Genomic DNA, 277289 nt, shown 5'->3' on the forward strand with positions numbered 1-277289 from the left:
TCTTCTTTTTCTTCTCCTTCAGCTTCGTTTTTTCCTTTCCCCTCTTCTTCTTCAATTTTCTCTTCTTTTGTCCCGTCTTCTGTCACATCTATCAGCTTTTCTTTCCCTATTTCAACATTGCCATTCTCTTCCTCCTCTTCCTCTTTCCAGTCTTGGACCTGTTGCTCTCCTCCTTCCTTTCCCACCTCCTCTCCGTCCTCTTCCTCCATCGTCACTTCACCTCTTGGCATTTCTTCATCGTCTACCTTTTTGTCACCTGCAGTCCCTTCGGTGTTGTCCTCTCTTTGGACTTCAGAGGACATTGTGTCCTCCAGTGACAGAATATCTCCAAACAGGCCGACCGCCTGAATAACCCGAGCCACTATGGAGTTCTCCTCCAGGTCCAGACTGTCCAGCACGTCTGCCGCTGTCCACCAGCTCGCCATGACGCAGGAAGTAAGAGAAAACTATAGCTGCTTGGTCAAACACAGTGAAAGAAATCAGCCTGTACACTCGCTCACTCACTCACAGAGGATTTCATTAATGCTGATTGGCAGAAACGCAGCACACGTCATTTCTCAACAGTCTGGTGACCTGAAGGCCACGTTTTCAGCCTCGGGTTTATAATACTTTAATCTTTCAGGTGTGACCTCTCTCTCTCTGCTTTACTTCTTAAAATGACCACAGTTTGTACTTTTTTTTAATTGAAGAAGTATACTTTTATAAACTAAAAGGTGGTCGATTTAATCCCAAGAAGTATTCATGGAGTACACCTAAAAGTATACTACTAGCACATTGATATTAGTATTCCTACTACATAAAGTATACATTGGGGAAATATACTTGAACTTTACGTAAGTATACTTCATAAAATAAACTTTAAGTACTTTTTCGTAAGGGGTAGTACAATTTTGAGGTACTTTACTTGAGTATATATCTCACTACATTTTGGAAGTACTTTTTACTGCACCACATTACTACTTTTACTTCAGTAAAATATCAGAGTATTTCTGCTTAAACAGTAAAAGTACACATAATGCCCTCAAAGTATAGCTGGAAGTACTCGATTAAGTACTATCTACTTTGATTAAGTGACAGTGGTGGAACTGACCTGGTTTTGACAAGTTTTATTAAAATGATGTTATAATACATTTTAAAGTGTTTTCCTTCCTTTTTCAATGAATATTTATAATATGTTTTACAGCCAGAGTATGCATACATATACTGTAAATAGGAGTTTCTTCTTTCAGCCTGAAGATCAACATTCCCACTGCGGTTTATCCAACTGTGGTATGTAAATCTTCACAGTAAGCTGTAATGAGTGTTACAGTCTCACATGTATTCACATTATGTCACCGTTTCGCTGCAGCTGCATTCTCGTCAAAATGCCAAGGGAAAGGAAAAGATTTACAAAAAATACACTATATTTTAGATTATTTAAATACTCTCTGAATCACACAGATCTTCACGTTTAGTCAGTAATTATCTGTAAATCACAAATCATCCTTATATCTGAAAAGATATTAAAAGCACTACCTCCAATACTCTCATAGATGATGCTATAACTCAGATCTGAGTCATGAGCCACATCCACAAACAAAATAAACTTCTTTCATAACCAAAATTAGCAGAATTAGGAGTCGTTTCTTTTTCCCGGGAAATGCTCCTCTGGGCTTGTTATGCAAGAACAAAATGAGTCAAATTCTCCAAAATGACACAAATAAAAAGCAGAACCTCCATCTGTGGAAATATTGTAGTTTATAGGAGAGATTAAGTGCATCTCTTCCTGTTCATGTAATGCAGAAAACAAGGAAAGATTCATTTAAAACTCTCTTTAAGAAGCGTTTCTAATCTCCCTCCTCATCCTAGAATATATAGATATCATTTAATATAATAGTTTAATAAGAAATAGTTATATAACGCACCTGTAAAGATATTTCACTTTTGGAGCTGTTTGTGCTTCTTCTTCTTCTTCCTTTTTCTTTTTTTCCTTCTTCCATTTTTCATTCTTCTTCCTTTTTTCCTTCTTCTTCTCGATCAGTTTCTGTGATTTTGCGTTTGTTAATGATCTTAATATATTAAATAATAAACCTGCGAGTCCTCATTTGTCAGAATATTTATTGCAATAATAAAATAATGTAACAAACAGGATTGGTTTCGTTTTTCAGGAGTTTCACGCCATCTTTTATGAAAATATGTACTAAATGTGTTTTACGTTCAATGCTGGTGCAACCAAAACCTTAATTAATAATAAAATAAACTAGTTTTATTAATAAATATTCATCCTTGTAAAGTTTTGATGCATGACGGGAAGGTGCTTACTGATATTAACAGGCTTTCTTTTTCATCCACATGCCAGTTATTAGTGTTTCTTAGTGCTTGTTTCACATTTCAGATGTCAGATAATGTTTAATCTTTTAACCTTTTTGTGAAACAAACTCTTCAGATTTAAAGTCCATGATGAGTTCAGATCTTAGCAGCATCAGTAGTTTTATCTAAGAATCACTTCTGCTCTGTGATTTTGCTTCCTGCTGCGCCCTCCACGCAGCGAGCACCTCGTCGTCTGCGGCCTCGGCGGCGGCCCGAGCTCTGGCCCTCTGCCTGGTTTGGGCAATGAAGGTGGCGATGTCGTCCTCCTCCTCGTTGGCTTCCTCCCTCTTCCTCCCGTCCGTCATGCTGCTTTCATATCGCGAATGATGAGCGAACTTCCTCTTTGTGGAGGGGTCCTGGTAGCTCTGCGACCCCTCGTCGCTCTCCTCGTAAGCACCGTGTGACCTCGCCGCCCGGCTGTGGGACTGCGTGAACCCATTGCAAGTGTCTTCACTTGATAGATCCTCATGTAACCTTGACCTGTATCTGGAGGCAACGCCATAAGTTTCCTCGTCTTCCTCATCGACAGCATAGGATGCCCGGCGGCTCGAGAAGTCGAATTCGGAAGCGGAGGCATCGAGATCGTCGTAGGGATCCTCTGATGGGCCAGCTTCTGCTCCCGAGGCCGGTTTCCTCGGAGGAGGACGGACGCTTGTCAGCCAGTCGTCGATGCTGGTGTTCTTGTCTTTCTCCAGCGCAGGGTTGAGATTCAGGCATCCAGAGAGGCCGAAAGTCCTCACAGGTTTCTCTTTTTTCTTCGTTTCCTCCAGAAACTCCTCCTCTTTCTTCTGTCTCTCCTCCTCCTCGTCTTCGTCCTCCTTTGGTTTCTTCTTCTTGTACAGGGTGCTGCGCTTGTTGTCCTCCAGGATCTTTTTCTTTTCGTAGGTCGCCATCTTGCCCCTCATCTCCAACTTGATCTCCTTGTCCATGGCGTCCAGTTTGCCCATGTCGACCTGGTCTTGGAAGAGGCTGTAAAGAGGGACGCTGGTGGTGGTGATCTTGTTTTTCTGGGAGCCGAGGGTGGAGCCAAGGACGGAGCTTCTTCCAGTGAGACCAGAGACGCTGCTCGACCCGCCACCTGAGAGGACTGACGCTGCCCTGCCTCGACCCTGCGACAGTGCGCTGGAATAGGAAGCGCCGCTCAACAAGGACGCTTTGTCATCGTCCACGCCCCGGCCAGAAATCAGACTCGTCGCACCGCCGAAGCTGAGCTGCGATCCAACACGTGACGGAGGAGGAAGGCTCATCTCGGTTTGCTTCTGCTTGATCGTTTCAGAGACGACATTAGCGATCCAGTTTTGGATGCTTGCCAGGTTGACCATGGGTTCACCTCCGGGGCCCTGGACAGTAGGAACTGGGAGGATGGGAGGAACTGGTGTCCTGGGGTTAACAGATCTTGAGCTGCGAGGCTGCGATACGGATGATATGACAGATGACCTGCCGCTGAGCATAGACACGTTGTCATCATTGGCGACGCTCGGCGGGCCCGTGACTCCGGCTCCGGCCCAGAAGGCGGAGAGAGGTATCGTACCTCCGCTGACGCAGCTCTCATCCTCCCAGCCACACATGGACTGACTCTCTTCTAACGTTTTCTTGGAGCGCTCCAGGATCTCCTCGCGTCTTTGCCGCCGTTTGACCGTCGCAGAGTCCTCGCCGCGACTCATCTCCAAAATCTCATCTGTGTTTTCCTCCCCGAGGCGCTTCTGCTGCCTCAGCTTCCACGCCTGATACGCTGTCAGGTTGACATCTTGGAAGGATGGCGTCTTGGGTTCTCCCTCGCCGTCACCTCCGTCTCCGACAGAACTTTTCTCTCCGTCCTCTCGATCTTTCTTGTTCCAGCCAAACTGGATCCTCTTGACGCGCCAGCGCTCCAAAGGCGTCATCTTCTCTTTATTCTTCTGGCAAAAGTTGTACATGGAGCTGGTGTCAGAGAGGAGGCTCTCCACTTCCTCATCAATCTTCTTCTTCTCTCCTTCTCCACCTTCTGTGGCGGTGCTCTCGCTGCCTTCGTCGTCCTCCTTCTTGCGGTAGCGAGCGGCAGCATGTTCCTCGATCTCCCTCAACCGCTGTTTCCAAAGATCAGAATAACTTGAGCAGCTGGAGGTGGACATCGCGTCTGAGGGTGGACGTCTGCTGCGGCGCTTCAACCGCTCCTTCACAGCTCGCACGTCCTCGCTGGTGACGCTCTCCACATCGGCGTCTACACCTTCCATCGTCTTCTTTGGTCGACCCTCGGCAAGAGATTCCACATCCTCGCCGTCGCTGTTCAGCTGCGCCTCCCACCAGTCGTCGTTCTGGTATTTCTCGTTCCTCCTCTGCCACTCTCGGATCATGCTGTCGAGACCGTCCTCATCGTCGCCGTCTTCTCTGCTCTCCTGCTCAGGCAGAACAATCTCTTCTTGGACGCGGGTCGACCCCTGGTTGTCCAGCCCGTTCTGCGCTCCAATCAATCCGCTCCTGAGCGCCGCAGCAGCTGCAGAAGAGGCGACGCTGCTCATCACGCTTCCTCCATCCTCTTCCTCCTCCATCATGATGGAGTGCGCTTTCACCTCGATCATACTCTGCTCTTCCTCTTTATCAGTATCATCATCGTCGTCGTCCCCGCCCTCGCCGAAGATGCGAGTGCGTGTGCGTGCGTCGATAACGGAGCACTGGCTGAGCGTTTCGTCGTCATCGTCGCGCTCCTCCAACAGGTTCTCGTTGAGATTTCGCAGCTGCTTCAGGAAGCCTTCGTTGGGGTTGATGGCGCGCTTCTTCCTCATGGAAGTCAGGGCCTCCATGATGGTCATGTGCTGGAAGATCATCAGGTAGGACGCCACCAGGACAGCAGAGCGGCTGACGCCCATCATGGACACCACGAGAACCTTCCCTGCAAGAAGACAAAACGGGGATTATAGTTGACCACATGACACATCTTTAGTGTGATGACGTTATAGTATAACATGTATTCAGTGGTTAAATACGGCTTATAAATGTTAAATACGGGAGGTGAAAGTGAAGCTGATTTAATGTCCTCATTTTATAATGTTAAATAAACTACGAAAAACTAGTACACTTCAAGTTTATTTTATGAAGTATACTAGTATTTACGAGTATTTTATACAGTACATTAAATAAACAAGTTGGAATGCCATTTCACATATTTAATTTAATAATAACAAGTTATTACTATTAATATTAATTTATTTTTTGCAAATACCTTTCACATCGTGCATTTCTTTCTCTTTTTTATATATTCTTTTAAAAATATATTTTGCTTTTGTAAGACTGCAGAAATAATGAAACGTATACAATGGAAAATATCCTTGTAAAGTATAAAAAAGGTAGTTATTATTGCTTATTAGGAGAAATAATAAAAAATAATTCAGGAATGCATTTATAAAATCTCAGTGATCTCAGTCAAGTTAAACGTTTCTTTTGTCTAATTGTGAAATTAAATGTCTTAGAAATAATTCAAACTCACCTTTCCATCATTAATTGTCTGATTTCTTTAAAAAAAGATGAAACATTTCAACCACTCACCCTTGTGTGTCAGCAGAGCCTCGTCCAGGAACTCGGCAGTGGGCCGGAAGTGCACCGAGATGTCGGAGTCTGGGAAGTCGTCCACCTCGATGCCCAGGTACGTGAGGTTCATGCCGCCGTAGAAAGACTCGCCCGTGTACACCCCCGTGCCATGGGCCGCGTTGAGGATGTGGGTGATGCCCATTCGCTTCAGGCGAGCCTTGTTGACCGCAACAGATCTGAAACAAGAAAAACAATTGTTTTTTTTAACATATATATTTTTTATTTTATTATTTCATTTTATATTTATTTATTTTCTATTATAATATTTTATTACTATTATTATAATTTTTTTTTTCTTCCTTTATTATTATTATTTTTTTTCCTTTTGTGTGACACAGACCAACATGGGTTGGTCCTTTTTCTGTTTTTATTTCATGTCACAGACACTGAGTTATGTTCTACATTTGATAAGATGACCTTTGCCATGTCTGCAAAAAAAACAATAAAAAAGATTTAGATTAAAAACAAACCAAAAAACACTCGTACTGGAGCTTTCAAATCTAAAACATGGTCTTCATCAGCTACTAGAGTTTGCTGAGTTGTCGTGGAACTGTAGACGTCCAAACAAGACGGTTTCATTTGGCTGAAAGCTGCAGAACAATCTAGTAAGTGGACATTTACTTACATTACTTGTCTGTCTGTCTATGGTAACAGTATGTCTATTGTATGTGTACTTTTTCTCAAACTGAGCTGCCTATGGATGCTAAATGAATTTCAGTGCAAACTGACAATAACGTTGTATCGTATTGTACCGTACCGTACCGTACCGTATCGTATCGTATTTAGTGGAAACTGCTGTACGTGTCTGCCTTTGCTCGACTCACTTCTCGGCGATAAAGATGTTGGGCCACACCTCGTCCATGGGGTTGCTGGGAGCCTCCAGGCGGTCCTGCACCATGACCCTCTGGATGTCCAGCACACAGGGGGTGTTGTAGGGGCTGCGGTCGTCGATCATGTCCTTGACCCGGTTGTACAGGTCTTCCACCATCAGTTGCTCGGCGGTTTCCAGCATGGACTCTGGGATGGACTCTTCTCGCACGCTGCGAGGCGGCAGCTCTGAGGAGGAAACACATGAGCATCATTTATGTATTGTTACACTGTCAAATAAAGATGATCATCATCCTGTAACCCTCCACTTGTAGTCTGTAACAGCTAGATAGTCTCGCTTCACTGTAACTGGTCCCAGTGGATTAAATGGTTTAAATGGGCCAGTATGGAGACGGAACCTGACAAAATCATAAATAAATGAATAAATACATAAATGACTCGATAAATAAATAAATATGTCATTAAATGTAGCAAAAATAATATAAAAAATGTAGTCATTAGTTAATTGATAAAATGTGACATAAATTGATATTTGTTTTAATTTTTTTCTTTATCTTTGTATTAATTCCCTTATTTATTTACTCCTCTGTATGATTTTCCCTTGTTTTTATTTATGTACAGCTAGCTAGCTAGCATGTAGTCATGCACCCTGACCCTGTGATGACACACAATGAGTGACAGCTACCTCGTTTGCATAATGAGAAAGAAATGCATGAAGAAATGTAAAAAGAAATGAATACAGATATAAATAAGTTTGGGGGAATAAATAAGGGGGGAAATGCAAAGGTAAAATTGTGCAGAAATAAATACATATATTTAAAAATAAAAATAAAATAAATAAATAAATGAAAAATAAATGCAAAAATAAATGAATAAATAAAAATAAATAAAAAATAAATGCAAAAATAAATAAATGCAAAAATAAATGAGTACATTCAAAATAAATACAAAAATAAATAAATAAAAAATAAATGCAAACATAAATGAATAAATGAGAAATAAATGCATAAATAAAAAAATAAATGCAAAAATAAATGAATAAAAAATAGATACAAAAATAAACAAATAAAAAATAAATAGAAATAAATAAAAGATAAATAAATAAATGAAAAATAAATGAATAAATAAATTAAAGATTAATAAAAAATAAATAAATAAAATAATATAAGGGAAAATGGGAATGCAAGAATTAAATGATAGAACATGCGCCAGCCCTGGTCCACATCTGACCTTCCTCCAAACTGACATCGTACACTTGGTCACAGATATTATTCAAACACTTCTCACACTAAATGATCCATGTGGTACGTCCTCATCCTGCAAGACAAACTGCATAAAGGTACATATAGACTCAATCCAGAGGCGTGCACATTAAAACACATGTCCTGGATCTCTCTGCATGCTGTGAAGCTGCACACTCCTCATGAATGCATCGTCTTCCTCCTGCAGATGAAACATGTATCGTCCATTAATGTAGTTAGATGTCAGAATGTGACGTGTCATATGATCATACGAGCTCATCTCCTCAATCAGTGTGACCCGTGACCCTGCTCCTCCGTCTCCATCCGGTAATGAATGGTGGCGACCAAACGTGGGTTCACTGTAATTGAAGAGTGCTCGACCAAATTAGAGTTGTTGAATGTGGACTGATGTGATCTCTGCTCAAATTTAGCAATTTATTCATCGTTAAAAATCCTTTACAGCTTCTCAAATTTCTTATTTCATACCAGCGTCGATTAATAAGAGGAATTGCATACAAGCGATAACACAAAAATATGACTTTAGATGATTTTATAACTAAAAAATATGACTTTAGATGATTTTTATAGTTACAAATTTTGACTTTACATAATTTTATATTTAAAAAATATGACTTTAAATGATTTTATAAGTAAAAAATATGACTTTAGATAATTTTATAATTTTATAAGTAAAAAATGTGACTTTAGATAATTTTATAAGTAAAAAATATGACTCTAGATGATTTTTATAGGTACAAATTTTGACTTTACATAATTTTATAAGTAAAAAATATGACTTTAGATAATTTTATAATTTTATAAGTAAAAAATATGACTTTACATAGTTTTATAAGTAAAAAATGTGACTTTAGATAATTTTATAAGTAAAAAATATGACTCTAGATGATTTTTATAGGTACAAATTTTGACTTTACATAATTTTATAAGTAAAAATTATGACTTTAGATAATTTTATAGGTAAAAAATATGACTAAAAAATGATATCTATGTAAAATCATCCAGAAAAGGAGTTTTTTCCGCCCTCTTGTGGCCACGGTCGGTAACTGCAACTGTATTAATATCAAGTTAGAGGAATTACATATAAGCCAAACTTCCGGTTACATCCTACAAAATAAAACGTATAAAAGACATGATTGTCGTTTTATTTCAGCCTGAATGCTTCGTCGACAGTATTACGATACGATTGTTGTCTTGCCGTAATATAAGTAATGTACAATTGCTTTAATATCAAGTTAGAGGAATTGTCTTATAACCGGAAGTTTGGCTGACATGCAATAAGCCAAACTTCCGGTTACATCCTACAAAATAAAACTTATAAAAGAAGTGATTGTCGTTTTATTTCAGTTTGAATGCTTCGCTGACAGAGTTACGATAAGATTTACTCTGACTTCACTGTAGTGCAGTTAAACTTTCTTCTCCTACTAACCAAAAGTGAGAGAACATTCATTTAGGAGGAAAGTAGCTTTAGCTTCGTTAGCTTCTGCTCATAATGTAAACTAATTGTGACGTACTACGGCGGCCCTGAAGACTCAACAGACTGAAAACACAAACGCTAATCGATAGAGTCGATGGACTGAGAGAAGATGATCGTCGGGTTTAGCTGAGCCTGCTATCTTCTAATATTAGCTCTGATTATTTACTTTATGTAATATCAGTAATATTAAATGTAAAGGTAAACTAGCTACAGCCTCAGGTAAATCTAAATAATATCATTTAGAAAAGGAGTTTTAACGCCCTCCAGTGGACACGGTCGGTAACTACAACTGCATTAATATCAAGTTAGAGGAATTACATACAGGCCAGACTTCCGGTTACATCCTACAAAATAAAAGGGAAAGAGATGTACTTACGCACTTTGTCCACAGGAGGGCAGTGTGGTTATGATTTTAATTATAATGATTGTGTCTAACTACAGTTGTTTAGCCGAGCCAGCCAAGGGTTATCAATAGATCTGATTATTTTCTTGCTGTAATATAAGTAACATTTAAATGGGGAGTAGTCTGTAAACTACTAGCTAAGTAAGATAAGATCAGATATTCCTTTATTAGTCCCGCAGTGGGGAGATGTGCAGTGTACAGCAGCAAAGGGGATAGTGCAGAAAAACAAGATGCATCAGCTAACACAGTAAAAAAAGAGCTAAACAAAGTGTAACAAAATATGAACCATTTAAATAGAAGGAAGTATAAAAATAGGAGCAGTATATACAGTATTGACAATAAACAGACTATTAACAAATTGCACAAGTGGAAAATGGTATTGCACAGTGAGAATGAATGAATGAATGAAATTCCACCTGAAAATATCAGGTTATTGTCCGTTTTTTGGTGTGTAAGTGGTCTACTTGGAGCAGTGCTGGTTGTGGAATCTGACAGCTGCAGGAAGGAAGAGTAACATTTACTCAAAAAGTTACTTGAGTACATGTAATGGAGTAAATGTATCCACCTCTGTGTTTCAGAGTTCCAGTCTTACAGTTCCATCTAGTCTAATAGTTATCAGATGTCTGGTCACATTCCTAATTCTGCTGATTTAATTAATATTTTTACCAATTTTAGACAGTATTTTATTTGATTAAACTGTTAGGAGGCCTGTATTTAACCCTCTCCTCCACGTTTTCTGCAACTAAAATGCACACAAAGAGCTATAGAGCAACATCTATGCTCATGTTATGTATATTATTACGACATAAAGCTGTATAAGTCAGGACCATAACATAAAGTTATATAAAAACCTTATGTGATATGTTATTAGTGCAAATTATCTATTAAATTAGTAATGGTGGTCTTTTGAGTGTTGATCAGCAGTCTTAAGACATTTTATAGATTTCACGACTGATGCATAACGAAAATAACATTATTAAATAACATAATTAAAAGACTGCCCTCCAGAATTCAGTGCACAGTGTCTGTCACTGTGTGCATTGATTAGATAACTACCTAATATGAAATACAGCTGATTTAATTGAAGCTAGTGGCTCAGAAGCACCACTCTCTCCTCATCGCCTGTCTCACCCTCACTGATGATCTTCTTGGCGGCGATGGCTGACGAGAGGTGGATGGGCTCCATGAAGATGCTCGCGGCGTCAGAGCCTGAGATCATGGAGAACCTGGACTCCGATGCCATCGAGAAACTGACAGAGAGAGGAGGAAAAAAAGAATAAAACAGCTCAGTTCAGAGAAACTAGTCACTCAAAATATCCTGCAAGAATCCATACACATATTTTTGCTTTAAAAGAAAAGAACTTCAAGTACTTAAACAACAATTTAATGACTGAAATTAGGGCTGTCAATCGACTAAAATACTCAATCACAATTAATCACACATTTTCTATTCGTCCAAAATGTACCTTAAAGGGAGATTTGTCAAGTATTTAATCCTCTTATGAACATGGGAGTGGACAAATATGCTGCTTCATGCAAATGTATGTATATATTTATTATTGGAAATCAATTAACAACACAAAACAATGACAGATATTGTACAGAAACCCTCACAGATACTGAATTTAGCATACATTAAATGTAAACATTAATTAATTGATAAAATGTGACATGATTTAATTTGCTTCTTTATTTATTTATCTTTGTATTCATTCCCTTATTTAATTACTCTTCACTTTAATTTTCCCTTTTATTTATATTTGTATTATTTTTGTATTCATTTTTAAATTTATTTATTTATTTTTGCATTTATTTTCTTTTTATTTCTGCATGATTTTAAAATAATATAAAATATAAAAATAAATAATAAAATATAAAAAATAAATGTAATCTAAATAAAAAAATAAATGCAAAAACAAATGAATAAAAACAAAAATATAAAGCAATGGATTCATCAGGTTTTCTAGTTTATATGATACCAGTATCTTCATTCTATCTTTAAAACTGAGCTACAACCTAAAAATCGCAAGTTGCATTAATGCGTTAAAGAAATTTGTGTTGTTGAAATTAATTTTTGTTAATTATCGCGTTAACTTTGACAGCCATACTGAAAATATTTATTTATTTTACTGGGGTTTGCACAAAATGTCAGTTTATTTCACATAGGCCACAAAAAAGGGAAGAATGATACAGAAAATAATAGAAAGAATTAAGAATTTAGTGAATATTAGATTCAATTTGTGCTGACCTACAGATACAGATATTCATGTTATTATTAGAGAGATTATTATTGGAGAAAAAAGTGCAGCTTTAAAACCTAAATGTGCTTTCTGTGCTCGGGTCAATCATTCCAACAGGTCAAGTTGGAAAGATTCTCTTAATTTCTGTGAAATCAAACAGAAGTCTGGTGTGTTGTCTCCTCTCCTACCTGGGTGATGGACAGCGCAGGTAGCGGGACTGGACTCCTCGGACACTCCTCCTCTCCTCCTCCTCCACCTCCTCTTCATCAGGAACCCTCTGATCAAGATGCTCTCCGCTCTCATTGGCTGACGCCATGGCAACCAAGATCCCTCCTTCCATTGATAAAACAAAAACAAACTTTAAGTCATGTTGACTTTGTAGTTATTCAGCAGATTGTTATTTCTCTTATACTTTGGATTTTTGCATCAATAGGATGAAATTTCTGGATAATAATAATAATAATAATAATAATAATAATAATAATAATAATAATAAAAAATACATTTATAAATAATAATAATGAAACAATATAATAATACAAATAATAATAATAATAATGAATTTGATTTATATAATACACTTTAAAATACAGTGAATATAGTACATTAAAATACAGTCTCAAGGTGTTGATCCATCCATCCTCTGAATGCTCTAGGTCTCTAGTCTGATCCATCCATCCTCTGAATGCTCTAGGTCTCTAGTTTGATCCATCCATCCTCTGAATGCTCTAGGTCTCTAGTCTGATCCATCCATCATCTGAATGCTCTAGGTCTCTAGTCTGATCCATCCATCCTCTGAATGCTCTAGGTCTCTAGTTTGATCCATCCATCCTCTGAATGCTCTAGGTCTCTAGTCTGATCCATCCATCATCTGAATGCTCTAGGTCTCTAGTCTGATCCATCCATCCTCTGAATGCTCTAGGTCTCTAGTTTGATCCATCCATCCTCTGAATGCTCTAGGTCTCTAGTCTGATCCATCCATCCTCTGAATGCTCTAGGTCTCTAGTCTGATCCATCCATCATCTGAATGCTCTAGGTCTCTAGTCTGATCCATCCATCCTCTGAATGCTCTAGGTCTCTAGTTTGATCCGTCCATCCTCTGAATGCTCTAGGTCTCTAATTTGATCCATCCATCCTCTGAATGCTCTAGGTCTCTAGTCTGATCCATCCATCCTCTGAATGCTCTAGGTCTCTAGTTTGATCCATCCATCCTCTGAATGCTCTAGGTCTCTAGTCTGATCCATCCATCATCTGAATGCTCTAGGTCTCTAGTCTGATCCATCCATCCTCTGAATGCTCTAGGTCTCTAGTTTGATCCATCCATCCTCTGAATGCTCTAGGTCTCTAGTCTGATCCATCCATCCTCTGAATGCTCTAGGTCTCTAGTTTGATCCATCCATCCTCTGAATGCTCTAGGTCTCTAGTCTGATCCATCCATCATCTGAATGCTCTAGGTCTCTAGTCTGATCCATCCATCCTCTGAATGCTCTAGGTCTCTAGTTTGATCCATCCATCCTCTGAATGCTCTAGGTCTCTAGTCTGATCCATCCATCCTCTGAATGCTCTAGGTCTCTAGTTTGATCCATCCATCCTCTGAATGCTCTAGGTCTGTAGTTTGTGGCTGTAACGTTTCATGAGGCTGTGATTATCCTAGAGGTCACCACAGGTCATTTTATACAGTGAGGTCAATGAAATGTCTCCTATGGGGACTAACATCATCACACATGAATACAGTTGGGCTCATTGGATCCACCAGAGTCTCAGCTTTACAGTGAAACCCAATTTATGTAATTCCCGACTGTTTAGGGACCCCAGTATGCAGAAATATTCAAACACACCATTTCAGAACAGCGTTTTTCAGCCTCTGAAAGAGAGTAAAGTCGGTGGGGATCGCGGGTCTAGACCAGATAACAGATATCACACATGCAGGACATTTAGTCATAAAATACAACCTAAAGAAGACGGCTGAGCTGGTTCACATATGATTCAATACTCAAACAGGCGTGTATGACCTAATGTTGAAATGCTGCTCGATGAATCACACTGTGTGGCCTTCAGGATCTAAAGGTAGGAAATCAACAAGACTGAACATCCTCACAATAAATGGACTATTCTATGAAAGATGAATCAAATCATTGTGGATGTATATCTGAACAGAAATAGTCCGACACAAAACCCCCAGAAAAACGTAGAGTTGTTGTCTTTATACAGAAGTAATAAACGGGATGTTAATCAGTGAGATTTAGAGGTGCTGTGTAGATATACTGTAGATATATATATATTTCTAAAGATGTTTTTCTTTCATTCATTCATTCTTTCAGTCATTATAAACTCTTTACATGTTTAGTGTAAATTAACTAAAGCTGTCAGATAAAAGTAGAAACCAGCATGAAGTAAAAGTACTTCACATTTGTACTTATGTGCAGTATTTGGAGCTACGCCACTACTGTTGAAAACACAGTAAAAAAAGACAGTATGGGACAAAAAGAAGCATAAACCTGTCCCAGATTTCACACTGATGTAGCTGTAAACATGTGTGTGTGTGTGTGTGTGTGTGTGTGTGTGTGTGTGTGGTCTATTTTTACCAGAGGACAGCTGCCTGAGAGCCGACAGGCCGCTGAGCTCTGAAAGGCCTCACAGCTTTAAACAACACCACCGATCAGCAGCGAGAAAACACACCGACACAGAAAATACCTTTATATCAAACACCAGTCTGTGTGTCTCTCTGTGTGTGTCTCTGTGTGTGTCTCTGTGTGTGTGTTCTTACCTCGCTGGGTCACAGTGGCAGTCTGAAGGAGGTCGTCTGAAGCTGATGGCATCCAGACTGACACTAAAGTTAGAGAGAGTCCTCACCACAACCAGCACCACCAGCACCCCCCCCCCCGACCAACCAGACACCCGACACCACAGCAGCAGGTAACTGAGTACAAGTACTCCAGTACTGAGTACTACTACTCTTTACTCCACAGATCCCTTCTTTTGATATCCTTCTGTCCTTCCCTACATCCTTATCCCGCATTATTTCATTCTTTCTATTCTTCTTTGTCTATCCTCATAATAATAATAATAATAATAATAATAATATTAAGAAGAAAAAGAAAAAGAAACAACAACAATAATAAAAACAATAAGAATACACATAATAATATAAATAATAAAAATAGCAACAAAAATAATAACAATAACAATAATAATAGTAATATAATAATAATAATAATAATAAATAGCTCAAAATAATAATAATAATAATAAACAAAAATAATACAAATAATAATAATGATAATAAAACAAAACAAAAATAATAAAAAACAAAAAAATAATCATAATAACAACAACAACAATAATAAAAACAAAAAGAATAACAATAATAATGACAGTAATAATAATAATAATAATAATATAATAATAATAAATAGCTCCAATAAGAGTAAGAATAATTCAATTAATATAGCACACTTTAAAATACAGTGAAATCTCAAGGTGCTTCACATGAAGGGTAAAACAATCATTATGTAACGTTAAAACTAATTACACAAAAGAACCATGTGATTAAAAGTGTCAAATAAAATTATAGACGAAATATTTAGTTAAGTTAAAAAAGTTAAAAAGGAAATAAAATAATAAAATTCTTTCCTTTCTCTTCATTTCCCTCCTTACTTCCTGCTCCTATTTTATCCTACATATCATTCCTTCTGTTTCTCTTTGTCTATCCTTATAATAATAATAATAATAATAATAATACATTATATTTATATATAATACAACGTTAAAACTATTTACACCAAAGAGCTATGCGATTAAAAGTGTTAAATAAAATTATAGACAAAATATTGCAGAACTCAAGTTAAGAAGTAAATCAAATTAGAGACTTAATATCTTATCCTACATGATGTCATTCCTTCATAAGTAAAGTCTCAGTTACTCTGCAGGCTTTGGGACGTTTGAGACATTCAGGACACGTCTGGGTTATAAAATGTCAGGAAATAGAATATTAGAAATATTCACATTTGAGAAGCTGGAACCATTTTAATTTTTTTTAGAAATGACTTCAATGATTAATACATTATACATTATTGACTGAAGGATTAATGGATTTATGGTTTCATTCAAAAGGCTCAAATTTTTTTTTAATTTTGTTTTATTATGTATGTATTGCAGCTTTTATCTTGTCGTCTGTCTTTATATGTATTATTATTATTATAATTATTATGAATAATAGTAATAGTAAATAATCCATAGACCTTGTGATGTTCTTGATTTAAGGGAATTATTTAATTTACTTTAATGTACAAAATCAAATAAACCTCTTGAGCTCAATGAGGCTGAAACGTCCATGCACGATCTAAAGATTGTATTTATTTACAGATAAATAAGTTCACTTTCATTTTTACGTGTCCGTCCTTTGCAGAGCAGATTTTCTCGGTGTATCAGAGGAACAAACTTCATCTTGTGAGTTTGAACACTGCTCCTGTTTATCTAAAGTCCGATGACTATCGGCTCTATTTATAACCTGAGAATGCAGCTAATTCAAGTCACACGGCTTCACACACACACACACACACACACACAGTATGAGGTCACTATTGTTTACTTGTCAGACTTCAGACTGTAGTGAGGTTTGACTGATGAACGTCTATAGATATATTTTTAATATTTATATTAATTACCTGATTCATTCCATAAATAAGTAATTAACTACATGTTTAATTTTAAGGTTTATTTTAAGGTTGTAACTCCTTACAGCAGCCGATTAGAAGAGTTCTCTAGGAACAAATTCATGAGTAGTCTTTATTTACTATACAACAAAACTTCTGAATCAAACGTAGAAAAACAAATATCCACTTGAAAGTTATTGTACATTATTTGTCCAAATACGAGTGCAATAATGCTGTTTTTCCCTTTATGAGCAGCAAACAGAGTTAAGATTCTTCTGTAGAGTTCAATTAAAATTTGTGTGAAACACTAACCATGATTTTTTTGGTGCAATATACAGCACATTTGACGTGTATGTCTTTAAATCCTACTGCAACATGTGGCTAACCACAAGCTGGCTTAGTCCAGATTTTAGAGATGCTATCAACGCTAACACTTGAAAACATGAACATAGAAAAAGATAAAATTACAGCAACACGTGTCAATTTCCGCTCCACTCCTCTCAAATAAAACTACGTAGTTAGGTTTAGGAAGAGATGGTGATTTGGGTTAAAATAACTCCGGAAGTGCCGTAACTTAAGTACGGAAGTTACGTGACAAATAAGTCAACTTTGACTTGTGGTCTCCTGGCGAAAATCCTGTGTTTTTTGACCCACCCATCCATCCCGACCTCCTCCCTACGCGGCGTTCGCTGCTCTCTATACTTCCTGGTTCAATAACGTGGATTACATACATATTTGTGCTGACCATCACAAAAAAAAATTTAAATTCGTGTTAATGTATGCGAATCAATACATTACATTTCTTGACTATTTCACAAACTGCTGTCCAACTGAGCTGAAATATTTTATACATTAATATTGAACAATGTAGAAAATAAACAAATACCCACAAAAAGTTTGAAAAATGACAGTACATTATTTGTCCAAATACGAGTGTAATAATGCTAATGTTTCCCTTTTTCTGCAGCAAAAGGAGTTCAAAGCTTTACATTCTTACCTTCACTGTTAACAAGTATATATTTATGATCTATACTATTAACTGGCATTGTATATATCGTGAATATTGTTATTTTAGATTTCTTTTTATTAGGATAAATAAAGTTCCAGCTCCTCTTACCTGCAAACAACATCTGCGTTTTTTCAGTGGGTTCATCTGATGTTCAGCTACCAAAACCTGTTGATCAAAGTGAAAGAAAGCTGGTTAATAAACATTTCTTTACGTTCCACTCACATCATTTCCACTGTGTTTATATGTGCGTGTTATAAATGATGAACACACCTTTAAGCTGCCTTTTCACTTTTTATTGCTTTTAATCCAAAGTGCTTTTGTCCGACATGAAGAAAGTTCAGTGGTTTTATCACAATAAAAGGTGAAAACATATAATACATGCAGCACACATGTGCATATATATACTGTATACTGTATATATATAAAGAGTCATTAACCATTTTCCTCACATGACAGCATTTCCAGGCGTGTAGGAGTGGAAACACAAATACTGCTCCGTGGAAAAAAAAGGCACATAATAGAAAACAGCACGACAAATCTATCGCCAACATCAGTGAGACAAATACAGAACACTTTATAATAACCAACATTTATAAATGGTAAATTAATAGTTAATGAAACTTAGTTAATAGTTATTTTACTGTTAAACAATGAAATGATCATTAGTAATGTTTACTAATTATTAGTAATGCTATCATTTCTGTCATTTTAACCGTTCATTGTTGCACACATAACATTTTATAGGCTATTCTATATTAAATATTTGTTAATGATTATGAAATGATTTGTAAACCAATTTTGCAAAGCATCTATAAACATTACATACATAGATATTTGTAACACTGAATGGTTAATAATTGTTTTTTAAACCAGCTCTAAACATTATGTGGCTATTATAAAGCTGATGATTATAAAACCATATCAAATGTTATAATGTTAACTAGGTTTAATTAACGATCAATTTACCATTTATAAATGATGGTTATTATAGTGTTAAGTGTCACCGACAAATACAGTGTTTTATACTCATAGTGTTTTATTGCTTCTTTCGAGGGGTCAATAATGCTTCTGATTGATCCCCGATTAGCATCTTAATCCACCTCAGAGCAATGATATTTTAAGAACACACTGAAGGTACATCAACACCTGTTTACAGTTCAAAAATAGTGTCCAAAATCATCGTGAGGTGGACTTTTAAGCTGGAGATGTTAAGGTTTCCCACCAGGAAGTCTGGATTATTCTTAAAAGTCACTCTTATCCTCCTCCTTTTCTTCATTAATGAAACGTGAGGAGAAAACTTACCACAAAAAGCTGTTTTAGAAAGTTTGTTGACCGAATGAACTTCCATTTGTAGAAAACACCAGCTGAGGTTGGTCATTCAGCATCTCTATAATATGCAAAATACTTTCTGTAATAGTGTTAAATTTGTTAAAATGACCCATTATAATAAAAATACATGATGGCCTGCTTCTTCCAAACCAGTGACCGATATATGAAATACATTAAAACAGTGGTTTGTTGAAGTGTGATGAACAGAAATCCGTCTTAGCTTCACAGCTTACGTCTTCCTGAGGGTGTGCAACTTATCGTAAAACTTCAATTAAAAGCCGAGCCCAAATCGGACGGCGAGTCCCTCTTACTCGCCGACACGTTTTAACAAATAAACGCGGGATAACTTTTTTCTCAATATGGACCCGTTACACGTCGTTAGATCGGTTAGATTCTCCACAATTCAATCGTCCAGTTCATTTCACGGAAACCGTGAGCACCAAAGTAGAATTCATTCAGATTTATGGTGCTGTCGATTGCTGCCTCCTTTTGTGTTGTTTTGAAAGGCTAAACTCCAACAAATATGGATTGAAGCTGAGCGTTTAGATCGGTTTAAATAATCAATTTGATAGTATCACCCATTTTTGATGAGCAAGAGTTTTGTGCGAAAGGATTTAAAGGCCCGTCCCATATAGACGCCGGTTGAGTTCAGTGATTGAAGCAAATAAAAGCCCGGGCTATTCATTGCAGTTTTACGGTACTTTGTCTTTGTTCGTGACCTCTTTGAACAGAATAAATCACCTCCCTGTACTAAACACTGCAGGATGACGCCAGAAAGAGATAATGAGACCTTCACATGCATATCAATATTCCTTCCATGTTCAGGATAATCAAATATCCCCTTAATGAGTTGGCACATGTAAGCAGCGTCCTGTGTATATTAATGGAATAAGCCTGTCCTGAATATGGAGATGGTGTGGAAGCTAGCTGGGATATGATGTCTGAGGGAAATGTGCAAAGAAGCTTATTGTCTCGTATAAAACAACGTGTCCCAGCTATAGGATGACGAGGTAAGGTTGATCTCTGGAATATTAAAGCATGTAAACACTAAACAGAAAGAGGGGGTGAATGCTGAATAAAATATAATCTCTCTTCCAGACCTCGAAGAGAATTTTTTCCTGAGAAAAACATCCTGAATGTGACGGTTTGGGAGAAGCAGCATGTGTTAATACTGTATTTATATTTTTCGGTCTTCTTATTTACAGCTGCACGAGGCAACTTCGTACTCTCTTCAAGTTTGACGGACTTCATTACCCATAAGTCGTGTTAAACTCATCGCCAAGTCCAGCTTCTTTTGGACAGAGCGCTCGTTTGCGGCAAATTATTTTTGAATTTTGCTCTTGAGGTTTGATTCACCTGAAATGAGCTTCCAACTGCAGCTTTTTGGTGAGCAGAGTTACAAAAACAGAAAGAAGATGAGGTCCAGAGGAACTTTAACAAAGACAAACACAACGCTGTTTACTGCATCAGAAACAGTCTTTCATTGAGTCTGCATTGGTTCTCTTCTCTGTTTGTTGAATGTTTTCAATACAAAGTCGGTACTTTAGCGAGATAAAAACAGGCTGGTGTCCTGCAGGGACACTTCCTGTTTAAAGTCAACCAGGCGTCCTGCTCACGCTGAATATATTTAACAGTTTTCACAGTATTTGTGTCTGTGTGGCTCAGCCCTTGTTATCAACAGCGACAGGCAGCAGAGGCACCGCCGCCTCGCTCCTCTCAGCTTCGCCGCCATCTTTTGTCCTGGCTTGGCAGTCAGCCAGCTTCTTCTTCTTCTCCTCCTTCTCCTTTGCATCTAAATCGACCCTCGGGGGAGGCGGGAACTCCCGGCAGTACACCGGCGGCAGGCACGGCACCAGGTGCACCTCGCCGCTCTCATTCATGAGCTGGACGCAGGTGTAGAAATCCTGAGGTGAGCGGTTGGTGGCAACAGGAGCGGGAGCGGCGTCGGGAAGGCCCGGATGTCCCATCACGCTGTACTCCGTCCCCGGCAGAGACACGATCTCCGGCCTCGACCACAAGGAAGGCACGTCGGGAGGCGAGGAGCAGTAGGGCGACAGGCTCTGCACGTACGATGCCAGGTGTTGGGTTGTGAGCTGATGATGGGCGGCCACGGGCGTCGGGTCACATGGAACCATCAAGGCGTCTTTCTCTCGGTCCGTCGGGTCGGCCGGGGCGCCGCAGTCCTTCGGCGTGGTGAGATGGACGTCGTTGGCGCTGACCTGGTCCCAAACCTCCTCAGTGTAGCTCGGAGGTCTGTAGCTGTGGAAGTTACTGAAGTGACGGTTGATTTCGTCCAAGTTCCCCTTCTGAGGGAGGAAGTGAGGGAGAGGAAGAAGAGAGGGAAAGAAATGAAGGGAGAGAGCGTAAACACAAAGATAAATGAAAAGGAGGACAGAGCAATATGACAAAGGAAGGGAGGAGAAAGGATTGTAGAGAGAATAGAGAGAAAAAGAAAGGAGGGAAGAAAAAAGGAAGTGAAAAACATGGAGGAAAGAAGGGAGGAAAGTGTAAGCAAATGGAGAGAAAAGAGGGATGAGACAGCATAAAGGTATGAAGACAAGATGAGAAAATAAAGCAACAGGGGGGACAAAGAGAGGACAAAAAGAGCATAATATACAAGAAAAGATGGAGATGGAGAGAGTAAGGAAAGGAAATGAGCGAAGGTGGGAAAAGAGAAAGGAGGGAGGGAAGGAAATAAAGAAACTAAAAACACTACATCTGTGAGTGCGTGTTACCTTCAGGAGCAGCGGGTCGATGCCGATGATCCGCGGCTTCGGAATGGGCGGCAGGAAGTAGTCTTTTATTCTGAAAGTGAAAACATCAAGTCTGTAAGAGCACACACAACATATCCATCCACCTGCTGACTAAATAAACATACAGTTTTACAGTACTAATTAGAGCTGCAACGATTAATCGATTTGTTGTTTGGTAAATAAACATTAACATTATTAATAATCAAATTGTGTTTTTATTTGTAACTGTAAATAGAAACGGAGACATTTCTTAGTAAAATGTTCTCTGTGTGAGCGGCTGCAGAACAAGAGTTCCTTATTATTCCTATTTCTACAGCTACAGCACAAATGACGGCCCCGCTGTAGAATTAAATATGAAATGCACGTCAACACTCGTCCTCACCTCTTGCCCTGTGGAATGATACCGAAGGCGATAACCAGCAGAGCCACGACACCGACTCCCGTCACCAGAATCAGCACCAGGAGTTTACCTGCACAGGTTCAACCAAAGACACTCAGTTAGAGTCACACCCCTCTGTTTTAATACTTATTACAGATGGAAAGAATATAAATATAGTATAATATACTCCCTAAAGTCTGCTGATTGCTTCAACATGCACTTTACAGTACAAAAGCCTACTACTGCCATCACTAGAATAAAAACTACAACAACTCTGCTGCCAATCCTAATGAATCGTGTTAATCGTCATTATCGTGCCATCGCTGTTGTCATGGAAACCCTCCCAGCCGGCGTACCTGCAGGCGGCCTGGCGGGGACGCTCATAAACAGCGTGGAGCTCCATTTGCTCCACAGGCCGTAGTTGTGCGAACGGCAGCGAACTCGGACCACGTAGTCGCCGACGGGGAGGCCGAGCAGCTCCACGTGAGGCTCCCGCAGAGGGTGCTTCACCTGCACACACATTATATCAGATATATTGATTAAACTGGTCTCTCACCAGTCTGACCAGTAGTGGAAATTGTCATTACATTAGCAATTATTTACTATAAAATAAAAAAAAATAAAGAAAATCACATGTTTAATGTAAAGCACCATTGATAGTGGTTGCCGTGTTGTTCTGTATTTCGGTGTGTACCTTCCAGTTGTCGGGATCAGTCACCCGTCTGTACTGCAGCTCGTACACCAGCGTGATCCAGCCGTACTGCAGGTCGGAGGGCACCGGGTACGCCCAGGACAGCAGCGCGCTGTGGCCCATTTCATCCCCGCCGGCGTCCCTCAGCACGTAGGTCAGATTCACCGGAGCTTCGGTCTGAACTGTGGACGACACACATACACAGAGGCATGTTGTGAAATGTTAAAAGGATGTCAGACGAACATGTTCTAATGTTTCTGTAGAGTTAGAAAGTCCTGTGGAACTAATCAGCAGTCAGATGCTCGCAGTAAATCATCTCCGGTGGAGGCACAAAGATGATTTATGTACTTCGTCATGTTTTACTAATTCATACATGTAGTTAATCAAATGTTGTTGTAAGGACGCAGGTTGTTATAATAAGATGACATCCTCCATTATTCATGCAGTTATTAAACTTTTATAGCCATTTATTATTCATTTTATGCATGTTTATATCTATATTTTTAAGCTTTAAACACAACTGATGCATGCTCATGCTATCATGTAAAGCTAATACTCTGGGGTTCCTTTTGGTTTGTTGTTCTTCTTGTTCAGACACAGTAAGTCAGTAAAAATACGGGCGATCGAGCTGAAATTCACATCATGTCTCCTTCAACATTTCTTTAACCTGTGGTCCAAATTTTAGATTGATAGACTGAAGTGATTTATGATTTCAGCACCAAGCATCTCCAAATGTTACCATTGAAAATAAGCCTGCATGTTCTAATTATATAGATTTATGTATAAGTATCATCATATCCAACTACCCTCACTAAATATGATATATATAATAAACATCATTTAATTTTCCTTTTTAGTTCTTCTACTTTTATATATATTTCTATTTTATTGTTTAATTCTATAATAATGAAATAATGTAATTATCATCGTGGCATCAAACACACATCGAAAGTGAGTACTGGGCTGCAATTAGTGGTCAAACAATCAGTAAAGTAATCCATCTTTGGAAAACTGATCTACAACTAATGATTATCTATTAATCATTTAAGTCATTTATCATGAAAAAAAAATCTTTATTTCCATCTTCTCCAGTGGGATTATCTGCTGCTTTTCTCTGTTTTACAGGATTACAATTTAAACATCTTCTTGTTTTTGACAAAACAAGACATTTGAAGACGTCGGCGTGACCTTTGAGTCACTATTTTCTAACATTTTATAGAATTAAGAATTGACTGAAGATGAAAAACCACCATTAGTTGCAGTTATTCTATATTAACATGTGAGAAATGACCTTTCAGTTGCACAGAAGCCGGTGTAATGGCGAGGCTGCCGCCCTGCTGTGTCTGCAGACGTTGAATTCCCTGCGGGGCCGTGATAAGAGCGACGTCCCTGACCTCTTCTGAACAAAAGATCACTAGAGGCTGCTTTACAAGTCATGTATATATATATACATAAATATATATATATATATATATATATATATATATATATATATATACTGTATATGTATATATATATATATATATGACACACAGCAGACCTCCAACTGTGCTGCATCTCAAACCAGCTCAGGAAGTGGACTGATGGAGTCTCAATCTGCAGCGTCTGGATAATAACACGCACTCACTCCCCAATAAATGAGATTAAGTGCTGGCAGACGATTCGGGCTGTTTTCATACAGAATCTCCTCTGAAGCGAGAGCAGTGTCTACGTGCTTTTCGATGCATGCATTCATCTATTAAATGTCGACCCTGTAAATGTTGAATCATTAATCATCATCGTTAATCATTTGAATTGTATGTTTTTGTGCAAATAATCACTATAGATGACATTAGGATAACATTTAGAGTTTTTGGTGCAAAACCTGTGTGCTACACAAATGAAATAAACCTGAACTGATTTAGATAAAGTGGAGGCACGTAAGAATGAATTATAGGCTAACATTGATCCAACATAAATGCATTTGTATTACTGTTACGTACATGTATGTGTATATGTGTAGTAGCAGTAGTAGACACCAAAAGAAAGAAAGAAAGAAAGAAAGAAAGAAAGAAAAAGAATGGGAAGTTGTACAGTGTTTTTACTGATTTAAAACTCTGCTGAAGATATATTCAAAAAGTAGGATTTACTGTCCTGCAGCGGGTTAAGTCGGCTGCTTCCGCTCTATCTGGCGGCATCGTGGTGTTCAGTGGAATTGGTAATTACATTTTTTAATTAATTTTAAATTAGTTTTTCAAAAATGCTTAATTTTATAATGATCTAGCTTGACTTGAATTAGTCATAAATTGCATTACGCTGTATATCTGATCTGTGTCCCGTGTTGAATTAGCGCCGGTGAGCTAACGGAAACACGTGTAATTTTGCACCAAACTCCATTGGTGACCTGGTATCATATGAGACTAGAAAACCTGATGAATCCATCAGTACCAACCATGTCATACCAGCTTGTCATGAAGGAGGTTAAATAACACTCCAAACCTACACTAAATTTTGTCGAGGAAAAACTGTCATGGTCATTTTCAAAGGGGTCCCTTGACCTCTGACCTCCAGATCAGTGAATGTAAATGGGTTCTATGGGTACCCACGAGTCTCCCCTTTACAGACATGCCCACCAGTCCTTACCTATCTCTGCCACGTCCAGGCAGCGCTCCTGGGAAGTGTAGTTCCCGTGGGCGGTGACGGCGGTCACGTTCAGACAGTAGATCTTCCATATGGACGTGTGGCTGCTGTCGAAGTGGCAGCTGTCGGGGCCGGCGGTCACGTAGTCCGGACACTCTTGTTTGGGCCCCTTACTGTGAACATTAGATAATAGATGATGTTAGGATATAAAATCTTTATCCCCCAATTTCAGATCCTTCTTTTGATCAAAACCACTGTTTATCGCTATTATTGCATTTTATTCCTGGTTGTTTTTTGGCCTTTTATTATCACATAATCCCAGATTTACATTCGTGGTTGCAGGAGAGCGATGGGACAATCGATGGAGCTGTGTGAGCGATGCCACGTCAGGTCAAAGGCTTAATCAAATTTGTCCTGATTACTGAGAGCAGTTTCTTTGCTGTGTGTGCCATGTGTGCTGGCTGGCATCGGGCTGAGGCCACGTGAGGCTGCGTTCAGGAGTTCAGAGTGGCTCTGAAATATCGACGTGTTAAAAGCTTCTCACCGAGGTGGAGCACGACAAATCAAACTGGATTTAAACGGCAGAATTTATATGACCCAGAAAGTCAAAGTCTACTTTTGATCTCAGCCAGTTTATTTCCTGGTTTGAGCTCCTTAACTCTTAATGCTGCTGCAAACAATTATATTTTACACGTAATAAACTTTGTGTCAACAGTTTGTGTTTGTTCCTTTCAACATAGAAACAACATAGAAAATATTCTCAGATACTCTGATTCAAGGACTTTAAAGGCCTGACAGAGACTTTATAATGAAAGTACAGGAATGAAAAGCTGCAACGATTTAATTGATAAGTCACGATCATTTTTCAAGCAAAAAAAATAAAAATGTGATGTTTCCAGGTCCTCAGATTTGAGGATTTTTTAGTCTTTCTTAGTCTTGAAAACAGACATATCAATAAATGTCACATTTTTATCAATTAATTAATGGCTACATTTATTTCCAATATTATTTTTGCTACTTTTAATGACATATTTATGTATTTATTGAGTTATTTATATATTCATTTATTTTGGCAGGTTCCGTCCTCCATATTAGTCGGACAACACAAGACATTAGATGACGTCACCATTGATTAAATGGAGAAAATAATCTGCGGATTAACCATAAAAGAATAAAAACAATAATTAGTTGCAGCCCTACAGGAATGCGTATGCATATCACTACAGTTTGTCATACTGTACTGTATCTGTGCTGTTTGTGTCGCTTGTGTGGACTGTTTTTATACTCTTGCTGCTGCCTCTTGGCCAGGTCATCATTGTAAATGAGAATTGGTTCTCAATTGATTTTACCTGGTTAAATAAAGGTCAAATAAATAAAATAAAAATCAGCATTAGAACCTAAGATTGTAACCTAAAATTATAAATCATATTTTTTTGGTGAAAAAAATCCGGGACAGTAAAGATCCCTTACTAAGTAAAAGTAGAAATACCACTGTGTGAAATTACTGAATTACAGTGAAAGTCCTGTAATCAAAATGAAATTAAGTCAAAGTAAAGAAGTTTTAAATGTTCTCGATAAAAGTTATTAAAAGTACTCAAAAATACACCCTCTGAAATGTAAATAATAAAGTTAAAAATACTCGAATAAAGTACTTCAAATCTATACTGAAGTACAGTGTGTGTGTGTTGCGTACGTACTCTTTAGAGTAGGTGAGGACGTAGGTGACCTGCTCTCCGTCCGTCAGGTTGTCGAGCGGATGCCACCAGCAGCTGAAGTCCTCCATGTTGGGCGAGCGGCAGTAATAGATGTGAGGCCTCGTCGTCATGGCAACCTCATCTGTGAAGAACAACAAAGCGCAGGTTGGTCTCATACACCGTCCAGAGCTATACCTACGAAAAGTAATTCACTCGTATATATCTCAAAAAATCTATTTGTGTTTATTTCACGTAATCGTGAACCAGGAAGTATAAAGAGCGACAAAAACGCTGTGTAGGGAGGAGGTCGGGGTGGATGGGTGGGTCTAAAAACACCAGACTTTCACCAGGAGACCAGCGTTCGTGTTCCCGTATGAAACCAGAAGTCAACGTTGATTTATTTCTCACGTAACTTCCGTACTTAAGTAACGCCACTTCTGTAGTTATTTTAATCCAACCCAAACTCCTTTCCTCAACCTAACCAAGTACTTTTGTTGTCTAAACCTAAGGGAGTTGTTTCCCGTGAAGATGGAAGCTCTTGTGATGAACTTGAGTTAACTGCATGCTGGCTAACGCAGCTTCAGTGTCGACGTTGGTGATTAGTTGGAGGGAAAATAAAAAACGACTAATGAAAAAAACAGGAAACAGGAAAAAAAAAAAGAATCAATTATCCAACTGTCATCTCTCGTCTCACTCAATTCCAGAAAATCCATCTCCTAACTTCATCTGTTTCTGCCTCAAACAGACACACACATTCATCTCGTCCACGTCTGTCCATCAGCTGTTGGTCCCATGACAGTGATTTAGACCAGCAGTGGAAAATTGATCGGCGTCTGAAAACAGCAGGAAGTCAGAAGAGTCCTGCCTGCTGCAGACTAACATGCTCATCAAGTGGAAGTGAGACTCATCTCTCAACATTTACAGACTAAATAGAGACATTTAAAAAAAACTATTACTATTTATTAAAGCGTTAATGCAAAATCATTTTAACGCCACTAGTTTCTTTAACGCATTATTGCAATTTGAGTTTTTTTAGGTTGTAGTGGGCTCAGTTTTAAAGCTAGAGTGAAGATACTGGTATCATATGAGACTAGAAAACCTGATGAATCCATCGGTACCAACCATGTCATACCAGCTTGTCATGAAGGAGGTTAAATAACGCTCCAAACCTACACTAAATTTTGTCGAGGAAAAACTGTCATGGCCATTTTCAAAGGGGTCCCTTGACCTCTGACCTCCAGATGTGTGAATGTAAATGGGTTCTATGGTTACCCACGAGTCTCCCCTTTACAGACATGCCCACTTTATGATAATCACATGCAGTTTGGGGCAAGTCATAGTCAAGTCAGCACACTGACACACTGACAGCTGTTGTTGCCTGTTGGGCTGCAGTTTGCCATGTTATGATTGGAGCATATTGTTTTATTCTAAATGCAGTACCTGTGAGGGTTTCTGGACAATATCTGTTATTGATTTGTGTTGTTAACTGATTTACAATAATAAATATATACATACATTTGCATAAAGCAGCATATTTGTCCACTCCCATGTACTTGACAGATCTCCCTTTAAGGTTCATTTTGAACAGATTCAAAATGTCTTCACTCTGACGGAGTAAACTACAGGTGAGAGGTCCAGAACAAGCTGGACTCAACACTTCCTCTACTCTATGAGGTGCATAGACGCCACTACAAAGACTTTCTGTCCTGGCCATGATGTTAAAGAGAAAAACCTTGAGCGTACATGAAAGCAGCGAGACTTTGTGTGCCCTTCACAGATCATAGCAGCGGGAGGCGAGCAGTAATCCATGAGAGAATGCATGGATCTACAGTCTGAGGGCAGCGGGGAAACAAAGGCCCGTTGTGTTTGCTGTAAGGAGCTCAGTGAGCCGCGCTGCAGGCACTTTCTAATCAACAACCTCCACTTCTCAGAAATAAAGAAAGAAAGGACGCACGCTGGGCGCCAACAAAGCTGAACAAATTCATACCTGCAGCAAATCTGGCGTGCCCGAGTGTAACAGATTTACTGCTGGTGCTGCATCAGGTTTCTTTCTAACAGTGACTTAAGTCGGGGTTTAATAGCACCAAGGCTCCATGAGGGAGAGCAATTCCTATATTAATCATTTAAGATGAATACATGATACTGAATGATATCAATAAACCAACATTTTAACTTTCTTCTCTTCTGTTTCATTTCATGAAAATCAACTTGTAAAGACTTTAAACTCACTTTAGACAGATAATCCACCATGAATAATTAGTCGTATTTATTTCTGTGTTCAAGGTTACTTCAAGGCGCCAATGTGGATAGTTTTAAAATGGTACCCTTCATGTATTTATTACTGTACAGGCCTACTGGGCACAGGGGTCCAAGGGTTCAGGGGGACACAAAGAGACGCAAAACGAACACAAAGAGATGCAAATTGACCACAAATTACACAAAAAGACCACAAAGAAATGCAAAAAAAATGCACAAACCTACTCAAAACGACTACAGAGAGGTGCAAAACAACCACAAAAGAGACAAATGATTTGGACAGAGCCAGGCTAGCGGTCTTTATGCTGAGCTAAGCTAACTGGCCGCTGGCTCTAGCTTCATATTTACTGTACAGATATGAGAGTGGTATCAATCTTCTCACTTCTAACTCTCAGGAAACAAGTGAATTTCCCAAACTGTTGAACTTGTGGCACAGAACAACTGCAGAAAACAATGACATGGAAGTAGCGTTGTGGATCTGGAGGGGATCTCTTGCTTGCATTGTGGCTGGATATCAACCAGATGAGAGCGTGTAAACGCCACCTGCATCATCTGACCACAGTCTTTAGAAAGAAGAAGGCCACAAGCTCCTCTCTACCAACTTTACATACTGAGATCCCAACACAATGTGGGCAGAATCAAGATGATGTGGAATTATTAACAGCAGCTGTAAAGGCCTGTGATCCACATAACATATCCTCCTCCACCTGCTCCAACATCAACAACACACGTTTTATTGGAAAATTAGCAGCAATTATTTGTCTGAGTGGTGATTAGCAGAGGAAAAGTGGGGCTGACATCATCTTCATCCTCCAGATTCACATCTGGAAATGTTTGTGAATAAAATGGCTACTGCAGATTTCATTTCCTGTGAGCTTCAACAGGCCATATGGTCAGAATCCAGTTTTCACTTTCAAAACTTTTGGTTCTGAAACATTTTTTTTGACAAAAATAATGAGATTAAAAATGTATTATTATGGGATATGAGATGGTTTCTCCTTTTGAGAAAAGAGGTCACAACAAAGATAAGAGATAAGTCATGTGATACTTTCCCCGAGGCTCCTCTTCTCTCTCTCTCTCTCTCTCTGAACAAAAGTCCAGTCACACTGACTAAATGGAGCCGATTAGCTGAGGGAATCGAACAGATGAGTCATTCCTTGTGACATCTGTCAAAATAGTTTTCATTGTCAAAAGCATGAATGACTTTTCATGAAGATGAAACATGAAGTGTGACAGATATAATGTGTGCTGACAGTGAGTCTGCTCATTTACAGCTGCAACAACTGATGTTGGGTTCAGACTCAACAATATCTTCAGTCTGTTTGTATTTATTCCTCAGATTATTTATCTCACAATATCTTATTTATTTATTTAATTTAATCACTTTAGACAGACAATCCATCATGAATAATTAGTCCTCTATATTCCTTTATGGATTTATTACGGGCCTGAACGGGCCTACCAGGAAACAGGGGTCCAAGGGCTCAGGGGGCGACAAAAGAGACGCAAAACAACCACAAAGAGGTGCAAAACAACCACAAAGAGTTGCAAAGCAACCACAAAGAGACCCAAAACAACCACAGAGAGACCCAAAACAACCACAAGGAGGTGCAAAACAACCACAAAGAGTTGCAAAGCAACCACAAAGAGACCCAAAACAACCACAGAGAGACCCAAAACAACCACAAAGAGGTGCAAAACAACCACAGAGAGACCCAAAACAACCACAGAGAGACCCAAAACAATGACAAAGAGACCCAAAACAACCACAGAGAGACCCAAAACAACCACAGAGAGGTGCAAAACAACCACAGAGAGACCCAAAACAACCACAGAGAGACCCAAAACAATGACAAAGAGACCCAAAACAACCACAAAGAGGTGCAAAACAACCACAGAGAGACCCAAAACAACCACAAAGAGGTGCAAAACAACCACAAAGAGACCCAAAACAACCACAGAGAGACCCAAAACAACCACAAAGAGACCCAAAACAACCACAGAGAGACCCAAAACAACCACAAAGAGACCCAAAACAACCACAGAGAGACCCAAAACAACCACAGAGAGACCCAAAACAACCACAAAGAGACCCAAAACAACCACAAAGAGACCCAAAACAACCACAAAGAGGTGCAAAACAACCACAGAGAGACCCAAAACAACCACAAAGAGACCCAAAACAACGACAAAGAGACCCAAAACAACCACAAAGAGGTGCAAAACAACCACAGAGAGACCCAAAACAACCACAGAGAGACCCAAAACAACCACAAAGAGGTGCAAAACAACCACAGAGAGACCCAAAACAACCACAAAGAGGTGCAAAACAACCACAGAGAGACCCAAAACAACCACAAAGAGACCCAAAACAACCACAAAGAGACCCAAAACAACCACAAAGAGACCCAAAACAACCACAAAGAGGTGCAAAACAACCACAGAGAGACCCAAAACAACCACAAAGAGACCCAAAACAACGACAAAGAGACCCAAAACAACCACAAAGAGGTGCAAAACAACCACAGAGAGACCCAAAACAACCACAGAGAGACCCAAAACAACCACAAAGAGGTGCAAAACAACCACAGAGAGACCCAAAACAACCACAAAGAGGTGCAAAACAACCACAGAGAGACCCAAAACAACCACAAAGAGACCCAAAACAACCACAAAGAGACCCAAAACAACCACAGAGAGACCCAAAACAACCACAGAGAGACCCAAAACAACCACAAAGAGACCCAAAACAACCACAAAGAGGTGCAAAACAACCACAGAGAGACCCAAAACAACCACAAAGAGACCCAAAACAACCACAAAGAGACCCAAAACAACCACAAAGAGGTGCAAAACAACCACAGAGAGACCCAAAACAACCACAAAGAGACCCAAAACAACCACAAAGAGACCCAAAACAACCACAAAGAAGTGCAAAACAATTACACATTATTGAAGATACAGAGAAAACTGTGCAAGAGCAGATAACGCCAAGCATGATGGAGGATCAGAGCCGGTTTGGAGCTCAGCAGCAACATCTGGAGTTTGGTTTTGATTTAAGGCATCATGGAGACATAATTAGCACACGCAGTGACGATCAAGTGACATTTAATCAATTCCTAATTAACAAACTTCTAAGATGAAGAAGAAGCTGGAAAAACCTCTACATAAGTCTCCTAAATTTGATTTTGCACACATTCAACAAGGTTTTTTTTTTTTACAGAATTTTGCCCATAAAGTCTGGTTTCACTAGAATAAAAATAATAACACTGACGTCCTCGACTCACCGTGGCTGTGTCTTTCTTTATGAGTGACGTCCTGGGCGACAATCCTGCTGCCGGTCACCAGAGGAAGCAGACAGAGCAGCAGCCACAGCATCCTGCAGCCTTCTGTCGACCTGTCAACACCGACAAAACAACGTCAACACACCAAGATCCCACGGTGCTTTACTCACTGGTTTCCATGTTAAACTAGCAGGAACATGTGACCTAAAGACAACTGGACATTTATTTTACAAACACTGAGCAGGAGCAACACTGAAGCATAAAAAGGCTCCTCTAAAGAGTGCATGCATTCCTAAAAATGACACCGTCCATTTTCTTTGAAACCACGTAGAGAATAGAAAGACTAAATTAAGTTTAGCACCAGACAGCAGCAGTGAAAACAGTCCTAAAATCTGCAACACCACAATAGAAATATGGTCCATTGGTACGGAAGTTTATGGCTGCCAATATCAAAATTTAAACATCTGATTTTCAATTTGTGTGCACATGATGCATGATCACATAAAAACAGGCAGATTGAATGCTTATTTTTTGGGGGTTTGAGTTTATCAGATTATCCACTTTAAATTAATTTTTCCAGATTGAATTAAAATGGATGAAACACAGACGGAGCTGCCATACGGATAATGAAACTGACTTTTCATTTTCAAATCGTTAGACAACGTGCAACCTAAACTTGGGAATTAAATTGCAAGCTTGACTTTTGAATTTGAATTCAAAGATTTTAGTTTGTTTCTGATAAAATCAAATGGACATTTGACTTTTTCCCAAAAGAGGCATGAGAAAATAAATTTTATGAAAACTTTAAAAATGAAAGTAAGAAAGAAACACAAATGATATGCAGCTAATATATTATAATTAAAGCTGAATGTGAATTCTTAATCTGTTAAGTAACTCATAAAACAGTAACAAGTGGAAAACAAATGTGTTTGGTTTAAGGCTGTCAATCGGTTAAAATAGCAAATCGCGATTAATCGCAAATGAATTGCACATTTTTTATCAGTTCAAAATGTACCTTAAAGAGAGATCTGTCAAGTATTGAATACTCTTATCAACATGGGAGTGGACAAATATGCTGCTTTATGCAAATGTATGTATATATTTATTATTGTAAATCAATGAACAACACAAAACAATGACAGATATTGATCCAGAAACCCTCACAGGTACTGCATTTAGCATCAAACTATATGCTCCAATCATAACATGGCAAACTGCAGCCCAACAGGCAACAACAGCTGTCAGTGTGTCAGTGTGCTGACTTGACTATGACTTGCCCCAAACTGCATGTGATTATCATAAAGTGGGCATGTCTGTAAAAGGACGCTCGATATATCTGGAGGTCAGAGGTCAAGGGACCCCTTTGAAAATGGCCATGACAGTTTTAATTTAGCACAAGTTTGTTGCGTTATTTAACCTCCTTAGTGACCAACCAGTATGTCATTGTTGGTACCAATGGATTCATCAGGCTTTCTAGTTTCATGTGATGTCAGTATCTTCACTTTAAAAAACAACCTAAAAATCTCAAGTTGCATTAATGTGTGAGAAAAATGAGGTGACGTTAAAACGAATGTGTGTTAATGCGTCATTATTGCGTTAACTTTGACAGCATTTTAAGCAGTCACATCACATCCATCTCATTTAAATGAGAGTTATTGGTGAGTGTGTAGAAAACATACATTTTATTCAGTCCGATATTGTTTGCGTGACTTCTTGTATAGCTGTATTGATTCCTTAACTACAGAAATAGTACACCATGACACAGAGATCTTTGCGCTCTTCAGGTTCTGCTGAAAGCTCATTACTCTAATCAGCTTAGTCCAGTGAACCGCTCGGTCAGACACTACTGAGAATGAGTGGCGTGTGAGGTCATGGAAACGCCATGAATACACCTGAGTTTTCCGAGTAAGTTATTTTAACGTTTCTCTATCTGGTTTGATTGATTTCCTCATTAAGAACAAACAATTTGAATGAGTCTTCAGCTTCCTAGTGTCGATCACCTGACATCCAGAGGGAAAAAAAAAAAGAAAGTAACCCCCCCAAAACACTGTCACCTGACAAACTTTACTGTCACATCCACGTCGTTCTATTAAAGGGGTCTTTGGTAGCCAAAACAAAAGTTTAGTCTGAAATCAATCAAACAAGCTAAATGTTGACTGGAGGAAACATTAATTATCATTAAACTGTTTCAGGACTACCTGCCATGAACACATTTAATCAGCCACAAGAGCTACATGTGCACCTTTTCCACCACTGGAGCCTTCCTTTTAACCTCCTTTTAACTGGGAGAAAGAACTAGTGTCTAAATTTACAACCCGCCTCCCAAAACGCCTCTCAGGGACAGCTCATCTGCCAGAAAGTTACCTGCCAGGAGTCTGCTAAAGCTACTATAAATAGATCTTTTCCACCAGTCACTATCAGGAACTCATCCTGAGTTTGAACCAGACGAGGTCTACATTTAGTTCCTCAGCTGTGAAATTACTTTTAATTGAATATTTTTGCAGTTTTTTCTAGGGGTGGGAAAAGAAATTGTTTCACCAGAAGTATAAAACATTACATTTCCCTTATAAATTAAAAAGAAAATACCACTAATTTGTGAGGGAAATGTCTTTATTCTTTGATTTTTGAGTTGCTGGAAAAAATGTAATCAATAATTCCTGACAATGACTGATATATTTGACTTCAGGACATCTCTGACTACATACATGCTGAAAATCAAACATTTTTACTGGAATCATTTAGATATTTCCCAAAATAAAAGTCCTTAGAAGTGTATGATTCAACTTTTTCCCATAGTCTAGTGTTAAAAAAGTTAATAAAAATCACAATAAATCGCAACACATATCGAACCGGCAGCCAAGTATCGTGATAGTATCGGATCGGGAGATAAGGTATCGTCCCAGCCCTAGTATTTACTCGAGTAAAGGATTAGAGGACTGTCTGCTGGTATCATCCAGCTGTTGACAGCTGGTTGAGTGTCAACCAAGGTCAGGAACACAAAACAATAAATATCCTCCTTATATAAACCACCAACATTAAGATTGTATGAAGCGGCGAAAGTAATGAAATCACATGGGAGCTTAGAGGTTTTAAAGTCTGCTCTTACGAGGGGAAGCACAGCAGAAGTGACATGCAAACCTTACCAGCCGATCCTCGAGCGCTAACACAACAATCACAGTGAATAATCCCTGCCTTGATCTTGCAGGAGGGGCGGATTAAAAACGAGGTCTCGTTGGGTTTTATCCGGAGGCCTCAGCTGACGCTGCACATGCCACGATGAGACAAGATGACCTCCATGAAATGTGCAAAAAAACTCCACGTTTCTAATCCTTCAGCGTCTGTTGTCCGTCCCAAACCAACACCTCTCTCCTACAGAAGCCGAGCACTTCTCAGAACCTACCAAAATGCATGCATGCTATTCAAGGATTAAACAGCCATATGTGGCTGAAATAAACTCATTTAGCTCTGTAGGTTTGCAGAGCTGAGGCTGAGTTCATTATCACTCCAGAAAATTCACACTGACAAAAACTCTGGCTCTGTTTTATAGTTATTATAAAACTGGCTGCATGTGCACACACCTCATTCCCACTTTCACAGATGGCCATAAATAGATGCCCTTCATCACCTCTCATATCAATACTTCTATCTGTTGCACAACTCCTGAGACATGTCAGTGACGAGCGGCAAAGAAGTAGCACAACTGTCCTACGACACCGGAGCAGCCGCCACTATGCACGGCTATGGATGTTAATGGCACTGTATAGTCATAAATTCATCACACATATCTTTATTTGTAAAAAAAAAAATGTATAAAGAAAAGAATGCAGAAATAAATTGGTTCGGGGGAAATAAATAAGGGGTGAAATGCAAAGGGAAATGCGTAAATGCATAAATAAACAAATGAAAAAACAAATAAATATATAAAATAAATGCAAAAATAAACAAATAAATGCAAAAATAAATAAATATATTTAAAAATTAATAGAAATAAAAACATAAATAAATAAAAGGGAAAATCAAACAGAAGAGTAAATAAATAAGGGAATTAATACAAAGATAAATAAATAAAGAAGCAGATTAAAACAGAAATATCAATTTATGTCACATTTTATCAATTAATTTATTTGTAATATTATTTTTCTTCATTTATTTATTTATTTTTGATACATTTTGCAGGTATATCTTTAAACCATCCATATCTCCCTTATGTCAGCTGCCTGCGAGCTCATCAAACAGTCATTTAGGAAACGAGGGGGATGGTTTGAATCCCCTTCAGGCTTCCTCGCTTCACCTCTGGGTTAAGTCCTGGTCAATTAGCCGATTCACAACTTCCTGTCTCACAAAAATGATCGGGTAAAGCCCCGAGCCATCCCAGCCTCATGCACGTGACTCCTCTGTTTTACAAGTTTACTTTAATGTGCCAATGAAGCTAATTACCTGCAGCGTAGTGTTTAAACTTGTGATAGTTTTATTGGTGTGTGAATCCACAGTGCATGTGGTCAAACTACTCCAACACCTGATGGCGTTCAAAGGTACGTAGAGAGCTCATTTATTTCAGGTTAAAGTCATCGAAGCAGCTGTTTTATTACATCTCAAAGTCCTCGCGCTGCAATAATATCAACGATTAGTCACAGAGCACGATGTGATAAAGAGTTAAAGACTGAATTATAACGGCTGGTTTCTTCGAACCCCTTGAGTCTCATATTTCTGATCATGTGGACGAGGTTGAGTCTTGGAATATGATTATATGTTGTCGGTGTTCTCAGAAAAGCAGTACTCAAGATCCTCAAGATCTGTAGTACTACCTGCATTAGTATTCTATATATATTACTTTACTGATTTCAGAGGCTGTAGCAGGGTCAGTTTTAGAGCTGGAGTGAAGCTACAGATATCAGATGGAACTAGAAAAGCTGATGAATCCATTGGTATCAACCATGTAGGAGGTTAAATAACGCTCCAAAGTTAGGCTAAATTTTAGAAAGGAAAAACTGTCATGGCCATTTTCAAAGGGGTCCCTTGACCTCTGACCTCCAGATATGTGAATCAAAATGGGTTCTATGGGTACCCACGAGTCTCCCCTTTACAGACATGCAGTTTTTTGAATGCAGTATAAATGTGCTATTTTCTCACATTCTAAAATGATGTGTTTGAATATTTCTGCATACTCGGGTCCATAAACAGTCGTGAATTACATAAATTGGGTTTCACTGTAAAGCTGAGACTCTGGTGGATCCAATGAGCCCAACTGTGTTCATGTGTGATGATGTTTGACCTCACTGTATAAAATGACCTGTGGTGACCTCGAGGATAATCACAGCCTCATGAAACTTTACAGCCACAAACTAGAGACCTAGAGCATTCAGAGGATGGATGGGTCAAACTAGAGACCTAGAGCATTCAGAGGATGGATGGATCAGACTAGAGACCTAGAGCATTCAGAGGATGGATGGATTAAACTAGAGACCTAGAGCATTCAGAGGATGGATGGATCAAACTAGAGACCTAGAGCATTCAGAGGATGGATGGATCAGACTAGAGACCTAGAGCATTCAGAGGATGGATGGATTAAACTAGAGACCTAGAGCATTCAGAGGATGGATGGATCAAACTAGAGACCTAGAGCATTCAGAGGATGGATGGATCAGACTAGAGACCTAGAGCATTCAGAGGATTGATGGCTTTCCTAGCTAGATGACAATAAGGGGGTTTCTGAGCAGTTTGCACAACAGAAGTGCTCCCCATCCAATCGCAGAAAAATGCAATTCTTGCAGAAATCTCAAAAAGTTTTTGATCCCAAATCACAGCATGTCTTCCTCTATGGTGTTCCTCAAGGTCTTGGTGTCTTAATGTGTTGTTGCAACAACTTATGAGACATAATAGAGCATGGGGATGACCATCATATGCTTCTGTTGTAATGATTAGTGACTAGAAGAACTTGACACACAGTGCTGAGCTGCATCTCAGATTAAGCTTCAGGTTCTCAGCTTTCAGATGATGTACACCACTTCTATGTGACGTCTACTGTTGACCTGCTATCTCCCCTAAAGACCCCCTGCACCCCCTTAAGAAAGACTAAAACAGCTCTACTGTGGGTCTCAGAGGGTTAATGACATTTCTTTACAGCTGCTACTTTACATTCAAGATATTAAAGAAAATAATTCTTGCATATTTTCTAACTAAATGAAACGAACATCGTTGAAGGATTCAGTCTGTTACTTTATTACTGAGAAGAAGTATTTTCATTCTGAATGTTTTGATTTAATGAACTCATCATGCGTCATGACTTGATCCAATTATTGTTTATGGATGTAAAAGGTGATCATGCAGCTGTGCAGGGTTGGACTGGATGATACTGGATTCCATTAACTGGGACTGGGAGATGTGGTGAAAGGCCTTTACGTGATTCCATGAGGGGGGGAAGTCATCCTTAAGTTGTTACTATGAGGTCTTACAAAGGTCTTAAAAAGGTTTAATAGATTTAAGGGACATTCCGGTATAAATGTATAGATGAAATTTGAGGTGTAATGGTGTATTTGACGAGTCTGTCCTCAGCTCAACATTTGCTTTAATTTTCTAGTTTTTTCCCCTCATTGATAAAACTGCTCTAACTTTCCATTCTAGTAAACATTAAAGAGGTTATTTTAAGTTCTTTTATCCAAATTCATGAAGCTAATCGATTAGTTTAAGTGCCCCTGATCAAGAGCATGGGATCTAAATTGCTCTAAGGGGAACTCTTGTGTATGATTTCAGCTTTGCACATCATAAAATCAAACTGGTGAAGAAAATGTACCTCTGCAATCACAAAATATTAAAAAAGGCACTAAATATAGGACAATTAGGAATCTCCTTCCATTTAAACCCAACTAAATATTCCCTAAGTTGAGTTAAGTTAAGTTATGTTGCGTTATATGCTTCACTGTGCACAATTTTGCACATTCAGCTGCTGTGCACCGACTCAAAGACACTGTCGCTGCAAAATAACAAGTGGAATTTATCAATTGAAAAACTGTCACTAATTAGTACTAAATTACATAAAAACTCCCTTGAATTTATGAGGAAATTACTAGGGCTGTGAATCGATTCAAATATCTAATCGCGATTTATCGCATGATTGTCCATAGTTAATCAATTGTAGATTAATCACACATTATTTAGCTCAAAATGTACCTTAAAGGGAGATTTGTCAAGTATTTAATACTCAACATGTGAGCAGGCAAATATGCTGCTTTATGCAAATGTATGTAACACAAAACAATGACAGATATTGTCCAGAAACCCTCACAGGTACTGCATTTAGCATAAAATATATGCTCAAATCATAACATGGCAAACTGCAGCCCAACAGGCAACAACAGCTGTCAGTGTGTCAGTGTGCTGACTTGACTATGACTTGCCCCAAACTGCATGTGATTATCATAAAGTGAGCATGTCTGTAAAGGGGAGACTCGTGGGTACCCATAGAACCCATTTACATTCACTGATCTGGAGGTCAGAGGTCAAGGGACCCCTTTGAAAATGGCCATGACAGTTTGTCCTCGCCAACATTTAGCGCAAGTTTGGAGCGATATTTAACCTCCTTTGTGACAAGCTAGTATGACATGGTTGGTATCGCTGGATTCATCAGGTTTTATAGTTTCATGTGATACCAGTATCTTCACTCTAACTTTAAAACTGAGCCGCTACAACCTCTAAAAGACAGTAAAGTCGGGCAATCCCGTGGGTCTCAGGGGGTTAACTAAATGTTTTTAAAACCCAAGGCCTTATTATCATTGTAGCATTATTATTTTAAATCTTTATATTAATTTATTCTTTTAATTCTATTTATATATGGATCTCTTTTTTATTAAACTGTATCGTCTTAACTTTGTTTTGTGTTGTTTTAACATCTCCTTGAACCTACCTCTGTATATGAAACATGTTTTAGAAATAAATCTGCCTTAGAGCGCTGACCATATCAACTGTAGCTGCAGCTGCTTTGACTCCTCTGCAGGGTCTGAAATATGCGCACATGAACTTGTGTTACAGAAAATGAAAACCCTTCTATAGCATGCTGAAGCTACAGGTGCAACGAATAAGACACCAGCTTGTTGATAATAACTATAAGAAGTTAACAGAAACAGAAATGCCATCACAAACACTCTGTCTCAAAGGTTCATCTGATACACAAATGCAGCATTCCTCACTATCTGATCCACACAGCCAATCACAACACAGCGATTTACCCGTTGCCGTAACAACCGCCTCCCCTGCCGTTTTTTTCTGACAGGTAAATCTATACGACGGAAGCGTTGCTGCAGTCCGACACTCTGGCTCACAACAGGATGTCCGCACAAATCAAACCTTCAAATATCATAATTAATCACTAGGCTGTTTTATCATCATCATTCTACTAATCTGGAGCGGACATGCTGAAACATGATTAAAGATAATTCCTTCTCGCTTTGACTTGTAAAACGTCGGACCAGACTTATGCAGAAAACCTTGCATTCACCATGTTTTTGTGCAAGGTATTATAAATCCTTGTATAGTCATATGTAAATGAACATGGACTTTTATTTTGAAGGGCACATGGTACTATTTCTGGTGTTATATTCCGTATTTTTCCGAGGCTTCTCAAAGTGTTGCTAATATGTTTTTATGGGGGTAAGTGCGTTGTAATAAAATATGCAAAGGGTAGAGATTTTGGTAACACTTTATAATAACCATCATGTATAAATGGTAAATTGATAGTAAATTCAACTTAGTTATTTTACTGGTAACAAACAACAAAACGATAATTAATAATGTTTACTAATTATTAGTAATGATATTTATTGTTGTTTATTGTTGCACACATTATAACATTGTATATACTATACATTTAAGTATCTGTTAATGATTAATATATTATTTGTAAAGTTTAAAGAAATTGTTTGTTAAACATCTATAAACATTACATAGACAGATATTTGTAACACTTTGATGGTTATTATAAAGTGTTATTATAAATTTTAACAGAACATGTTCAGAAAAAACTAATTTAAAATGTAGTTTTACATGTTTTTGAATACCACACAGTGACATCAAAGTATAAACCTAGATGAGAAAGCACAAGTTGTTCCTATGAAACCACGGCTCTGGTTTACTCTAAAACAATCAGATATTTCTACGGAGTTCTGTCTGCTATTTCATGGGATTGTTTGTGTGCATATAAAGTCATCCAGGGCTCCAACAGAGGGACGGAAAAAATGAGATATTCACCCCGAGAGAGCAAACATTTAAAAAGCTATTTAAAATAAGAGATAAGGCTTATTTAACGAGTGGAGCTGTTGTTGCTTCGTCACACTGCTGTCCCCACAGGCGAGGCTCTGACCTTTAACAACAAAGACTCTAATTAAGTCCCGACACACAAACAGGAAGACGAGGCTTAATAGAAACACACTCACTTAAAGAAACACACTCCCTTAAAGAAAAGGGAGAACGAGGTTATGGAATTAGTTACTGCATTCAGCCTGTCACTGTCAGACTGACAGCCACACTTTATAAGAGCTGACGAACATCTCAGACAAGACTAAGATGAACAAGTATCAAAAAATAACTTGGTTGAGTCATACAAGTCCACTAAATACATCGTTATAGTCCAAAATCTCAAAAACACTGTTGTTTAAAAAAATCGTCAAGATTTACCAAGTGAAAGGCACATTTCTTCATTTAGTACATAATACTACCTCTGTCAATCCATTCAAATATTTAATAGAGATTAATCGCAAATTAATGTATGTATATATTTATTATTATGAAATCAATTAACAACAAAAACAATGACAGATATTGATCCAGAAACCCTCACAGGTACTGCATTTAGCATAAAACAATATGCTCCAATCATAACATGGCAAACTGCAGCCCAACAGGCAACAACAGCTGTCAGTGTGTCAGTGTGCTGACTTGACTATGACTTGCCCCAAACTGCATGTGATGATCATAAAGTGGGCATGTCTGTAAAGGGGAGACTCGTGGGTACCCATAGAACCCATTTACATTCACTGATCTGGAGGTCAGAGGTCAAGGGACCCCTTTGAAAATGGACATGACAGTTTTTCCTGACAGGATTTATCAGGTTTTATAGTTTCATGTGATACCAGTATCTTCACTGTAGCTTTAAAACTGAGCCTGTGTCTCTCTGCGTTAGCGAAATTAGTGGCGTTAAATTTGCAATAACTTTGACAGCCCTACTTAATACAAAACTTTCTGTTTTTCGATCCTCTCTTCTGTTTGCTGATGAAATCGGCGACTATTTGATAATCGATTTATAATTTGAGCCACTTCTCTAAATGTTCTAAATGTGCACAGTCTGCTGCTTTTATATCATTGCAAACTGAATATCTACAATTACTAAATCAATCGAGAAAATAATCAGATTAATTGATAATGAAATATGCTTTTTGCAGCACTACTTCATTTTTTAAATGATTATTTATATGTTTTTTTTTTGCTGTAATTTCACAACTCAAACACGTTTCAAGAGTCAGTCCAACGAGTCCTCCAAACTAAACAACAACACAGGTACCGTACCTGTGCACCGGTTGTGATCAATGATGAAACCAACACTGACTGTCGGGAGGAAATGTGAAACAAAGAGTTGTCTCATGTCAAAGTCAGATTTATTAATGCATCCATCCACCCTAAAACAACGTCCCACTACGTCCACCTTCGCCCCACTTTTAATTTACATTTAGCTTGTTTATCTGCATTTAAATTAATCACCAATTCTGTTGTTTTCGAGTGATGAACATTCTCCAAGAGTAGTGAATGGAAACCAACACACACGAAATCTGCATTGGAAAGGTTGTCTACTAAATCTTGCTTAAACATGGTGGTCCTATGATGAGCTAAATAAGTAAGTCTAAATTAAAAGTTACTGATTAGAGTTATGCTTCATGAATGTCACACAGTTGTCAGACACACTGTTGGACTCTGTGGCCACGACTTCAACCGTTATGTGCAGATCCAGCAGCGATAAATCTAATCTGCAGGATGTGTGCTGCTCTACAGCTCCATACCAGTCGCCGGTCGCCGGAGCATCCACCCATCTCCGCCTCGGGCAACGCACACACATACACACAGGAAACACAGATCTGAACAGACAGTCGATCCACAGGGAGTCACATGCACCCAATCACACGCTGCCGTCAGCCAAGGTTTGTGTTTGGCGTCAACACTGCAGCGTTATATAATCCTGCATGTTACTAATTAACGGACAGACAGCTATCATATCAGGAACATGCTGACACACAGAAATATAATGAACACATTTAACAATCATCACCGAGATTACTACGACGTCATATTAGGGCCATTGTAGGTTGATAAAATATAATAACGGAGCAGGGGGCAGCGGGTAATATTCAGAGAAAAATTTAATTTACGAGATTTCAAGTTGTAAATTTACGAGAAAAAAATGTAATATTCTCCTAGATTAAAACTGTAAATTCACAAGAAAAATACTTAGATATTCTCTGAGATTATTAAATTATAAAGTTGCAAGAAAACAGTCAAATTCTCTGAGATTAAAGTCACGAATTTACAAAAAAAAACATAGGAAAGTTTTTCTCTTGCATATTTACGACTTTAATCTCAGAGAATATCCAAGCGGCCGAAATGGGTTTTCTCAGGAGGGTGGCTGGCGTCTCCCTTAGAGATAGGGTGAGAAGCTCAGTCATCCGTGAGGGACTTGGAGTAGAGCCGCTGCTCCTTTGTGTTGAAAGGAGCCAACTGAGGTGGTTCGGGCATCTGGTAAGGACGCCCCCCTGGGCGCCTCCCTAGGGAGGTGTTCCAGGCACGACCAGCTGGGAGGAGACCACGGGGAAGACCCAGGACTAGGTGGAGAGATCATATCTCAACAATGGCCTGGGAACGCCTCAGGATCCCCCAGTCAGAGCTGGTTAATGTGACCTGGGAAAGGGAAGTTTGGGGTCCCCTGCTGGAGCTGTTGCCCCCCCGACCCGACCCTGGATAAGCGGTTGAAGATGGATGGATGAAATTTTTTTTCCCGTATATTTACAACTTCAATCTCAGAGAATATCCACGTTTTTTTTGTATATTTACAAACCTCAATCTCAGAGAATATCCAAGTTTTTGTTCGTATATTTACGACTTTAATCTCAGAGAATATCCACGTTTTTTTTGTATATTTACAACCTCAATCTCAGAGAATATCCAAGTTTTTTCAGAAGCAGAGAACGGTTATATGTGCAGTTACCAAGAGAAAAGCTCTAGTATTCCCAGTCTTGTGTTTGCCCTTTAACACCTAGTTAACTGAATTATCTTTGCCTGTACTGAGAAAAACAAGACGTCTGAGGCTCTCTGTGAGCTGCTCAGATAATGAACATATGATGTTGAAGGTCATATGACACATGATGAGCCATGCAGCTCTAAATGTATATGTTTAAACAGATTTTCCGCTCCAGCGTCCAGCAGACAGGAAGTACTGTAGGATGCTAATAGTGTTAAACAATACAGTACAGTACTGCACAGGGAAATTCCCTGCAGCTTCTCCCATCCATTAAATTGATTTCATACTTTCATAAATAGGATTCACAAGTGATGAAAGTGGCGTAAACCAGTTTCGAACAGAGACAACAAAGTCAGAATTAAATCCTGTCCTGCAGCTCTGTTACGTCTTTATTCGACATGTTGAATTACTACTGCTCTAGTTGCACATTAAAAGCAAAGAGGGAACATACAGTATATTTGGGGTATAATCGGTTGAAATACAATCCATCTGAGCTTTCAGGCTGCTTAAATCACTACTAGTGTCATTTTTAATGCTACTTCGCTTGGTCATTTTGGTCATAGGCTTTCAAAGAGAAAATTACTATTTTAGTGCAGAAAGGTAGTTGTGTGCATTTCCTGTCATATATTTAGACCAGACAGACAGATTGAAAGATTAAAGGGAAAAAAATGGAGAGTATGGAGTAAATAACGCATCAAAAACGTTTGCCAGAACGTGAAACTTCATATGCCTTTAGTGATGTTTTGGTAGCTTTAATCCAGTACGTTGATATTCAACTTCAAAAAGCATAATTTCTCTTCCTAAAAACAGCATGTGCACATGTAACTAGCAACACATTGGTACTAATTAGTAAGACTTGAGTTCACCTCAGTGACTTAAATTTGACCTTCCATGAGATAAAGTCCCTGTTTAGCACGCTGTTAATGATCTGTAGTAATGAGATCTGCAACACAAGCTCAGGTCAGACTTTTTGTTAGTCAGAATCTGAAGTAAATAACAACAAATGCTTCATTTATGTGTTGTATTTTTCTATGAGTGCTGGAGTTTTAACTGTAAATGCTGAAGGCTCAGAACTGTTTTAATCTGCACGTGTTAGTTTGAAGACGACGGGGAGAAACTGCCCAATGGGATAATGATTTATCTGCAAGGCCTGACTTCAGATGACTGACAACTGCTTTGAAAATCTGAGCGTCAGAGCTGCAACATTGCTCAGACAGGAGAAGAACATCTTCAAAGTCCAGCACGATGGGATTAAACATACACACCTGAATGCAGCACAAAACTCTAAAAAAAAGTCGTGTTCACTTTTACATTTTACAGATATTCCCCACACTGTAAAACAGAGCACAAGAGAGCAGCCACATCTTGTTTGTCCTCTTGCATGCTCTAGGTGTGGTCTGATTTACATGTCTTATCTGTTATAACACATGTGGGAAAAAAACTGTTTTGTCTGTTTACATTTTTGAAATTGTCAAGACCAGCAGATGTGCTTAGAAAACTGAGTAAATGGGCTTATAAATAAGATGTGAAGTGCATGGAATAATGTCAATCTACTAATTGTGGCCATGTAAACTGTCAAGAAGAAGAAGAAGAAGAAGAAGAAGAATAAACAGAGGACAAACAGCTGTTTGTGTTTTTTAAAGTATCCTTAAAACACCCTCTAAAGGTGACCCTGCATGTGCAAACAATGTGAATACTGAATACTACTTTACTTTTTATTTATTTCAGCCATTTATCAGGTAAAAACTCCAGATGTTTAAAGTTCCCAGTCTCCTAAATGTGAGGATTTGCTATCATTGATCAAAATGAGCAGATTAAAGAACATCTGATGCTCATTTCTGATTATTTTTGGACATTTTTAAACCAAAGTATTTACTGATTAATATAAAACAATAACGGTTGACCTATAATTATAACAGGCTATAACAGTTAAAACCCACAAAAACTAAATAAGCCTCCTAAATTGATCATCCATTATGTTCTTAATTACCTGCCATGTTGTTAATTAAGGGGGCATTCTTCTCAACTTTTAATTGAGGAGGCACACCTGTACACGAGCACACCTGTATTAAAGCACAGCTGTACACGAGCACACCTGTACTAGAGCACAGCTGTGCACGAGCACACCTGTACACCTGTGCGCTCCGTCCTGTTAGTTTCAGATCAAAACATGAATTAGTCTTACCTCCCAATAAACCGCTTGGAGATCCGCCTGCAGCTGCTCTGAAGCCTCCTGCAGAGAGATTCCTCGAACATAGACCCGTTACCGGGAGCAGGACCGACCGGTGGCCGGTGGATGGAGCCGGTAGTCCGGGTGAACAGGGAGCAGGAGCTGATGTCTGTTGGTGTGCTGTCAGCAGAGTGTTGCGTTCACTGCCGTCGCTGTATCTTTCTACCACCACTCCTCCTCCTCCTCCTCCTCCTCCACCTGGTCCAGCGTCATCAGCCAAACACCAGCTGGAGCCTCCCCTCTCTGAGCTCCACCAACAGGCTGGAGGAGGGAGCTATGGAAGACCACTACTGGCAGGAAAATGAAAAAAAATACATGAAATCTGAACATTCTACCTTAAAGGTCCCATACTATAAAAAAGTGAGATTTTCATGTTTTTTTTATTATAAAGCAGGCTTAAAGGGACTGTTTGTAACTTTTTACACGTATAAATGTACCGGGTCGGGATCCCATGCGCGCTCGCGTGTGGCCTGAGTCTCTCCTCTGCCTGCCTGCATGCCTTCACTCACTCCACCTCTCACGTGCATGCTGCTCACTCCACACTGCAGAAGAGTTAGTTTAGCTCTGAGAATATCTAGTGAATGATCAGTGGACGTTTGTGCAGAAATAACTGCTGCAGCTCCTCCAGACCAACAGAGGTTTCCCGTGTCTTGTGAAGTGACGGGGCTCCGCAGAGAGAAACGTTATCGTCTCCCTGCGGGCGCAGTCGGGAGGCACCGACCCACTTTTCCTGCTTCAACCCCGGAGGCTGAGGCAGGAAAAGCCAACACTAGGATCAGCATTGATTCATGGAGAGACCTTCGTCTGGTCAGCTAACATTACTGCCAAGCAGCTGAAATATAGAGTGATATTGTGCTTTTAGCTGACGTGTGTCGCCTCACTGTGTTGAGCGATGCTCGTTCATGTCTATGTAGAGCGAGCACAAGCGCGAGCAACAGGACGCTGACTTTAGTTGACTTAACGGCCACAGGTGTCGCTGTTAGCAAGCAATACTGAAAGTCCCTTTAAAGGGACTGTTTGTAAGTTTATGAACCTGAAAAGGAGCATAATATGGGAGCTTTAACACTATGAGACACTGAGTCAAAATATCATTTTTCAACTTCAAATTAAATTATGACTTTTTAAAACTAAAATTACTGATAGTAAGTGAATATTTCAACATTATGAGACCTCAAGGTCTCTTTAAGTCAAAATAACAAGAAAGTGGGAGATATTAAGTCAACATTATGGGAAACTAACTAAAAAAGAAATTGAGCCTCCAGTTCGGCATTTTGTCCGTCGCCATCTTGGTTTTTGTTTTTATATTTTATGTTATCTATATTTTTTCTAGTACTATATTGGTTTTTAATTCTAGTGATTTAGTCTAACAACTATTATTGTATCAGCATTTAACAACTACAGTTCCCAGAAGGCTTTGATACTGCTGACAAATAGTCGCAGATACCCCTTTAACCTAGAATATGGAACTCTAAAATGGCCAATATTAAATAAATAAATACTGTTTTGAGTCAAATATGTAATTCATCCAATAATAAGTCAAGAGGTTATTAAAATCCAACTCATTATAGTGTATTGTTATTTCATCATTCTTGCTGTTGTGGTAAATTAAGTGTTATTGGAATTAATTTTTAATCAAGAATAGCTATTGAGAAATGTGGATTTAGTAGCTGTTCTGGGTCTTTCGATCACATGATCGTCACCAGTTTGCCCAGATGTCATGGAACTGTAGCTGTACTTGAAATTTGGACGTTTTCCGAGCACTTAAAGGTATTTTACGTTGGTTCTTAGCTTCCTGTTATGATCAAAATCACCAGAACATCTACTAAATAGGGTGATTGTGGTGGGACTGTTTTCTCAGCTGCTGTTTCCAAGATCAAGAGTGCACCTCAGATAATAACTATTATTGTTTCAAAATGCCCTTTTTACGTCACACTGTAACATATTTGTTTCAGGATACAGGCTGTGATGGTTTTCAGGAAAACCTGGACCCTGCAGCAGCACTGTCCCGATGTGTGAAAGAGCAGTCACCTCACATCAGTATTAGCTTTGCCCCCAAAGAGACACAAATAATCTGATTATTCTCCAGAGCAGCTTGTTTGTTGGGAGGCCTCGAGTGTGTTTCGTTTACTGCCTCCTCGCTGATGTTTAACCAATGAGAACAGCATGACTGCTCGGAGCTAAGAGGCATGACTCAAATTAGCCAGAGTGCATCGTCCTCTGAATGATTCATCGAACACATCCAGGTCCCGGGATGCAGCCATGGAGGTGACGAGGCAGCTAAATGGGCGGCTGAAACATGAACATGTGAGTTATGGAAGAGCTAGATATTTAAACACTTGTGGTTAAACTATAAACCAAGGCCAGAGATGGATGACAGACTTTAACCAACACGTTTCCACTCACACAGAAACAGAAGCAGATGAATATATGGTACATGAAAGCTATTGAAGAGGGGCCTGATCAGACGGAGCACTTTTTAGCCGCCTCGGGCAGCTTTTTCTTTTTGTTTTCAATGAGAGTGAAGTGTTTGCTCGCTTCTTTTGTGTTGCTGGCCGTCACCATCTTGGTTTTTCGCTGTCTCCATGTTTGTTTTTGGCCATCTCTGTCTTGGTTTTTGTCCGTCGCCATCTTGGTTTTAGGCTGTCGCCACGCCATCTTGGTTTTTTGCAACAAGAAGAGCTAAGTACAACAGAACACTGAATAAGACATTTTCAAGCAACCAAAAGGTTCTAATTAACTTTAATGAAGTGAAAACACACTGTGAAAGGGTTAAAGTTCTAAGGCGAAAACATCGACTGGACCCAGACCGGACAACGTCGTGGTAGCGACCTGTTAAAATCACAAGGTAGCCCCGCCCTAAAGCATCCCCTGCTTTACGGTCTATTTGACTCTAAATGGGACCATAATGGCACCAAACAGTCCAGAAACTTCCCCGCCCTGGTAGCGTTTGAGGGGCACAGCGTCCACAGCGGCTCAGACACATAAAGCAGAGACCACAGCACGGCGCAGCACTTTGTGATTATGCATTGTGAAACGGGTCGGAGGTGATGTCACAGTTGCTATGCAACAGATTTAATCTAATCCCCTTCCCCCAGATTAGGAGGGGAAATCACCAGAAGGCCTTTCGTCTAAATTACAGTGAGTGTTGCTTTAACCTTCACCCCCTGCACCGGGTTTCATCATTTACAATATGCTTCAGCCTGTGCTAACCTTTTACATAAGGTGCCTGCTTCACTGCTGACTGCTACAGGGTGGAGGAGACTGACATATTATTGTTACTGCTAAAGATATTTTACATTTTTCCATCAATGCAAGAGCCCTTTACTTGGAAAGGACTATTTAGAGACTCACTAAGTTTCACTTAGATGTCGCTCACTGACACTGATGATTGAACGTGGATGTGAATATGAATCAGGCTGCATAATTTTGGAAATCCACAAAAAATGGACATAATTCCTACTTTATGCAGACTTCCAGAGAGTCTGACTGGGGTGCAGACTTCCAGAGAGTCTGACTGGGATGCAGACCTCCAGAGAGACTGACTGGGGTGCAGACTTCCAGAGAGACTGACTGGGGTGCAGACTTCCAGAGAGTCTGACTGGGGTGCAGACTTCCAGAGAGTCTGACTGGGGTGCAGACTTCCAGAGAGTCTGACTGGGGTGCAGACTTCCAGAGAGTCTGACTGGGATGCAGACCTCCAGAGAGTCTGACTGGGGTGCAGACTTCCAGAGAGTCTGACTGGGGTGCAGACTTCCAGAGAGTCTGACTGGGGTGCAGACTTCCAGAGAGTCTGACTGGGATGCAGACCTCCAGAGAGACTGACTGGGGTGCAGACTTCCAGAGAGTCTGACTGGGATGCAGACCTCCAGAGAGACTGACTGGGGTGCAGACTTCCAGAGAGTCTGACTGGGATGCAGACCTCCAGAGAGACTGACTGGGGTGCAGACTTCCAGAGAATCTGACTGGGGTGCAGACTTCCAGAGAGTCTGACTGGGATGCAGACCTCCAGAGAGTCTGACTGGGGTGCAGACTTCCAGAGAGTCTGACTGGGGTGCAGACTTCCAGAGAGTCTGACTGGGATGCAGACCTCCAGAGAGACTGACTGGGGTGCAGACTTCCAGAGAGTCTGACTGGGGTGCAGACTTCCAGAGAGTCTGACTGGGATGCAGACCTCCAGAGAGACTGACTGGGGTGCAGACTTCCAGAGAGTCTGACTGGGATGCAGACCTCCAGAGAGACTGACTGGGGTGCAGACTTCCAGAGAGTCTGACTGGGATGCAGACCTCCAGAGAGACTGACTGGGGTGCAGACTTCCAGAGAGTCTGACTGGGATGCAGACCTCCAGAGAGACTGACTGGGGTGCAGACTTCCAGAGAATCTGACTGGGGTGCAGACTTCCAGAGAGTCTGACTGGGATGCAGACCTCCAGAGAGTCTGACTGGGGTGCAGACTTCCAGAGAGTCTGACTGGGGTGCAGACTTCCAGAGAGTCTGACTGGGGTGCAGACTTCCAGAGAGTCTGACTGGGGTGCAGACTTCCAGAGAGTCTGACTGGGGTGCAGACTTCCAGAGAATCTGACTGGGGTGCAGACTTCCAGAGAGTCTGACTGGGGTGCAGACTTCCAGAGAGTCTGACTGGGATGCAGACCTCCAGAGAGTCTGACTGGGGTGCAGACTTCCAGAGAGTCTGACTGGGGTGCAGACTTCCAGAGAGTCTGACTGGGGTGCAGACTTCCAGAGAATCTGACTGGGGTGCAGACTTCCAGAGAGTCTGACTGGGGTGCAGACTTCACCAAACTTTACATGGAAATTCATAGCAACATGGGTGTTATGATTTAGCAGTAATAGAATTAATAAAATCAGTCAACTCATGTAAATTATACACCATTTATGGGCTATAGTGTACCATATCAATTTTTGAAGACATCTGGCATCTCAGGTTTGCACACACATATGCATAATATTCTTTTTTTGTTACAATATGCAGAGTTAGAAATGCAACGTGAGGATCCTCAGTTCAGGGTTTAAAGTAACATTAGAAGGCTCAAATAATCAAAGTTAAGCAGCAGAGCCTGCACATATCAATCAATAAAAAAAGACTTTGAGATGTCTTACAGGATCAGGAGCTCTAATTTATTACACAAAGACGTTTTTGAGATCTTGAGTCCTGTCTCAAAGTGCATTTTATTAGTCTGCAGGTCTGGAGACGTGGATTATTGTTGCTACCGCTTAAGAAGATATGGAGGAAATGAAAAGTCTGGATCAGACAGTTTGTTATTGTGACTTCCTTTATCTTGAATGTTATGGATGTTCCTCCTTTGGATTTCAATAGTTAAAGGTTTCTGCATAGCACTTTGGTCTTGTCTATTCTTCTATTCCTGGTTCCCAACCTATTTTCCTTGAAGCCCTCCTTACTTGTATCTAAGAAAAGCTGAGCACTCCCAACGTCATCAAGTCAACATTTATTGAAAAAAGAGAGATGTAATCATTTAAAATTCACAACATTTTTTAACTAACGAAATATTCTGCTTCGATCCATATTTGTTGGCATTTAGCCTTTCAAAAAACAACATATTCACTGTGCTAAAATACCTATTTGATCTCCCATTACATTTATTTAACCACAATAACACAAAATCTATTTTGCTCTAACACTATTATATTAAACAAAACATCATCACTTTATTTATGTTGACGAAACTGACGAGTTATATTCATTAAATAAAGTTGACTCATTCAATACAATGAATCTTTTTTTTTCAAATTGAGGATTTTGTTTAAGGATTTGTAATTTTTTTTTTAGATTGATGACGTCGGGGGTATAAAGGGTGAATAAAAATGAATTGATAAAAATGGAGTTGATGAAAATGCATGTGAAATGAAAAATGGAGTGATAAATTATCAAGTGATTCTCCATTTTTTGTTTCACATCCATGGAAGCATAGTTATCCAGAGATACAGATAATGGGTGAGAAGTGCATGTTTTCATTTATGTTTTTTCAACAGTATCTGTGTGTGGGTGAGTGTGCAGTATTGGACTCATTCTGTCACATCTCGTGTTTGTCACTCTGCAATTAAACTTCAACCCTGTTCAGTCTGAATAATGTATTTTCCCCACTCGCTTCCACTCCACAACCATCTGTCTGCTCGTTCACCACAAACTGCACACACACAGATAAAACACAATATTAATTCATGCAAACACACGTGTTACATTTACGCCCAAAATTAATTTCATTTCTCTTGATCATTAATTGGATTTTTGCAGACATCTATTATGAAAGAATAGCAAATATATACTGATGACAGGCCTTACAAAAGATCTCTTCATATTTTATCCTTCATTTTTATAATAAAGCTCGATAATTAATAACCAGTGATCAAACAGCTAATGCAGCTAAAACAGGACTAAAACACTGCATTGACACATCTGTGTGTTCTCCTGCTAGGTGGCAGTAACACACCAACATTGTTTCTCTCACATTTTCTGGGTTAAGTGATCTGTTGCATTAGCAGACACCAATCTCTTTTAATAAGCTATGTAGTGATTTCTTTTTTAGTAAAGCATGCTGCAGTAAATAAAACAAACCAATAATCACTACCACCTGACAGATATCTAACAAAGTAACGGATGTTTTGCTCAAAGGCAGCCTGGCAGTTCCTTCCAGCAGAAACAAGAGCTTTTCTGGTTCACTAGAGCAGGATTTCAGGTACATAATGCTCAACATTTTAACCTCAATTGGTGTGATGTAATCCGTGGTGTTAAAATCAGCACTGATCTGATTGACAATAATCCAGAGTGAAAGTTGCTTTTATCCAGAAAATGTTATCGTCCCTGAAAGAACAGACAGCTGGTTATAGTTGCACCATAGAAGATGAAAACCATGCCCTCTAGCGCAGGCTCATATTAGGTATTCATTTGGGATTTTTTATTAGTTCAGGGTTGAGGTGTGGAACTGCCCCAGAAACCCTCCAAAGTACCCCTTAGACCCATTAGTCTAAAACCTCTTGAACCTCCCAGTGCATTTACTGAACCCATCAAGGATTGCTGAACACAGGAGGATTGGACCTCAGACACACCAGGTACCCTGTCAAGAGAACCCCCCCTGGAACCCTCTCAGGGGTCCCATTGCCCATCTTAAAACCCCCTGCAGCAGTGGGGCCCTATCAAGGGCCTAAAAAATCAACCAATGACAAATTAATTTCTCTGAATAATCCTGTAAATCTAATTAATGAGGGGTCCCCTGGAACTAAAGCAGCACCATAAATTACATTTATTTAACCACAATAACAAAAAATGAGGGCTGTCAAAGTTAACGCGTTAATATGTGTTAATGCAAATTCCTTTTAACGCAACTAATTTCGTTAACGCATTAATGTGATCGATCTTTTGGAGGTTGTAGTGGGATCAGTTTTAAAGCCAGAGTGAAGATACTGGTATCATACGCAACTAGAAAACCTAAGGCCTAACGCTCCAAACCTACGCTAAATTTCAGCAAGGAAAAACTGTCATGGTCATTTTCAAAGGGGTCCCTTGACCTCTGACCTCCAGATCAGTGAATGTAAATGTGTTCTATGGGTACCCACGAGTCTCCCCTTTACAGACATGCCCACTTTATGATCATCACATGCAGTTTGGGACAAGTCATAGTCAAGTCAGCACACTGACACACTGACAGCTGTTGTTGCCTGTTGGGCTGCAGTTTGCCATGTTATGATTGGAGCATATTGTTTCATGCTAAATGCAGAACCTGTGAGGGTTTCTGGATCAATATCTGTCATTGATTTGTGTTATTAATTGATTTACAATAATAAATATATACATACATTTACATAAAGAAGCATATTTGTCCACTCCCATGTTGATAAGAGGATTAAATACTAGACAGATCAAATATATATATATATATATATATATATATACATATATACATAAGTCTGTATATAAAACCATATAGGTTGTGAACCAATGCTCTAAAGTACTCCTTGAATCACCTTTGGGAGCCCATCAACAATCTCTAGACCTGTTCCAAGACCTCTGAACCCCTATAGAGGGTCTCTGAAACCCTCTCGAGGACCCCTGTCAGGAGGGAAAAGCTTTAGAGAGGCTCATGAGGAAAAAATCGTTTACATCAGGAAATGAGATGCTGAAACTAAAAGAGCTTTTCTATTCTGCTGCTAATTCCTATGTTGTTTCAGTTTAGCTTGAAACAGGAAGCATGTGGCAATTAATCTTCTGTTTTACTTCACGTTTAGAAATCTGCCACTTCCTCTGTCTAAAATTCACCATGTCACCATCGCAGATCAAGTTCCTCCTTAACGGTCACCTGGCTTCGGGTGTTAGCACATCCAGGACTCAACCACCAGGAGGTTGACCAGTCTTACACTTTGTGTTTATTCCTTAAATGCAGACAGACAGATGAGCTCACTCAATCCATCTTTGCTGCAGTTATGTGCTTTTAAATCTGCTTAAGTTTTTCATGATGTTTTGCTTTTTCACATGAGAGATTTGTGTATTTGCTGGTATGAACATTTTACTTGAGTAAAAGTATAAAAGTATTGGCATCAAATATAAGCACCAAAAGTTAAAGTACCCATTTGAATTCCTTTATTTATCATCATCATCTTATTAATCTGAATCTGCAAAGTAACTGAAGTTATCAGATAAATGCAGTGCAGTAGCCAGACAAAAAGAGAAACCATTTGAATTTAAAGCTGAAAGCTTTGATTAAACTTCAACAGAAGTCAGATAATAGAGTCGATAAGGAAGCTTTCAGCTTCATGACTGGAGGAGTTATTGAAGAGAAAACCAGCGACTGGTGGGACGGCAGTGAAAAACGGTGACGGGCCACTTCCTTATTTGCTCCTAACAAAGGTTATAAAATGAGTAATGCTCTCTTTACTCTCCTCCTTCACTGCTTCCTTCTCTATTAGCCCAGTAACACTTTCAGAAGCTATTCTCACCATGGGGAACTTTGCTGCCAACGAGGGACTCTCCATCTTTGTTATTGTAAGTAGATTTGCTCTTTGTTTCCTGTCATTATCTGCATTTATATTCTTGTTAAAAGCATATTTTTTAAAAGTGCATGGACTTGATGTTGACTTTAGGGTAGTTACAGATATTTTGGAGTTAGCATAGTTCACATAGTTTGAAGCATCTTTGTGAACGGGGCTGGATATTGAACCTTTTTGTTACCGTATGAAATGTAAGTGCCAAAATTTGGCTTCCAAAGTTTGATCAGATTCATAGTCTTGTTTACTTATTCTTTGATTAGATCAATCAAAACTTTTATACTGTAATTTATTAAGAAGTTCAATTTTAGGGGTTGCGAATTCTCTTGTGAATTATTGGACCATTTTGATGCAACAATGACGGCGGGCATCAGAACAATACTTTGATTTACACCCACAACCACTACTCATACTCTAAAAGCTCATTTCTACGAGCTAATCTGGTAGGAAACATTTATGTACAGTACATGAAGTAAAAAATCAAGTAAAAGTGTGATCTTCATACTGAAACTAACTGAAACGAATGACCTCTTGAATTAAAAAGGTATTTTATGATAATCCTTCTTATGTTTCATGAATAATGAATTATTTGAAACCTTTTGATTTGACGTGTGTGTGTGTGTTACAGCTGGTATGGCTCGGGATCAATGCCTTCCTTTTTGTCCATTTCTACATGGCCTTCCTGGTGGAAAAATGGTTTTACACCAGAGTCCTGCTCGGGGTGAGCCTGACCTGCACCACACGACATGCCAATATTTAGATGTATTTATGGATTGATTTTATGAATTACTTTGCTTCATTTAGAGTCATTTAGAGTTACTGTTCTGCAAGGAGCATATCATCACAGTCGAGATGTTTTTACATTTTCAAGTTTCAGAGAAGAGAAGTTCTTATAGGGACTAATCAAACAACTCATGAAAGTTGTATAAAAAGATTCATTTAAAAAAACAGGACCCGGCCCTTCTCAGTTCCTCAAACTGCAGCAGGTGCTGTGCTAGAAACGCCCCAGATTAACATCATCAAACTGCTTTAGTAATAACCTTCTTCCTTGTCTTAATCGGCATGAATGAATGAGTGAATGAATCATTTATTTTCATGTCTGGTCATTTACATCAGACACATGTCTCAGAGGGTTAAAGTTTAAAATAAAGTTGCGTGTTTGAATAATCCAGCAGGATTGAAATCCATCTTCGATGTCACAGAAAGACAGATTGACTTCCAGCAGGTGATTCATTTATGAGCTTCCCGTCACAAAGTGCCACAGTATAAAACCCTCCACACACTTCACAATAAACTCAGGCGTCACAGAGCAGCCAAACACATCCACGCCCGCACTAATCATTGCACCTTAGGGAGTGGAGGGAAGCCGGTCTGACGTGTGGCGTAACGTTTGCTCTGTGGTCACAGCTGGCTTCATGAAACACTGAGTCAACGCCGCCGCCACCGGCTGCATGGCTGCATCCCAGTGAGCAGAATTGAAACCAACCAAATATCATCACAAATATAGACACACGAGGAACAATATTCAAAGTTGCGGCTTTATAAGAGAAAGAGAATGTATTCACTTCAAAATGAGCACTTTAAAGTAATCAGATTACATGTTGAAGTAACCCAACCCTCCCTGTAACCCATCAGCATGCTCTGTCCTGGGCCAGAGCTCCTGCTGCCTGCCTCAACTTCAACTGTATGCTCATCCTGTTGCCAGTCTGCCGAAACCTCCTCTCCTTCCTTCGTGGCACCATCCAGGTGAAAACATGAATTCATAATGAAAGGATGCTTATGAGGGATCCCATTTGTAGATTGTTTCTGCAATTATTAGATTTATCTGCTAACACCATTTTGCTGTTGATGTTGGGGTTTATTTTTGGAAGTTTCTGCAGATTATTTTATCATTTCAAAAGTTGGCATCAAATGTTTGATCAACCCACTGCTCGTACTCTAAAAGCTCATTTCTATGAGCTAATCTGGTAGGAAACATTTGTTATGTACAGTATTTATTTATGTTTCTGGGCCTAAACATTGTCAAATTTCAGGATACTATGTCTACAAATTTAATTACATTAAATTCTGAAATGCAAACTTTAGGTCCTGGAAAAATACAAAGGACATGACCTCTTAGTGAGCTTGTGTTTAGACATTAGTTTGATTTCTTTTGTCACATGAAAACATGTTCATATTTCCAAATGAAGTGAAAGTAGTGTGCTCTCAGTACTGAAACTCAGGTATATAACATTATAAATGACCTCTTGAATTAAAAAGGTATTTTATGTTAATCCTTCTTATGCTTCATGAATGATGAATTATTTGAAACCTTTTGATTTAACATGCGTGTGTGTTACAGCTATAATTATTAGATTTATCTGCTAACACCATTTTGCTGTTGATGTTGGGGTTTATTTTTATACGTTTCTGCTCATTATTTTATCTTTACAGTATTTGTCTTTGTTTTCAGTGCTGCAGCCGCACAGCGGCTCGCCAACTAGATCGAAACATCACTTTTCACAAGCTGGTGGCTTACATGATCGCCTTCCATACAGGTACTATCAACCACCAATTCTGGAGAGCACGAAACACAACATGAAATACGTGTTCCAATAAGTGCTCCAGGGATGACGTATTTTTGTAGTCCAACAGGAAGTGATCATCTCCCTGGTTCCCTCCACTAAAAGCCAACGGGATTGTTCCATTGGGTTTTGGATTATTGCAGAAAATAATCTCTGTGGCAAACAAACGTTTATGATACTGACACGTTTTGTTCAGTAAGATAATCTCCACTTATGAACACTACCTTATGATTTTTGAAGTGTGAATGCAATCGCCAGAAGTAAAAAGCTAACGTTAGGCTATAAACGAACTAAACCACGGTCACATGAGCGTGAGTAAACACAACGAGGCTGTAAAGGAGGACGAGTTGGCGTGATGACGTTTAGTCGTCTCATTTAGCCACTTGTTAGCAACCGCCTTTTTTAAGATGCATAAAGGCTTCAGAATTCATGAGTGTGGTATTTACTGATGTATTTTATATCGTAGAATAAAACATTAAAATCTCTTCAGCTTGTGTTAATCACAGACCTTATTTTAGATATCTAACTAAAAACCCACTGACTTCCAGACGAGGGAACAGGAAGTGCTAATGTTTAGGACTCATTCCTGCAGCACTCTTTTAAGAATAAAATAGAAAGTAACTAATAGCACATATACATAAAATGCAAACTATAAAATATCTATAGCTGCAATTTTCTTTTGCGTATCGGCCGTTATATCTGTGAAGAGCCAGTGTTTGTGGTTTATCAGTTTACAGACGTTATGAGTAGCATTCTGCAGCTTCCTAATCTCTCCTTTCTCTTCCTCTCGTAGCTGTGCACATCGTTGCACACTTGTTTAACTTTGAGTATTTCATGGACGCCCAGCTGAATCGCAACAGCAGCCTTCTGACCTTCGTCCTGTCTGAAATCGGCACCGGGGACAACGCGTCCTTCCTGAACCCCATTAGGACCAACGAGACGGTGAGAATACCAGTTCAGCTGGATGCTTCTTGTGTTGCTCAAATCTGTGAAATCCCTTCTGCTTTATTGCCAAATTTTGGGGTCAATGAGAAAAAAAATGGTATTACTTCATCCGACAAACTTCCTCTTTGGAGGTATTTGTCCTTAGATATCTTGTCATTTGAGAAACTTCCTCTTTGCAAATGAAGTATTTAGCCTCATAATGTATTTCTTAACATAGAGAAAGAAGACTTGGATCTTTTGTGTCATCAAAACATAAAATATGCAGCTTCTCGTAGCCTTTTTCTCACGGGAAATCTAATATTCAATGACTCGGTGTGCAACAGGGTGAAGCTGAAATATTCTGAGTCTGAGGCCAGAAACAGGCTAAAATTCTTAAAAAAAAATCTATTTTTTACACATTAAAATCTCCTAAATCTTAAAAATAAAACTACTCCACTATTGACCAAACTTATAATTCAGATCATTCTTCTGCCTCTTTGTTGTTTCTGTAAACTGTAATCGTCCATGTATTTCAAGATTTTAGGATCAGGTAAGGTTGTAAGGTTGTTTCTGATTTCTTGCTTGCAGGTCAACAAACAGTTCCACTGCATTTAGCGATTACACTCCTTCTTCTTCTCTAGCACTTCAAACCCTTTTAGATCTCAGATCTTCACCTATGAACAAACAAAACCCACAAACTTCAGCTCTTTTAAAGGCCCAGACACTCCAAACCGACATCAAAGAACTAGCGGCGATGAAGGCCGACTGCTGCGTCGCCTTTGTCTTGGCCAAAAAGTTGCTCTCGAACACGCCGCAATGACCACAGCCGACGGCCATTTAGCACGTATGTTCTGCGCCTGCGTGAGAGAAAATAACTCCAATCCGAGTGATTTCTCTCACCAACGAGAACCGCCGCTGATTTTTGAAGGTCTCATTTTTACTCGATCTTGTTTCGCTCTCAGACAATTTTATTTCAAGGCCGGCCAAGACCACGACTGCGGGGATATCACTAAATTGGCTGTGCATTGTCTGATTTATTTGTTAACATCATTACTGTGATTGGATGTAAAACATCTTGCTTCAAATGCAACCAATAACTGGACTCACAAAACACGGAAGAGGAGTGTTGAATAAAGACGGTTGAGTTGATTTCAGCTCCTTAGTGTTTCTTTGTATTTGTTTGCTCCAAGAAAACAAAGGAACATTCCCACACATTATAAATTCACCTCTGCAACGCATTTTGGTTATTCTATCAAGACATTTCTCATGTATACTGTACATATACAGTATATATGGCAATGAAATCATCTGTTTTCTGTGGGTGTTTTTATGGGAATGTTCAGGTCATTTTGAGGAGTGCCACTGGTTTGCATGTGTGTCATGCAGTGTGTCTTGATCTTGGTCGTGACTTGGTCTCGGTTTAGGTGGTTTAAAATATATTATATAATATAACTTATGAAGCATACTCCATAAGTGACATTCACTTGAACCTACAGAGTTTGTACCCACATTGAGAGGAACTACAGAACAGACATTAGTTCATGAGGGAAGTTAGTCAACAAACACGACCTGCAGGCGTGTTGTGATTCAACCGTGTTGGAGGCGACCCACGCCGTGACTAACCAGCTGTTGTGTGTCGATGCAGAGCCCTACCATCGTCATGTTCACCACCATCGCCGGGCTGACGGGCGTGGCCATCACGCTGGCCCTCATCCTCATCATCACTTCATCCATGGAGGTCATCCGCAGGTCCTACTTCGAGGTGTTCTGGTACACCCACCACCTCTTCGTCATCTTCTTCATCGGGCTGGTGTTCCACGGCTTCGGGTAAGAAGTACAGACAGTTACCATTTTACATTAAATAGAAACTACATGTTAAATAAAGATAAATAAAGAACACATTTGTGTTTAAGTACCACCAACCCTAACCTCTTTCATCCGACGGACCCGGTACCGGGTTCGGCTGAGCTGTGTTTTAAAACTCTGCCTTTAAAAACTACATAACATAATGTGGTGGTCTTTTTTCCGAATAGTTTCTAAAAGACGAGCCCTTAACGCGACTAAAACAGCACTCCAAGTGGATTTTGTCCAAACAATGTTTGTTTGGCAACGATTTCAATAATTTAGTTATGCACGAGAAATTGTGTTTTTAGTTTATAATATTTTTGACCGTTTTTATATTGAATGTACATATTTGACTTTGGATTCTTTTTTGTTATCTTATTTACATTGTTATTGATCTTATTTGTTATTATATAAGTTTCACTTGATCATATTTCATTATTATAATAAAACTACTCCATTTGGAGTCAAAATTATACAATCTAGTTGTTTTTTATTGATGTTCTACTGTGCACAATGGTAGAATGAGATGATGCACAATGGTAGAATGAGATGATGCACAATGGTAGAATGAGATGATGCACAGGGTAAATGTCATGGCCAAAGACTCCATTGTGTGCACATCGCCTCCTGTAGTGGATATCAGTAGTATTTTAGAGCCAGATTCCCTTTCAAGAGGTAGAAAACCCATTTGGCACACATTCCAGCACCCTAGGGGCTTAACGCTGCGGTGTAAAGACTTCATTTAACTTGCAGCCACTTTGTCACCGCCGCAGCTTTCTAACGATCCCTTTCAGACGGTTTGTAATCCAGCTTGGAACAACAGTGCTTTTTTAAAGGAGTTGTTGTTGTTAGCCGTTAGCTGAAGCCTACAGACGGCAACATTTAGCCTGTGATGCACTGGGTCGGGTCGGTGCTAATTCCCAAGACTTGTTTTTCTCTTGTGTTTATGGTCATGCAACTATTTATACAATCATGTGACATCCCTGCAGCTTACATATTCTGATAGCCCAGTTTGTCCTGAAAAAAAAGATGTAAATGTCATGATTGTGCATTACAGTGTTGAGATTCTACATGAATTATTATGAAAAGAGACCCGGGGTACCAAAAAAAGGAAAAAAATGGCTTCAGAGGGTTAATGCCACAAACTTCCCTTTTAATAATAATATTAATTGTAAGTGCCGTTGCATAAATGTGTTCATGAACTTATGGGATCAATTACTAATTATATATCATGAACACATTTATGCAACGGCACTTACATTAATAATGATAATAATAATAATAATATGATAATAATAATGATAATAATAATAATAATAATAATAATAATAATAATAATAATACTCGTCATTAAATATTCATTGTGTTGTTCACTGACTGCAGGCGGATTGTGCGAGGACAGACGCCCTCTAGCCTGAAGACAAACAACCCCTTGGCTTGTTTCAACCAGTCTGAAAACTGGGGAGACAACAGCTCCAACTGTGCTGTACCAATGTTTGCTGGGAACCCACCGATGGTGAGCTGTTAAAGACTGCAGGGTGCTCATGGGAAATACTTCTGAAAACTTTCTACCAACCAAAATACTTTTAACACCTTGTGAGCTGTTAATATTATTTGTGTGTACATTTTCTAATATTCACCTTTTCTTCTCCAGACGTGGAAGTGGGTGGTGGGTCCCATGATCCTCTATGTGTGCGAGAGGCTCGTCCGCATCTATCGATCCCACCAGAAAGTGGTCATCACCAAGGTGTGTGCACGCTGAAATAAACAGGACGAGCTGCAGTTTACTGAAATGTGCTGGAGCAAGACATTAAACCCATTAAAGGGAGATTCTATGAAGCCTTTTAGCTCTGTTATTATTATTATTATTTATTATTAGCTGCACAGAGAAGGTTTATTTTTAATTATTTACTGTTACTGCTACCACTAGTATTACAACTACTGCTACTTTTACTACTACAATTACTACTACTGTTACTGCTACCACTACTACTACAACAGATGCATTAGAAGCATTATTCTATTCATTTTCTTGCATTCTTTGTTTGAAGACTAATCTCTTCGTATAAATGCACTTCAATAAACTTTCAGCCATTTTTGCACAGTTGCAAGTTTATGTAAAACAGTATATTTTTACCACTCCTCTTACATATTGGTATATAACAAATAACACACCTGGATGACCCTAAAATCAAATGATTCATTGGTTGTGTGACATATCAAATCATTTCTCTGATAATGTCTTGGGTTTGGACACTTGGTCGGACAAAAACAAGACATCTGTAGACGTCTCTTTGGGCTCTGGGAAGTTGCATTTTTCCGCAGAAAAAAATGACAAATCGATAATGAAATTTAAGTTGCAGCCCTTATTTGACAAATAAGCCCTAATAAATAACCCTAATGTAACTGTAATAACCCGTACCTGTCCTCCAGGTGGTGATGCACCCTTCCAAGACTCTGGAGCTGCAAATGAAGAGGAAAGGTTTCCATATGGAGGTGGGTCAGTACGTCTTCATCCAGTGTCCGTCCGTCTCCCGGCTGGAGTGGCACCCCTTCACCTTGACCTCCGCCCCCGAGGAGGACTACTTCAGCGCCCACATCCGCATCGTGGGAGACTGGACCCAGGCGCTGTACGAGGCCTGCGGAGGAGACAAAACTGAGCCTCAGGAGGCCTGGAAACTGCCCAAGTACGTCAACACGGGGAGGGGGCGATAAAAGAGGAAAACTGAGCCTGAAAGTGCTCCTGATTACATTTGATTGCCTCCCTGATCCAGCAGGGGTCACATTTACAGCCATGAGTGGCTCTTTGTGTGTGTCTGCAGAGAAAGCATATAATATTAACAACACTCTCCAACATCCATCACCCATTTTGGTCCTGCTGGGCAAGCTGGAGCGTTTTCCTGTTCTGTGTTCTCAGACCAGACAATGACAGAACGAGGCCTCTGGTGAAATTACCTGCAGGGTGACACTTATGTACTTGTTGAACAACAATCAGGTCTTCAAACATGCTGCAAAAACACAAACTTTCTAGATTGAGACCTCCTACAAAAAAGCAGGTGTCTCTTGTCACGTTTCAGATGTTTATGAACTCCACAAATTATTCAATATTTTACCAAAAAAAAGAGGAAATAAGAGAAAACAGCAACAGTAAAATGCTACTTATGCACATTAAACATCTAATACTGTCATATATAATAATATATTGGTCAGGGGACACATTTTTTCTGCAGAACGAGTACTTTTACTGATGCTTTACATTTTTCTGATAATACTTCTGTATACTAGCTTAATGGTTTTAAGACAAAAATTAGGATTTTTATTTTCATAAATAACTATTTATTATGATATAAATAAACAATTGGTTTATTCATTTATTTTTGCATTTATTATTTATTTAGTTATTTTAGCATTTTTTTTTTTTTTATTTATTCATATATTTATTTTTGCACTTATTTTTTGTTGTAAATTGTATTCAGGAGGTTCTCAAGTGATTTTTGAGAGGTTTAATCTGATTAAGAGAGCACATCCTGATCCACGTTAGACTCACACTGTAATCACATCTGGAGAGAAAAAGATAACGGTGAAAATGAAGCACAGAGACGTGTACGGACATGATCAAACTATTGGATAATATCTATAAAATGGTAGTGCTGGAATCCCACCACCTCCCATCATGACCAGGTGTTTCTATGCTCCTCAGGCTCGCCATAGACGGCCCGTTTGGTACCGCCAGCGAAGACGTGTTTCGCTATGAGGTGGTGATGCTGGTCGGCGCAGGAATCGGCGTGACTCCTTTCGCCTCCATCCTCAAGTCTGTGTGGTACAAACGCATCCAGAACAACCAGGACGTCTTCACCAAGAAGGTGAGGGACACTTGAGAAAACTCAAGATCCACTTAATAGCTTTTCACATGGTCTTCATTCGCTCAGGAGAGAAGATCACCTGGAGCTTTCAACTGTATCACATGGTCTTCTTCAGCAGATGGAGTTTGTACAGTTGTCACAGAGTTGTTTCTGTTGTGATTGCACACTTTTAGGACTCCTCATTAACCAAGTTGTCTGAGCAAACATCTGCAGATTAAGAATGCGTGATACGGTTGAAAGCTCCAGAAAGTGGACCACTGTTAAAATACCGTTTCCAAGTTCAACAATGAGCTTTCACTGCTTAAAAAGAGACCATGTGATACAGTTAAATATGGAGGATGGAACCTGCCAAAATCAAAAATAAAATAAATTAAAAATATAAATGACTTGATAAATAAATAAATATGTCATTAAATGCAGCAAAAATAATATTAAAAATAAACGTAGCCATTCATTAATTGATAAAATGTGACATAAATTGATAAAATGTGACATAAATTGATATTTGTTTTAATTTGCTTCTTTATTTATTTATTTGTATTAATCCCCTTATTTATATACTCTTGTTTTATTTTCCCTTATATTTATTTCTTTATTAATATTAATATTTACATTTATTTATATATTTTTGCATTTAGTATTTATTTATTATACTTATTTTTAAATGTATGTATTTATTTATGTATTTATGCATTCATTAATTAATTTATTTATTTATGCACGATTTTCCCTTTGCATATAACACCTTATTTATTTCCCCAAACTTATATATTTCTATATTATTTTTTTTACACATTTCTTTTTACATTTCTGCCTTATTATGCAAATCAGGGGGCTGTCACTCAACATGTGTCATGGGGTCATCATCAATTTATGTCACATTTTATAATAAATAAGGGGTAAAATGCAAAGGGAAAATCATGCATCAACAAATACATTCATAAATACATAAATAAATACATACATTTAAAAATAAATATAAAATAAATAAATACATTTAAAAATTAATAAAAAATATATACATAAATAAATAAAAGGGAAAATTAAACAGGAGAATATAAATAATGGAATGAATACAAAGATAAATGAATAAATAAGTAAATTAAAACAAATATCAATTTATGTCACATTTTATCAATTAATTAATGACTGCATTTATTTTTAATATTATTTTTGCTACATTTAATGACATATTTATTTTATTTTATTGAGTCATTTATTCATTTATTTTGGCAGGTTCTGTCCTCCACAGTTTAGGGCAAATAAACATGGTCTGCAAAAAGTCACAGTAATATGAGTATATTCTATGTACTGCCGTCCTCCCAGATCTACTTCTACTGGCTGTGCCCGGAAACGCAGGCCTTCGAGTGGTTTGCCGACCTGCTGCAGTCTCTGGAGGGTCAGATGGCGGAGAAGGGCGTGACCGACTTCCTCAGCTACAACATCTACCTGACCCGCTGGAAGGAGACCGAGGTACCGCCTCAACCGCCACCGCCGCCACCACACACACACGTCTTCAGACATCTACACACTAACTAACGCTGTGGTGTGTCTTTGTCCTCTGTCAGGCGGCTCACTTCCGCGTTCACCACGAGGCAGAGAACGATCCAATCACAGGCCTCAAACAGAAAACTCTCTACGGGAAACCTAACTGGGACAACGAGTTCACCAACATCGCCTCAAAGCACCCGGGGTGAGGGCGCCTTATCACACTCCATACACTGTACACACACTGTATACACACTGTTCACACACTGTACATACACTGTACACACACTGTACACACTGTTCATACACTGTTCATACACTGTACATACACTGTTCACACATTGTACACACAGTGTATACACACTGTACATACACTGTTCACACATTGTACACACAGTGTATACACACTGTAAACACACTGTACACACACTGTAAACACACTGTACACTGTTCACACACTGTACACACATATTGTACTTGCTGTACACACACACTTTCACTTCATACAGTTCATGACGTTACTGCTGAAATACTACTGCTGTTACTACTACAACTACTGCTTATTTTACTACTACTACTACTACCACCATTACCAGAACTGCTTGTGATGAGTCTAATGAAGCTGAATGAAGGTGTGTTTTTGTGTACTCAGGACTAAGGTGGGAGTGTTCCTGTGCGGTCCGCCTCAGCTCGGCAAATCTCTGGAGAAACAGAGTCTGTCTCACTCCGAGGCCGACGTCAAGTTCATCTTCAACAAAGAGAACTTCTAACAGACGGAGACAAAGACGAAACGTCCCGAGTACTGATGTTTCCACACGCTCCTTTTATCTGAATATGTGAGGGTTTACGACGCTGGCAGCTCCTCAGCCATCTCCTCTTCTTGCCAAACATGCCGTTGTTGCTCAAAAACTGAGGAAATAACCACATTACCCTCTTCTCCTTTTGAGTTACATCAATCAGTGAAACTCTGCTGCTTTCAAAACCTTTCTTCCTATTTTCATTTCTATTTGCTCACACCAGAGGTGGACAAGGTCATGTATTTCTGACACCAGATGGTTCAAAGTAAATCACCTAAATAAGCTTTGTCTGCTACGGTGGGGCTGTTAAAGCAGCATCATTAACAAACTCCTCAATGCTTTCTACTGATAATAAATACTGCTGATGAATCCTGGATGAGGCTTTTATAGATAATAAGTGCATTTTTTGGTCTAGTTTGGTTGGACTTCTTCTTACTGTGTACTCATGTCTGAAAAAGTGACTAAATGTACATATTTTAGGTAAATTGTACTAAAACAAATGCAAGTGTAGATGTGAAGAAATCATGCAACGTGAGTATCTTTGTGTATTTTTTGGACGGTTTAACTGATACAACATTTAAAGACGTCACCGTGGACTCTGGGAACTTGTGATGTGTATTTCTATCTGCTGTCATCTCTTTGCACCCTGCAGGTCTAATGATTTTACTTTTTTGGATAATAAACTTGAACTTTCAAAGGTTTTGTTGCAATTTTTCATCTTAAATGAAGAAGTACTGTACTTGAGTACAAATTCAAGGTACTTGTACTTTACTTGAATATATTTAGATCTTTCTACTTCTGCTTTACATCTCAGAGGTACTGTACTATAGATACTTTTACATTAACCATCACTGATGAATTAATTTAAAGTCTTAGAGCACAATCAGCAGAAGTGCATCTGAACGGTGGATAAAATAAAACAAAGAAGTGGAAGTGTAGATATAAAATCAGTAGAATAAATAAGCCGTTGTGGTGTTTTCTGCCTTTATTGATTTAAGATAAATGACTGAATACTGCTGTTTGCTCATAAAATCTCTTCATGTTTATTTTCCTGCTCCGAGTACAAAAATCCTCTCTCTTTGTTGACATGATACACATGATAAACATCAGAAAACACAGAAGAAGAAGAAGAAGAAGAAGAAGAAGAAAGCGGTTGATAAATACAGCTAGATGTGACACTACTAAAACACTGCAGTGACAAGAGAAGATAAATACATTAAGATGATGATGTGTGCATGCATCAGAAGGCTGAAAATACAGTTGTGTTCTTTTCCTTTAGAGGTTAAAGGTCAAGCTTCCAGCTGTATGGCACTTGGTGGCCTCCTGCTGTTCACAGGAACACACTGCAGCACTACTCCTCTGGTGGTACTGGTTCTTATGAGTGTGTGTGTCCTATGCGACAGCCACAGCAAACACACTGACCACACAGTACATGGTGCGGTTTTCCCACCTCACGGTGCAGCTTCCTGCACACACATCAACAACAAGTAGGTGAGTGAGAATGCAGTACTTTTACTTGTAGTGGAGTATTTTCACAGTGGGGTATTAGTACTTTTACTGAAGTAAGGCTTGGAATGCAGTACTTTTACTTGTAGTGGAGTATTTCTACAGTGTGGTATTGGTACTTTTACTGAAGTAAGGCTTGGAATGCAGTACTTTTACTTGTAGTGGAGTATTTTTACAGTGTGGTATTAGTACTTTTACTGAAGTAAGGTTTGGAATGCAGTACTTTTACTTGTAGTGGAGTATTTTTACGGTGTGGTATTAGTACTTTTACTGAAGTAAGGTTTGGAATGCAGTACTTTTACTTGTAGTGGAGTATGTTTACAGTGTGGTATTAGTACTTTTACTGAAGTAAGGCTTGGAATGCAGTACTTTTACTTGTAGTGGAGTATTTTTACAGTGTGGTATTAGTACTTTTACTGAAGTAGGGTTTGGAATGCAGTACTTTTACTTGTAGTGGAGTATTTTTTACAGTGTGGTATTAGTAAAATGAGACAAAACATCAGAAGAGAAGAGACAGGAAGAGAACTAAACAAGAGCAGAATACAACAATAGAAAACAGAAGTGACCTGAATGAAACACTGGCAACAGATCAACCTAAAAACAATAGATACACATAGCTCTACTTGATGAGGTTTTTATTATCAGAGTGTCTTACCGTCCATGGCCGTGTCCCAGTAGCAGGAGTTAGCTGTGTGGAGGCCTGCTCCTGTTTTCTGCATCACAGCACATGTCACTGTAAGGAGAAACAGTCCCAGTAAGCACTTTATTACATTTTGGATTCTAATTTGAATATTTTACTTAGATGCAGTCACACCTACAACTTGTTTACTTCCCTCTTAAATAGACACGAGTCTGGGGAAATAGTGGAAGTAAACAAGTCGCCATTATTGTGGTGGCGTCTCACTACAATACATGCATGTTTGAATGCCAGCTGTCCTAAGAGGAGTACAGTTTTCTACGTTTGCCTTTACTTTCTATTAGGGCTGTCAAAGTTAACGCGATAATAGCTCAGTTTTAAAGCTAGATTGAAGATACTGGTATCATATGAGAGCCTAAAAAATTCATTGGTACCAACCATGTCATTCTAACTAGCTAAGTAATGCTCCAAACTTACGCCGCCACATGATGGTTTTACATCGGCACACAGCGGCACACACACGTCGTCGGTATGGAAGTTACAAACATAAAGCTGCAATTTATCACAACTACCAACTATGTCATAATATCTTGTCATGATTCATATCATGAACAAGGTTAAATAACACTTCAAACTTTCTCTAAATTTTGGCGAGGAAAATCTGCCATGTCCATTTTCAAAGGGGTCCCTTGACCTCTGACCTCCAGATCAGTGAATGTAAATGGGTTCTATGGGTACCTACGAGTCTCCCCTTTACAGACAGTTTGGGGGTAAGTCATAGTCAAGTCAGCACACTGACACACTGACAGCTGTTGTTGCCTGTTGGGCTGCAGTTTGCCATGTTATGATTGGAGCATATTGTTTTATGCTAAATGCAGTACCTGTGAGGGTTTCTGGACAATATCTGTCATTGTTTTGTGTTGATAATTGATTTGCATAAAGCATATTTGTCCACTCCCATGTTGATAAGATTAATAAATATTTGACAAATCTCCCTTTAAGGGACATTTTGAACAAATAAAAAAATGTGCGATTAATCTCGATTAACTATGGACAATCATGCAATTAATCGTGATTAAATATTTTAATCGATTGACAGCCCTAATATTATTATTATTATTATTATTATTACTTATTTGAACCAAAACAACGATCTTTGCCTAAACCTAACCAAGTAAACCTAAAAACTAAGTAAACCTACGTTAGGAGTTTATTTTGAAAAGACACTATGCATGTAATGCGTGGAAACTGACACCTAGAGCGTCATATTTTGAAGCGTAAGGCCATTGACCAAGCGGCGGTGTTTGACGAGTTGGGAGTGAGAACGTGTTGACACATCTGAAACCACAGTGGCAACACAGACATACCGATGTACTTGTACGGTTTCCCCTGTTTGACCAGCTGTGTAAGGCAGCGCTCCACGATGCTGGCGGTCCATTTGTTCACCTGACTCTGGCTGTAGTCGTCACCACCCACAACGTTCTCGATACACTGAGATAAAGACACAAACACACACATTCATGAGTGTTTACAGTCATGTGGAAGTCACTGGGTGCTGTTTCACCCTGAGGAGACTGAAATAAAGAGGCAACACTGTTGTGCACTTCACTAAATACCCCCGTTACAAACCCGAGTACAGTTTTAACCAGATTATTGAAGACCTCCTAAATACATGATCCACTATTTGTAAAAATTTAGAAGTGCACCAGTGAAATAGAAGACAAAAATATGACAGAAATCAGTCTTTAAAACAGCTTCACGGGGTTGTTGGCTCATGTCTTCCAAATTTCATCCAATTTCAATTTTGATCTGACATGTTTTACATTATTTCAGAGATGAGTACCTCTAACATTGAAACCGATTCTTTTAATAATCCTGTGCACATCTGAATCAACAGTGAACCTTTACAGCAGCAAAATACAACGAATACTCTGCTACTGTTATAATGTGGCTGGTTAATATTTTAATTCCTAACATTTGGAGGAACTAGAAGTCAATTTACATGTTATACCTCGGCAGTGCAGCATAGATATCATGCGTGAGAAATACAGACAATATGATTAGGGGATTATCTAGGCTGTTTGTTTTTATGTTTTCCGTCTGTGTTTTTCATTTATTGATTTAATGTGATTGCATTCATTTACAAAACATCATTTGGCTCAATTTAGTTGGTAAAAAGAATGACAAATGAAACAATACATTCCCAAAAAATAGATTAAATAGGTCTGAAGTTTCCTTCAAAGACCTTTATCACTAGTTTGTAATTATAGAGTCATAGTTAAGAGATGGAACAAGCTAATGTACGGTCTGATAAAGCGGAATAATAAGAATTTAAAGCTATTCAAAATAGAGGAAACAAAAGGAAACTTGATGTTGAAGGGTTAACATTACCTCTTTGACAATATTATCAGCTTCTTCAGAGTTGAAGGAGCCCTGGAAAATGGGAAGCAACAGACAAATATGAGTCAATGTAAGTTATCATACATACATAGTTTATATACATTCTCATTAAAAAAAAAACAGATTACAGTATTTAGACACAAAACATATTAGGAGTTTATAAAATATGATGTTTTGTTCTCAATTAAACTACCCAACAGGTTATACAAGTCCATAAATCGATTAGTTAATAGATGGACAATTAATTGCTAGCTATCTTTATGTCATTTTCCATGTAAAAACATTTCCTGGTTCCAGATTTGCTGCTTTTCCTTTTAATGTTGTTAATAATATTAATGTATTAGTACTAATATTGAAGCAAATATCGTGAAGGTGTCACTGGATCTTTGTGATGCCATTTCTTACTATTTTTACAAATCAAACAATCAATTGATTAATGGAGAAATTAATCAGCAGATTAATCCATAATGAAAACAATCATTAATCAAAATGAGCTCCAGCTCAGCCATCTACAACAGTAACATCCTGCTTTTACATTAATGCATGAGTAATAGTAATCTAATTATAGAATAGATAACAGTACAACAGTCACATTTTTATATTTTAAATATAAACTGGTAAACTTGTGTTTGGTGGATTATTTCTCTGTTGTTCCAATGTTAATGGTCATTGTATTATACATGGTTGTAAAGCCTGTTTATTGACCTTCACAATGATGTCACACTTGTGAGGATCATGCATTTGTGGGATGAGCAGCACAGCTGATTATGTGGGGAGCGCCCAAGAAAGATTTGCCAAAATGCTCTGCCAATGCCCTAGCTAGCTGCATTAGCTACTAGCTAGCTGCCCTAGCTACTAGCTACTAGCTACTAGCTAATGCAGCTAGCAGCTAGTAGCTAGTAGCTAGGGCAGCTAGCTAGTAGCTATGGCAGATAGCTAGTAGCTAGTAGCTAGGGCAGATAGCTAGTAGCTAGTAGCTAGGGCAGATAGCTAGTAGCTTGTAGCTATGGCAGATAGCTAGTAGCTAGTAGCTAGTAGCTAGGGCAGATAGCTAGTAGCTAGTAGCTAGGGCAGATAGCTAGTAGCTAGTAGCTAGGGCAGATAGCTAGTAGCTAGGGCAGATAGCTAGTAGCTAGTAGCTAGGGCAGATAGCTAGTAGCTTGTAGCTATGGCAGATAGCTAGTAGCTAGTAGCTAGTAGCTAGGGCAGATAGCTAGTAGCTAGTAGCTAGGGCAGATAGCTAGTAGCTAGGGCAGATAGCTAGTAGCTAGTAGCTAGGGCAGATAGCTAGTAGCTAGTAGCTAGGGCAGATAGCTAGTAGCTAGTAGCTAGGGCAGATAGCTAGTAGCTAGGGCAGATAGCTAGTAGCTAGTAGCTAGGGCAGATAGCTAGTAGCTAGTAGCTAGGGCAGATAGCTAGTAGCTAGTAGCTAGGGCAGATAGCTAGTAGCTAGGGCAGATAGCTAGTAGCTAGTAGCTAGGGCAGATAGCTAGTAGCTAGTAGCTATGGCAGATAGCTAGTAGCTAGTAGCTAGGGCAGATAGCTAGTAGCTAGGGCAGATAGCTAGTAGCTAGTAGCTAGGGCAGATAGCTAGTAGCTAGTAGCTAGGGCAGATAGCTAGTAGCTAGTAGCTATGGCAGATAGCTAGTAGCTAGTAGCTAGGGCAGATAGCTAGTAGCTAGTAGCTATGGCAGATAGCCAGTAGCTAACTTGGACGGGACACATCTCAGAATAGGTAGATATAATATATAGAAATAGATTTGGGGTCAGACCTCGCTGCCGTTCTGATATTCCTCCATTCCTCCTGTCATCTGTCGCGGCTCCACGGCGGACCACTGCTCCTCCTGCTGTCAACAACAGACTGAAATACAGAGAGAAGAAGAAACTCCAGCTGTCAACAACAGACTGAAATACAGAGAGAAGAAGAAACTCCTCCTGCTGTCAACAACAGACTGAAATACAGAGAGAAGAAGAAACTCCTCCTGCTGTCAACAACAGACTGAAATACAGAGAGAAGAAGAAGAAACTCCAGCTGTCAACAACAGACTGAAATACAGAGAGAGAAGAAGAAACTCTAGCTGTCAACAACAGACTGAAATACAGAGAGAGAAGAAGAAACTCCAGCTGTCAACAACAGACTGAAATACAGAGAGAGAAGAAGAAACTCCAGCTGTCAACAACAGACTGAAATACAGAGAGAGAAGAAGAAACTCCAGCTGTCAACAACAGACTGAAATACAGAGAGAAGAAGAAGAAACTCCAGCTGTCAACAACAGACTGAAATACAGAGAGAAGAAGAAGAAACTCCAGCTGTCAACAACAGACTGAAATAAAGAGAGAAGAAGAAACTCCTCCTGCTGTCAACAACAGACTGAAATACAGAGAGAAGAAGAAGAAACTCCAGCTGTCAACAACAGACTGAAATACAGAGAGAAGAAGAAACTCCAGCTGTCAACAACAGACTGAAATACAGAGAGAAGAAGAAACTCCAGCTGTCAACAACAGACTGAAATACAGAGAGAAGAAGAAACTCCTGCTGTCAACAACAGACTGAAATACAGAGAGAAGAAGAAACTCCAGCTGTCAACAACAGACTGAAATACAGAGAGAAGAAGAAGAAACTCCTGCTGTCTACAACAGACTGAAATACAGAGAGAAGAAGAAGAAACTCCAGCTGTCTACAACAGACTGAAATACAGAGAGAGAAGAAGAAACTCCAGCTGTCAACAACAGACTGAAATACAGAGAGAGAAGAAGAAACTCCAGCTGTCTACAACAGACTGAAATACAGAGAGAAGAAGAAGAAACTCCAGCTGTCAACAACAGACTGAAATACAGAGAGAAGAAGAAGAAACTCCAGCTGTCAACAACAGACTGAAATAAAGAGAGAAGAAGAAACTCCTCCTGCTGTCAACAACAGACTGAAATACAGAGAGAAGAAGAAGAAACTCCAGCTGTCAACAACAGACTGAAATACAGAGAGAAGAAGAAACTCCAGCTGTCAACAACAGACTGAAATACAGAGAGAAGAAGAAACTCCTGCTGTCAACAACAGACTGAAATACAGAGAGAAGAAGAAACTCCAGCTGTCAACAACAGACTGAAATACAGAGAGAAGAAGAAACTCCAGCTGTCAACAACAGACTGAAATACAGAGAGAAGAAGAAACTCCTGCTGTCAACAACAGACTGAAATACAGAGAGAAGAAGAAACTCCAGCTGTCAACAACAGACTGAAATACAGAGAGAAGAAGAAGAAACTCCTGCTGTCTACAACAGACTGAAATACAGAGAGAAGAAGAAGAAACTCCAGCTGTCTACAACAGACTGAAATACAGAGAGAGAAGAAGAAACTCCAGCTGTCAACAACAGACTGAAATACAGAGAGAAGAAGAAGAAACTCCAGCTGTCAACAACAGACTGAAATACAGAGAGAAGAAGAAACTCCTCCTGCTGTCTACAACAGACTGAAATACAGAGAGAAGAAGAAACTCTAGCTGTCAACAACAGACTGAAATACAGAGAGAAGAAGAAACTCCAGCTGTCAACAACAGACTGAAATACAGAGAGAAGAAGAAACTCCTGCTGTCTACAACAGACTGAAATACAGAGAGAAGAAGAAACTCCAGCTGTCAACAACAGACTGAAATACAGAGAGAAGAAGAAGAAACTCCAGCTGTCAACAACAGACTGAAATACAGAGAGAAGAAGAAACTCCTGCTGTCTACAACAGACTGAAATACAGAGAGAGAAGAAGAAACTCCAGCTGTCAACAACAGACTGAAATACAGAGAGAAGAAGAAGAAGAGCTCCTCTTCTTCTTCTCTCGGTTTCTGGCGGATCGCAACCAACTTGAAGGTGCATACCGCCACCTACTGTACAAGAGTGTGTAACATCATGTCCTATACTCTTAAATTCTATCCACCAATCCTGTGTCTCTTAAGAACATTAATAATGCCTTCCTGGTGCCTTCAACCCCCTCACCCTCTGTTCCCAGTATCCCCATCAGATCCCAGTCCCGTCCCTCCTCTCTGATCTTTTTCTTTCAGCCTCATACTTTTTACATTGAATTAGGATATGCTGCACATTTTCTTTAACACCACAATCCCCACACATGTCACTGTTCCTTTTCCCCATTAAAGCCAAAGTGCCATTAAGACCTGTGTGATCCAGTCTGAGTCTTGTTATGATGATTTCTTCCCTTCTGTTCCTTTCTTTATACGTCTTTGTTATGACCGACTTTTGTATTTTGAAATATCTCCTTCCTTTCTGGTCCTCCTCCCATCTTTTCTGCCATATCTCAACTCCTTTCCTTTTAATCACAGCTTTTCCTTCTCCTTTCCCAAGTAGAACTGGTACTGTAATGTCTTTTTGCAGTGAACTTTTTGCTAGATTATCTGCAAACTCTTTTCCTTTCACCCCCTCGTGTGCTGGAACCCAACAGAATAATACATCTATACCCCCTCTGTGTAGTCTTAGCAAGCTATAGTACAATTCAATGATTAGATCTTGCCTTACAGCTTTTGTTGAATGTATACTTTCCAAAACAGCTTTTGAATCCGTGCATATCACCACTCTGTCAGGTCTGACCTCCTCAACCCACTGCATTGCAATGATGATTGCCACTATTTCTGCTGTGTACACTGATACCTGGTTTGAAATTCTTTTGGAAATAGATATTTTAAATTCTGGAATATATATACCAACTCCCACACACTCCTGTTTATTTTTGGATCCATCTGTATATATTTTGAGATCATTATTATAGCTGTTCCTGAGGTACACACTTGTTTTAACTCCCACTTCATTTACTTGCCATTCCCTTTTCTTTTCAATGATACTCATGTCTATTTTAACTTCTGGGAGCAGCCAGGGGGGTACGCTGCTTATTGGTGTGGACCTGGTGAACTCTAAGGCCTCTAGTCCTTACTTTTTCTTCCATTGTCCATCCAAATCCATACCCTTGAAACTTAGAGTATTCCCAGCAGTTTTGTAATGTTACCTTTGTAGGATTTTCTTCTCCGCTTCCTTTTAACCTGACCCAGTATGCTAGAGCTAATTTCTCTCTTCTTAATTCAAGTGTAGTCTCTCCTGCTTCAATTAATACTGCATTAATGGGTGTTGACTTAATAGCTCCGATACATAACCGTAATGCTCTACACTGTACTCTATCCACTTTTTGTAATGATGTCTTTGCTGCTGCTCCATAAACTATACAACCATAATCTTTTGTTGATCTCATGATCGCCCTATATAGTATGTCAATCAATGACTGTTTATCTGCCCCCCAGTTACATCCGTCTACAGCTCGTAGTCAATTTATTACTTTTTTGCATTTTGTTTCCAGATGTTTTATATGAACATTCCATGTATATTTACTAAGATATATCTATACTTACAACATCAGATGTATGAAGGTGATACGATTGTACAGTCACGGCTGTTTGTGTCCCAAGGTTGTAGAACCATACGTCCATCTGAAAGCATAAACAGAAGAGAGACAGAAAACATTAGGGAATGGTTTCCAACATATTTTAGAAATTAACTTTGATGTAAAGTTCCCTTTGCCACACAATGTCTTTCAAATGTTCATGTTGTACAAAAGGCTGAAAGGTCAATCAGTGTAAAAACATGGAACTGATGATTACTCACCAGATAGCCGGACCTCCCTATGTATTGTATAATAATTCCGCAGGTTGAAAAGGAATCGATGTGTGGGGGTACTTTGATGTCGGTTGACACATTAAATACCGTCACAGCAGCCCCTTTTGTAACTCCTCCATCTTCCAACTTCAGACAGTCTTGTGCGGTGTCAGATTGGTTATTTTTAAAACACATTGAAACAGATGAATTGATGGTCACCTGTGAAACCAGAGAGACACCAATGATGAAGTAACAATATTAATCTTTTCAAGACTTTGACTCAACAGCAGCATAGTTTCATCTCATTTAACATTTAGTTAGTTACATTTATTTCTCCGTGTTTAACTCTAAGTGGTTTTTAATTAATCAAAATAAAACCTGTTCAAGTCAATAACGATATCTAAACATCTTTCTCGTACCTTTTTTCTCGTACCTATAGTTTTACTCTTTGAGGCTTATAATAATTTGGTAATGCTCTATTTTATGGCTCTGTTATTTCTCTATAATTTCATAATCATCTCTTGGATATTTTCTGGAAAGAACTATGAACTTTGATATTGATCTCAGGGTTTTAGTTTGCTCAGTTAGTTGTGTAGAGTTTAATAACAGAGGAACGGCTCCATTTTACATTTTTTATAATTTTTTTCCCAGACAGTCAAACAGTCTGTCTGTTAGATAAAAACACAAACATGGTTTCATTTTACTCACATCCAGGAATGTGTAACTGCGTCCATAAAAGCTGATGGGACACGAGCTGATGTTGGTCGTTTTAGACAGATTGAGGTCGACCTGGCTGGCAGCAACTACAGCGTGAATGTGAAGCAAAACAAACATCATACATCAATCCATCACGACCAACTTTACACTGTTTATTCCCAATTCACACCTCTGATTTAAAATAACATTCATCATCGTCATGAATTCTGGGTGTAAAAGATTAAATGAATGAATAAAATAAACATTTAGAAACACTTCATTTTACAGGTCCACAAATGTCATGGTAATTTGGTGATAATTAGCAAGTAACCTATTTGAAATTTATTTGGAATAACAGCCAAATTATCCCAATATTGACCTCAAAAGTTATCAAAAATTACAATAAACATTATTTAATAATTGTACTCCACTATTTCCCAGTAGCTTATTTAATACATTTCCAGGAAAAGAATACAAAGTGAATTGATATACTTTATTTCCATGTCTGCTGATAAATAGATAATAATTAGAAAATAACTTCTTTGAAATTTCTAAAAAAACTCCCTGAATCATGACATTAGCTTCCAGGTTACATTTGTGTCCCACAATGGTGAGATTTGTTCCTGTGATGAAGTGTCTTCTATTAGTTTTAGTTTTCCACCTCCGATGAAGAGTAGCTGCTTCTCAGCCTCAGGGCCCTATTTTAACCATTAGATACTATTTTAGCATATAATTATTAAATAATGTTTATAATAAAGTCATTTTTTATCAATTTTGAGGTAAATATTGGGGTAATTATATAATAATGATAATAGTAATAATAATTATTTTGATAATTATTAATTACTTTTGATAGTCTTTTTAATGTCTTTTTGAGCTTATGTACCAATGCAAATTGGTGCCTTATTATTAATATATATTGATAATTTATTAATATGAAGTTTATTGATATTAATAATTATCTTTAATATTTCCTAATAACCAGACCAGCTCCTATCTGCGTCCCAAACAACTGAAAACGTTTCAATGGCTGCTTACCTGCCAGCAGGAGGAGCAGTGCAGCCGGCTTCATGATGGAGCCCCGAGCTGGGAGAGATACAGGTCACATAGTAAGAGACTGCAACACACTTCATTTAATCCATTCATACAGTATAAGGGATAGTGCTCATCAAACCTTTCTTGCATGCTGCATGGGGTTATTAAAAGGTTTCTTACTGTATCTAAAATCCATTAAATGGACCCTGACTGATTACCTTAAGTTGTAGCTTGTTCACTAAATTACTGCGACTGCAAAAGGCTCCATGTGAACTCTTTTAGATGAGGCCCATGCAGTCGCAGTGAGTGAAGGTGATGAATATAGATTGTGAGTGGAGAAAATGCAAAGCATGTTGTTATCAATAGCAGTAGTACTAGTGGTGTTTAATTTGACGTATTTGGAAATAAATAATAAATCAGTTTTTCTTTTATCATCCAATGAACACATGTTTACGGAAGCCCTGAAAGGCAAGCGAGAATTGTTTTTTCTGATGATCCAAGTCTGATCTAAATTATTTTCTCTCCTGTGTTTATGACTTAAGAACAGGTGGATTTTTTTTTGCCAAGATAATCTTTCTAAGTTCCTTTTTTGTCATCTGTGAAACAAGAGATTTGTTTTACCTGTTTCACAGACAAAAAAAGGAACTTAAAAAGATTATCCTGGCATAACATAATCCACCTGTTCTTAAGTCACAAACACAGGAGAGAAAATAATTTAGATCAGACTTAGAAAAATTCTCCCTCGCCTTTCAGGGCTTCCGTACAGTTTGCATCTGAGTGTGTCACACTTAAAGGTAATGAAGAAACTGAAAAGTGGTTGATGTTATGAGGAACTTCAGTTTCACCATACAATATAACAAGAGTAACTCATCAAATGAAAAGAACTGAAACAAAATAAACAGGAACAACATGAAAGCAGTGTAATAATAAGCTTTTTAAATGTGGAACAGAAGGGGGCTTTATTCCATAGTGTTCAAGCTAAAAGACTCAACAACAGCTGGTGCAGAATAAGGAATTAATAGATCAGAAATACTTTGAGAGTAACCAAAAGAATCTCAAAATGATAAAATTAATATTTCTAAATCATTTTAATAAGCAGTGCAGTATTTTTCTTTGTTTTCCTGAAGTCACTGCAGACTGAAAATTAATATTCTTGTCGATACACTGAGTTACCATGATGCATCTTGATAGAAGCAGAATGATTTTAAAGACCAGCGGTCATCCTGTTGGTGTATAAGCGTCGTCTACCTGAAGCCAGGCAGAGAGAGGAAGAGTGTGCAGCTTGTCTTACCGTCTGGAGGTCGGGTGGAGCAGCAGGGAGATGAAGCTCTGTAGATGGAGGTCGGTGGTGAACCACTCTGGGACGTTGCTGCTCTCGGGCAGATGTGTCTGCTGTGTGCCTCTCTCTGTCTCTTTTTATGCAGGTACTTCTCATCACGCCCCTTACATTCTCAAAAACTCCCCAAACCGGCTCTTTGTGGCCTTTAGCAGTCCGTTGAGTAACTTGCTTTTCTTAGTAATTAACCACAAAAGAATGCAGCAGCTCATAAAGTAAGAACATTTCACAACCTGTGAGACGCCCTGAGGAAAATACGTTCCTATGTGACCAACCTAAACATTTTTCTACCAAATCTCTGAAGGATGTTGATATTTTTTTATGGTAAACGTGTTTCAGTACAAACACATTTTCTTAATACTGACACAGAGGGTTATGAATTGTTCACATTTAGGCAGAGATAATTGGCTCCTTGGAGATGAGCCAAGCCTGCGCAGAATCGATCACCGGTGTTCTGTAGTGGGCCCTTTTACAGCATACAATGAGGTGGGTTACTTTAGCAACATGAACAACACCATGGATTTATCATTAAACAGTGACCTGCTGGTAGGCCTTATCAGAACCATGAACAGCACCATGGATTTATCATCAAACAGTGACCTGCTGGTAGGCCTTATCAGAACCATGAACAGCACTATGGATTTTACCAACAATTTGCTCAAACCTCAGTCAGATAAAGTATAAAAAAGTAAGGCAGACTAAACTAGCGGGTAGGGCAACGAAGGATAGAAGGCAAATGAATACAGTTTGACATTTAGTGATGTTGGAAGCCCATACAGCCACATAGCCACATAAACTACACAATCAAGCCACACACGACAACAAACTACACATGTGTAAGCAGAGTGTGGGCCTCCGTTGACACCATAACCAGACAGACATGGTGTTGCACAGAGGAACAACAGCAGGGTTTGAGGAATTAATGGTTGCATTATTAATAATATTTAAGCTCTTTCAGCCATAACACGTGGCCTCTTACTCAGCAGATTGAGGATAAATTAAAAACACTGACGCCACATGCTGTTTCATTCATCTTTAATGACACTGACTTGATCCAACATATGGTGCATTAGTTACCACTTCCACACAATGTAAAAATACAGTTTGCATGGGTTTAACTTTGGTTTCTGCAGTATATTTGGTTAAAAAGGTTTCAATGTTTAAGTCTCTCATTTAGCTGCTTGCGTCACAGTTTTGGATCCATGGGGTCAAAGTAATTAGCCTGAACCTGATTTATACTGGAAAAAACACTCAAGAAAGAAAAATGTGTGTGCACAGTAGTGATCCAGTGTTAGTGCACACAGAGATCCAGAATCAGTTTCATATGAAAAATGTTTAAAAAGAGTTAAACAGCATGCATCTCTTGTCTCAAAGTGGTAAATAGTTATAAATAGTGGTAACTAAAGAAGATGAAGGATAGCTGAGTTGGATGATGTTTTGCATTTCATCCATCAATGAAAAGATGATTCAAAAATCAAAATAAAAGCGTATGTGCATTAGAAAATGTAAGCCACACATCAAGTCATGTCCTCAAAATGGCCAGTAAAATAAATGAAAAACTACTGTTCCCTTTGATAATCCTACAAGCCCAAGAAACTGTAATAGACTGATAATGCAAACATCCTGTGTTCTTCCATAAAAGACAATACAATCAAATGCTTCATGCAATGAACTGCGACTGTTGATAATACACAACATAAAACATTCATACAATACATCCATGACTCATTTTTCCTTTTTGAGTTCAGCATATAAATAATTCAGGAATAAGAAATCAAAAAAAAACTTTGGGTGTACAATTTGACTTTTAGATAATTGTGCACCATTTAGCACAAGGGAGTGAGTCGGGGTAATACAGTATCATATCATCTTCTAACTATAATGTTCATTTCGGTTTGTGTACATGTGTTCATTTAGTGAGTTCTATCTTTATATCGGAGGAGTTCGGGGCCAAATCTTTCTGCGGCATAAAACTCAAACCTTCTGAGTGAAGTTCTCGGGGAAAACGCCTTTGACTGAAATATCTTTGTTCTGCACCCAGTGAGACTCCTGCACACCCATGAGCCAGCCGTCATCCTGCAGAAACACACACGTTTCAGTGCAGAAATCTTAGTAACTAACAAGTAAACAGGTTGTATATGAAGCTAAACTGGTCTGCATGCCTACTAAGCAAAAGTAGGAAGCTGATAGTGAAAGAGAGTGTGTGTCAGTGACCTGTTCATCTGGGTTGTCAAAGGCCAAAACCAGCACATCATCTCCGATCTTCAGTTCCAGCTCATCACCGTCAGTGGCAGCGTAATCATGTATCGCTTTTACCTAGAGCACAAAAACAGCCACAATAAAGGTTTGGATTGAATATGGACAATGTTTATGAATATCATTAAATTGGGTAAACATTATTATAATAATAATGATAGATATCACCATGAAACTTTTTTGTATTACAAAATGTTATATTTAAATATAAACATGAGGTATTATCTAATGGTAACTTTTGGTGAATTTAGGAGAAATCTACAGACGCAAATAGACAAATAAATCTTTTCTTCCCACAAGTCTGAAAGAAGACATGTTATGGACGTAAAATAAACCAAAATCTCTAAATTGACCAGTGCATGAAAAATGATGTTTTTGCCTTCTCCCCTTAAAAAATGGTGTATTTTATCACAAATTAATGGAGGAGAAGCATGACGTCATTTCACCTTGTAGAGGAATCCTGGAGGGAGTTCTCCATCCGAGCCATTGGTCACCGCACTCTGCACCATAAAACAAGCAGAAAAGGTCCGGCTGTGTTATTAAGGAAGTCAAAGAAATGTGTAATGAAGAAGGTCTGAAGCGTTAAACAGAAGAAAGAAAAGGAAGAAGAGATGATCCTTGAAGTTTTAATTTGTGATTGTTTGAAGACCCCACTGAGGTCGCTCCTGCCTCCCTATCCATCCGACCCTACCTCTCCATCGTCACCCCAGCCACCCTGTCCCACTTGGACTCCATCGTCGTCCCAAGTTGGCTCGGCGTACGACTGAGCAGCTCCGTTGCCGCCCCAACTCTCCTGACCCTGAGCCGTTTCTGCATTGTCCCATCTGGGCTGCAGGGTGTAGCTCTGGGTGCTGCTTTCATCGTAATCCCAGCCCGCTTGGGCCTCCTCTGGGTACTGGTCCTCATCACGCAGGGTCTCCTGCTCTGCAGCGGTCTGTTCTCGCTACAAAAGGTCAGGGGGTTGTGGAGCATTGTGGCGGGTTTTGAAGCGACAGGAAGGGTAGGTGGAAGGTACAGAGTAGACGCCAGAGGAGCAGTTTGGTTAATAAAGGTCACGACCCGGGGTGGTGTGGGTGTCATAAAGGAAAGGAAGGAGGTTGTGATGAAAAAAGATGGAGTTGTAGCGTTATTTCTTCGTCTAGGGTCCATCTTCCTCTGCTTTACTTCACATTATAGAAAATAAAAGAGCACATTTCTCCGTTAGGAACTCATGCTTACCCATGAGTCCCATGATGGCGCCTTCCGTGGAGCAGTAAGAGACAAGAAGTGTCATACATTAAAAAATAAACGTAGCACGCATGAATTCAACGGGTTTTAAGGGAAGTCCAATTTGCTTGTAACATGAACCTAATAGGATCAAAATCCCCAAAAACTTAAGACACCAAAAAGAGAATAAAATGCATTTCAGAGCTGTAAAGCAGGCCCATTCAATTGGTGGCCCATGGGCTGAAACCGGGCCTTTAACGACCTCAATCTGGTCCTTTTTACATTTATAAATATAAAAAAAGTATTATAAAATGTATGATTTCTTCCAATAAGAGAGTTTATTCCTGTTCAGTTTATGGGTGATTATCAGAAGATCATCATTTTATTAGTAGGCTTATTAGCCCATTCATTAGTTATGTCTTAAGCAACGCAAAAATGCTTTGCAGCTTTTTCTTGAAGCATTATTTCATAATTATCAAAACTGATGCAGATCAATTTAGATGTTGTTTTTCCTCTTCTTTTTTTGCTAATTTATTTATTTTATTTTATTTTATTTTATTTTATTAAGATCATCATTTTATTATTAGGCTAATTCGCCCATTCATTACTTATGTCTTGTCAAGCACAGAAATATTTATTATGTTAAAAAGATTTAACCCCGGCTGTCTCAGCAGAGTCAAACTAAATAAAAAAAAGGTGTTAAATGCAACATTTTGTTCATTAAAACATCAACCTACTAAGATGGAAAGTGTGTATTGCTTTCACATTTAAATTCCTAAATTTGCAGATCAGACACAGAGAAATTTAAAGAAAGCAGTAATTGAAGAGGCGTGCTGTGTAGAGGCAGGCTACTGGTTGTTCCTCCATATTTCATCAATCACCGTCATCAATAAATCTGATCAGCTAATGAGTATCAAGCAAAACAAACAATCACATGCAAAGTGAGGCTGAATGGCCATGCAATGGATCTGTTCAAGTTAAAACACACACACACACACACACACACACCCCAGATGACAGAAACTGTGTTTACATGCAGTCTGGAGTTGGATCTCTGCACCATGTGTGAGACGTAAACGTGTGTGAGAGAGTCCAGGTCTGTAGACCATGTTGAGCAAAGAATAGTTGAATTAAAAAACCTTTAAAAAATCTAAGCGTAGCTGTCAATTTAATCTCTGTCAGAGGTTAATTAACGCTTAAAAGCTGGGCTACATTTTGTCGAGGAAAAACTGTCATTTCCATTTTCAAAGGGGTCCCTTGACCTCTGACCTCCAGATGTGTGAATGTAAATGGGTTCTATGAGTACCCACGAGTCTCCCCTTTACAGATATGCCCACTTTATGATAATCACATGCAGTACAAATGTGTTATTGTCTTCTTTCCTAAAATGGTGTATTTGAATATTTCTGCATGTTTGGGTCCATAAACAGTCGTGAATTACATAAATTGGGTTTCACTGTAAAGCTGCTCACTGTATAAAATGACCTGTGGTGACCTCTAGGATAATCACAGCCTCATGAAACTTTACAGCCACAAGGATGGATGGATCAGACTAGAGACCTAGAGCATTCAGAGGATGGATGGATCAGACTAGAGACCTAGAGCATTCAGAGGATGGATGGATCAAACTAGAGACCTAGAGCATTCAGAGGATGGATGGATCAGACTAGAGACCTAGAGCATTCAGAGGATGAATGGATCAGACTAGAGACCTAGAGCATTCAGAGGATGGATGGCTTTCCTAGCTAGATGACAATAAGGGGGTTTCTGAGCAGTTTACACAACAGAAGTGCTCGCCATCCAATCGCAGAAAAATGCAATTCTTGCAGAAATCTCAAAACGTTTTTGATCCCAAATCACAGCATGTCTTCCTCTATGGTGTTCCTCAAGGTCTTGGTGTCTTAATGTGGTAATTTGGAGGGATTATTGATCATTTTTATCAATTCTCCAGTAGTAAAAAAAAAATTGTTAAATTTAACACCAAATCTGTGTAACAAATGGCATCAACCCAAAAATTGCTGCAACAACTTATGAGACATAATAGAGCATGGGGATGACCATCATATGCTTCTGTTGTAATGATTAGTGACTAGAAGAACTTTACACACAGTGCTGAGCTGCATCTCAGATTAATCTTCAGGTTCTCAGCTTTCAGATGATGTCACCCCGTCTAAGTGACATCTACTGTTGACCTGCTATCTCCCCCTAAACACCCCCTGTACCCCCTTAAGAAAGACTAAAACGGCTCTACTGTGGGTCTCAGAGGGTTAAAGATGTTCTGGACCTTCTTTGGTTTTGTGAGATCAGTCCAGTCGAGGTGAAATTAAATATAATTAACAGGTTTTTAAAACTACATGTAAACACAGACTTCACCCCTTCAGCTCTGCCGACCTTTGACCTTAACGAAGCACACCCACCTTGGGAGCTGGACATGTGACGGGCTGTAATACCTCCACATCCCAATCCAGCAGGTTCACCCCTGACCCAGGCTCACACTGCTTCACACACACACTCAGGTTAGGAGGGTTCACTATCAGCAGCGTCACGTTATCTCTGCTCTGTAGGTAGAAATAAACTCATGAAGCCCAGTGAGGACTAGGATGACCAGTCTGACCTGCTGTGTCGCGGCGGCGCTGCAGTCTGTGTTGGTGTCCGGCGCTGAGGCCTCGTCCTGCTGCTGTCTCTGGTCCGGAGACGGCGTCAGTCGGGGTGGAGGCCGGCTGGGAGGCGGACCGGGCCTCTGCACCGCCAGGAGGGTTCAATCGAAACCACACAGCACACACGTGCACACATGCAAAAGCAGCGAGGGACACAGAGACACATTAGTACACACTCAATGACGGATGGTTGTCAGATGCTGACGACACACTCCTTCTTGTGCTCCTTTGATTTATGCTGATATCTTCTCTATTTGTTCCTTTGGTTGCTTTGTGCAATGACGCTGGTGCTTCTTTTTATCCTCATACATTCATCAATGTGACTCTACTGCTGTAACTTCATCAACAAAAGTTTCTACATTCACGTGGACACGGTCAGTAGTTTAACTTTTACCTTTGGTGGTGAGCTGGCTGATTCGCTGTGGTTGGTTTCCTCGCTGAGAGGAAGAGAAAGAAAAAGAGAAGAGGAAAAGGATGCATGAAAATAGGGAGGAAGAAAAGAGATAATGAAGAAGATTTGCTGACTCACACTCATCACACATGCAGTTCTCAGCTGCATCCACATGAGGGCGACAACAAGCTTTAAACAGCCTCAGTGGAATATGTCCAGACTGGGACTGAGTTTTGTTGTAAAGTTGTAACTTTATAATAAAATATATAATAATAGCATGACCTTTTTCTCATAACAGTATTATTTAATCTTTAAACATTATCACTTGTGAAAATCAGATTTTTCCTGACGTGTCCTTGATACAATCCCAGGTTGTAAAAAGCAGTTTAAATGTATTTTTTTATTTATTTACTGCAGTAGCCTGTAGGACTGGGACGATACACCATATAGCTCCTGATTCAATACTATCACGATACTTTGGTGCAGATTTAATATGTGTTTTTGTTTTGACCATGGGAAAAAGTTTAATCATACACTTCTAGGAACTTTTACTTTGGAAAATCTCTAAAATAATCCAGTAAAAATGTTTGATTTTCAGCATGTATGTAGTCCGAGATGTCCTGAAGTCAAATATATCAGTCATTGTCAGGAATTATTTATTATCCAGCAACCCAAGAATCAAAGAATAAAGACATTTCCCTCACAGATTAGTGGTATTTTCTTTTTAATTTATAAAGGACATGTAATGTTTTATACTTCTGGTGAATATAATCCATCAATCTTATTTCCATAGATGTATTTTGTATATACAGTTCCCTTTGTGAACACTTAATTTTGAAAACCGGACGTAGTCCCACGTGTCTACTTCCTCTAACTTCACCAAGGTGGTCTCTAGCTCTCCCGTCAGCTCCGTTCTCTTTATACATCCAAGGTCAGCTCCATCGGGGCCGTTTCAATGCGAGAACAGAAATGTCAGTATATGGGTGCTCTACAGTCGTAGCGTCGGCCTATTTGACCACGGAGACGAGTGCGACGGCCGGCTTCACCGCCATGTTACCGTGATACGATAACGTTTCCTGTCCGTGACAGAGTGAGCATGCAGCTCTAGCCGTGATGTCTAGCTCTGCTTTTCCTGTCAATGTGTGAAACCCAAAGTGTTTCCATACTTTACTGGATGTGTAGTGTTTACCATGCTGGATTTAACATGGGAGGGTGCAGGTCGTATATAAATATATCGATTCTGGCATTAAAAATTTTAAATCGTAAAAAAAAGAAATGGCGATATAAAGGAGATTTTTTTCCCACCCGTGGCAGCCTGTGGTTTAAAGGGTTAGGGTTGCATTCAAAAAGCAAACGATGAGTTAATTTTCTCGATGAAAATGAAGCAAAGCGTGGCATGCTCAGCCGGTGTGCAGCACATTTTACCTCTTGGCACCTTCTCCTGTCTTTGCTGCTGCAGCACCACCTTTTCTGCAGTAGGGGGCGGTGTGACGGACATTACTCTCATGTGTTCAACATGTCCTTAAATCTTTCAAATGTAACTGAAAGCTCGACTTACTTTAGCTCCCGCTGCTCCTCCAGTTTGGTCATGATGTCGTTCAGGTTCTGGCTGAGCTGATGGGAGCAGACAGAGACTGATCAATACATCAGCTGGTCATGATGTCATCAATCACATGGGAACAGTTGGACTCACCTTGCCCATTTCCCCGTGGAACTTCTCCTGATGACCCGCCAGGCGCTGGAATGTGTTAACATAGACGCCAACACGACTGCAAAAAAACACACACACGTGTTTTTAACACTGAGTTGTCATTAACCCTCTGAGACCCACAATAGAGCTGTTTTTGTCTGTTTTAGGGGGGCACAGGGGGTCTTTAGGGGAGATAGCAGGTCAACAGCACTCTGTGTCAAATGTTCTAGTCATAAATACCACATTAAGACACCAAGACCTTGAGGAACACCATAGAAAAAGCCATGCTATGATTTGGGATAAAATAATTTTGATATTTGGAGATTTCTGCAAGAACTGAATTTTTCGGCGATTGGATGGCGAGCATTTGTGTTGTGTAAACTGCTCAGAAACCCCCTTATTGTCAATGTAGCTAGGGAAGCCATCCATCCTCTGAATGCTCTAGGTCTCTAGTTTGATCCATCCATCCTCTGAATGCTCTAGGTCTCTAGTTTGATCCATCCATCCTCTGAATGCTCTAGGTCTCTAGTTTGATCCATCCATCCTCTGAATGCTCTAGATCTCTAGTTTGATCCATCCATCCTCTGAATGCTCTAGGTCTCTAGTTTGATCCATCCATCCTCTGAATGCTCTAGGTCTCTAGTTTGATCCATCCATCCTCTGAATGCTCTAGGTCTCTAGTTTGATCCATCCATCCTCTGAATGCTCTAGGTCTGTAGTTTGATCCATCCATCCTCTGAATGCTCTAGGTCTGTAGTTTGATCCATCCATCCTCTGAATGCTCTAGGTCTCTAGTTTGATCCATCCATCCTCTGAATGCTCTAGATCTCTAGTTTGTGGCTGTAAAGTTTCATGAGGCTGTGATTATCCTAGAGGTCTCCACAGGTCATTTTATACAGTGAGCAGCTTTACAGTGAAACCCAATTTATATAATTCAAGACTGTTTATGGACCCCAGTATGCAGAATTATTCAAACACACCATTTTAAAATAGGAGACAATAACACATTTGTACTGGATGCAAGAAACTGCATGTGATTATCATAAAGTGGGCATGTCTGTAAAGGGGAGACTCGTGGGTACCCATAGAACCCATTTACATTCACATATTTTGAGGTCAAAGGTCAAAGGGACCACTTGGAAAGTCGCCATGCCGGTTTTTCGTCGCCAAAATTTAGGGCAAGTTTAGAGCGTTATTTAACCTCCTTCCTGACAAGCTAGTATGACATGGTTGGTACCAATGGATTTTTTTTTAGGTTTTCTAGTTTCATATGATACCAGAACCTTCACTCTAGCTTTAAAACTTGTTACAGCATCTGTGAGACCGTAAAGTCGGACTGGATCGTGGGTCTCAGAGGGTTAAATATTTTATAAGAAGAAGAAAGAGTCTCACTTGTCCCACAGTGCCGGAAGCTCGTCTTGTAACTCCACGTTCAGCTCCTCAAAAATCTTCTGAGCTCGGCCCAGCTCCTCCTCCGCCTGCACACACACAGAGTTCACATGTATTATTATTGCGTGTTTGTGTGTGTGTAGTACAGATAATTTAGTTTTTCATGAGCACGCCAGCATGCAGACGAACACATACAGGGTTTCATAGCGACGTGTGGATGCTGTGAGCGTTCAAATCAGAGTCTGATAGTGATGCAAAGTTTACAAAAACAATGTAAACAATAGTTTGGATTGGGGATCAAATTATAGTGAGGCTCTCTACACATGATCAGCATATCAGTCGTGAGATATTGAGAGATGAAATAATAAATGTTTTCTTTCAGTATGAATTAGGATGTTATTATTATTATTATTATTATTATTATTATTATTATTATTATTATCATCAGTAATGGGTGATTATTGGAATTAGGAAGGAATTCATGGTGAAACCGCTAAAACTGTAACAACAGTGAGTGTTTTGGAGAACGCTACGGTACGTCAAACAGAGAAGAATATAAGTATATGTTATACTTACTATAATATATAAGATTTCTATGAACAGGTAGAAGTTTACAAGACTTTTTAATCACCAAATTATCATTTTAATAAGAACATTTCAGCCTTGATTACAGCTGCAACCATTAATCGATCAGTTGTCAACTATTAAATTAATCATTCACTTTTTTAATAACAAATTAACCTCTTGTGGATCCAATGAGCCAAACTGTATTTATGTGTGATGATGTTAGTCCCCATAGGAGACATTTCATTGTGGTGTAACATGACCTCACTGTATAAAATGACCTGTGGTGACCTCTAGGATAATCACAGCCTCATGAAACTTTACAGCCACAAACTAGAGACCTAGAGCATTCAGAGGATGGATGGATCAGACTAGAGACCTAGAGCATTCAGAGGATTGATGGATCAGACTAGAGACCTAGAGCATTCAGAGGATGGATGGATCAAACTAGAGATCTAGAGCATTCAGAGGATGGATGGATCAAACTAGAGACCTAGAGCATTCAGAGGATGGATGGATCAAACTAGAGACCTAGAGCATTCAGAGGATGGATGGATCAAACTAGAGACCTAGAGCATTCAGAGGATGGATGGATCAGACTAGAGACCTAGAGCATTCAGAGGATGGATGGATCAAACTAGAGACCTAGAGCATTCAGAGGATGGATGGATCAAACTAGAGACCTAGAGCATTCAGAGGATGGATGGATTAAACTAGAGACCTAGAGCATTCAGAGGATGGATGGATCAAACTAGAGACCTAGAGCATTCAGAGGATGGATGGATCAAACTAGAGACCTAGAGCATTCAGAGGATGGATGGATCAAACTAGAGACCTAGAGCATTCAGAGGATGGATGGATCAGACTAGAGACCTAGAGCATTCAGAGGATGGATGGATCAAACTAGAGACCTAGAGCATTCAGAGGATGGATGGATCAAACTAGAGACCTAGAGCATTCAGAGGATGGATGGATTAAACTAGAGACCTAGAGCATTCAGAGGATGGATGGATCAAACTAGAGACCTTGAGCATTCAGAGGATGGATGGATCAAACTAGAGACCTTGAGCATTCAGAGGATGGATGGATCAAACTAGAGACCTAGAGCATTCAGAGGATGGATGGATCAGACTAGAGACCTAGAGCATTCAGAGGATGGATGGATCAAACTAGAGACCTAGAGCATTCAGAGGATGGATGGATCAAACTAAAGACCTAGAGCATTCAGAGGATGGATGGATCAGACTAGAGACCTAGAGCATTCAGAGGATGGATGGATCAAACTAAAGACCTAGAGCATTCAGAGGATGGATGGCTTTCCTAGCTAGATTGACAATAAGGGGGTTTCTGAGCAGTTTACTCAACACAAGTTCTCGCCATCCAATCACAGAAACATGCAATTCTTGCAGAAATCTCCAAATGTCAAAAGTTTTTGATACCAAAACACAGCATGGCTTTTTCTATGGTGTTCCTCAAGGTCTTGGTGTCTTAATGTGGTATTTTGGAGGGATTATTGATCATTTTTATCAACTCTCCAGTGGTAAATTTAGCACCAAATCTGTGTAACAAATGGTATCAACCCACAAATTGCTGCAACAATTTACGAGACATAATAGAGCATGGGGATGACCATCATATACTTCTATCATAATGTTCTAAACCCTTATACACTCACAATTTATTTTAATTAGTTAATTAATTAATGTTTATTTCTAAAATTAATCTTCAGGTTTCCAGCTTTCAGATGATGTACACCACTTCTATGTGACATCTACTGTTGACCTGCTATCTCCCCCTAAAGACCCCCTGGAACTCCCTAAGAAAGACAAAAACTGGTCTATTGTGGGTCTCAGATGGTTAAAGGGACTGTATGAACACACGTATAAATGTTTTTTAATTGTTTTTTAACCTAAAAAATTAGACCTTCCGCGACATTTCACTAAAAAACACAAATATCAACCTGCTGGTGGCGCTAGAGGAAACATGAGAGGATCACCAAAGTCTCCTGATCATGTGACAGAGAGCCTGCTGACAGGTGTGGGGCGAGGGGGGGAGGAGTCAGTGATGAACCAGAGTGTCACCTGGTTGTAGGAGAGGTTAGTCTGAGCCACCTGGTGGGCTGATATCAAACCCTGAGCCCAGCTGGGAGCCGCCATCTCCAACAGGGCTGCTTGCTAACCAACGCACACCATGCAACAAAGAGGAGGAAGAGGAGGAGGAGGAGGAGGAGGAGAGAGAGAGAGAGAGAGAGAGAAAGAGAAAAGAAAAGCAAACAATTCAAGAGAAACGGCGACATGTTAATGAGCATTTAGAGTCAGTGTGAATGAATATAACGAGGGTTAATTAGTTCACTGATTAAAGTGATTTAAGGTGATATGAATTGTCCGTGCAATGACTAACTCATACCACCTTAAGTCAAAACTATTCCTTTAAACTTTAGCAGCAGAACACACACGCACACGCATGCACGCGCGCGCACACACACACACACACACACACACACACACACACACACACACACACACACACACACGCACACACACACACACGCGCACACACACACACACACAGACACATACACACTGGTGGTTACCTTGGCGATCTTGGCCTCATCCTTCTTCTTTCCTTTCTGTAAGGAGCTGAAGTGATGCCGGGCGCTGTCGAAGTCCACCATCTTCCTGTCGCGCTTCGCTATACGAGCCTGCAGCACAGCGCAGGTCACTTATTTACAATCAGGAAATCTTATTTTGAAAGGATATGTGATTATAAGATTAAAAATATCTTGTTTTATTGTGAAAAGAAGGAGACAAATATCTCAGATATTGTTTGTGTAAACATTCACACCTTGATGTCTGGAAAGTTAGCCAGGTAGGCGTCCAGAGAGGTCAGAGATTTGTCCGTGATGTTCTGGTGGTAGTCTAACCACAGAGTGTCTGTGTCCTGAAACACACGCACGCACACACGCACACACACATCAAAGTATCATAAAAGTACCTCTAATTTGTACTTAAGTACTTGAGTAAAGTACTTAGTTACATTCCACCGCTGCCGGCTGCACTCAGCTGCATCAGTCAGTGTGAAAATGATCTGGACTCTAGCCGACTGGGCTGGTCTAGAACCAGCCACTACTTCCTCTACTGCAGAGCTGAACCAGTGTTTCCCACATGGAGCCAAACTGGAACCAGAATAACTCCGGCTGTGGGAGACACTGGACGCTGTCTGCCTTTTACCTCCAAGTTATTGTCCATCTCCTTCTCTATCATCTCCTTCAGGGTGGAAGGACAGACAGACGCATGCAGTCAGGAAAACAAAGTGTGTTAGCAGTTAGAAGGAAGACAGAACCGTGGACTTTAATTGAATTATTTCAGGTGATTTTAGCTGGAAGAAATATTCATTATTTCAAGAAAAAAGGCGTCTAAAACATTTGAAACATTTCCTTTTTAAACCTTTTTTCAAACTAATGTGTAAAGATTATTCAGCCTACAGTGAATACAACATGAATGCATCTTTTTCTGTGTGCAAATATCATATTTAAGATGCAGGATTTATACATATAAGAGTCTGTGATGCTGAGGTGGAAGCAGAGAGAGGAAAGGAAGTAAACGCTCACTTATTCTCTTACTGTTTCTTTACTGGGTCCTGCTCTCACCTCTGTCAACGCGTCCATCTCCTCTTTGCCGAACCAGTCCGGTTCGTACATGTCGGCCAGACAGTCCTGAAGCCGCCGAGACGCGTCGTGCATCGCTGAAACACACGAGAGGAAGAGCAATGAGTCAAAAGGTTAAAGTTCCATTCAACAAAATGCTCCTAACTACACTCACTTTTCACTGCTGCCAGGTAGGCTTTCAGGTCCTTCTGCAGTTTGGTGCCTTCAGTCTGCAGGAGCAAACACAGAAAACATAAATGTGCCTTCAAATATCACTTCCTCTCAGCCCTCTACTGTGTAATAAATAGAAATACTTATTTAAAGTATTTTAAGAGAAAACATGTTGGCTGATTTCTTCACTTGCTTGGAGAAAAATTGTGTTTTGACGAATCAAATCATGATTAAAAGGAGTAAAATGTGTCCTGACCATCTGCTTGTTGAAGTTGGACACCATCTCCTCAAACGCAGCATCTCGGGTCTCGTCAGCTTTGCCGAGCTTCTGCAGGACCTGCAGAGGAGACGACATGCAATCAATCAATCAATCAATGAGTCAATCAATCAGTCTATGAATCTGTCTGTGCACGCTTCATTCAGATCTATAACTGGAGGGAAGCATCTTGTGTCTCCTCTACATCTACCAGCTGTGTGTGTTTGCTGTTTGAGGCTCTAAGTTGCGTTCACAATCACCAGAAACACTTTTATTTAAGGTTAAGTAAGGCTACATTAAACTGTCTTGTCTCTACTGGCAGCCAGGATATGGAGGTCAAAGGTCAAAGCCTCAGTGACCTGATGACACACGTAAAAGTGATCCTGAATGACGAGAGAAATATTTGACACCAACTCAAAGCAGCACTTCATGATATTAGAAAGCATCTTCAGCTTCCAGGCATCTGCTTTTATTTATGGCAGGAGGAAAGAAAGTTATTATTCCATTATCCGTTGAATCAAACAGAAAATAAACATTTAAGAATCAGTAAAGTTTCCCAAGAAGTGATTCTGCAGCTCACGATCGAGACAGCTGCAAAAAGACTACAATACCCTACTGCAGAACTACAGTTAATCACAACAGGACTCATCATGCCTACCTGTTTTTTACTTAGTTTACTAAATTTGGAATATATTTTAATTTCATTTGTATTATTTTATAATTGTTGTTTTAAATACATTGTTAAATATAAATAATTTAATTATTATTTTCAGATTTTTCTCTTGTTTTAGATTATTTCATTATATTTATTTGTATATCTTATTCTTTTAAATATTTTAATGTGCTTTAACATTAGCATTTCCTTATTTTATTAAAATGTTTCTGATTAAAAGTTGCATCAGTCTGCCTCTGTGTCTGATCATTTCCTCTGTTGCATATTAAAAGGTCTTATAAAATAATATAGAATAAAAAGGCTTGTGGTGAGTTTGCTGTGCTCTCCCTCTATGAATCAGTCTATCTGTAGAAGGAGGAGAAATCAAGACGTTCGTTTTGCTGTTTGTTAGTTGGACAAGGTCACCGGCTAATCTGAGCGTCCACCGTTGCCATCAGCACCACCTGCCGCCTTAATCCTGTGACGGATACACAAACCACGATCAACATGACGACTGGGACTTCCCCACTGATGCAACACACACACACACAGACACACGCACACACACACACACACACACACACACACACACACACACACGGTTTATATCAAGCAGAGCCTGTTTACAGCTCTCAGTCCTTCAGCTGACTGTACTACAGTACGAGCAGTAAAAGTACTCATAGTGCAGTAAAATGTCCTGTGACTGATATCTGATTCTATGAGACATTATTAGACAGTCAGGACGCTCCAAAGGGTCACCAGATAAATCTGAGGGGTCGTCAGATGATTAATGAGACAGAAGAAGAAGAAAATAAGTTCTGATGCACAAATTCATATTTATATTTTTGACTTTTCTCTAATGTTAGATTCATATCTGATGGATGCTGCGATGCTACTTTGGATTATTAGATTATTATGCACACCAGTAATAGATAACGCACTGTACATGACCTTTTGGTAACACTTTATAATAATCATCATTTATAAATGGTAATATAATAAAACTAAGTTAAAAGCAATGAAATGATAATTAATAATGTTTAATAATAGTTATAATATTCAATAATAATAATAATAATATAATAGTTACATTATGTAATAATTTATATTAATATTATTATTATTTTATTATTTTTATTACACTAAATTTATAATTTCATATAATAATAGTTAATAATAATTTCTGTAACATGAAATAATTATTTTATAAATTATATATAGTATCATAGCTGATAAGAGATGATAACTATTACATTCAGATTACATTAGTAAACTATTTATTAACAGTTTAACATTAACATTTTATATACTATATTAATATTTGTTAATTGAATACCAAATGATTTATAACCTTTTAAGAAATCTGTTGTAAAACATCTACATACATTACATAAATAGATGGACCAAAAACAATTATTAACCATTGACAGAGTATTAACTATCTATCTAAATAATGTTTACAGATGTTTTACAAAGTATTTATTAACCATTTAACAAGGTATTATAACCATCAGTTGTAAATTTATAATACCGTCCATATGTTTATAGATGGTTTACAAAGTATTTCTTTAAGGTTTACAAATAGTATCTTAATTATTAACAAATACTTATGTTATAATGTGTGCAACAATAAACTGTTAAAATAACATAAATTATAGCCTTACTAATAATTAAATAAAAATAACGACTAAAATAACTATTAACTAAGTTTTAATTAACTATTAATTTACCATTTATAAATGGTGGTTATCAGAAAGTTTCTTTTTCTTAACTGTACATAATTTAATTCTGTGTTTCAGGTCTGTCTCTGTGAATCACGTGCAACATAAATAAAGCGTATTATTCTGCAGAAGAAATATTTGAATCAGTGGTGGTATATCTATTAAAATCCAGATCTATATTTGGACGACACAGCTGGCGTCTCCTTCACTGCCCTCAGTGTCTGTCATCTCTTTGTGCACCAGTCACAGGCTGCTTCGTGGTGCATTCAGGTGATTCTAGATACGTCTAGAAGTATCATACACCTGTGAATACCTGTGTCACCTATACTGTTATAATAAGTGTAATGGGACGTGTGTGTGTGTGTGTGTGTGTGTGTGTGTGTGTGTGTGTGTCCATCGGTGTTCAGTTTCAGCCCCATAAATACCCCCGCCGCTCACACACAGGCAGTTGGAGGGGTATTAAGAGTGATGAGGAGGAGGCCCAGGCTATATATAGACACACACACACATATGAGCCCCGCCCACAGCAGTGAGGCATGCTGGGAGTCCTGGGAGGTGGGGGGGACAGGTGTGCAGGCCAAGCAGGGCAACCCTGAGGTCTGATCACTTTAGAGTCACATTACTAATCGTATAGAAAGTCACACTAATCTTATTATTGAAATCATAATCACAGAGTGCTTCACTTCTACATAATATACTTCTACTATATATACTTCTACTATCTATAATACTACATCTAGAATCTCAAACAACTAAAACAATGTTTGGGTAACACTTTAAGTCCTCCAATGCAGCATTTATGAACATTTAATAACATGTTTATAACACACTATAATGTTGATATAAGGACATGTATTAATGCACAGCAATTCTCCTATCAAGACTTATTTTATATTTTTAAAACTGTGTTTTACTATATTGTTATTATAATAAATAAACATCTTCTACAACTACATTATAGTGTGTTATAAACCATTTATTAAATGTTTTATATTTTGCTTATACTTAAAATAAAGTGTTTCCATATTTTGGATAAGACTCAGATTAACCTGCAGTTTTATTTTGTTCTGTTGTTGGTGCATATTGCCAAAAATAAAATGACCCCGAGCAGTGAACCTGGAGGCCTTTAGGGGCTGCTGAAGGTCTTTTAAATGCATTTTAATTTATTAATTAAAATTAAATTAAGTAATTAAATTAATTAATTTCATTAATATTTTACAATATGTATAATTTGTTCATTTCAGATTCTTTTTGTGCTTTATGTCTGTACGTTTTTAAAAGGTTTTTCTGCTCCCTGTGCTGTTATCCGCCGTCATGTTTCTTGATCTTTAAATAAATAATAAAGGCTTATATTGATGTGAGTATTAGAAGACAACACTGTTCGAGAAGTTGCAACGAATTGGGTCTGATGGGATGAGCACAACTTGTCTGTTTGTTATATTTATGTTACTTCTTTCTGTATGTGTGAGTTGTTAAAGTACGGGGGGTGGAGCAGTGTGCAGGAATGTTTTGGGTAAAAGAGCGTGGTTTAAGGGAGGTGGGGTGGTGAGGTAAGGTAAGGGGTATTGAGTGCTGAGGGTGTCGGGGTGGGTGGGTGGCTCAGTGTCATGGGGTCCGGCCTCTTTGACTCACAGCACCACACCGGGTCTCCGGCTGCTCTCTAAAGGGCACCTCCTCCTTCCTCCCTTCTCCTCCTCCCTCCTCCGTCACCGCACTCATCCGGATTCCACGGAGGGGAATTTTCCCAGAATGCTCTGCGGCACAGCTGACCGGTACATGAGCGGGTGACGTTACATCACTATGACAACGACGCTGGCACCGACAGCTGGTCTGAATCAAATTATTACTCACAGTGGAATAATAGAAGTTCTGTGTCATGAAACAATAAAAGTTTCATTTAAAGGATTTAAATTTCACTCAGGGATGCTCAGGTGTGACGTCTCTATCAAACGCTCTCTCTTTTTCCTCTTTAACACCATGTACGCGTCGGAGGAGAGAGTGGGCATGTCTGTAAAGGGGAGACTCGTGGGTACCCATAGAAGCCATTTTCATTCACATATCTGGAGGTCAGAGGTCAAAGGACCCCTTTGAAAATGGACATGACAGTTTTTCATCAACAAAATGTAGTGTGGAGGGTGGAGGGTGGAGGGCGGAGGGCGGAGGGCGGCGTGCCAGCAGACAGACAGCTGAAGCCGACGCTCCCCTCCTCCACCTCAGAGGGAAGATGATACTCTGACCTTCCTCTTTACTCCCAGCGGCTCAGTATCGCCTCCACGTCCGTCACACCGACTAAGACTCTAAGACTGAAAAGTTCAGTTCAGACTTTCTACATCCTGCAGGTTGATTTCCTCCAGATAAATATCTGTGACTTCAAGGCTTTGAGACACATTTCAGCAGAATCCTGCACACCTAAGACACGTTAGAGCATCCATAAACCAAACTCTTTACAATTTTCAGAGTATTTTAAAAAAGAATACTAAATTATCTTCATTTGTTTTGCCTCAAAAACATAACAATAAGAATTTAAACTCCTCTTTATGTCCAGTAATAAAACCAAGACCATGACCCTGCTTTTCCATGACCTTTGACCTCTATAACCAGAACCTTCTGTCACTGTTTTAATAATCTATAACATTTCTTCTTCCTGTTATTGCTATTTTCTGGCTAAAGAAACACAAACTTATATGTATAAAATGTCGCTGATATTCCCCGATTCTTCCTGTCTGGAAAACACCAGCCAGAAAAAAAATCCCATTATGGATCTGACTTTACTGGTCATTAACTATCTGTATTATTGATTAAATAAGTGTTACTAATGTGAAAGTTATTTAAACAAATGATTACATTGTTCTAAAATGATATTTATTATTATGAGGTATGCTTTAATAAAGAAAAGTGGGCTGGTGACATGTGGATCAACCACAGCAGTGTTACTGGGTATATGATATTTCATAACTGATTATCTGCATGATTTAAGGGCTTTGTAAGCCTAAAACATTTTGAAATTAACCAAGATCTTTTCCCTTAATTTACACATTACATTTGACATATCAAGCCATGAGTTAAGGTTGGTGTGATTCTTACAGGTATTTAAAAGACTTACCCCAGATTAAAGGTAGACTAATTAATAAATTAATGGATTGTATTACATTAAGGGATTTTTTATGGGGTTTCTGCACAGCTTAAGTTTTTTTTGGAGCGGTACAAACCCCTTAAACAAGATGAAAGCCATCCCTTAATTTATTTATTATTATTTATTTTCATGCCATATAGTATTTAACCATTAACAATGATGCAATTAAGGCATTTGTAATAGGATATCATGGAGGTAATTAATTGTAATATAATGTGGTATTTTTAATGGATTATCTGCATGGTCATTAACTCATTACTATCTCATTCATTAACATTCATTGACTATCTGTATTATTGATTAAATAAGTGTTACTGATATGAAAGTTATTTAAACAAATGGTCACATTGTTCTAAAATGATGATTATGATGTTTTAATAAAGAAAAATGCGCTGATGATATCTGGATCAACCACAACATTGTGACATTTAAGATGAATATGCTACAGAGAGTTATGTTGTATACTATTTAAGAAGAAGAAGAAGAAGAAGTGAAAGTCTTTATGTGAGATCTGGTGTTTTACCACTTCCTGTTGAAACTGGGAACTGCACAATACTTTGTTCAGTGAGATAAAAAATACTGATATTTATTTGAGTCGACTGTTCACATATGAAACATTTAAATTAGCCAGTTAGTTGGAGGAGAAAAAGCTCTTTATCAGGATCAGTTTTAGGCTTGTAGCAGCTTGTTCTGGTGTACAGTTCATTATGAAGTATTTAAAAGAAACTACAAGTACCTATAACTGATGTTTTTGTGAGTGTGCTGCCAGGTGTTTGGCATGACAGAAATAATAACTGTAAATGCAGTAACTCTTAATTCAGATTAATAATACTATATAATTAACAGATACACAATTACATATTATTATAGATAATAACATAATTGACTTTATTCACCTGTGAATATATAAAATGAGCTGCAACACTAAAGTGATGAACACATTCATTTATCAATATTTATAATAAATATAATCTGCATAATGAGTACTTCTAGTATATTGTTGCTGCATAGGAGCACAGGGCGGATGGATACACAAGAAGTAATTCCAGTATATCATGTAACGCAAATTAAAACTGTTTTTTCACATTTACATTTGTGTACAGATTAAACAAACCAGATACATCGCGTTGATTAGCGATCAGGCTAGCTGTTTCCATCTACTTGCAGTCTTTATGCTAAGCTAAGCTAATCACCTCCAGCTCTGTACTCAACACACGGAGTGACATCAAACTTCTCTTCCAACTCTTGGAAAGAAAGTGAATAATCGCATAATGCTGAACAGTTCCTTCAACCAAACCTCACTGTGATTTATAACGTTTTTAGAAGACTAAACTTCAGGAACTAAATTAGAGACTTTACAAGAAGAAGACGGACGGAAATATGTGCAGCTGCCACGAGGAATGAGCAGATACTCATCAGAGGAGCGTTGAGGAAGGACGGGTTAGAGTTACAACAGTCTGTTTTAGGGGGTTTGAACTGGAAACACAGACAGCAGAAAGGCCGAGGAGGACGCATAAAGCCGAACAAAATGAGAACAATAGGTGGTTTGAATGTCTGTGACTGACTGACTGACAGCACTCCTGGCGGCACCGAGGTGATTAGAGGGTAAAACCTCAGCAGGTGATTAGGACAGACAATAATAACTCTGGACACACACTGTTGCTCGGGTTTCATTCTGTCCTCCTTTACTATTCACTTTATAGAACATATATCACATTATTTTACTGTTACTTCTCTGAAACTTTGAATGCAACATTTGTTTCTGGACATTGTGTATTTTGAAGAGAAAAAGCAGCTGACTTTTACTTTGAAAACCTAAAGAAACTTTGAACTTTTACTTTTAGTTGAAAAGACTTTAAGGACTTCTTCTTGTAATATTGTCGCAGTACAACAAGTATCGTAACAGATTTGAATACTACATGTCAATCCTCGATAATACATACTACTTCCTACAGCCCTGCAGTTTGTTGAGGGGATCAAATGTGCACACGCTAAGAAACAAGAAACCCTTAAAATACCATCATTTAATCCTTAATTTACCCCTGAAAACATAAGAACACCTTAATTTAGATCAGTGTTTGGTATGGTTACAAAAGATCAATTAATTTGAAAGTTAATCACCACCATACCACCTTAATTTAAAAACCCTTAATCGTACCTTAATCATACCTTAATGCATTATATAAAGGGGATTAAAGGGGATTTCAGTGTATATTAAAGGGGATTTAAGGGATAGTAACCCCTTAAAATATATCAAATAGTGTTAGAGCTATTCCTGAATTTCACATCAACTGAAAAATGAAGGCCCCTTTAAGATATGGGCCTACGTGAATGGATAGCTTTCAAGGGGATTTTACCCCTAAAAACCCTTGAACTTTAAAAAAAACAAAAACACTAAAAGTACTTTAATTGTTAGTTGTTAAAGGGTAAATGTAAGGGTTTGCGAGGTAAAACTTTGGGTTTGGTTTCATGACAACAGTTGGACACCTAAGAAGAACATAACTTTTCTCTTTCCCTATGTGTTGTGTTTTAAAGTGCAATTTCAGGGTTACTTGTTCAATGTTACAGGGGTGACCCCAGTTTAATTTAATGATTAAGGTGCTTTTAACTCTTAAACCGTGCAGAATAATTATTAAGATAATTTAATAATATATTGCAATCAATGTGAATTTTCTCTCGGTTATGAACTATTGTTCCTTTAAAGTTTAAGTTAATAAATGTATTTAATGCTATTGAGATTTTGTCACTTAAAACCCCCTTATGCAGGTAACCCAATAAAACACCTTAATATATTACATATATTAATATCAGGTGCTAAATGTCACAGGGTTGACTTGACCCCATGTTTGGAATTCAGGTAAAGTTTCATTTAAAACCCCTTAAACTTAAATCAATCCATCCATTAATACGTTAGAGGGTAAAAAAGAGTAGAGGATTAGGTTTCACCGTGACAGGGGGACAACATGGAGAGGTTTACCTTCTCCTGCGCTCTGGTGAGCCTCTTCTGGACGTTGATGGCCAGTTTCCCGGCAGTGACCCCTTTCCCTATCTCGGCCATGGCGTGGAGGGCTCCCCGGCGGTGTCAGGACCAGAAGAAGAAGAAGAAGAACAAGAAGAAGAAGAGGGAGAAACCCTACTCTGGAAACCAACGGTGCGTAAAACCCTTCCAGAGGGCGGCTTGGCTTGCTGCGCGTAACTCTAATCCTGGTGACAGCTTCTTAAAGGTGCAATGTGTAATTTAATCCGGTTTATGTGCGACAAAAGAAGAAAAAAAGACAACAAAAAGCAGGTGGAGTTTGGAAGGCAGCGCGCAGGGACAGATTCAGATGGCGTCCTGGTCTCGGCTGATGGAGACGTGAGCTCGATATATGGAGAGATATTAAGTTTCCTCCTCACTCATCCTCTTAAAGGCGCAGCAGGTTGGTATTATTAGCCAGACATCTGTTGCATACATGCAACTGGTGTGTTGCTGTCTTTACGCACGGCCTTATTTATGTGCACAGAGTCAGATGTTGGAGCTAAATCAGTCCTGATCCCTCTGGAGACACACGCACGCACGCACGCACGCACGCACGCACGCACGCACGCACGCACGCACGCACGCACGCACGCACGCACACACACACACACACACACACACACACACAGACACAGACACACACACACACAGACACACAGACACACAGACACACACACACACACACACACACACACAGACACAGACAAACACACACACACACAGACACACACAGACACACACACGCACACACACAAACACACAAACACACAGACACAAACACACACACACACACACACACACACACACACACACACACAGAGAAACACACAGACACAGAGACACACAGACACACAGACACAAAGACACAGAGACACAGAGACAGACAGACAGACAGACACACACACACACACACACACACAAACACACAGAGAGACAGACAGACAGACAGACAGACAGACAGACAGACAGAAAATGAGACACCTGCTGCTTGTCAAACAGGAAGCCAGTAGAGGTCAGTAAAGGTGCGTTCAGGTGTCACACCTTTCATATTATAAATGAAACAACACGCAGCTCATTTCCATATAATTTAATTTAAAAAATAAATCTTTTTTTAATATCTCTTCACCCAAAATAACTTCATAAACATTACTGGATTTCTGTAAACAAATAACACTTAAATACACTCTATCATTTATTCTAAAATCTCTGTATTAATGTTACATACAACACCGCATCCCTGTGGACTTCACTATGAAACTAAATCCCTTCAGTTTTACCTTAGAATTACACTAATTCACCCATTGTTATTCAGATATTTTAATGGCGTTTAATGGGATTGTAATATGACATGTTATGATTATCTGCATGATTTAAGGGCTTTGTAAGCAGTAAAACACTTTTGAAATTGACCAATAACGTTCCCCTTAATTTACACATTATATTTGATATATATGACAAATCAATTAACGATTGATTGAGTGTGAATGAATGATTCTTACACAGTATTCAGGTATTTAAAAGATTTACCCCAGATTAAAGGTAAATTAGTTGATAAATAAATGGATTGTTTATGAGAGGTGTTTTGGACGGGTAAAAACCCCTTAAACAAGTTATAAGCCATCCCTTAATTTACAGTGTGCCATAAAAGTGCCTTCATTTTTCAATTAAGATGAAAACTCAGGGATTGCTTCCATGTGGTATTTAATCATTAGCAAAGATGCATTTAATGGTTTTTATAAAAGGGTTTTATGGGAGTAATTAATTGTAATATAATGTGATATTTTTATTGGATTATCTGCATGGTTTAAGTGCTGAAAAAAACATTAATTTATCCAATATATAAATACCTGAATACTGAATAAGAATCCCTTAAACTTCAGTACTTTGCACCTGAAAATGTTTCAGACCACTAAACCTTAATTGATAACTAATGTGTAAAGTAAGGTGTTTGGAGTGTTTTAAGAGCAGATTAAGGGTTTATTAAGGGATTATTGTTTCATAGTGCTTCAAGGGTAAAAGTGTCATGAAAAGTCTTTGAAACATCGGCACTTTTTTGAGTCATTCTGACTCGGAGTGCTCTTTTATTTACGCTCTGTGTTTGTGGTTTCGGGGGAGTTCGTCTGTGTCAGTTCACAGCTTCTTCTTCCCTCTTTGTCCCGCCTAAAAAACTCCCATCATGCCTCAGCAGGAACCCAAACGTCTCCCATGTCGTCAGGTGGTCCATCATGGTCCCAGCTCTACAGGCTTGTACCTGGGGTAAAACCCGGATAAAACGTGAGGGGTTCTTTTTGATAAAAGTGTCCACCCATGTGACCTTTTTCCCGTCCTCACCTGTCGTCCTGAGCCACGCCCAGCGGGTGGAGGCGTCCGGAGTCCAGCAGCATCCTGCCCAGCCAGTGTAAAAGCTGTGAGTACCAGTGGATCCCGTCACTGTGGCTCCCAGTGGAACCAGTCCAGCTGTGGATGAGCCGGAGTGGTGAGAAGGCCCAGTGAGCCAGGGAGTGCTGGTCCACCACCGCGTAGCAGGACGCCACCACCCCGTCCACCACCAGCGTCCCCTGCCGGGTCAGCGGTGCAAACGCCCCCCTGCTCTCCCTCATGCTGACCCGGGTGATCCGAGACAGACGCCCCGCTTTACCCTCGGACACCAGCACACACTGTCCTGGCTGAGCGTCACTGGCGTACACAGTTCTGAGGGCGCCGAGGGCCGGCGGCGGCGCCCCCTCTGAGCAGTTCCCCTCGGACACAAATACCAGGTGGGCGGCGGTGAGCGAGAGGTGGGCTCCAGCTTCTGTATGCAGGGTGTAGAAGAGCTTCCAGGTGACGGGGGCGCGGTCCAGGAAGAGCAGGACTTCACTGTAAACCAGCTCGCCGCTGCCGTCGCTGCCCGCCGACGCCAAGACGCGCTCACCAGGTCGCAGGTCACTGATGGACTTCTGATTGCCGCTCGCCAACGTCACCAAGGCCTCGCCGGGGAAACAACCTCCAGATTTAGCCGCCACGGAGTGATCTGGAAGACAGACGGAGAGACGAGGAGGTTAAACAGGACGTCAACATTCCTGAAGTATGGAAGCTCACTCAGTTAGTGAGTTAGACATTTTAACTTATTATCTCATCATTTTGACTTAAAAATCAATACATTTAATTTGGTGTTTCATAATTTTGGTATTATTTTAGAGTATTTCTATTTTCCGTCAACATTCCTGTGTTACTGTCCTGGCAGGAATGAGCCTCCATACCAAAAGGACTTATGCACACAGCAAATCTTTTCAACTCCCTTTAGCTAAATATTGACTCTTTGGACATAAAGGAACAATAAGCAGATAAAAGCTCCTGTTTGCAGCGCTGAATCACGGCCCATGTGTGTTCATGTGAGTCCAGGCCGGATTGTGTTGGAGACACTTGAAAGTGACACTTGAGGAACGTCTGGAGTCTATCTGGGATAAATATTTGGGGAAGGCAGGAGAGCCAAGGCCAGGTGATAAGATAAGTCACCTGAAGGAGGGAGGAGCCAGCCGGTTAATCATCACATGACTCCAGGTCAACTCCAGGACGTTTCAAAATGTCTCTTTAAATACGCACGCCGCAGGATTTTCAGTTTGTGGGTTCAGTGTCACAGATTTTTTTTTAAATGGTTTTAAAAGGATTTCAAACCACACACATTTATTGTTATTTTATTTTCAGAAAGTCAGGAATCTTGTTTTTTTAATATTTGATTTACATTGTTTATATGAATTAATTATTTCTATTTTATTATTTAATGAATGGTTAATTTTCAGGTTATTATCATTATTATTTTGTATTTATTTATTTTTTACAGAGCCCTGCAGGTGTCAGGATAATAATAGGTATTATAGTAATAATAATAATAATAATAATAATAATAATAATAATAATATAAATTGAATTATGAGATAAGTCGAAATGAGGACTTTTTAATTAAAAATGTATTAATTTTATTTTATTATTTAATTAATAGTTAATTTTCAGGTTATTATTTTATTGTTTTTTAAATATATATTCATATTAAGTAATACCTACTAATAATATATATTATTATTATTATTATTATTATTATTATTATTATTATTAATAATAATAATAATAATAATAATAATAATAATAATAATAATAATAGTAAGTAATGAGCAAAGATATGTAGCAACAAAGAAGAAGTAAACAATGCACGGTTTTAAATATTCAAAACATCAGCTGTGCAGATGTTTTATCAGGGAGGAATCCCACTGAAAGTTTTTTTGTTTACAATAAAAGTCCTTTAAAGGGACTGTTTGTAACTTCTTACACGTAGAAATCACCCAGGTCGGTGTCCCATGCGCTCGCATATGCGTGTTTGCGTGTGACTACACTGTTCAGACAAGACTCCAACACAAACTACACGGAAGCACCAAAACCTCTTGGTTGTATCTAGTGAAGCCCGTCTGTTAAATAAACAGTGTTGGCCGCGGTCGGAGGACGCGGGGGAGACCGTAGCTTTGGTCTCCAGGACCGGAGTCTCTGCTGTACTCTGCTCCTCTGCTCCTCTGCCTGTCTGCCTGCCTTCAATCAGCTCGCTCCACCTCACGTGCATGCGCGCTCACTCCACACTGCAGAAGACTTCGTAGCTCTGAGAATATCTAGTGAATGTTCAGTGGACATTTGTGCAGAAATAACTGCTGCAGCTCCTCCAGACCAACAGAGGTTTCCCGTGTCTTGTGAAGTGACGGGGCTCCGCAGCGAGAAACGTTATCGTCTCCGACCGGGTGCCGGCGTCTCCCCTGTTTCCTCCGGCCGCGGTCGGGAGGCTGAAGCAGGAAAAGCCAACACTAGGATCAGCATTGATTCATGGAGAGACCTTGGTCTGGTCAGCTAACATTACTGCCAAGCAGCTGAAATATAGAGTGATATTGTGGTTTTAGTTGACGTGTGCCGCCTCACTGTTTTGAACGATGCTCCTTCATGTCTATTTAGAGCGAGCACAAGCGCGAGCCCGACGCTGACTTTCGTTGACTTAACGGCCACAGGTGTCGCTGTTAACAAGCATTTCTGATTCTTACAAACAGTCCCTTTAAATGGCACCTTTGATAAAAAATGCTTTATGTTATTTAACTTTTAAATAAATTATTAATTTAAGAGCACATATTATTCATTTTTAAAAGTTGATTTTCAAGTTTCCTTACCGGTGTAGTACGGTGTTACTAACCAAGCTGAAACATTTCTGCTCCTTCACATGTAAAATGCAAAATGTATCTCAAGTTAAACGGTTAAATATATGTGATTAAGAGATGCAGCTTCTCATGAAACATCTATTCCATGTTGGCCGTTAATCCCGTTACCAGATTAATGGATTTAAAATCGAATCCTGAAACAAATGCCTCGTCGTGCAGACGCTGTTCTTCATTATCAAACAAAAACTACCATAAATAGTTTGATTTTTAAATGAAAAACTCAGAGTATTACCTTCCTAACTCTCTTCCTGGTTTGACCACAGAAATATTTCTCATCTTGTTGATGTAAAGCAGCAGAAGTCTGAGGTGAAATGTGTTGGTCAGTGTTAATCCCCATTTCCCCCTTTTTCAGTCCAGTCCTTCACCCACAGGGTCCTGGTGCTGTGCTGCCCCCTAGTGGTTCTTTCCTCTGGCTGACCCCCTTTAAAGAAGGATTTGGGGGGATTTGTTGGCTTTTCCTCAGCTGGCTGGGTTTGTCTTCCCAACAATGACTTCTTTTCTTTGTCTTGTTTTTGAGGAATTTTGAGGAAAAACAGAAGAATGATTTAAAAAAAGGAAAAACATGAAAAAAAAATACCAACTTGATTGGTTGCCCTTCTGATCAAGTCAAGGACTGGGCCCTCGCAACCCGATCTGGGAGGGAAGGAGAGAAACAGGAAAGGAAAAGAGAGATAAAGTAGGAAAAAGAAGAAAAGGAGAATCTCAGTTACCACTCAGTGTAAAATGTGTAAAGGGGGTGTTTAAACTCTGAAGGCTGTGTGACTTTCAACACCTCTGGATGGCACATGTGTGTCACTTCTCATGCTATAAGCTGCACATTATGAACGGACACTGTGTCCAGAGCAGCTGATTTAATACAACAAGAAGAGACGGAGCCAAACTCCACTTTGAGAAAAAGCTTATTTAATCAAAGTGTGAATGCAATCTTTCCTTTTAAGTCCCTTAAAGATGCTACACATTCACGTTAGCAAATTATTTCAACTTATTTTCTGAGAAATCATGTTTTTTTGTGACATGTTGGTGCTTCAGGTGGCTTTAATTAGTTCCGATACCGATACTGCCCAAAATTCGGGATCGGGTATCGGCGAGTACGCCAGTCTATGCACCGCCTTCACTGTGCTGTCACCCCGGATGTATCATGGATGTATCATGGCTGCTACTGGCGTCTACTGTTTTAGAGCAGCGAAGAAGAACTGAATGCAGGTAGTTTGTCTCATGATGATAGCAAACAACAACAGTGCGGTGCTGGTGGAGACGGTAACGGTAACGGCAACGGCAACGAGTATAGAAGCAAAGAGACGAAACTCTGGTGTTTTTCTGACAGCCGCTGCCGCCATTTTGGACTGAAAACGCTTATTATATTTATAATATTTGACTGACAATAGAATAAAAACACTTTAGTTTTACTTTTGTACGGCACTTTTTAGACGTTTTACTGGCGTTTACAAAGCAAAGCTTTGCTGCTAGGCGCTAATGTTGCAATGGAACGAACAATTGACTTTCACTTCTTATCAATATACGTTCTTTGGGATGGGTTAAATGTAGAGGTCACATTTCATGTTTGTACTTGTATGTATATGACGAACATAGTAAAGTTTAAGTTTTAAGTAAAAATAGGAGAGCGGAGGTGGACGGAGAGCTGAAAATGTCAGTGTAGCCATTTGGCAATATTTCACAGTGGAGAATCCAACAAGTGAAACGGCGATGTGTCCAGTATGTAAGACTTCTGTTTCCAATTGTGTTGCCAATTTCAACACCAGCAATCTTATAAAACATTTGAAGACGCATCACGCGAAAGAGCATGACCACTTCACCGAGGCGGAGGAGAAAAAAAGGGACGAAAGGAACAAAACCGTATTCCAACGACGAGATCAATTCCACAAAGATATTCTATTTATCACGCTGGTATCAGATCGATACCTGTTATCGGCTGATATCAGGAAGGAAAAAATGGTATCTCTACTTTAAATACTACATTACCCATGAGCCTCAGCTGGTGCTGCCATGGAGAAGAAGCTAGCAAGAGCAGTAGCAAATTGAAAAGGGGAACAGAAACCAGCGTCACACTTGTTTCTTCAAGTTTCTACAAAATCAAATCTTTAGCTTCAGCTCAGCGTTGGATGTCTCTTACTGAAATGCACCATGGGATCTGTAGCTGAAACTTTAGTCTAAATCAAGGAATGGGATATTTTCTAATGCAGTTGTTCATCTTTTGCACTGATGATTCAACCAGGAGAGTTTTATGTCCATTAAAGCCGAAGACTTTTCTTTCCTGAACGCTGGAGGCCTGAAATAGATTCTTCCACGCGACCAAAACAAAACTGTAAAACTCGTTTCAAAACATCCTTTAAGCCACATAGTTTATCTACAGCCTGTGAGAGGTCTTATGTAGAGTTTCACATCTTCAAAATTGTATATTTTGCTAAGTAGTTTTGAGGAAAATTTCTCCCAGGCTTCATTGTCCTGATTGATACATTTTCCTCCTCAGTTATCACCTGATTCGTGGTTGTTGTATATAAAGAGCCGATGAGCGAAGCCAAAAAGACGTGATGTAGAAGTTGGTCTAAACCTGAGGAAACGTGGGGTGAGTGGCAGATGAGACAGATGGAGGAAAAAGGGGAAATATAAAGATAGTTAAGATGCAAGCAAGAGGAGAGTTAGTGAGGAGGGACAAGGTGAAGTCAGCGTTTCTCTGACTGTTAGAGTGAACGTTTTCGCCGTCGCTGTGCCACAATATTCAGCTAAATGTTACTGGTAGGGCTGGGTGTACAGTACTGTTACTTGGGGCCAAACATGTGTCTAAACTGTTGTAATGCTGGAGTTAGATTAGTAACCCATGAAAGCCGAGGAGGTGAGAAGCAGTGTGCACCAGTTCAGTCCCAGTACACACTGGACTTAAAACAGTAGCAGCTGGTTCATCTTTCACCAGCACCAGTCTGGGTGTTTGTGTCCTACGTGTGGTTAGCTTCAGGCTAAAAAACACCGTTGACTTTTTAAAGATTTATCCAAATGCTTTCAACCATTAAAATGTTAATGGTGCTTTAGTTGCACTGATCGGGTGTTGTGAGAAAGCTTCGCAGATACTGATTTTAGGTTTTTATATCATTCTGTAGCTTTCCAGTGGTGTTCCTGATGGATTCAAATCCACATTTTGGTCAAAGTACATTAGCTCAGATCAGAAAGTCACACGATACCATAAACAAACTAACCAGTCGATGCAGCGGTAGACCAGAAACTCCTGTGTTCTGAGAGGTCAAATTACGTTTTTTGTGAATGGAGTCTGGTGGCTTTGAAGACAGTGATATAATTCCCCATCAGAAAGAGCTGTCTGATGGTGAGGTAAAGCGGTGAAAATATTCTAAATATAGCGTACACTTACACGGATATTGATTTTTTTAGGTGGCTAAAATACGTTTTTCTGCTGCTCCAGTCCGCAGACGCTTTACCTCGCCATCAGACAGCCCTTTCTGACGGGGAATTATATCACCATCTTCAAAGCCACCAGACTCCATTCACAAAAAATATATTTTTTATTTTTTCAGTAATTTGACCTCTCAGAACACAGACAGTATACATACAAACCCAATTCAAAATATCTGAACTTTGGGTTTCATTCATTTACAAACTAATAGCTAACGGCTGAGTGGGCGTCTCAGAACGCAGATGGACCCGCCCTTTCAAGACGTATTTGCTCTTTCAGATCAGTCGTATATAAATGTGATTATTAGGAGATGGTTGGGAAAGGGAATGCCAGAAAGTGATTTCACTTTTAAAGTTAGTGTGAGATATAACAGATGCAGCTTCCTTCCTGATTCCTTCAGTTTGATCTTGTCTAGTTGCCTTTAGACGGGTCTGACAACACGTCGTATGAAGCACACTGAGGCTGCCTTAGTCTCTCTGGAACAACTTCCCCCTATAAATAAAATCTAAATCTTTGTGCAGACTCGTCCTCCCTCACCTGACTTGACGCTGCAGTGGATGTGGGCCTTGGACTCGTAGTAGACCCAGTCAAACCCGGCCTCCACCGCCAGCCGCGCCAGCATGGCGTACTTGTTCCTGTCTCGGTCCGACGTGGTGATGTCCACCGCGCGGCCCTCGTAGTGCAGCGACTCCTCCGAGTGGTGGCCGTCCTCGTCCCAGCCCTCGGTGACCCGCAGCCGGACCCCGGGCCACAGGTTCATCACAGAGATGGCCAGAGAGTTCAGCTTGTCTTTGCAGCGCTGAAGAAAAACACACACAGCTGTTACAGCTCTACAAATACTGGATTTTTATTACCATAAATAACTGTATTTATTATGATATAAAACAATTGGTCCCGGATATTGTTGGCTTAAAAGTGTTTCACTATAATTAAAACTTTTATGAACAAATAAGTGAGAAAGAGAGTCACAGGGGTAAAAAGTGTTTTTCTTTACTTACATATCTATTTATTTGTTCATTTATTTATCTATTTATTTATTTATTTATGTGTTCATTTGTTACCTCGATGCAGAAAATGAGGAAGGGCACCCACTGGCCTTTTTTTAATTATTATTTTATTTATTTCTTTTTTAGAGGGCGACCAGCGCCCCCCAGAAGTTGGCGCCCTATAAGCGCCTATATGGTCGATGCCTTAAGTCGGGCCTGCACTTAAAATGTTTTCTTATATGTTGTCTGATGTTTTATAGACTTTTATACTTATATAAGGAACAATATCTCATTCATCTGTGTTTTCCATAAGCACTTTCCCACTTTTTTTTATTCCAACAACAATTTATCTGGAATAAAACCTTTTTAAAGAGATGTCTGTCTCTGTTTATAGTTTATGGTTTGATTTATTGCTTTTGAGTCACTTCCTGTCACGCTATCCTCCCGTATGACCACAGGTGTGTCGTCACTGACTGCACCTTTGACCTTTGACCTGCTTCCTGCTGTTTGTTTGAATCGAGGCCTATTGACAGAGGCTGGGACATGAGTCTTGGGTTATGGGGTATGACACATAGGCAGTGTAACTGGAGCAGCAGTCGTGCGTCGTGATTGGTTCAATTTCCGCGAGTGCAGACCAGATTCTACAGCGCATGTGTTGTACCTCAAAGAGATGACGCGTTGATGACACGTGACATCTCCTCTTTCCGCCCTCCTTGGTTTGAATTTCTTGTAGGTCCCGCCCACTGCTGCTGAACTTTTAAACCAATCAGACGGCAGCAGAAAAGTCCACTTCACTAAACCCCCGTCGCCCCGGTCAACCCTCTCCCCTCTTGTCTGTGGCTTCAACCTTCCCACAATGCACCCCTGCTGTCCCGGCCGGCCTGATGTTTGCTCTCTGTGGTGAGCGAAGGGAGGCTATGTTGAGGATGGATGGAGGGCTGAAGGGGGGACTCTCAGGGTCCCTCTAAACCTGTAGTCTGGTCAGGGTGAGCAAACACAAGGTGAGAGGGCCGAGTGAAGGACTCATTCAACTCCCTCCAGCTCTCCCAAATAAATCCTCCAGTCAGCTCCGTTAATCTCATCCACACCCAGGATGCATTGTCAGGGCGGCTTGGGGGGGGGGGGGTTGGCGAGCGGGATTTATCCAAAGAAAGATACATCTGGTGTTATGCTCACAAGTTAAAGGGAGAATGTGTTAAAAAGTGTCAGATTGGCCTGAAGAAGGCGCTGCTTTCCTTTAAAACTTCCTGACACACCAAGCCGACGGTTGGCTATCGGACAGTTTGGGGCTGTCGGTGAGCGTCTGTCGGTCATCTCTAGTCTGCCCGTGTCCGAGGTTTTTCAGTTGATTCAGCATGTTGAATCGGAGGCGGAGCTCGTCGGTGAGAGAAATCACCCTGATCGGCTGTTCAGCTTAAACCAATCAGTGCACAAGAAGAGAAACGAAAGTGAGGAAAGCAAGAAAACGAGAAAAGTCAAGAGGAAAAACTGTTTTCATCTTCATCTCATCTGATCGTTCCAACACGGATATTTTCACAACGACATGAACATCTGGAATGAAGCTAAGTGGTGAGTGAGAGCGGTGTGAAAGTGGACGCCGTTTTGTTTCATGTTCGTATCATAACAACGGCTTGTATATCCACCGTCCTCGCTCTTCCTGTTTCCCTTTTTGAATGATGAATACAGACTACCGCCGCCTGCTGGTGTGGAGAGTTATTTCATCTCACGCAGACACAGAGCGTACATACTAACTGGCCGTCGGTTGTAGTCTTTGTGTGGTGTTCAAGTGCAACTTGAACCACTAGACACAAGACACCTGATTGGATGAACGCTTTCACTCGTGGGCTGCTGCTCCCAGCTTTCAAACCGGAACCAACATGGCGGCTCGATTGGAAACTTTCTTTTCTGATATCACGAAAATAATTCACCGAAATGTGTTTCTGAAAAGATTGTATGAGAGAAATAAGTCATGCAGTTGATGAAACTGTCAACAGTTAGTTTAAAGGTTTCTCAGGAGTTTCCAGAGGCGGCGAGTCGCTCTGGACGCCTGTAATTTGCATAACGTAGCCTAGACCTCCAACTTTATGCAAATGAGGACCGGCCAACGTGACGCCTCGTCTCTCGAATCGCATCGCCAAGCTACCAGAATGCATTGCACGGTGCTGTGAATGCAGTAAATGCAGAGGAATGGTGGAGGGAGAACACGACATAGTGGCTGAATATTAATATCAATAGCACCTTTAAAACTCAACATATCTCTACTACTTGATTGTGATAAAACTCGGAGGAATTATGCATTTTGGCATTTTGATGTCATTTGTAATTCGTAAAATGCTCATTTAAACAGTTTAAATGGTCAATTAAAGGTAAAAATATGGATTTTTTAAATGGATCAATTAAGGATGGCAGTTTTATTTCCCTTGACTGACAGATCAAATGAAAGAAATCTAAGTTACAGTTTTATTAAATCGAGGTCTCATGCCTACAGGACATCATGTATTTCCCTCTGAAAGCGTCTCGTTTCATGAATCTCAGCCTATTTACGAGTGAAAAGTGGGATTAAACCCTATAAATGTCTTTTTCCACGTCGGCTGTGATAAGAATAGCTCGTGTCTCGGTGGCCACAGATGCCTTTTCACGGTGTTCACTGTGGATTTTAACGTCTCGTGTTTTCACTGCGGTCACAGCAACGAGCTGGACTTCATAAATCAGACGATACATTTTGTTGGTTTTCCTTTCAAGGTATACAGATCGACGGGGGTTTCTGTAGCGCGGTTGAAGCACTAAACCGCTGGCTGCACAAACATTAGACGCGCAGGCGGACAACATGCGTCTATATGCGGACAACATGCGCCTATGCACACCTCTGCTGAACACAACACTTAGTCTCATGTGGCGTCTGAAAGTCTTGTTTTCATGACACGAGGGGACAAAATCAGCAAAGTGTCTCCTCTTGATTCCAGTTAGATTGTTTTCAGGATGTTTTAATCAGACATCGGTTTGCTCTGATCTGACTTTTCTGGAGCAACACTTATGCATCGTGTCTGCAGGAAATCCCTGAAATTAGAAGTGAAATAAACTTGCACTTTTTGAATTTTTTTACATGCAAACTTAAAAGAATGAACCTAATTAAAAAAGGCCACGTTAAATGCGTGGAATGGTACTTTTTTTTTTGCAGTGTGGCTTCGCCCCTGAACAGTCGCGTCTGTATGCAGCGGAGCGCCCAGGAAAAAGCGAATAAAACTCTGTATAATTAAGGCTTCGACACAAGTGAAGTGGGCTATTTTTGCACATGTGCGCTGCGAAAACAAACAAAAAGTAACACGGAATAGTAAAAGACAAACAGGAGGCTGTCTCCTGTGGCTTGGAGCCCATAAATTGTGTGCAGGTCTGCGCCGTTGACGCGCGCTGCAAAAAATGTCCAGCCTGGAGACGTTTCAGCTAAAAAGCTGCCTGAACTTTTTATTTCTTTAACCTTAAAGGTCCAATATCATGCTCATTTTCAGGATCATACTTGTATTTTGTGTTTCTACTAGAACATGTTTACATGCTGTAATGTTAAAAAAAACCTTTTTTTTCCTCATACTGTCTGAAACGCTCCGTTTTAGCGCATTTTGACAGAATTGCGACGAAATTGCAAAAGAATTGCGTTGCTAGGCAACAGCTTAGGTCCATGTGTACTTCCTGTCAGCTGATGACATTCACATACACTGCGATCAGGAATAAACTGGAAAACTAGAGTAAACTAGAATGTTTACGTTTAAATCTGTGTAAAGGGTCTAAATATTATATATTCGTGACATCACAAATGGACAGAAATCCGGACAGCTTCTTTCAAATGCGGAGTTTCTGAATACGGGCTGTGTGTATTTCCCTTTGGATTGAGTGTTTCGATATTTTCACAGTATTTATATAAGACTTAAGCCTGCTTTATAATAAAACAAACATCAAAATCTCACTTTTTTATAATATGGGACCTTTAAGCTCAAGCGGGCTGATCCGGTCTGTCTTTCCTCTCCTAGCTGCACCTTAGGAGTCACTTTCTCAGAAAAGTTTTGAGAAAAATCCTATAAAGTCAGTTGATTTTGGAAATTATAACTCTTGAATCAGTTTTATTTTCACTGAAGACAAGTCGAATGAACTCTCCCTGTGTGCTGATTTGGCCGCTTGCATTTAAACTACTGACTAGTCTAACGCCGTCTTTACTGGTCTTCCTAAAAAATGGATCAGACAGCTGCAGCTGATTCAGAACGCTACTGCTTGAGTCCTCACTAAGACCACGAAAGTGGATCATATCAGTCCAGTTCTGAGGTCTCACTGGCTCCCTGCCTCTCAGAGAATTGATTTCAAAATACTGCTGCTGGTTTACAAAGCACTAAATGGTTTAGGGCCAAACTACATTTCTGATCTTCTGCTATGTTCTGAACCATCCAGACCTCTCAGGTCATCTGGATCAGGAATGCTTAGTGTCCCCAGAGTCAGAACTAAACATGCAGAATCAGCGTTCAGTTTTTATGCACCAAATATTTGGAACAAGCTCCCAGAAACCTGCAGGACAGACTCTGAGTTCTTTTAAATCAAAGCTTTAAACTTTCCTGTTTGCTGCTGCCTTTTATTAAACCAGATAATGATCTTATATACTGCACTAGAGCTTTTTCTCGTGTGTTATATTCTATTTTAGCTTCTATCCTAACTTTTATTTTAAGCTTGTTTTTATTTTCTAATCTTTAATGTTTTTATAACTGTTTTAATTATGTCTTAATGTTCTTTTGCACTTTGTCGCAATGTTCTTGAATGTTTGCTTTACAAATAAAGCTGCCTTGCCTTGCCTTGCCTTTGAAGACTTTATCAGGCACATTTCTTCACTTGAGCTCTGCTGAAGTGACTGATATTTCTTGCAGTGTGCGCACCGAGGTGACAGCTCCAGACGCTCCAGAGTGCGCGCTTTCATTCCCCACGTGGGTCTGTGGACATAAGCGCTGCCGCTCGGAGAGGAAGCCTTGCGGTCACCAGAGCCAGATATAAATACTTTATTCCTGGGGAAATTGGGAGTCAAATAAATTCCACCCGGGGCCACATCAATGACGGTGTCGTAAAGATTTTTTGACAGTCCAAAAGGCGACTGTTAACCAGTCGGGCTAAAAACGAAAACGGTAAACATCAGTCCACGCTTGACCTGGGCTCTAACCAAATACGACTTTTGGCTGTTTTTCCACCAAAAAACATGATGTAAAACAGAGGACAGAGTGTTTTAATTAAGCGCGACCGCTTTTCCATACATTTTTAGACGCTGGGGTTGCCCTCTTTTACGCAGGAGCTGCCCACAGTGAACAGAGGAAGAGGAGAGCTCTGATTCACACTGGTCACCTACACAATCCACTGTGTCAACAGCTGCAAAGAATCCACTGAAGAATGAGTTGAGCAAACAGGCTGTAATCAGTTTTCCGAACGAGCAAGAAAATCCACCTTAAAACCATTTTCATTAAAGGAAAAGTGTTCAAGTTGTAGCTTTATTTGAGAGAAGTTAAATAATCTTCCAGTGAGTGATTTGAATCAAGTCACATTATGAAGACTTGTGGTTCCCCTTTCAATCGCACATAAAATATTCTATACTTTGGTAGATTTAATCCAAATACTTAAAGGGACTGTTCGTAAGATTCAGAAATGCTTGTTAACAGCGACACCTGTGGCCGTTAAGTCAACTAAAGTCAGCGTCCTGCTGCTCGCACTTGCTCGCTCTAAATAGACATGAACGAGCATCGCTCAACACAGTGAGGAGACACACGTCAGCTAAAAGCACAATATCACTCTGTATTTCAGCTGCTTGGCAGTAATGTTAGCTGACCAGACGAAGGTCTCTCCATGAATCAATGCTGATCCTAGTGTTGGCTTTTCCTGCTTCAGCAGCGGGGCTGAAGCAGAAAGAGAAACGTTATCGCCTCCGCCTGCAGCCGGAGGAAACGGGAGACACCAGGACCCGGTCGGAGACGATAACGTTTCTCTTTGCGGAGCCCCGTCACTTCACAAGACACGGGAAACCTCTGTTGGTCTGGAGGAGCTGCAGCATTTATTTCTGCACAAACGTCCACTGTACATTCACTAGATATTCTCAGAGCTACGAAGTGTTCTGCAGTGTGGAGTGAGCGCGCATGCACGTGAGGTGGAGCGAGAACGCGCGCGTTGTGTGAGTGAAGAGAAGCAGGCACAGGAGCAGAGGAGCGGTCTGAGCAGCGTAGCCACACGCGAGCGCGCTTGGGACACCGACCCGGTAGATTTATACGTGTAAGAAGTTACAAACAGTCCCTTTAAAGGAAAAGTCTTCAAGTTGTAGCTTTATTTGAGAGAAGTTAAATAATCATCCACTGAGTGTGCGAGTGTTCCTGAGAATGTAGTGAGTGTAGGGGTGGGCGATATGACCTAAAATGTACGAAGACTTGTGGTTCCCTTTCAATCGCACATAAAACATTCTATACTTTGGTAGATTTAATCCAAATACTTACGAAAAATGTGTTTTAAAGGTCCCATATCGTGCTCATTTTCAGGTTAATACTTTTATTTTGTGTTACTACTAGAACATGTTTACATGCTGTAATGTTAAAAAAAACAACTTTATTTTCCTCATACTGTCAGCCTGAATATACCTGTATTCACCTTCTGTCTGAAACGCTCCGTTTTAGCTCATTTTGACGTAATTACAACAGAATTGCGTTACTAGGCAACAGCTTGGGTCCATGTGTACTTCCTGTCAGCTGATGACATTCACATACACTGCAACCAGGAATAAACTGGGACACATCTAGAATGTTTACGTTTAAAATTCAGTCAAGGGTCTAAATATTGTATATTTGTGACATCACGAATGGGCAGAAATCCTGACAGCTTGTTTCAATTGCAGAGTTTCTGATTATGGGCTGTGTGTATTTGTATTATTATATTGAGTGTTTCGATACTTTCACAGTATTTATATAGGACTTAAGCCTGCTTTATAATAAAAAAACATGAAAATCTCACTTTTTTGTAATATGGGACCTTTAAGACAGATTTTTTTGCAATGACGAGCCTTGAGTCAACAAGAAACGCGGAAAAAGATAACAGTGTCCACGCGTTTAAAGACTGGGCAAAGTGCACTCAGCAACGCACCGAACAGACAGTAATAAGCAGGTTTTAAGGGTGAAAGGAGGGTTACCTGCGTCATCATGCGGTCTGCACCTGTGTTCTCCTCATCCTTGAAGATGATGTCTGGGTTGTAGTTGGGGGTGAGCTCCTTGAAGCGCTCAGAGCTCCGGGTGATTTTCCCTTCGTACCTCCCGCTGGCTCCTAGAGTCTTCTCGGCCACGTTGGGGCTGAACTGCTTGTAGCTGAGTGGTGCTAGTTTCCTGGGTGACCGTCTCTTCCCGTAGCCTCGACCCGGTCCACAGCCCTCACTGACCGGCGACAGGAGGAAGACGCAGCCGGCGAGGCACGTCACCAGCGTCTGGAGCAGCATTATCCAGATGTCACACCGCTGGATTTCTTTATAACCTTAGTGAGTTTAGATTGGAGGCAATGGAGCAGGACTCATTCCAGAGTCCCCAAAAGCGTCCATTCCCTGCGCGTAAAAATGTCCATGCAGTGCGTAAAAGTGACCATGCAGTGCGTAAAAGTGTCCATGTAGTGCGTAAAAGTGTCCATGCAGTGCGTAAAAGTGTCCAGTGCGCCTCTGGAGACGAGCTGGAGAGACCTGGACCTGTCCTCTGCAGCTGCAGACACGCTCCTGTCCCGGTGCACGCTGAGTTAGGGTCCTAAATAGGCGAGGAGAGTTTATCTTGGCATGCAGGTTCAAAGCTGTCGAAGCTGTGAGAAAAAGCGCTGCAGACAGACAGACAGACACCGAGTCTGGCTGCGCAGTGCCTGTTGGGCACGGCGGTCAAAGGGTGTCCCCGCAGCGGTTTCTTCTGCTTCTCAATGCGTCCCTGTGGCGCAGCTGCTGCTGGCAGGAATGGAAATGGAAGAGATCCTACTGGAGGACAGATGAGGTGCCTTCTGGGAGAAGAAGGAGACCGCGCCCTGCAGGACCTGGACCTGCCCTCTGCTCTGCATGCTCCGTCCTCTCCTCCTTACTGTCCAACAAGAGGACAGACACACACCGAGCCACGAGACTGTCCTCCCTTTGTCCTTTGGACCCTCGTCTTCAAAGTTAAGACGCACGAGCAGGAGTGCAGGTGCGCGCGTTAAAACGTCCTCCTGTCCTTAGACAGAGTGACGTCACAGTCTGAGCTGCAGGTGTGGAGCTGATAAACCTCTGACCGGTGGAGACATTAAACCATCAGTCTGATCTGGACTTCCTGGGAACCCTCAAGGACCCCGACTTGTCTCAATGATTCTAGAGATTTCCTACATTTCCCAGAACTCCCTTTAACAACCCACCACAGAGCAGACATCAACTTTATGCATTGAACTGTAGAGTATGAAGGCACAGAGAGCAGTGGAGACAAATGAAGTACTTTCAAGTACTTTTCCTACAAACCTTCATAACATTTTAGTTCTCCAAAAACGTTTTGTGAGGATTGCAACTCGATCAGAGTCACACATCTCCTCTACTCACCTATTTAAGAAACTCCACATTCTTACTATTTATGATATCAATATTTCTCAAATATGTGTTTTTATTTATAAGATGCTTTCTGGTGGGAATATTCCTGAGCAGTTCAAGACCTATTTTAAAACAGATTCTCAGGTCCATTCTTACTCAACCTGTCAGTCTCTAGATCTTCATCCTCCTAAATGTCTCACTAGTAGAGGTCAGTTTTCAATAAGATTTAGGGGAACCAAATTATGGAGTAGCTTTTCACATCTATCAATAAACTGTTCATCTGTCAAATGTTTCAAAAGTCGCTTAAAGGGTCATTTAATTGCTGTCTTGTAATTGCTTTTCCCCATGTTGTCCATGTATCTGTTTCTATGTTTTTTAATTTATCCCACTCACAATGTTGTTTGGTTACGATTACCCAGAACTCTTTATAGATATTTAAATCAATATCCTCCTCACAAACACTAACCAAACACTACCATGCAACACACACACACACACACACACACTTATCTTTTTTGATATATTTACTGTATTGTTATTGTTGTTACTATATATATCTTGTCCTAATTGCTTGTTATCACTATTATGTAGTCATATTATTTCTTTATATTAATCTTGTCTCTAGGTGGAGGCTTGAAAAAGCAGATTAACAGCTTGATTGTGGTCTGCTCCTTCTCCTCCTCAGATCTCTTTTATTTATCAAACGCTTCTCAATCAACAAATGCAGACTGAAGCTTTCTAATCGCCCATTTTCACCGTAAGAACTTTCCCAGGAACCTTTTCAGAAACTCAGGAACTTTACCTGCCTTTCCACCAAAAGGAACCGAGGTTTAAATTTAGTTCTCCAAAAAGGTTCTCTGGGTTAACTCAGGACAATGTGAAGGAACCATCAGGGACGGGTTTGGAGCTCTGAGACGACAAGTTTGGGTTAAAAGAGGTGACACTTCATGTTCCATTTATCAGCCATCTGTATATTAACTCGGGCTGCCAAAGTTAATATGATAATAACATGTTAGCGCAAATTCATTTTAACGCCAATAACTTCTTTAACGCATTAACTTGCAGTGTTTAGGTTGTCGTGAAGGAGGTTAAATAACGCTGCAAACTTAGGCTAAATTCTGAGAGGAAAAACTGTCATGTCCATTTTCAAAGGGGTCCCTTGACCTCTGACCTCCAGATCAGTGAATGTAAATGGGTTCTATGGGTACCCACGAGTCTCCCCTTTACAGACATGCCCACTTTATGATAATCACATGCAGTTTGGGTCAAGTCATAGTCAAGTCAGCACACTGACACACTGACAGCTGTTGTTGCCTTTTGGGCTGCAGTTTGCCATGTTATGATTGGAGCATATTGTTTTATGCTAAATGCAGTACCTGTGAGGGTTTCTGGATCAATATCTGTCATTGTTTTGTGTTAATTGATTTACAATAATAGATATATACATACATTTACATAAAGCAGCATATTTATCCACTCCCATGTTGATAAGAGGATTAAATACTTGACAAATCTCCCTTTAAGGGACATTTTGAACAGATAACAAATGTGTGATTAATTTGCGATTAATCATGATTAAATATTTGAATCGATTGACAGCCCTAGTATTAACATCACAATGTAAAACTACATATAGCATATTCACCCTGAAATGGTCACAAACATTTTCTTTGGTGTTAAAACTCTTTCAGGTTGATGTTTCTAACGGATGCACAGTGAACGCTGAGCCAGATAAAAGGTCCACATACCCTCCATCACTGGAGACCAAACTGAGGGCTGAGGACCTCCAGGGGCCTTTTCGTCGGGCTTTCAGGGGCCCAAAGAGAAATGACTTTGAATGTTCTTTAATTTACGAAATTTCAGGATAATCTCTGACAAATCCTCGATCACATGAAGAAGTGTTATCTGCCGATTTGTTCTGCAACTGACGAAAAAACAGTGATAAAACAATCACAATATCTGAGAGCACACAGTGACGTCATCAATCTTGTTTTGTGTGACAAAATCCCCCAAAAATAATGAGTTTACAGCCATAAAAGACCAAGAAAGGCAGCAAAATCTCATATATGAGAAATGTGTGTTCTGTATCAAATATTTGGCTTTGTTGCTTAAAAAATTGAAAAACGATGAATCGATTCTCGAAATAGTTGAAGATTACTTTCTGTCCATCAACTAATTGATTAATCGAGAAATGGGTGCAGCGATGCTGCTGCAGTTTTGGGTACTGAACTGAAAAAGAGAAATAATGAATCAGATTTATCAACAGTTCCACCTGAACACTCATTATTAAATATTGCTTTCCAGGAAATGTGCTTAGAATTATCAATGGAAACGATCTGGAACATTACCAGGAAATTAGCAGGAAAATAATAAATCTATCTTCTGCATTTCCAGTTAACATGACGCCACTTTTCAGTAACGTTTGTCACACAGAAACTCTTGAAATCCTGCAGGCAAACAGCGACTTTTCATCTAAAACTTCAATAGCATTCCCGAGATGCTGCAACACCTTGAGTCAACATCTCACTGTGCCCTGAGAACGGAGAGCGGCGGCTCTATCGACCGCCGTCAGCCCATTATTCTCCCTCCGACTCTCTGAAATCACTTCAAAGTCAATCTTTACACACAAACTCAGAAGATTTTGTGGTTTTAAAACTAAAGAAATATAAATTAAAAAAAGATCTGGATGCTTGAAAACAAAGAGAAGAAGTTATTTTCTTGACAAAATTTGATTAAAAGTTCAATAAAAATCAAATAAATAATTTTTCTTTATCTATGGAGGCTGAAATGTGATATTTTGACCATTTCCTGCAGTTGATTGTGTTAATAACGGACAAAAACAGCGATCAAAATTATATTTACATCTTTAATCAACAGTTTCTCTAAAAAAACAAAACCCAGATTTTAAAAATGTTTATTTTTATTTAATTAAATTTTTAAAAGCCTTTTGTGTGAATAAATCTAAACCCTATTTAAAACCTCAAACTATAAAATAAAATAAAAGTTTAAAAATAAGAAATGGTTTTAAAGATTTTCATCAAATGGTAAAATTTGCATTTTTCCTAATGAAGTTCTGAATTGTGGTTGTTGAATTGTGGTTTGTGCGTGTGCGTCCGACTGCTGGCGCTCATCTGAACAGTCCTACTTTCTTCTTCTTTGGTTTGGAGGACGGTCGCTCTGCAGCGTCCGATGTGACTGGTCGAGACTGGAGAGGACATAAGACGGACGCATATTTGGTTTTAGCAGCTTTTACACTCTTTTTTTATGCCTGTATTTCTCTTATGATGTCCCTGTTATATTATTCTATCTCTTGTATCTTTTATATAATTGCAAAATTGTAATTTGTTTTATCTAATTTCCTGTTTTTCATCAATGATTTTCATAGTAAATCCTCAGATTTTCCACATCTTCAAGTATCTTTTGGTTTCTCTGCTAGAAATGAAAATGAAGTTTATTAGTTAATTAACGTTGTTCAGTATAAAAATGTACTCTGTCATTATTATTATTATTATTAGCAGTAATAGTAGTAGTAGTAGATACTGACTGTGTATCCGTTCTGGCTGATTTGCATTTTAAACTTTCTTCTTCACGTCTTTTCTGCCATTTGGATATTTTCCTGTCACTATTATTGTTGAAGTAAAAACCCATTAAATGTTAAATTTACCACAATATTCTATTTAACAGTCAGTGAAAGATGCACCTGAGGAGTTAAACCATAAACGGGGGATTCTTTCGTACCTGTTGTACTGCGGGTCTGTCGACCATCTTGGCTCCAGCTGCGTCCCCCGGCCCGCCCTCAGCTGCTTCCCTGTTGGTGATGGATCCACCTGGAGGACGACGACACAGATTTAAACATTTCCTGAAACCAAAGCAACTAATTCAACTTTGAGAATGTGGAGTAACATGTTCATATTTATTATATTCTTGACTATTTCGGGGTTCCTCTGCACACTGAAGACACAAGCTGCAAAATGACAGCATTATATCAATGAAACAGCTTAAATGAGTTCATTCTTGCTGTACAAGCTTTCATATTCTCCCTCCTACCACATATATCACTGATTATATCGTCTTATATTTTCATCTACTTTTAACTTTATTTTGCTTTGTTTTGTTCCGTTTCTTTTATTCTTTTCTGTGTAACTTTTTAAAGAAAGGTGCGATACAATACACACTTATTTTATTATTTCATTTTTATATGGAGTCTATATATATATATATATAAACTGAATATACACTATGTATTTACCCCAACAAGAAGCATACACAGATGTTTATTCTGAGGATCGTCTTTAATAAAAGGAAGAGCCACAATGTGACCCTTGATGAATGTTTTGATGGGGTTATTGGATGCTAAAGTAAACCTGAATATCTCTTTAAGATGGAGGCTGAGAGAGTAAAAGTTTAGATGAGCGGATCATCAGAAACACGTTTTCCTCTGATCAATAAATGGAGCGTTTCTTTCCAGACATCAGCTCAAACAAACCTGAAGACGAGGTGACGTCTGGTTTCTCGGCGGGGGGCTGGTGCTCCTCAACGGAGGGCTCTTCAGACAGTTTGCGTTTCCGTGTGTTGCCGTGGGCGACGACGGCTGCGTACAGGTGTTGGAGGTCGGCGTCGAAGCCCAGAGCGTCCGGCTGCTCAGAACACAGTAGAGGAAGAGCCTGATGGGAAGAGAGACGGGACGGTGGAGAAGGTGAGAGATTTCTTTGTGATGAATCTTAGTTGTAAAACTTTCAAAAGTACATTTTACAGACAATTTCTTTTGATTTATATGATTTTTTATTTCAATTTGTTTTTATTTTTGTAGTTTTGTCCAAGAAATATGAAGAGTCAGATGATCAGCAACAGGTGGAAATTATTAAAAAATGATATATGGTTTAGTTTGGTATTCATGCTACAAACATATACATATATACTGTATATATTATTATACATATATATATATAAATCATAACTTCTACTTTAATTGTGTCTTGACCCGTCTAATGGTGCGTTCACACCAAGAGCAAAGCAATCTTTTCGCGTGGCGCGATTACTCGAATAGACGCAAATTTGTGAATGACGCGATGCGAATATGCAAAATTTGGGTCATTCGCATGTTCGTGGGAGTTAAAATATTTCAGCTGGAGCGATTAATTCCTGTGTGGGAAAAGTTCATCAGCGTTGAGATCCTCCTCCTGTCGTCACTGACGTCCTGACGTTTTTGAATCAGAAATAGAGGAAATAAATCTTGTATGTGTCTGTGGTCACCCAGAGCTACGATAGTACATCATCTCTGTCCAGAGAGCGGACCTAACTCTGTGTAGAACCCACAGACTGTCTGTGTTAGGAACAACAACGTCGCTGCCGTATTAATGACTTTATGTTGAGTGTTGATGGAGCAGCTGCATAGCCTGGCACTGATCCATCCAGACTCCATTCAGAAAACAAGCATTTTAAAAGTTGTTTGCTTGTCGTCATGGTGACAGACCGGACAAAGCATGTTTTCTGTCTTTTTACAAATCAGCATCATAATGTCGTTATTTCAGCATCATTTTGATCCGTTTAATAGTAAATCACAGCACAATCTGTTTATTTTGTGTTCATACTGCAGCAGAGACATGTGGCTGCTGGATACAGTCAGTGCAATGACACTGTATGTGAATACAGCTCGCCGCCGGGTGATGCTATGAACCCAGACACGACGGCGTTTGGTTTTCTGACATATCTGGGGCTTCCACAACATGTACAAAGCAGCAACAGTGGTTATTTCTTCCGTGGTTGGTGGAGGAAAGAAAAGTTGTTGGCATCTATGGAGACAAATCATACCGGCGGTCCAACTTGTGAGGCGAAAATTTGCTTCACTCTTTTTATTTCACCATCATCCCAGATGTTGGAGATGATGTTATTGATAGAAATGTGTGTTCTGTATCAGCATTGCGTGCTCATACACCATGTAGTCTCTGCATTTCATTTGAGGTGTTAGTCGATCTGCTCAGTTCAGCAGCTTTAGAGACAATAAATCCATAAATATTCAAAAAGAAATAATCAGGTGCATGAAGTTAAAGCATGAGAGTGTCCTTTTGACACAGCTTTGGGTATGTTTGTTTTACGGCTCTGCTGTGGGAGTCACATGGCTGAGGTGTGATGCAGGGTGTGACAGCGCTGCGATAAGCCTCAAATCAAAGCTGCATTATTGGCACAGCTGAGCGCAGGTAGAGCAGCGAGCAGGAACAACTGAAACACACACCCACACACACACACACACACTCCGTCAACCCCAAGCCTGACAGATAAGGGTGCGTGTAAACTCCTGTGACATTATGCAAACGCACGTAGAAAAACACACGCTATTCACTAAATCCTTCTTTTTTTTCCCCCGATGGAGAGGACAAACTCTCCAAATTAGCTCCTCAAATATTGACCAGGAGAAATTGGTGGTCTCCCGCTCGCTGTCAGGGCAGAGGGGCTCCTAAACACACTTTGGTCAGGTTTAGAGGTTTTGCATTGATTTATTTTTGTTATTTGTTTGTTTAAATATCGTAAAAATAAATGTAAATGCTCTGGTGAGGCTTAGTTCTGCTTTGGGCACAGAGAAAGCAATGTGCAGCAGAAAGCCCACCTTATTCTCTCTTTTTAGGCGCCCTCTCCTCTCTCTGGCTGCCGGTTCACTTCACATTATTTGATCTGAAATGCTGAGTTCAATCGGTTGGATCCGGTTCTTATTTGATAGTTTAGAGCTCCTCCACTTCTCTCTCTGGAAGCCTGTTGGTGCCAGGAGAGGAAACAAAAGGATGAAAAGTTATGCATGTTAAATTAAAATAGTGATGATGAGATATTGTTCCTATCCATCTTGGTTTTTTCAACAGAATATCCCACTGATTTTAAATCGTTGCGGCCAGGATGGACTTCAGAGCCGATTGGAGGATGTAAAAAAACACTCTTAACATACCTCACACCACAAGAAGACCTGGAAAGATAATCTTTAGAACCATCAACAAATCAGAGCTTTGCTGACCATCGTCAGGAGGAATCAGACCCAAGATCAGCTTGATTCTTGTGTAGTGTGGACATGGCATTAATGTTGACTCACAAAATCTAAATTTTGACTTTGTATCAAATCTAATCATTTTATTGGATTTTATAATTTTATAATTTGATTTAGTAAAATTAAAAAATGCTGGCTCTCCAGGAGTATTTTTTATTGGATTAGATTTTTTTTGGCAGAGAAGGGCTTCCATACCTCTATATTTTAGGAAAAGTACAAAAGTGGCACACAGCGGCGAGCGGATTGTCGTCTGCTGCCGCTGACCAGAAAGGAAATGCCAGACGAGGAATAAAAAGGTGATTACAGCAGGTCAATAACCTCTCGCCTGTTTTTGAAATGTTCTGGAAAGTTCCTCCCAGAACAAAGTCCTCCAACAACGGAGGAAAGGAGGCAGAGAGGAGGAGGAGCGCTCACCTGGTGGCCACGCCTCCAGACGCCTCCCCTAGCCCACAGTAAAGCATCATGTGTGGCGAAGGTGATGAGAGGAGGCGTGTTGGTGTTCTTCTATTATTAACAGGTAAACAGCTCTGATTTTAGACGCGCTGCTGCTGCTGCTGCTGCTGCTGCTGCTGCTGCTGTTGTTTTTGAGGCGGGGGTCCTGGTGCCGGAGAGTCTCACACTCACTCTCCCTCATCCTCGTCTCTGCTGCTGACCTCATGTTTACTCTCCCTCATTCCTCTCGACCTCCTTCTCTCCTCGCTGTGACCTCAGCTTCCTGTCAACGAATCCGAGAGCGGTGCGTCGCTTTCCGTTTGAACTCCCGAAGGACTCGAGGTCACGTCCTCGGAAAAAAACTGGAGGATGAAACGTAGACGTAGGTGCACAGTTTGAACAGGAGACGGTTAAGAGTGCCATTTAAAAAGCTTGAACTAGGCCACCATCTTGGTTTTGGCTGTCTCCATCTTGGTTTTTGGCTGACGGCGGAAAACATAACGGATGTCGTTTGTTTTCTTCCGGAAAAGGTACACGTGATGTGGCGTGACGAAACAGGGAAGGACATGCCATGACTGATAAGACCCAATCAAGAAGCGAACGTGGGTGTCTGTAAAGGTCTCCGTTTCTGTCCGTCCAGACTAAAACGCAACCCCAGAGTTTGAAAACTAAAACGGCGTCAAACGTCTCTATTTTAGGGGCATTTTAAAACGACAACGTATTAGTGTGGATGTGGCCTGAAATCCAGATCCGACGCCAGATATGATGCTTGAACTGAGAAAGAAGGTCACATGATAACAACTAAACCATCTCCATGGCAACTGAGCAACTCCATCCACTGATGAAGGCCACAGGATGTGGTTGAAAGCACCGGACACAACAAGCAGGAAGGCAGGAGTGTTGCCGGCTCAATAACAAATGAGTCATAGAGTATTTTTAGCTGCTCACATCATGTAAATAGAGCTGAGACACTCAAAATAATTTAACGTGACTAGACAACGCAGTGACGTAAGCAGGAAAACAAACAGAGGCAGGTGAAGTATATCTCCCAGCATGCTCTCTGCTCTGACGCCATCCACACCTTTCACCTCTCCTCTGTCCTTGTGTGCTGCCGTCACGTCTCCCTTCAGGGTGATGACACACAGAAAGCTGCTAATCTGAGCCAAACGCTCACAGTAACATCTCAGATAGGACGGCTAACGCAGCCACCGCAGGTTGTCCAGCAGCTGGTTTCAGCTTGGGGTAAAATACGTCACCTTTTGTCATGCTTGTCCACTCAAACTGTAAAGGAGAGAACTTGTTTTCTTCATCTTTGAAATAATGAATCAGATTTTAGACTTTCATAAAGTGGTGCATGTCATGTTAATGTTTATTTAATCTTTGGTTGATGGGCAGGATCTAAGATGAGTGCTGATTGGTAAATATTAGGTCCTGTATAACATTACAACACATCTCAACGAGGCGCAGTCATGGAAAATGCATCATTTGTAGCAGTGTTGAGTCAAATGTGCAGCCACTCTACAGCCGATAAACACTTGTTACGCTCCGTCCTGACAAATGAACGCTTTCAACTGAAAACAAAGTCCGAAAAATGTCCAAGAAATATTTTTTAAAAATCAGAAAATGTTCAAAAAATGTCCGTTTCAACTGTACTATACCTTTAAGAAAATAACTTTTTAAAAATATTTTTGGGAAACACTGATCCACATTTTATAGACCAAACAACTAATCGGTTAATCACGAAAATAATCGACAGATTAATCGACAATGAAAATAATCGTTAGTTGCAGCCCTGTTTTAGTTTTTGGATTTCTTTTTTACTCTCAAATATCAGCTTCAGCTCTCCAGTTTTGAGGACATTTTAAAGAAAGAAGGAATATCAGCCAACATACTATCAGATTTGTATGTTTTTAATATGTAAGAATCAGAAATGTCTTGTCTTGTGTCTCAGTGACACCTGTGATGTTGATCCAGGTTACAACCTGTTCACACATTGGCAATAAAAAACTATTAAAAACATTCATATGTGTAAAACCTTACATACAGACCCTTTAAATATTGGTATTGGCATTCAAAATTCACGTCTACATCTAAGTTTTGGAGAAAAAAGGAGCTGATGTCAGCGGATATATATATATATAGATATATATATCTATATATATATATAGATATAGATATATATATCTATATCTATATATATCTCTATTGGATTTTCATTTTTACATTCAAATATCAGCCTTAAAAACCTCACAGCAGCTCTGATATTACAAATTAAAATGCATGACCTTCTGATCCTGATAATCCATCTTCTGTCAGCTGAGTAAAGCCTAGTATTTGTTTGTGGCTCCCGTTCATTTAAACCCGCCTCGCGCACCGCTCACTCACATCCTGTAACAGTAGCGTAAAGGCTCATGGAATAAAATACAGTATTGCAGTAGGCGTCCGACGTGTTCACGTGCCGCAGCCGTGTTTTGTGTCGGTGCTCTCATGTTGCTCGCAGGCTCGTGATGTCTTTGCGGGACGCCGCACTCGGCCGGTCCAGGCTGGGGCTCGGCCCAGCGGCCAGCAGCTGTAGAGGGGGAGCAGCCAGGCCACAGAGGGCCTAATTACAGACCCAGACCAGGGACAACCCTGTGGAAACTGTGTGCAACTGACAGCAGGCACATGGAGGAGGAGGAACAGCTACATTTGTTTTGTTACTCTTTACAGTTCAGAAACAAGGCCTGGAGCTAATTTTCATGATTTGTTTAGTCGATAAAATGTCAGAAAACAGTAAAACCGTCCTGAGTGACGTCTTCAAATGTCTTAATTCGTCTGACCAACAGACTAAAACCAAAAGATATTCAGTTTATAATGATATAAAAGAGAGGAACGCAGCAAAACCTCATATTGGAGAAGTTATTATGTTCAATAAGTTGTTAATTTAATCTCCTGTGCCCTAGCCCTATTCCTCGGAAAAAACGCCTAAATGAACTACCCTAAATTAATGAATTAATTAATCAGGGCTTGCTCCTAAACCAGAAGGCTTAGATGCATATATCTGGTCTCTTTTGAAAGGCAAGAAGCTGAGGAATATGAATACATTGTAAGAAAACTAAACTACTTTACCAGGGAGATTACAATGGAGATTCAATAAAGTAAAAAATAAGCCTTACCAAGTTGATCTTTTCCTAAACCTAACTAAGTAGTTTTATTTTGAAAAGACTGGAGCGGAAATTGACACGTGCGTCACGTGTTGCTGGACATTCATAGGAAAACGCACAAAAAATACGTAGTTGAAAGTCGTGCTGAGCGTCACAAAAAAAAGGGAAATTTGTGTCTATAAACACGAATCAAGTAGATTACATTTGGTGACTATTTATCACAAACTGCTGTGAGACTACGTTGGATATTTAGACAGGAAGCTAAATATTCAGTTCAACATCACTCCTTCTTACCACCCAGACCCTGAATTCCTCAGCTATGTGAGATAAAGAGCTGCTCGCTGCTGTTTATGAGAGCAGCAGTCAATGATTTACCGGGGAGAAACTTTCCTCCATCTCCCTCACTGATTCTCTCATTTTCTGTCCCTTTACACTGATTACATGAACCATTAACCCCTTCAGTTAAAGAGAAGAAGGATAGAAACAGCAGCAGGCTAAAGCAGAGCCTCCGTTATCAAACACCAACTACCAGCCAGTCTGATAAATCACTGACTTTCTACTTCCATGTGAAACACGGTGAGGAAGATGGAGCTACTCACCCAATATTTTTAGTATTTTAGAGAGTTGATCAAATGTTTATTAGGCAAATGAGCGTTACAGGCAGCAAAAAGTGCTTTATGTAGTTTCTTTGCAGAGGGTTTCATCTCTCAGGTGGGCTGTTCTAACCTTGAGAGGAAGACTAAGGCTTCATCCGCAAAATGTCCGACAATTGTCTGAAAAAACTCCCAAAAATGTCCCCAAAAAGTTTGAAAAGAAGCTCTGAAAAATGTACATCCAAATTTTTCTACGCGGACGAGAATGGGTGGAGAAAATGTTAAACATGTCAGTTTGCCGCGAGGAGAAACCCGCGCAGCGTATAAAAGATCCAAACGTTTCATGATTCCACGTCAGCTCATGTCCGTGCGACCGTCCTTGCAGAAAGTATAACCGAGGCTTTATGGTACGTAGCCTCCGGCCTTTCACTGGAAACTTCAGAGAAACTTTTAAACTAACTGTTGTCGATCTAAAATAAAGACAGATTCATCAGCTGCATGGATTATTCAGAAACAGCGTTCGTCCAATCAGGAGCCTTGTGTCTAGTAGCAGCCCATCAAGCGTCCAATGCTGGGAAGCGAGGCGATCCCATAGTTTAAGGCACAGTCACACATGCCCGAATGCAGGCGATTTTGCATTTATTTTTGTATTTATTTTTGCACTTATTTTTATTTATTTTTAAATGAATATATTTATTAGAATATTTATCCACTCCCATGTTGTTAAGAGTATTAAATACTTGACGAATCTCCCTCTAAGGTACATTTTGAACAGAAAAAAATGTGCAATCAATCACGATTAAATATTTGAATCGATTGACAGGCTTAGTTATTTCACGTTATTTTAAATGGGGTTAGTGCCTTAAAAATACAGCAGTGCAGATATTTGGGTGCCGTCACTCTGATTCCTATTTGCATCAGAAACTTCAGCAGCCATTAAACCGATTAATATCTGCAGCTTCTCTTCATTCTTTCAGTCACGTTTGGCTGCTTACAGTCAAAGTGTGTGTTTTGGACTCCATCGTCTGTGGTCAGTGGATGAAAACATGGAAGTTTCCTGCCCTGCTCTTAACTTAGAGCCTCTGGTTGAAGCAAACAGATATTAGGATTTGACTCGTCCCGTTGTTGCCAGAGCAGCTTCACGTTTAGAGCCAAGTAGCATTTAAGGATCTTTACCGTTTGAGCACATAACCATTCACTGGAGACGGAAAACTGCACATTTCTACACTGTAGAGAAAGAAATTATTGATTCTCAGTTCACTTTTAAGCAGTTTCACGCTCACTCAACACAAAACCTGACCAGAAAAACCTTCAATTTAAGCCAGAAAAGCAGGAAATTCGGAACAAGGAACGCAAAATTTGGAAGCCAACGACGCAGTAGGGCAACAGTTTGGCTCAATTATTTGATTCTGTGCAGCTCAAGTGAGGTGAGGTGTTGTGGTCAGACGTGGCCACTAATTGTCAGATGTCGTTAAACTGCTGCGCGGTTGCCGTGGAGCTGTGAAGCCGCCATCCCATGAAACAGGAAGAGGGCGGCGTTCCCAAACGGTGACAATTCAATTCAGAGCTGACAACTGTGACGCCGCCGACGCCGCCGCCGCCGCTGCTGCACGACTCACTGTGAGTGCTGTGGAGCATGCGTCACCATGACACACACACACACATATAGACATAAAGATAAAAAAACAGCCTCAGTGACACACACACCAACACTCAGCTCTGAGAAACCAAAAGCATGCGTCACAGCCGGCTGTGTGTGGACAGACACTCCCCTCTGTCAGGTCACACACACACACACACACACACACCAAATATAGGTCCTAAGGGAAGCTGATGTGATCCTAAAAGGATTTGAACATTTTTTTTCATGACCAGCTTCAGCCTGTGCCCAACTTAAATCCAAGTGTGTGTTTGTGTGTGTGTGTGTGTGTGTGTGTGTGTGTGTGTGTGTCAGTGGGAAGCGCATGCTAATTCCACCCATGTAAATGTTGACCTGAGCTGGGTGGGGTGTTTGTGTGGCGACGGGCTGGGGAGGGGCTGCTGCAGTAGAAAATAAAAGCTCCTGCTCCTGTCATCACTGTCCCTCGGCCCTTCACTCCCCTTGGTGTGGCGAACGGAGGCCACAAATGGCGCAAACACACACACACAAACACACACACACACACACACTTGTGGAAATGGTGAAAGAGGGGGAAGATTTTTTGAAGATATTTGTCTGCTCTGCCTCTCTGTTGGCACCAGGAACGTAAATAACTGAGTAAATGTCAAAGAAGTTCAAGGAAATAAGCCTGGAGCTGGTGAACAGGAGACGCATACAGACTGTGATCTGACTAATGGAGCGTTTATCTCACTAGAAAGCGAGGAACCTCTCTACGTGTGTGTGTCCTTCACATGTCTAAAGAACCGCTCATCCCATCTACTTCACACTTGGCTGGTGTATTGAAGGGGACCTAAGGACGTGCAGTGTCAAAGTTGATGCAATTTGGACACACAACATGATCAATATGAATAAACGTTTGAGTCCATGAGACCAGCACCTCTAGAGCTCTAAAGCTGTGGAACAGACTGCCAAGTTAAGACATGAAACATTAAAACATTTACTTTAGTGAGTAATTGATTAATTGGCTAATGAATGAAGTTCAAACTCAAATCAAGTACAGATATATTAAAGTAATCAGAAGTGAGTTCGGAAATAGCATGGAGTCATGCATGGTGAGCGTCGCCATGGAGACGGACACAGACGGAGACACAAACACAAGTCGCTGGATGTACAGACAGTAAACACACACACACACACACACACACACCAAAGGCCCTACCCTAATAGATAAATACTACACACACACGCCAAACGCCTTCACCTGATTTCCTCTGATTCACACACACACGCACACACGCACACACGCACGCACGCACACACACACACACACACACACACAGAGCGGTCCGTCCAGTGTGTGACTCTCCGTTTGATGCATTCCGGCAACATTTTTCCCAGACGAGTTTTATTTCAGTTTGGACTTTGGTCTGGAGGCGGCCTCGGCGCAACCCGGTGGAATCTGCCATGAGGAAGAAGACTGACTGTCTTCTTCGGTTTCTTCTTCTTCTGTGGTCTCCGACTGTCTTTTTCTTCTTCTTCTGTGGTCTCTAACTTTCTTCTTCTTATTATTATTCTTCTGACTGTCTTCTTCTTCTTCTTCTTCTTCTTCTTCTTCTTCTTCTTCTTCTTCTTCGGTCCACGACTGTCTTCTTCTTCTGTGGTCTCTGACTGTCCACCCGCTCCAACGATGTGATGAGCAGAGAAGCAGAAAACAGAGGCGCCACTGTGACCCTGATGTAACTTTCCATGACTCTGCGTACCTGAGCTGGACCGCTTCCACCACCTGAAAATGACACTCCTTCCTGGTTTGTCCTTTTACACAAACAGACTGGTTTCCTCTCTGAAAACCACCAGATGATGCAACTCAAGAGTCAAACAAACAAACTGAGAATCACACCGAGGTGTTTTCCTGCAAAGCAACTTAAGGTGGAAAATTTCCCTCCGATGTGTACCTTTAAAAAACATCCATGACCTTCACGTGAAATCAGACTTGACATATCTAAAACAATGTGTCTCTTTCTCCAGAGAAACATCAGAAGTTCAGCTAATTTAAGGTCTAACATTTATGGAGACAGCTCACAACAGATAGAGTAACACTGTGGTAAAACACACAGCTCATACAGAACACCAACGTAATGAGGAAGTCAAGATGACATCATAAGAAGTAAAACGTGTTTTTAAAACATGCATAAAGGGTTATTTTCATTCCAAAAAAGTCAGGTTGAAGTTAAGTTTATGGGATTGTCATGACTCCAGAAGTCTTTAACTATCTTGTAGTTAATTTAACGGACTGCAGAAGGCCCTGTCTACCTGCTCAGGTAGCTAACGCTAACGCTAGCGGCTGCCTGCTGAAAGAGGATGTCCGTGCTCCACTTTGTTGAGGCATCATCTCGCACATAAAGTCCGAAAAAATATGATGTTTAAGTATTTTTGCGTAAATTATAAAATGATAGCAGATAAAACTACGGCTGTCAATCGATTTAAAAATCGCATATTAATCGCAGATTTTGTATCTGTTCAAAATGTCCCTTAAAGGGAGATTTGTCAAGTATTTAATCCTCTTATCAACATGGGAGTGGACAAATATGCTGCTTTATGCAAATGTATGTATATATTTATTATTGTAAATCAATTAACAACACAAAACAATGACACATATTGTCCAGAAACCCTCACAGGTACTGCATTTAGCATAAAACAATATGCTCAAATCATAACAAGGCAAACTGCAGCCCAACAGGCAACAACAGCTGTCAGTGTGTCAGTGTGCTGACTTGACTATGACTTGCCCCAAACTGCATGTGATTATCATAAAGTGGGCATGTCTGTAAAGGGGAGACTCGTGGGTACCCATAGAACCCATTTACATTCACACATCTGGAGGTCAGAGGTCAAGGGACCCCTTTGAAAATGGACATGACAGTTTTTCCTCAACAAAATGTAGCGCACGTTTAGAGCGTTATTTAACCTCCTTCACTACAAGCTAGTATGACATGGTTGGTACCGATGGATTCATCAGGTTTTATAGTTTCATATGATACACAACAAGTTGTGTTAATGCGTTAAATAAATTAGTGGCATTAAAACCAATTAGCGGTAATGTGTTATTATCGTGTTACCTTTGACAGCTCTTGAACAGCCAATCAGAGGGATTTCTCTCACTAACAGCGCCGGTTTAACATGCTGAATCAGGCGAAAAACCTCCGACACTAGAGCCGATGGTGCGAGACACACCGTAAAGCTAGACAGACGCTCACCGAAGGCCCCAAACTGTCCGACCGTCAGCTTGGTGAGTCAGGGCCTTAATCCCTTATTTCTTTCTTTAACTACGCCCTGTTCGTTCTTTGTTTCTATTTCGTTTGTTGTTATCTTCTCACATGTGTCTCTGTTTCCTGTAATGTGACATAGAAAATTTAAACGACAACTACAAAAAAACACTGAAATTGAACAAAACCTGAGCTGCAAATTACATAAAAATGTAATAATAGATGGGGAGGGAGAGCACTGATAGACACTGAAAATATTCCACAAGTACATCTGAAATACACACACACACACACACACACACACACACACGAGAAATTCCACACCTGAACACAGTAAACACTTTACATCTAAAATCTCAGCCCCTCGCCTCGCTCTGATTGGCTGATGGTGACGCACAGCGACTTGAACTGAGAGTGTGTCGCGGCGGCTCGTGTTTCAGGCGGAGGGCTGCTCCAGCGGCTGCTGTTGTTTTATCATGTGGTCCCCGCCGCGCTCGCCACAGCCGGTTAACGATCAGGAACGGAGCGGAGAGGACGGTAAAAACAAGCCTTAACAACAGGCTGCAGGGCTGTGGTGTGTGTGTGTGTGTGTGTGTGTGTGTGTGTGTGTGCGTGTGTCGCTGACCTTTGACATGAAGTCCTCTCTGTAGGTTTGCTCCTCAAAGGCGTCCGTCTGCAGCCGCTCTGGGTTCAAACACACATTTGAATTATGAACATTAAATTATAAAACATTAACCCATTCCACCAAAGTTAAACCTTCACTCTCACCAGTGGTTCCTCCCAAATAGAGCTCATTAAACAGGTGAGATAGACACTAATGTGTGCTTTTGTTACACACTAAATAAAGATTTCAATGGTCACTTTTAAGCTTTGTTAAAATCTTAAAAACTTGTATATTCTTGAACAGTTTTTATTCTGTGTTTTAGTGAAGTTATGTTTAGCCTCATTTGCTACTGCACCTTATTTAATTATCTACAGTTCACTTTTATCTGGTATTTCATGGTTTTAGGTCTTTGTAAAGCACTTTTTAACTTATTTTTGACGAGTGTTGTATAATTAAAGTTATTATTAGCATTACAAGTAGACAACAATTTAATTTGAGGGGTCACTGCCGTCACCCACATTTTTACTTTTACTTACTAAAACCACATCAGTTCAACGTACAGTAATATACAGAGCAATGCAAGAATAGAACTATTTTAAAATAGATGTTTTAATACCAGAATCGATATATTTGATTCGTTTGAGTCTATGTGGAGGTAGAAGGAAGATACCGCTTTTATTGTTGTAGTCTGAGTAACGTGACATCATATCCGTTCCGTATCCGTCAACCAAAGCAAACCACAGAGAGCCGAAACAAGAAAGTAGAAAACGTTGAAGGGTCAGCGTGGATACGACCTGCACCCTCACATGTTAAATCCAGTGTGGTAAACACTACACATCCAGTAAAGGATGGAAACACTTTGGGTTTCACACATTGCATGAAAAGCAGAGCTAGACATCACGGATAAAGCTGCATGCTAACTCTGTCACGGACAGGAAATTTTATCGTATCGCGGAAACTCACGGTCGAGCCGGCCGACGCTCACTCACTGCTGGGTTGCTGGAAAAAATTAAATAAATACTTCCTGACAATGACTGATATATTTGACCTCAGGACATCTCAGACTACATACATGCTGAAAATCAAACATTTTTACTGGATTACTTTAGATATTTTCCAAAGTAAAAGTCCTTAGAAGTGAATGAACCAACTTTTTCTCATGGTCTAGAGTTAAAAAGGTTAAAAAAAAATCACAATAAATCATAATATCGAATGGCAATACTTAAAAATCACAATACAAATCGAATCGGCACCCAAGTATCGTGATAGTATAGAATCTGGAGAGGTTTATTGTCCCAGTCCTACTACAGTAGCTGGGATTGATTTAAACTGATTTTGCAACAGTAGTTTTTCAAAATAAAAATATGATTTGGGAGCTTTCAGCTGCAACTTGTGGTCTTCTTAAGCAGATGGACTTTTGTCATTTATTAAGCAGTGAACATCTGTTTTTTTGTGTATTACGTGACTGTATATGTGTGTGTGTTTGCGATACGTGTGTGTTTGTACCTCTGCTGAGCGTGGCTCCGTTCTCTCTGTAGTCCTGGATCTCTGCGTCCTTCCTCCCCAGCAGACCTCCCAGCTGCTCCACCTGCCGCTGCAGCAGGTGGCTCATCGCCAGCAGGGGGCGCACCAGCTGAACGCACACCTGCAAATCAGAAATACTTTATTGATGAATATTTTGGAGTATATAACATTTAAATCATGTACATAATGCTACAATATATAACGCAGTATATGTAGAGAAATGTAAGTAATTATAAAAATGAGAAATGAGAATATAAGAAATATGAACAAACATGTGCATTAAAGACATATAATATATAACATATAACCACAGTGTAAATAAGTAAATACAAAATGCTGCGAGGAAACACACACATGATGCTGTCTTATTATAACACTGTTCTTAAAATGCAGATTTACAGATTTAATTTCCTGTATCACTGTTTGTTTTTGTGTGTTTTGGATTTTTCAACCTCAGTTTAACTTGAATTTATGTCCCAACTTCACTTCATTCTGGGATTTAAATAAATACACAGACAGCAGTGTAAAGACATTCATCAGAATGTGCTTTTTTTATCACGTTGTAAAGACATTTCGAGTTACTTAAACATGAATTTACCTGATCAAATTCTGTAGCTCATAAATCAAAATGTGCATGATTATTTTGCCATTTATTAAGGCTGATACGATATTATTAACACCAATATTTCTGTACTGAGGCTGATTTTTCAGCGGATAATCAATATTCTCTTTTCATTTTTGAGTTAAATATGAAAGATTTTCATTGTTTCTCACAGAATTTGGGGTTTTATAAAGTAGAAAATCCTCTGAAACATCACAAGAAACCCAAATTAATGAAGTTCTTGGACTTTTTAATGAAGTTCTTGAAATTTTAATCAGCTCCTAAGATGTTTTTGGATATGTAAACACACTATAACTGGGCGACAGTTAGTCAAATGTGAAATGTGGACCGTACCACAGTGACAGGGGCGGGGGTGCAGTGAAACTCCCAGTAGATGGCCAGCCCTGCCAGCTCACTCTTCAGCTTCATGCTGATGTTTCCGTCCTCCTGTCGGGTCAGGGAGATCTGGGCCTCGCCGTCAGGTCGCCCCTCACCTCCTGACAGACGGGGCTGAACCACCTCACACAGGTGGGAGAAGAAAGCTTTGACCGGCGCTCGCAAACGTCTGTTCAGCTCCTGGAAGGAAGAAAACAGGATGTATTCATCACAAGAAAACAGATCAGTGAATGCATCATTTACTCAGTGTTGTGTGTACCTGTGCTCTCTTCTGGATGGCTGCTGAGTCCATCCTCTCCTCCCACACACAGTGCATGTCTGTCAGCAGGATGTGGTACGTCGTTTCCCCAAACCAGCTCTTGGCGAGGAGCTGGCAGCCGCTGATGCTCACAGGAAGCCAGGGACGCTGCAGGAGGACCTCAGTGGGGGCTCCTCTGACCTCCATCATGGCCCACAAACACGGTACCAAACACACTAAACAGAAAAAAGTTCAGACATCATCAGTCCAAAACATGGACAACTGTGTTTAATGAATGGTCATTAAATGCAATATAGATGCATATGTAGTGCATTTTCATGATAAACCACTTTAAGTTATTATTTTATATTGACTCCTCGTTGTTCATAATACTGTATGTTACATTGGGAATCACTTCAGAGACATCCAAGGTGAAGCCTTTCCCAATAACAACACTTATGATTCAGGATTTCCTGTGTTTTAAAGGTCCCATATCGTGCTCATTTCAGGTTCAGAACATGTTTACATGCTGTAATGTTCAAAAAAAACTTTATTTTCCTCATACTGTCGGCCTGAATATACCTGTATTTACCCTCTGTCTGAAACGCTCCGTTTTAGCGCATTTTGACGGAATTGCGACGGAATTGCGACGGAATTGCGTTGTTAGGCAACAGCTTGGGTCCATGTGTACTTCCTGTCAGCTGATGACATTGACATCCACTGCAACCAGGAAATAAACTGGGACACATTTAGAATGTTTACGTTTAAAATTGTGTAAAGGGTCTAAATATTGTACATTTGTGACATCACGAATGGGCAGAAATCCTGACAGCTTGTTTCAAATGCAGATTTTCTGAATACGGGCTGTGTGTGTTTCCCTGTGGATTGAGTGTTTCGATACATTCACAGTATTTATATAGAACTTAAGACTGCTTTATAATAAAAAAACATGAAAATCTCCCTTTTTTATAATATGGGACATTTAAGTAAACCTCAAAAACACTCATATTTCACCCATTTAGCAGTTCTGACCAGGTAGAAGATCCTGCATGTTTTTGAGAAGTGGATGCCAATGAACACCCAAAACAAAAACCACAGTGTAATTTTCTGCTTTATCAAACCTGTCTGGTTAGTCACTCACCTCCAAGGAATGCGCCCCCAAAGCCTGGACTGAGATCTGTTAAAGCCGGGTTACAGACGCCGGCCCGGCCGCATAATCACCACCTTTCTGGAAGGAGACCACAGTGGCAGCTCCTGCGGGTTACCGGCTCCTCTCTTCTGACCTGTAATGGGTCTGTTTTCTGGGAATAAAAACGAGGTATTTCTCGTCAGTCGCATTTGAAACACAGAGCACGTTTCAGAGGTTGACTCATGGCAATTTGGAAATCGCAAAAATGCCAAATAAGTCACTTTATGACTACAATATACAGCTGAACACGGATGCCAGCGGTTAGAGGGTATCAGAAGATGATGTCCTGACACGCTCTGTTCAGGTCACACCAAACTCCATTCATAAATCTCTAGATTTAAAGCTCCCCTGCTTCTCAGCACACAATCTTATGAGGTACCGTCATATTTTAAACCTTGTCTAAATCGTTAGAAGCCACTCTTTAATACGGCGAACATGCCCACTATTTGTGTTGTTTTTCCTTAAAGTTATATGAAAAACACTGGTGGGCGGAGGCGAACACTGAAGGACAAAGGACGTCACACCAAACTCCATTCACAAATCTCTAGATTTAAAGCTCCCCTGCTTCTCAGCACACAATCTTATGAGGTACCGTCATATTTTATACCTTGTCTAAATCGTTAGAAGCCACTCTTTAATTCGGCGAACATGCACACTATTTGTGTTGTTTTTCCTTTAAGTTATATGAAAAACACTGGTAAGTACAGGTTAAATCACACCAAACTCCATTCACAAATCTCTGAATATTAAAATGAATAAATGTGAGTCAGTCATTGTTCTACCACAACAGATCGTAACTCACTTTAAAACACGAAAACAAGAGAAATTAGTAGTTAAAACTACCAACGTTAGCAACACGTGATGCTGCTCCTCCGCTTCCTGTTGACAGTTCAGGATTCTAACACCGACGTCAAACAACAGCGTTTCTTCAAAGGTTCCGCTTCCTTATTACTATTATTATTATAATTAAATTATTATTATTATTATGATTATTACTACAATGATTATTATTATTACTATTATTATTATAATTAAATTATTATTATTATTATGATTATTACTACAATGATTATTATTATTACTATTATTATTATAATTAAATTATTATTATTATTATGATTATTACTACAATGATTATTATTATTACTATTATTATTATAATTAAATTATTATTATTATTATGATTATTACTATAATGATTATTATTATTACTATTATTATTATAATTAAATTATTATTATTATTATGATTATTACTATAATGATTATTATTATTACTATTATTATTAAGATAATTATTATTATTATTATTATTATTATTATGATTATTACTATAATGATTATTATTATTACTATTATTATTATAATTAAATTATTATTATTATTATGATTATTATTATAATTAAATTATTATTATTATTATGATTATTACTATAATGATTATTATTATTACTATTATTATTAAGATAATTATTATTATTATTATTATTATTATTATTATTATTATTATTATTATTATTATTATCAGTAGTAGTAGTAGTAGTAGTAGCAGTATTATTTGTTATCATCAAAAGGTCTGTTCTGTGTCATTGGGTGTTTTGGATTTTCAAAATTAAGGCTTCTAGTAAAATATTCAAAAGCTATTTGTTTTTGTTTTGATGATACAACAACGAATAGCTCATCATTAAATACTCCTACCACCACTATTACTACTACTACTTTCAATTATTACTACACATCACGTGATGCTTACGGTTTCAGTTTCTTAAAACAGAAACTTATGAGTCACCTTAATATGACTCTGCTGTAGCACACAGGCTTAATCCTGGGTAAACAACCATCTTGGCTGAGTCTTTCAGAAAGCTTCAAACTGACTCTTGAAAACGGACAAATGGAGCAAGTGTGTGCTGTAGGAGAGTCACCAGAAAAAATGACCACCAGCTCCACAACCAACCGAAAGGAGGGTGAGGAAAATAATCCAGGAAGCAGGTAATTCCACTGTCTACCTATTTAAGATGGTTATTTTTTTTTTGCAACCAACTGATGCTGCAATTTTGTAGCCTACTGTTAAAACCGGACAGCAGTAACGAGGCTGTCTGCAGTGATGGCACAGAGAATCAACCAGAAGAAGAAGACAACAACAAACTGTCTCTGATCTCCTGGAATGTGGATGGACTTGATGAAGAGGAGCAGCCAGAGAGAGCAAGAGGCCTCTGCTCTTACTTAACCTCGTAAGACCGTGCTACTTCCACACTTTTATCACTTGGTGTGCTTTAAAGGGTCAGGTCACACAAAGTACTGAAACCTTCTTGCTTGCTTCTTCTATGTAGCCTTACAGATAGTATGGTTAGATAGCACTGCAACAGATGTACAATAAGAGAGAAAATGTTTCCCCTTGAAGGTCCCATGTTGTAAAAAGTGAGATTTTCATGTGTTTGTTATTATAAAGCAGGTTTTAGTGCTATATAAAGAATCTAAACGTTCAATCCACTGAGAAATACACACGGCCCGTGTTCATGTGCCTTTAAACAAGCTGCCAAGATTTCTGTCCATTTGTGATCAAGTCCACTATACATATATAGTATAGTAGCAATACCACACTAACATGTTATTTAGTGTTATGTGATTTTAGTGTGTTCAAAACCTTAGTATGAAGCCAATAGTACATGAATTGCATACTATTGCTGGTGAAATATTACAGTATGCAACGCTGGACACTACGGCGGCATAAATATCCCACAGTGCAATGCAATAGTGAAGACAATGTTCATAACAGACGTTGACGGACAGCTCTGTAACGTCAATAACGCTTCATTTTAACTGTAAGGCGTTGATATATATTTTAAATTAATTCAGAATTTGATTCTCACAAACCGTTGTTTTGGTCACGTGACGTTGGCACGGGTTACCATAGTTACACGTCTCCAACCGGCAAGGGGATTCTCAGGAAGTGACGATGTAAATTACTGCTCAGATACATGCTACTGTTTATTCACACAGAAGTACGTTGACCGATAGCACACCTATTGAGTATGTAGTACATAGTATGCGATTTCGGATGAAGCCAATGACATCAGCTGACAGGAAGTAAACATGGACCCAACCTGTTGCCTAGCAACGCAATTCCATTGCAGTTCCATTGAAATGTGCTATAACGGACCGTTTCAGACAGAGAGTAAATACAGGCATATTCAGGGAGACAGTATGAGGAAAATAAAGTGTTTTTTTTAACATTACAGCACGTAAACATGTGCGAGTAGAAATATAAAATACAAGTATGAACCTGAAAATGAGCACGATATGGGACCTTTAAGTTCCAATAAAAGTGATTCTGCTCAATCACATTGTTGCATGAGATAATTTGCAGGTCCAAGCTTGACCTTGTACACAGCAGTTCTTCATTTTATCTCCATGTAGACACTCTCCTGACGTGGTGCTTCTTCAGGAGCTCATCCAACCATACACCCGCTTCATGAAGAAACGTCTAGCGGCCAACTACACTTTCATCGAAGGTACAAGAAAGTGATCAGGGCCGGCTTTAACCATTTTGATAATGGAGTACTACAGCCCTGACTTGCACTATACTCAGACTGTTCATTTTGAACCGTCCCTGACCAGGTGGTAAGGGGGATTACTTCATCGGGATGATGCTGAAGAAGTCTCGAATCACCCTGCTGGACAGTGAAATAGTCGCCTATCCGACCACTAACATGATGAGGAACCTGCTTGTCGCTCAGGTTGGTGCACGGGTCAAAAACAGTTCATTACATCTTTACCTGGTGCATCGACCTCAAAATGTCTCTCCTTCAAGATCAGGTGCTGTTCAAAGGCCACAAGCTTTGTCTCATGACGTCCCACTTTGAGAGCTGTAAGGCCAATGCAGGAGAGCGGATGAGACAGCTGCGACTGGTGATGAAGATGATGGCAGAGACGCCGGATGATGTCACCGTTCTGTTTGGAGGAGACACCAACCTGAGGGATGCTGAGGTTTGACTCTTCCATTCAGATCCCTCATCTCCTAAAGCCATCAAAGAGATAATCAAAAATAACGTAGTTCATGTAGTAATTCACCTCTTTGCTTGTACTCTATTTCATCCCAGGTGGCTAAAGTGGGCCTTCCTGGCTGCATCTGTGATGTGTGGGAGCAGCTGGGAGAGCCGGAGCATTGCCACTACACATGGGACACCCATGCCAACACCAACAAGGATCATCGGTTCAAGAGTCGCTTCCGCTTCGACCGGCTCTACCTGCGTCGGGCCGCCACAGCTGGGCTCCCACAGCTGGAGCCTGACAGCATGGCCTTGATAGGGCTGGAGAAGCTCAAGTGTGGCTGCTACACCAGCGATCACTGGGGGGTCCACTGCACATTCTCTGCTCAGTAGAAATGCACAAATATAGTGTCCTACGTCCTCAAATAATTTCTCTCTTTTCTATATTTGTGCCTCAGCAGTGGGGGGATTGATGTTTTTCAGTTGGGCTCAGACTTCAGTGAGGTTCCTCTCTGAAAAATGCTCTCCTGGCTTCATCCAAGTTAGTTTATTAGTGGTTGTGTCATGATCTGATGCCTGCCTCCTCTGCTTATCTGGGTTGTTTATTGTTATATTCTTGTACTTTGGAATTGATTTTGAATTGCATCAAATTATGTTCAGTTGCATGCGCCTTTTTATGTGTTATGTTTTATGTGCTGCATTTGTTGAATGAAGTGAAGATGAGATGAGGTTCAGACAGGTAAAACACACAGGGATCATTCTGTGCCTGGGAAATAAACTGGTTTCCTTTCCTATCTGTTCAGTATAAATGTCAGTATACTCTGCATTTGGAGTTGAGTTTACTCACAAATGTTAGTGTACATATTGTTGATTATACTGTTGATTGTACTATTGTTCCACAATGTAGTGCACAAAGGAAGTAGAGGAGCAACTCACAGCAGCTAAACACTAAAACAGAGTGTGGATGATTAAACAAACCTTTTTATAACGGTACCTATATGGCAGTGCAATATAACCAAGATGTAACATGTTGACTGTATGACATACTCTTATGTCATGTCAACCATTAGAATAAAAACAAAGCTGCAAAGTTTCATTTTGTCAATAATTAAAGAAATAAAAACAAATTAAATTTAAATTGTGCACAAACCCAGTGTGCTTTTGATTATTTTTGAAGGAGACTTGCATTTTATACTTTAAGACCATATTCCACCCATGAGATGAGCCCTTCACAAGACTGAATATGCACAGTACACCTGAAGGATCCAAAGAGCACCTTTAATTACCACAAAGACCCAGCAGCGCTTCTACTCCATTGTCTTCAAAAAACACTATTTAAACATCTGTATTGTAATTGTACTAATGACATAAAAATCATGTCTAATTTAGCTCCTGAATTTATAAAATATAGTATTTGAATCTATGCTGCAAAGAGCACAACAACCTTCACCAACAAGGCGGGGCAGCCTGTCTGTATGTGAAAGTTTCAGATATCTACATTAAGTATTTCATTTCAATGTGAAATTATAGCAAAACCAGCTCTAAACTGTTGATGTGTAACATAAACAAAGACTCATGTTCTGCTTTATTATATCAAAATGTTTTACTGATATCACAAAAATCCAAACGATACAAAAGTCAGTTAAAATGAGATTATCATGTCAGAATATAAAACTGATGCATCTCTTCGAAATGCAAACAGATCACATCAAAAGTGCAAATGTGCTCAAGGACCATGTCGCAATAAATAAGATTATCTACTCACAGTTTAACACACACACACACACACACACACACACACACACACACACACACACACACACACACACACACACCTCGAGGCTCAGGTAGGAAATATGTGCCACACAATAAAAAGTACACACCGCCCAGCAACATGGTGATACTGGTCATACTGGTGGAGGAGGAGGCTCAGCTGTAGGTCACTTGTGAACTGATAGTGGTTGATTTAAAGCTGCTCTCACAGTCCAGCTTTCTTTGTAAAGAAGACGGTTTAGATTTGACCCTTAAAGGAGTACTCATTGGCTTCAAATGGAGACGCGGTGGGAAAAGATTGCATCAAAACGTCTAAAGAAACTTCTCTAGAGCTGAAACTTAAAAGAGTAGATGGAGAATTAATCTGCAACTATTTTGGTAATTGATCCATTTTTTTCAAGTAAAAATGACAAAATTCCCTTTTTCTCTTTGTCTTCTGTGATTGTAAATGAAATATTTTGTGGTTTTGGTCTGTTGTTCGGACAACACAAGACATTTTCATACTTGGTCTCTGGGATCTTGTGATGAACAGTTGTCACTATTTTCTGATATCTTAGTGACCAAACAATCAATCGATTAATCGAGAATCTGTTCATATATGAAAAATGTATTTGAATTTGGGTGCAGGAGTGGCTTTCAGATGTTTCTATACAGGTTCGTACGTGTTTTTCTGCTGTAAAAAAAGATTTTCCTTTAAATATTCCTTTAAAGAGTCATTTAACACCAGGCTGAAAAGCCAACCCGTCTTCACTATCAACTCGTCGAATATCGCCGTTTGGTCCGTGCCCCTCGGCATCGGAAACCGACTCACGGAGGCGCCCTTTAGGAACAATATGTGCGTTGGTCTCTGATGCCGAGGGGCGTTGACCAAGCGGAGGTATTTGGTAAGTTAAGAGTGAGAATGTGTTGGAAAAGCAGTTTTTCTCCGCCCTCTGGTACACCTGTAACCACACCCAGCAGTGATGTCACAGCGTACTGACTCACCATGCAGTACACCTCTACATCACTGCAGCAAGGTGAGAAGAGAAACCACTGCAGGTCTGCAAAAACAACATTCTTAGTTTGTATCTCTGGTGGGAGGACGAGCGAAGACGCAGACAACAGTATTAAATGGACATGAATCTGCCGCGGCCTCACTTTGTGATTCAGGCCGACATGACGAGTGTGTTTACACAGAAACCTGGAGTGTGGGTGATCCTGAGCAGCACGGAGCTATATGAAACCCTGAGGGGAAACACAGCTAAAGGTTCCCTGTGGAGTTTCTATAGTCAACATGACCTGCAGTGTGCCGGCGAAGGCAGAGAAGAAGAAGACTGCTAACTAGGAAGCATGGATGTAAACAATGCAATACTTACAAATCTGAGGATGGAGATGCACTTGTTTGGTGTTTAGGTGAGTAACACTGAATGTAAACTCCACAGGGCCTCTTTAACTCTGCCTTGCTGCTAACGAACCTTTTCACACTTTGGTCTGACTTTTCAAGATGGCCGAGGCCACCTAAGAGTTCGGGGATCACAGCACGGTGCAGGCTCCGGAGCGAGGGCCCCTGGCTCCAGAGGGAAACGTTCTTTGCTGTGCTCCGCTTCTGTTTGTCTCTGGCTCTCTAGAAGCAGCAGCAGCAGCAGCAGCAGCAGCAGCAGCAGCAGCCGTGGAGGGAGGCTCTCCCCGGACGGCGGAGTCCCCGCTGACGGCGCCCTCCGATGGGGTTTGGTCCCTGTCGTTGGTCTGCTTCGACCTAGAGAAGGACAGCCGTCTGAAGAGAGAGAGCTGAGAGGAGGACAAAGAATTAATTTAATACACTTCCTGTTTGTTACAGGTGATGACAGGTCGTTGCAGATTCACACCATTTCAATACACTGCTGGAGGAGCCTAAACTTTGTGATCTCAAAGAACATTTCCAACAGACGATATAACTAGCCAAATTTACAAGAAAAAACTCTGAGATTAAAATGGTAAATTTACAAGACAAAATTCAGATATTCTCTGAGATTAAAGTTATAAATTTACAATAAAAAAATTGGATATTCTCTGAGATTAAAGTGGTAAATTTATAATAAAAAAAACTTGAATATCATCTGAGATGAAAGTGGTAAATTTACAAGAAAAAATCAAATTATACTTTGCAGTTGGATTCATCAATAAGAAAATTCTGGTGATTTTAGCCCAGAATCAGAATCAGAATTTAAACCAGAATCTGTCGTGGTTACCTTGCTATAGACGATACGTACTATGTATGTTTCCTCAGTTGTACCTTTTTGTTGGAGCCTGATTGGCTCTTGGAGTTGCTGTCTGCTGTCCCATTGGCTGGTTTGGTGCCATCGTCTGTCTGGTCTTCACCTGTAACGTCGTGCTGCTCGGTGATTTCAGCTGCTGTTGATGTCAGACATTTGTTTCTTATTATCAGACGGTTAGAAGGAAGCTTTTCATACGCAGGTTTTTATCATCGCAGCCCTTTTAGAATATGTAATCTGTGGAAATGTATTTTGTTTTCATTCACGTACATAGCACAGACTACATTAAACTCATTTTGTTCCTCAGAGAGGATGCAGCAGTCACCTTTGTGCTCTCCATCAGGTATGGACTCTTCTTTCAGCTCTTCAGGCTTCTGGAGAGATCACACATTACATGTTGTTGTCAACAGGAATATCAGGAATAATGAATGAATGTCAGACATTTAATCCGGCTCTGCAGACTTACAGCACTCCGAGTCTCCACTGTCTCTGGCTTCTCTGTCGACTCGTCCAAACTCGAGGACGGTCCCTCCGTCTCAGCTGACGTATCGTTGTCCTCTTCTTCTGCTTCCTCTTCATCTTTGTTCCACGTCTGAGCAAATCCTTTTGTCAAATCCTGACAAAAAGGGTGAATTTAAAAGATATCAGTATATTCCAATAAGACATGATGAGATCTTTGGGTTCAGACTAGAGAGGACTTTCTTCACTAGGAAGTCAAATAAAGAGGAAAGAAGGAAAATGTGGCAGGAAAGGACACACATTAGGACAGGAAAAGTAAAGGAAAATCCTGGTATAATTGGAATGGTTTGGTGCTTGCGGAGTTCAGGTTCACACTTTAATCTAAACTCTGTCAAATGCTGTAAACTGAGGAGCAGCACTGGGCTACAGCAGAGGATGATGGGAAGGGATTACAGGAGGGATTATAAACACAAAGACGTGACTGGAGGAAGAAAACAAGTCCCACCTGATCCTGAAACCGGACAATCAAACACTCAACAAACAGGAAAGCACCAGACATCAGAGTTTATGGGAATTAGTCAACAACTTTTCTAATTGTTTAAGTTATTTATGAAGCATAAACTCTTTCATTCTCTGATTCCAGCTGCTCAAATGTGAGGATGTGCTGCTGTTTCTCTGTTTAATATCTTTGTAAACCGAACATTTTGGAGTTTTGGACATTTGAAAACATCACTTTGTGTTCTGTTTTCTGTCATTTTAAAAGACAAAACTATCAATTACACAGGAAATAAACGAAAATAATCACTGGTTGCAGCTCTAGAGATGTTGAAGTCCAAATTCGATTCCTACATAATTTTTCTAATGTTGATAGTTTTCAGATTTCTGGATTGAATTCGATGATATTTTAAGTCTGATCATTAAAAACGGGTCTTGTTTTTATTTTATGGATTTGGTGGTTAAGTGTATAATGAAATAGCGGATGGATATACTGTATAAAGATATAGAAAAAAATCCCAAAGTCTTCCGTCTAAGCTCATCTGTGAGTAGTAACTCATTTCTTAAACAAACATAAACTAAAAAAATAAAGTAAATAAACAAACAACATAAATGAAATAAAACACAATTATTTATTACAAACACAGAAATGAATAAAAACAGAAAAAGAAAGTAGTTTTAATTGCAAATCGGTGTTTAAATGTGTCTATAATACTGAGACAAATTTAACAAAACAGAACAATATAAAATAACAATATAAAATGTCCTGTGCGGCATCATCATGAGCAGTGCCATATTGTTTAACTTAAATATAGAAAGTTTTAAGCTGCCACAAAAAGAAGTAAACAAAGCCTTTAAAAGCAAAACTTAAATTTGATCAGAAGCATTTGTGAATAAAACATCAGTTTATAAATACGAGAAAGGAATGAGATGATGAAATGAAAATGAAAGGAATAGGAGCAGTAAAGGCACTGCGAGTGATTGTACGCCTCATGTACCAACTTGTAAACAACAGCTTCAAGTTAATCAAGCAGCTGATTGGCCTCAAATCGGTTCCCCAAATTCACGTCATATTTGTGTAAAACATGAAAATTCAGGTAAAAAGTCCCTTTGTGGAAAATGAGGTTGAGACTGAACTAAAACAGTGAAGCTGTGGGTCGTAAAAACGAGAACAATGAGCCGAAAGTTGCTCAGGAGAGTTGTAGAACTGGTGATAACTAGTCATTTAATTTAAGGGTGAAAGACAACGTTTGTTAAACAAATATACAGTTGGCCTATATTCCAGCATTTCATTCATTTCTGTGAAGAAAACTAAATGACAATGTTATTTTTAAAGTCTGGATTATTATTTACGATATAAACTTAAAAAACTACGCAGTTAAAACCACCGAAGAGCTAATAGAACAATGGCCAAGCGTCAGGGAGAAGAAAGTTGAATTTGTTAGAAAAGAAGCCTATTAATTATGATTGTTAACAATTTTTTTAAATTGTTAACAATCATAATTAATAGGCTTCTTTTCTAACACATATTGCTATGAAGGAAGGAGCCTGCCAAAATAAAAAAATTAAAAAATGACCCGATAAATAAAAAAATATGTCATTAAATGCAGCAAAGATAATATTAAAAATGAATGTAGCCATTAATTAATTGATAAAATGTGACATAAATTGATATTTCTGTTTTAATTTGCTTCTTTATTTACTTATCTTTGTATTAATTCCCTTTATTTATTTATTTACTCTTTTGTTTAATTTTCCTTTTTACTTATTTATGTATTTATTCATAAATATATAAACACACACATTTAAAAATAAATATAAAATAAATAAAACATAAATGCAAAAATAAATACAAAATAAATGCAAAAATAAATAAATAAATAAATGCAAAGGTAAATTTATAAATAAAAAATGTAAAAAATAAATGCAAAGATAAATGAAAATAAATTAAAAGAATGAATAACTAAAATGCAAAAATAAATAAAAAACATTTTTAAAAATGCATAGATAAATAAATAAATACAAACTTCATGCAAAAATAAATAAATACAAAATAAATAGATAAATAAATAAAAGGGAAAATTAAACAGAAGAGTAAATAAATAAGAGAATTATTACAAAGATAAATAAATAAAGAAGCTAATTAAAACAGAAATATCAATTTATGTCACATTTAATCAATTAATTAATGGCTACATTTATTTTTAATATTATTTTTGCTACTTTTAATGACATGTATTTATTTATTTATTTATCGAGTCATTTATGTATTGATTGATTGATTTTTGATTTTGGCAGGTTCCGTCCTCCAGAGGGGTCGTATCGGTGACGACCAGCGGAATACATACCTGATAAAAAAATCTTCACGGGAACATTATGAAGCAAAAAGACATTTTATCTGGTTGTCAAAGTCGTCATTATTTTGTGATGTAATAAATAATAAATAATAATCAATGACTGGATTGATTGATAATGAACAGAATCATCTGAAGTGGTTGTGTTATTTCAGGTTGAGGTACTGCGGCAACACGTCGTCCCAAAACTCCTCTGACTCGTCTGCTGCCTGACCTTTGACCCCTGACCTCAGTTTACCTCCAGATTTAATGCTTTTGACTTCAGCAGACTTTTTCTTTTTGACAACCTCTTCCTCTTCCTCCTCTTCTTCTTCCTCCTCCTCCTCCTCCTCGTCCTCCCCCTCTTCCTCCTCTTTATCAACCTCTTCCTCCTCCCCCTCCTCTTTATCAACCTCTTCCTCCTCAGCCTCTTCATTCTCTTCCTCACTGTTTTGATCCTCTTCCTCCTCTCCTTCACTCTCCTTTTCGTCCTCAGCCTCTTCATCCTCTTCCTCACTGTTTTGATCCTCTTCATCCTCTCCTTCTTCTCCACTCTCCTTTTCCTCCTCTGCCTCTTCCTCAGCACTCTCTTCCTCTGCTTCTTCTTCTTCTTCTTCTTCTTCCTCCACCTGCTTTTCATTTTCACTTTCCTCCTCTTCTCCTTCTTCCTCTTCTTCACTTTCATCCTCATTTTCACCATCCTCTTCCTCACTACTCTCCTCCTCAGTACTACTCTCCTCCTCTGCCTCCTCCTCTGCCTCCTCAGCACTACTCGCCTCCTCCTCTTCCTCCTTTGTCTCACTCTCTCCATCACTCTCTTGTCTCTCCTCCGAAGACTTTACGGACTCACTTTCACCCTCCTCTTCCTCACCTTCGCTTTCCAAATCCCCCTCTTCTTCCTCACCTTCCTCCTCATTTTTAGACTCTCCTCTTGTGCTCTCTATCTCGTGACTCGACCCTTCCTCGCTCTCTTCCTCTTCCTCCTCTTCTGCATCACCTCCTTTGCTCTCTTTGGATTCAGTCTCGTCTTCACTTTCACTTCCTGCTTTGCCACTTGCTTCCTCCTCCTCCTCTTCCTCCTCCTCTTCCTCAGCACTACTCTCATCTTCCTCCTCTTCCCTGCTTGCCTCCTCATCTACATCAGTTTCTGACTCATCCTCTGGTTGAAGAGTGTTGCTGTCTTCATCATCTTCTTCCTCTGTTACTTTCTTGATACTATGACTGACATTCTCCTCCTCTTCCTCCTCCTCCTCCTCTTCCTCCTCCTCGCTGACGTCTGCACTCGTTCTCTGCCCTTCCTCCTCCTCCTCCTCCTCCTCTTCTTCCTGTTTGACCTCCTCCTCGCTTCCATCCTGACTCGTCTCCTTCTCGCCCCGACTCGTGCCTTCAGGACTCTCCGGTATGATGTTGATGCTGACCGAGGACTTGTTGCTGAAATCTGCAGCGTAGGATTCAGTCTCCTCGCTCCGTGATTTTGTCATGCTCTCTTTCAGGACGCCACGCCTGCTCTCGGACGGCGACGGCGAGCTTCTGAACGCCACCTCTTGCATTAACACCGACCCTGCTGCGATAGAGGCAGCTCCGGCAAGCAGGCCGAGCTTTGACGGTGTTTCTCTTTTTGACTGGGCCTCTTTTTTGTTTTTCTCGTTCTTAGACTTTTTAGAAAAATCAGTGCTCTCTTTAAATTTTTGTTTAACCTCAGCAAGCCGCCGAGGACCACCTGAACTCTCTTTACCTGGCGAGCTAACTCCTGCGTGACTTTGCACCACTATGGGTTTGCTTTTAACACTGACAGGTTTAGACGGCTTAACTTTGACTGCAGGTTCAGAGCCGACCCCTGAACCGGTCTTTCTGGTCTTAGGACTTTGTTTGGAGTCTGGTACCAGCTTCCTGCCAACCTCTATGAGCTGGCCTTTCCCTTGAGCTGGCCTGAGCCGCTGCCTGGACGCTGCCTTCCTAATGTCCCCTACACTGGGTTTGTGTTTACTGGGTTTCCTCTGCAGCTCCTCCATGGCCATGATCATATTCTCTTTGTTCTGATTGGCTGTTTTGTGTCTCTGGGGGCTCTGAGAGGCCAGAGAGCGAGAACTGTGGCTCCTCAGGAGCTCGGTGGGTAACCCCCGGCGAGGAGAGACAGCCTTGCTCTCACGAGACGGGGAAGTGGAAGAGAAACTGCTCTGCTTGGAGAGCTTTCTTTCCTTTATTGGGTTCTCTTTGTGCCCTTTAGTGGTCTTCCCATGCTTACCCTTCCTCTATCCCCGGCACCAGAGAGCAAGAAGAGGGTGGAAAAGAGGCATGCATTAGAGAGGAGAAGAGACATGCAGAAAAACAAAAGAGTCAGAACAAAAGCAGACATTTATGACAGAATAAGGAAAAGTTTCACAACTCTTCCCAAATCTTTTTGTTTCTCGTACTTTCATTAAAGGGATAGTTCAGGGCTGCGGTTGAAAAGTCAAAAAATGACATCCTAACGTCTTTTCTTAACCACTTCTACTTGACCTCGATGGAAAACGTCATGAGGTCAAGGAGAGATGAGAAGGAGAATTCAGAAGGATTTAGGAGAAGGCAACCACAGTGTTAAGAAAATCCGACTGCATTTACACTAGATCCGACGGCGGCGGATGTTAGTGACACGGGTCTGCCGGGGTCTGGCCGTGGCGCCTTTTGTAGTCCATAAAGATGGACTACAAAAGGCACTGCTTCCCGCTGTGCGTTGTTAAATATCTCTTTCAGTGACAGGCTGCTTCACCTGCGGTGTGTGAAAGACAGAAACCGCAGGTCCTTCTGCTGCTCAACATCAAACTTTAATTAAGGATTATCTGACCTAACGTGGACAACCGGTGAAAAATATCACTTCATTACTAAGGTTGGAACTGAAATTAAAAAAAGGAATATGTGATAAACACTGAGTTACATGTTCGAGTTATGGAGAGGGGCTAGGACCATATGTGTAGGCTGTACTTCTTCCTACTCCTTTTGGGACGTGTAATATTTATTTATGTTGATTATTTGTTTATTGACAGTTTGCTATATGTTCACTGCGCCGCTTTCTGCTTTTTTCTTTGTGTGTGCGCTCCTTCAGCTGTAGAAAACAACTTGTAGATGCTACTTTGAGTCATTAATTCATTAGTCAATTACAAAAGATTTTGTAATTCTTATAATTTCCTCTTTTTTTAAGGTGTTTCTTGGCACTTTTCCTTGAATTAGGTAGTGGAAATATGGTATGCATCTTAACCACCAGGATGACCTACTGTAATTCATATTTCTCTTATAGTATATTCTATATATATATATATATATATATATATATATATATATTCTCTCTAGTCACATGACTAAAAACAACCTCAGATATCAACCTGATGAAGGAGCTGTGTGGGAGAAGAGTTGTGGAGGAGAACGCCGGTGAAGACAGGACTCATTACGGATGCTGTTAATTAAAAACCTTTTAGCTTTAACAGATGAGTGTGAGTTACCTTCTGAACTGGAGACAGAGTGAGTGTTTTATCACCGGGGTCCATCTTCATCATATGTGTCTGTCAGGAGGAAGACAAATTAAGTAAAATGAGCAACGAAATCCACAATGTTCCACTTCTCACATCACATTCAGGGTGACCCACTGATCTCTCACCATGTTGAGGAAGTCAGAGGTTTCTCCCAGACCTTTAACGCTGTCGCTGTCGGTCAGGCTCTCCACAACGCTGTCTGTCTCGCCCCCTGTCTGCTCTGAAAACAGGACGGCAGGTTATTATTCCTGATTTTTACATTTCAAGCACCCTGTATTTATAAAGCACCTTTATAAAAGGTGCTTTATAAATACATTTTCGGCTGCCGGACAGTTTTATGCTGGTGTAAATGCTAAATTATTAGTAATAAGAATTAGAATGAAATGAGAGTTCCTGAAGAGATAGCTAAATATTTGCAGGTATGAAATATTTTGCGAGGGAAGTAAAGCAGAGGTAAAATCAGAGCAAAAATATGCTGGATGCTTAAACAGAAGAAGAAGAAGTCAAATGCAATTCTTTATAGTTTAAGCTGGATTTTTGCAAGAAATTAAAATGTTTAAACTTCTGGTCTGATCTTGGAGGACACATGAGAAGGAAGTGGACGAGGTGGAGGAGACAGAGGAGGTGGAGGTGAGGTAGGTACCCTGGTGCATTGACCCTGCGCTCCTGTGTTGGTGAGTGCCGTTCAGCACCTTTCTGTGGGTCAGCTCAGGTGGAGGCAGCCTGGGCGGGATGCTCTGGCTGGAGACGGGCAGCGGCGGGTGGAGGTAGCCGGGCATCATGGCGGGCAGCGTGCGGAACATGGCACCAAACTGGTCCGGAGATCTCTCCTGGGAGGAAAGGTTATGAGAGCGTTTGTCACGACTAATTCTCCAGAGTTTTATCTGAGGATGGATCCAGCCTCCGTACTCCGTACCCACCCTCTCCCTCCTGCGGACCCGAGCAGAGAGGCTCCTCTGCAGGGTGGAGGAGTCGCCCGTGTCCCCCAGCAGCTCCACATACGGCTTCTCCAGGTAGTCCTCCGTCACGTCGTCCTCCTCCAGAGTCACATCGGTGCAGCTCGGACCCCTCGGCCGAGCCAACACCACCATGTGGCAGCCGCCGCACGTAGCCTGTACAAAGACACAGTTCACCATTTTTTATCCATCATCTGAAAAATCTGACACCTAATAAATAAATTAAAAAATATATAAAAAAATATAATAAATAAATAAAATAAATAAAAGCACTTTTCTTTCGTCTTAATCAAAAAATATAATATGTAGCTGTGAACCTAATTCCAATTATTACCAGTACTATGAATATTATGTGAAACACGTACTGCCTGAACGTTATACTTGAGGAAACGCGGACACAGAGTTGGTTTGAACTGGTTGGTGAAGTTTTCTTCGCCCAGGCCCAGTTTCCCATGTCTGCCATCTCCAAATGTGTAGAGCAAACCGCCATCTAAAGATAAAAACATCACAGTGGCATTTTGAAGAGGGCTACTTTCATCACACCAGTGAAATCTCTCTTAAATGAATGATGATAGTGCAGTAAAGAAGCCGTTTCTACCTGTGATGACAGCCGTGTGGTTTTCTCCACAGGCCACCTGACACACCCGTCCCTTCTTGAAGTGCTCGACCGCCCGCGGCAGCCGAGACTCGAAGATGAACGTCCCGTGACCGAGCTGTCCGAACTGCCCGAGACCGAACGTGAACACATCGTCCTCTGAGAGACACAAGAAACGCATTAACTAAAGCCTTAATCGATAAAGGTTCAACTCATCATGACTGATCACCTCTGATCTTTTATCTAATTTCTACATATGCTGTTGTTGTTGTTGTTTTTGAATGTTTTAGGGTTATTTCTTTTTATTTGGGTTATTTTTCTTTTTTTTGTTTTGCTGACATTTATTTCCTCTTTTTTCAGATGTTACTGTAAATTGATACAAATACATAAACAATTTTGTTTTATTATTTATTTATTAATTATATATAATATAAAGAAAGAAAATGCAAAGAAAAACAACAAAAAAATTCTCCATTTGACAATAAAGGTGCTAAAGTATAAAAGAATGTTGCAGATAATAAAAAGATGAATGTGAATTAGTAAAAATATTTAATAGATTTTCTGCAACTCTGCAAGATTTTACACAAAAATAGATAAGCAAAATATATTATAAATGTAGAAGATGGAGTTTATTGACCAATAAGTATGTGTAGTGTTCAGCCATGTTTGTAGTTCTTTAAGAGATATTATCTACCTGTGAGTGCCACTGTGTGTCCACCTCCACAGGCCACCTGTGTTACCGGCTCCTTGACGCTCTTCACCAGCTGAGGGACTCGGTGTCGGGGCAGCTGGTCGGTGCCCAGACCCAGTTTACCGCTGTCCCGCTCCCCGAACGTGTACAGAGCACCGTCAACTGACAAACAAACACACACGTTTCACACAACCAATACACCTCTGCTACTTTTTTAGGAAAACAAAGAACAACAATTAGGATCTTTCATTTACTTCCACGGAATGAATGAGGAATTTAATTTAAATGTTCCCTTCTGGCATGTGACTGGTTCATTTTAAGATCCATACCCATAATCCTTTGCAGGGGGGCAGCTGAACCGTCAGGTGGCCTCTCTCTGTGCTCACCTGTGACTAAGGCAGAGTGGTAGTATCCACAGGACACCCAGCTGATTGGTCGTCCCACGTTGACTTCCTGTGGCGTCGAGGCGTGGCTCTCCTTCCCCAAACCGATCTGACCCTCCGTGTTGTCGCCCCACATGAACAGTTTACCGCTCTCTGTGACGGGCAGCAAGTACACAGCTCGTCTTTATTACATTTCATTTTATTCTTTTCTTCTGGTTTTAAATGTTGTTCTGATGCATTTCCTGTGAAATGCCTGGTTTTGCTCTGCCTTGTCTTTTTACATTTTATAAGACATACAGGATTGGTAACAGTGCTTATGTTTTGTTAACCAAGAACTTAAAGTTGGAAAAAGCTGGAAAAGGTGACAGCATTTACTTTTGTAAACTCCTGTTTACACTAAAATCGAATTGTTTCATTCATTTTAGGATTTTATCCAAATATGTCTGCACATTCACATGAAAAATTGTACTGTACTTTTACTAAAATTTGCTGCTAAAAAATTAAATAAAAATAAACATATAAAATAAGATTTTAAATTAGAAAACATATAATTTACTGATGAAATCTAAAAACTAAAAAAATACAAATAAAAATATAAATTCAATAAAATTGAAATAAAAAAATATGAATTTAAATAGAATTTACATCTTAAATTTAAAAAATCTAGTTTACAGACAAAATCGAAACACAAAAATGTTAGCCAAAATAAAGTTAAAATATAAGTTTAAATACTTTTTTAGATTTAAAAAAACCCAACTAATTTACTAACAAAATTGGAAAACCAATTCAAAATTGAAAGGACTTTTTTAAAAATAAAATTTAAAAAATAAAAATAAAAATGTATTGACCAAATCTCAAAACAAACAAACAACATATTATTATTATTATTATTATTATTATTATTATTATTATTATTATTATTATTATTATTATTATAAATTATGACACAATTTTAAATTAAAATCTTCATAGTTTAAAAATCTAATTTAAAAAAATCATAAATTTAAAACAGAAATACAAACTGATATACATTTTCAAATTTGAATTTCAAATTTGAAAATGTAATTAACTAACGATAAGCTGAAGAAACCGCTGTGATGCTCAACTGAAAAGAAGATTTGACTGTCACCTGTGAGAGCGGCGGAGGTGTTTGAACCGGCAGCGAGCATTTTGATTGGTCCACGTGAGTCGAAGAAGCAGACCCTCTGGAAGGACGTCCTCTCGTCACAGTCACCGAGCCCCAGCTGACCCTCACTGTTCCCCCCAGAGGCCAACACTTTCCCCTGAGCTACACACAAGAAAACAACACTGACTATTTATGATACACCGTGTTGACGATGTAAACTCGTCAGTCAGAAACTCACCTGTGTAGATGAGAGTGTGGTTTCTCCCACAGGCCACAAACTGAACTTTCTCAGACTTAAGAGCTGAAATCATACAAAATTAATCATTACTAAACATACATTTATAGCTAAAAACCACGATAGTTTATTCTAAACGGTAGCTTTTTTCGGAGCTTTCAAACATACCGCATGGTCTTCATCAGAGGATGGAGATGGGTGTGTTGACATGTGTGCTCAGTAGCTGTTCATAGCTCATTTTTAGGACTTCTCCGTTTAAAGTTAACGGCATGAAACAACTCAGCAAACATCATCTGCAGATCAAGACCATGTGATACAGCTGAAAGCCCTGGAAAGCCATGTGTTTCTGTAAATAATAGGGAATTTGTTTACATTAGTTGTATTTATTTAACTCTGTATTATCTTATATTACCAGAAGTGCACAGAAAACTGATAAGAAACCAGTTGCCTCTCCGTCTGCCTGTGTCTCTCTAGATTAGACCAGATTATGGACCTCCAGATTGGGATTATGATGGGAACAAATCTCTGGGTCCCCCCTACAGCAGGGCTCAATAAAAAAGGGTTTCCACCGTCATATTTGTTACCAGGGGCACTGTATTTACTTTGCAGATTATTTCTATTTAGTACAAACTCAATGTTTCCTGTGCGTTTTCTGTCCAGGCTGACAGAGTCGTCTCCTCCCTCTTCAGTGGACTCCCTCTGCACTCCCCTTTGAGGAGGCTGAAGACAGCTGTTGATGGCAGCGCTTACACACAATACTATCCCTTCTTTTTGTGGTTAAAATAGAGAACAGAGACCAACCTTTGACACAAGTGGGCTTGTTCACAGTCAGTTTGGATCCCAGACCGAGCTGGCCCCAGTTGTTGCTGCCAAACATGAAGAGTTTCCCATTTTCTGTGGAGACAAAGACGGGCTGATTGGTTGTTTTCTAAAGCGAGCTGGAGGAAGTGATACATCAGTACATGGTCGGGTTTTTGGAATTATGTTTTTCTTGGTTTCATGGACAGCAAAATAAAATATCCTTGCAGGGGGAAGCCACTAATTCTCATCCAGCATCAGCTCTTTGCTCATTAAACAGAATAAAACACATTAAAAAATGTCTCTTACCTGTTATTAAGGCGGTATGCTCGTCCCCACAGGCGATTATTAAGGGGACGTCATTTTTAAGCCAGAATTTACTGGGGATGTTGTCGGCAAATTTGCTCTTTCCAAAAGTGAAAACGGCTCCTGATTCTGACGGAAAAGAAGAGGAAATAAACAAAATCCTTGTTGATGAAAGAATGAGTCAAACAGGAAATGTATTCATCACAATTTTTATTATCAGTTGATCATTTTAAGGTATATATATGTAAAAAATATATTTGTAGATACACTTTCTTATGAGAAACTGATTACTTTCACTGTTGGTCAAACAATGACTTTGTCATAACAAACAGGCTAAAGCTGTACAACTATGACTATAATAATATAATAATGTTCATAAATACAGAGCCCTCTGGTATCTAAAAGTCCACCTGTTGATATCTTATGGTTAAATACCACCAAGGTTCTCTATTCTTTTTGGATCTGGGGTGTCATGGAGGGATATTATTGATGATTATTTAGGTGTTTATTGTATTAGTTTGTTGGTAGTTTGTCTCCTGAACTCCAGCATCTTTATGCTGTAGGAACACACTGAAAATAAGTCTTATTGGGTCATCCTTGAGATTTTATTGCTGTGATTTACTGTCCTTCATCCCATTGTGTCAAACAAACCAAAACAATTAATCTTATATATATTTTATATTTATAACTAAATAATCAAATCAGTCCTAATCTAATATGAGATTTTAATTCATGATATCTGGAGACGTGGAAGAAGACTTTTTACTTGAGTAAAGATAGCAATACTTTAATGTAAAAATATTCAAAAGTATAGAAGAAGTATGACAGTATTCTCATCAGGTAAAGGTGCTCATTAAGCAGCAAAATGTTTTATGATATTAATTATTTTCTATTCTATAGAATAGAATCTATAATAATGTATCATATTTTATGTGATAATAATACATTTTTTTGTGAAATCTTAAGCCGCAAACTAAGTAGTAACTATAACCAGCAGTGCTGTACTTAAGTACAATTTTGAGGTACTTGTACTTTACTTGAGTATTTTATTTTCTACTTCTATTCCATTACATGTCTGAGGAAAATATTGTACTTTTTACTCCACTTATTTTAAAGCTTTAGTTACTATGCAGATTCATATTAACAACACAAAGTATAATAAATAAATAAATAAATTATGTATTACAGATTAAACTACCAGCCTTATATAAAGTCATTAAAAGGAGCTCCAGCTTTACCAGCTGGAACATTAAAGTGATGAACACATTTATGCATTAATAATTATGATACTATAATATAAAATATAGTATTCTGCATAATGTGTACTTTGGTACTTTAAGTATATTTTGATGCTAATATTTTTGTGCTTTTTGATGACTCTGTGGTATTGCTACTTTTATTTCAGTAAAAGATCTGAGTACTTCCTTCACCACTATGATTATAATTGTCAGATAAATATACTGCTCCACAGACAGACTCAGGAAGGAAAGGGAGGACGGTCTGCAGGACAGATAATAATGCACTATACTCATTTTTAACAGTCTCCTCTGCACTATATTCACTTTAGTTCACTAATAGTCGTGTATCACAGCTGTTACCCTGCACTATATTCAGTTTTAACAGTTTTCTTCATCTCCTTGTATTTTTATATCTGGTATATATTTTTTGTATTTTGTACTTTGCACTACTAACTTTTTTACTGCCTTTTTACTAACATGTTTTGCACTATGGAACTGTGATGCTGGAAACTTCTATCCATCCATCCATCCATCCATCCATCTATAAGCTTCTGATATTATCATCAAAATGAAGGTTCACAAGCTGACAGATTAATATTTCCTGACAGAGCACGTTTCAAAACAAACTTTTCAAGTACTTCAAGCTAAGAAAAGGAGAAAGAAATATATAAACAGCAAATAACGTGAAACACTAGAACTAGTCATGAGTATTAAACATATATAATAGGTGAATAAATGGCAGGTTAACGTGAATATAAAAAGTGTTGTTTTCTGTTAGCCATCGAGCTAAAGCAGAAGCTAACCTGAAGCAGCTGCACGTTAACAGTTAACCTAACAGTTTAGCTTTAAAAGAGTTAGTTATTAGAGTTAAACGATTGAAGAAGTGTCGGTGTTTACCTGGTATCTCGTCCTCGGACTCCCCAGCCATTTCTGAGGGACTTTAATCCGCTTTGCTCGCTCGTCGTGGGCGTGTTGGAGTCCCTCTTGTTTTCCACTCTGACAACCCGGAAGTAAACATAACTTCTCCTAGGTTACGACGCTGAGAACGTAACTTCTCCTAGGTTACGACGCTGAGAACGTAACCTCTCCTAGGTTACGACGCTGAGAACGTAACCTCTCCTAGGTTACGACGCTGAGAACGTAACTTCTCCTAGGTTACGACGCTGAGAACGTAACCTCTCCTAGGTTACGACGCTGAGAACGTAACCTCTCCTAGGTTACGACGCTGAGAACGTAACCTCTCGTAGATTATCGTAAATTATACATGAAAATAATAATAAATTAAATGAAGGGCTATAGGGCTGTACCTGTAATTCATATTCTTCTGTTATACTAAGAAGTTTCAATGCATTTTTTTTCATGACTTTAAGGGCTTTTCTGTAAGAAAGAAACTCAGAATGAAACACATTAAACCTAGGTTTCACTTTCATATACTTGGATTTGTGCAAATACAATTTTCCAAGAATGAGAATGTTATTCCCCAGAAAGTAATCTTTGTTATTGTCCATGACAAGTCCATGAGCAATGTCCTTTTGAGAGAAATTTCCCAGATGAGAAACTTTTGGGAAAAGCCAGTCATGTATATCAAGACATAAAGCTCCAGAATACATACAATGACCTCTCCCAGGTTACGACGCTGAGAATGCAACGACGTAACTTCTTACAGGGACAGGACGTTTGTTTTGATGCTTCTGAATACATTATATTTTACATTATATATATACATTATATTATACATTATTTCTTTTTATTTATTTATTTTATTCTAATTTACTAACAAAATTGGAAAACTAATTCAAAATTTAAAGGACTTTTATAAAAAAAAAAAAAAAAACCAAACAAAATATAATTATAATTATAGTTATAATTATAATTATTATTATTATTATAAATTATGATATGTCCCTCTATGTCCCTCTTACAGGGACAGGACATTTGTTTTGATGCTGCTAAATACATTATATATTTACTGAACTTTACTGAAGTGTATATATTAATTTATACTAATACTAATTTACTAACAAAATTGGAAAACTAATTCAAAATTTAAAGGACTTTTTTAAAAATAAAATTAAAAAAATTTAAAAATAAATTTATTGACCATATCTCAAAACAAACAAACATATTATTATTATTATTATTATTATTATAAATTATGATATGTCCCTCTATGTCCCTCTTACAGGGACAGGACGTTTGTTTTGATGCTGCTGAATACATTATATATTTACCGAACTTTACTGAAGTGTATATATCATTTGAACTCACTTATGTAAAGTAAAAAAAAAAAAAAAAAAAAAAACTGATTTAAAAATCAAATTTACTGACAAAATCTAAATTATATCAAAAAAGCAAAAATAAAGTTAAAATATAAGTTGAAATACTTTTTCGATTTAAAAAAAAAAAAAATCTAATTTACTAACAAAATTGGAAAACTAATTCAAAATTTAAAGGACTTTTTTTTTTTAAATAAAATTAAAAAAAAAAAAAAAAAAATTGATTGACCAAATCTCAAAACAAACAAACAACATATTATTATTATTATAAATTATGATATGTCCTTCTATGTCCCTCTTACAGGGACAGGACATTTGTTTTGATGCTGCTGAACCTCCGTCTCATCATGTCCTTATTGTGTGTGTGATCTAAAGTGACTAAGCTTTTAAAATGTAAGAACATTTTGAAAATCTAGTTTGGACTTATTTTCCTAATCAATAAGTTGTTACCATGACAACTGCCTTTCCTTTCCTATTTTGTGCAATATGTTTTTACTCAAGTATCGTCTTTTTACATAGTTTCATGAGTACTTTTACTTTAGTAAAAGAGCTGAGTGCTTCTTCCACCAGTGGATATATAAAAATAACCTGTCTGGAGTTAAATCAATAATATGCTGATGCAGTTTTGACAAACACATCAAAGCAGCATCAAAACATGTGTATGTGTCAATTCTCCAAGAGAACATGGTGAATTTGTGTATATCTCCCTCTAGTGGTTTACCTCAGGTTTGACAAAGTGTAAGTGTGTTTTTAGTTGGATTAGATTAGATAGTTAGAAGCAGCACACAATCAGCTGTTAGCTGTTCAGAATGAAAGCTTGTTGATTAAAACTGTTGCCCTATTGTATTTTGGTCTCTCCATCAGACGCCTGTGAAGTCACACAGAGGAATTAAAGGATTAGATTAAAGTTTGATTCCTTCCTTTCATGAGGAAATTTGAGACGGTAAACTTCCTGTGCCAAGTTCTAGTTAACTTTTACAGAAGAGCAATAAAAAGCATCCCGACTGGAAACGTTACAAACTGGCACGGGATATGCACGGTCCAGGACAGGAGAGATCTGCAGCGGGTGATTAACACCACCCAGAACATCATTGGTACCCATCTACCGAGCATCAGTGGCATCGGTGAGGTGGGGTGCCTGCATAGAGCCCAAAGGATATTAAAAGACAATACCCACCCAGAAACGGCCTGCTCACCCTGCTACAGAAGGATCTGCTGCCGTACCACCAGACTACAGAGCAGCTTCTTTCCTCCTCAACTCCTCCTCACCCTACACACTCTGCCATGACAACTACATGTGCTTTGTTTTATTTTTCCTGTGTAGAATAAATAGACTACAACTTCATTTCATTGTGCAACCCTGTGTTGTAGAATGACAATAACAGAACCTTGTACCTTGTGTCTGTGTCTACTACCAGGAGAGAGACTTAACTCCTGTGGGGAGAGACAGACTGAAGACAAATGTCAGTTGCTGACAAACTGGTTCAGAAGTGTTCATAGCTTATTTTGTAAATTGTACATTTTATTCTTATTTTATTCTACATTTTTATCTATTCTTTTGTTATTATACTGTTTGACTTGCACCAACAAAGCCAAAGAAAATTCCTAGTGCATACCTCTTACACCTGGCAATAAATACCATTCTGATTCTGATTCAGATGTACTAGATCATCCTCAACAAATAAGTAATTATCTTCCAGCCTCAGCGTTGGTGCTAAATGTGACAACTTTATTTACAAACCTATAAAAATATCTGAAATTAAAGAAGCTAATAAAAAGATGGTCAGTTAAAAAAGAGCAAAGTGTAGAGAGATAGGCCCACTCTGTGCTCATATATGTATTGGAATGATTCTTGTTCATGCAATTAAAAACAATAACTACATTATCTTGAGGCAACATTTAGATTAAGAATGAGGAACTTTGTTCTTTTTTGTTATAATCATATTGTCACAGTCTGTCTGCTCTGTCCCTCCTCTCGAGCAAAATTTATAATTCCCCAAACCTTTGCCATCCTCCTTCCACTCACCCGACATCCTCAGACTTTCCCCCTCCCCTTCTCACAACTGCCCACCCCTCTACTCACCTGATCCCACTTCTCTCAGCAGATATTTAATGGCACTTTGAGATTAAAAGTTAAAAAAAGTTGCTCAAATTTGAATATTGGCGAGTTTAACACAATTTTCAAATGTGATTTTTGACTTTTTTATACTTAGGATTCAAAAACATTCACAAAGAAAATCTGCTCTTTGAAGTAAACAGAGGACTAAATAATTGGTTTGTGTTACTTTATTTGCAGGACTTAAAAGAAACGAGGCAGGACACTCATGTAGCTCACTGGAATGTGCGGAATTTAAGGAATGAGTCCAATATTGCTTAGCAATAATAAACACTTTGGTGTTTGGCTTTTGTTTCTGGGACTGGTATGGAGCCACAGCAAGCTACAGATGATCCAGGGATCTAGTACTCCTCGCCTTCTTCATCCTCCTCCCCGACGCTGTCAGTGCCCACCTCTTCGTAATCCTTCTCCAGGGCCGCCATGTCCTCTCTGGCCTCTGAGAACTCTCCCTCCTCCATCCCCTCTCCGACGTACCAGTGGACGAAGGCCCTCTTGGCGTACATCAGGTCAAACTTGTGGTCGAGGCGAGCCCAGGCCTCGGCGATGGCGGTGGTGTTGCTCAGCATGCACACGGCCCTCTGCACCTTGGCCAGGTCTCCCCCAGGAACTGAAGTGGGAGGCTGGTAGTTGATGCCCACCTTGAAGCCTGTGGGACACCAGTCCACAAACTGGATAGTGCGCTTGGTTTTGATGGTGGCGATGGCAGAGTTGACATCTTTTGGCACCACGTCGCCACGGTACAGGAGGCAGCAGGCCATGTACTTGCCGTGACGAGGGTCGCATTTCACCATCTGATTGGCTGGCTCGAAGCAGGCGTTGGTGATGTCAGCCACTGATAGCTGCTCGTGATAGGCCTTCTCTGCTGAGATAACTGGGGCGTAGGTGGCCAGAGGGAAGTGGATACGAGGGTAGGGCACCAGGTTGGTCTGGAACTCCGTCAGGTCCACGTTCAAGGCTCCGTCGAAGCGCAGGGAGGCGGTGATGGAGGAGACGATCTGTCCAATCAGCCTGTTGAGGTTGGTGTAGGAGGGACGCTCAATGTCCAGGTTCCTGCGGCAGATGTCATAGATGGCCTCGTTGTCTACCATGAAAGCGCAGTCAGAGTGCTCCAGGGTGGTGTGGGTGGTCAGGATGGAGTTGTAGGGCTCCACTACAGCTGTGGACACCTGGGGGGCTGGGTAAACCGCAAACTCCAGTTTGGATTTTTTGCCGTAGTCGACGGAGAGACGCTCCATCAGCAGAGAGGTGAAGCCAGAGCCGGTTCCTCCTCCGAAGGAGTGGAAGATCAGGAAACCTTGGAGTCCTGTGCACTGGTCAGCCTGAAAATCAAGAGTAAGTGTTTAAAATGCCATCATGGATCAATAACGTTGTTCAATTAAAAATGATACACTTGCAACATGTTTTGAGAATTAAAACTCACCAGTTTGCGAGTCCTGTCCAGAACCAGGTCAATGATCTCCTTGCCGACTGTGTAGTGACCGCGGGCGTAGTTGTTGGCTGCGTCCTCCTTGCCGGTGATCAGCTGCTCTGGGTGGAAGAGCTGGCGGTAGGTTCCTGTACGGACTTCATCTGAGGAGCAAAGAGAATACTGGCTTACAGTGATGCTCCGTTTCACACCAAGTGCCAACAACTTTTGGCATGGTTTCAGTACATAAAGTCACAATATGTAAGAAACTGCCTGTAATATGCACCAGTTTGAATAAGTATTAAACATCTAATGAATGCAGTAGTTCCCTCTTTGATAATCTTACCTATTACTGTTGGCTCCAAGTCCACAAAGACAGCTCTGGGAACATGTTTGCCAGCTCCAGTCTCACTGAAGAAGGTGTTGAAGGAGTCGTCTCCTCCTCCGATGGTCTTGTCGCTGGGCATCTGACCGTCCGGCTGGATGCCGTGCTCCAGGCAGTAGAGCTCCCAGCATGCATTGCCCATCTGGGTTCCAGCCTGGCCGACATGCATAGAAATACACTCACGCTGCAGAGAAAAGAGACAAGAAATCAGTAATCATTTATTTATAAAAAAAAGGTAAACAGGCATGTTGGATTCATATAACAGGAACCACATTATAACTCTATAAATATTGGTCGACAGGCTGCTCCACCCAAAGCGTGTGAAGGAGCGCTATCGCAGGTCCTTCCTTCCTGCAGCTGTCAGACTCCACAACCAGCACTGCTCCCAGTAGACCACAACCAGCACTGCTCCCAGTAGACCACTTACACACCAAAAAACAGACAATAACCTAATATTTTCAGGTGGAACTTCATTCATTCATTCTCACTGTGCAATATCATTTTCCACTTGTGCAATTTTGTTATTAGTCTTTATTGTCACAACTGTATACACTGCTTTTATTTTTATACTTCCTTCTATTTAGATGGTTCATATTTTCTTTGTTTAGCTCTTTTTTACTGTGTTAGCTGATGCTTCTTGTTTTTTGCACTATCCCCTTTGCTGCTGTACACTACACATCTCCCCACTGCGGGACTAATAAAGGAATATCTTATAACTGTTGCAGTTCCCTTGTGTGTCAACTCCACAGAATACATTTTTGTAAACACTATTGATCAAGAAAATAATCAACACATAATAGATAATAGTGCATGGTTCCATATTTAAAAAAGGTTTGATTTATTTATGAGCATATAAAAGAGAAGGGGGGCAAAAGCGAAATGGCCGATATACTGGAGAGCCAAATCTAAGCTGCTAAATCTCAATATTGTCCTATAAATCCAGTGCCAACTCAGTTATTTTATGTCTGGGTTTTAGGCCTCAACCATGTCTGCAGAGTCACATGGCCGGTTACTGCAGACCCGTGGAGGGTTAATTCTGCTTTCCTGCCCCTCCCAAACTGAGACTGAGCAGCAGAGAGCAGAAAACCACCACCCAGAAGGGAGGAGAGCACAAAGAGAATCCCTCCATCCTCACTGCTACAAAGACAGTTATTATTGTATGTATTCTGGAGCTTTATGTCTTGATATACATGACTGGCTTTCCCCAAAAGTTTCTCATCTGGGAAGCTTCTCTCAAAAGGACATTGTTCATGGACTTGTCATGGACAATAACAAAGATGACTTTCTGCTGAATAACATTCTCATTCATGGAAAATTTTATTTGCACAAATCCAAGTATATGAAAGTGAAACCTAGGTTTAATGTGTTTCATTCTGAGTGTCTTTCTTACATAAAAGCCCTTAAAGTCATGAACAACAAAAATGCATTGAAACTTCTTAGTATAACAGAAGAATATGAATTACAGGTACAGCCCTACAGCCCTTCATTTAATTTAGTATTATTTTCATGTATAATTTAACACATTTTATTTGTTCTTGTTTTGTATGCACCATGTCCTTTTACTTGAATGCAATGATCTATGAGCCATGTTGTTTGTCAATTCGAATTTGTTTAATAAAATTTATAAAAAGAAACCCCAAAAAACAAAAACATTTATCTTTGTGCTGCGTTCACGGACAGGGCGTTATCTGTTATCTTTGTGCTGCGTTCACGGACAGGGCGTTATCTGTTATCTTTGTGCTGCGTTCATGTCCGCCATTTTAATGGAGATTAACTTCAGTCTGGCCTCCATCCTCGTTACATTAACGGTTACAGTTTACACAAACACGGCATATATTAACCGAGAACAATCAACTCTACGTCCATTTAACGTAATCACACGGATTTAGGGTGAGACATTTTATAGCTACTCACCATTTTTTCTGTTGGTTTTTCTTCCTTCTCTCCGACGTTGAAGAATCGGTAGTTGAAGGCAGTAGTGACGAGCGGGCGAGAGCTGCTGCTATTTATACCTTCTCAAGGAGGCGGGGCCAAAGCGGCGGTTTGAATTTCCTCTGGGCGCGAGCAGACGTTAGGGGTGATGCTGCATTCAGGTGCGGCTCGAAATATTCCGTTTCCTACAGTTTAGCTGCGTCATCTGAAGGACATTTGAATTGTTTATGTTTTATTGAAGGCATTTCTTACAAAAGTTAAAGAGTGACATAGATGTAAATTGTTCCTTTTGCGAATCACATCCTAAAACTTGCTCTCATTTATTCTGGTCCTGTAAATTTACATGTGAATTGTGGAAAGATGTCAATAATTTTATACCTGTTACATTTTCTCAGATTTTGCACTGTACTATAGAAATATTATATTTGGCTGCTATGGTTACAGTGACAAAGACAGTAATGCATTTTTTCTTATTAATTTAATTTTAATTCTCGTGAAGTTCCACATTCACAAGTGTAAATTTACCAAAAAAAAAGCCTAATTTCTTCGTATTTATGAAAGAAATGGAATTATATCTGTCAACAATTACTTCCTCACAAAACAAAAAAGCAATGAAAACAATGAATGTATGCAATATCTTTATAGTTTTTAAGTGAAATTATTGTCATACTCTCGCGTGGTCTTTTTTTTATTCTTATTTTTTTATTTTATTTTTTTATTGTGTTTTCTTTTTATTTTATGTTGGTTTTGTTTCATTTCTGTTGTCCTTTTATGTTTGGCACAGCTCTTACTTTATGTTACCGCTTTGCATCTTCTGTATGTAAACGTTTTTAATGTTTTCTGCTGTTACTATGGATACTGTCATTTTGAAATAAAAAAAATAAAAATAAAATAAAAAAAATATATGTTTTATTGAAGGCCAAACTAAATTAGAGAAATATACCTGAAAATATTAAACAAAATAAATCCAACAAAGACACATATACATACTATGCCACTACTTAATCAACAGATGTACTATCGTTTAACATACTTTTGTGTGAATAAACACTAGTGTGTATCTTTTCGTTGTTGTTTTTTTTAATTTAATTTAATTTAATTTTTTTATTTATTTATTTTCTATTTCAAAATGACAGTATCCATTTGCTACAAGCAAAATAGCATGTAGCTATTGTTGATTACATTCAACAAACAGTAATAAGTTTGACCTATTTAACTAGCTCTAAACAGTGACTTCTGAGGCTCAAATGTTATCATAAATGTAAAATGATTACCTGTATGGACATTTAAAAATAAATAAAAAATAAATGAATACAAAAATAAAAACATAAATAAAAAACTAAATGCAAAAATAAATACATAAATAGAATAAATGCAAAAATAAATAAATACAATTCCTAAAAATAAATACATAAATAAATAAAGGTGGACATTAAACAGAAAAAAGTAAATAAATAAGGAAATTAATACAAAGACAAATTAATAAAAATGCAAATTAAAACAGAAATAGAAATTTATGTTATATTTTATCAATTAATTAATGATTACATTTATATTTTATTTTATTTTTGCTACTTTTAATGGCATATATATTTATTTATTGAGTCACTTATTTATTTATTCATTTATTTTTATACTGCATATACCTGAGGCACAAACTGTTGCTTTATTGTGTAGCTATTATTATTATTATTATTATTATTATTATTTGTATTTGTGTTATATCAACTAACAGTGTGATTATTTTTTATAAGTGTTATTGTCAAGCAATTTTATGAATAGCCTACAAATAACGGTCCAACAACTATTTTACATTAATTGCAAGATGTAGAAACACACAGCAACATATCACAAATAAACTTGATGATTTGAAATTTTTGTCTAAAAAGTGACCTTTTTTTCTAATCGAAATAACACTGCTGAAACATCAGTTGCTCTGTGCTGCTTAATTTATAACATTAATATACCCATCAAAATCAGACTCTGTTTTATTATAATTTTACTTTGAAAGGCACTAGAATTCAGTCTTTTGTGATCAATTCATCAAATTGGATGAGGTACCTGAAGGCAGCATGACTAAGGAAATACATGGCTCTCACCTTACTTATACATTCATTCGTTTACAATTATTATTCATGACGATGTATAGTAAACCCCATTACAGACATACATATAACTGGCATGTTTTTGTGCCAAAAGCTATCAATTTAACACTTTTTTAATAATTGCGTCATCAACAGAACTTATTGTTAAAAATAAGGAAAAGCTAAAACAGTGATTCATTTATTAGTTACCAGACTGAAACCTGCTCGTACCATCACTACAGAATCCTGGTTAAATCCTGAGGTATTTGTGTTATGTAAGGCATTGCACATGCTGTGTGGAGGAATTAGGCTTAAATGTTCAGAGCTTATCAAGGAGGTGAAGGGAGTTAATGCAGCATCATTATGTGATCGAGGGCTGTGTTGTGTTAACAAAGCACACCAACGGAAACATGTCTCAGTTTATTGTTTCAAGACAAAGACACATAGGGAAGATGATATTTCGACACTGAATTCCCACGACTTTTGCAGATACTTCAGAGTTTGATATTAAGCTGTTAAAAATAGAATATCGCTGAGAGAACACCTGGCTGTCTGTTGAGCGTAGCTGTCTTAATAATTGTATTTGAACAATGAAAATTTCTTAACAAAACTCTATACTTCCTTGCCTTGGAGGTAAGGAATTTCTAAACAGTAGAGTTTTCCATATAGCACTCAGTTGATCAGCCTTACAGTGGCCATACAATGGTAAAACAGAGCTCTTTTGTTATGCAGCATTGAATTGAAAGGAAACAAAGGAATTTCAGCACCTGTAGGCATGAATTTGAAGCTAAATGGCACAGTAACTGCCAATCGCACCAGTTGATTTTGACACCAGGAATAATAAAAGTTTAGGAGATGTACTTTTTCACTAACGAGAATTTGTTTTTCGAAGCACTGACACCTAAAAAGAGCCCAATCTGTGTTGGTTTTGTTTGTTTATTTCAAACTTAATATTCTTCGCCCTCTTCCTCTCCTTCGTCCCCGATGCTGTCAGTGCCGACCTCTTCGTAATCCTTCTCCAGGGCCGCCATGTCCTCTCTGGCCTCTGAGAACTCTCCCTCCTCCATCCCCTCTCCGACGTACCAGTGGACGAAGGCCCTCTTGGCGTACATCAGGTCGAACTTGTGGTCGAGGCGAGCCCAGGCCTCGGCGATGGCGGTGGTGTTGCTCAGCATGCACACGGCCCTCTGCACCTTGGCCAGGTCTCCTCCAGGAACCACAGTGGGAGGCTGGTAGTTGATGCCCACCTTGAAGCCTGTGGGACACCAGTCCACAAACTGGATGGTGCGCTTGGTTTTGATGGTGGCGATGGCAGAGTTGACATCTTTGGGCACCACGTCGCCACGGTACAGGAGGCAGCAAGCCATGTACTTGCCGTGACGAGGGTCACATTTCACCATCTGATTGGCTGGCTCGAAGCATGCGTTGGTGATCTCAGCCACTGATAGCTGCTCGTGATAGGCCTTCTCTGCTGAGATAACTGGGGCGTAGGTGGCCAGAGGGAAGTGGATACGAGGGTAGGGAACCAGGTTGGTCTGGAACTCCGTCAGGTCCACGTTCAATGCTCCGTCGAAGCGCAGGGAGGCGGTGATGGAGGAGACGATCTGTCCAATCAGCCTGTTGAGGTTGGTGTAGGTGGGACGCTCGATGTCCAGGTTCCTGCGGCAGATGTCATAGATGGCCTCGTTGTCAACCATGAAGGCGCAGTCAGAGTGCTCCAGGGTGGTGTGGGTGGTCAGGATGGAGTTGTAGGGCTCCACCACAGCTGTGGACACCTGGGGGGCTGGATAGATGGCAAACTCCAGTTTGGACTTTTTACCGTAGTCGACGGAGAGACGCTCCATCAGCAGAGAGGTGAAGCCAGAGCCGGTTCCTCCTCCGAAGGAGTGGAAGATCAGGAAACCTTGGAGTCCTGTGCACTGGTCAGCCTGCAGGAAAACAATTCATCTTTACTTACTGACTGATGACGCCTGAATTAAAATATGAAGCTTTGGCAGGTAACTCACCAGTTTACGAATCCTGTCGAGAACCAGGTCGATGATCTCCTTGCCGATGGTGTAGTGACCGCGGGCGTAGTTGTTGGCTGCATCTTCCTTTCCAGTGATCAGCTGCTCAGGATGGAAGAGCTGGCGGTAAGTTCCTGTACGGACTTCATCTGTAATTGGAGAGAATTCATAATAAAATTGAACATTGACAAATCTAATTCATGTTGAAAGACCCCAAAAGACCCTAAATGTCTCTGGAGCCAAACAAAATATGATGTTACCTATGACTGTTGGCTCCAAGTCCACAAAGACGGCTCTTGGAACATGTTTGCCAGCTCCAGTCTCACTGAAGAAGGTGTTGAAGGAGTCGTCTCCTCCTCCGATGGTCTTGTCGCTGGGCATCTGACCGTCCGGCTGGATGCCGTGCTCCAGGCAGTAGAGCTCCCAGCATGCATTGCCTATCTGAGCTCCAGCTTGGCCAACATGGACAGAGATACATTCACGCTGCAGGAACAAGTGGTTCAGATGCCAAGAAGTTACATTTTGAAAACAAATTCACATAGCATCCTTAAAGAAACCAATTATCAGCTAATAGGACTGGATACAGATTTTAACTTCGAGGAAAAGATATTGGAATTGGGAGAAAAAGAAGTTGTAATCAGCAACATCGACTCAAACAAAAAAAGTTAGAAGGTAATACGCAAATTGGGAAACTCTCGCAAGATAGTTAAGGTTAGGCATTGACCTCTACTGGTTAAGGTTAGGATAGGTTGTCGGGCAGCGAGTCTCGCAAGAGTTTTTGCAAGTTTTCGTAATTTGAGGGTTACCTTCTAGACACGATCCAAACCAAAAAGTGTGCCTCACTTTAGGTAAGTAGGAAAAACATAAAAAATCCCCTAAAAGCCATGAATGGATCTAACTTTACTACAGAATGACATCAACATCTTTGCAGCTCTAAAATCTAACAGGTCTCTTCCTTTTTACACCAAACAGAAAGAGTTGTGCTGTCATGAGTTTGATTTTCTCTGTCAAACTGCCTTTTCAGATATTATGGCCATATACAGTGTAGCATAGAAAACTAATGTGTCTTTCTTAGGTGTTTTTTCGCATGTAAAGTCGCTCATTTGTGGAAGTTAAACAGAATATAAAGAGGTCCTCACCATGTTTTTGTTGCTTTCAGCAGTCCCTCGTTCACCTGAGATGAGTGGCTGGGGATGTTGTGTCAGTTACAAGTGCAACAAAGCTGCTTTATAGCGCAGCATCACTAGGCAACAGCCAGGCATGTTGTGGTAACTGGAGGAGCTGGAGAAGCAAACACCATCTCCTTTGATGAAAGATGAGGAGCACAAAAAATAAAATCAACTGGTGTGCTCCCCTGCTCATATCGAAGGAACAACAGCTGTTCTAACACAGATGAGTAGTCGCCAACAATGACCAGAGTGGCTGTGAAATATGAACCACAACTGTCCGCCCTTGCCTCCAATTTCACATTAGATTTTAGGCATGTTGGTTGTTGTTACAGTGAACAGGTGGGGGTTCAAACTTGCTTCAACAGGCTGTTTTTTGCCTGCTGTTGACTCAGCCTCTCAGTTACCAGACAAAAATAGGTTGTGCACATGAAAAAAATACTCTTCTAATGGAGCTCTGTTCAAATTAAAACTCCTGTTAACATGGCTCATTTGGAGCCTCAGTTTTCTTATCTTGCAGAGGGAAGAAAACAGATACCTCCCCAGAGTGACCTGAACAGGCTTTTGTTACAGATCACCGTTGCATCGCCATTTTGGTAGGGATTCATTTACAATGCAAAGGAGGCAGACGGCCTGGGGATAACATTAAGGCACACTTCTCTCAAAGGCAGGTGATGTTTGAGATCAATGTTTCTCTTGCAGCAGGTTACAGAGCATCCATGCGTGTGATAAATATTCCACTGAGTTTGATTACGCCAAAAAAAGAGAAAAGAAGCTGGATGCATGCAATACTTAAGAGATTAACAAAGGATTATGATTTCTCCCTAAGGAGATTTAGTCTAGTATTATTATTTCCCCAACTACTGAGTGGCTGTTAGTTGAATATTGTGCAGCTGCTAACCCTAAAATAATTTCATAAGCATTGTTTTATGGAAACATTTAGTGTCAAATGATGGTCTTTATGCTGTTTCCTTCCTAACAAGAGAGAAACTCTTGAGAAAATCCGAGTAAGTGACAAAAACTATTGTGTTTCTATCAATGTACTCATTGTTTGAGTTCAAATGCTGTATGCTTCACCTCTGTGTCTGACGGTAACCCTAGAGACGTAATTACAAAACCGCGTGCATCTGCCAGAACACGCTCCCATTTAGTTTGCTTTAGTTACTCTTTTCTCAGGTCTTGTTAGATCTTGGATGGCAGCTGATCTCATGTAAGAGGGAGGTTTCTGCTCAGCTTCTCATTGTTACAAGACAGAATTTATGACCTTTTCTATATTTTAGCACAAATAAAACACACAAATGCTTCGCAGTTTAGCTTTATTTTATATGTAGCATTCTTGATTTAAGTGTAAAATCAATATTGTTACAGTTTTGTGACAACTGAATAACAATAGTGTGAATGCATTTAGCACCTTATGTTTAGCTCTTAGTACTCCTCCCCTTCCTCTTCCTCTCCTTCGTCCCCGATGCTGTCAGTGCCCACCTCTTCGTAATCCTTCTCCAGGGCCGCCATGTCCTCTCTGGCCTCTGAGAACTCTCCCTCCTCCATCCCCTCTCCGACGTACCAGTGGACGAAGGCCCTCTTGGCGTACATCAGGTCGAACTTGTGGTCGAGGCGAGCCCAGGCCTCAGCGATGGCGGTGGTGTTGCTCAGCATGCACACGGCCCTCTGCACCTTGGCCAGGTCTCCTCCAGGAACCACAGTGGGAGGCTGGTAGTTGATGCCCACCTTGAAGCCTGTGGGACACCAGTCCACAAACTGGATGGTGCGCTTGGTTTTGATGGTGGCGATGGCAGAGTTGACATCTTTGGGCACCACGTCGCCACGGTACAGGAGGCAGCAGGCCATGTACTTGCCATGACGAGGGTCACATTTCACCATCTGATTGGCTGGCTCGAAGCAAGCGTTGGTGATCTCAGCCACCGTTAGCTGCTCGTGATAGGCCTTCTCTGCTGAGATAACTGGGGCGTAGGTGGCCAGAGGGAAGTGGATACGAGGGTAGGGAACCAGGTTGGTCTGGAACTCCGTCAGGTCCACGTTCAAGGCTCCGTCGAAGCGCAGGGAGGCGGTGATGGAGGAGACGATCTGTCCAATCAGCCTGTTGAGGTTGGTGTAGGAGGGACGCTCGATGTCCAGGTTCCTGCGGCAGATGTCATAGATGGCCTCGTTGTCTACCATGAAGGCGCAGTCAGAGTGCTCCAGGGTGGTGTGGGTGGTCAGGATGGAGTTGTAAGGCTCCACTACAGCTGTGGACACCTGGGGGGCTGGGTAAACCGCAAACTCCAGTTTGGACTTTTTGCCGTAGTCGACGGAGAGACGCTCCATCAGCAGAGAGGTGAAGCCAGAGCCAGTTCCTCCTCCGAAGGAGTGGAAGATCAGGAAACCTTGGAGTCCTGTGCACTGGTCAGCCTGCAAGGAAAAAAAGAAATAATTCCTTCCATGCTTGATTTCATTCTGAACAAAAATATGAAGCTTTGGCAGGTAACTCACCAGTTTACGTGTCCTATCGAGAACCAAGTCAATGATCTCCTTGCCAATGGTGTAGTGACCGCGGGCGTAGTTGTTGGCTGCATCTTCCTTTCCAGTGATCAGCTGCTCAGGATGGAAGAGCTGGCGGTAAGTTCCTGTACGGACTTCATCTGTAATTAGAAAACACCAAGGATATAATCAGTAGTTCTCAAATCTTCTTCAACCTACTGTGCAAGTTTGCATCAGATAATAATAATGTCACCTATTACTGTTGGCTCCAAGTCCACAAAGACAGCTCTGGGAACATGTTTGCCAGCTCCAGTCTCACTAAAGAAGGTGTTGAAGGAGTCGTCTCCTCCTCCGATGGTCTTGTCGCTGGGCATCTGACCGTCCGGCTGGATGCCGTGCTCCAGGCAGTAGAGCTCCCAGCATGCATTGCCCATTTGCACGCCGGCCTGACCAACATGGACAGAGAGGCATTCGCGCTGGAGGAGCACAACAAATAGAGGTCAAAGGAAGTTCTTGAATTGTTGGGATTAAATCTGTTTTTTGGAGAATGAGCTGCAACACACATCTTTGAAATTACACGTTTATACTCATGTGTTTGAAAGGCGTGAAACTGCAGAAGCTTACCATGATTATAAATTCCTGCTGCTGACGTTGAGGATCTGCAGGGGAAATCTGCTGTCTGTTAACATCAAGACTTCTCCGGTACTTATAGTTCCTCTGAACTCTATGGTAACACGCTTTGTTGTCCATAAATGGGGGTTTAACTGGGTTAAGTCAATAATTCAGCTGTGGAAATCATTATCTAACATGCTCCGCCACACATCAATAACCCTTGGTCCGGCACAGAGTTAATGTGTAACCCTGACCCCCACATATTCTCAGGCACATCACAGGCAACAAAGTAAACAGAGCATTGTTTTAGTTTTTGTTGAGTAGGGGTCACCATGGAGATCAGGACAAGGAGATTCAGGGAAATCCCAAAATATTTGTGTCCAGAATTATGCAAATATTGCGTTATGTTTTCGAGCCATGATGAGGAATTCATTTTAACTAAGCAGCACTCAAAACATACAAAACAAGTAATATACAAATGCAAAATACAAAACGGTTCACAAGTACGCATTTGGAAAAATAATGCACTTAGCTGAGTCTAATAACAAATAACAAATAACATTAGGGATTATTGTTTGAAGTAAACAATCCTTCCTTTCCCTGTCAATATCATGAAAAGGGGTTGACTTTTGTACAGGTTTGTGCCGTTAAGTAATATAAATTAAATATGGAACGTGCTTGTGTTGTGTAATCCATCACATCCTCTGAATGCTCTAGGTCTCTAGTCTGATCCATCCATCCTCTGAATGCTCTAGGTCTCTAGTCTGATCCATCCATCCTCTGAATGCTCTAGGTCTCTAGTTTAATCCATCCATCCTCTGAATGCTCTAGGTCTCTAGTTTGATCCATCCATCCTCTGAATGCTCTAGGTCTCTAGTTTGATCCATCCATCCTCTGAATGCTCTAGGTCTCTAGTCTGCTCCATCCATCCTCTGAATGCTCTAGGTCTCTAGTTTAATCCATCCATCCTCTGAATGCTCTAGGTCTCTAGTTTAATCCATCCATCCTCTGAATGCTCTAGGTCTCTAGTTTGTGGCTGTAAAGTTTCATGAGGCTGTGATTATCCTAGAGGTCACCACAGGTCATTTTATACAGTGAAGTCACATTTAAAAAAATGGTCTCACTACAATGAAATGTCTCCTATGGGGACTAACATCATCACACATGAATACAGTTGGGCTCATTGGATCCACAAGAGTCTCAGCCTTACAGGGATATCCAATTTATGTAATTCTAGACTGTTTAGGGACCCCAGTATGCAGAAAAATAACACGTTTATACTGCATTCAGAAATTTGCATGTGATTATCATAAAGTGGGCATGTCTATAAAGTTTCATTTACATATCTGGAGGTCAGAGGTCAAGGGGTCCCCTTTGAAAATGGCCATGACAGTTTTTCCTCGACAAAATTTAGCCCAACTTTTAAGCGTTGATTATGCGACTCAACGACAAGCTAGTATGACATGGTTGGTAGCGATGGATTCCTTAGGTTTTTCTATTTTCACGGGATATCATCAACCTCCCTCTAACTTGAAAACTGAGCCCGTTACAACCTCCGATACAACCTCCGATAGACAGAATAGCCGCTGGGCTGTTGGAGTTTTAAGGGGTTAAATATTCGTAGGTAACATTTGTTGATCGCTCTATAAAGTTCACCAGAAACATTTGGATATGTGGTTTAAAAATAATGCCTCAGATCCTTTACGATCAGAATTGGAGGCCGGTTTCCTCACTGCTGTTTGATCTATTGTTGGAGTAGAGGAAGCCTCCCCGTCCTCCCCCTCGTCCTCCCCCTCGTCCTCCCCGTCTCTGTGAGGCCTGGCCGGGTTGCTCTGTTGTGTTTTCCACATGATTGGGTGTCCTGTTGTTATAGAAACATTGAAGGTCACGCTGCGGTTGCTGGTATGAATCTACAACAGTGTGAATACTGTTGCTGCATATTTCTGTTGTGGAACTCCAATGGGCCTCCAATGACACACGGAGGTGTCTCTATAAGAAAGAAAATAAACATAGACATAAAAGGCATGATCATTAGAAAGGTATAAAATAAGCGATGGGCACTTAAAGGGACTGTTTGTAAGAATCACAAATTGATTGTAACAGCGACACCTGTGGCCGTTAAGTCAACGAAAGTCAACGTCCTGTTGCTCGCACTTGCGCTCGCCCGTGTGCACGCGCTAACTGAATGCGAGCGAACATCCATCAAAACAGTGAGGCGACACACATCAGCTAAAACCACAATATCACTCTATATTTCAGCTGCTTGGCAGTAATGTTAGCTGACCAGATGAAGGTCTCTCCATGAATCAATGCTGATCCTAGTGTTGGCTTTTCCTGCCTCAGCCTCCCGTCCGCAGCCGGAAGGAGACACCGGCACCCGGTCAGAGACGATAACGTTTCTCTCTGCGGAGCCCCGTCATTTCAGAAGACACGGGAAACCTCTGTTGGTCTGGAGGAGCTGCAGCAGTTATTTCTGCACAAACGTCCACTGCACATTCACTAGATATTCCCAAAGCTACTAACTCTTCTGCAGTGTGTGGTGTGTGCGCATGCACTTGTAGAGGTGGAGCGAGCTGAGCGAGTAACGAGCGTGGTGTGTGAATGAAGGCAGGCAGAGGAGCAGAGGAGCAGAGTACAGCAGAGACTCCGGTCCTGGAGACCAAAGCTACGGTCTCCGCCGCGTCCTCCGACCGCGGCCAACACTGTTTAACAGCTTCACTAGATATAACTTTGCGGTTTTGGTGCTTCCGTGTAGTTTGTGTTGGAGTCTGAGTCTGAACAGCGTAGCCACACGCGAGCACGCATGGGACACCGACCCGGATTGATTTATACGTGTAAGAAGTTACAAACAGTCCCTTTAATTTGATAATAGAATATACTATGTGTATGTTGCAGCCAGATGTAGTTTAACTTGCAGTGATTTTGTTTCTCCACTTCACAACAAAAACAAAGGAGCTCATGTGTCCACCAGCAGGCTAATTCTCTGCTGCTGAAAACTACTGTTTTACTACAAACTGCTTCTTCTACTTCTGCTTCAAGATCTCCTCAAGGCACCACCTGGTGGCGAAAGCCATGCAGCACATTCACAAACAATACTACAATACAACAATACTGCATAAAGTACTATATTATGAACATTGCAGTGTAGGAAAAAATATTGCACAAAATAGAGAGGAAAGGCCGTTGTAACAACTTATTGATTAGGGAAATAAGTCCAAACTAAATTCTCAAAATGTTCTTACATTTTAAGGGCTTAGTCACTTCAGATTATGCACACATATATATATATATATATATATATATACATATACATATATATATACACATACATATACATATATACACACACACACACATATATATATATATATATATATATAAAAATGTATATATATATATGAATAAATATATATATATATGTGTGTGTATATATATACACATATATGTATATATGTGTATATATATATATGTATATATATATATATGTGTGTGTATATATATATCTATATGCATATAGATATATATATATGTATATATATATATATCTATATCTATATGTATATAGATATAGATATATGTATATATCTATATCTATATGTATATAGATATATATATATATCTATATACATATATACATACATACATATATACATATATATATGTATATATATATACATATACACATTTATACATATACATATACATATACATATAGGGCTGTCAATCAATTAAAATATTTAATCCCAATTAATCACAAATTTGTCGCTAGACAAGACAAAGTAGTATGACATGGTTGGTACTAATGGACTCCCTAGTTTTTCTAGTTTCATATGATACCAGTATCTTCAGTCGAGCTTTAAAAGTGAGCCGTTACAGCCTCCGATTAGCATTAGTGTGTTAAAGAAATTAGTAGCATTAAAAAAAAATTGCGTTAAAGTTAATGCAAATGCACAAAAACAAGTTGAATGAAAGAATAAATGACTGAAACTCAAGTTAGTTTTCTCCCACTCCCTTTATTCGTGTTTTTTTTGTTGCTAATATTAATAATAACATAATAATGGTACAACAGCATTCCTCAGTGTAATTACAGCCACAATTTCAACTGACAATCTTCATTTGTAGTAACTTCAATCTGATAATCACCATTTTAATGTTTCACATTCACATCAGTATTTTCCTTCTGCTGGATCTCAAAACCTTCTTGCTGCAAAGCTTCTTTCAGCTGAGCCTGATAAACATCTTTAACTTCATGTCACTAAAATACAGAAATTCTGTTTCTGCATTCACTAGGTAGCATTTAGGCTGTGTACATTTTATTTTAATGATTTTTCTTGCCTTTATTTGACAGATGACAGTGTAGAAATATGACAGACCAGTCTGATATGCAACAAAGGTCCCAAGACCAGAATCGAACCCAGGACATGGTGGTTATCAGAGCTATTATAGGAAACTAAAGCTAAACTGAAACAATATTGCCTTGGGGAAAAAAAATATAAAAATGAAATAAAAATGAACATAAATTCATTCATTTTTTTTTAGCTATAATATATCATTCCCAGAAAAAGGAGACAATGTGAATTTCCATAAAATCTTGTGACATTGAACCACAAAAACTGACCTTCCAGGAGATGGTTTCATGCCAGAATTGCTTCACCAAAGTAGTGTGACGAACATTAAACATTATGGCCATTCCTACACAGTTCTCCAACCATGTATTTACTATGTATATGTAGAGACATTATAGCTGGCCCTAACTAACAAAACTTCAACAGAATTTAAGAGAATGAAGTAACAGCAAATACAAAATATCAAATTTTTGTTCAGAGAATCCCTGAAGAGTCTCAGTCCCTTCTTTGGGAACCACCAGATTTGCCTACCTGAGACTCTGCATCCGCCTACATCAAAGAAAACAGATTTGGAAGTCTGATTATTAGTAAACGACCATGAACCCACAGATGAGTTATCGACCGTTGCAATCAGGTTCTAGAAAAGGATTAGACAAACATCAAGGTCAATACTGTAATACTGAGTGAACAGTTTAGACTTGAATCCCCCTTTTTACATATTTTCCTCCAGTTTTAGGACAGTGGGACGGTGAGAGCAGTGGTGGCCTAAGCTTCAGATGACCAGACTGGCAGGATGAATCTGAGTGAGGAGGCAAAGTTGCCCCTCCAGAATTATTAAAGATAATTATTTCTAATCAACGTCTTTGGCCACTTGAGGGCAAAAAGAGCCCCCAAACAAACAGCCCCCCTGGTCATGTGAGCCCAATATTCACTCTCCCTTTAGCTCTGGTTGGTCTCCACCAGCTCCTTGTTAGCTGCTTAATGTTACACTTTCTTCATGCGGTTTGGTGCTGGGCAGGTCGTGCACAGGGAGGTTATCACAGCTTGTTTGCTGAGGACAGCTGCCAGAGTTAGTGATAACTCTCTGTGGATTTACACTACCAGGGACCGCTCTCCTTTTACTCGTAGTTATTGTTCATATAGAAAAATATACACATTAGTGCTGCTTTTATTCAAAATACATGTTGGTTCCCTGAAATTGTGGGACTGTGAATAAAAAGAAGCATAATTCCTACACTGTTCATCTAATGTTGATGTACAGTAAATACCCTAAAAATAAAAGCTGAAGCACTTTGATGTCGTAGTCACTGTTCATTTAAATCAGTGTGTGGAAGTACAGAGCAAATACTACAGACATGTGTCACTGCATTATTGGTATATCACTGCATTGTATATTATCAATGAGTGACTGTTTCTATGTGCTAGTCATCTCTGATGATGTCCCACTTAGTAGATCTCATATATTACAATTAGATTCAAGTCACAGATCATTTTCCAAATATTACCCAGCAACGTTTGAAAAACCCAGAAGGTCATATGAAAAATGTTTCCAGAATCCACTGCACAACAGAAAAGACTTTGAAACCCATTTCACAGGTTGCCATGTAGCCAAAAGTGTTAAATATAAATATTAACACATTTACACAGAAGCATCAATATATTTCAATAAAATGGATCATAACAGTTTTAGGTTTGTACAAATAGAGCACAGAGATGTGTAAATTGTGACATCCGTCTTTGTTTCGATGAGGAAATCAAACCAAATATGTCTTTGTCCCGCTGCAGACGGAATTCTTTAAATCAAGATGGTTGTTGAGTCTTTGAGGCTTCCTGTTAAACGACCTTCTGGCTCACAGACTCAACTGTAAAGGTCAAACACTGAGGAACAACTGGCTCTACTCTCAGGGACCAGATGCTATGAACTTTGCAGTGGTTAACTTCTGAAATCACAGCCTGAGGTCAGGATCAAGTTCACTTGTCATAAAGCAGATTGGTTTGAGGACATACGTCGCCATAGTAACAGACTCAGGGTCATCTCTGGGGCCGAAGATATATCTATACTTACAGCATCAGGTTTATATAACGGAAGCCCCTGCAATCTCACAACTGTTTGTGTCCCAAGGTTGTAGAACCATAAGTTTATCTGAAAGCATAAACAGAAGAGAGACAGAAAACATTAGGGAATGGTTTCCAACATATTTTAGAAATTAACTTTGATGTAAAGTTCCCTTTGCCACACAATGTCTTTCAAATGTTCATGTTGTACAAAAGGCTGAAAGGTCAATCAGTGTAAAAACATGGAACTGATGATTACTCACCAGATAGCCGGACTTCTCTTTGTATTGTATAATAATTTTGCAGGTTGATATTAATAATTATCTTTAATATTTCCTAATAACCAGACCAGCTCCTATCTGCGTCCCAAACAACTGAAAACGTTTCAATGGCTGCTTACCTGCCAGCAGGAGGAGCAGTGCAGCCGGCTTCATGATGGAGCCCCGAGCTGGGAGAGATACAGGTCACATAGTAAGAGACTGCAACACACTTCATTTAATCCATTCATACAGTATAAGGGATAGTGCTCATCAAACCTTTCTTGCATGCTGCATGGGGTTATTAAAAGGTTTCTTACTGTATCTAAAATCCATTAAATGGACCCTGACTGATTACCTTAAGTTGTAGCTTGTTCACCAAATTACTGCGACTGCAAAAGGCTCCATGTGAACTCTTTTAGATGAGGCCCATGCAGTCGCAGTGAGTGAAGGTGATGAATATAGATTGTGAGTGGAGAAAATGCAAAGCATGTTGTTATCAATAGCAGTAGTACTAGTGGTGTTTAATTTGACGTATTTGGAAATAAATAATAAATCAGTTTTTCTTTTATCATCCAATGAACACATGTTTACGGAAGCCCTGAAAGGCAAGCGAGAATTGTTTTTTCTGATGATCCAAGTCTGATCTAAATTATTTTCTCTCCTGTGTTTATGACTTAAGAACAGGTGGATTTTTTTTGCCAAGATAATCTTTCTAAGTTCCTTTTTTGTCATCTGTGAAACAAGAGATTTGTTTTACCTGTTTCACAGACAAAAAAAGGAACTTAAAAAGATTATCCTGGCATAACATAATCCACCTGTTCTTAAGTCACAAACACAGGAGAGAAAATAATTTAGATCAGACTTAGAAAAATTCTCCCTCGCCTTTCAGGGCTTCCGTACAGTTTGCATCTGAGTGTGTCACACTTAAAGGTAATGAAGAAACTGAAAAGTGGTTGATGTTATGAGGAACTTCAGTTTCACCATACAATATAACAAGAATAACTCATCAAATGAAAAGAACTGAAACAAAATAAACAGGAACAACATGAAAGCAGTGTAATAATAAGCTTTTTAAATGTGGAACAGAAGGGGGCTTTATTCCATAGTGTTCAAGCTAAAAGACTCAACAACAGCTGGTGCAGAATAAGGAATTAATAGATCAGAAATACTTTGAGAGTAACCAAAAGAATCTCAAAATGATAAAATTAATATTTCTAAATCATTTTAATAAGCAGTGCAGTATTTTTCTTTGTTTTCCTGAAGTCACTGCAGACTGAAAATTAATATTCTTGTCGATACACTGAGTTACCATGATGCATCTTGATAGAAGCAGAATGATTTTAAAGACCAGCGGTCATCCTGTTGGTGTATAAGCATCGTCTACCTGAAGCCAGGCAGAGAGAGGAAGAGTGTGCAGCTTGTCTTACCGTCTGGAGGTCGGGTGGAGCAGCAGGGAGATGAAGCTCTGCAGATGGAGGTGGTGAACCACTCTGGGGCGTTGCTGCTCTCGGGCAGATGTGTCTGCTGTGTGCCTCTCTCTGTCTCTTTTTATGCAGGTACTTCTCATCACGCCCCTTACATTCTCAAAAACTCCCCAAACCGGCTTTTTGTGGCCTTTAGCAGTCCGTTGAGTAACTTGCTTTTCTTAGTAATTAACCACAAAAGAATGCAGCAGCTCATAAAGTAAGAACATTTCACAACCTGTGAGACGCCCTGAGGAAAATACGTTCCTATGTGACCAACCTAAACATTTTTCTACCAAATCTCTGAAGGGTGTTGATATTTTTTTTATGGTAAACGTGTTTCAGTACAAACACATTTTCTTAATACTGACACAGAGGGTTATGAATTGTTCACATTTAGGCAGAGATAATTGGCTCCTTGGAGATGAGCCAAGCCTGCGCAGAATCGATCACCAGCGATTGCCGTGCAATGCATGCCGGTTAGATTTGTGTCCGACTTGCTCTGAAATCATTCAGACGTGGGCAACGATAACCTCACCAAATGGAGGTGGCCGCAGTTTTTAGAGCCAGGCACCGCAGTTGCTCTCCACCGACTGCAAGACCCAGAGCATGATGGGAAACGGCTGGCTGTCACCTCATCAAAGAGCTGATTGGCTCTTAGTTTTGACAAAGAACACCATGTGTTCCAGAAAGTCAGAACTTTCTCTGTAATTGTAATATTTAACACTAAATTGTAGCTGGTCTCATGTTGTGCAATGAAGGTTTCATCTGTTGACAAACATATCTTATGTGGTTGATAATAATAATAATCATCATCATTATTATTATTATTATTATTATTATTATTATTATTATTATTATGGTTATGGTTATTATTATCGTTATTTATATAGCACTTATCAAAACGAGTGCTCATTACAAAGTGTTTTACAAGGCGGACATAAAAATAATAAAAGATACACGCACCTTTGCACATATATATTAGGGGTGTAACGATTCATCTACTACATCGATGTATCGTTTTATACTCCTACAATCCAACTACATCGATAGGTACTCGGCAAGTTGTCCTTCACGGGAGACGTATATCGATATAAAATCGATTTGAAATGCAAAAATCGATTGTATCGATACTAAGGATTTGCAACTTGTATTTAAGGACGACAAACGTTATATGAAAGTGTTTTTTAGAACTTTTATTAGTAAAGAAATGTTAAACGTTATTCCGGTTCACTCTCCAGACATGCGCCTGCTTGCTAGCTCTGCCCTCTGCAGCCCGAGCACGCATCCATGGTGTCCACCTGAGATTCCCCACTCTGCCTCCGCATCTGCCCCCAGGTCGTCCACCTCACATTCCCCACTCTGCCTACGCATCTGCCCCCAGGTCGTCCACCTCACATTCCCCACTCTGTCTTCGCCATGCCCCCAGGTCGTCCACCTCACATTCCCCACTCTGCCTACGCATCTGCCCCCAGGTCGTCCACCTCACATTCCCCACTCTGTCTGCGCCCTGCCCCCAGGCCGCCTTCTTGAGATTCCCCACTCTGTCTGCGCCTCTGATCCCAGGCCGCCCGCTTGAGATTCCCCACTCTGCCTCCGTCCTGCCCCCAGGCCGCCCGCTTGAGATTCCCCACTCTGCCTCCGCCTCTGATCCCAGGCCGCCTGCTTGAATTTGTTATTTTAATTTTTAAGACTGGTCTCATGTTGCTGCCAGAAGAGTTAAATGTTCAGACGAAGGCTGTTAAATGTGTAAATAATGAAATAATTATAAACTATGAACTATAGCAAGTTTTGTCTTGAAGCTTGTTGGCTGTTATCTATAATAGTAATAATAATGATGTGAAATTGCATAGTTTTAAGTCATAAACCTTCAAATATTCTTGGGGGCGGAGCTCCCAAACCCCCACTCCAAATTTATACTGGTCCTTTGCGGGTTTTTAATAGAAAACACTGATCTTCTGGTGTTGCTGCTGTGCTTTGTCTTGACTTATTGTTGACGTGGGGGCATATTGTGAAAGGAGGGAAGGGCCTGTAAAACGTCCGTAGCCCTGGGGCCTCAAGAAACATTGAGGTGCCTCGGCAGGTTCCTCAGTATTCAGTCCTAATGACCTTTTGAAAAGTCCAAACTGCAAATCTGTATTTAAAGAAATCAATGTTTTAAAATCTTAAAAAATCCCTCTCTCATTCCTGATATTTAAGAACTTGTGTATTTCCTGGTCATTTCAGTGTTGATTATTGCATCACCTATTTCTAATAAATCATTCTTAAAAGCATATCAATAATCATTTGGTCTCCCATCACACTGATGAAGTCAAACCTGTAGCTACTGGTGACAAAGTTAAAACAAAGAGAGAAACTAACAAACTAATCAAATGTTACTGGGTGAGCGATCTAATCGACATGTGAGCATCAGAGTTTGGGTGTGTCCCATTCTGCCTACTGGGAAACAAACCTGTGTTATTTAGTGGTTAAACAGGTTCCTCAGCAATGGCCAATAATACCTACACAGCTGAGTGGGCCCTTATGCAGCCTACAATGAGGATGGCTTCTTCAGCACCATGGATATGGAGGACAGAACCTGCCAAAATCAAAAATTACTCAATAAAAGAATAAAATGACTCGATAAATGAATAAATAAATATGTCATTAAATATAGCAAAAATAATATTAAAAATGTAGCCATTAATTAAGTGATACAATGTGACATAAATTGATATTTCTGTTTTAATTTGCTTCTTTATATTTGTACAGCACCATTGATTTTACCAACAATTTGCTCAAACCTCAGTCAGATAAAGTATAAAAAAGTAAGGCAGACTAAACTAGCGGGTAGGGCAACCAAGTATAGAAGGCAAATGAATACAGTTTGACATTTAGTGATGTTGGAAGCCCATACAGCCACATAGCCACATAAGCTACACAATCAAACCACACACGACAACAAACTACACATGTGTAAGCAGAGTGTGGGCCGCCTTTAACACCATAACCAGACAGACATGGCGGTCTACAACACGAGCAGCAAAAAAACAACAACATTTTTCTCATAGTGACCTGAGGCCTTTCTATCATGAGGGGGTTTCAGGTGCACTTCTTATTTTCATACCAGAGATACCTTCGTTACACGCAAAGCAAACAGTTGCTTTTTGAACATTTTTTTATTTGTGACTGCTTTTAAATGAATTGTGAAAAGTTTTGAATTGTGAAAGGATCTTTTTTTAATGAATTAATTATTCCCAATTCTAACACTACTACAAAAAAAGAGAGTACTTAGCAACCAGACTGACTGTTGAAGGGCATTTATCCAGTCTGCACCGTACGCACACACGCACGCACACACACACACACACACACACACTAGATGGAGAGCATTAAGACAGTTTAAAGGATCCGGAGGAGCACAGTAAGTTTCGTCTCACAAAGCTCAAACAGGAAGGAATATTGTCACAAAACAAGTTGGATATCTGCTAAACCATAAGAACAAAATATAAACGAGTCAGATGAGGCAAAAGAAAGAAAAGAAAAAAAAAAATATATATATATATAGCCAGGTGGTTTCGTGAGCACATGAAGCCTCGAGAAATGAACCCTTTTCTGGACCAATTTGCTGGAAAGCTTCAATGCTTCATGAAGCTTCAGCTTGCCATCACTGCTCACCACGTGTCCTCTGGGCCTCTCTCCATCACAGGCTCAGTAAAATGGATGACTCTTCAAAAATGTGACCAAACTTGTCTATGGTTGCCTAGAGACAAGGCTCGAATCAGCCCACTCTCCACCAATTCAATTCAATTCAATTTAATTCAATTTGATTTATTGGCATGAGTGTCAGGTGAACAATATTGCCAAAGCGTCAATTCAATAATAAATAAAAAGTTAAAAAAAAGAACAAAATAAAAACAAAAACATATATATATACACATATATACAATTCATTAATCAAATTACAATATATAGATATTTAAAAAGAACATGCATGTAAATGTAAGAAAACAATAAAGAAGTAATTCATGTTTGTTGTGTCAATAAAACAAACAAACAAATAAAAAACAATTAATAACAATATATTGCAATATCAAAGGATAAATGTAAAAAAAAACAAAAAACAACAACACAAAAACAAACAAAAGAACCCATGAAGAAGAGGAGTAAATCCACCATCTACCTGTTTTACACTCTTTGACCAACAGGTGGTTTCGTGTGCACATGATGACGCCTCGTGAATTGAACCCAACCAATTTCCTGGAGAGCTTCAAATCTTCATCAAGCTTCATCTCTCCATCACGAGCAACTCCAGACTCACTACTGGAGGACAGCTTTACTGCTGTGCGTACAATGTGCCCGGATATGACCATCAGTTGTGCGGGTGTTGGCGTCTTCCTTATTTGGAAGGTGATGGAAGTGATGCAGTGACCAGCCAGGTCAAAAGTAGCTGGGAAGTGCTCGGCAGGTAGAAGTGGGAGAGATGTGAGAATAGCCTTGCTACATGGATGTGGAGTGATGTTGAGCAGTGGGCAAGGCAGATCCGTTGGTTAGATTTAGTGCAGCCAGCATGATGCAGCTGGATTTCTGATATTTAAATAGTCTGTGGCTCATTCACATGCAGTCAGATGCTTCAGAAAATGCATTCAGGCATGACAGCAGTTTTAAAACCCCTCTGGAGTCTGTCTGTTCATCAGTAAAAACACAGAACTTTATTTATATATCATGTAGAGAAGAAGCTGAGAAAACAGTTGGAGTTGGGATAACTTTGCATGTAAATAAACTATATTTTGGTTTTATTTCTTACATTTTTCTGCAGCATTCGTGCGTATAAATACAATTTTGATCTATAATAATATTCTATATAATATATTCTATAATATATATTGATCTCATATTTTGGGTGTAAAAATGCATCATCGTTCACTTGAGATCTCTTATTTCAGTGGTGGAGTTTATAATATTTGGCATTTTCATGTGAACTTAGATTCTTCCTTATTACACTTTGTGTATTTTAGTGTTTATATGGGTGGATCTGTGTGAGAAGACTAAACTAAAAACGAGTACAATTAGGGTTTTAAAGTACAGAAAGTCACAGAAGACACATGAGTGATTGCAGCACTTAAACACGAAAAGATTTATTTATGTTCTCACAGATACAAAATAGCTCTTCTTGTTTTCAGAGAATAGCATTTCTTTTTTTATTTCTTTTTCTGACTTGCGTGAGGTATACAACAATATATCCAGATGATCTGAATGGCACACAAAGAGAAGGACGCTGGATGTTGGTATTTTCAGTCACATGAGGAGAGGAAGGGAAGCTGCAGACCGAGCAGGTAAACAAGCAGAATTCATCCTTGTTAAACATCTCAACCAGAGATCAGTTGTTTTTATGGAGCCTTTTCATGCTTTAAAATGCGTTTTTAATAATGTTGCTTCCTTACTGACACCAGAACCAAACATGATGACCCAACAGAAGCACAATTTCGACATACTTCAACCACATTTAGAAGGACATATTCTGCTTTTGCTTCAGTCTGGTTTAAATGAGAGCTTCAGGCTGGATTTCTGATATTTAAATAGTCTGTGGCTCATTCACATGCAGTCAGATGCTTCAGAAAATGCATTCAGGCATGACAGCAGTTTTAAAACCCCTCTGGAGTCTGTCTGTTCATCAGTAAAAACACAAAATTTTATTTATATATCATGTATAGACGAAGCTGAGAAAACGGTTGGAGTTGGGATAACTTTGCATGTAAATAAACTATATTTTGGTTTTATTTCTTACATTTTTCTGCAGCATTCGTGCGTATAAATACAATTTTTCTCTATAATAATATTCTAAAGATTTGTACATTTTTAAAGGCCTCTGTGTCTTTTTTTCTTGTATTTTGGCAGCTTCATACTTTGTTAAATTAATAAAATGAGAAGTCAGACTTGTAGTTGAGAGAAAAAGAAACAGTGCATGTGGGTTGAGGCGGTTTAAAGGTGCTAAACAAAGACTAAAATGAAACTGAACTCCAGAGGGATTTGTTTGAGTCTGATGGGACATGCAGTGTTTTTTATTATTTGATATTCCTGGTTCATTCAGATTAGCTGTGAATGCAACACTTTTTACCCTCTGAACATCCCTGAACGCATCATATGTGCCACAAACACTTAAAAAAATCAGATACATGCCTGCGTAAATCCTTCCTGACCTGAAAGTCGTCTGATATTAAGTTGTTTTTTTATTCTTCAGCCGACGGGCAGATAGAGAAGTCATTCTTCATCACGATCATCATCATCATAGAGAGAAAGGCCAAAGGTCAGGTATGAGTCTGAGAGTCAGGAGGGAGGGTGAGTCCGTCAGACAGGAGGCTGGTCTGGGTTGTACTGGTTTCACTGGTTTCACTGGGGCAGAGCTTTGAGGATGGCGTTGACCTCCTCAGCGACGGCTGTCAGGGCAAACTCAAACTGGTCCTGGAAACAACAAGAGAGACGATTACAGAAGACTGGAAACCTTTTTATTTCACAATCTGAGCCTGAGTCTCACTGTGGTGGACCGCTGCACCGGTTGAGGGTTCGATCCCGGTCACGGCAGCACTAGTAACAGGGTCAGAAGTCTTGTAGCTGTTTATCACCATATCTGAATGTGTGAAAACATTTTCTATGAATGAGGGATGCACCGATACCGGATCGGATATCGGCCGATACTGACTCAAATAGCTGGATCGGGTATTGGTGACAATGGATCAGATACATATGAATTCTATTCTGTGTTTATAGACTATATACATTTTATACTGGAATTTTAATTACTCACCCTCGTAACGTAACTTGATTTGTACAATTTGAACGTTTCTCCCGCTGTTGGCGGGTGCAGGTGAAAGTACATCGACATTTATCTGTTGTAAATCTAGCAGGCATCGCGAAAAATAGAGAAATATGCCATTGTTAGCATTGATAGCATACATCCAGCAACAAACCGGAAACCGGTTGCGAAACTCTCACGAGATTAGGCATTCACCTAGAGCTGTTAAGATCGATAGGTCGTTGGGCAGCGAGTCTCACAAGAGTTCAACTTGTGGGTTACCTTCAAGACACGACATAAAAAATACTTGAGATGTGAACTTTTTTCACCCAAAAATAGATAGATGTGTAACTGCAAACCTTTTTGTGTGACTGAAAAAACATCTTTATGCACTCACACATTGGAAATTATTATTATTTGATTCCATATAGACCTTTTCTTTGCCATTCTGTTGCTAAGGCAACGGCTTAGGTCCAAGTTTACTTCCTGTCAGCTACTGAATTAACAACCATTGGAACAGGAAATACAAAGGGCCCAATTGAGAATGTTTATATATATGAAAAGGTCTATAGTAACTGTTATTTTACACCGTTATTTCCTCAGGGAGCTTTCATGAAGTTCAGTGACTGACCTTGGTGCGGACCATCCCGGGCCTCTGGTCTCGGACGTGCTCCAGTGTCGCAGCGATGTCGATCTCCTTCACACCTGCAGGACAGTTAACACACACATTCACTGCACCAGAAACATGCTCACTGGTACATTCAGGATGGTTGGGTGAGGGCTCAAAACCTTTATTAGTTTAAAAGTATTTTTGTCTGCATAACCATAAAACTAATGCAGATATTGTAGGTAAAACAAATGGAACACATCGGCTGGCATCAACTGGGTTATCTGGGATTATTTTTAAATCCTTTAATATTGAATAAAATACCAATATATTATCCAATATTTCTCTTGCAACAGTTTGTTTTTAACAGAGCTTTGTGGGGAGTTTTTGACAGCTGGTATTTGTAAAAACAAAAGATCAGAAAACTACTGAAATCCTAATTCTGCAGATCAACTCTGGACATCCCTCGGTGATGATGAATGGTGCCATTTTGATAAAAAGTCATTAACATAGATAAACCTCACCTTTAGCCATACGATTGAGAACCATGTCAATCAGGATGTAAGTCCCAGTCCGGCCTGTACCGTCACTATGGAAACAAAGCAAAAGGAAGTAAGAGTTCCTGCTTATTAATCGCATTGTAAATAGACAAAAATCCTCTTTTATGATAGTGTAATGTTTTATGTGCTGCCAAAAGTCCTGCACATGCCTGCCACCAAGTGGATTTATGTGGTACTACAATGCACGTGCATGTGTTTACAGTCTGTGTGTATATATCTGCATCTAAATTAAACTTCTTTATTTTAGTTATTGTATCTTACTGATGAGAAATCCAGGTTTACCTGCAGTGCACGATGATGGGGCAGGACCGTCCTCGGTAGCACTTATTCACCTTCCTGAAGAGAAAAAACACCAGAAGCAAAACAAGACAAGTTATAAAAATGAAAAAGTATATTTAGTTTAGTCAAATTAACTATTCCGTATACATACATAGAGGCTAGGTAAATGAGAGGATCACAAAAAATCAAATGACTTAAAAATATATCTAATAACATCACCATAAATGTAAATTTTATATTTAATCATGCATAACAAGAGCCACATAAAACCGTAGTCTGTCCAAATATAAAAACATAACATAACTTTATTCTCTATCCATGAAATAACCCCACACTGTGCAAAGAATTCAGAAATGAATGCCTCATATGGGCATTATATAATTTAGCCAGCATCTATGTATATATGTATGTGATGTTTGTTCATATATGTATATACAAGCAGTAAGCGATAAATATAGAAGGACAGACGATCAACATTATTTTAAATTAGGAAATAAGAAATAAATAATGTGACTTTTGCAGCCACTGCAGCTGTTTGGCTACAAAAGTCCTGCAAAAGTCTCATACTGTATATGTCCTATAAATGTTACAGCGTGTCGTAAAAGAAATCACGGGAAAAAATTACTTGAAAGAGAGTTGATCTGCATCAGAAATACGTCTCTTTTCCTGTTTTAAGAAAATAAAACTTTAAGGAGTAAATAACAGATGAACCTCTTTTGTTTCAGCCAGATACACAGTATGACAGATAGATAGATAGATAGATAGATAGATAGATAGATAGATAAGGGGCGGATGAAAGAGGGTTTTTCGGCGATGGACCTCCTGCTGCAGCCACATCAGTCCATGATCATTTTTGTGACTATGCAACTGGACCCAGACTACTAGCTGCAAACCACAAGAATGACACAGACAGATATGTTCCAAACTAAACCTCCTCCATCGCAGAAGGAGGAGAGGAGGAGGGGAGGACAGGAGGAGAGGAGGAGAGGAGGAGAGGAGGAGCAGGAGGAGAGGAGGAGAGGAGGAGCAGGAGGACAAGAATGACACAGACTGATATGTTCCAAACTAATCCTCCATTGCACAGGGAGGAGGGAGGAGAGGAGGAGAGGAGGAGAGGAGGAGAAGAATGACACAGGCTGATATGTTCCAAACTAAACCTTCATCGCACAGGGAGGAGGGAGGAGAGGAGAAGAGGAGGAGAGGAGGAGAAGAGGAGCAGGAGGAGCAGGAGGACAAGAATGACACAGGCTGATATGTTCCAAACTAAACCTTCATCGCACAGGGAGGAGGGAGGAGGGAGGAGGGAGGAGGGAGGAGAGGAGGAGAGGAGGAGCAGGAGGAGAAGAATGACACAGCCAGCAGTGGTACCTGCGGAAGTCCAGCAGCGGGCGCGTGGAGGTGGGGATGCCCTGAGCTGGCCAGCTGAGGAAGTGGAACTGAGTGAGCGTCCTGGTCTCCTGGGTCTGCACATTCTTCAGGTAGAAGCTTCGCACCAGGAAATCGTTACACCAGATGTGCTCGGACACCAAGTTCACCTGGAGGGACATAAATAAATAAATATAAGCCCAGCTGCCGAATCAAACGTGTCCCTCCCTCCCTCATCCTGTTCTCACCTCGTAGATGTGGTAGAGGGACGAGCCCTCATCAGGCCAGTAGCGGTCACACTGTTTCTCACCGTCCTCCACCAGAGCCGTCATCATCACAATCACAGTGCAGCCATTCTCCCACACCATCTAACAACAAACACAAGATGATTCCTCCATATCAGCTACGATCAATGTAGTCATCCTGCTCGCTCTCAGCATCTGGAGGTCCCTGATGTTCAATGAAATGCTAAATAAATACTTCTCTCCTCTCAAAGCAAAGCTGGGACTTCAGCTTATGTTTTGTTTGTCTCATCACTGTTGCTAGCAGTCATGGACTCTTCCTTTGTCATCATTACTCTTTTTGTGTAATTTTACAATACATTTAGGATTTGATCCCAATGTCACCTTCAGGAACAGACAGGAGTAATTTAGTGTTTCCTAAAAACACACTTTCATACAAGCTTAATTGTATTAAAATGTTCAAATATTTGGCATAAAGATTGACTGAAGTTGGAGCTGTATTTTTACCTGAGATGGCTTCTTGATTATCCAGCAACAGCAGTTACATTTAATGTTTTTTTTCTGTATATAATACAGCTTTTCCTTGAATTTTAAAGTAATATTTCCCTCTCTGAGTGCTTTAATCTTTGAGCGTTTCTTGGTGGCTGGAAATTCTTATTTCATCAGAAAATTATATAATATTTTTTTAGAGTCTCTCCATTGGCTTTATGTTATATGTCACTATTCCTGTGTTTTATTTTTTAGAATCTAAAAATTCAATTTGAAGCCCGGATCTTTCAGCTACGTAGGTTACTCATGTTAGTTTAGATAAAATAAAAATAAAAAACAGATTTGTTTAATTTTCTTTAATGTAAAAAGAGAAAGTGAGTTTTTTAAAACAATGATGGAAAAACAGGTTGAAAACACAATATAAGGAAATGAAATTGAATATTTATTTTTATTTCATACACCACGGTTGATTTGAATGTTTGCACCACGGTTCAACTTCAAATGAATGCAACTCGTAATTCTGCTGACTTTATTTATTTTGTGTTTTACAGTATAGATGGTTGCAGGTGGACTGATGGGAACTATGGAAGAGTCTTCAGATTTGTCCAAATCATGTGTATCTTTGCATCTTAACTATAAAGTCTATAAAATGTTATTATTATTGTATGATTTTGATCTTTAATCTTGTGTGTGATGAAGCTCTGAGGTAGGATATGTTTTTCTCTCGGTATTACAGCTGTTGAAGGAATTCAGATGAATTAAAGGAACTCCGATTAATCGGCCACCGATCGTTATTCGTTCTAAATAGTTTGGTCGGAGGTCTCTATGAAGGCCGATCAGATGACGCATCAAGTCTGAATTGAAATTTTTCAATATTCATTTGTCTGCTTTCTCGAAAGCTTCACAGCTGGACACACACACACTTAGTCATTATATCCACATTTCTGATGATTATTTATCAAAAATCTCTTTGTGTAAATATATTGTCAAAGCACCGATAGTCAACCCTACGTTATCGTCGCAGTATTGATATTGCGTTATTTGGTCAGAAATATTATATATCTGATTTTCCCCATATCCTCCAGCCCGACTACATTATGCCACTACTTGGTACTGTAATTTATATATATAAACTTAACACGTAAAATGTAAATGAATGTTTTATTTTGCGTCTCACTGACCTGCCAGAAGTCAGAGATGGTGTGCGACAGGGGGCCTTGGGTGGCGATGTAGGCTGGCATCCTGGGGTCGTGCTCAATCTGAAGGGAGGCGGGGGTGAAAGGTTATACAGGGGCAAAGGTCACCTCGGAGCCAAGCACAAAGTCTCAGTTACCATGGAAACCAGCTGTGATGGTGCCAGCTCCACTGGAGCGACGGCGGGAAACTTAATTTGACGGACAGATACCAAAATGTTCAGTTCGTTTACACATCAGATTGTTAGGAGACATATTGATGTTTTTTATGACATAATAGTATAGTATGTCATATATCTAAGTTTTCTCCAAGATGTACAGGAATAACGTGGTTACCATGGTGACCATTGCATACTTACTATGGTGCTGGCGTTGATGTAGTCAGAGCGTGAAGGGTTGATCTCGGCTTTCAGCTTCACCCTCGAGTGGTCATCTGAAGGACAACAGTGACCTTTAACCCTTTTATGTCTGAATATTAATATTCCAGATGTCCTGTGCTTCATTTGAGCCTGACACATGCGGCATCTTTAGACTCACAGGGCACCGAGTCGGGGCAGCGGTTCTTCTTGGCGTTGGCGTCGCTCTGAGCTATGGAGACGGCGCTGGGCTCGGCCTGGTAGGAACACAGAGCCTCCCACTCCTTCATCAGACGGTCCTTGTTCCTCAGGTGGTCCTCCATGTAGGCCTGAGGGACAAAATCATATTATTCACTCAAAAAACAAACATACTGTGATATCACGTACACATCTTTTAATCTACATATTTGTATAGACTTTGTGTTGTTGTGCTTATGCTGTATAAATAGAGGCTGAGGGTTAATCCTCTGCTGCACCTATGCTTCCAGTGTCCGGTACTGACCAGTATCATGTGACCGGTGGAGATGTCCATGTTGGCCTGGGCCGGCTCCTCGCACCACGACGGCGTGCTGCTGTGGGAGCTCGGACTGGGCTGGGCTCCATCGCTGAACTGGGACGACACGCTGCTCACCCTGGAGTCGGCACCTCCGCCTCCTGCTGCTCCTGCTCCTCCCCCTCCAACGCCAGCACCACCTCCTCCTCCTCCTCCCACACCTCCTCCTCCTCCGCTCGCTCCTCCCACGGCGCCGAGGGCAGCAGCTTCCAGCCGTCCGAAGGCGCCTTTGGAGGCCATGTGCTGGCGACACAGGTCCTAGTGAGCCAGTTATGCATCATTGCTTTATCACTTTATCACTGCTCTTTTTACACAGCTTTTCAAATCCATTTCATGTGCTCCTGTTGTATTTATCTGATTACTTTTCTTATTGAGGTTTTATGATGTTTGCTGCAGGTGGTGGACAGCCATCATCTATGTTACTTTTTGACTGAAGGTGTGTGCATGACAACATTTATACATAGTCAAATAATAAAAAAAAATAATAAAATTGCTTATCTTTTATTTGTGCTTTTTAAAGAAATGCCTTTCATAATAACGTTGTTCTCTATACTACAAGTCCTGCTGTGTCAGCCATATTTGTAGTTTCTCTCTCTCCTCACCTGGTATTCCTGGTGGGTGAAGCTGCCCCCCTCTGGTCCCAGACCCAGCTTCTTTGCTGCCAGCCGGTGGGCGTGGTGACGCAGGCAGGCGATGGTCATGGCTGCCACCAGGATGCTGCCGATGCACGCCATGGCCACCAGTGTGGCGAACACCCAGCGGGAGCCACTGGGCTGGACTCGAGTTGCCAGGGGCAATGCTTTCCCATCATTCCTCTAGGACAGACAGAAAGAAATAACATAATCAAACATTAGCTAATGAGGTGGACATAAGTATGGAGGACGGAACCTGCCAAGATACAAAATTAATCAATAAATAAATGATTTGATAAATAAATAAATATGTCATTAAATGTAGCAAAGAATAATATTAAAAATAAATGTAGCCCTTTAATTAACTGATAAAATGACATAACTGATATTTCTGTTTTAATTTGCTTCTTTATTTATTTATCTCTGTATTAATTCCCTTATCTATTTACTCTTCTGTTTAATTTTCCTTTTTTATTTATTTATGTATTTATTTTTATTAATATTTTATTTTTCTATTTATTTTATTTTCACGTTGAGTGAAAGTCATTTGCATAATGAGGCAGAAATGCATAAAGAAATGTATAAAGAAATGTATAAAGAAAAGAATACAGAAATAAATAAGTTTGGGGAAATAAATATGGGCTGAAATGCAAAGGGAAAATCATGCAGAAATAAATAAATGTATAAATACATACATTTCAAAATAAATGTAAAATAAATTAAAAAAATGAATGCATGAATGAATATCAATTTATGTCCAATTTGATCAATTAATTAATGGCTACATTTATTTGTAATATTATTTTAGCTACATTTAATGACATATTTATTTATTTATCAAGCCAATTTATTCATTTATTGATTGATTTTAGATTTTGGCAGGTTCTGTCCTCATAAATAAGAAGCTACAGTTGGGTAAAAAGAAGTGTGAGGAGGAGGAGGAGGAGGCGGAGGAGGTAGAGGAGGTATCTCCTCCTTTATTTCTTCCCATCCATCTCAGCAGGAACCTGGGACAAAAATGTGCCCCAGTCCTGCTTTCATCTTCCTCTCTTTCTCCTTTCTCCTTCTCTCATCGTCTTTGTTCCCCTCTTTCTCTCCCCTCCTTTTCATCATCCTTCCTCCCTCCATTCTCTTTTCTTCTCTTCCTCCTCCCCTCCTCCTCCCCTCCTCTCCTGATGAATTGTCTCTCTTGACCTTTCAGACCTCCTCCTTCCTCTCTGTGGGCCTCAGGAATGTGAGGCGCTCTCCCTTTTTCTCAGTGTGTGTGTGTGTGTGTGTGTGTGTGTGTGTGTGTGTGTGTGTGTGTGTGTGGTATCTGAAAGACATTAAAGTTGGAGCTGGGTGGGTGGGGGGGTAGAAAGGCTACTTCACCTGCTATTATAAAGGGGGGTTCAGTGTGTGAGTGTGAAACCGAGGAAAGAAGAAAATGGATGACCAGACTACATGTGGTTGAAGATGGTTCACTGCCTTACGTTTTTACAAGAACCTCAAATTGGATTTAACCATCACAAGTCTTTAATTTAATTTATGCTGCTATAAGACAGCTCATTATACAAGAAATAAAGCCAGAAACAAATCCTAAAATGTCTGCAAAAGCTGTCAAATTAACAGATAATTCATTTTAGAAGGATATCATAAATTCATGCTTTTGTGCTCAGATATTATAGAAAATAAAAAACTAGCAGTAAAACTCACTAATAACAGCTACACACACATTACAAGTATTATATAGATATGATAATAAAAAATAAATGTCCCATCTCACTATAAACTGACTTTAGATGGATAAAACATAAAAAGTGATATATGTATGAGTTTAAGTACTATATGAAGTATTAAGAAGGAACATGTCTCATATAAACACAAGGGCCTTACAGTATATTATTAAGGACTTTTTAAGAATATGATACAAGAGCTTAAATAATAAAAAGCACATTAAATGCCACTAGATCCTGATAGTGTAGGGACAGGATGTAGATAACATAAATGTCACTATCATATAAACTGATTATTAAGTCATCTTTATAAGAATAATAAATAATAATAATAATAATTAATAATAATGTGTCAGAATAGATTATTATGTTTTCACTCACCAAATGCACGATGCAGAGCAACTGTCCTGATGTCCTGCTGGACTCACATGGACCCACAGTGTCAAGTTAGACTGACTTTAAACAAACTGGACTTCCTGGACTGACTTTCAAAATAAAGGAAGTGTTTATAAAGTTTAAATGAAGGATGCCTTTCCAGATTATGCTCTTGTTGCATTTAACAATGGTGGAAAGTAACTAAGTACATTTACTCAAGTACTTAAGTACAGTTTTGAGGTACATTACTTGAGTACTTCCTTTTTATATTGCTGTATACTTCAAAACATTTTTTATGATGAATTATTATATATTAAACTCCCCAGCAGTGTATGAAGTAATTAAAATGAGCTCCACCTTTACAAGCTACTATGGAGGACGGAATCTGACGAAATCCAAAATAATTTAATAAATAAATAAATGACTTGATGAATAAATATATATGTAATTAAATGTAGCAAAAATAATATTAAAAATAAATGTAGGCTTTAATTAATTGATCAAATGTGACAAAAAATTATATTTCTGTTTTAATTAATTCTGTATTCATTTATCTTTGTATTAATTCCTTTATTTACTCTTCTTTACTCTTTAGCAAATACAAATATTTATGTCACATTTTATCAATTAATTAATGGCTACATTTATTTTTAATATTATTTTTGCTACATTCAGTGACATATTTATTTATCTATCGAATCATTTATTTATTTATTTTTGATGTTGGCAGGTTCCGTCCTCCATAAACTGCAACATTAAGTGATGATCACATTAATGCATCAATGATTATAATCCAGTATAGTATATTTTGATGCTAATACTTTTGTACTTTTATTTAAGTTTTGAATGAAGTACTTTTACTTGTAACAAAGTATTTTTACACTGTGGTACTACTACTTTTAGTTATGTAAGTTAAGATGTGACACTATAAGCACCATCCCTCCCTTCATCCCCATCATAACTTGATGTTGTCTTTATCCCTCTCTGCTCTGCTGCCTCTCTTCTTCTTCTCTGACACGACCACCCACCTCTCCAACGCCGCTCTGCAGCACCTTCAGGCCCGTCTCAGACTCCAGGAAGTTCTTCTCTGCAACTGCAGAAAGAAAACATTCAAATAATGACTGGAAAGTATTTGAGAAAACACATGGAGTACTTGTAGCACTATGGGGGATAGTATTTGAAGTATTAGTAGCAGTTAAAATGAATAAAACAGCAGGCGACGTACCGGCTTTCTCTGCCACGTCTCCAGCCGTCAGGTTCTTGGAGTTGGGTCTGACCCTGAAGGTGATCGAAGGTCCGACAACACTGCAGACGACAAAACACAAGAGCACATCCAGAGGGGAGTATTACACAGTGAGAAGTACTTTTACACAAGTACTCAGGGTGTAGTTGAGTATTTTCTTTTCATGCTACTTTCTACTTCTACTCCACTACAGCTCAGAGGGAAATATTGTACTTCAGATCCAGATACAGAGTATCCAGACAGAGAGGATCCAGACACGGATGATCCAGACACGGAGGATCCAGATACAGAGGATCCAGACAGGGAGGATCCAGAAACGGACACGGAAGATCTAGATACGGAGGATTTGGATACAGAGGATTTGGATACGGAGGATTCGGATACGGAGGATCCAGATACGGAGGATTCGGATACGGAGGATCCAGAGGCATCAGGCCAGCAGGTCGGGGATTTGACTTTGTTTTATTTTGTTATGGAGGGTCGATGAGCGCCGGCGTCCTCGGTCCTACCTGATGCTGATGAAGGAGCCGGTGGAGAGGCCGATCCTCTCTGACAGCAGCTCCAACAGTCGTAGCCCGTCGTTCACACTGAGGGGGCTGCGGTGACAAAACGCGCACACACACACACACACACACACACACACACACACACGCACCCACCCACACACACACACACACACACACACACACACCCACACACGCAAACGTACTCACGCACGCACGCACACACACACACACACACACACACACACACACACACACACACATATGAAGACAACACACACAGGCATTCATTCATTCACTGACACACATCTGAGCGTGTTGTACCTCTGGTTGGTGACCATGAAGCCGTACTTGTCTCCCTCGGCCGCTGGTCCTCCCTTCCTCAGTTTGTCCTGGTCGGCGTCCACAGGGGGGGTCGGATCTTTCTGGGCTCCGTGTGGTTTGGGGGGCTTGATGGTGGAGGGTGGAGCCGCGAGGGCGGCCATCTTAAACGCCATCGAACCCTCCGTGAGCTGATGGATAAATAAAGACTTAATTTGAGTATGCTTACTTGACTATATCCCCTTTCTGCTACTTCATACTTTTATATTGTACTTTTTACAGCTGTAGTTATTTAAATACTTTTCAGGAATATATATTTACAAGATATAAAAAAACTAAAGTAACATGTTCACCTTCTTTCCTGTGGCAGCGTTGTTCCCATATTTATCTGAACAGGAATCAAAAACAGGATATAATCATGAATAATGCAAAAACAAAGTATAGTTGTATGTATTTGGACATCCATCCATTTTAAGAAGATAATTTGGGCTGCTCTTACCAAAAAGAAGTTTATTCAAGTGTGTGTATAAACAGTATATACATAATACAATATATAATATATTTATTTTAAACTTAGAATAAGAGAGCATACTCTCAGTTTACTTGTTATGTACTTATCAGAGATATACTTTAAAAAGTATATTTAAGTATACTTGGCTCATACTTACAAGTTCCAAAATATATAAAAGTATACAAATTATACTTTCATGAACTAAAAAGCAGAGATGCTCACAAGTCACTATGTGTGCGACTTAAGTACACATAAAGCATACTTTTATAAACTAAAAAATGGGCCAATTTAGTCCCAAGAAGTATTAAAGTAGTACACTTACAAGTATACTACTAGTACATTGATATTAGTATACTTACTACATAAAGTATACTTGGGAAATATAAACCTTAACTTACTTAAGTATACTTCATAAAATAAACTTTAAGTATACTACTTTTTCGTAAGGCATGTGCACAAAAAGGAGGCGCTTGTTAAGGTCAAGTACGGTACAAGTCTGTGTATAATAATGTGTTTGTGATATAACATGTGACACAACAGACAGAAAGAACAGTTGTATTCACTTCAGTGATCTTGTTTTTCTGACAGTGTGCATGCTGCTTTAAAAAGCCAATGATGAGCAGACGGACCTTTGGCTGGTTTGCGGCCGTAGGAGGTGTCCAGCTGCAGCTGCTTCAGAGCGGCTGGCAGGTTGTCTCTCTGCTCAGGGGACAGATCCTTGACGTCGAGGCCGTAGTGGTCGAGCAGCAGAGCCAGTCTCTGCAGAGAGTGTTCTGAAAAACACACATGGTATAGCGCTCTGTAGTCTTTACTGCAACTAAACTTTCTACTTCATCTCTTCCACGTGTCAGAGACTTTTTACTGTACTACATTCAGATTTTACATTAAACATGTGGAGGAAGAAGTATTCAGATCTTTTACTTGAGTAAAAAAGTAATACTACAATGTAGAAATACTCTGTTACAAGTTAAAGTCCTGCATCTAAAATGTTACAAAAGTATTAGCATCTGCATTTCAAAATAGTGTATATTATATTATTGTATTAATGTGTACATCACTTTGATGTTGCAGCTGGTAATATATACAGTATATATATATTCTGCCCCTAGGGATCTGTAAAGTCTTTGTTGTTTATATTTTGTAATCTTAATCTGAATCTGCAAAATATTAGTATTAGTATTAGTATAAGTACAACGTATTAAATTAATGTTATGGAGTAAAAAGTACAATATTTGCCGGTGAATTGTGGAGTAGAAGTATAAAGTAGCAGTAAATGGAAATATTAAAGTACAAGTGCATCAAAATTATAATAAGTAGAGTGAATGTACTTTTCCAGCGCTGCATGTTTGTGGAGCTGAATCTCCTTTAAAGGAACTTTTCAGCTTCACACTTGTTGATTGTTTTATTTCTTCCTGTCGTTACTTCCTCTCCTCTCACCATCCAGCCCCGACAGGGCATCGTACTCCTCCTGCTCCTGCTGCTCCTGATGCTGCTCCTGCTGCTGCTGATGCTGCTCCTGCTGCTGCTGATGCTGCTCCTGCTGCTCCTGCTGCTGCTCCTGCTGCTGCTGCTGCTCCTGCTGCTGCTGATGCTGCTCCTGCTGCTGCTGATGCTGCTCCTGCTGCTGCTTGCTGAGCTGAGCTACCTGGGAAACGTAGTCCTCTCCATAGTCCAGCGGGAAGTCCAGCTCCGGGAAGAAGGAGGAGGAGGAGGATGAGGATGATGAGGAGGAGGAGGACAGCAAAGAGGGAAATCCTGCTGTTGCCCCCCCCCTGTGGCGGGAGAGGGACTGCACAGGGGAGGAGGAAGAGGAAGAGGAGGAGGAGGAGGAGGAAGAAGGAGAGGTGAGGTAAAAGGACACCAGGTCCTGGAGAAGCTGCCGGTCTCGGACCAGAGGGTTTCCTTGGGATCTGGAGCGAGAGGGGGAGGCGAGGAGCGGGAAGGCTGGATTATCGTCCAGAGAGTTGAGGGAGCGCTCCTCTTCCTCCTGGTAGCCGTACTGCTGCTGCAACAACAACAACAACACAGATACAACACACAGGAAAACACACACACCTCTGACTTAATAGTCCTTCATAAAAGTATATTTGATTTAAGTTGCTTTAAAATGTTTGTAAATGCTGTAAATCATCTCGTTTGTGGTTGTAAACTTTCATGAGGCTGTGATTATCCTAGAGGTCACCACAGGTCATTTATACAGTGAGGTCAAGTTTCAAAAAATGGTCTCACTACAATGAAATGGCTACTATGAGGACTAACATCATCACACATGAATACAGTTGGGCTCATTGGATCCACAAAAGTCTCAGCTTTACAGTGATACCCAATTTATGTAATTCAAGACTGTTTAGGGACACACCAAACACACCATTTTAGAATAGGAGAAAATAACACATGCAGGTCTCAAGTCAGTAATTCTCAAACTTTAAAATGTGATCAGTGAACTTTCAATGTTTTAAACTGTGTTTTTATTATGTTAAAATGTGTTTTTGTCACAAACTGACATGCAAAACCTGATAATTCACTTTACATTTATATAATGACACTTTTATATAGTAGTGTATCCATCTAGTCAATCAGTATATTATTTAAAACCTTCTGTTGCACAATATACCATATTATTTTAAAACCAGCATCAAATCGTACATGTTTAAATAGTGCATATTATTTCCCCACCTGATGGTAAGTGTAAGGGTCCAGCAGGGGCGTCTGCATGTGGACCGAGGACCGGGAGGGGTCGAGGATCATATAGTCCGCGTACTGCTGCATCATCTCGGGGTCAGCTGGATACTCGGGCCCCTGGACCCTCCGCTGACTGGGGCCCGCCTGTCTCAAAAACCTGGAAAAAAATACTATTAATTAGTTTCAAAAGATTTTGCTTATTGTATGTTTGTTGTACTTCATCAGTGATTTATCAATATTTTCCTTCCTGCTGGTTTGTGTGCTAGACTGATGAGTATGGAGGACAAAACCTGCCAAAATCAAAAATCAATCAATAAATGAATAAATGACTTGATAGATAAATAAATCAATCAATCAATAAATCAATAAATCAACAAATCAATAAATCAATAAATAGATAAATAAATATGCTATTAAAAGTAGCAAAATAATATTAAAAATAAATGTAGCCATTAATTAATTGATAAAATGTGACATAAAATTATATTTCTGTTTTAATTTGCTTCTTTATTTATTTATCTTTGTATTCATTTCCTCATCTATTTACTCTTCTGATTAATTTTTCCTTTTATTTACATATGTATTGATTTTTAAATTTATTTTTGCATTTATTTTTTATTTATTTTTTAAATGTATTTATTTATTTATTTATGCACAATTTTCCCTTTGCATTTCAACCCTTATCTATTTCCCCAAACTTATTTTTTTCTGTATTCTTTTCTTTATACATTTCTTTATGCATTTCTGTCTTATTATGCAAATGAGGGGGCTGTCACTTAATGTGAAAATAAAATAAATGCAAAAAGAAATAAAGAGAATTAAAAATTTATAAAAATATATACATAAATAAATAAAAGGGAAAATTAAACAGAGGAGTAAATAAATAAGGGAATTAATACAAATATAAATAAATAAAGATGCTAATATGAATTTATGCCACATTTGATCAATTAAATAATGGCTACATTTATTTTTTATATTATTAAATCATTTATTTATTATTATTAAATGTATTTATTTTACTTATCAAGTCATTTATTGATTGATTTTGGCAGGTTCCGTCCTTCATAGGTGAGGGGCATTCTGGGAATTTTCTTACTGTTTTGGCGCCCTCTCATGGAGTTTGGAGGCGACAGTGGGAACGCGACTCAACTCTCGGCTGATGATCGCCTGGGTAACGTCGTCCTTCCAAGTCAGACCTGCGCAGCCACAGGGCAACACAACTTATTTACTTTCTCCTACTTGTTACTTGTTCCGCTGGTGAGCAGACGTTAACGTCTCACTCAGACTCACCTTGCACCATCAGGTCTTTGAGGACTTCCTGCAGTTTGTGCAGGACAGGTACAGACACCTGGTACTGGACGGGCTCCTGGTGGGGAGCCTGGCACTGTCCGAACAAACCGTCTGCACGGGAAGAGACCGACAAGTCAGTTTCTTTATGTCACTTCTGACATATTCACATTCATACCCTACAAAATGGAGATTTTCTGAAAAATAGTGAGCTTATCCAGCAGGGGTAGATGTAAACTTAACAATAAAGATACCACATAATGCTCCTCCTGTCAAATCAAACTACTGTTCTCTCCTTAACTGATCTAACTGGCTTTCTATCAGTTTGTACTCTCTCGAGGCAGGATTGTAATATTTTGGAAGAGCAGCAATTCTTATTATTTTCTTCCTCCACCTCTATGCGTGCACATTAAACAGTAGAATCAGCGCAATGCCACACGGTTCACAGTTACAGACGTTTTATCGTCTGGCTGCATTGCGGCAAAACTTGAGCAAGTTTCAACTCTGTTTTCTTTGCTGAGACATCTGCAAACGGCAACCCGGCGTGCCATCACAGTGAAATGGACAGGAAGGCTGCATTTTCAGCATAACGTCACAATAAAAAAATGTCAAATGTCTCAGTTACCTTTAGTTGTATCTAACCATGCAGATAGTTCAGGGTTTGAGACATTTGTGTCTGAGATTTCTAACTCAAATTCAACACAAATAAAACCAAAACTACCTGCATTGCTGGATACCAGTAGTTTTTTTTTGAGGGTTGGGTTGAAATAAGACAGGAAATAAGACAAATTATGATTATTCTTTCTCTCATCTTTGTCTTTTTTAGTATTAATACTTTACTCCTCAGGCCGCATTGCAGTTGAGTAAGATATTTTTACAATTTGGGTAAACTGATCCCATGAAAACCCAAAACAGATTAGCATCTACTAGACGCAGGAGAAAACCAACCTACTACTGTATATGCCTGAAATCAGGATAATATTCTTCTTTACTCAAACCAACACAGAGCTGACGGACACTGAAGGAACAAGCAAAGCAAGAAAAACACAAAATATACATGAATATGGCCATAATGTGCAAATATACAAGTACACACACATGTACACAAAGGGAGTTACACAAACCGCATACAAGCACATAACACACACAAAGGTACACATCTAACTAGGCAAACATGCACACACCAGAAACACAGAGTACATTTACCCACAAACGTATACACCGCAAATACACACTCCACTTCACACATGTACACACACATATTGAAGCAAAGTGTGTGTGTGTGTGTGTTTGTGTGGGCCGTGGTGAGTCATCACCTCTGTCTCCCTCCATCTCTCATCAAACACACACACACACATACACACACACACAAGGGAGACACACAGTCGTCAGGCAAGTGATGTCACTGTTGTCATAGAGACGGCCAGGGCGAGCTGCGATTGGCAGAGCGCGGCTGACGGAGGGAGACCTTGTTTACGTTGCACTCTCGCTCTTTTTATCTCTCTTTCACTACGTATCCCTCTCTTTATGTCACTCCGTTCACCTTTCTGCCCATATGACGAATCTCATAGACAAAATTATCATTTTTCACACACTCCCATTTCAGCACAATCACACACACACACACACGTCACCGTCACACACACTCCAACGCTCAAATGACCACACAGACTTAACACACACTGAAATGTAGTGGTTACGTCTGCTGAATTCAAATTTACTTTGATTAAACAGACAACAGATTACAGATGTTTAAAGAAACAAAATGGGTCGTTTGTTGATGGGATTGAGATGTTGATTGAGATTACAGATGGTTTAGTATGCAAACTAAATTGTTTTTAATTCAGTGTTGAATAAAATGTTTTCTACTTAAAATTATAAAGGTTTAACACAGATTACAGATGTTTAAGGACACAAAATAAGTAGTTTTATTAATGCAGCCTGGAATGTATTTATTTTGCCGAAGCATTAAAGCATTTTAACACAGATTACAGATGTTTCAGGCAACAAAATGTACTGTTTTTGAACACAGTCTGGGACTAAGTTTATTCTACTTCAACACTCCAGGGGTTGAATGCAGATTACAGATGTTTAAGGACACAAAATGGTCTGTTTATTGAATGCAGTCTGGAACTACATTTATTGTACTTCAACACTCCAGGGGTTGAACGCAGATTACAGATGTGTCAGGATATAAAATGCATTGTGTTTCCAATGCAGCCTGACATGCAACCTGTAACTCTCTCAGCCTTTTTCCTCACAGTCATTCTTGCATTTCAGCTAATGCACTTCCTCAAAGCGTCATCGAACACACGCCATGAGACCTCACTATGAACGCTGCTCATGTTCCCTAACTGTTCCCGTCTCTGGAAACGGGGAACAAAACATCCTCAAGGCATACACAGAAACATGCCGCCATCAATAATTCAGCTGTCACGTGCACACTCTTGTAATGACATGTTTGAACAGACAGGGAGGAAGCAGGAAATCCACTGAGGGATTATAGACAGCCCCGTTAAAGGCAGGCTGAGGCGTGACGGCTAACCAGCTCCTGACTGTTTGACGGACAGAAGACACGTCACAGCTTCCTGAAGCGTGTCGCTGCAGCTGGAGCCCGCTGGGATCGCTCACTGTTGGTCGATTTACTATTCTCGTCACGCTGCATTCAGGGCACCGTGAATACGAGCTTCCCGTGGAGGGAGAAAGTGTCCACGTTAGCCTCCCAGAGGAAGATATCAGGCAAGTTTTAATTTGGCTTCATGAATGTGTGAAAAGAGGGGAGTGTATAGATTATAATAGATATGTTTAAAGGGGCAGTTCGACCAAATCACAAAAAAAATATTTCTCCTTACTTCTTATTTCCTACTTTCCACCTTTACAAATAAAGGTCCACATAAAACTGTATCCATTGAGGTCATTTATTTTGGAAAGACTTGCTGCTGTTGAGGTTTTCCATTCACCTCCATATCGGGATGGTGTCAGAAGTCAAAACTGAAACGTTTTCCTCGTTTTCTCACATTTTATCTATGGGATCAGTTTTGATTTCTTATACTAATATACTGGTCTTTGTGTTTAGTTTTGTCCCTGTAAATGTGCTCTTTCTGTAGCACTGGGAAATACTAGAGAGGAATAAAGATGACATTATTTTTTATCTTTTATATTTGTGATGTTAAGAGCAAGATGTTTAAATGTTCAAACGTTGATCTCATATAAATATTTGATATGTTTGTTTCATGTTCAGCTTCATACTGAAGGAAAAACTGTTTTTTTAGTGATGTGGGTGAACTGAAACTTGAATTAAAGTGAACCTTTTGTTTGTTTCATTTGGAGTTTTATATGGTCATGGCATAATAAATGAATACAACAAGGCTTCACCCCGTTCTCTGTTGCCTCTGAATGCAGGCTCATTACTACAGCTGCCATGTTTTTACATACACATAACAGGTACAATCTTTTTCATATGTATAATGATAAAAAAAACTGTGGACAAGACAGTTTGTGATGGAAAAGTAAAACTGGAATACTCACCATCGTTGCACAGATGATCTCTCGGACAGAGCTTCTTTTCAAACAAACAACCTGCAGACACAAACAAACAACAAATAAAATATTCATATTCATTTAAAAAGGGGCTGCAAACTCACCAAAAAACAAACAGTGTCCCTAGAAATGTATAGAGCTAACCAGCCTCCTTTAACATCAAACTTTGGCATGTTTTCCTCCTGAATTTAGAACCTGAATGTATCATTATTTGACTGGAAATAAACACTACTTTGTCAGATTAAAAGCAGAAACAGATGTGTATATTTGGAGAAAATGTGCCTTATGAAATTTCTATTATGGGACATAAATATAGACAGAAATGAGTTTGGGAAACCCCAACCAGAGCGGGCAGCTACAGTCAATGTTAGTGATGGGAATATATACACACGTGTGTGTGTGTGTGTGTGTGTGTGTGTGTGTGTGTGTTACAGTTGACCGAGGCAGTAAACAGCAGCAGATGTGAAGCGGCTCGCTCCGATCTGTTTGCGTTGTGTTTTCATTAAGGATTTATGTAATCCATGTGTATTATTCACGTATCCTGTGATAACGTCAGGAAGTACACCTTGTCCTGCAGAACGACCTGCACAAACACACCACGCTCGCTGTTTCAATCCCATTTAATTAGTGTCTTCAGTGATGTCCTCAAAAGTGACGCTGTGACATCATGACTTTGGGCGAGGACAAATTTCAAGTTACACTGCAAAAAATCTGCTTCTTATCAAGTCGTTGTTGTCTGCTATTGAGTTTTAAAGTTTACTGTTTCCAAAAGAAACATTATATTAATATTATAATTATATAGAAAATAGAGCTGTCAAAATGATTGCAGTTTGTTTTAACACCACTAATTCCTTGAACACAACTTACGATCTTTAGGTTGTAGCGGCTCAATTTTAAAGCTAGAGTGAAGATACTGGTATCATATGAAACTAGAAAATCCTAATGAATCCACTGGTACCAATCATGTCATACTAGCTTGTAGAGAAGGAGGTTAAATAACGCTCCAAACTTGCGCTAAACTTTGGCGAGGAAAAACTGTCATGGCCATTTTCAAAGGGGTTCCTTGACCTCTGACCTTCATATATCTGAATGTTAATGGGTTCTAAGGGAACCCACGAGTCTCATAAATATATACATACATTTGCATAAAGCAGCATATTTGTCCACTCCCATGTTGATAAGAGTATTAAATACTTGACAAATCTCCCTTTAAGGTACATTTTGAACAGATAAAAAATATGTGATTAATCTGCGATTAAAAATTGAAATCGGTTGACAGCCCTGATAGAAATATATTGAAATATTCTCACTGCACTGGCAGATTTCTTCACTTGTTTTAAGGAAATGTGTTTTTTAGGGTTGTGAACAAGCTGGCATTACTGAGGTGGCGTCTCACTTGTAAATCTGCACATTAACACTGAATATTAACTTGTTAACCGCTTTTGCCCATAAATATGTCCAGCAGATGCTGTAGAACTCGAAATGCCACTGACATCAAAAGTTATAGTGTAAAAATGGTCAACTTTTCGGTGTTTGAACAGACAGCTAGACGTCGTTTCACACACGTACTCTTCTCAGCTGATCCAACAGTAATGTTTTTTTCTAAAACCAGACATATTGCATAATGTTCCGCTATGACAATGTTTCAGATTTTTAGTAAATGATGTGTCTTATCTGATAAAAATACAAGAATTCATGGCCTGTAAGTGTTTTAATTTACCGGTTAGTTTTAACACATCACACACGTGATGGCGGCGTTGCTCAAGAGCAGAAAACAGACACAAGACTGCAGGTTAGTTTATAGACAGAAATGATGTGTAAGTGAGTGATAAGTAGGAGGTTAATGCAGCGTATCTTCTGCCCCGCCCCAGTTAGTGATGTCACAGGCCACTGTTGAGGAGACTGACGTCACTATCTCCTATAACAGCGTAGAGACAAGCGTGAAAACAATCATTCACATGGAAATAAAAGAATTAATGCCGTGAGAAAGCCAGAACATCTTACTAGTAAAGCTCCATTTCTTCTCTACTACAGCCTAGTCTGATGTCTGATGCCACAGACCAACCCAGTCTGTGCTTTTTCTTTCACCTGAAATCTATAAAAAGTCAGACAGAGTATCGACTGCATGACGACGCTGTGCAGCAGCTATCAGAGAGGGAATCTCCATGAAAGGAGGAAAGCGGAGACGAATGCTAAACATAGAAGGAAGAGATTCTCCATCCATCCGCCCGTCGCTCCCTCCATCCACATGATGACTAATCTCTCCTACGCCCACACATCCTCCCATCTGATCTCTCTGTCCCTGTCCTCCTCCTCCTCCTCCTTCTCCTACTCCCTCCTCCTCCTCCTCCTCGCCTCTCCTCTTCGTCTGTTTCTAGGAGATCATCATCTTGTTAAACTCGTCCTGAAGACTGTCCATCACTGTCACCAGTCACACACACTCAATCACCTCTAATACACAGCATTAACTACTAATTACAAGAAGTTATGGAGTAATTGAGTGTCTAATGAGCAGACTGAGAGATGCACTGTAAAAAATGTTAGTATAGTATTCAGATCCTTTACTCAAGTAAAAATATGAATGCCACACTGTGAAAAAAGTCCTTACTTAAGTAAAAGTATGTTAAGATTATCAGCAAAATGTACTTAAAGGTACTATATGTAACTTCCAGAAAATCCTTGTTATTAATGACAGCGGTGGCCGTTAAGTGAACTGCAGTCCGCATCCTGCAGTCCGCATCCTGTTGCTCACGCACATGCTCGCCCATCAACGTCAACGTCATCCGGGGCATTGGCCAAAACAGTGACGTAACACTACAGTACAATCATATATCACCGTTACTATCTGTATGTCCAATCTCCATGACACTAACTAGCTCGCCATTTGCAAAGTACTTCATCAGCTAACGTTACGAAGCAAAACCGTCCCGAGTTCTTTACATAGAAATCAGTCCACAGGCGGTTATAAGCAACCGAGAAAGTCTCAGTTTTTAAGGTACATTACAATCCGTTCACACATTGGCAATACAAAGCAATTAATACATGTACATTTTTACATATAGTACCTTTAAAGTATCAAAACTACAAGTACTCAGAGAATTTTCTGGAAATTAAGGTTTGTATCTCTGAACAGAAAAAGGAAACAAGTTGATTTGCATTGCAAACAAGTTAAAATTATATTTTCCACTTGTTTTAAGAAAATAAAAGGTTCATTTAGAAGATAAAACTGACTCAGTGGGAGAATTTTGGTTGATTTTGCAGCAGTGAAAAGCGTTTTAATCCAGGGAGTCATAGAAACAGACTCAGCAATAAACTCTCCTGTTTGATTCAATTTCACCAGAAAAGCCATGAAAATGACTCAGAGTCAGCAGCAGGTCTTCACGTATCTCAGGGGAAATCCTCCAGCTTTTAACCCACAAACATCTTTCTTCTCCATCTAAAACTAATCAGAGAGAGAGAGAGAGAGAGAGAGAGAGAGAGAGAGAGAGAGGGAGAGAGAGAGAGAGAGAGAGAGAGAGAGAGGGAGGGAGAGAAAGAGAGAGAGAGATTTGTTTTTCTTGTCTGAGAAGGTGTGGCTCCGTCTGAGCAGGATCGCAGCCAACACAATAAAACCATAAATATGTTTCCTTCCATCATCACTACAGGGAGACTTTAGGAGCCATTTTGGAGGTTTGGTTCATCGTGAATCACATAAATTCATCCCATCATCACGTCCTGTTTGGACCTCAGTATCTCAAAGCTGTAGGTCAATAAAAGCGGGGGAATATAAATGAGTCTTTAAAAATACCACATGAAGTTTATGATCCAATATGTTGATAAAAAAACATAATCTAAGTAGCTTTGACACAGGAAACTGGAGTTTACATCCCATCTCTGTCTTACAGTCAACGTTACCATGATCTTTCCCTACCTGTACCCATGTAGCTTCAGTTGCCTAAACTTCAAACACTCAGAAAACTAGTATATCTCTATATATAGAGCTGTATCTGCAGGATGACTCATATCATAACTCATCATAACAGATTTGGCATTTAAATGAAAATCTAACAACAACTAAGCAAATAAACACATTGTTGAACAACTAGTCTGATATGTGTTTTACGTGGAAGAGGTTATGTGAAGAAAATCAGGCTGACTCATCACCAGCTCCCTCCCATCATCATCATCATCATCATCATCATCATCATCATCATCATCATCATCATCAGTCTCTCTGTGCCTTCACTTCTATCGTCCATTAACTGCGTGCCAGATTGAATCCAGTGTCATTTTCATAATGGTGCTGCTGGCATTTGTGGCTGCTGCTGTGTGAGAGCGAGCTCGTCCTCTGCTCTGCGGACTGACAGAGGATATTTAAGGTGGGATGAGTCAGCCAGGACGGAGCAGAATAAAACCTGGCTGAGTGGCAGCAGAGGCAGCGAGGTTATAACCCTCCTCAGCTCAGTTAACCTTTATACCGACGCACACTAATCACTCTGACTGGAGCCCACTACATGCAGTATTTAAAGGACAAGTCTGCTGATACTCTATATGTTTCTTCTTGTCAACCTAAAGGCTAGCCTGATATCGCTTCTTCCTCTGGGCCATTAAAAACACATCAATGAGCCTCACTGTTGCTCCTTCATCACCATCGGCTCACACACTGTACTTTATTCTGACTCAATCCTACATACAGCGTCCTGCTGCCACGAATACTAGGCTGAATTAGCCTAATGTGGGACATGTTTTGCATTTCAGACTCCAGTACCACTCCGAAATCCCCAGGATGTGTCCTAATCAAACCAAAAAAGATGCAGCCACCCTCAATTATGGAATATAATTTACACTTCACCTTAAATATCTTAGATAACCCATTAGAAAACTAAAAACCTCTAAATAACCATTAGGCAAATCATCCTGTCCCACTTTTCAAAACCATATTTCCTAAAGTGGAACAAAATTTGATTGAAATAACATATATAAAGTATATTTACACCATATTATAATAGTTTTGATGAAAAAACATAAACATATCCTGATAAAAAACTAGCTAGAAATTCATACCCTTAACATTAAGATTGCTCCACCCTAATCTGTGATTGGACATTTGATGACACCCCAGCTTGTGTTAACCAATCATTTTATTGACTTTTATTTGTTTGAGGAAGACCTACAATCACTGGAGCATGGGTGTCCCACATTACAGCAACTCACCCTACTACTAAGATACAAATGTGGCTTAATCCGCTAATGAAAATAAAAAAATGTCCCCCTGTTTGTTTGTTTAAAAACTACAGTGAGCAGCAGTGAGCCTTTACTAAAATGTGTATATATTATATTTGTGAGGTGTTTTTAAAGATTTACGTCTTCAGTTGGAACCAATGAGCTTGGAGCTGAGAGTCACAGACAGGAAGTCAGAGATTTGTTGGTTTTTGTGAGTTTTTCATTATTTTTTCCTATCTTCCAGACCAACTGTAGTACTCCATTATTGTCTTTTTTCTCTTATCCTGTGCTACTTAGTCACAGTCTCTGCTACTGGTCTCGCCTATTACCGTCTTTGTCTTCCCCAATTCTTTGATATTAATGTAAACTCCTTTTTAACAAACAAGTATCCTCATTTCAAACGTGTCATTTTACGCAGAAATGTGTGGAAATAGCTCATAATTTTATGGTTAACTTGTAAGAAACATAATGCAACATTTAGGGCAGATTTCCCTTTCACATTTTAAAAAAAATCTAAAAACGGTTGGCTCGGATTTGTTCTTGACTCAGACTCGACCCCCATTTGGACCCTCATCGATCTTTAACTGTACAGACTTGGATTTGTCAGTAGTCTTGATTACAGACATGTTCAGACATGTTAATAATCCCTGTATCTCTCTGAATCACGTTTTCCCCTTTTCTAATGACATTTATGATGAAAATTCAACTATTTTCTGCTGGGCACTCTCCTTGGTGCTGAAACACTCATGGTCTCTGTCGATGGTGCTGAAACACTCAGAATGTTCTCTCTCCGTGGTACTGAAACACTCAGATTGGTCTCTGTCCGTGGTACTGAAACACTCAGAATGGTCTCTGTCCTTGGTGCTGAAACACTCAGATTGGTCTCTGTCCTTGGTGTGAAACACTCAGATTGGTCCCTGTCAGTGGTACTGAAACACTCAGATTGGTCTCTGTCCATGGTGCTGAAACACTCAGATTGGTCCCTGTCAGAATGGTCTCTGTCCGTGGTACTGACACACTCAGATTGGTCTCTGTCCGTGGTGTGAAACACTAAGATTGGTCCCTGTCAGTGGTACTGAAACACTAAGATTGGTCTCTGTCCGTGGTGCTGAAACACTCAGATTGGTCCCTGTCAGAATGGTCTCTGTCCGTGGTACTGACACACTCAGATTGGTCTCTGTCCGTGGTGTGAAACACTCAGATTGGTCCCGGTCAGTGGTACTGAAACACTAAGATTGGTCTCTGTCTGTGGTGCTGAAACACTCAGATTGGTCCCTGTCAGAATGATCTCTGTCCGTGGTACTGACACACTCAGATTGGTCTCTGTCCGTGGTGTGAAACACTCAGATTGGTCTCTGTCTGTGGTGCTGAAACACTCATGGTCTCTGTCCGTGGTGCTGAAACACTCATGGTATCTGTGCTGAAACACTCAGATTGGTCTCTGTCTGTGGTGCTGAAACACTCATGGTCTCTGTCCGTGGTACTGAAACACTCAGACTGGTCTCTGTCCGTGGTGCTGAAACACTCATGGTCTCTGTCCATGGTACTGAAACACTCAGACTGGTCTCTGTCCGTGGTGCTGAAACACTCATGGTCTCTGTCCATGGTACTGAAACACTCAGACTGGTCTCTGTCCGTGGTGCTGAAACACTCATGGTCTCTGTCCGTGGTACTGAAACACTCAGACTGGTCTCTGTCCGTGGTGCTGAAACACTCATGGTATCAGTCCGTGGTGCTGAAACACTCAGATTGGTCCCTGTCAGAATGGTCTCTGTCCGTGGTGCTGAAACAGTGTACCGTGTTTAGAGCATCAAGGCGACAGGAAGCCATTGTTGTAAGTGTGAGCAGACGGAGCTGAGAGGTCAGCTATGAGTCATAACTGAGATGTGCTATTATGTGGCTGTAATATTCCTACAGGGATTCAGAGTCTCAAAACGTTTTCTGTTATAATTTGGAAACAAAAATCTCTTTCTGTATTATTTTCTTTTAGTCTGATTAATGATGGGCTTACTGCCTTCCTTATGAATCATTTTATTAGCTAGTTAAAAGCTGCATTAATTGATGTTTTTGGAGTGTTTAACATCGTCTATTTCACACACAATAAACCTGTGGATCAGTACTAGATCTTTTATCTTGTAAAACAAACTAACTGTCAGTTATGAAACTGTGCCCCTCAAAGACTGAACCTGAGGATATTAAGATTTTATAGTGACCTAATGAGTCGATTACTGACTTTCAAAGCTTTAGGCAACAGTAAGTCTTTATTAAAACGGGGAGACAGATGAGTAGCTCTTCTTTCACTGGTTTCATTTGATGGTTTTCTATATTTTCTATGTTACCGTATGTTGTCTGATATCTGTGGAGAGCAGAGACACTGCAACAGATTTATTCAGCCTCTCCTCAACTCCTGCGTGAAGGAAACAGTACAGCAGGACTTTGGAGTTAAGTTTAACCTGACATCATCTCATAATCTGTCTATTATGGTTTAAATATTAACTGTAACCCCTATAGAAATTGATTTAAGTTATAGAACTGCTATAATATTTTATTTGGATGTATAATGTATCTGGGGAGGTAAATAATAAAGTTATAGTGACCTTAACCTTTTAATCCCTATCCCTCAGGGTAAAAAAGCCTAAAATAAGGGACACGGCATGTCTCTGATTTGATTATTGGCTTAAATAATATTTTTATAGGGATTTATTACAGGCGGGTTATTTCTATGATATTAGAGACTCATATTGGCTACTTCTTTTATCTTATTATTGTTGTTGACAAAATATTCTTACAGTCTTACAGTTGACATTTTTTAGTTTTTACTGGCAGTATTAAGCTTCATGGTACATTTACTTCCTCTAATACTTTTGCTGTGATATTTGTATTAGTTAAAAGTACACACAGGGCCACTGCAGGTAATTTTCATTTGGTAGATTATGTTTCCTCACAGCTGCAGCACACAGATGACTTTTTATATGACTGGCTCAAACAAACCCAACCCAACCCAACCCAACAATCTCTCTCCTGCTGTTTGCTTGTGTGTTTGTTGTTGTCGTTGCAGACTGAACAACAGAATGATTCATTCGGGCAGCCAGACACACCGGTGTAAACAGGTCGGAGGCGAGCAGAGCAGGAAATGCAACAAATAGAAGATGAAGTCCAGCAGGTTGGATTGCTCTTAATATCTATATCTGCTGCACAAAGAAGCCAAACTTGATCATGAATTACCAGGATGTCACGCCAAAATAAAACTCACTATTATAGGAATATTAGAGCCAAAGGATTTCCTCCTTTATATTAAGGATCAACACTTGAACATATGGAGCTCAGAGCAACATAAAGGTCCCATATTATGCTCCTTTTCAGGTTCATACTTGTATTTTGTGTTTCTACTAGAACATGTTTACATGCTGTAATGTTAAAAAAAAACTTTATTTTCCACATACTATCGGCCTGAATATACCTGTATTTACCTTCTGTCTGAAACGCTCCGTTTTAGCGTATTTTGACGGAATAGCAACAGAATTGCGTTGCTAGGCAACAACTTGGGTCCATGTGTACTTCCTGTCAGCTGATGTCATTCACATCCACTGCAGCCAGGAATAAACTGGGACACATTTAGAATGTTTACGTTTAAAATTGTGTCAAGGGTCTAAATGTTGTATATTCGTGACATCACTAATGGGCAGAAATCCTGACAGCTTGTTTCAAATGCAGAGTTTCTGAATACGGGCTGTGTGTATTTCCCTGTGGATTGAGTGTTTCGATACTTTCACAGTATTTATATAGGACTTAAGCCTGCTTTATAATAAAAAAAAACATGACAATCTCACTTTTTTATAATATGGGACCTTTAAAGCCATCATTTACCACAAATCTTGCAGCACACTTTAGAGAAAAAACAACGAAAACCTCCTAGGAAAACTGTAGAACTGATCACATCCTTATAAAGAAGATCAAAACAGGAACATAAAGTACTATGAGGTCACTCCAAACTCGCTGCTAAGTACAACAGTTACTATAGGAACAGAGCCTGGATGCAGCGTCTCCATCAGTGATGGATCACATCTGATGCGTCTTACCGTGTCTGGTGGACGCACACAGCCGGCAGGAGGCGGTGAGTAGGAGGCACAGAGCCGCCCAGAGCCGAGGAGACCTCATGGTACATCCAACATCCACCGGAGCGACGAGGAAGAGGAGGAGGAGGATGCGGAGGAGTGCGGCTGCTGCTGCTGCTGCACTTCTACCAGCTCTCCATCTCTGAGGAGAAGCTGCTGCTAGTGCTGCTGCTGCTGCTGCACGGGAGTGATGACAGGAAGTGTGTGAGCATGTGTGTGTGTGTGAGAGAGAGAGAGAGGAAGAGTGAGATGGGTTGGTTGGAAAACCAGGACCACAGGAGGAGCCACACTGCAAGAAATATTTAAAGACTAGAGCTGAGCAAATAACAAAACAGCTCACTACTTACACACTGTTAAGAATTTCCCAGTAAAATAACAGTAAAGAACTGGCAGCAGGGTTGCCTTTATGTTACTGTAAAATTAACATTATTATACTGTCACTGAAATTTACAGCTTTGTACTGTTAATGAAAAATACTGTTTTTTTTAAATTAATTTCACAGTATTTTACAGTTCATTTACTGTTTAAAGATACATTATATAGCTGCCTTTCACCTTTCTTTTACATTATCTTACTGATTTGTTTTAATGCACTATTTAGGTTTTTACATACATTTTAATAAACATTATTTTTTGCCTAGATGAATAAACTTAGCAGGTAACAGACATAGGAATAGTCACACTAAATACAATTAAAGGCACTTGTTAGGAAAAAGGCTATAATAGACTTGTTAACACTTTTCCCAAAAATGTATGTCTATTGCTGGCTACAAGCACAGAATGCAAACCAGAACAACATGTGAGTGAAGAACAATAAAGCTAATTCACTGATTTTACAATCATGTACAATGTACAAGCCTCACATGAGCAGATCAGGTCTCAGAATTCAACAAATACTGCATGAAACTGTTACTGATGATCCTTTAGACAGTTGATCAGCAGTAAAGTGCTGTTTTTTAAAAATGCATTATAGTTCAGTTAAAAAACGACCTATGAGCGTAATTTAACAGGTTTTCTTTTGTATTAACAGTAAAGCACTGTTTTTAGCAATAACAGATTAATACTGTTGAAATCCTGCTTTAAATTAACAGCAATTGTTTACAATGTAGAATAATGACTGTGATGGAAGAAGCACCAACACACCTTAATGTTAAAATAGGCTCCTACATATTACAAGTAAAACTCCTTCATTTAAATTCCTAAAAGTACAAAAGTATCATCAGTAAGAAGTAAAGGTAGTCTAGTTTTGGGGCCCAGCAGGAGCTCATTTCTGCCCAGGGGCCCCTGAGCAACAGCTTCTTAAAGTTGATAAAGATGTGTTGATTCACGCAGCATTTTCATGCATATACTCTGACAGTCTCAACACTAACACAATATTTTTTGAATGTCAATCCAGCTGTTATTTCATCTACTTTCTCAGATAAATAAGGTGATAAAATTCTAAGTTAAGTCTACAGGATTGTGTGAAAACAGGCATTTCTTGCAGTGTGGAGGAGTTCCCGTCTCCAGCCTCCTATCGCTGCATCATGACGTGGTTCATGTGGATCCCAAGAAGTCCATCTCATTCTGCCAAATAACCGTCCAAACACTTGGCATAGCAGCACATCTGGCTCCTCACAGTGTTTCATTAATACTGAGAAGGTGAAATTAAATTACAGCAGCTTCTCCTGCACAATGAAACCTTTCGTTTATGATCGGACAGAAAGAGGAGAACACACTAAATCTGAATCAAAATTTTATTCTTTTCTAAACAACTCCAGTTCATAAGAAAGATCAGTAAGTGTATTGTGCTACTGTTATGTGCATTTGCATGTGATTTTCTTTATTTGGAGTAATACTGGGCTTCAGTAGAGATGAGTGCAACATCGTCTACAACTGAGAAATCAGTTCTTAAGAAAGGATTCGTCATTTTCAACGTCAACGTGTGTCTAGATAGACACGGTTTCTGATGTTAATATTCTTTGCATCAGTATGTGTTGAAGTATCACATGTTGAAAATGACATCCATCAGCTCTGGTTCTTCCCGGCTCTAGTCGACAACCAGCGAGCTCCTCACAACGGGGAACAACTCGAAGAAACCCTGCAGGAGGAAGCAGACAGGAAGGGAAATCAAAAGGAAAATATCTGCAGGGGATGAAAGAAAAGATCTAAATCAAAGAACTTGTGACTCATCTGGATAAATGTATTATTTCATTCCTGAATTACTCAAAGCTCACAGAGACCTGATAAAAAAATCTCCATCTGCAGAAAACATGTGTGATGCACAAGTGTCAGGAAATACCAGCCGGGAAGAAGAAAATATTTTGATCTTCTCTCAGTGTGAACACACCGTCTCTGTTCCCTCCTCATGACACATTTGCAGAGCTCATTTTTTAAATATATATACATTTTAAATCCTGCATTGTTTACATTGATGGTTACCTGCTAGCAGTCTTCTCCACTGTTGGATCAGTGGGATAACGTGAAACAATAGCAGGATTTGACTCACACATTTGTAATAACGTTGCTCCATTAATGGTCAGAAACTCAGCAAGGTACCTTTAAGAGTGAGTCCACATGCATGCCATGAAGAGCACATTATACACAAAAAATGTCCATCACAAGTTCCCAGAGCCGAAGTTGACATCTTGTTTTGTCTTAACAACTTAATGATGACATAAAACAGGAAAAAAACAACTAAAAATACTCAGATTCTGAAAGCTGGAACCAGAGAATGTTTTAATCAAAACTGTCAAATATGGTATTACATAACTTTATGGAGCTCTGTCTGTGAGAGGTGTTGATTCAACTCTTTGGTCACTCTGGAGTTATATTGAGCATCAGTGAGCCTGTTTTAGTGTTTGTTTGGAGTAAAAACCAAACAACTGTTTTATAAATGAGGTTTTGTTTTGTACAAAGACAACAGACGGGTGTTACCTTGAAGAGGGTGGTGCTCTGTAGGACGCTGGAGGTGCAGCACATCTCTCTGATGGAGTGCATGGAGAGCTGCGGCGCTCCGATGTCCACCACTGGGACGCCGAGGCGGGCAGCCAGGATGGGGCCAATGGTGGTTCCACAGGGGCTGTCGTTACGGACCATCACATCCTGCAGGAGGAGGGGTCACAGGTCAAACTGCAGGAAAACTATTACAAATGAAAAGAATAAACACATCTCTGTGCCACAGTCAGCCTATCTGCCTCCTAGTGGCGGTTTAGAAACACTGCAATGTCTACTAACACTAAACAGGGATTCATCAGCAGCTAAACCGTATTATTCTGAGGCATGTAAACAGGATTCTAGGATTATATCGAGCTCTCATAAATATTGATAAAAGTAAAATCTTTCTTTCGTGACACTTTTGCAGGCTGGAAATAGAAATATGTTTCTAGCCTTTCCACGTCTTGTGTTATAATGACTGTTAATTAAATGCCTTTGTCTTTATTTCACACATGAATTCTTTTATTTCCTCTCTGTGTCGTCCTGGAGCAGCCGGCATGTTGCTAGGAGATCTGTGTTTGCAGCCGAGTGACTCAAGACACAAAGAGAAGAGACGCTGCTGAGCCTCTGTCTGCAAACACTTCATCTATAATCAAACACACACATACACGCACGCAGTACCTGCAGAGGCACGCTGACTCGGCTGGCGATCTCTCTGACCACGGAGGCGGTGATGGCCGTAGTGGCGTAACGCTGGTTGTTGTTGAACTTGATCACTGGGCCCTGAAAGGAAAATGTGAACGAAAGTTACATTTGTTATTATTATTATTATATTAATCTGTTTTATATCATGTGGCCAACATGTTTTCACAACAGAATCACTACTACTACTATCTTTTCCACTACTGATTCATGTAGATTTTGTTTATGACACAGTCGAAAATACTGATTAATGCTCATCATAAAGCCCAACTAAGATCTAATAATCCTTAATCTAGAAAATCCAAAGAATTCCATAAAATAATAAACAAACAGGTAGGTCTCTGTATTTGTGAAGCTAAAACCCCAAAAATATATTTTTAGTTAAATATAAAAAATTGGCAGCCACTTTATGTAAGTTAGTGGTTAGTAGAGCACACAAGGTGCACAAAAACAAAAATTAAGCTTTATAAACTATTTGGGACGGTTCAATCTAATAAATGTCTTTAAAGCTGCTACCCTAAATGTAAATTTGAAAAAAAAAAAAAAAAGTATTTGTATTTTGTATTTTTTTAATATGAATGAATAAGTTAAATATCTTCACCTTGTGGAAAGCAGGACGATGGTTCTCTTCATGTTTCTCCCTGAGAAGAAAATCACAAACTTGATCAAAATGAAAGAATAAATTATTGTATATACAGTCTGAGATAAAATGAGATAATGTACAAATGAAAACTAATATCTGATAACATTATCTGAATGGGACTTCTAATTTCTAACTTCTCATGTTTTCAGTTGCCTGCATCCTGTTTACTGGACAAAATTGAACAGATTTTATTTTCTTTACTAGAGTCATTTTTTTCCATTTCAATGCACACAGTTTCCAAACTTTAATTTCTTGATTGAAGTGATTCAGCAATAAAACTCAGCCAGAATTCAATTCATTAAAATAACTAAATAGATAAATAGAGAAACGTCCTTAAATGTTAAATGCAAACATATAATGCTACAACAACTGAGACTCTTCTGTGTGTTAACAGCACGCATGTTGTGTGTGTTTGTGTTGACACTGACTGGTAGTTGGGGTGCACGGCGTGCGCCATGTCGGCGCTGATCATGAAGGAGAGCGGCGCAGCCTGTTGGAAGGCGGTGAGGTTAGAGGCGGAGGCGGAGAGGCGGCTGAGGATGAGCTCCGTCAGGTTGGACTGAGCACCCTGAGCGCTCTCTGATCCCACCTGCACAACACACACACACACACACAACATGCTGTCATGACAACACAAGAAGTCAGAAAATAGTGAAAAGTGTGCATCATTATTTCATCTACAAATGTCTTGTTTGGTTCCACAAACGAAAAAGATATTCAGTTTACAATTATATAAAAGAGAGAAAAGCAGCAAATCCTCACATTTGACATTTAATTTGATAATTTATCTGAATTATTAACTAGTGTGGATTCACAGATTGTGTCATTTCAAGTTTCAACAGCTGCTCATTAGTTAAATATTACTTTTGTCAACTTGGAGAGCCACAACATGAGCTGCAGCAGTGTTGATTATCACATCATTACAAGCTGATGGGAAATAAGCAGTTTATGTGCGAAAACCCCAAACAACAGCTGTTCAGGAGACACTGGACACAGCACACCAAGCATCAACTGTTCCTCATCACACTCACTTCCTCGTTGTCGTACAGAGTGATCATGCGGACGTTGGGATCTTGGGCCAGAGAGTCTCCTGAGCAGGACTCCACCAGCCCCTGAGACACAACAGAGTCAGACAGGCAGAAAGAAGTGAGTCCCATTCTCTGGATGGTGAAGACCAAAACAAGAAACTAATGAGTCTGACCTGCAGGGCGCAGTAGCAGCTGTGGAGGTTGTCCAGACGAGGAGAGTAAATGAACTCTTCGTACACACCCCCCAATGCCTGCAGAGAGAAGAGAAGAAGAACATGAGCTGTGGAGATGTTTTCTTCCACCATTAGTTTATTCTAACATCTTAACAGATGAAATATGATTCAAAAACCAAAGAACACAGAGGACGGATGAAGCGAGTTAAGCTTCGGTTATAGTTTCCACGAGGACAGTCACACGGACATAAGCTGAGGTGGAATCGTGACGAGGAAACGTTTGGATCTTGTATACTCTGTGCAGGTTTCTCCTCGCGCAAAACCGACATTCTCAAAGCTCCTCAAAGTTCAACATTTTCTCGCCCATCCGCGTCCGCATAATTAGAACGCACGGACGGGCCGTGTCTGATGGCGTGATGCGACCCTCGCGGATGAGGCAAGCATAAATCAGGCTTTAGGCAGTAGGCCTGGGACCACTTGTACATTTACTGATACTGCAGTGAAGTTACTTCACGTTTTATATTTATTTTCTGTTTTTCGTGCTGCTGAAAGTCTTCATTTTTCTTTCTGATGATTAATAAAGTCTCATCTTTATCTTAAATAAACATTTTGCATTATTCATAAATATATGAGAATATGCTGGTTGTCTGAGACTACTGCTGCTCTCGGGGGTTAAACTGGATTATTCCAGGTGACAGGAAGTCAATGGAGACTCACCGCGGGCTGAGTGTCGGCCAGACAGAGCTCAAAGTCCAGCAGGGCTTCAGGCTCGACGGCCAGCTCTGTACACAGCAGCTTCACCAGCGCTGGGTGGTGCTTCTCCGCCTGAGGATGGAAGAAACAACACGTCATCACTTTCTCCATTTCCTCACTGGATTTGACATCCTTTGTCACTACTTATCCTACAAAACTAATCAGCTTTTCATATATTTGATCATTTTCTAGCTTTTGCATATACAAGTGAGAAGTTACAAACACGTTGGGGAGCAAATTTGGCAGAAAAACACATCATTTGGTGTTTCTCCGTCTCTAAAGCAAAATAGCTGGTACATTATTCTGGCGTTTGTGAGGCCATGTGGCGTGTGGGAAGAAGAAGCAGCAAACATTAGGAATAAGAGAAGAGACAGTAACACTAACAGAGACTACATGACATGACAAGTGCCGTTACTCAAATGTCAGAACACCAGATGTGTCTGTTTTACCGTGTTGGCAGCACAGGTAGCGTCTCCGGAGGAAGCACAGCCCGTCTCCAGCTCCTCCTGGACGGCGGTTGCGATAATGGGCACGCTGAGACAAAAACACACCCACACACATAACTGAGTTGGCACAAACTGCAATCTCAGCAATTTGATGGTTGCAAATTAAAAGAGGCTGCAGACAAAGAAGTTGAAAACTAAATATTGACTACACTGAAAGAGCTAAAACCCAAGCTGTAAGTTAAAGTTGTATTGATAGTGAGCAAAATAAACACATTTTGTTTCTCAATTTCTATTAAACTTCAAACATTAATTGAATAATAAGATGGCCTAATACTGTGATATTGTTTTTTGTCATTCTCCCTGCTTCTTTCCATCATTTTTATTTATTTAACATTTAGTAAAAAGTCTCCTTTTGCCCACAATCACAATGGAAAAACTCAGATTTGAAAATAAAACATTTCATCTCCCATGTGCATCTGAACTCCACATAATAATATAATAGTGTTTAAATAAATGCCCTAAGCTGCTGTGTCTTGTTACTGACAGGTGGTTCTCCTTGTTGGGGCCGAAGGAGTCGTTGACGTCCCTCTGCAGGTGGATGGCCAGGTGAGGGATCCTGAGCAGAGGCCTGGACACGTGAAACAGCCGGTGGACCAGCCGGCCGTCACTCTGTAGGAGGACAACACACACACACACACACACACACATAAGTAGTCAGCAGATGAAAAAGCTGAAGCATTGCTGCCATAGAAGAACAATTACTGAAAACTTAAAATGGTATTTTACATCCTATATTCATCTCATTTTAACCTGCGCTTCTATTTAAAAGAAAACTGTCTCACAACATACTCCAGTGCCAGTACCTAAAACAGTCCTGACAATAATATTAATAATAATAACCGTGGTACCTTGACCATAACGCGGCCGGCGAGGGTCAGGTCTCGGTCGAACCAGGTGTTCCAAATCCCTCCACCGTAGCACTCCACCCCGACCTGCAGACAGCCCTGCTTCGTCCTCTTAGACCTCGACTTCACCTGAAACACAAAGAGATCATCTCAGCTACTAATCAAATAAATACACAACTGATTTACTGATACTTCTATTATGTTTTTCATTGCCCTCTCCCGGTTTCCTCCCGGGGTCACAATTCTCCTGTATTTCTCTATTTGAGGTAATATTTGAGTCCTTATTTATGGCATATTTTCACACCTTTTTTCCTTTTCGTTATCTAAACCCGTTTCTGGCACTGTACAGCGTGTATAATCTTCACTGTTTCCACCTGGACAACAATAGAGCTACACCTAATGTTGTGTCCTGGTGGAAGAGAGCTGCTCGCCACCGCTCGCTACTCAACGGTTTGAGCTGCGCTCGCCGGGTTGACTATACACCACGCAGCGCCCAAAGTTGGGCTTTGCTCGATGCAGGGAAAAGCCTTTGTGGCGTGGTGCAAGCCATTAGAAAATGCAAGCAGGAGCAGCAAATGAATGAATGAAAGAAAACTGATGAATATTGGTTCACGCCAGAGGGGCGAATTATTCGATTTCTCTAAAAGTAAAATGAAAGTAATTATTATTACTATTTACATTCTTTAAAACTCACCAGAATGAAGGAAACTAAGTCTCTGAAACTCTAATGTTTCTGGGGGAGGACCGCCACTTTGATTTAGAAATCCTCCCTATTTTTGAGGTCTCAAAGTTGGCGAGCATGCTGCTCTCTAGGAATGTAAGAAAGGTAAAGATTGTGATTGACAGGTGGAAGTGGGCGGGCTCTCACCCTGAGGCAGGGGCTGTCTGTGTGGGCGCCGATCATGGAGAAGCCATTTCCTGGCAGGAAGCGTCCGCCCACGGCGAAGGCGATGAGGCAGGAGTAGTTCCTGGTCACAAAGTACTGAGGAGAGCAGAGGATAGCTTTTAAATATCAAGGATTATTAAACAAACAGCATGTGCAAATATTACTAGTTATGTCCATCTGTTCCTTGAACAGCAGAAAAGGAGGCAATATATTTTTATTTTGAAATCCCTCACCACTTCCTGACTTAAAGCCCTGCATATTGTTTAATTTTTACATATACACACATCACATTTATCACCAAGCTGGCTAGAAAAAAATGAAATTCAAGAAACCCAGCGGCTAATGTGAGACTTTACACCCCTGAGATCTCAGAGCAGACCGACCTTGCTGGACGGCTTGATGTCCCACTGCTCCGTCTCCTTCAGCTCGATGAAGCCCGCCTGCAGCAGACGCCGCTTGCATTCTTCAACCACTTCAGGGACGAGAAGAAGAAAAGACACTCTGCTGTCAGCGACGTTTCTGTTCACTGCTGCACTGACGTTTATTGGGTTTTGTAAAAGTCAGAGTGATTTTTCATTGAAGCTGGAAGTAGCTCCACCAGTCTGGCTGAGTGGCAATAAAATGAATTTCATCTTGTTACCATTTTTCATGACTTTCAGCTTTTCAACACCAACTGAGATATTGTGGAAAACTGCTGAGAGGCAGGCTTTCCCTGTTGCAACATGAGCCAGTGCCTAATGTTTTATGTATTTTAGTTTGTATTTTTCAGCTCACTTTTATCGATGAGGTTCCCCCAAAGATAAAAAAGAAAATTAAAAAAATTAAAACTAAACTGACATATCAGGGTTTTTTCTTCCATCCCTGAATTGATGTTTCTGCAAACTAAGCAGTGGTGGAACAAGTACCCAGATCTTTTAATTAAGTAAAAATACAAATACCACAGACTAAAAAAATACAAGTAAAAGTCCTGAATTCAGAATGTTACGAAAGTAAAAGTACAGATGTATTATCAGCAAAATGCACTGAAAGTATCAAAAGTAAAAAACTAACATATACAAAGTTTATTGCTTTCCTGCTCATTTAAAACACAACTCAGAGGGCAACAGAGGTCACAGAGCAAAGGTAGGAGATATTATGAAATATCTGTTCCATCTGCAGAAACGTTATCTTATCTCGAGCTCAAAGTCGTCTGTTAAACTGAACAGCGTCTCGAGTTGGCACCTTCTTAATGCTGACACACGCACATCTCTTTGTTCTCACACTGGAAGACTTCATACTGGACTCCAAATATCTGTCTCTCTTATCAAACACAACCGTCTTACCTCGTTTGAACTGTTAATATCAAACAAGTTAAAACATGTGATACCAAACTGGAAGGACGGTGATTCGACGCTTCGCTTGGATCTGATGCAATAACACACTCATCAGAAAAAAATGATTTCTGTTTTCATTTTAGAGCAAAGTTAAATTAAATAGATTTAGTTGAAAGTGAAGGATTGAGTTAAAGAATCAACAAGGATCTTTATTTTTGACATTTCTGTTACCGCCTCTGTCACAGTTGGCATCAAAAGTAAAAAAGTCACTTGAATTAACCTACAAATGCTGATGAGGAAACAACATAGGACATATATTAATTAAAATACATAACATTCATTTCTCCTACATCATAGTTTTTGAAGCTCATGCAAAAAGTGCTTATTCACAATGTTTTGCATGTACAAGTACACTTCTTTAATGGTCCGTGTATATGGTCAGCTTTCAGTGGTGGACTGAATTAAGTACATTTACTCAACTACAAATTCAAGGTACTTGTACTTTCTGGAGTATTTCTATTTTATGCAGTTTTATACTTCTATATCTCAGAGGCACGATTTTTTTCGCGTAAAGTTATGACTTTATTCTCGTAATATTACGACTTTTTTTCTTGTAATATTCTGACTTTATTCTCGTAACATTATGACTTAATTCTGTAAATCTCAGATGTGTTTTCCCTCAATGTGGCCCTAATACTGCTTCGTACATTGTCTCTTTGGCCCTCACTGCATTAGACTTATATACTATATACTTAGACTATAAACTGTGTTTCCTTCATCACAATGCTCAAATGTTTTGCGGCTCCAGACAGATGTTTTTATTATTTTTTTAGCCTAAAATGTCTCTTTTGATATTAAAGGTCGCTGACCCCTGACCCCTGACCCCTGACCCCTGGGTCTAGGAGAACCACGCCTTGCAGCACATAATAACATAGAACATTGGTCCTGTTGTAAAATCTGTTAAATTAAAGGATAAACCCAGTTTGTTCAGACTTTACCGTGATATGGAGACACTCCTCTGTTGACAAACTGCAGGAACTCTTTGGCTGCAGACTGCACGGCCTCTTTGGAGCTCTTCATGATCAGAGACTGCAGAAAGAAAAGAGCAGAAATAAGGAGTCAATTGCACAAGTTAACTAGCAGCTACCTAGTTCTAATTTCAGCCTTTCTCTCGCTCTACTTTTCGTTAGACCTGACATGCATACAGCAGGACAAGCTAGCAATATCAAATTAGTTAAACAGCAAATAGTTTGCCCTTTAACTTCATAATAACTGATATTATCGCGCAAAAGCCAAAGCTTGTCCGATAAAGGACGCACAGGTATTGAGCTAACCTTCCTCTGCGCTCCTCTTCCTCTGCTGGCTAAAAGTGAAAGCAGCTCTCAGTGAGGGAGCAACTCCTCCTCATGTTTATGGCACTTACCTGCATTAATTGCACTTTGAAGCTGTGAACTCGGGTGAAACAGCAGAGTAAGCAGTCTCCTGTCTTGACTTACACTAACACCCACAGATCAGCTGACTGCAGCACAGGAAGCAGCAGCTGTGTTTTCTACACACAGCGACACACAGCTGCCAGGAGGTGTCATTACAACCAGTACATTTTTTTACCACAGATTTTTCATAAAATTATTGTCTGCACATTGTCATAGACATGTGCAGGGACATATATAAAAAAGACTACAATATATTATACAGAGAAGGACAAATAACAAAGTACAAAAACAAAAGAAAACAAAACAACACAACACAAGGGGATAAAAGCAGGTTGAAGAATGTGTGTGTGTGTGTTTGTGTGTGTGTGAGTGTGTGTGTGATAATAACCTGATTTTTTCAGGTGGAATTTCATTCATTCATTCATTCTCACTGTGCAATATCATTTTCCACTTGTGCAAATTTGTTAATAGTCTGTTTATTGTCAATACTGTATATACTGCTCCTATTTTTATACTTCCTTCTGTTTAAATGGTTCATATTTTTTTACTGTGTTAGCTGATGCATCTTGTTTTTTGCACTATCCCCTTTGCTGCTGTATACTGCAAATTTGTCTGTCCCACTGTCATAGCCATGGTTATGATATGTTATTTCCTGGATCAATAAAGTCTATAAGGTAGGGCTGCACGATTATGGCCAAAATGCTATTTTATGAATCAATTTTGAGATTATTTATCACCATTATACACAGATTTTACGGACAGAATATTTCTATTGCAATTTCACGTTTTAAATAAACAGAGCGCTGCTTTCAGTTCCATCATTCCAAACTCTAAATGTTATATCCTTTTACTTTGTTGATGTCATTTATAGTGGTTATTTGCATCAATTCAAATGATTAGGAAATAAATGACTGTATTTTTATTTAAATATTTCCTTTGATTAAAAACATCTTGGCGTTAATAGTTTTAATTATATATTATAAGCTGCTTAGAGCTATAGTGTTAGGAAGTTAAACAGATCATATTTCTCTCTCTATTATCTATTTTATATTTCTCCTTCAAACAACTGGATTTATTCAAAAATCTCGCCAAACACTACATTTTACAAGATTACATATATATATATATATATACATATATATATATACAAATGTATATCAGAGGTCAAGGGACAATGTACAAATATATATAAATGTATATGTGTGTATATATACAAATGTAATATAAAGAAGATTCTTTCATTGACATATTCCTGATACCTGGGATGAGAAATGTTTAAGGCCAAATTAGGCTTTTTATTTTGAATCCATCTCTCTCTCTCTTCCTCTCTGATTTTACTTTATTCATGTTTGTATACAGACCTCTCTCTCTCTCTCTCTCTCTGTCTTTCTTTCTATCTCATGTTAGTTTACTCTTTATTTCTCCCGATGCAGGCAGCCATTCATCACTGTATGACCACAGGAACCAGCCTTATATAGTCCTGAACAACCAGGGAGGGGGAGGAAGAAAACGATGAAGACGTGTTTATATCAGCTGTCAGCTCACAGCATCGCTCCTGCTCTTGAGGAAGCCCAGGGGGATGAACACGCACACGCACGCACACGCACACACACACACACACACACACACACACACACATTAGCATTCAGGCTCTATTAATAGATGTGAGAGCAACAGGCTGCAGTGGGAGTATTGAACATACTGGGATCTTACACCAGTACTGTACAGTACAGTAATTGGGAATATACTGATATCACGTGAAACTAGAAGACCTAATGAATCCATCGGTACCAACTATGTCATACTAGCTTGTCGGGGAGATCGCTAAATAAAGCTAAATTTTGGAGAGGAAAAACTGTCATGTCCATTTTCAAAAGGGTCCCTTGACCTCTGAACTCCAGATATGTGAATAAAAATGGGTTCTATGAGTACCCACGAGTCTCCCCTTTACAGACATGCCCACTTTATGATAATCACATGCAGTTTTTTTTATATGTAGTACAAATGTGTTATTTTCTCTTTCTAAAAATGGTGTGTTTGAATAATTCTGCATACTGGGGTCCATAAACAGTCTTGAATTATATAAATTGGGTTTCACTGTAAAGCTGCTCACTGTATAAAATGACCTGTGGTGACCTCTAGGATAATCACAGCCTCATGAAACTTTACAGCCACAAACTAGAGACCTAGAGCATTCAGAGGATGAATGGATTAAACTAGAGACCTAGAGCATTCAGAAGATGGATGGATCAAACTAGAGACCTAGAGCATTCAGAGGATGGATGGGTCAAACTAGAGACCTAGAGCATTCAGAGGATGGATGGATCAAACTAGAGACCTAGAGCATTCAGAGGATGGATGGATCAGACTACAGACCTAGAGCATTCAGAGGATGGATGGATCAAACTACAGACCTAGAGCATTCAGAGGATGGATGGATCAAACTAGAGACCTAGAGCATTCAGAGGATGGATGGGTCAAACTAGAGACCTAGAGCATTCAGAGGATGGATGGATCAAACTAGAGACCTAGAGCATTCAGAGGATGGATGGGTCAAACTAGAGACCTAGAGCATTCAGAGGATGGATGGGTCAAACTAGAGACCTAGAGCATTCAGAGGATGGATGGCTTTCCTAGCTAGATTGACAATAAGGGGGTTTATGAGCAGTTTAAACAACACAAGTTCTCGCCATCCAATCACTGAAAAATGCAATTCTTGCATTATTCTCCAAATGTCAAAAGTTTTTGATCCCAAATCACAGCATGGCTTTTTCTATGGTGTTCCTCAAGGTCTTGGTGTCTTAATGTGGTATTTTGGAAGGATTATTGATCATTTTTATCAACTCTCCAGTGGTAAAGAAATGGTTAAATTTAGCACCAAATCTGTGTAACAAATGGTATCAACCCAAAATTTGCTGCAACAACTTATGAGACATAACAGAGCATGGGGATGGCCATCATATTTCATTATTTCTGTATATATTTTAATAAGATAATTCTTTATACTGTATAAAGAGCACTGCTGGAGCTGAGATGGAATGTGCACACTTATCTGTGTAAAGATCCAATAAATGCATACTGCACAGATTGTGTCTCCTGCTATTTTAATAAGAAAGTTTGTAATAAACCCACAGACTTTGCAGCTGATTTGATTCTCTCAGAACAACTTTTAAATAAAATGTGTTTAAAAATGATTCCCAAAAATGCAACAGCAGCTATAATGAAGTGTTAACGTGTTTTTTTCAATACAACATGACTCAGAGCACATGTGAGTCCAGAGGGAACCTCCCTTTAAATCCACTTCACTGTCACACACTCACTAATGATATCATCAGTAATGGCACATATTGTTTGGGAATGTGGGCTTTCTCCTGCTCTGGGAGCTCCTGCAGGGACACACTGCCCGTCTCTCAGGATGGGATAGTTTTCCTTTTTAAGGCAGGTTAGTCAAAGCTCCTCCCCCCTCACACACACACAGAGGCGCCGTCATTAACAACCTGCCTCACCATGTGAGGATGACACACAGTTTTCAAAGTCCTCGCATCCTCACATCGTAATGTCATGAGATCACAGAGGCAGGGGAAGGTGACACATGTGGTTACGTTTAGAGACAAAAGCGCAGACTCCCTCATTTATTTCGATCAATGCAGAGGACTCCTGCAAAAACCTGGCTCAGTTTTTGCTGCAATGTGCCGCATTGGTCAATTAAATACATACAAATACATATCATCATCATCCAACGTTGGGCTAATTTTGGCGGGAAAAACCTGCATGTCCATTTTCAAAGGGGTCCCTTGACCTCTGACCTCCAGATATGTGAATGAAAATGGGTTCTATGGGTACCCACGAGTCTCCCCTTCACAGACATGCACACTTTATGATAATCACATGCAGTTTGGGGCAAAAACCATGCAGTTTTTTTTAATGCAGTATAAATATGTTATTTTTGCCTATTCTAAAATGGTGTGTTTCACCATTTCTGCATACTGGGGTCCCTAAAAGGTCTTGAATTACATAAATTGGGTTTCACTGTAAAGCTGAGACTCTTGTGGATCCAATGAGCCCAACTGTATTCATGTGTCCTTCATTATTATTCATTATTCATGCCTTATAAAAGTGCGTTGAAACAGCCGGGATATCGATGCAGAAGAATATAAAATAATAAAAATAAATGTAGCGCAATTAATTACAACGCACTACTTCTGTCTTTGTGATTGTGGTTATTTCGCCTTATTAAAGGTGCAATTTGTCCCATTTTCTTCCATCGTCATCCAGAGCTGTTACTGCCGGACCTAAATGTTTAACATACTAACTTTAAGGGACATTAATCTGTGTTGAACTAAATCATGTTGTGTACAAAATTCTCAGCATCACAGATTACTAAAATGATTTTCCGAGTATAAATGAGAATGAAAAGAAGAACGAAGGGGTGGACGGAGACGGTGAGGGGAGAGGAAAGGATGAGGAAGAATGAGGGAGTAGATGAAGGAGAGGTGGTAAGAAAGGAAAGAGAAGGAGACAGAGGTAGGAGGGGGTAGAAAGTGAGGGAGGGGGGTAACTACAAATAGCCAGGGGCAGCAAGTTCTCCGTCAGTGCTCCCCTCTGCTGCAGCCCTCACCAGGCTTTCCTTGTCTTCCAACATGGCCTCCTACAGCTCCTCCGCCCAAACCGCCTCCTCCTACCGCCGCACCTTCGGCCAGGGCACCTACGCCTCACCCTCCCTCAACCGCTCTCTGCTGGGCCACAGCGGCGGCGGCGGGGGCCATGCCTCCTCCAGGGTCTATGAGGTGACCCGGAGCAGCTCCGCGCCGGCTTACCGGGTCTCCTCCAGCTACTACGGGAAGCCCCTGGCAACCTCTCGGGCTTCCATCGGGCGCTCCTACACCGGCATGGGCGAGACGCTGGACTTCAGCCTGGCCGACGCCCTCAACCAGGAGTTCCTTACCACGCGGACCAACGAGAAAGTCGAGCTGCAGCACCTGAATGACCGCTTCGCCAGCTACATCGAGAAGGTCCGCTTCCTGGAGCAGCAGAACCAGGCGCTGGCCGTGGAGGTGGAGCGGCTGCGCGGCCGCGAGCCAACTCGCATCGCCGACCTGTACGAGGAGGAGATGAGCGAGCTCAGGAGGCAGGTGGAGATCCTGACCAATCAGAGGTCGCGTATAGAGGTGGAGCGGGACAACCTGGTTGACGACGTGGACAAGCTCAAAATCAGGTGGGAGGGGCAAGATGGCGTGTGTGTGTTCCTTTAAGAAGAGGTGTGAATGCACATGTCAGCTGCTTACAAGGTTGTGTGTATGTGTGTGTGTGTGTGTGTCTGTGAGACGCAGAGAGAGAAATGTGTGTATGTAAATATGATAGAAAGGTGGAAAAAAAGGATTTTGCACTCAGAGGGAGAAAGAAATGAATAAACGTGCTGATTAAAACATGTGAAAACGTTGACTTTAAGAGGTAGTTTGACATTGAAAGTCCAGTAAACAGGTGAACCAAATCACCGACTACATGAAGGTGAATGAAGGTGTGGATGGACAGGTGGATGAATGGAGGGATATGATGAAGACATGATTTAACCAGCCGTGTGGGAGATGAGCGAGTCTCTCAGCTGGCAGAATTATCTGCTGTTTGTTGTGGTTACAGGAAGTATCTTTAACCCTCAGAGACCCGCGATCCCGACTGACTTCACTGTCTTTCAGAGGCTGTAGCAGGTTCAGTTTTAGAGCTACAGTGAAGCTACAGATATCATATTAAACAAGAAAACATAAGGAATCCATCGGTACCAACCATGGCATACCACCTTGTCGGTAAAGATCGCTACATAACGCTGGGCTAAAGTTAGGCTAAAATTTAGCAAGGAAAAACTGCCATGGCCATTTTCAAAGGGGTCCCCTGACCTCTGACCTCCAGATATGTGAATGAAAATGGGTTCTCTGGGTACCCACGATTCTCCCCTTTACAGACATGCCCACTTTATGATAATCACATGCAGTATAAATGTGTTATTGTCTCCTATTCTATAACGGTGTATCTGAATATTTCTGCATACTGGGGTCCCTGAACAGTCTTGAATTACATAAAGACTCTTGTGGATACAGAAAAGACTAAGTATTATCTTTGATGCAGTAGTAAGCAGCATTTCAATGTTGCTGGTCTTTAAATACTTTATGCTTCATATTCTAATAATAATTAAAACATGTTCCATAAAATTCAAGTTACATATATACCCATTTAATATAGACTGATGATTATAAAGACATGTTCCCAGGCTTTCAGCAGTCTGTATGATCTTAAATTAAACCTGACGATGAGCTCTAATTCCTGCATTAACTCGTCTTCGTCCTGCTGAATCCCAAACGTCTTCATCAGCTTGGTTCCAAAACCAGAGAATAACACAAATTTAAAGTCAAACAGTCGTCTGTTGCTCAGACTCTTTCTAATCTACAATATTCTCTTGTAAAAATGTGTGTGTGTTACTGCCGACGTCTGACCAAAGTTAGAGCTCATCACACACACATATGTTTACAGTATCGTCTTCTATAAAAGGAGAGGAAAGAGCTCCACATATCTGAAGGACCTCTAACGATCCGTCCTTCCTCTCTGGTTTACATTTGAAGTGCCAGTTTTATAAAGATACAGCGCTACTGCAATTAAATAATAAATATAAAAGAATCACTGGAAGGTCCTTTAAAGGGATTTAAAGAGTTTTCACTTTTATCTGGGTTTTTATTGCTGTAAGTTCAGTAACATTAAATGTGCAGCAGACTTTGTATTTCCTGACTTAATTCGTAAAATGAGTATTTGTTCAGAGGATTACAATAATAACTTAAGAGCTTTTGTTACAAACATAAAGATGTTGTTTAATTTTGTGTTTTGCGTTTCAGCTCAGATGTTTTATTGGCAACATCATTTCCCAAACATATGTGAGATGAAACATTTAAAAACCACTCAGTTTAAGCAATGTTGGGGACTTCTACATTTGACAGTTAAAACTACTTACACATGGTGGGTATTCTTTGGGATAATTCCAGTCTTTTTAGACTCAGTATATTTAAATTTGACTACTTCTAGGTCACCAAAATAGAGAAATGATTCAACATTTCTCCACAACCTTCCTCTGGGATTTCCTAATCATTTTCTAGAGAGTTTCCATGTAAAAACTATGCAGCAATTATAGAGAAAAGGGACAAAGGGCACAGGGATTTCCTTAAAATAAATGCTCAATTTAAATTAGATATATTTAAACAATAAATACAATATGATTTATGGTGCCATTGTCTGTCGTCAGGCTGCAGGAGGAGATTCTACAAAAAGATGACGCAGAAAACAACCTGGCTGCTTTCAGGGCGGTGAGTCCCTCATGTATTACTGATACTGCGTATTATTACTGTTGGTATACTGTGTATTACTACAGAAGGTATTTACAAGTACTCCAATCAGAGACATCTTTGAAATGTAATGTTTTCTCTGTAAGATTTCAGAGATAAACGCTGTACTTACCCGGTTCGGCTGAGCTGTGTGTTAAAACTCTGCCTTTAAAAACTTCATAACATGCTGTGATGGTCTTTTTTCTGAATAGTTTCTAAAAGACGAGGCCTTAACGCAACTAAAACAACACTTCAAGTGGATGTTGTCCAAACAATTCAATATTTTATAGTTATAAAATCAACACAGGAGAAAGATTTTTTTTACTTTATAATATTTTTAACCGTTTTTATATTGAATGTACATACTTGACTTTGGATTATTTTGTGTTATCTTATTTACATTGTTATTGATCTTATTTGTTATCATCTAAGTTTTACTTGATCATATTTCATTATTGTAATAAAACTACTCCATTTGGAGTCAAAATTATACCATTTTTTTATTTTTTTTTTATTTTATACCGTGCACAATGGTAGAATGTGGTGACGCACAGGGTAAATGTCATGGCCAAAGGCTCCATTGTGTGCAAGTAGCCTCCTAGTGGATATCAGTAGTATTTTAGAGCCAAATTCCCTTTCAAGAGGTAGAAAACCCATTTGGCACACTTTGGGTATCCAAGTGGCCAAATGGAGAGTCCGCCTGGTCCTATCCTCACTAAAACCTTTGTAGAATCGATGTGCTTTGTGTTATTTATATCTGCTTTGGCACAGTTGTAGTCAAGGAGTTGCTGAAAGAATTCAGTGGCATCTCTGTGCATGGCATCATTGCTATAATGGTGTTATCCACTGTCTAATCTAGAAAACATTTTAGGAGAGGATAAAAATGTAAATCTTTCCTTTGGTTCATCACAGTTTACTCTGGCATAGTAACAGTCACAATGTTACTGACACTGAGGATGAATTCTCTGAGGTCTTACCTATCCATAGAGACCAAGATCATGCATATAGACCTAACTATTTGCTGGACTTACTTTTTACCATTTCTTACCGATCTGTGTCAGGATGTGGATGCTGCCACTCTGGCTCGTCTTGACCTGGAGAGACGCATCGAGACACTGCAGGAAGAGATCGCCTTCCTGAAGAAGATCCATGAAGAGGTTCCTCCTTCTTCTTCTTCTTCTTCTCCTCCTTCTTCTTCTTCTTCTTCTTCTTCTTCTTCTTCTTCTTCTCCTCCTCCTCCTCCTCCTCCTCCTCCTCCTCCTCCTCCTCTTCTTCTTCTTCTTCTTCTTCTAAAGTATACTTTGGGGAAATATACTTGAACTTTACTTATGTATACTTCATAAAATAAACTTGAAGTATACTACTTTTTGGTAAGGGTGGTTGGTTGCTACTCCCGTTCTCACCTGGACGTGTGGATACTATATTCAGAACTAATCCCTTCTGTACTCTGACCTTCCTCCTTCTCCTCCTCCTCCTCCTCTTCCTCCTCCTCCTCCTCCTCCTCCTCCTCCTGCAGGAGATCCGCGAGCTGCAGATGCAGATGCAGGAGTCTCAGGTGCAGATTCAGATGGACATGTCCAAGCCGGACCTGACGGCGGCGCTGCGAGACATCAGAGCCCAGTATGAGGGCATAGCCGCCAAGAACATCTCCGAGGCCGAGGACTGGTACAAGTCAAAGGTGAGAGAGGGAGACATTGTTATCATGATGGGCTTTAAAGATTATAAATAAAGAGATTAGATCTCTATAGCAAGTAATAATAGCACTGGTGTGACCTTTGACCTTTGTCCCTCCAGGTGTCCGACCTGAACCAGGCAGTGAATAAAAACAACGAGGCACTGAAGCAGGCCCGGCAGGAGACCATGGAGTTCAGACACCAGATCCAGTCGTACACCTGCGAGATCGATTCGCTCAAAGGCACCGTATGTCTCACACACACACACACACACACACACACTACACTGATGGACTCACTTCCTGTCTCTTTGACAAATCCAGAATGAGTCCCTGATGAGGCAGATGAGGGACATGGAGGACCGCCACGGACGCGAGGCCGGCGGCTTCCAGGACAACATCGCCCGGCTGGAGGCGGAGATCTCCAACATGAAGGACGAGATGGCGCGCCACCTCCGTGAGTACCAGGACCTGCTCAACGTCAAGATGGCGCTGGACGTGGAGATCGCCACCTACAGGAAGCTGCTGGAAGGGGAGGAGAGCAGGTGATGATGGAGGAACAAAGACTGAATATGAAACTAAATTGATTCAAACATTTTATATGTTGACTTCCTTTGAGAAAAGAAGGATTTTAAGACTTGTGTCTGTAAAAAGAGTTTTAATATTAAGCTCTGTTGTTGAAACAAGTTTGTTCGTATGCTGCTAAACTGAATTACAATCTGATTTTAAAGGACGACTGTAGCCTTAAAAACTAAATTTTCGTTAATTGCAGAATTATGATTTGGGATTAAATATATTATATAACACTTTTATTTCTGTCTTTGCAGGATTACCTTGCCTGTGCAGAGCTACTCCACCCTGAGCTTCAGAGGTATGAACACACCTGCTGTAACCTGAACACACCACTAGAGGACGCACATGGTCTGGAGGCTGTGCTCTCCCACAATGCATTTCACTGATTTATGATTCACCATCATGTAAATGCCAAATGGAACAAGCACATGGCATCATCCATGATAATAAAATAAGCAAAATAGAATGTGAAAAGGATTCTCGGATCCTTCCTGTATTATATTTTAGGGTAGGGTGAACAGGTGTCCCACTTTACGAGAGACTGCACAGCATTTGTATCCCTTGTCCCACGTTGTTGTTGGGATCTGGTCACCTTATTTTAGGGGGAGTTTAAAATGGTAAACTTTAATATAAAAGCATGCGTCTTGTGTTTTTGCTTTAAACAACAGATTATTAACGTCAGCGGTATGATCTCCTGTCCTGTTGATGATGATGTTTTCTTGCTGTGTTTAAACAGAGACCAGCCCCGAGCACCAGCAGCGCTCCTCTGAGATGCATTCAAAGAAAACTGTCCTCATCAAGACCATCGAGACCCGCGATGGAGAGGTAAAACACACACAGAAGAGCAGGAACACTGCAGGAGATATATCTACATTTTCCTCTTAGTTGTCATTCAAATGTAAAAGTATCGTCCCTCTACAGAATAATCTGTTCTATAAGCTTCCAGCCAACTTCATCAGTCACTCCGATATTTCCTTTTTCTCTTCTATCATCGACGAAACAAAGGAAAAATCATCCCCAAAAATAACCTTAAGAAGAAAATCTGTCATAAAAAAAGTCTAGAACAAAAAAATACAAGGATTTAGGATTCGGTGTGGATCGACACGTGACCTTTTAAACCCCTCGATTTTCACATATTGACTCATTTCTAAACTAATGGGTCTACATTTATATTGATCAGCACTTAGACCGGATCACCTTTAGTTGATTCTGCCCTAAATAACCTCTTCACCTCCTGTCCTGATAATAGCTCAGTTAGATACAGCTAAATGTACAATTTACAAGCTCAGTTAGCACTCATTTAGCACCTTTCACCTCAGCAACACAGCATTTGTCTTCAGCTTTGAAAGCGTGAGGACATGTGACGTTGTTCCATGTCATTCAGGGGACGAACACGCCTCCACACACACACATACAGTGACTAGTTCAGCCAGACTGTGCCATCCAAACATCCCGTCCCACCCGAGTTGAGACACGCTGTGATGTATCACAGACGTGTTAAGACAAGTCACATTTTATTTTCCAGTAATACAGTATGTTATCACCATCTTCCTGTGCAGCCCTGTTGGCTTTGTTTAAGGACGGCACGCTAGTGCTTTATTCCACCATCTTATCAAGTTAGTTCTACTTGTATGTGTCTCATAAAACAAGTGATTTATAGTGAGTATTTCCAACAGACCCTTACAAATGAGCAGTATATTTTATGAAGTATACATAAGTAAAGTTCAAGTATATATTTCCCAAGTATACTTTATGTAGTAAGAATACTAATAACAATGTACCAGTAGTATACTTGTAAGTGCACTACTTTAATACTTCTTGGGACTAAATTGGCCACTTTTAAGTTTATAAAAGTGTAAGAATAATAAACATAAGAGTGCACAACTAGTTTACATCTAAGTTTTATTTTGTACTGCAACAATCCTATAAGTATACTGATAGTTTACTAGTTTTACACTAGTAGCCCACTTTATAGTTTATGAAAGTACACTATAAAGTATACTCTCAGAAAACTACCAGTTTAATAGTTTTTACCACACTCCATCTGTGGTTTATCAAAACTTCTCAGAACCACATGAGCAAGTTTAGATAAAAAAAACTAAATTACAGACAAACATTTGAAGTGCATTTAATAAACAGTGAAGACAAGAAGGCCTGCTGGCCGTTTTGTGACGGATCAAAATGATTTTATACTTACAGGACAACGCAAGTCAATCGAACTTCTGGTGTTCCTGGAGCTGTTTGACCTCCATCCACAATTAGTTTTCATTTTTTTCCAGCTGTGAGCAGCCCCTGAAAAATCATACACAGCACCAGGCTCTTTTACTTTGGAACAAAAGGCATTTATTCAGACAGAGAACCTGTGTGCTGGCTCTCACACAGTGTCTTAATGTCTCTTTAGGTGTCTGTTTTATATATAGTCTACTGACTGTTGCGTTTCTGCCCTGCAGGTCGTCAGCGAGTCGACGCAACACCAGCAAGACATCATGTAACCATCTGCAGAGGAGAAGAAGAAACAACAACACACCTGTCCTTCTGGACAGATGAGGAAAAGAAAAGATGTGCAAATAAAACTAAAAGTGAAAAGACTTTACAGACTCATGATTATGGCCCCTGAACGTACTGCAATTTGTGATTTTAAAGCAGGGTGGTAACTTTATCTCTGCTTAGTGGTGTGTTTTAGCTGGATGCAACATACATGTGTGTAGCTAACTATGGATGCACAAGCTGCAAAAAACCTCCATCTAACAGAATCATTTCTGTGTTTAACTGACATCTAGAAACCTTTTTACTTGTGTCTGTATCTTGAAATAAGAAACCATATGGACTAAATAGATAATAATGACTTGATAAGATGTAGATTTTTTGCCAGTAAAATATTCAAATCACATGGGAAAAAGCATTTTTGCATCTGAAAGAAGGTAAAAGCTTTTCAGACGGCCTCCGAAATAAAACACTTCCTGCTCTGCAATTTAAGTTAAATGTCACAGAAAATGTGTTGTTTTACATCAACATCCTCTGCTTTTGCATCTCACAAAGTATGCAGATGGATCCAAACCTCTTGTATTATGATTCTTCTGGTTTCTTCCCTACACACTGTTCCTCAAGGTCAGAGTCACCGTTTTGTCCGATCAGGAGCATTAAGGAGGATGAGGTGAACTGTATGTGCATGTTTGTGCTTATCAATAAAGGGACGCAGAAAGGACAGATAAAAAGGAGAAGATGGAGGAGGAGATTAAAAGGAGATGAAGCGAGAGATAGGAGGAGGAAAGAGGTTGAGCGAGGTAGAAAATACAGGAAAGAGAGGGACAGAGAGAGAGAGAGAGAGAGAGATAATCCCTTGTGACTTTCAAATATTATTTGCTAATAAAAGTAAAGTGGATTTCATGTTCCAGCTGATTGATGTCTGCTTGTCCTTGAGCTCAAAGACGACTCGCACACATTGATCGTATACAGGCCAATAGGAACACATGCTTTAATAATCATAGTCATAATTCAATTCTTTTTTAAAAAAAGCATGGAGTTACTGGCCTACAGTGATGACATTGCACTCTCCTTTACAGAACGGCTTGAGAAATAAATAAATCAGCAAATAAATACATCCCACTGGAAAAGAACATGTCTCACTTTCATTAGATTCCTAAGAAAGGTTTAAATGAAATGATAAAAATAACAAAAAAAAGTTAGTAAGTGCTGTGTTTTATGTACAAATTTCACATTGATGCACATGAAAGGGTGGAGGGTGTTTGGTGGGGTCGGGGGCGGGACGGAGGGGTGAGGTCATGCATCTCCGTTTCCCACGGATGAATAAAAACGTACCAGACATCCCCCCCCTCCCCACACAGCTGCTTGCTTTTCCTTTAAAAAGGTAAAGACGACAACAAAGTATTCACATTTTCACTGGTGACAGAAATGTTATGTTGTCCCAAATAAAGAAATCAATGCACATGATGGAAGGAGTTGTTGGTCTAAGTACAAGTTGGTATGGCCACTAGTCCACTGTTTGCATCCAGACTCTATGAGCCTTATTTACACTGGCATCTCAGCCTGACTCTCATTTTTTATATTTTTTATCCTGCTAGTTCTGAGATGAGAAGATTTGTAGCTCTCACCAGCTGCTTCTGCACATTTTAAACTGCTCAGATTTTGATTGTTTGCAGCACAAGCAACTGGAGCTAAAGAGTCAACGTTTCAGACAGATGATGGAACAAGTGAAACATATCTTTCAGCTATGCTTATGAAATAAAAATATTAATTCTCTGCTTAGCAGCGTAAGTAATCTCTTGGCGTGCGAACAGTTTGCACTGCAGGGATGAAATTCAGGTTGTAAAATAATCAGGGATTGTAGTTTCTACTCGAAAATCCTCGAAATCGTTTTTTATGTGAAATCTCAAATGAGGTGCCAGTGTAAACGTGGCTTTTTCTGCTGTCAGCTAAAAGCAAATCCTCCTCGTATATCCAGGCATCTGTGAAGACAACTTGACTCCAACAGTATTTTTTACCCTGCTTGTTGTAGCTCCATGGCTACCCCCCTGAAACATCCTTCTGTGATCACATTTAATGCAGAAACAAGCCGTCGATGGGAGATCTGCCAGTAACCCCCCTCCGGTTGCTGAGTGGTACAGTCCACAGAGGAGCAAGGCACCCGTTTAAACAGATTCCCCAGCCATAGGAGAGCAGTTTGACGCTTGAAGAAGTGTATCGTCCAGCACCAAGGGTGACGTCTTTCCCCATTTCAAGGACGATTTTTGTAGTCCAGATGGCACAGAGAGAAAATGAAAGATCCCGGTTTGCATTTAAGGGCCCTTACTTCCCTTTATAGATGATCTTTGTTGGACTTTTAAGACGCCTACAGGCTGAGGAACTAGTTGCTTCGGCACCATCAGTTGAAAGTCGGTGACAGCAGTAGAAACAGCACGCTGAACGAGGGCTAAGTTGTATTGTGATTTTTCTTAAGATGCCTGTGTTTGAACCTGAGGCGGGTTTTACTGAAACTGAGATCCCTGATCTGGTTTGAGTTGAGACGGTGACAAACAGGCCGGGGCCGGGTACAGCAGGCTGCTTCGGGTTTCCACGTCGGCCCTTAAGATTGTAGCTGCGGTGCGTGTTTGTGTAAGTGCATGCATGCATTTGTGCATTTGAATGTACTGAAAGAGAAGAGGTCAACCAAGCCTCTGCACCACGCTGATGGCTCCAGCAGGTAGACACAAGGAAAGCTGAGCTTTATAATCCAAAATTCAATTAGTAAAGGGTTAAACATGTTTTGCATTGTGGGTAAATCCAGCCCTAAATATATTTCCATCCTTTTAGGGGTGTGGCTAAACCCAGATTATGTTTAAACCCTTTGCAGTGGTGGTTTGTTGTAGCTCAGGTGTGATTACACCCAGGTGGGGTAGTGTTTGCAGAGTCATGTGGTGTATTCAGGCCTCTGAGAGGTGGGAGTGGTCAGACACGTAGTGAAGGTCCTGCAGCTCCGGTGAGGGGAGTCGTGGAGCCGGAGTCGTAGCCCATATCCACCACGGTGTGCGGTCGGCCGACCAGCCGGCTCGGGATGGGCTGCGCCTGCACCTGCCGGTCTCGGAAACTCTGGATGTAGCTCTGGACGGGGCAGAGAAAGACTTTGGTTTAAAGATGAAAACACACTCACACAAAACAACACAGAGCAACGACCAATCACACTGCAGGAAGCATAAAAAAGACAGAAGATGATCAACAAAACAAAATGACAACAACAACAGAAAATGAGATCCTCACTGGCGAGAGGACGTCTGTGTCGTAGCGGCGGATAGGGTTGGGCTTGCGGCGGTAGGCGGGCTCAGTGTGAAGCTGCTTGGCCTGGTGATGGTTGGAGGTGGAGCCGTGCTGCTGCTTCTTCTTCTTCTTGTTGCGATAGCGATCGTCTCGCTGACGAATCCGCATCACCTGCATCCTCCTCTGCTGCCGGCTGATGATCACTGTGGAGGACAAAGGGTCGACGATGAGGAGAACCACCAAAGTTAAAGACAGAAGATAGCTAGCATATGCTAAAAGCTTTGTAGATGTTTTAATGTAGATGATGTGCATACATTCGTTTTTAAAACAGTAAATGGAGGCAAACCAGGAATACTAACAGCTGATAGTGACAAGTTTTCCTCACCCTTGGTATGGGAGTATCCCTCAGCGGTCACCTTCCATTGGACCATGACACCCAGCAGGGTGAGGGCAGGCCACACCCCGAGCACCACCCACGTCAGCCAGCACACAGGCTTACCAGGCGCTGCTTTAATTCGCTCGTACATGTACAGCACGAGAGCGAAGAGCTCCACGAAGTAGTCCAACGCCACAGTGATGACAGCTGCACCGAACACCGCTGTGGACAGCGTTGTGAAGAGGCGCTGCCACTGCAGGGTGAGCACGGCGAACAGCATGCCCAGGCCAAGCAGCACACCCAGGGGCACCCAGACGGAGCGCGGCGGGCTGTCGGAAAGCTCCTCCAAGCCCACCAGGGTGGCCACGGCCACCAGCAGGCCCAGCAGCAGGCCCACCATAAAGAGGCCCACGCTGCGAACCAGCATGGTGACCAGGCCGCAGAGCGTGCCGATGCCAAGGCCGATGCCCACCGAGGCCTCCACGCTCAGCTGGGTGTCCAGAACGCGCTCCTTGTAGCAGAGCATAAAGATAACAACAGAGCCAAACATCAGGCCCGTCAGGAACATCACCGCCTTGAAGCAGCGGTAGCCTGGAATAAGAGGAAGAAACATCGTTAACAGGGCCGTCACCTAATGAGTAAACTAATCACATGGAAGCAGGACTCACCAAAGAAGCAGTAAATGATGCCGAAGAGACAGCACATGGAGCAGACGACGGAGGGAACCACCTTGTAGCGGCCGCTAAAGTCCTCGCAGCCATCCAGTCGCTCGGGGCTCAGCTCCTGGTCGGGCTGGACCAGCAGCATCTCCAGGGTGGTCGTCATGGTGATCAGGAGGAGAGAGGGGAGATGGAGGAGGACAGGTGATCAGGTGGGAGGCTAGGGAGCGCCACACAGCCGCATGGTTTCACCTGGACATAGAGAGAAGAAGAAAGGGTTCAACAATCAGATGAAAAGGATCACATAATGCTAATTTATGGACAGAAACTAACTAACTATCTGAGGGTGTTTCTGCAACTCCCAAATTAAACAAAAATCAACCACCTATGAATTTTTATTTTAATCACCAGAGTATGTAATACATATAAACAAATTTTTAATCTGTAATGTGATTATTTTTTACGGTTTTCATCACTAAATGTTCTTACTGCAACATTACAATAATGTTCATTTGATACATTTCCCTTTTTTAATTTCTATAAAATTGTTAAGACATTTAAATTAATTTTCATTATTTTTGTGCATCATTGTAAATATTGATATAAAAACATTTCCTAAAAATAATTTCATGATTTTCTATATATCCTGAAAAATGTAGACAGTAACCATAGATGTCAGTCTTCATACACAAAAATATATAAAATATGTTGTGTTTTATGACAGATATTGTAATTCTAATGTCTAATGTCTTTAAGGACATGTTGTGGAAATTACATTTGTGCAAACATTGCAGATAAATGGCAGCTAGCGAGGTCTGCTACATTAGCTTTGACTCTTAGCATCTAATAAACATGAATTATGAAACACAATTACTAAGCTGTATGGTAAGGACACACAATAAATACTTCATACTTCGTTTCCATAGAAACTAGATTTGTTTGGGTTTGAATAAAACTTTTACCATGGTATTTGTTCAGTGTTGCGGTAAGGACAAGTGTGGGACCGGCGCATTTAAATGAAGAAAATCATATAAATGACTCGTTAGCAAATACATAATGGTAATATGGTGTAAAGTAATATGTATATGTAATAATTCCATTTGAAATAATGTCATATTATAATAGAATTAGCTCATTATACGTATCTCAACATTGAGACCACAGTTGTGGGACATGAAGAAAAGTGGTGTTTAGACCCATAAAATGCTTCATGAATTTTATTAAATCACATTATTTAGCAATTATCTTGATGTCAAGATGGGTAATAACACTTTGTATATATTTATTAAGCATTGCACTGCAAATTTTTACAAAAATCCAAAATGTCACTGCTGGGACTTAAAAATGCCCGTAGTTGCAGAAACACCCATGAACATTTTTTTCAGAGAGATCAAAACCTTTAAATCACTTTAATCAAAACACTGGCCATCACTTTCTGCAGACTGTAGCATAAACTGTCTTCAGCATACGTGTTAATATCAAGATAAGAAAATTGTGCGGTATTACTGTATGTTTGGTGCATTCACTCAGTCTCACTCTTCACAACAAACCCGACATAAAGCAGACGATCCTTTTGACAATTTAGATCATGGATGCTCTAAGACAGACTTCTCTCTAATCTTGGATGAAGGGAAGTCCTTGAATGCACCATCATAACATTCAATGCTTGCATCTATAATAATAATAATAATAATAATAATAATAATAATAATAATAATAATAATAATAATAATAATAATAATAATAATAATAATAATAATAATAACTGAAGTTTGAAAAATAAATAAACTATGACTGGTCATTTATTTCAACCATGTTTTAAAATGTCTGCATGTTGATTTTCAGAAAAGGTACAGTTGCCTGCACGGTTGGAAACCAATGGTAAAACTGGTGGTATAATTTGAACCATCAGGTCTTTGTGATTTAAATCTATGAAAAACTACCAGCATGATCCAAAGGATCAACAACACTGCCAGCAACCAAAACCCCCGTTACCCTGTTAATAAAGTGGCTTTCAAATCTGCAGCAGCGTAAAACAGATTTGGTTTTGTGTCTGCACATACACACACAGTTTGGCATCCCCGATGGCGGAAACGGCGGATAATAATAGCTCAGATAACAGCGTGTGTTTGAGCCGGGCAGATGAGGGCAGTCAAAGCCTCTCGCTCTCTCAGTGTTTGATCAGAAGGCATTTAAGGGGAACGAGAGCAGCGTCCTTCAGGCCACTCCAGGACAAAGCCAACACATTTCTCTCATGGCTCAATCGTTCATCAATCATCCTGTCATTCAGTCTATCTAATCTACAATAGAAGAGAAACAATCAGAGTTCTTTAGAGTCCTAAACCTTTGTGGTGCGCCCTTGTTAAGTGTCTTATATTATTATTACATTCAGATTATGACCTTATTTTAAGTTCAGTGTGTACTTCTGTTATCGTATCTTGGGTTTTCTACCTCAGCTCTCACTGTATCAGCTATTTATTTTGTTTTGTTTCCTTCCCTGCAGCCTTTCCTTATTATTCCTTGTCTTGTATCCTTATCTATTCTCATTGTGATTGATAAAGTACTTTATCTTAAGTTATCTCTCTGTAGTTTTCTTCTTTATTTGGTTTCTTTACCTGCAGCCTGTTTCTGAGTGACCTTATATTATCTAAGTTGAGCCAATTCTCTCTGTGATTAATAATAATTATCCATCTATCGTTTTAAGCCACCTCAGCTCCTGCACTTTGTTTCCTTTCCTAAGTGTCCTTACGCTCTTTGTTTTTGGGTAACAATGTGATGTCTTATCACATATAATCACTTCCTTTCCTTTTGATTTCTTTCCTGCCCCCTCATCTGTATTCCAACAACGTCCTTTGTTAACAGCACTCGGTAAATAAATTTGCCTCGACTTGCTCCTTCTCTGCACCCAGCCTTGTTTGTATTGGTAACGTCAGCCTGTGTACACCTGTCAGAGACCTGTTAAATCATTCAGATCTCCTTCTGTTTCCTCCTCGTCCTTCTTCACATCCTTCCTAACTGTGCATCACTCCATTTCACCAAGAACAAAGGGCTTCATGCTTAACTCAACCGTATACTATGGTATACTGTATACCTGTGTAGGTATACTAGTAGGGCTGCAACTAACGATTATTTTCATTGTTGATTAATCTGTTGATTATTTTCTGGATTAATTGATTAGTTGTTTGGTCTGTAAAATGACAGAAAATGGTGAAAAATGTGGATAAGTGTTTCCCATAGCTCAAGATGACGTCCTCAAATGTCTATCAGGAAAATACTGAGACAAACACGCAGAGAGTTAAAGGGATGCCTACATCATGCTTTTATGTAAAAATGGAACTATTGTTGGGTCAAAAAGTGCATAAAAAAGTTAAATAAAACTCTGTCTTTGTCCTCGTTCACTTCCTTCCCATGCCTCATCCCTCCTCCCCCTCTGGCTGTTTTCGTGCTCTCCATCTCGGGGTGAGTTCAGTCCGACTGTGGAAGGTTTCTGGGTCAGAGGTGCTTATGCAACTCCTATCTGGGGAACTTTGCTGTGATATTCATGAACTCCCCCATCCCTCTCTCCTCCTCCCTCACATCCTTCTTCCTTCAGTACATACTTTCTCCTCCTTACCATCTCTCGGATGCCACTCCTTCTCATCCTCCCATTTACCCTTTCTTTTGTCGTCACTTTCCTCCCTCTGTCTCTAGTTAATGACCTTCCTGAGGGACGAGTTATGAAGGGGTGGAGAATTTGTTTGTGTCACATATGGAGGTATAAACTGGTCCGGCAAGTTTGACAATGTACGAGGGAAGCAGATAAAGCACTCAAGTGTTGAGCTACTGTATTTGACCTTTAACCTCTAACCTCTCTGGGGTGTAATATATTAGTTTATCATGGTACAAGTTACAAGGGAAAATAATCTTAAAAAGCATCAAATTCTTTCTACTGGGGCTGTCAATCAATAAAATATTTAATCGTGATTATTTAAACATTTATTATCTGTTCTAAATGTACCTTAAAGGGAGATTTGTCAAGTATTTAATACTCTTATCAACATGGGAGTGGACAAATATGCTGCTTTATGCAAATGTATGCATGTGTGTTGCATAAAGCAGCATATTTGTCTGTTTTGAACAGATACAAAATGTGATTAATCGCGATTAACTATGGACAATCATGCGATGTAATATTTTAATCGATTGACAGCCCTAGTATTTCTTTCATCTTGATTCACGCAGCAGGAAGGACTAAATGCAGGAGAAGACTAGTGCAAGCATAGTCAATTGTACAACAACTATTGTTGACTTGCATTGAATAGTGCCATAATAGAAACAGTCAGTAGGAAGAGGCTGATGAAAAGTAAAATAAAAAATGTCTTTAGAACAAACTAACAACACACAAATATACACAGATACACACACATACATATTCTTTCTACATTATTATCCCCATTTTTATCCAGACATGTCATATTAATAATCATCTTTTGGTGGAGGATTAGCAGGTCGCTGCCGAGTGACCCCGTGCGTGCGTGTGTGTGTGGAAGCATTAAGCCGTTTTGTACCGCAGATCAAAAACGTGCAGTTTCTATGTTTGCAGATGGATCATCCTCTGGAAAAAGTGAGAGAGAGAAAACAGACGACAGGCGAGTTTCTTCTTCTGCTGTCAGCAACAACAACACCACGGTTCTCCTCCTCCCGCCCTGCTTCCTGTCTGTTGCCACGACGACGGAGGGATGCTGACAGACCAGCCGGCAGTCGGCCCCAGTCCGCAGCCTGACCAATGGAAGAGCAGCTTAAACTCCCATAGCAACAGCATGAGAGCCAATCGTTGGCCCCGTCTGTTCCCCCTGAATGTGTTCATATACGGCAGTGTGTGTGTGTGTGTGTGTGTGTGTGTGTGTGTGTGTTCCTATAGAAACACTGCTTTAAATTATAAATTAAATATTCCAGTTTTAATGTGCTAACATCACATCAGCATGTTTTCATCAACTATTTTCATAATCAATTGATTATTTTATTTCAAATATTATTTACTGTAAAAGATGTGAATATTTCAGACATATGCCTACAAGTTACCACAATGATGTCTTCAAATTGCTCATTAATGTGGCAGCAACGTGCCAACAAAGGCAGAGAAGAAGACTGCTAGCAAGTAAACATGGATGTAAACAATGAAGAAAACTCCACGAGGGAAAACCTGAGTCTTCATCTGGAATCATTAAAAGAGTGAGATGGGCCTGCTGGTTCCAGTCCTCTGAATTTGTTGTCACCATCTCTTATTTTGTTCAGTTCAACCCTTTCAATAAGGAGTAGTGCGTTCATTGTCGGTTGGAAAAAACGTCGGAGTCAGTCAGAAAAATGCTAACGGGTTGCTCTGAGCGTTTACTAAAGGTTAAGTTAACAGAGTTGACTGAAAATGCCATTGATGGGATGGAAATGATAAAATGGAAAGGGTAAAATAACCAAACAAAACATGAACTGACTGAATAATCAAACAAAATGAAAATTCAGTCTGATTTCAGAGACAGAATCCAAGATATACTAAATATAAAATGCCAAATTTGGTCTGAATGCAGCTGATAATCTAAATTCTGTAAACAGAATCTCCTCGTCTCCATGTAATAAAATGTCTTTAGTAACACAGTGAAACCACTAAAACCTCTCTTCCCTCATTGTCTCAACATCGACGATAAATCTCTGGTTTAAACAAATGCAGTTTAACGGTTCAAACTGTTCGTGGATCAGTCAACAATGCCCAGACACACTGACACAGATGTGCAGCCTTTTCCAGTGCCGACATCATCAGGCTGAAAAAGAGACCATGAATAAAGAAAACGTCGTCTATTAATACACAGAGTAAACAGACTGGCTGAGAACCACATGCTGCATCAGGTCTGACCTACGTGTTAAAGTCCACAACACAGCTCAGCTCCTTTAAAGCGTTTAATTCTAACTGTGTATATTTTACACAACTGCTGAGCAGTTGCTCCAATCATAACATGGCAAACTGAAGCCCAACAGGCAACAACAGCTGTCAGTGTGTCAGTGTGCTGACTTGATTATGACTTGCCCCAAACTGCATGTGATTATCATAAAGTGGGCATGTATGTAAAGGGGAGACTCGTGGGTACCCATAGAACCCATTTACATTCACTGATCTGGAGGTCAGAGGTCAACGGACCCCTTTGAAAATGGACATGACAGTTTTTCCTCACCAAAATTTAGCATAAGTTTAGAGCGTTATTTATCCTCCTTCACGACAAGCTAGTATGACATGGTTGGTACCAATGGATTCTTTAGTTTTTTTTTTGTTTCATATGATGCCAGTATCTTCACTTGTTAAAGCGTTAAAGAAATTAGTGGCGTTGCAACGAATTTGCATCATTATCAACAGCCATACTCACAGTGAAATCCAAAAGAGGTTGAGAGCATCATTGTGAAAAGGCTCCCACCTAAATGATGCAACAACTTGACTGGACTTTCATAAATGTAATCTGGACTTGCTAACATGCTAATATTAGCAGGACAAACAATATTTCCCTTTGAAATCTGGCTGAGAAAAGTAAGATGGAAATAGTCCGGTGACGTACCAGTACTTCACATCTGTACTTTCTGCTTCTGTGAATAAGACTAAAAAATAATTTAGTTTCCGCTGCATAACACAAGCAGAGGAGGTTGACATGGTTCATTTTGCATTCATGCATCTTAATGAGCTCTGTCCCAGACAGAGAGACGTCTGCAGAGGTAGACAGGGAGCCTTTTACTGCTCTTTATTCACCCTGTTAGAAGAATCAAACAGAAATTCACTGTTTGTGTGTCCTTTTCTGTGTCACATCATTGATCATTTTTCAAACACGCTCAATGTTTTCTTTCTCTGCATTTCAGTTTCTGTTCAGTGCACAGAGGGCTGTGTAGGTTTCATAACCCTGTGACTCATGAATTCTCTTCATGATGAATTTATTTAAAAAACACTTTTGTTCCAAATTCTCCTCTTCACTTCTGTTTGGTGATAAAGGCTTCTCTAGTGCCGGAGAAAGAAAACCCACAGAGAAAACATAGTCACTAATAATAAGACTTTCCTCCATGTTCAGCTGCCAAATCATGAACTCCTTTTAGTTTCATTAATTCTGCTCACAAAGCTGTAATCACTAATGCACTAACATACACATACATTTGATTATTGGTAGTTTTTACATGCTGTAATATTTGAAATAAGATTTTAAGACTACACAACTTGTGTGTGTGTGTGTGCGACACCCAGCTGTGTTAATCCCTCAGACGAGGTCTCCTGCTCGCAGTCGGAAGGTCAGACGCTGGGCGATGCTCTCTGACTGAACTCCTCTGTTGTTTATCTTTAGCCAATAAGAAGGCAGAAACTCCTGTGACCTTATCAACCGGCGTCTGGCCAGCCATATGTTTACTATGTTGTCTGCTAGTATTAATCTGCTGCTATCAAAGCACTGGTGTGTTTAAACACTGCATCTATTAGATCCTGATTTTCCTTCCGGGAGATTAATACGGGTGTAAGAAAAAAACGATACTCATGAGTATCACGATATTATGTTTTGTTACTGTATCGATTCTCCAAAATGCTGAACGGATTTTTGATTAACCTCTTAAAAATCGGACAACCCACGGTCGGGCCCGGCCACTATTTGATCTTTCGGAGGTTGTAGCTTAAAGCTAGAGTGAAGATACTGGTATCATACGAAACTAGAAAACCTAAGGAATCCATCAGTACCAACCATGTCATACCAACAAAGGAGGCTAAATAACACTCCAAAGTTACACTAAATTTTGGTTCTCTGCTCAAACGAGTTCTGTGTGTTCTCTGGAGGACATTTTGAGATTGTGTCAGTGCTATTCTTTATTCTCCTCGGGCCTTTTCTGCCACAGTTTGGATGTTACTTTGTTTCAGCACATCCTTGAGTGTTTCCAAAAAGTTGAGGATTATTTGTGCGGTAAGGTTTAAAATTGAAGGGCTCAGTTGAAGTGACTGTAAAGCAAAACTGCAAAATGCCCAAAAACACTTTCCACTACTGAAAAACAACAACTCTGCAGAGTTAAAACACTTCACATAAGACCATCTGCACAATGCAACAAGTGCCTCAACTGTCGATGCGTCACGCTGCAGATTTGTCCAACGTGAAAATGACAACGTGAATGCGTGTGTGTGTCACAGTCGTGACTGATGCCGAAGCGTCGATGACGGTGAATAACAGCAGGACAAGGAGTAATATGACCAACTGTTCCCGGACTGTGAGAGGATCCAGTTGAGCCAAAAATAAGTCAAACAAACTCCCTGTTTCCAAACACAACACATGCTGAACACATCGTTCCTCAAATCAGAACAAATATTCAAGAGAACAGCCACACGAATGTCTTTGAATGACACCTGTGCACGTTCGCTTGTATGTGCAGCCAGGAGAAGCATGAAAAAGGTGAAGAGTTTTTGTGATTTTCCTACTTTCACATCAGTTAAAGAAGGAGAGGAATAAGGAAAGAAGGAAGCAAAGATGGGAAAAGCAGAAATTCTCCCACAATGGAAACACTAAAGCAGTTCAGTTCACTTACAGTATGTATTTAGTTCAAACTAAATGTGAGTCCTCTGAAAGACATTAAAATAAACCTGCATCTAAATATGAAAACTGAAACTGCAAAATTCCCACATACCCCTATAACCTCAGAAACCTTTAGCCTTAAGTATTTAACTAAATGATTTTGAGTTCAGATACATTCAGAGTGATATTTTACACCCAGAAACAATATGTTCTTCCTCATAAACCCCCACATACAAACACGTTATCTGATGGGGCTTTAAAGCACGTGGGCAAAGAGAAGGGAGAGAAATGAGAGGAAAGAAGAATAAAAAACGCCAGTGGCCTTCCCACCATGTTGTGTTACATAACGACCTCATAATGCATTACTCACTGCAATTCAGCTCCTCTCCAAATCTCTTTGCATTGGCAACGACTCCCGTGATTCAAAACCAGGAAAAATACAAACCTCCCCCGTGTTCACAAACATTTCTGTGCAGGTGGAAAAAACATTCATAAAAACATACAAATTGTTCCTTTAGTGTTCCTTTTTGTGACTGCAGGATGAATATATTTTTTGATGTAGGGCTGCGTCTAACAACTATTTTCATCATCTCTCAATCAATTGTTTAGTCTATCAAATGTGAGAAAAAAGCAGCAACAATTTCCCTCAAGAAACTATTTAACTTTATTCAGAATAATGAATATTAGCAGCTTGTTTAGTTTAACATGGGGAAATTATTTAAACATTTTATACGCATTAAAGTTTAGATATTAATAAGTATGCAAAGACCCATAAAGTGACACTGGCACATAAAATAAACTATTAATCACTGTTGTGCACCCAAACTATCCCTTTAAATTCCTGAATGACAAATCGTGTTTGAGAAAATATCTAACTTTATTCACAGTAACTGAGAAAGGTGTAGTTTTACATCCAGTTTACATCACTACTGCATCTTAAAGACTCAGTGACAAGAGTACAATCTGATCTGAAGTCAATCCTACATCCAGTTTACATCACTACTGCATCTTAAAGACTCAGTGACAAGAATACAATCTGATCTGAAGTCAACCCTACATCCAGTTTACATCACTACTGCATCTTAGAGACTCAGTGACAAGAATACAATCTGATCTGAAGTCAACCCTACATCCAGTTTACATCACTACTGCATCTTAAAGACTCAGTGACAAGAATACAATCTGATCTGAAGTCAACCCTACATCCAGTTTACATCACTACTGCATCTTAGAGACTCAGTGACAAGAATACAATCTGATCTGAAGTCAACCCTACATCCAGTTTACATCACTACTGCATCTTAAAGACTCAGTGACAAGAATACAATCTGATCTGAAGTCAACCCTACATCCAGTTTACATCACTACTGCATCTTAGAGACTCAGTGACAAGAGTACAATCAGATCTGAAGTCAACCCTACATCCAGTTTACATCACTACTGCATCTTAGAGACTCAGTGACAAGAATACAATCTGATCTGAAGTCAACCCTACATCCAGTTTACATCACTACTGCATCTTAAAGACTCTGTGACAAGAGTACAATCTGATCTGAAGTAAGTTAAATGTGCTCCTCTCTCCATCACTGACCTGAGAAGTCTGCCGGTGGGACATGTCCTCATCCAACCACCCCTCTTCCCTGTTCACGGTGTGTGAATGAAAATGAGCCAGAGCACATGATGCACACAGACCTCTCTCTGTCTCTCAGTGTTGTTGGCAAGCCATCCAAGGTAACAGGCTGGTGGGAGAGCTCGCCAAAAACAGTCCTGTTCATGACGAGCTCAGAGCGAGCTGCCAGCATCCCGCCGCTCGCAGCGGAAGACCGAGTGTGTCACCGGTTTACATGTCAGCCTCCAGGAAGAGAGAGCTTGTTGTCGTCAATCGTCCTGCCGATAACCTGGCACACAAACCGCCACCCGTCTGCACATGTTAATCAATACTGGATGCAGAGGAAACGTGACTGTGTGCAGGGGAGAGTGTGGCGGCAGGATCGTTGCATGTGTGTTTGTGTTGTCACGTGTCTCAGTCAGACAGAAACACAGACAAGAGACAGGTCAGATGGGTTAGGACAGGGAATGATGGAAATTCCCAACATGAAGGTTAACCCAGTTTTTACTTTACCCTAACTCCAGTCTGTGCAGTTTTTTTTGTTCTCCAAAAAAGGTAAGACTTCACTGGAAGACTCACATGACTTTTTCCACAGAACAAGAACAACATTACGCGACTTCGGCGGTCGGCGGCTCTCACCCACAAACACCCGCGCGACTCCGGGGGATCAGGCACGACCGCCGGCGCCAAGAGGCCGAGGCGTTCTCACACCTCCTCAGACACTCAGTGAGCAGGTTACATAAGGCTGAGAGTGAATCTGCTGCTCCAGTTAGAAAAACCACGCGTGGCTGCTGTCATTTCATCTGATTGGACAGAATGTGGAGAATCTGCTGATGGGGACGCGGTGAGAAGAAGAGGAGGAGGAGGAGGAGGAGGACACTGAGGCCTTTGTCCATGTTAGACTCTGTTTTTACCTCAACAGGCTGCTGAGAGGGCAGCATCGAACACATGCCAAACTATTTTAGTCTATAAAAAGGTAAAAAAATAATCACAAGTTCCCAAAACTCAAGTTAACGTCTTTAAGTTAACGAAATCCAAAGATATTCAGTTTACAGTCAAATCCTCACATTTGAGAAGCTGCAGAGTGTCAAATGATTTTGATATCTACAAAGTGGAAGTATTTTCTACATGTGTAGTTTACATACATTTTGATATATATATATAATTATTGTGTCTCAGCAGTTAAAGGACTCGGTCTCAGATAAAATGTAAAAAAACATAAACTAAGCATTGAAACATCAACGCAGGGCCGCCCAGCAAAAAGCTGCACATAAAAGTTGAACTTGGCACAACTTTTCCTGCAAACAATGCAGCATTATCCAGCAATACACTGCCAATTTTTGTGCAAATTCCTTGTAGATTACTTTGTAACGTGAGCAGTTTACAAGTAGTAGTACAAGTTAAATGCTTCAATCTGGTGCACTTCGAGAGCAAAATTAGCAACATTTAGAGTTAGTTAAACAATTTTATGCTCTTAATTTAATCATGAACACATTGGTTGTATAGATAATATCTATACCCAAAAGTGAAGCCAAAACATCTCCATCACCTTGATTTGATATGCTGCAGTTTTCTGTGTGCAGAACGCGCATTTTAAACGTCAATATCTCAGGCGATCATATTCATTCATTAAATTGTGAGAAGTCAATTGTGATCACGATTAATATTTGATTAATTGTGCAACCCTAAGGCGAGGTTAGGGTTAACAGCAGGACTGTCCCTAACACACTCCGTCCTTTCTGACCATCATTTTTCACCTGCAGCTTCCTCTCAGGTGTCATCAGACCTGCAGCAGCATGTTTGAATACATTCTTACGTAACTGCCACCCTCCTACAACAAAGGCTTCTCTATTTCACACCGTCTTAATCCTGCTGCTCAGTATGACTGAACAGCCCCCAACCAGCTCTCTGTTCTCCCCGTTCGTCCGCCGTCACCCTGAGGGAGACGCTCAGGAATATCAATGAGAAATGTGGAGGAGAAACTAAAGGCAGCTAGGGTTAGAAACTAAAGGCAGCTAGGGTTAGAAACTAAAGGCAGCTAGGGTTAGAAACTAAAGGCAGGGTTAGAAACTAAAGGCAGCTAGGGTTAGAAACTAAAGGCAGGGTTAGAAACTAAAGGCAGCTAGGGTTAGAAACTAAAGGCAGCTAGGGTTAGAAACTAAAGGCAGCTAGGGTTAGAAACTAAAGGCAGCTAGGGTTAGAAACTAAAGGCAGCTAGGGTTAGAAACTAAAGGCAGGGTTAGAAACTAAAGGCAGCTAGGGTTAGAAACTAAAGGCAGCTAGGGTTAGAAACTAAAGGCAGCTAGGGTTAGAAACTAAAGGCAGCTAGGGTTAGAAACTAAAGGCAGCTAGGGTTAGAAACTAAAGGCAGGGTTAGAAACTAAAGGCAGCTAGGGTTAGAAACTAAAGGCAGCTAAGGTTAGAAACTAAAGGCAGCTAGGGTTAGAAACTAAAGGCAGGGTTAGAAACTAAAGGCAGCTAGGGTTAGAAACTAAAGGCAGCTAGGGTTAGAAACTAAAGGCAGGGTTAGAAACTAAAGGCAGCTAGGGTTAGAAACTAAACGCAGGGTTAGAAACTAAAGGCAGCTAGGATTAGAAACTAAAGGCAGGGTTAGAAACTAAAGGCAGGGTTAGAAACTAAACGCAGGGTTAGAAACTAAAGGCAGCTAGGGTTAGAAACTAAAGGCAGCTAGGGTTAGAAACTAAAGGCAGGGTTAGAAACTAAAGGCAGCTAGGTTAGAAACTAAAGGCAGGGTTAGAAACTAAAGGCAGCTAGGGTTAGAAACTAAAGGCAGCTAGGGTTAGAAACTAAAGGCAGGGTTAGAAACTAAAGGCAGCTAGGGTTAGAAACTAAAGGCAGGGTTAGAAACTAAAGGCAGCTAGGGTTAGAAACTAAAGGCAGGGTTAGAAACTAAAGGCAGCTAGGGTTAGAAACTAAAGGCAGCTAGGGTTAGAAACTAAAGGCAGCTAGGGTTAGAAACTAAGGCAGGGTTAGAAACTAAAGGCAGCTAGGGTTAGAAACTAAAAGGCAGCTAGGGTTAGAAACTAAGGCAGCTAGGGTTAGAAACTAAAGGCAGGGTTAGAAACTAAAGGCAGCTAGGGTTAGAAACTAAACGCAGGGTTAGAAACTAAAGGCAGGGTTAGAAACTAAAGGCAGCTAGGGTTAGAAACTAAACGCAGGATTAGAAACTAAAGGCAGGGTTAGAAACTAAAGGCAGGGTTAGAAACTAAACGCAGGGTTAGAAACTAAAGGCAGCTAGGGTTAGAAACTAAAGGCAGCTAGGGTTAGAAACTAAAGCAGGGTTAGAAACTAAAGGCAGCTAGGGTTAGAAACTAAAGGCAGGGTTAGAAACTAAAGGCAAGCTAGGGTTAGAAACTAAAGGCAGCTAGGGTTAGAAACTAAAGGCAGGGTTAGAAACTAAAAGGCAGCTAGGGTTAGAAACTAAAGGCAGGGTTAGAAACTAAAGGCAGCTAGGGTTAGAAACTAAAGGCAGGGCTTAGAAACTAAAGGCAGCTAGGGTTAGAAACTAAAGGCAGCTAGGGTTAGAAACTAAAGGCAGCTAGGGTTAGAAACTAAAGGCAGGGTTATAACTAAAGGCAGCTAGGGTTATAAACTAAAGGCAGCTAGGTTAGAAACTAAAGGCAGCTAGGGTTAGAAACTAAAGGCAGCTAGGGTTAGAAACTAAAGGCAGCTAGGGTTAGAAACTAAAGGCAGGGTTAGAAACTAAAGGCAGGTTAGAAACTACAGGCAGCTAAGGTTAGAAACTAAAGGCCGCTCAGGGTTAGAAACTAAGGCAGGGTTAGAAACTAAAGGCAGGGTTAGAAACTAAAGGCAGGTTAGAAAACCTAAAGGCAGCTAGGGTTAGAAACTAAGGCAGCTAGGGTTAGAAACTAAAAGGCAGTTTAGAACTAAAGGCAGGGTTTTAGACAACTAAACGCAGGGTTAGAAACTAAAGGCAGCTAGGGTTAGAAACTAAAGGCAGCTAGGGTTAGAAACTAAAGGCAGGGTTAGAAACTAAAGGCAGCTAGGGTTAGAAACTAAAGGCAGGGTTAGAAACTAAAGGCAGCTAGGGTTAGAAACTAAAGGCAGCTAGGGTTAGAAACTAAAGGCAGGGTTAGAAACTAAAGGCAGCTAGGGTTAGAAACTAAAGGCAGGGTTAGAAACTAAAGGCAGGGTTAGAAACTAAAGGCAGGGTTAGAAACTAAAGGCAGCTAGGGTTAGAAACTAAAGGCAGGGTTAGAAACTAAAGGCAGCTAGGATTAGAAACTAAAGGCAGGGTTAGAAACTAAAGGCAGCTAGGGTTAGAAACTAAAGGCAGGGTTAGAAACTAAAGGCAGCTAGGGTTAGAAACTAAAGGCAGCTAGGGTTAGAAACTAAAGGCAGCTAGGGTTAGAAACTAAAGGCAGGGTTAGAAACTAAAGGCAGCTAGGGTTAGAAACTAAAGGCAGGGTTAGAAACTAAAGGCAGCTAGGGTTAGAAACTAAAGGCAGCTAGGGTTAGAAACTAAAGGCAGCTAGGGTTAGAAACTAAAGGCAGGGTTAGAAACTAAAGGCAGGGTTAGAAACTAAAGGCAGGGTTAGAAACTAAAGGCAGGGTTAGAAACTAAAGGCAGCTAGGGTTAGAAACTAAAGGCAGGGTTAGAAACTAAAGGCAGCTAGGGTTAGAAACTAAAGGCAGGGTTAGAAACTAAAGGCAGGGTTAGAAACTAAAGGCAGCTAGGGTTAGAAACTAAAGGCAGCTAGGGTTAGAAACTAAAGGCAGGGTTAGAAACTAAAGGCAGCTAGGGTTAGAAACTAAAGGCAGCTAGGGTTAGAAACTAAAGGCAGGGTTAGAAACTAAAGGCAGGGTTAGAAACTAAAGGCAGGTAGGGTTAGAAACTAAAGGCAGCTAGGGTTAGAAACTAAAGGCAGCTAGGGTTAGAAACTAAAGGCAGCTAGGGTTAGAAACTAAAGGCAGGGTTAGAAACCAAACGCAGCTAGGGTTAGAAACTAAAGGCAGCTAGGGTTAGAAACTAAAGGCAGGGTTAGAAACTAAAGGCAGCTAGGGTTAGAAACTAAACGCAGGGTTAGAAACTAAAGGCAGCTAGGGTTAGAAACTAAAGGCAGCTAGGGTTAGAAACTAAAGGCAGGGTTAGAAACTAAAGGCAGCTAGGGTTAGAAACTAAAGGCAGCTAGGGTTAGAAACTAAAGGCAGGGTTAGAAACTAAAGGCAGGTAGGGTTAGAAACTAAAGGCAGCTAGGGTTAGAAACTAAAGGCAGCTAGGGTTAGAAACTAAAGGCAGCTAGGGTTAGAAACTAAAGGCAGCTAGGGTTAGAAACTAAAGGCAGGGTTAGAAACTAAACGCAGCTAGGGTTAGAAACTAAAGGCAGCTAGGGTTAGAAACTAAAGGCAGGGTTAGAAACTAAAGGCAGCTAGGGTTAGAAACTAAAGGCAGGGTTAGAAACTAAAGGCAGGGTTAGAAACTAAAGGCAGGGTTAGAAACTAAAGGCAGGGTTAGAAACTAAAGGCAGCTAGGGTTAGAAACTAAAGGCAGGGTTAGAAACTAAAGGCAGCTAGGGTTAGAAACTAAAGGCAGCTAGGGTTAGAAACTAAAGGCAGCTAGGGTTAGAAACTAAAGGCAGCTAGGGTTAGAAACTAAAGGCAGGGTTAGAAACTAAAGGCAGCTAGGGTTAGAAACTAAAGGCAGCTAGGGTTAGAAACTAAAGGCAGCTAGGGTTAGAAACTAAAGGCAGCTAGGGTTAGAAACTAAAGGCAGCTAGGGTTAGAAACTAAAGGCAGCTAGGGTTAGAAACTAAACGCAGGGTTAGAAACTAAAGGCAGGGTTAGAAACTAAATGCAGGGTTAGAAACTAAAGGCAGCTAGGGTTAGAAACTAAAGGCAGGGTTAGAAACTAAAGGCAGGGTTAGAAACTAAAGGCAGGGTTAGAAACTAAAGGCAGCTAGGGTTAGAAACTAAAGGCAGCTAGGGTTAGAAACTAAAGGCAGGGTTAGAAACTAAAGGCAGCTAGGGTTAGAAACTAAAGGCAGCTAGGGTTAGAAACTAAAGGCAGCTAGGGTTAGAAACTAAAGGCAGCTAGGGTTAGAAACTAAAGGCAGGGTTAGAAACTAAAGGCAGGGTTAGAAACTAAAGGCAGCTAAGGTTAGAAACTAAAGGCAGCTAGGGTTAGAAACTAAAGGCAGGGTTAGAAACTAAAGGCAGGGTTAGAAACTAAAGGCAGCTAGGGTTAGAAACTAAAGGCAGCTAGGGTTAGAAACTAAAGGCAGGGTTAGAAACTAAAGGCAGCTAGGGTTAGAAACTAAAGGCAGGGTTAGAAACTAAAGGCAGGGTTAGAAACTAAAGGCAGGGTTAGAAACTAAAGGCAGCTAGGGTTAGAAACTAAAGGCAGGGTTAGAAACTAAAGGCAGCTAGGGTTAGAAACTAAAGGCAGCTAGGGTTAGAAACTAAAGGCAGCTAGGGTTAGAAACTAAAGGCAGGGTTAGAAACTAAAGGCAGGGTTAGAAACTAAAGGCAGCTAAGGTTAGAAACTAAAGGCAGCTAGGGTTAGAAACTAAAGGCAGCTAGGGTTAGAAACTAAAGGCAGCTAGGGTTAGAAACTAAAGGCAGCTAGGGTTAGAAACTAAAGGCAGCTAGGGTTAGAAACTAAAGGCAGGGTTAGAAACTAAAGGCAGGGTTAGAAACTAAAGGCAGCTAGGGTTAGAAACTAAAGGCAGCTAGGGTTAGAAACTAAAGGCAGCTAGGGTTAGAAACTAAAGGCAGGGTTAGAAACTAAAGGCAGCTAGGGTTAGAAACTAAAGGCAGCTAGGGTTAGAAACTAAAGGCAGCTAGGGTTAGAAACTAAAGGCAGCTAGGGTTAGAAACTAAAGGCAGGGTTAGAAACTAAATGCAGGGTTAGAAACTAAAGGCAGGGTTAGAAACTAAATGCAGGGTTAGAAACTAAATGCAGCTAGGGTTAGAAACTAAAGGCAGCTAGGGTTAGAAACTAAAGGCAGGGTTAGAAACTAAAGGCAGGGTTAGAAACTAAAGGCAGCTAGGGTTAGAAACTAAAGGCAGGGTTAGAAACTAAAGGCAGGGTTAGAAACTAAAGGCAGCTAGGGTTAGAAACTAAAGGCAGGGTTAGAAACTAAATGCAGGGTTAGAAACTAAAGGCAGCTAGGGTTAGAAACTAAAGGCAGGGTTAGAAACTAAAGGCAGGGTTAGAAACTAAAGGCAGCTAGGGTTAGAAACTAAAGGCAGCTAGGGTTAGAAACTAAAGGCAGGGTTAGAAACTAAAGGCAGCTAGGGTTAGAAACTAAAGGCAGGGTTAGAAACTAAATGCAGGGTTAGAAACTAAAGGCAGCTAGGGTTAGAAACTAAAGGCAGGGTTAGAAACTAAAGGCAGGGTTAGAAACTAAAGGCAGGGTTAGAAACTAAAGGCAGCTAGGGTTAGAAACTAAAGGCAGCTAGGGTTAGAAACTAAAGGCAGCTAGGGTTAGAAACTAAAGGCAGCTAGGGTTAGAAACTAAAGGCAGCTAGGGTTAGAAACTAAAGGCAGGGTTAGAAACTAAAGGCAGGGTTAGAAACTAAAGGCAGCTAGGGTTAGAAACTAAAGGCAGGGTTAGAAACTAAAGGCAGCTAGGGTTAGAAACTAAAGGCAGGGTTAGAAACTAAAGGCAGGGTTAGAAACTAAAGGCAGGGTTAGAAACTAAAGGCAGCTAGGGTTAGAAACTAAAGGCAGCTAGGGTTAGAAACTAAAGGCAGCTAGGGTTAGAAACTAAAGGCAGGGTTAGAAACTAAAGGCAGGGTTAGAAACTAAAGGCAGCTAGGGTTAGAAACTAAAGGCAGGGTTAGAAACTAAAGGCAGGGTTAGAAACTAAAGGCAGGGTTAGAAACTAAAGGCAGGGTTAGAAACTAAAGGCAGCTAGGGTTAGAAACTAAACGCAGGGTTAGAAACTAAAGGCAGCTAGGGTTAGAAACTAAAGGCAGCTAGGGTTAGAAACTAAAGGCAGCTAGGGTTAGAAACTAAATGCAGGGTTAGAAACTAAATGCAGGGTTAGAAACTAAATGCAGCTAGGGTTAGAAACTAAATGCAGGGGGAAGAATCACCTCAGCATTTCTGTCTTTGAGGTGTGATGTCAGGAAATCTGTGAAGTTTTACACCAAAGGTTCAAGAGGGGAACAAAGATGATGCTTATTTATTTTTAACAGACTTCATGACTGAACTGTCCATAATGTTTTCAAATTTGTAGTGTACCCTATTTAATACACACAACCTCAGAGATTAATTTCGGCCAATTTAAAGCCTCGGTCGGTTGGAGGATGGGACACATTTGTCCCTTTCCATCTGTCGCAGCCTCAATCTGTGATTTAGGTTGACAAAACAGCTCTTTTTCCACATTGGTCTGAAAACAAAAAAAAATCTAGCAGTTACATTAAGCTCCACAAAAAAGGTTCTAACGTTCAGGCTCTCAGCCTCATCAGTCTGAGTTAGAGAGCCTGTGAAAAGACATGAAAACGCTGAGCAGAGTCCAGAGAACTAGCAAGAAAATGTATGAAAACAGTGAAGACAGGAACCTGCCGACAACCAACCAATCATCATAACAGCAACCTCAAAACCATCAGTTATCACCAGGACTTCATTATTATAAAGACTACTGTGGATGAATTATTTATCATATTCACATTATGTATCAGAAACAAACATTTGTCCTGATTTCTGGCTCATCAGAAAACCAAATGAAGCTGATCAAAGTCTGCAACAACACTGCGGCACGTGCAGGAAATAACCCATGATCCTCTCTGCTCGCCCTTACATGCCACCTTCAATAACACACAACGGGAGGGTCGAATCCAGTTATTCCTGGCTTCAATGCTTCAGCCACTGAGATGAATGAACTGCAGAGTGCAGCAGACGTTTGTGCACTTCAATTCCCATTTTTGCATTTGAAAGAATCTGGTTTGGTGACTTAAACGTGATAAAAAGAAACTACTTTCATCATTTTAACTCAACTGCTGCTTTATTTTGTACCTGCAGATAAAAGGCACAACTGTCCACATCCTGTCACCCTCTCCAGAGCTCGCTGAGGATCACCTCAATAATCCTGATGCAGGAGGGAGCAACAGTTTTCTCTGCACCTGTCAGCTCCCACAACAAGCTCCAATACTGTGAACATCTGGCCTTCAGCAGCCTGCAGGTCTCAGCTCACCGCTTGACAATCTACACTAATTAGCTCTCGTCGGTGCACCTATCACCACTGCTGGATCCTGAACGCCTCGTAGGAAATTATGCTGCGCAGATTCTCAGACACGGCAAAATAAAAATGCAACATGAAACTGTGTGTGTGTTTTCATCAACAGTTGAAGCTCTTCATTAAACTTCATCTCATCTGGTCAGTGCATGTGAAGGTGGAGGGATGTGGGAATATGTCTGCAGGCTGTTGCACAGAAATGCAACTAAGTAAGATGCATATACTCACTGAATCTGTTGATGCCACAGCAGATTAAAACTTTACTGCTCAGCTACTCAGTCAAATGTCATTAAAAAAGTGTTAAAATATCAAACAACCAAATGTCTGATACACATTTGGTTGAAAGTCAAAGTTAAAGGTCCAGGGGTACGGAGTACCCCTCCACTCACTCCTCCCTTTCCAAGACTGCGGTAACATGAACCGCTGAGTGCAAAACCATGGTAACACTGTTGGCCTCGCGCAGAGGTCATCCATACCATAAAAACGCTACTATAGCAGCAACATATTATGTCTGTATTATGTTTTTATTTTTAACAACCATACATATTTAATAGGCTTATTTTTTGATCAGCTCTTCAGTTGTTGCTGCATACTTTTCTAATTCTTAAATTTATATCTTGATTAATAATCCAAACTTTAAAAATAACAATTTTATTTAGACAGAAATTAATGAAACGCTGCGCTACAGAAAAAAATCAAGAAGGCCTCACGACCCCCCGTGAAGTATTGACGGCCCCTAGTGGGGGTCGGGACCCCCAGGTTGGGAACCAGAGGTGTAGAGAACTACGGTGGCCTTCAGGTAATGTAAAAACGCTAAAGGTTGTAGAAACATGGCGGACTCAGTGAAGAGGACCCGCTCTCTATGTAGACATGAAGGGCTTTTTCTAAGCTAACGAAAACACAACGATTCTTAGTTTCAGGTGATTATACACCAATAAAAACATAGTTATGAATATTATATTCCATTTCTGCTAATAGATCCCCCTAAATCATACACACTGTGCCTTATACAGTATACGTGGTTATGTTTAAGGAATAATTTAAGCATATAAAGCAGCAATGTTAGAACTATAAACCATTTATGTCTATTTGCTTTATTGTGTATAATATTCTTATTGTTGTGTACAAGATGAGCGATAAGAAATGCTGCGAACTGATCATTATCAAAGAGGATGAATCTTGATATAGATTTGAGGTAATATGATTTGAATGCAACCATAAATGCAAAGAATCTCCAATGTAAAAGAGCTGATTCAATAAGAGGCACAAAGTGTAGCTGGACCTGCAGCCTGCAGCTGGATGTTTCTGAGATCTCAGTGAAGCTGCAGCAGCTGGAGAATAAACTCTCCCTACACCAGACTCAGACAGAGAGGAGGAGGAGGGGAGGAGGAGGAGGTGAGACGGGGTGAGGGAGGAAGCGAGCAGCACCATGCCGTAGATGTTGACCCACTAGCGGTTTCGAAGCGACGTGTTGTGGCATTTTCATTCCCCCGGAGGTCTGCAGAGCTCTAGTCGGGCCGCCTCACTGCGCTCATAAGACACACAGTGAGTGAATACACAAAGAGCCAGCTGATGGTCTGCAGGGTTTTTATCTGAACATCCTCTCACGTCTGTGAAGCTCAAAACACACCAGGAGTTATTTTGGAGAAGAAATGCTGTTATTCACTTTGTCTGCTTCAGTTAGCAATGTCTTACATTTCCCAGAATGCCTTTCAATGACCCCCAGAGAGCATGAATTCAGTTCACTTGCACTAGATGAAGGTACATCAGTAACAGTTTGAGTTAAGCTTCTTTAACCTCTTCTACCCGACGGACCCCGTACCGGGTTTGGCTGAGCTGTGTGTTAAAACTTCATAACATGCTGTGGTGGTCTTTTTTCTGAATAGTTTCTAAAATACGAGGCCTTAATGCTACTAAAACAACACTCCAAGTGGATTTTGTCCAAACAATGTTTGTTTGGCAACGATTTAAATATTTTATAGTTAAAAAATCAACACAGGAGAAATTGTATTTTTACTTTATAATATTTTTGACCGTTTTTATATTGAATACATACCTGACTTTTTATTATTTTGTGTTATCTTATTTACATTGTTATTGATCTTATTTGTTATCATCTAAGTTTTACTTGATCACATTTCATTATTTTAATAAAACTACTCCATTTGGAGTCAAAATTATACAATGTAGTTGTTTTTTATTGATTTTCTACTGTGCACAATGGTAGAATGTGATGATAAACAGGGTAAATGTCATGGCCAAAGGCTCCAATGGGTACACATAGCCTCCTTTAGTGGATATTAGTAGTATTTTAGAGCCTGATTCCCTTTCAAGAGGTAGAAAACCCATTTGGCACACTTTGGGAATCCAAGTGGCCAAATGGAGAGTCCTCCTGGTCCTATCCTCACTAAAACCTTTGTAGAATCGATGTGCTTTGTGTTATTTATATCTGCTTGGGCACAGTTGTATGTCATGTCATCTCTGTCATGTCCTGTTGTTTTTATTTGTTTTATCTGTCTATGTTTAAATTGATTCTTGTAAGGTGTCCTTGGGTGTTCAGAAAAGCGCCACTAAATAAAATGTATTATTATTATTATTATTATTAGTTGTAGTCGAGGATTTGCTGAATGAATTCAGTGGCATCTCTGTGCATGGCATCATTGCTATAATGGTGTTAGCCACTGTCTAATCTAGAAAACATTTTAGGAGAGGATAAAAATGTAAATCTTTCCTTTGGTTCATCACAGTTTACTCCGGCATAGTAACAGTCACAATGTTACTGACACTGAGGATGAATTCTCTGAGGTCTTACCTATCCATAGAGACCGAGATCATGCATATTCTTTTTCTAAACTCTCTCTAGCAGATCCCTCAACTTTATTTTATATTGATTGTAAAGTGGTCTGTAATGTGACTTTCCTCACTCTAAATGAACAAAGCTGCAATCAAACTCATCATGCCACCTCACTCACTTCCAGGAACCAAAAATAGAAACACATTAAGACTCCAAGTTCATCCAGGGCCTTTCCAGTTATCTAAGATATTCAATTTACAATGATATAAAACATTTGAGAAGCTGGAACAGTTACTGTTCGTTGCGGGCCCTAGTCTGTGGAACAAACTGCCTCACCACATCAGATCTGCTCCTTCTACGGAGTCTTTCAAAGCACAGCTCAAGGCCCACCTCTTTTCTTTGGCTTTTGAATGTACTTGAATTGTGATTACTAATTGACCTTTTATAATGCTCATTACAACAGTCTTTTACTCATGGATTTTACCTTGGTCTCTGTCTGTGGGTGTGTGCGATTTTGTTGTCTGCTCTGTTGACCTGTTTTTATTCTGCCTATGTCTGTAAAGCACTTTGGTCAGCTCATGTTGTTTTAAATGTGCTAGAGAAATACATTTTAATTGACTTGACTTACTGTTTGACACTGTTCCCTTCCTGTCAGTGGACTAATCGATTAATCTCTGGGCTACACCAGACCTAATTATCCAGATTTGAGAGGGTTTAATCAACCAAATTATCCATGAATGAATCCCAGATTAAAACGGAGTTATGAGGAAAGAACAACCAGTATATGACTTTAATAATTAATACTCAGTTTGTTTAAGACGCCTTCAGGGACCTCTGGGAGAGCTCAAACTCCAGACAAACAAATGTACACTTTGGTAAACACACCATCTATTCATCAGGTTTTAACGGTTCTCCATTAGAACAGTAGAACCTCTACAGAACCATCTTTGTTCTCCATTAGAACAGTAGAACCTCTACAGAACCATCTTTGTTCTCCATTAGAACAGTAGAACCTCTACAGAACCATCTTTGTTCTCCATTAGAACAGTAGAACCTCTACAGAACCATCTTTGTTCTCCATTAGAACAGTAGAACCTCTACAGAACCATCTTTGTTCTCCATTAGAACAGTAGAACCTCTACAGAACCATCTTTGTTCTCCATTAGAACAGTAGAACCTCTACAGAACCATCTTTGTTCTCCATTATAACACTAGAACCTCTACAGAACCATCTTTGTTCTCCATTAGAACAGTAGAACCTCTACAGAACCATCTTTGTTCTCCATTAGAACAGTAGAACCTCTACAGAACCATCTTTGTTCTCCATTAGAACAGTAGAACCTCTACAGAACCATCTTTGTTCTCCATTAGAACAGTAGAACCTCTACAGAACCATCTTTGTTCTCCATTATAACACTAGAACCTCTACAGAACCATCTTTGTTCTCCATTAGAACAGTAGAACCTCTACAGAACCATCTTTGTTCTCCATTAGAACAGTAGAACCTCTACAGAACCATCTTTGTTCTCCATTATAACACTAGAACCTCTACAGAACCATCTTTGTTCTCCATTAGAACAGTAGAACCTCTACAGAACCATCTTTGTTCTCCATTATAACACTAGAACCTCTACAGAACCATCTTTGTTCTCCATTAGAACAGTAGAACCTCTACAGAACCATCTTTGTTCTCCATTAGAACACTAGAACCTCTACAGAACCATCTTTGTTCTCCATTATAACACTAGAACCTCTACAACCTAAATAGTGCATTAAAACAAATCAGTAAGATGATGTAAAAGAAAGGTGAAAAACAGTTATATAATGTATCTTTAAACTGTAAATGAACTGTATAATACTGTGAAATTAATGAAGTTCAAACTGTATTTTTCATTAACAGTACAAAGCTGTAAATTTCAGCGACAGTATAATAATGTTAATTTTACAGTAACATAAAGGCAACCCTGCTGCCAGTTCTTTACTGTTATTTTACTGGGAGATTCTTAACAGTGTGTGCATCCATCTGCTCTAATGAGAAGCAATTTGACTGACAGGATGATCGACCCTGATGCATCAGCGACCTCAGCATCCAGCTGACCTCATTCAAAGTCCTCCACATTCAAAGAGGATGCTGGTGCCTTCAGGAGCATCCTCTCCTGATGGATTCACATCAACCCTCCCAGGTTCATGATCTTTGACAGCATGTGACTCAGACAAAAGAGACGCACCGTGCAAGTAAACAGGCCACTCACCTTCATCATCATCGACAGGTTGACGCGCCTCATCCTCGTTCACATGACAGCAAAAGGAACCAGAAACACCGACCATTTGCAACGTTTTCTCCCTGCAGCCTGCAGGATGGTGGATCCCCGATCTGGCTACTCCTCCATGGGGGAAAAGCGCACATAAACCGGGCTGAAAAACAGCAATAACCCGGGTTACATGTCGGATAAAAGCAGAACAATGAGTGCAAATTAGAAGCAATGTGTTCGAGCATCCAGGCTCAGGTCTGGATGATGGAAGAGCCTCTCACATACCCGGTGAAGAAGGTGGCCTCCGCTGCAAAAAATGACGAGTCCAGACTTGTGAAAGGCTGCATCGCATTGTGACTGATTGTGTTGGCAGAGAAATACAAGTCAGGGAATTGCACAGCGGCTCCTAGAGGATGACATTTTAAATGCATCCAAAAATATCAACAAAAACATACTTATTTTTGTTTATTATTATCCTTTCACAAAGCACATGTGATAGGCTATATTTTCACATTATTTTACATGTATAATGCACATGATAGGCAATATTTTCACATTATTTTACATGTATAATGCACATGATAGGCTATATTTTCACATTATTTTACATGTATAATACACATGATAGGCTATATTTTCACATTATTTTACATGTATAATACACATGATAGGCTATATTTTCACATTATTTTACATGTATAATACACATGATAGGCTATATTTTCACATTATTTTACATGTATAATACACATGATAGGCTATATTTTCACATTATTTTACATGTATAATACGCAGTGGTGGAATTAAGCTAAGAGGAGCGTGCAACTAGAGCTCCACTGTGTTTCTACTCGTAAATGTACAAATAGAAAAGTCACTTGAAATCTTTTGCAGTGCGCGTCCGAAGCACGACGTCCTCACGCACAGGGAGATGAGATGAGATGAGCGACGTCAAGCTGTTCAACATCAGGACCACCACAGGAAGTGGGTTTATTTGACCTTCAAAATAAAATTGACACATTTGGGACAAACCTGGTGGTGGTGGTGGTTTTGAGCTTGCATTGCAAAGACTTTACTGCAAGTTGTAGGTTGTACTGCAACTTCTAACTGCACAGTAGTATTTAGGGTTGTACTGCAACTTCTAACTGCACAGTAGTATTTAGGTTTGTACTGCAACTTCTAACTGCACAGTAGTATTTAGGGTTGTACTGCAACTTCTAACTGCACAGTAGTATTTAGGGTTGTACTGCAACTTCTAACTGCACAGTAGTATTTAGGTTTGTACTGCAACTTCTAACTGCACAGTAGTATTTAGGGTTGTACTGCAACTTCTAACTGCACAGTAGTATTTAGGGTTGTACTGCAACTTCTAACTGCACAGTAGTATTTAGGGTTGTACTGCAACTTCTAACTGCACAGTAGTATTTAGGGTTGTACTGCAACTTCTAACTGCACAGTAGTATTTAGGGTTGTACTGCAACTTCTAACTGCACAGTAGTATTTAGGGTTGTACTGCAACTTCTAACTGCACAGTAGTATTTAGGGTTGTACTGCAACTTCTAACTGCACAATAATATTTAGGGTTGTACTGCAACTCTATGATTTGTCTTTTAGTTCCAGGTGATCCACCATATATGGCATGTCAGAGCTCTCATGCAGCCAAGAAAACAAGACTGTCCATGATCAAACTTTTCACATAAAACTGTTTAGGCTGGATTTACAACAGCCTCAAGACCCCAGACCCACAGGTGCCTTAAAAGGCCCAGGTTCAGGGTGTACCAAATAGTTTGACTGATTGCAAATGTCTTTCTGAATGTGCAACTCTAATGCACAATGCCAGTTTCCAGCTGTATCAATCAGGTTTTATATACTCCAAACCATGTAGCATTTGGTGTTAAAGTCTGTTTAAAGACAATAATGCACAAGTTAAATAAATCCAACAAACCCAACAAATTAACTGGAAAAGCCAGATGGATCCACAGGAGCTCACTCTGAAATCTGAATTTTCAGAGAAATAAAGTGGAGTAATATATTGAGAAATGGGGCGTCTGATATGTTTTTGACAAACTGCATCCTGGAATTACGAGTCATTCTCTCAGATAAATTTGTGAGCCTCTTTAATTAATACTTTGTGCCCTTGAATGACTCTTTGGATGATTTGTGAATTACCTAAATGTGCACAAGTTGAATAACAAACTCCAAAAAAGCTTCTTCTTCTTTTTTTCTTTTTTTAAAGTTCTACTCTTGTGACACAATGTCTGATTAATTGAGGAACTCATGATACACCATGTTAATTGTTGATCACTGTATACGACTGTGGTGCAACAGTGAAACAGTTTATTACACTGAGCATTTCATTTCCTGCAAAAATAAAGAAGCTAAATGTACTGAAAAGTGTCCAGCAGGCGGCGGCAGAGGAGCAGTTTAC

General features: G+C 39.8%; 17 protein-coding genes and 1 long non-coding RNA gene across 45 annotated transcripts in view; 4 read left to right on the top strand and 14 right to left on the bottom strand.

Moving 5' to 3' along the window:
* Positions 1-841, bottom strand: part of LOC119484005 (ABC transporter F family member 4-like) — a gene marked incomplete at its 3' end in the record, with an annotated part of 2018 nt that extends 1177 nt beyond the window's left edge. The window contains exon 1 of the mRNA XM_037762561.1: positions 1-841. This exon is cut by the window's left edge and continues 1177 nt beyond it. Within this exon, the coding sequence (XP_037618489.1) occupies positions 1-425 (425 nt within the window).
* Positions 842-2080: 1239 nt separating this feature from the next.
* On the bottom strand, positions 2081-15019 carry dusp27 (dual specificity phosphatase 27). Its single transcript, XM_037761421.1, has 6 exons — positions 14888-15019; positions 12309-12453; positions 11012-11130; positions 6738-6969; positions 5872-6089; positions 2081-5218 (listed from the first exon to the last, which is right to left on the bottom strand). The coding sequence occupies exons 1-6, from the start codon at positions 14937-14939 to the stop codon at positions 2475-2477; spliced, it is 3510 nt and encodes a 1169-aa protein (XP_037617349.1). The 5' UTR covers positions 14940-15019; the 3' UTR covers positions 2081-2474.
* Positions 15020-18529: 3510 nt separating this feature from the next.
* On the bottom strand, positions 18530-47621 carry LOC119483382 (prolactin receptor-like). The gene is made up of 9 exons (XM_037761450.1): positions 47249-47621; positions 32793-32902; positions 27253-27391; positions 25559-25728; positions 22940-23118; positions 22602-22755; positions 22249-22336; positions 21849-21918; positions 18530-21419 (listed from the first exon to the last, which is right to left on the bottom strand). The coding sequence occupies exons 1-9, from the start codon at positions 47317-47319 to the stop codon at positions 20775-20777; spliced, it is 1626 nt and encodes a 541-aa protein (XP_037617378.1). The 5' UTR covers positions 47320-47621; the 3' UTR covers positions 18530-20774.
* Positions 47622-50754: 3133 nt separating this feature from the next.
* LOC119484006 (putative proline-rich protein 21) lies at positions 50755-52107 on the bottom strand. Its single transcript, XM_037762562.1, has one exon. It carries the CDS (start codon positions 52105-52107, stop codon positions 50755-50757), a length of 1353 nt encoding a protein of 450 aa, XP_037618490.1.
* A 4042-nt stretch (positions 52108-56149) lies between these two features.
* On the top strand, positions 56150-68484 carry LOC119483381 (cytochrome b-245 heavy chain). The gene is made up of 13 exons (XM_037761449.1): positions 56150-56302; positions 56933-57025; positions 57940-58050; positions 58757-58841; positions 59662-59810; positions 61438-61619; positions 63021-63153; positions 63292-63384; positions 64071-64324; positions 65338-65500; positions 66827-66973; positions 67069-67193; positions 67641-68484. The coding sequence occupies exons 1-13, from the start codon at positions 56183-56185 to the stop codon at positions 67756-67758; spliced, it is 1773 nt and encodes a 590-aa protein (XP_037617377.1). The 5' UTR covers positions 56150-56182; the 3' UTR covers positions 67759-68484.
* Positions 68485-68755: 271 nt separating this feature from the next.
* LOC119483406 (dynein light chain Tctex-type 1-like) lies at positions 68756-75249 on the bottom strand. Of its 2 annotated transcripts, XM_037761502.1 has the most exons (6): positions 75204-75249; positions 74101-74175; positions 72320-72361; positions 71296-71419; positions 69947-70024; positions 68756-69251 (listed from the first exon to the last, which is right to left on the bottom strand). In XM_037761502.1, exons 2-6 carry the CDS (start codon positions 74137-74139, stop codon positions 69178-69180), a joined length of 357 nt encoding a protein of 118 aa, XP_037617430.1. In that variant the 5' UTR covers positions 74140-74175; positions 75204-75249; the 3' UTR covers positions 68756-69177. The 2 variants fall into 2 exon arrangements, with proteins under 2 accessions (XP_037617430.1, XP_037617428.1); XM_037761500.1 differs by lacking the exon at positions 75204-75249 and having other exon boundaries at positions 74101-74265.
* A 6806-nt stretch (positions 75250-82055) lies between these two features.
* Positions 82056-104181, bottom strand: bin1b (bridging integrator 1b). Of its 12 annotated transcripts, none has more exons than XM_037761453.1 (18): positions 103747-104176; positions 95264-95344; positions 95012-95066; positions 94840-94934; positions 94035-94130; positions 93784-93891; positions 93272-93364; positions 90630-90715; positions 89241-89316; positions 89106-89161; positions 88973-89017; positions 87551-87593; positions 87114-87239; positions 84512-84532; positions 83985-84236; positions 83740-83793; positions 83252-83353; positions 82056-83113 (listed from the first exon to the last, which is right to left on the bottom strand). In XM_037761453.1, exons 1-18 carry the CDS (start codon positions 103825-103827, stop codon positions 83012-83014), a joined length of 1572 nt encoding a protein of 523 aa, XP_037617381.1. In that variant the 5' UTR covers positions 103828-104176; the 3' UTR covers positions 82056-83011. The 12 variants fall into 12 exon arrangements, with proteins under 12 accessions (XP_037617381.1, XP_037617380.1, XP_037617384.1 ...); XM_037761452.1 differs by having other exon boundaries at positions 87114-87248; XM_037761456.1 differs by lacking the exon at positions 88973-89017 and having other exon boundaries at positions 103747-104181.
* Positions 104182-104860: 679 nt separating this feature from the next.
* On the bottom strand, positions 104861-122158 carry LOC119483394 (indian hedgehog B protein-like). The gene is made up of 3 exons (XM_037761481.1): positions 120607-122158; positions 112972-113233; positions 104861-106798 (listed from the first exon to the last, which is right to left on the bottom strand). The coding sequence occupies exons 1-3, from the start codon at positions 120904-120906 to the stop codon at positions 106116-106118; spliced, it is 1245 nt and encodes a 414-aa protein (XP_037617409.1). The 5' UTR covers positions 120907-122158; the 3' UTR covers positions 104861-106115.
* On the top strand, positions 114896-127998 carry LOC119483416. The gene is made up of 3 exons (XR_005205677.1): positions 114896-115584; positions 123366-123370; positions 127988-127998. It is a non-coding gene; the product is annotated as an uncharacterized LOC119483416 (long non-coding RNA).
* Positions 124841-142697, bottom strand: nhej1 (nonhomologous end-joining factor 1). Of its 2 annotated transcripts, XM_037761488.1 has the most exons (8): positions 142561-142697; positions 141441-141655; positions 141140-141361; positions 140167-140305; positions 138682-138740; positions 126479-126656; positions 125731-125819; positions 124841-125197 (listed from the first exon to the last, which is right to left on the bottom strand). In XM_037761488.1, the coding sequence occupies exons 2-8, from the start codon at positions 141627-141629 to the stop codon at positions 125120-125122; spliced, it is 954 nt and encodes a 317-aa protein (XP_037617416.1). In that variant the 5' UTR covers positions 141630-141655; positions 142561-142697; the 3' UTR covers positions 124841-125119. The 2 variants fall into 2 exon arrangements, with proteins under 2 accessions (XP_037617416.1, XP_037617415.1); XM_037761487.1 differs by lacking the exons at positions 124841-125197; positions 125731-125819; positions 126479-126656 and adding an exon at positions 136179-136573.
* On the top strand, positions 142577-147745 carry LOC119483401 (tyrosyl-DNA phosphodiesterase 2-like). 5 transcript variants are annotated; one of them, XM_037761492.1, is made up of 7 exons: positions 142577-142737; positions 144418-144596; positions 144668-144838; positions 146025-146119; positions 146226-146344; positions 146424-146594; positions 146708-147745. In XM_037761492.1, the coding sequence occupies exons 1-7, from the start codon at positions 142708-142710 to the stop codon at positions 146987-146989; spliced, it is 1047 nt and encodes a 348-aa protein (XP_037617420.1). In that variant the 5' UTR covers positions 142577-142707; the 3' UTR covers positions 146990-147745. The 5 variants fall into 5 exon arrangements, with proteins under 5 accessions (XP_037617420.1, XP_037617421.1, XP_037617422.1 ...); XM_037761493.1 differs by having other exon boundaries at positions 144680-144838; XM_037761494.1 differs by having other exon boundaries at positions 144692-144838.
* A 6002-nt stretch (positions 147746-153747) lies between these two features.
* On the bottom strand, positions 153748-164850 carry rpgrb (retinitis pigmentosa GTPase regulator b). 3 transcript variants are annotated; one of them, XM_037761419.1, is made up of 14 exons: positions 164619-164850; positions 162487-162612; positions 162181-162273; positions 161383-161445; positions 161148-161306; positions 160022-160171; positions 159639-159797; positions 158948-159103; positions 158715-158839; positions 158314-158505; positions 158086-158223; positions 157519-157608; positions 157364-157423; positions 153748-156139 (listed from the first exon to the last, which is right to left on the bottom strand). In XM_037761419.1, the coding sequence occupies exons 1-14, from the start codon at positions 164647-164649 to the stop codon at positions 154055-154057; spliced, it is 3627 nt and encodes a 1208-aa protein (XP_037617347.1). In that variant the 5' UTR covers positions 164650-164850; the 3' UTR covers positions 153748-154054. The 3 variants fall into 3 exon arrangements, with proteins under 3 accessions (XP_037617347.1, XP_037617346.1, XP_037617348.1); XM_037761418.1 differs by having other exon boundaries at positions 157519-157613; positions 158037-158223; XM_037761420.1 differs by lacking the exons at positions 162487-162612; positions 164619-164850 and adding an exon at positions 161548-161725 and having other exon boundaries at positions 157519-157613; positions 158037-158223.
* A 3417-nt stretch (positions 164851-168267) lies between these two features.
* LOC119483391 (tubulin alpha-1A chain-like) lies at positions 168268-177202 on the bottom strand. 5 transcript variants are annotated; one of them, XM_037761475.1, is made up of 5 exons: positions 177065-177199; positions 176186-176408; positions 175926-176074; positions 174921-175847; positions 168268-168505 (listed from the first exon to the last, which is right to left on the bottom strand). In XM_037761475.1, the coding sequence occupies exons 1-5, from the start codon at positions 177065-177067 to the stop codon at positions 168455-168457; spliced, it is 1353 nt and encodes a 450-aa protein (XP_037617403.1). In that variant the 5' UTR covers positions 177068-177199; the 3' UTR covers positions 168268-168454. The 5 variants fall into 5 exon arrangements, with proteins under 5 accessions (XP_037617403.1, XP_037617401.1, XP_037617400.1 ...); XM_037761474.1 differs by lacking the exons at positions 174921-175847; positions 175926-176074; positions 176186-176408; positions 177065-177199 and adding exons at positions 169534-169682; positions 169865-170087; positions 171818-171964 and having other exon boundaries at positions 168269-168336; positions 168412-169432; XM_037761473.1 differs by lacking the exons at positions 174921-175847; positions 175926-176074; positions 176186-176408 and adding exons at positions 169534-169682; positions 169865-170087 and having other exon boundaries at positions 168268-169432; positions 177065-177071.
* Positions 177203-178390: 1188 nt separating this feature from the next.
* Positions 178391-180334, bottom strand: LOC119483388 (tubulin alpha-1D chain-like). The gene is made up of 4 exons (XM_037761466.1): positions 180194-180334; positions 179823-180045; positions 179582-179730; positions 178391-179500 (listed from the first exon to the last, which is right to left on the bottom strand). The coding sequence occupies exons 1-4, from the start codon at positions 180317-180319 to the stop codon at positions 178517-178519; spliced, it is 1482 nt and encodes a 493-aa protein (XP_037617394.1). The 5' UTR covers positions 180320-180334; the 3' UTR covers positions 178391-178516.
* A 14135-nt stretch (positions 180335-194469) lies between these two features.
* LOC119483374 (receptor-type tyrosine-protein phosphatase-like N) lies at positions 194470-223194 on the bottom strand. Of its 4 annotated transcripts, none has more exons than XM_037761424.1 (23): positions 222815-223188; positions 213522-213572; positions 209997-210107; positions 209803-209902; positions 208698-208860; positions 207459-208026; positions 206651-206794; positions 205864-205898; positions 205514-205701; positions 205196-205282; positions 204669-204748; positions 204472-204536; positions 201324-201536; positions 200671-200979; positions 200350-200497; positions 200172-200245; positions 199801-199878; positions 198137-198256; positions 197892-198058; positions 196527-196580; positions 196209-196273; positions 195709-195782; positions 194470-194746 (listed from the first exon to the last, which is right to left on the bottom strand). In XM_037761424.1, the coding sequence occupies exons 1-23, from the start codon at positions 222891-222893 to the stop codon at positions 194675-194677; spliced, it is 3045 nt and encodes a 1014-aa protein (XP_037617352.1). In that variant the 5' UTR covers positions 222894-223188; the 3' UTR covers positions 194470-194674. The 4 variants fall into 4 exon arrangements, with proteins under 4 accessions (XP_037617352.1, XP_037617353.1, XP_037617354.1 ...); XM_037761425.1 differs by having other exon boundaries at positions 194675-194746; positions 207459-208023; positions 222815-223194; XM_037761426.1 differs by having other exon boundaries at positions 194675-194746; positions 200671-200964; positions 222815-223194.
* Positions 223195-224571: 1377 nt separating this feature from the next.
* LOC119483389 (aspartyl aminopeptidase) lies at positions 224572-234161 on the bottom strand. 2 transcript variants are annotated; one of them, XM_037761467.1, is made up of 15 exons: positions 234038-234161; positions 233613-233703; positions 231685-231773; positions 231284-231397; positions 230419-230544; positions 230055-230179; positions 229514-229598; positions 229029-229136; positions 228312-228389; positions 228142-228222; positions 227539-227699; positions 227069-227108; positions 226447-226548; positions 225766-225933; positions 224572-224929 (listed from the first exon to the last, which is right to left on the bottom strand). In XM_037761467.1, the coding sequence occupies exons 1-15, from the start codon at positions 234041-234043 to the stop codon at positions 224879-224881; spliced, it is 1425 nt and encodes a 474-aa protein (XP_037617395.1). In that variant the 5' UTR covers positions 234044-234161; the 3' UTR covers positions 224572-224878. The 2 variants fall into 2 exon arrangements, with proteins under 2 accessions (XP_037617395.1, XP_037617396.1); XM_037761468.1 differs by having other exon boundaries at positions 233949-234088.
* Positions 234162-238636: 4475 nt separating this feature from the next.
* Positions 238637-247040, top strand: desmb (desmin b). The gene is made up of 9 exons (XM_037761470.1): positions 238637-239262; positions 241330-241390; positions 242470-242565; positions 242925-243086; positions 243203-243328; positions 243405-243625; positions 243908-243951; positions 244390-244478; positions 246104-247040. Exons 1-9 carry the CDS (start codon positions 238688-238690, stop codon positions 246143-246145), a joined length of 1416 nt encoding a protein of 471 aa, XP_037617398.1. The 5' UTR covers positions 238637-238687; the 3' UTR covers positions 246146-247040.
* A 244-nt stretch (positions 247041-247284) lies between these two features.
* tmem198b (transmembrane protein 198b) lies at positions 247285-275268 on the bottom strand. Its single transcript, XM_037761489.1, has 6 exons — positions 275150-275268; positions 274861-275027; positions 250449-250693; positions 249790-250371; positions 249408-249607; positions 247285-249251 (listed from the first exon to the last, which is right to left on the bottom strand). Exons 3-6 carry the CDS (start codon positions 250603-250605, stop codon positions 249099-249101), a joined length of 1092 nt encoding a protein of 363 aa, XP_037617417.1. The 5' UTR covers positions 250606-250693; positions 274861-275027; positions 275150-275268; the 3' UTR covers positions 247285-249098.
* Between the last annotated feature and the right edge of the window lie 2021 nt (positions 275269-277289).

The sequence above is a fragment of the Sebastes umbrosus genome, chromosome 24 (genome assembly GCF_015220745.1).
Source record: "Sebastes umbrosus isolate fSebUmb1 chromosome 24, fSebUmb1.pri, whole genome shotgun sequence".
NCBI classification, from domain to species: domain Eukaryota; kingdom Metazoa; phylum Chordata; class Actinopteri; order Perciformes; family Sebastidae; genus Sebastes; species Sebastes umbrosus.

Bases quoted from the DNA above. Each gene is read 5' to 3' on its own strand.
- dusp27 (XM_037761421.1), bottom strand. From the start codon at position 14,939: ATGCCATCAGCTTCAGACGACCTCCTTCAGACTGCCACTGTGACCCAG. The intron at 12,454-14,887 runs GTAAGAACACAC...TATCAATGGAAG, and splicing joins TGCCACTGTGACCCAGCGAG to GAGGGATCTTGGTTGCCATG. The intron at 5,219-5,871 runs GTGAGTGGTTGA...GTCTTCTTGCAG, and splicing joins GGCTCTGCTGACACACAAGG to GGAAGGTTCTCGTGGTGTCC.
- LOC119483382 (XM_037761450.1), bottom strand. From the start codon at position 47,319: ATGTTCGAGGAATCTCTCTGCAGGAGGCTTCAGAGCAGCTGCAGGCGG. The intron at 27,392-32,792 runs GTGAGTCGAGGA...TGTTCTTCACAG, and splicing joins TAAAGAAAGACACAGCCACG to ATGAGGTTGCCATGACGACG. The intron at 25,729-27,252 runs GTACGTACGCAA...TAATGTTCACAG, and splicing joins GTCCTCACCTACTCTAAAGA to TAAGGGGCCCAAACAAGAGT.
- LOC119484006 (XM_037762562.1), bottom strand. From the start codon at position 52,107: ATGAATTTCCATGTAAAGTTTGGTGAAGTCTGCACCCCAGTCAGACTC.
- LOC119483381 (XM_037761449.1), top strand. From the start codon at position 56,183: ATGCTCTCTTTACTCTCCTCCTTCACTGCTTCCTTCTCTATTAGCCCA. The intron at 57,026-57,939 runs GTGAGCCTGACC...GTAACCCATCAG, and splicing joins ACACCAGAGTCCTGCTCGGG to CATGCTCTGTCCTGGGCCAG. The intron at 59,811-61,437 runs GTGAGAATACCA...GTGTCGATGCAG, and splicing joins CCATTAGGACCAACGAGACG to AGCCCTACCATCGTCATGTT.
- LOC119483406 (XM_037761502.1), bottom strand. From the start codon at position 74,139: ATGACAGGAGGAATGGAGGAATATCAGAACGGCAGCGAG. The intron at 72,362-74,100 runs GTCTGACCCCAA...CCCATTTTCCAG, and splicing joins AATATCAGAACGGCAGCGAG to GGCTCCTTCAACTCTGAAGA. The intron at 70,025-71,295 runs GTATGTCTGTGT...TTCTCCTTACAG, and splicing joins GAAACCGTACAAGTACATCG to TGACATGTGCTGTGATGCAG.
- bin1b (XM_037761452.1), bottom strand. From the start codon at position 103,827: ATGGCCGAGATAGGGAAAGGGGTCACTGCCGGGAAACTGGCCATCAAC. The intron at 93,365-93,783 runs GTAACCACCAGT...TGCGTTGGTTAG, and splicing joins ATGAGGCCAAGATCGCCAAG to CAAGCAGCCCTGTTGGAGAT. The intron at 87,249-87,550 runs GTAAAAGTTAAA...TGAACCCTCCTG, and splicing joins CAGCCAGCTCACCACCAAAG to GCGGTGCAGAGGCCCGGTCC.
- LOC119483394 (XM_037761481.1), bottom strand. From the start codon at position 120,906: ATGCTGCTCCAGACGCTGGTGACGTGCCTCGCCGGCTGCGTCTTCCTC. The intron at 113,234-120,606 runs GTAACCCTCCTT...GTTTTTCTTCAG, and splicing joins CAGACCGCATGATGACGCAG to CGCTGCAAAGACAAGCTGAA. The intron at 106,799-112,971 runs GTGAGGGAGGAC...TCTGTCTTCCAG, and splicing joins CCACTGCAGCGTCAAGTCAG to ATCACTCCGTGGCGGCTAAA.
- nhej1 (XM_037761487.1), bottom strand. From the start codon at position 141,629: ATGATGGAGGTCAGAGGAGCCCCCACTGAGGTCCTCCTGCAGCGTCCC. The intron at 141,362-141,440 runs GTACACACAACA...TCTTCCTTCCAG, and splicing joins CCATCCAGAAGAGAGCACAG to GAGCTGAACAGACGTTTGCG. The intron at 140,306-141,139 runs GTACGGTCCACA...TCTGATTTGCAG, and splicing joins CCCCCGCCCCTGTCACTGTG to GTGTGCGTTCAGCTGGTGCG.
- LOC119483401 (XM_037761492.1), top strand. From the start codon at position 142,708: ATGGGTCTGTTTTCTGGGAATAAAAACGAG. The intron at 142,738-144,417 runs GTATTTCTCGTC...ACTCTGCTGTAG, and splicing joins TTTCTGGGAATAAAAACGAG to CACACAGGCTTAATCCTGGG. The intron at 146,345-146,423 runs GTTGGTGCACGG...CTTCAAGATCAG, and splicing joins GGAACCTGCTTGTCGCTCAG to GTGCTGTTCAAAGGCCACAA.
- rpgrb (XM_037761418.1), bottom strand. From the start codon at position 164,649: ATGGCTGGGGAGTCCGAGGACGAGATACCAG. The intron at 161,307-161,382 runs GTGAGTTTCTGA...TCTTGTGTGTAG, and splicing joins CCACACTCTCATCTACACAG to CTCAGGGGAAAGTGTTGGCC. The intron at 157,614-158,036 runs GTACCTACCTCA...TCCTGTTTTCAG, and splicing joins CGCAGGGTCAATGCACCAGG to AGCAGACAGGGGGCGAGACA.
- LOC119483391 (XM_037761471.1), bottom strand. The intron at 176,075-176,185 runs GTAACATCATAT...CTCCAATTACAG, and splicing joins CTTGGAGCCAACAGTCATAG to ATGAAGTCCGTACAGGAACT. The intron at 175,848-175,925 runs GTGAGTTACCTG...GTTTTCCTGCAG, and splicing joins TCGACAGGATTCGTAAACTG to GCTGACCAGTGCACAGGACT.
- LOC119483388 (XM_037761466.1), bottom strand. From the start codon at position 180,319: ATGGACAACAAAGCGTGTTACCATAGAGTTCAGAGGAACTATAAGTAC. The intron at 179,731-179,822 runs GTGACATTATTA...TTCTAATTACAG, and splicing joins CTTGGAGCCAACAGTAATAG to ATGAAGTCCGTACAGGAACT. The intron at 179,501-179,581 runs GTGAGTTACCTG...TTTTCCTTGCAG, and splicing joins TCGATAGGACACGTAAACTG to GCTGACCAGTGCACAGGACT.
- LOC119483374 (XM_037761424.1), bottom strand. From the start codon at position 222,893: ATGAGGTCTCCTCGGCTCTGGGCGGCTCTGTGCCTCCTACTCACCGCC. The intron at 206,795-207,458 runs GTGAGAGGAGAG...TGTGTTTTTCAG, and splicing joins TGCCCTGTCGGGGCTGGATG to AACACTCTCTGCAGAGACTG. The intron at 201,537-204,471 runs GTGGGTGGTCGT...TGTCTGTCCTAG, and splicing joins TGCAGAGCGGCGTTGGAGAG to AGGAATGATGGGAAAGCATT.
- LOC119483389 (XM_037761467.1), bottom strand. The intron at 230,545-231,283 runs GTGAGAGCCCGC...TTTGTGTTTCAG, and splicing joins CAGACAGCCCCTGCCTCAGG to GTGAAGTCGAGGTCTAAGAG. The intron at 224,930-225,765 runs GTAACACCCGTC...TTCCTCCTGCAG, and splicing joins AGAGCACCACCCTCTTCAAG to GGTTTCTTCGAGTTGTTCCC.
- desmb (XM_037761470.1), top strand. From the start codon at position 238,688: ATGGCCTCCTACAGCTCCTCCGCCCAAACCGCCTCCTCCTACCGCCGC. The intron at 239,263-241,329 runs GTGGGAGGGGCA...GTCTGTCGTCAG, and splicing joins GTGGACAAGCTCAAAATCAG to GCTGCAGGAGGAGATTCTAC. The intron at 241,391-242,469 runs GTGAGTCCCTCA...GATCTGTGTCAG, and splicing joins ACCTGGCTGCTTTCAGGGCG to GATGTGGATGCTGCCACTCT.
- tmem198b (XM_037761489.1), bottom strand. From the start codon at position 250,605: ATGACGACCACCCTGGAGATGCTGCTGGTCCAGCCCGACCAGGAGCTG. The intron at 250,372-250,448 runs GTGAGTCCTGCT...CTCTTATTCCAG, and splicing joins CATCATTTACTGCTTCTTTG to GCTACCGCTGCTTCAAGGCG. The intron at 249,608-249,789 runs GTGAGGAAAACT...TGTCCTCCACAG, and splicing joins GGGATACTCCCATACCAAGG to TGATCATCAGCCGGCAGCAG.